This window comes from Rhinatrema bivittatum, chromosome 3 (assembly GCF_901001135.1).
Source record: "Rhinatrema bivittatum chromosome 3, aRhiBiv1.1, whole genome shotgun sequence".
Classification (NCBI taxonomy): domain Eukaryota; kingdom Metazoa; phylum Chordata; class Amphibia; order Gymnophiona; family Rhinatrematidae; genus Rhinatrema; species Rhinatrema bivittatum.
Genome location: NC_042617.1, coordinates 280,118,086 through 280,349,572, shown reverse-complemented (window position 1 = coordinate 280,349,572; position 231,487 = coordinate 280,118,086). Strand labels below are relative to the sequence as shown.

The window sequence follows — 231,487 nt, the reverse complement described above, 5'->3', positions numbered from 1 at the left end:
GAGAGATGTAGCCAGACTTGCCCAAAAAATGTATTGATGATAACAATATTATCTTACATTTTTGGTTGACCTTTAGTTCTGGCCAGAGCTTTCTTTCCATGGGCGTACCTGCATCTTTTTCCTCCACCTGCTTGATTTGACCTGTGGTCCCTCACAAAAAAAAAAAAACAAAAACACGTGCATTTTGCAGGTGAGTGCGGGCATCTTTTTTCCAATATAGCACCGGTTTTGCCTCCAAAACAACATTAAGCAAGTAAGGAGCTAAGAGCTTCCAGGAAATTAGAGAAATATGTACAGAAATAGAAGTGATTCCTTTTTCTTATATGCCTTGCCTATTTTTGTTTGTTTACTGTTATCACTTTAAGAGGGCTGCGCCTTCCTAGTTTGCCTTGAAGGTCCACTTCTTGTGCAATTTCTCGGAAATCAGCTGCTAGCCCTGCTGGCTTGCAGTAGAAAAGCGACTGACGGCGGCTCAGCTCTTTCCGCCACGCCCCATCACTCCTCCAAACCAATGGCAGAACACACCTGCTACGGAGCGGGAGGCAGGTCCTAGCAACACAGAAGGATGGACAGGCCGTCTGGCCAATGGTGGCTGTGCAGCTTTGTTTCCCTCCCCTCCCCGCAAGGGGCGGGGCGGTGCTTGAGCTCGTGGGAAGTTCAGTGGTGGAGGTGCTGAAGTTGACGTTGTCCTTTACCTGGGTAAGTGCTGAGATTCGCGGGGAGATTGCATGCAGGACTGTGGTTGATCTTTCCTTTCTTTCATGTGCGGGGCTGCAGCTCGGTTCCTTTCCCACCCTGTCTCTCGCGGCGATCCCCGGTGTGCGCGGCTGCTCAAGCACCCGGCCACTGGCTCGAATGAGAGAGGCGCTGCAAGAAAGCACCTGGCTCTTGGAGACGCCTTTTCTTGTTCTTGCAGTAGCAACAGATTTATTTCTGTCCGGGCACATAAACTTGCAATTTCAGCTTCCAAACAAAGGAAATTTATTTTCTAAAAGTGGATAGAGATGTGTTTGTTTTTTACTTCTGCAAAGCTATTCTGGGCATTATAATGGAATTACGTGTAGGTCACTGTAAATCCCTGAAAACTTGTGATTCTTTCTACAAGAATCCTTCCCTTAATTCAAGGAGATGATCGTTTTAAAGTAAACAGAGCAGGCTTTATTATTATGAAAGCTTGTCAGTGACAAAAAATATATTACAGAAAATAGTAACAGCAGAGAGCGTTTGTCTTGTCTCACATTATATGGAGCAAATCACAAAGTTACATATGTATTCTTTATTCTAAACTTTCCTACTATCACTACGTTGATTTAATATTGATTTAATATTGCTTGGTGAATTGCATAATCATTTCACACTCACTTGGCCTAAGGTACCATTAAATAAGTAAGTACGTTTAAATAAACTCTTGCAACTTTCAGCATGTAATTATGGACCCTGAATTAATCAAAAGAATTCTTTGGTATTAGGAATATTTATTTATTTTACTATTTTCTATACCGGCTTTCACGACCAAGGGTCGCATCAAACCGGTTTACATTTAACAAGTCGTGTATTGAACAGAGAACTCGAGCAACTAAAACTGGTGCAGGAATTGTAGTTACAATAAGCAAGGAAGTGTACAACTGGGAGAAGAGGAAGAAGAAGAAAAGAGAATGATTGATAGAAACACATTTACAAAGAATATTTACAAAATATGCAAAATTAAATCCAAGTCTGTATGAAGTCGTGGACTGAATGAAGTCATAGATGAAAGAGTGATGGTATTTACACTGTAATTATAGGATGACTGTAACAAGGGATGACGAAATTATGGGATGATGGTAGCATGGATCAGTCTGAGATCTGATTGGCTTTTTTAAAAAGCCAGGTTTTTAGCCTTTTCCTAAAAGTTAGTAGGCACGGTTCCTGGTGCAACTCGGATGGGATGGAGTTCCATAAACGTGGTCCTGCTGTTGATAGTGCTCTGTCTTCGAAGGATTTGTGTTGGAAGGTTTTGGCATGTGGAACATGTAGTGATTCTTTGTAACATTCCCTAATTGGTCTGACAGTGGTGTGTTTTTTGAAGGGAATTTGTAAATTTAGCTGTGCGTGTTGATGGATGACTTTGTAAATGGTGGTGATGGACTTGTACATAATTCTGTAGTGAATAGGTAGCCAATGAAGGGTTTTCAGGATAGGGGTGATGTGGTCGAATCTCCTGGAGTTGGTCAGAATTCTGGCAGCTGTATTCTGCACCATCTGTAAAGGTTTTGTATGAGAAGCAGGGAGACCTAGTAGAATGGAATTACAATAATCTAGCTTGGAAAAGATTATTGCTTGTAAAATTGTTCTGAAGTCCTGGGAGTGGAAAAGTGGCCTGATTCTTTTAAGGATGTATAACTTGTGAAAACAGTCCTTGGTCGTTTGGTTAATGAATGGTTTTAGGTTTAGACGGTTATCGATGATTGCTCCTAGGTCTCTTACGTGAGAGGTTTGCAGGTTGGCTGGTGGGTTTGTGGTGATGTTGTTGTTTTCAGGGGCTATAATGAGGAATTCGTTTTTGAAGCATTGAGAATCAAGTTCAGACTGTTGAGGTGTTTGATCTCAGTTAGGCAGCTGTCCCAGAATTCTAATGTGTTTGTAATGGATTCTTTTACAGGGATTACGATCTGAACGTCGTCTGCGAATAGGAAGTGTTTCAAGTTTAGTTTTGTAAGGAGGTGGCAGAATGGGAGCAGGTAAATATTAAAAAGGGTGGGTGAAAGGGAAGAGCCCTGTGGAACGCCTAGCAAAGATGGATGGTAATGAGATTCTTTGTTATGGATTTTGACCTTGTATCCTCTATTCTCCAGAAAGGTTTTGAACCAGGTCAGTGCAGTGCCTGTAACTCCGATGTTTGCCAGTTGGTTTAATAGGATGTGATGGTTGACCGTATCGAATGCTGCCGAAAAGTCAAGTAGAATTAGAAGGTAAGCGTGTCCTTTGTCGATGCCGGCTAGGAGGAAGTCTGTGAGAGAGAGTAGTAGCGTTTCCATGCTTGCTGCTCTGTGGAATCCAAATTGATTAGGGGATAGTATTTGGTGATCTTCAAGGTAATTAGATAATTGTGTGTTTACTAGTTTTTCCATGACTTTTGCTATGAACGGGAGGTTGGAGATGGGGCAGAAATTGCCGGGATCATTGGTGTTAAGGTTTGGTTTTTTGAGTAGTGGTTTGATTGATGCCGTTTTAAGGTCATCTGGGTAGATACCCTGGGCTAGGGAGCAATTTATAATGTCGGCTAGAGTTTTTGAAATAGTATCCAGGATTAGGAGGATTTTGGTAGGGATTTGGTCGAAGGGGTGTGATGATGGTTTCATTTTCTTCAAGACCGTTTGTATGTCAGAAGTAGAGATGGGTTCGAAGGAGTTGAGAGAGATGTTTTTGTTTGGGTGAAGATATGAAGTATTGGAGGATGCATTTGGGTTTGGTGTCAGCTGATTAAGGAGGTCAGAGATTTTTCTATTGAAGTAGAGAGCCAGTTCGCCTGCTTTAGTCTGTGCTAGGTCATCTGGGATGGCTGGAGCGATGGTTTTTGTGAGACTGGAAACGTAGTTGAACAGAGCTTTCGAGTCAAAGATGAGGTGATGGATCTTGCGGGCATAATAGTCCCTTTTGGTTTTCAAGGTGCTGTTTTTGTAGAAGTGGAGGGAGTGTTTGTATTCAGCTAGGGATGCAAGTGAAGGGGCTTTTCGCCATTTTTTTTCCTTCTGTCGTAAAAGATGTTTGAGTTTTCGCAGTTCCTCATTGAACCATGGTTGACTCTTAGGCGCATTGTGTTTGAGATTTTTTTGTTGTTAGGGGACATAGTGTGTTTGCTACTAATTCTGTTATTTTAGACCAGGATTGGACGGCTGAGTTGGGAGTGGAGACGTCTATGAGCGAAAAATCTGGGGTTAGATACTTGTCGAGGTGCTCCGAGGGGCATGTTTTCCTGTATAGAAATGATTGAGGGGGGTGATGATTGTAGCTCGGTTTTAACAGTGAGAATGAAGTGGAGATTAATGTATGGTCTGACCATGGGACTTTATTGCACTCCGGGTGTTCTGGGAGTGAAATGCCAGAGTTAGTAAAGATAAGGTCCAGTGCATGATCCGCTTTATGGGTGGGTTTGTTAATTTGTTGCTTGAAACCCAAGGCTGCCATGGCCGTGAGAAAGGCTTCCATGGCCGTGAGAAAGGCTGCCATGGCCGTGAGAAAGGGAGAGAGAGGGGACTTATCCACGTGAAGATTGAAGTCTCCCAAGATAATGGCTGGTGAGTCTAAGTTTAGGTGAGCTGCTATGATTTCCAGAATAGGAGAGGTATCGGATTCTAGAAGGCTGGGGGGGGGGCGTAGACTAAGAGAATTTGAAGAAATTCATATTTAAAGAGGCCTATTTCGAGTTTGGTTGATGATTTGATAGGATGATGAGTAAATCTTAGAGATTTTTTTACTGCAAGGAAAATACCCCCGCCTCTTTTTTTTTGCCTTGGGATGGAGAAGAGGTCGTAGTTTTGTGTAGGTAGTTGGTTTAAGAGGGCGATGTCCGATGTTTTGAGCCATGTTTCAGTTATGGTGCAGAAGTCTGGGTTGTTATCTTGAAGAAGGTCGTTGAGTATCAGCATTTTGTTGGTGAGTGATTGAGCGTTGAAAAGGATGATGGTGAATAATGTGAGTCCTAAAAACTGTGTGGTGGGGGAGATCATGATGGGAATGAGAGATTTGTACGTGCGTGGCCGGTTGATCATTGTAGATATTGAGAAGGCCTGCTGAGGAGGTGGTTGTAGGCAGAGGGGGTGTTACGAGAGTGTCTCCTAGAAGAGAAGGTGACCGTTGGGGGTAGAGTTAGGAGAGATGTCCTTGCCCCTATGTATTTTAGAGTGAACAAGATTCTCTTCTAGTTATTCTTTCTCCAATGTGTCGTCCTTTCTGAGCCCGGGGGAGGAGTTCTGGGTGGCTGAGTCCGGTTGCAGCTGGATGGGTGTAGTCTGGTGCTGAATGGGTGCTGGATGCAGCTGAATGGGTGCTGGATGCAGCTGGAAGGGTGCTGGATGGGTGCTGGATGCAGCTGAATAGGTGCTGGATGCAGCTGGATGAGTGCTGGATGGGTGATGGACGAATATGGATGGGTGCTAGATGAAAGTCTGCGAAGGTTATAGAAGGTAGGAATTAATTAGCTGAAGGTCTATGGGAGCCGAATTGAGGAGAGGCTAACTATATGGGACTGGGCTATTGACCTTATTGCTGGGGCTCACAAAGTGGCGCACTAAGGGGCCAGGCCCCTTAGGTCTCGCTCCTTTGGGCGCGTGACGTCGCCGGTAGGCTTAGGAATTTAAAGGTCTCTGCTTCCCTCCCTGATTGGCTGGCTGCCTCACAGGGGGCGCGGTTAACTCACCGCGTTGTCTTGGTGCGTCTGGCCGCTTCTTTCGCTGGGTTCCGGTGCCTCCTCAGCACGGCTCGCCTTAGATCGGCGGGCAGGCTCTAGCCCCGGGTGGGTCACGAGAGCCTCGGCTGAGGAGGTGGAGAGGCGCGGTCGGTATCAGGAGCGGGAAGGCGCGAAGATGGACGCCGCCGGGAGGCTTAGGAATTTAAAGGTCTCTGCTTCCCTCCCTGATTGGCTGGCTTCCTCACAGGGGGCGCGGTTAACTCACCGTGTTGTCTTGGTGCGTCTGGCCGCTTCTTTCGCTGGGTTCCGGTGCCTCCTCAGCACTGAATATCCGTCACTGGCTCTAATCAGAGTGTTGTTTGTAATTCAGTATCTTATCTGGTAGTAGCAAGTCCTCTTCTCTTCTGTTTGCTAGTCCTCAAGCTTGATCGATTATACTGCAGGGGTTGTGCCACTCTACAGACATTTAAAGTAGCAGAACTACAAAAAAAAAATCACTTTCATATAATTTACTAGTCAAAATCTCTATGATTTTGTGTTGTAAAATTTTCATTTATTCTGTACATTCCAGATGTAGGCAGTGCTGTACAGAGACATGTAATGGACAAACCCAATTTAGTCAAGACAAAGGGGACATACAAGAAATAACCTTTTATTTAAGATATCAGATATGATTGAGATGTTTTACAGTAGATGGTCTTAAAAGCAGGCAGGACAGCTTTTAACTGAGTTTCAGGTATGCAAATTTCTAAGGAGGAGACTCTGGTTACGAAAGTTGTCAATCTGCTTTTTCTTGCAACAGTTCCAGTTCTTTTAAGCATCTGAGAAATGCATTCCCCAGGCTAGAGCCCAGATTGATAAATCTGTTATGTAGGAGGGAAGAATTGATTTAGATATTACAAACAATCTTAGAGAGAGGATTTTAATCTGGTAAGAGAGTGAGCCTGGCGCATGTGTTAAGGAAAAAATACTATAGAAACATAGAAATGACGGCAGAAAAAGACCAGTCGGCCCATCCAGTCTGCCCAGGAAGCTCCCACACTTGGTTTCCCATACTTAGCTGTTTCACCGACTACCAAGTTCAGGGCCCTTGTTGGTAACTGTTTGATTCAAATTTCCTGCCACCCCCTGCCATTGATTCAGAGAGTAATGTTGGAGGTGCATCAAAGGTGAGCATAAGGCTTAATGGTTAAGGGTTGTAACTGCCACATCAAGCAAGCTACTCCGATGCTTGTTTGCCCAGGCTGCACAGATCACTGCCTTGTTGGTTGTTGTCTGAATGCAAATCCTCTTTTCCACATTTCCCCCTGCCGTTGAAGCAGAGAGCAACGCTGTATATGCATTCCAAGTGATGTATCAGGCTTAATTGGTTTAGGTTAGTAACCGTCGCAATAAGCAAGCTACTCCATGCTTATTTGTTTACCCAGACTGTGTAGTTCAGGCCTTGTTGGTTGTTGTCTGAATGCAAATCCTCTTTTCCACATTTCCCCTTGCCGTTGAAGCAGAGAGCAATGTTGGAGTTGCATTAACCGAGTGAAGGCTTATTGAGTAAGGGTAGAAATCAACAGGTAGTAGCCTCCATTCCAGCAAGCCACCCCCATGGCTCTTCTCTTCATTACCATCCTCTAGCCTTTATGGATCCACAGTGTTTATCCCATGCCCTTTTGAAATCCTTTACAGTTTTAGTCTTCACCACTTCCTCCAGAAGGGCATTCCAGGCATCCACCACCCTCTCCATGAAGAAATACTTCCTGACATTGGTTCTGAGTCTTCCTCCCTGGAGTTTCAAATCATGACCCCTAGTTCTACTGATTTTTTTTCTAACGGAAAAGATTTGTTGTTGACCATGGATCATTAAAACCTTTCAAGTATCTGAAAGTCTGTATCATTTCACCCCTGCTCCTCCTCTCCTCCAGGGTATACATATTTAGCTTTTTCAATCTCCTCTCATAAGTCATTTTATGAAGACCAGCCACCTTTTTGGTCGCCCTTCTCTGGACCGCCTCCATTCTGTCTATGTCCCTTTGGAGATACGGTCTCCAAAACTGAACACAGTACTCCAGGTGAGGCCTCACCAATGATCTGTACAAGGGGATAATCACTTCCCTTTTCTTAGTCGATATTCCTCTCTCTATGCAGCCCAGCATTCTTCTGGCTTTAGCTATCGCCTTGTCACATTGTTTCGCTGACTTCAGATCGTTAGACACTATCACCCCAAGGTCTCTCTCTCCTGCTCTGTGCATATCAGCCCTTCACCCCCCATCGAATACAGTTCTTTTGGATTTCCACACCCCAGATGCATGATTCTGCACCTCTTGGCATTGAATCTCAGCTGCCATATCTTTGACCACTCTTCAACTTCCTTAAATCCAGTCTCATTCTCTCCACTCCTTCCAGCGTGTCCACTGTGTTGCAGATCTTGGTATCATCTGCAAAAAGACAAACCTTACCTTCTGTCCTGTCTGCAATGTCGCTCACAAAGATATTGAACAGGATCGGTCCCAACACTGATCCTTGTGACACTCCACTTAACACCGCTTTCTCTTCAGAGTAAGTTCCATTTACCATCACACATTGTCTTCTGTCCGTCAACCAGTTTGCAATCCAGGCCACCACCTTGGCACTTACTCCTAAGCTTCACATTTTATTCACCAGCCTCCTGTGCGGGACCGTATCAAAAGCTTTGCTGAAATCCAAGTAGATGACATTGAGTGCTCTTCCTCAATCTAATTCCCTAGTCACACAATCAAAAAGTCAATCAGATTTGTCTGACAGGACCTTCCCCTGGTGAATCCATGCTGCCTCTGGTCCAGCAATTCATCAGACTGTAGATAGCTCACTATTCTCTCTTTCAGAAGGAACTCCATTACTTTTCCCACCACCGAGGTGAGGTTAACTGGCCTGTAGTTTCAAGCCTCCTCTCTGCTCCATTCTTGTGAAGCGAGACCACCACCGCTCTTCTCCAATCACTCGGCACCACTCCCATTTCTAGGGATCTATTCAGCAGGTCACACAGTGGACCTGCCAGCACATCTCTGAGCTCCCTCGGTATCCTGGGATGAACCTCATTAGGCCCCATGGCTTTGTCCACTTTCAGTTTCCCCAGCTTTTCCCACACATTCTCCACTGTAAATGGAGTTACATCTACTCCACTCCCCTCCGGTTTCTTGTTAACTAGCGACGGTCCTTCTCCAGGGTCCTCTTTAGTGAACACCGAACTGAAGTATTCATTTAATATTTCTGCCATTTCTTTGTCTCTCTCCACACATTGATCCTTTTCACCTTTCAATTTCACTATACCACTTTGGACTTGTCTTCTTTCTCTGATGTATCTGAAAAATGTTTTGTCACCTCGCTTTACCTCTTTGGCAATCCTTTCTTCCGCTTGACTTTTTGCCGTCTTGATTACTTTCTTCGTCTCCCTTAGTTCCACCAGATATTCTTCCTTGTACTCCTCCCTTTGGGATCCTTTATATTTCTTAAACGCCGTTCTTTTAGCTTTTATTTTATCAACCACCTCATTTGAGAACCAGATAGATTTCATTTTTCTCTTGCTTTTCTTTACTTTTCTAACATACAGGTGGATACAGTACAGTGCGCTCCAACGGAGCACACTGTTAGCCTGCTCTTGGACGCACGTTTTCCCTTACCCCTTATTCAGTAAGGGGAGGAAAACGCGCGTCCAACCCGCGGCACCTAATAGGGCCCTCAACATGCAAATACATGTTAGGGCCCCATTAGGTGTGCAAATGCATACCTAATAGGGCCCTCAAATGCATGTTGAGGGCCCTATTAGGTATGCGCGCGGGACACAGAAAGTAAAATGTGCAGCCAAGCCGCACATTTTACTTTCAGAAATTAGCGCCGACCCAAAGGTCGGCGCTAATTTCTTCCAGCACCGGGAAAGTGCACAGAAAAGCAGTAAAAACTGCTTTTCTGTGCACCCTCCGACTTAATATCATGGCGATATTAAGTCGGAGGTCCCGAAGAGTAAAAAAAGTTAAAAAAAAAAAATTTGAATTCGGCCCGCAGCTATCGGGCTGAAAACCAGACGCTCAATTTTGCCGGCGTCCGGTTTCTGAGCCCGTGGCTGTCAGCGGGCTCGAGAACCGACGCCAGCAAAATTGAGCGTTGTCAAACCCGCTGACAGCCGCCGTTCCTGTCAAAAAGGAGGCGCTAGGGACGCGCTAGTGTCCCTAGCGCCTCCTTTTGCCTGGATCTACTGCCGGACCTAATTTAAATACTGCATCGGGTGCACCGGCGAAGCGAACTTTACTGTATCAGCCTGATATAGATTAGTTGCCTTGGTAATTGCTCCTTTTAGTTTGGCCCACTGTTGTTCCACCTCTCTCATTTTCTCACAGCCTTCTAATTCTATCGCCAGGTACTTCCCCGTTTCATCAAAGTCTGTGTTTTGAACTGCAAAACTCAGGTCTTCGTGCTACTTGTCCGTATCCTATTTGTGATATGAAACCATACCGTTTGATCACTGGTGCTGAGGTGGGCACCCACTTGGACATTAGAGACATTATCTCTGTTCGTGAGCACTAAATAGCTCCCTCCCTCGTACCGCAGCGCAAGACTAGCTTAGCGCTGCTTCCTAGAAACTTGAATTTTAATGAAGAAGCAAACAGACAACCGATCTAATAAGGTGCATCCAGCCTCGTGCACTCGTAGTTGAGTGCACATTTTATGCGCATAACAATAGCCACTGATGCAGTAAGAACGCCCGTCCTAACAAACTTGACCAGATACCGTCCAACGCTTTTAAATTCCATGTAAATGAAGACATTAGCTATCACCATCCTATGCAGGAAAGTGCACCCAAAGGCTGGGTGCCTAATGCACGTTTTTTTTAGCACAGGGAAATTAACTCCAGCTCTGGAGGGTAGAGTAAAGAAAACTCACAGTCAAAGACTCATAAAACCATATAAAAAAATTATTCCTCTGTGTTGCGATAAATGTGTCCTCCTTAGTAGCATCCTGACTGATTGACTTGGTCAGAGAAACTAGTAAATTCAATGTGTATATTTTACTGCAAATATATATATTTTTTCTCCACCTTGTTTTCTTGTAACTAATTTAATAAGCGCAGGTTTACAAATGTTTTCAAATTATTTAAAAAAAATGTCTGAAGGAAATCTACAGCATGAGGAAAAGGTCAGGATTTAATTGTTATCTCAAAAAGCAAACTATCAACCACAGTTTTTTTTGTTTGCCTTGATACCACTCTAATCTGTATCTGGTATTTTTTTGCAAGGTCAGTGAGGATAGAAACTTTCGGGCTGATACAAAATGCGTGTCCAAAATGCGCGATTGGACGCGCATTTTGGACACGCTAGCTTTACCCCTTATTCAGAAAGGGTTAATAGCGCATCCAAAAAGTGTGTCCAACCCCTCCGAACCTAATAGCGCCCACAACATGCAAATTCATGTTGATGGCCCCGTTAGGTATTCCCACGTGATTCAGAAAGGAAAATGTGCAGCCAAGCCGCACATTTTACTTTCAGAAATTAGCGCCTACCCAAAGGTAGGCGTTAATTTCTCCAGGCACTGGGAAAGTGCACAGAAAAGCAGTAAAAAATGCTTTTCTGTGCACCCTCAGACTTAATATCATAGCGATATTAAGTCTTTGGGTGCACTTTCCTATGCAGGAAAGTGCACCCCAAGGCTGGGTGCCTAATGCACGTTTTTTTTAGCACAGGGAAATTAACTCCAGCTCTGGAGGGTAGAGTAAAGAAAACTCACAGTCAAAGACTCATAAAACCATATAAAAAAATTATTCCTCTGTGTTGCGATAAATGTGTCCTCCTTAGTAGCATCCTGACTGATTGACTTGGTCAGGGAAACTAGTAAATTCAATGTGTATATTTTACTGCAAATATATATATTTTTTCTCCACCTTGTTTTCTTGTAACTAATTTAATAAGCGCAGGTTTACAAATGTTTTCAAATTATTTAAAAAAAATGTCTGAAGGAAATCTACAGCATGAGGAAAAGGTCAGGATTTAATTGTTATCTCAAAAAGCAAACTATCAACCACAGTTTTTTTTGTTTGCCTTGATACCACTCTAATCTGTATCTGGTATTTTTTTGCAAGGTCAGTGAGGATAGAAACTTTCGGGCTGATACAAAATGCGTGTCCAAAATGCGCGATTGGACGCGCATTTTGGACACGCTAGCTTTACCCCTTATTCAGAAAGGGTTAATAGCGCATCCAAAAAGTGCGTCCAACCCCTCCGAACCTAATAGCGCCCACAACATGCAAATTCATGTTGATGGCCCCATTAGGTATTCCCACGTGATTCAGAAAGGAAAATGTGCAGCCAAGCCGCACATTTTACTTTCAGAAATTAGCGCCTACCCAAAGGTAGGCGTTAATTTCTCCAGGTACTGGGAAAGTGCACAGAAAAGCAGTAAAAAATGCTTTTCTGTGCACCCTCAGACTTAATATCATAGCGATATTAAGTCGGAGGTCCCGAAAGTTAAAAAGAAAAAACAAAAAGGAAAAAAAATAGAAAAAAAAAAATTTGAAATAGGCCTGCGGGTCAAAAACCGGACACTCAATTTTACCGGTTTCCGAATCCGTGGCTGTCAGCGGGCTCGAGAACAGATGCCGGCAAAATTGAGTGTTGGCTGTCAAACTCGCTGACAGCCGCTGCTCCTGTGAAAAAAAGAGGCGCTAGGGACACGCTAGTGTCCCTAGCGCCTCTTTTTACCGCCGGCCCTAATTTTAATAAATTAAAATACTGTATCGTGCGTACAGGAGAGTGGGCGCTCTCCCGCGATTTTACTGTATCGGCCCCAATCCTCCACTGCCTGTCTGTTTTGACCATCCTTGGGTGAGAGGGATGGGCTGTAGCTTCCTTCAGAGCCCAGTACTAGCACATTGTTTATCAACCAGTAAGGGCTGCTGTGGAGTGGCAGCCAGACATCTTTACTCCACAAAAGCTGTAAGTGTTATGGAGAAAATGTCATTCCCTGTACGTACCAGGATCAGTCCAGATGGTGGGTTATGTCCCCTGTCCAGCAGATGGAGTCAGACAAAGCTTCGGAGGGTGCTGCCTTATAAACCAGTGCACCCTCTGCTACACTTCAGTATCTTTCTGACTCCAGCAGATAGGAGCAGGGGAACCTCTGTTTCCCCAGTACATTCTTGTGTACTTGTTCTTTTCTCTTCCTTCTATTAAGCTTCTTTGGTTGGATCAAGTTCTCTAGTTTAAAAAAAAACCATAATTTATACTTTCAAACTTGCAGACAGATCTGTTCCTTCTCTCTCTCTGTCTGGTTTTTGTTTTCCCTTCACCTCTGACTGTAAAGGGGTAAGTCTGTATACTTTTTCAGGTTATTTCCCGATACAGCCCGACCGGGGGTGCATGTTGGAGGTTTCAACCTCTCCCCCCATCTGCTGCGTTCCGAGACGCGCATTCCTCGGGGCTGCCAACCGCAGAGAGGTCACATTCCTCTGCGGTGCCTGTCAGAAGGGAGCAGGGGCTCCTAGGATCGGTGCGAGATTTTAAGCGGAGGTTTTTCCCGCTCTCCGCGGCACTACCTGCCTTTTTCTCGCGGCTCCCCTCTCCTCCTCCCGGTCATGCCGAGGGCCTTCAGATGTTCAGCGTGCGGGGAGCCCGGGTCACAGCTCTCCCGCGAGGGGATCTGCACGAGGTGCCTTCCTGGGGGGGAGGGCTCCTCGCAGCCGGCGGGAAGTACAGTTTCGCGAGTACAAGCACTCTCGCAGAGGCAGGCCCCGATCCCACTTAGAGCGGGAACAGTGGCCATCTTGGATGTGGAGCCGGCAGGCCCGGCTCCCACAGAGGACGCATCAGACAATTTTTCTATGCTGTTTCCACCGGTTTTAACACCGGTTTCCCCTCTGGAGCCCGTCTTGCCTGCGGGGGATCCTTCGTTTTTGCCTCCCTCGGGCCCGCCCCCATTTTCTACAGACTTTGTGCTTCTCATGCACAATGCCTATCTGGCCAGGATGTCTCAGCCTTCGGATCCTGTCCCTGTGCCTCCACCTCCCAAAGTCTCCAGGATGGCTGACCCTTCTTCCGTGAGAGTCCCCCAGGGAGTAGGGGCCCACCAGTGGGGGTCCCGTGGGTCCCTCAGGGATCCTCTAGAGTGTGTTTGGTCCTCCCCCTGTGGGGGGGGGGGTGGAGGATCAGTTGCCAGACCCGGACTTGAATGATCCTCAGGATCCCCTGCTTGCTTCGCAAATGGAAGGGGACGACCCTAGAGTGTTGCAGATTTTCCAAAGGGACGAGTTGGACACTCTTATCCCTCATATCCTACAAGAACTGGACATTGAGCCCCCTCTGGATCCGCCTGGTCCCACTCTGTCGGGGAAGAAGGGGGACCCCGTGCTGGCGGGGCTCTGCCCTCCAACCAGGGCCTTTCCTACTCATCCTACCTTTCTCCAGCTGTTAGCTAGGGAAGAGACTCGCCCGAAGCCTCCCTCAAGGTCAGCAGGGCAATGGAAAAACTGTATCTTCTCCCTGAGGATTTCCTAGAGCTGCTTAAGGTCCCGAAGGTTGAGTCCGCGGTTTCGGCAGTCAAAGCGAACAACTATTCCGGTGACGGGAGGCACAGCGCTACGGGATCTCCAAGACAGAAAGCTAGAGGTCTATCTCAAAAGGGTATTCGAGGTCTCCACACTGGGAGTCTGGGTGACCATCTGTAGCTCGCTGCTGCAAAGAGCGGGACTTCGCTGGGTTCAGCAGCTCCTCACTTCCCAAGAGCTACTTCTGGAGGAAGCTTGTCAGGCTGACTGTTTGGAGGCCGTTATTGCCTACGGAGCAGATGCCCTTTATGACCTCTGAGTGCTGGCCAGATCAATGGTATCGGCAGTCTCGGCCCGACGTCTTCTCTGGCTCCGCAACTGGTTGGCAGATTCTTCTTCCAAGACACAGTTGGGATTCCTACCTTTTAAAGATAAATTCCTTTTTGGGGATGATCTGGACCAGATCATCAAATCTCTTGGAGAGAACATGGTACATAGATCCAGGAAGATCGGCTGCGAATTACCAGATCGTTCAATGCCTCCAGAAGCCGGTTCTGCGGTCAACGTCGCTGCCGCACCACCAGACAGGCGACACTTAGGATGCCCTCCTCTCGCTCTGTCTTGGTCCCGTCCCTTTCAAGGCTGCAGACTGGCAAGGGACGGAATGGCACAAGGTGCATCCTCCAAGTCTCCACAGATGCCAGATTGGCCCACTCCCCGACTCCCAGGATTGGGGGATGGATTTCTCTTTTTTACAAGGAGTGGGTCCAGATCATGTCGGATCAGTGGGTCCTCGATATTCTAAGGCACGGCTACGCATTGGACTTTGCTCGACCCCCACCCCCAAGAAACAGATTCCTCTTCTCTCCCTGCGGATCGCCCCAAAAGCAGCTCATTGTGCGACAGACTCTCGACAGACTCCCGGCTCTAGGGGCAATCATTCCAATGCCTCCCACGGAACTGGGCTCCGGCCATTATTCAGTTTACTTTGTGGTCCCCAAGAAGGAGAGTTCTTTCAGCCCAATTCTGGACCTCAAGTTGGTCAACAAGTCGCTCGAGGTCCCTTACTTCCGGATGGAGACCTTGCGCTCGGTGTTTGCTGCAGTCCATCAAGGGTAATTTTCGTTCCTGTAGTACCATGGATCAGTCCAGATGCCCTCCCTAAGCCTTGCTGGGATATTTGTATGGGACTTACTGCTCGACTTCTTTGCCTTTGCTTCTCTGTTCACTTACCTCTGCGATAGCTTCTCTCTTATGGAGCCGTTCACTATTTCTTTTTGCAAGTTAGCCCTTTGGCATCAGTTTGTAATTTTCCATTCATAATGAAGTTACACGTTCTGGTTTCCTTGATCCATCCTTCTCTGTGTATCCTGCTTTGATATTCTCATTACTGAAGAGTAGCAGAGGGTGCACTGGTTTATAAGGCAGTACCCTCCTAAGCTTTGTCTGACTCCATCTGCTGGACAGGGGACATAACCCACCATCTGGACTGATCCATGGTACTACAGGAACGAAAATTAGCAGGTAAGGAATAATTTTCTTAATTTTTTAAAAAATAATTAAAAAAAAAAAAATTCTGCAAATTTAGAGCCTGCTTGCAGTAGCCTTCCACCTTGTTACACTCCAGGAGCAGAACGATACAGTTATAGCCCCAACTGTATTGAGTGCCTTCTGCCTCATTAAAAAAAAGCTTCCAGGCTTACCTTGATATATGAACTCCAGGACAGAGGCTCTCTTTGGCATAATATAGAAACATAGAAACATAGAAATGACGGCAGAAGAAGACCAAACGGCCCATCCAGTCTGCCCAGCAAGCTTCACATTTTTTTCTCATACTTATCTGTTTCTCTTAGCTCTTTGGTTCTATTTCTCTTCCACCCCCACCATTAATGTAGAGAGCAGTGATGGAGCTGCAACCAAGTGAAATATCAAGCTTGATTAGTTAGGGGTAGTAGGGGTAGTAACCGCCGCAATAAGCAAGCTACACCCATGTTTATTTGTTTTACCCAGACTGTGTTATTCAGCCCTTATTGGTTGTTTTTCTTCTCCCCTGCCGTTGAAGCAGGGAGCTATGCTGGATATGCGTGTAGTATCAGTTTTTCTTCTCCCCTGCCGTTGAAGCAGAGAGCTATGCTGGATATGCGTGAAGTATCAGTTTTTCTTCTCCCCTGCGGTTGAAGCAGGATATGCATTGAAAGTGAAGTATCAGGCTTATTTGGTTTGGGGTAGTAACCGCCGTAACAAGCCAGCTACTCCCCGCTTTGTGAGTGCGAATCCTTTTTTCTTCTCCCCTGCCGTTGAAGCAGAGAGCTATGCTGGATATGCGTGAAGTATCAGTTTTTCTTCTCCCCTGCCGTTGAAGCAGAGAGCTATGCGTGAAGTATCAGTTTTTCTTCTCCCCTGCCGTTGAATCAGAGAGCTATGCGTGAAGTATCAGTTTTTCTTCTCCCCTGCCGTTGAAGCAGAGAGCTATGCTGGATATGCATTGAAAGTGAAGTATCAGGCTTATTTGGTTTGAGGTAGTAACCGCCGTAACAAGCCAGCTACTCCCCACTTTGTGAGTGCGAATCCTTTTTTCCACATTTCCTCTTGCTGTTGTAGCTTAGAGTGATGTTGGAGTCACAGTAACCATGTGTATGTTTATTGAATAAGGGTATTATCTCCAGGCAGTAGCCGTCATTCTGGCGAGCCACCCACTCTTTATTGACGGCCTCTTGATTTTATGGATCCACAGTGTTTATCCCACGCCCCTTTGAAGTCCTTCACAGTTCTGGTCTTCACCACTTCCTTCGGAAGGGCATTCCAGGCATCCACCACCCTCTCCGTGAAGAAATACTTCCTGACATTGGTTCTGAATCTTCCTCCCTGGAGCTTCAAATCGTGACCCCTGGTTCTGCTGATTTTTTTCCTATGGAAAAGGTTTGTCGTTGTCATTGGATCATTAAAACCTTTCAAGTATCTGAAAGTCTGTATCATATCACCTCTGCTCCTCCTTTCCTCCAGGGTGTACATATTTAGATTCTTCAATCTCTCCTCATAAGTCATTTGATGAAGACCTTCCACCTTTTGGTCACCCTTCTCTGGACCGCCTCCATCTTGTCTCTGTCTCTTCGGAGATACGGTCTCCAGAACTGAACACAATACTCCAGGTGAGGTCTCACCAAGGACCTGTACAAGGGGATAATCACTTCCCTTTTCTTACTCGATATTCCTCTCTCTATGCAGCCCAGCATTCTTCTGGCTTTAGCTATCGCCTTGTCACATTGTTTCGCCGACTTCAGATCATTAGACACCATCACCCCAAGGTCTCTCTCCTGCTCCGTGCACATCAGCCTTTCTCCCCCCATCGAATACAGTTCATTCGGATTTCCACTCCCCATATGCATGACTTTGCACTTCTTGGCATTGAATGTCAGCTGCCATGTCTTCGACCACTCTTCCATCTTCCTTAAATCCCGTCTCATTCTCTCCACTCCTTCCGGCGTGTCCACTCTGTTGCAGATCTTAGTGTCATCCGCAAAAAGACATACCTTACCTTCTATCCCTTCCGCAATGTCACTCACAAAGATATTGAAAAGGACCGGTCCCAACACCGATCCCTGCGGTACACCGCTTAAAACCGCTCTCTCTTCAGAGAGAGTTCCATTTACCATCACACATTGTCTTCTGTCCGTCAACCAGTTTGCAATCCAGGCCACCACCTCGGCACTCACTCCTAAGCTTCTCATTTTATTCACCAGTCTCCTGTGCGGGACAGTGTCAAAAGCTTTGCTGAAATCCAAGTAGATGACATCGAGTGCTCTTCCTCGATCCAATTCCTTGGTTACCCAGTCAAAAAAGTCAATCAGATTTGTCTGACAGGATCTTCCAATGGTGAATCCATGCTGCCTCTGGTCCAGCAATTCTCCCGACTGTAGATAGTTCACTATTCTCTCTTTCAACAGTGACTCCATTACTTTTCCCACCACTGAAGTGAGGCTAACCGGTCTGTAGTTACCAGCCTCTTCTCTGTTCCCACTCTTGTGAAGCGGGACCACCACCGCTCTCCTCCAATCATTCGGCACCACTCCCGTTTCTAGGGATCTATTGAATAGGTATACGTATTAAAAATTGAATAATGTATACGTATTGAATAATGTATACGTATTGAATAATGTATACGTATTGAATAATGTATACGTATTAAAAAGAGCAGTAGCAATGCGTCTGAGATCATATCCAGCATGTCCTGGTTTAGGAGTGCAGGTCACTCCTGTCATGGTATGTGCAGAAAAGAATAAAGTATCTCTTTTGTACTTCTGAAATCACCGAAGAGATAACTGTTAGCGTGAAGGTGAGCCTGGTGCCGTCTTAGTAACAGATGCTCCTTGTGTTTTACTTGAAGTCACAAGTTTGTGTCTGGATCAGGCTGTGACTGAGCTTAATATCGCAAGGTAGACATTGTCATAAGCTAATCCCTTTGCCTTTTCCCTCGCCTCAGAACACTGAACTGAGGTTTTTTGTCTTTGCTGATTTTGAATAGACCCTAACATCAGCTGCACTGGGGCTTTCAGAGAAGGCTGGGGCAACCAGCATGGAGAGGCCATGGTTATAACCTTAACAACAATGAACAAGCTGGAGACAAATAAATATAGAGGGTAGCTGTAGGAACTGTGTTGAGAAGTCAGGTAAAAGACATTGGGTGGTGGGGGTAGCGAAGGAGAGAGCCAATAGTTGCTAAAAAGTGCATGATTTGAAGGAATGTATCTTTCAAAAATATTTGCAAAACAGGGAAGTTAGACTATCCCAGTAGAGAAGTTGTGGTTAAGGCTGACGTAGCCTAGATGGTTGTAAATAAAGAGCACACAGATGTGAATGACTCCTAAATCATCTATATCTTCTGCTAATAATACAAATAGAAATAGAAAACATGCTTTAAAATGTCCATATGCAAATAACAGAAGTCTGAAAAGTAAGAATGCTTTTTATGAGGATATTGGCATCTCAGAGGCATGGTGGAAAGAGGATATCTAGTGGGACACTGTGAAACCAGGATATAAATTAAGCTTTTGTGACAGATCAAATTGATGGAGGGGTGGCACTAAGTGTAAAAAATGATAGTCATGCAGGATAAATATCCTGCAGGAAACAAAATGCACTCTAGAACCTTATAGATAGATGTTCCACGTATTACAGGTAAGAGTACAGCAGTGGATGTCTCTACCATCAACCTGGCCAAGGTAAAGAAACAGACTGAGAAATGCTAGCAAAAATTAGAAAGGCCGTGTGCTCGGGAGGAAAGGGTTAGGAGAGCCATTATAGTGGGTGATTCAATCATTAGAAATATAGATGGCTGGTGGGCATGAGGATCGTTTTGGGAGCTGGCCTGCCTGGTGAGAAGGACCTCATGTGCGAACTAAGTAAGATTTTGAAGTGTGTTGGGAAGGAGCTGACAGTCGTGGTACATGTGGGTCTCAGTGACATAGGAAAGTGCGGGAGGGAGGTTCTGGAAGCTAAATTTAGGTTCTTAGGTAGGAAACAAGTCCAGAATCTCCCAGAGTTACATTCTCAGAAATGCTCCCCCTTCCATGCACCGAGCTCCAGTCTCGGTGCATGGATGAGATGATGGTGCAGGGAAGAGGGTTTTTAGATTTATTAGGATCTGGTGAACATTCTGGGAAGGGGGAGTCTATTCTGATGGAATGGGCTCCACCGTAATCAGAGTAGAACCAGACTGCTGGCACTGACCTTTTAAAAAGGAGATGGAGCAGCTTTTAAACTGGATGATGGGGTGGGGGTTAAAGGCAGTAGTCACTTAGAAGCACATGGTTTGTAATGATGTATCTTTGAACGATACTAACAAAACGGGGGAAGTTAGGGCATTCTGACAGAGAGATTGCAATAAATGCTAAAGTAGCCTAGGTGCCTATTGGTAAAGAGCAGCTAGAGAAGAAAGATTCTAAATTAACCCTGTCAGCTGATAAGCAGATTGTTAATACAAACAGAAAAATATACTTTGAAATGTCTATATACAAATGCTAGAAGTCTAAAAACTTAAGATGGGAGAGTTAGAAGGCATAGCACTGAAAGAAGAGGTAGATATAATTGGCATCTCAGAGACCCGGTGGAAGGAGAATAACCAGTGGGACACTGTGATACCAGGGTACAAATTGTATCGCGTTGATAGGATACATCAAACTGAGGGAGGGGGTGGTGTTATATGTTAGAGGGCATAGAGTCAAACAGGAAACAGAATGCACTATAGAATCTTTATGGCTAGAAATTCCGTATAAGAAAGGGAGTAGAATAGCAGTGAGAGGTGCACTACTGTCCACCTGGCCAGAATGAAAAGACAGACAAATGCCACCAAAAATTAGGGAAGCTAACAAAATTAGCAACACAATAATAGGTAATATCAATTACTGCAGTATTGGCTGGGTAAATGTCACGCGCGTATCCCTTTGAAAATCAGGCCCTTAGGGAATAGCCACTGCTATTAATTGCATCAGTAGCATGGGATCTTCTTAGTGTTTGGGTAATTGCCAGGTTCTTGTGGCCTGGTTTGGCCTCTGTTGGAAACAAGATGCTGGGCTTGATGGACCCCTTGGTCTGACCCAGCATGGCAATTTCTTATGTTCTTATGCCTGTGATGGATGAGTGAGTGTGTGTGTGAATGGGAGGCTGCCTGTGATGGATGAGTGAGTGTGTGTGTGAATGGGAGGCTGCCTGTGATGGATGAGTGAGTGTGTGTGTGAATGGGAGGCTGCCTGTGATGGATGAGTGAGTGTGTGTGTGAATGGGAGGCTGCCTGTGATGGATGAGTGAGTGTGTGTGTGAATGGGAGGCTGCCTGGGATGGATGAGTGAGTATGTGTGTGAATTGGAGGCTGCCTGGGATGGATGTGTGTGTATGTATGGGAGGCTGCCTGGGATGGATGAGTGTGTGTGTGTGAATGGGAGGCTGCCTGGGATGGATGAGTGTGTGTGTGTGTGAATGGGAGGCTGCCTGGGATGGATGAGTGTGTGTGTGTGAATGGGAGGCTGCCTGGGATGGATGAGTGTGTGTGTGTGAATGGGAGGCTGCCTGGGATGGATGAGTGTGTGTGTGTGAATGGGAGGCTGCCTGGGATGGATGAGTGTGTGTGTGTGAATGGGAGGCTGCCTGGGATGGATGAGTGTGTGTGTGTGTGAATGGGAGGCTGCCTGGGATGGATGGATGTGTGTGTGTGAATGGGAGGCTGCCTGGGATGGATGGATGGGTGTGTGTGGGTGTGTGTGTGTGAATGGGAGGCTGCCTGGGATGGATGAGTGTGTGTGTGTGTGTGTGAATGGGAGGCTGCCTGGGATGGATGAGTGTGTGTGTGTGAATGGGAGGCTGCCTGGGATGGATGAGTGTGTGTGTGAATGGGAGGCTGCCTGGGATGGATGTGTTTGTGTGTGTGTGAATGGGAGGCTGCCTGGGATGGATGAGTGTGTGTGTGTGTGTGTGAATGGGAGGCTGCCTGGGATGGATGAGTGTGTGTGTGAATGGGAGGCTGCCTGGGATGGATGGATGTGTGTGTGTGTGTGTGTGTGAATGGGAGGCTGCCTGGGATGGATGGATGTGTGTGTGAATGGGAAGCTGCCTGGGATGGATGAGTGTGTGTGTGTGTGTGAATGGGAGGCTGCCTGGGATGGATGAGTGTGTGTGTGTGAATGGGAGGCTGCCTGGGATGGATGAGTGTGTGTGTGTGAATGGGAGGCTGCCTGGGATGGATGAGTGTGTGTGTGTGAATGGGAGGCTGCCTGGGATGGATGAGTGAGTGTGTGTGTGAATGGGAGGCAGCCTGTGATGGATGAGTGAGTGTGAATGGGAGGCTGCCTGTGATGGATGAGTGAGTGTGTGAGTGAATGGGAGGCTGCCTGGGATGGATGAGTGTGTGTGTGTGAATGGGAGGCTGCCTGGGATGGATGAGTGAGTATGTGTGTGAATGGGAGGCTGCCTGGGATGGATGAGTGTGTGTGTGTGAATGGGAGGCTGCCTGGGATGGATGAGTGTGTGTGTGTGAATGGGAGGCTGCCTGGGATGGATGAGTGTGTGTGTGTGAATGGGAGGTTGCCTGGGATGGATGAGTGTGTGTGTGTGTGAATGGGAGGCTGCCTGGGATGGATGGATGTGTGTGTGTGTGAATGGGAGGCTGCCTGGGATGGATGGATGTCTGTGTGTGTGTGTGAATGGGAGGCTGCCTGGGATGGATGAGTGTGTGTGTGTGAATGGGAGGCTGCCTGGGATGGATGAGTGTGTGTGTGAATGGGAGGCTGCCTGGGATGGATGAGTGTGTGTGTGTGAATGGGAGGCTGCCTGGGATGGATGAGTGAGTGTGTGTGTGAATGGGAGGCTGCCTGGGATGGATGTGTTTGTGTGTGTGTGAATGGGAGGCTGCCTGGGATAGGTGGGGGGGTGTGAGAGAGAAAATGGGGAATGCACGTAGATTCCAACCTGCCAGCCACTGAAATGAAGATGAGTGTTTGAGGCTGCTGGTAAATCTCAACCAAAGAAGAGCTGGAGACACAGGTTTGTCTGAGAGGGAGCTTATGTGTGTACGAGCTTGTGTGCGTGTGTATAAGAGAGGAGAAAGTCTGTGCATCCCACTCCCACTACTCCATGACAATCCCAGGGTAACTCCCACTACTCCATGACAATCCCAGATGACTAGAAATCAAAATTTCCAAGGAATGGAGAACGTGAATTTTTAAAATCCTTTTTAGTTTTATTTTTCAGGTGTTAATTGCTGTGCCTGCTGTTTTGAAATATATTTTATTGGTGTTTGGGACATTTAAAAAAAATTGTATATGAATTTATAATTGTTTGATCTTAGTCATCGGCTTTTTTTGAAATTATATTAGTATGTTTTTAGTAGTATTATGAATTTATTTTATTTCTTGATTTTATTGTTTAATGTTTTCATTGTTGCACTGCCTAGAGAGAATGGCTTCTTGCAGTTTCCAGTTCAGTTTTTGTCTGCACGTTTGTATTTCTACTTTATGGTTGCTCTCTTCTGTATTTGGTGAGGGTAGGTTTTTGTTCTGCATGTGTGAGTGAGGTGAAACAGTCTGCAAATAGGAAGTGAATTACTGTGTTAGGGCTTTTGGAAGGTCAAGCCCACACCCAACACCCATCACAATAGGCCTAATACCTAATATATAATAGTTATATCTTTATAACTATCCAATGTATTATATTAGTTAATCTCAGTTTCATGTAAAGCCGCGTTACGCTGCTTTAATGTTTCTTGTAAACCGACATGATGTTCCCAACGAATGTTGGTCTATAAAAATGTTAAATAAATAAATATTGGTTCCAAGTGTCTGTTTTGCAGGAATTTCTAGTTGGTATCACAGCAGTGAATGTAAATATAATGTAAGTGATATTTGTACTTTGCTAGTTTTCATGTAAAATATAAATGCATAACGCTTAACTCTTTGTATGGCATGGGGGGAGAGCATTGTGTAAGGCTATAAGATTCGCCTGGGGCACCTAATACCCTTGCACCAGCGATTTGGTACGGGTGGGGAGGGAGGGGGTGTGTAAGGTTTTAAACTTTGTATCACTGAAGGAAGCTGGGCTTTTTTTTGCTGGTGCTGGGACAATGAATGGGGGGGTGGGGGGGGGGCGCAGTGCACACAGGGCAGCAAAAAATCTGGCACTGTTCCTATGTTCATATTTCCTGCTCCTCTGAATATTTAAATACAGACTGGTCAGTCATATTCATAACCTACTCGGTTCTTGTTTTTTTTTTCTTTTTTGCTGGGGGCACTGTAATTTATGTTGAGTTCAGCACCCCCAATTATTTTTGGCTCATATGGATGGAAGTAATTAGAAAACAACTAAAAGGAGTGGTAGCAAAAGTAAGTTTGCGTGAGACATGGACATTTGTTTAAAAATACCATCTTGGAAGCTCACATAAAATGTATTCAACGCATTAAAAAAGGTCAAAGGAAGGTCAAACAGACTGCTAGCAAGATTTAATGGTGAGGGGAAAGAGGCAGTTAAAGTCAAAAGGGCATCTTTCATAGAAACTTAGAAACATATAAGAACATAAGATATGCCATACTGGGTCAGACCAAGGGTCCAACAAGCCCAGTATCCTGTTTCCAACAGTGGCCAATCCAACTCACAAGTACCTGGCAAGTACCTAAACATTAGATAGAGCACAAACTACTATTGCTTATTAATTACCATAATAGCAGTTTATGGATTTAACCTCTAGGAACTTATCCAGACCTTTTTTAAACTGAGTAACACTAACCGCTATAACCACATCAATTTTGTTTTAAATGAGCTACTTGCTAACTTCATGGAGTCACCCCTGGTCCTTCTGTTATCTGAGAGAGTAAATAACTGATTTATATAAACGAGGTAGATTTTTAAACTTACGTCCGCATCCATATGTGCGTGATTATTTATAACACGTGCGTGAGTTACAAAATACACACACATGCACAGTGGATTTTAACATCCGTGCGCGCGGTCTGTGACTCGCGCGGGGTGGGTAAAATTTATTTATGCATGGCAACGCGATGGTCCCTTTTCCCAGTTGCCTCCCCCACTACCCTAACTCCTTCCCTCTTCCCTTCTCCTCCCCACCCCCTAAACCCTTTCTCCTACCTTTCCTATTTTTTTGTTTCATTGTTTACGGCTCCATTGGAGCAGAAGCAACTTGCGTGCGCTTGGCCGACTGCCGGTGCACGCTTCCTCAGCACAGCAGCAAATGGCCACTGTACTGGCCACCTCCAGCCCTCCCCCACCCCCAGACCGCCCCTTTCTCTGGGCTCAGCATGTAACGGAGGTTACATACGTGGCCGGGCCCCTTTGAAAATGCAGGTGGTGCGAGCAAGGCCTGGCCACGCATGTAGCCCCCGTTTTTTACACGCGCATCATTTTTAAAATCAACCCGTAACTTGTTCAAGTCCTTTCGTGATTTTGTACAATTCTATCATATCGCCCCTCATAAAATCATGAGAGGTCTAGAACGGGTAGATGTGAATCGGTTATTTACTCTTTCAGATAATAGAAGGACTAGGGGACACTCCATGAAGTTAGCATGGGGCACATTTAAAATTAATCGGAGAAAGTTCTTTTTTACTCAACGCACAATTAAACTCTGGAATTTGTTGCCAGAGGATGTGGTTAGTGCAGTTAGTATAGCGGTGTTTAAAAAAGGATTGGATAAGTTCTTGGAGGAGAAGCCCATTACCTGCTATTAAGTTCACTTAGAGAATAGCCACTGCCATTAGCAATGGTAACATGGAATAGACTTAGTTTTTGGGTACTTGCCAGGTTCTTGTGGACTGGATTGGCTACTGTTGGAAACAGGATGCTGGGCTTGATGGACCCTTGGTCTGACTCAGTATGGCATGTTCTTATGTCTCTTCTCTAAACTGAACAACCCTAATTTCTTTAGTCTTTCCTCATAGGGCAGCCTTTCCATACCCCTTATCATTTTAGTCGCCCTTCTCTGAACTTTCTCCAATGCAGCTATATCCTTTGAGATGCGATGACCAGAACTGCCCAGATTATTGAAGGTGCAGTCTCACCATGGAGCGATACAGAGGCATTATGACATCCTCAGTTTTATTTTCCATTCCCTTCTTAATAATGCCTAACATTCTGTTTGCTTTTTGTTCGCCACAGCACGCTGGGCTGACTATTTCAATGTATTATCCATTGACTCCTAGATCTCTTTCCTGTGTGATAATTCCTAAGATAGAACCTAACATTGTGTAACTATATTTTTCCCTATATGCATCACTTTGCACTTGTCCATGTTAAATTTCATCTGACATTTGGAAGCCCAATCTTCCAGTCTCACAGGGTCCTCCTGCAATTCATCACAATCCGCTTGAGATTTAACTACTCTGCATAATTTTGTGTCATCCACAAATTTGATCACTTCACTCGTTGTACCCCTTTCCAAATCATTTATAAATCTGTTAAAAAGCACCAGTCCAAGTACAGATCCCTAAGGCACTTCATGTTTACCTTTTTCTACTGTGAAAAATGACCATTTAATCCTACTCTCTGTTTCCTGTCTTTTAACCAGCTTGCAATCCACAAAAGGTCATTGCCTCCTACCCATGACTTTTTAGCTTTCTTAGAAGCCTCTCATGCAGGACTTTGTCGAACACCTTCTGAAAATCCAAAATTACCACCTTTGTCCACATGTTATTCACCCCTTCAAAAAAATGTAGGAGATTTGTGAGGCAAGACTTGCCTTGGGTCTAATCCATGCTGGCTGTGTCCCATCAAACCATGTCTATCTAAATGTTTTGTGATTTTATTCTTTATAACAATTTCCAATATTTTTCCTGGCACTGAAGTCAGGCTCACCAGTCTAAGGTTTCCCGGATCACCCTTGGTTCCCTTTTTAAATACCGGAGTTACATTGGCCATCTTCCAATCTTCAGGTACATCAGTTGATTTTAATGATAGGTTATACATTTTTACTAATAGGTCTGAAATTTCATTTTTTAGTTCTTTCAGAACCCTGGGGTATTTGTCATCTAGTCCAGGTGATTTACTACTCTTTGGTTTGTCAATCAGGCCTAGTACATCTTCCAGGTTCACCGTGATTTGGTTCAGTTAATCTGAATCATCACCCATGAAAACATCCAGAACAGATATCGCTCCAATATCCTTTTCAGTAAACACTGAAGCAAAGAAATTGTTTAATCTTTCCGCGATGGCCTTATCTTCTCTAAGTGCCCGTTTCGGACATAATTTAAAAACATTTTATTGTGAGCTTTTGCCTCTATGGCCAACTTCTTTTCAAATTTTCTCTTAGCCATTCTAATCAATGTCTTGCATTTAACTTGCCAATACTTATGCTTTATCCTATTTTCTTTTGATGGATCCTTCTTCCAATTTTTGAATTAAGATCTTTTGGCTAAAATAGCCTCTTTCCCCTCACCTTTTAACCATGCCGGTAATCGTTTTGCCTTCCTTCCACCTTTCTCAATGCATGGAATACATCTGGTCTGTGCTTCTTGGATGGTATTTTTTAACAATGTCCACACCTGTTTCACACTTCTTACCTTTGTAACTGCACCTTTCAGTTTTTTTCTAACTATATTTCTCATTTTATCAAAATTTCCCTTTTGAAAGTTTAGTGCTAAGAGCCGTGGATTTACATACTGTCCCCCTTCTATTCATGAATTCAAATTTGATCATATGATCACTATTGCTAAGCGGCCCCACCACCATCTGTCCACTGAGAATTAGATCTAAAATTGCTCCCTCTCTTGTTGGCTCCTGAACCAATTGCTTCATAAAACTGTCTTTTATTCCATCCAGGAACTTTATCTCTCTAGCATGTCCCAATGATACATTTACCCAGTCAATATTGGGGTAATTGAAGTCTCCTATTATACTGCACTACCAGTTTGGTTAGCTTCCCTAATTTCTCTTAGCATTTCACTGTCCGTCTCACCTTCTTGACCAGGTGGACGGTAGTATACTCCTATCACTATAGTCTTCCCCAACACACAAGGGATTTCTAACCATAAAGATTCAATTTTGCATTTAGTCTCAGGCCAAGAGAATTTGAGAAGAAACTTGCCACTGAGGCAAAAAATAATACTAAAACCTTTTACAAGTATGTTCAAAGCAAAAGGTCTGTGAGGGAGTCAGTTGGGGGTTGCTAAATGACCAGTGGGTAAAAGGGTTCTCAGGAAGGACTTGGAAATAGCAGAAAAGCTGAGTGAATTTTCTGCCTCAGCCTTTACTGGAGAATGTTGGAAACATACCGACACTGGAAACATTCTTTAATGGTGATGATTCTGACCAACTACAACAAATCTCTGATAATGGAAGACACAATAGATCAAATTTACAAACTAAATAATAGCAAATTGCCTGGACTGGATGGTATCATCCCAGAATCCTGAAAGTATTCAAACATGAAATTGCATGCAAATCTCTCACTAACAATCTGTTACCTATCAATTAAAACAGCCACTTCAAGACTACTGAATGACCAATGTAATTTTTTTTTTTTTTTTTTTTTTTAAAGGGCTCCAGGGTTGATCCAGGAAATTATGCATGGGTGGACCCAATGTCCTTTGGAAAAGTGCAAAGTAATGCACAGAAGGACAAAAAAAAATCCCAATATAGGTACACAATATTAGGCAAGGCTTACTTTAAGAGGGGGTAGGGCCCAGGACAAATAAACTGCAGAGAGGCCCTGGAATTCTGGCTGACAGGAAGTTTAATGTTGGGGATTAGGCTACCATGGTGGTGTTGTGCCCAGGGCGGGTCACCTCTGTTTGTTCCCCAAAAAGGATAGTCCTGGTCCTGGGTTCTATATTAGGGGTCACCACCCAGGAAAAAAACATTGTAGTGCTTGTGAACAATACATTGGAATCCTCAGCTCAGTGTGTGGTGGCAGTCTAAAAACCAAGCTATCGGGCTGATACAGTAAAAAATCACGGGAGAGGGGGCGAGCGCACAGGCCACTCTCCTGTGCGCGCGGTACAGTAAATTAATTTGTTTAAATTAGGGTTTGCAGTAAAAAGAGGTGCTAGGGACACTAGCGCGGCCCTAGCACCTCTTTTTGGACAGGAGCGGCGGCTGTCAGTGGGTTTGACAGCCGACACTCAATTTTGCCGGCATCGGTTATCGAGCCCACTGACAGCCACGGGTTCAGAAACCGGACGCCAGCAAAATTGAGCATCCGGTTTTCAACCTGCGGGCCCATTTTAAATTTTTTATTTTTTACTTTTTTTAAATGTTGGGGCCTCCGACTTAATATCGCCATGATATTAAGTCGGAGGGTGCACAGAAAATCAGTTTTTACTGCTTTTCTGTGCGCTTCCCCGGCGCCAGCAGAAATTAACGCCTACCTTTGGGTAGGTGCTAATTTCTTAAAGTAAAATGTGTGGCTTCGCTGCACATTTTACTTACTGTATCGCGCGGGAATGTTCCGGGCGCTATTAGTCTCGGGGGGGGCGGGGGGTTGGACGCACGTTTTCGATGTGCTATTACCCCTTACTGAATAAGGAGTGTTGGAATGAGAGAGTAAGGTACTCTGACACAATATCTATGACATCATTTATTAATGTGACATCATGGTAATATACGTTATTTACAGAAAGTTATTTACATACCACATGATTGCATATGCCATCCAGCACCCTTCGTGTCATCAGCCTTGCATCGAGGAGTCGTCAGGTCAGCAAAGGCGAGAAGGGGGTTTTCAGTGTCCAGCACTCTATATGTCTATAGAGGCAATATCTCCTACTCCCGCCGGACACTGGAAAGTCCAGCTCTTTTATACCGTGCCGTAAACAAGTGTGCGTGCGAGACAGTAATGATTGATCACTATCCCCCCATGTTATGTATCAACAGTTGCTACTGCCCACTCGGACTCATCCTGTCCCTGGCATGTAGGCAATTGATCAGACCGCCGTATTCCTGACAGGGAGCCAGAAAGCTGAGTTGTACAACCTGTTTAACAAGAACATGTTTATCCTACAAGGGGTAAAGCTAGTGCGTCAAACGCACGTCCAAATGCTGGCTAACAGTGCGCTCCATCGGAGCGCACTGTACTGTATCGGCCTTTATGTTAGGAATGTTCTGAAAAGGAATGAAGAATAAAAAAGAGAATATATTGCCTTTTGTGTCGGTCCATGGTGCAGCCATACCATGAGTACTGTGTGCAGTTTTGGTCATCCCATCTCAAAAAAGATGTAGCAGAACTAGAATAGGTGCAAATGAAGATGCAAAAAATGATAAAGGGGATGGAACGACTTCCCTGTAAAGAGAGGCTACCCAGGTTAGGGTCCTTCAGCTTGGAAAAGGGACATGGTAGAAGTTGATAAAATCATGAGTGGGGTGGAATGGATAAATAAAGGATGATTTATTTACACGTTCAAATATTTAAAACAAGGGGATCCTCCATGAAACTAAACAACCAGCAGATTTAAAACATCGTAGAATGTGCATTCAGTGAAAAAATACTATCGGGCTGTGTTATGTGTTGCTAGAGGACATGGTTGAGAAGACTAGCATTTGGGGAGGTTTAAAAAAGATTTGAACAAGTTCCTCTTAAACTAAGGAAGGTATTGCCCTGGGAGTGAGTAACAAGAAAAACAGACCTCCATCTGCCGATGTATAGAGGTAACTCTCACTGGTCTAATTCACCCCTTCCACCACTAAGTTCAGAGTCTAGGATTTTTGTTAACTCAAGTCTCACGTTGAAGCTGAAATCCTAGTAGTGACCAAAGCAGCCTTCTTCAAACTACAGCATCTCCAGCTTCTTCTTAATAACTTTGCTTTTGCAGCAGTCTGTGAGGCCTCTGTGATCTCCCTCCTGGGCTACTGCAATAAACTGAACATTGGAATGCCTGTCAAACTCAACCAGTGACTGCAATTTGTACAAAATACTGCAGCATGAATGTTGACAAGTGTGAAGAAATTAGAGAAGATCACACCATGCCTAATCGCCCCGAACTGGCTCTCAACCCTTTACCGTACCGAATTTTAAAATCCTAATTCTAACCTACATTGCAATATCTCAGCTGCCATCTCCTAGCCCCCTTACCTGCTCTCCTGCCCCTTCCGCTTGCAGTCGCAGACCTGACTGGCAGCCCCAACCCTGAAGGAACTATGCCTCTTAAGCACCAGGAAGAAGGACCTTTCAAGATGCTGTTCCAACCCTTACTGCCACCAAGCATCAGACAAGCACCAGATTTACTGGTCTTCAGAAAGCTACTAAAACATGGCTCTTACAAACAGTGTTTGTCCCATACGGTAGCAGTAAATCTGGGTATAGCCTAAATACTCCACAAATGACCACTGCTCCTTACCAGGCACCCCCCGGAAGCGAAGCCTAATAGCCCTGCTAACGATTAGTAGACTTTACCAGGTACCCCTCAGGACCATGCCCGTCCATAACATCTGGCAACTTAGCTAAGGATGGCGGGATCCTACTGATACATATTCCTACAAATGGGACATGTACATTACACCGTATCCCCCTCTCTGTACATAAGAACATAAGAAAATGCCATACTGGGTCAGACAAAGGGTCCATCAAGCCCAGCATCCTGTTTCCAACAGTGGCCAATCCAGGCCATAAGAACCTGGCAAGTACCCAAAAACTAAGTCTATTCCATGTTACCGTTGCTAATGGCAGTGGCTATTCTCTAAGTGAACTTAATAGCAGGTAATGGACTTCTCCTCCAAGAACTTATCCAATCCTTTTTTAAACACAGCTATACTAACTGCACTGACCACATCCCCTGGTAACAAATTCCAGAGTTTAATTGTGCGTTGAGTAAAAAAGAACTTTCTCCGATTAGTTTTAAATGTGCCCCATGCTAACTTCATGGAGTGCCCCCTAGTCTTTCTACTATCCGAAAGAGTAAATAACCGATTCACATCTACCCGTTCTAGACCTCTCATGATTTTAAACACCTCTATCATATCCCCCCTCAGTCGTCTCTTCTCCAAGCTGAAAAGTCCTAACCTCTTTAGTCTTTCCTCGTAGGGGAGCTGTTCCATTCCCCTTATCATTTTGGTAGCCCTTCTCTGTACCTTCTCCATCGCAATTATATCTTTTTTGAGATGCGGCGACCAGAACTGTACACAGTATTCAAGGTGTGGTCTCACAATGGAGCACCTCCACAGAAAACCTGCAACCACACTACCTGAAATTGTAAATGTAACCTTAACCATCGCCTCTAGGCATATGGTTATAACTGTGGACTGTAAACAGTAATTACCTAATTATTGTATATACTTAACATTGTATTGTGACATTGGTCTACTCTCTCGTGCCTTGAACTTTTTTTTTTTTCTGGAAAAGCATGAACTATGTAAACGATGGTCTGACTCAACATGGCATTTCTTATGTTCTTATCGGTTAAGTGTGGGAATTTATAGGATCATGGACCCAGAGAGGAAGACACCTGGGCAAACTGGATGAGCCACTTGGATCTTCATCTGCTGTCATTTACTACATTAGGAAAAACCTCTGTACGGGACGCGCAGAAATTAGTTTGAGGCAGGATCCTGATTCTCTTCCTGGAGCTGAGGAGCTTGGCGTATTAAGTGCAGCTTGTCTTAGGTGTCGCTGTTGCTGTTCTGGATGATTGCTTGCTGTGTTCTGCCCCATCACTGGCATGACCTGTGTTGGTTTCCTGTTCGGTCTGCCCCTTTCAGGATCTGGGTCTTTGACAACGAACAAACTGCTATTTGACAGTAACCACTGCTATTGCTGTGAACTTTGATTATGTGTAGCAGCTTATAGATATCCAAAATGCATTTATTTTGGGAGGAGATGGGGGTGCATATTCCAGACACCATTTGAGTGATTTTCCCAAAGCATCTACATGTTCCATTTTGTTTTTATTATTGTGTTTTAATGATTATAACCTGCTTATATCACTATGTGGTGGCTTAAGCAGGACATAAAATCTATTAAATAAAAAAACTAAATGTACTAAATGTCACTGCCTTACTGGGATGCCCACACGTGTGCCAGTGTACCTCACTCCTGCCCTGTAGTACCTCTGCTATTCCGGTGATGAACGAACACACACCCTACCACTACCACAGCTCTGCCAGTGCACCTCACGCACATCCTGCAGCTTCCCTGCAATTTGTAAGTACCTCTCGTGTTTTATGCAGATAGGACGATATCCTGAGGCAGTCCTGCTGGCTCTTGAGATGGGGTCGGACCCCCGGGTGAGTGCATGGCAAGACCTGCAGCAGCTGGACAGTGGCTTCCAGGAGAATTTGCTGAACCTGTACAGCTCTGACCAGTTCCCCATGGATGTGCGGCATTACCTGGCCCACTGGATAGAAGCACAGAACTGGTAATCATTTTGTCCGATTTTTAGGGGTTCAGCATCCTTGGCATGCCCCCCCCTGCTTATCCATTTAATTGCTGGAGAGGCTCCAGGGAGCACACCTTCTGACAAGGGAAGGCCCTGGAGGTGGGTTTGTTTTAAATCAGCAGCAGGAGGGGTAGCAGGGTATTTGTTCCTGTAAAATGTAATCACTTCCAATACTTTAAGAGAAACAGACCATCACCGAACATCTGTATTGATTGTGTGGTTGTGTGTATACATGCTTTCATTTAGATATAGTAGGGATGTGTAGCCGGAAAGTATACGTTGGATTCGGGATACGTATTCGTTGCATTCGGGCAAGGGGGGGAAAGCCCGATCCGTTAATACGTTGAATTCGGCATTCGTTCCCTTTAAATTTAATTAACTACAACCCCCGACCCCCCCCCCCCCAAAACTTGCCAAAAGTCCCTGGTGGTCCAGCGGGGGTCCTGGAGCGATTTCCTGCACTCAGGCCGTCGGCTGCCAATATTCAAAATGGCGCCAATAGCCTTTGCCCTTACCATGTGACAGGGGCTACCGGTGCCATTGGTTGGCCCCTGTCACATGGTAGGAGCACAAGATGGTGCCGGCCATCCATTGCTCTTATCATGTGACAGAGGCTGACCAATGGAACCGGTAGCTCCTGTGATATAGTAAGGTCAAAGGCTATCGGCGCCATTTTGAATACCGGCAGCCAACGGCGCGAGTACAGGAGATTGATCCAGGACCCCCGCTGGACCACCAGGGACTTTAGGCAAGTCTTGGGAGGGGGGGGTCAGGAGGGTAGGGGGTTTATTCGTTCAGGATTCGTTGCATTTGTGGGGGTTCGCCATACGTTTCGCAAACCCACGAATGCAATGAATAGGAACGTATACGTTGCGGATTGCGCATTCGTTCACAACGAATGCACATCCCTAAGATACAGTATATATTTAAAACTGAAAGCCTGCATTACCAGCTGAGATATTCTGTAATTTTTTCTAAAAATGAACTCACATGATTTTGGGAGATGTTTGGTTCATGAATGATAAATTTAATACATGAGCTCAGATTTGCAACCTGATCCCAACATTTTCATCTCAGGCTGATCGGGACAGAGGTGTGTGACTATTGTGGGTCCTGGCGGCTTGTTGTCTAGCGCCATCTAGGGGCAGGTCTAGAGCACTACAGTCCTGCCTATGGAGACTGTTAGGACTCTTCCCTGCCTGGGGTTTGCAGTCTGGTAGCCCCTTAGCTCAGCTGGGCAGTACCAGTGATTCCCATAAAAAGAAGTTAGGGCAGAAAATAAGGGGAGAACCTGGATCCTGGATAATTCACAGCAATCTTTTCTCAGTCTTGCTTCTATCTGTTCCCTTCCAGGAATCAGGCCACCAGGGACGAGTCCCTCGCCACGGTCCTTTTCCAGAACCTCTTGCAGTATGTGGACGATCAGCTGAGCCGCTTCACGCAGGAGCAGGAGATCCTGGAACAGCACAACTTCCGCAAATTCAAGCTCGACATACAGGTACTGCTGCCATAAGAAATGGAGCTTCACGCAAATGCCCTTGGTGCAAGGGAACCGATCCTAGTCCCCAGGGTGTTTTAAGCCCAGTAGGATTTTTCCTACCTGTTTGGTCTCTTAGCTCAGTGGAAACCTTCCTCATCTGACCTTTGGCACCACAAGCCTCTATTTCTACCACATGGGGGCTTTGCCCCATTTTGTATCTACTGTGCACCATTTATTTAAAAAAAAAAAAAAAAAAAAAGGTTCCATTATGTTTTCCCTTATGTGTTTATTTTCTTTTTCAGGCCAGATATCAGGAATCTCCCATGCAATTGGCCACTATAATCTCCAACATCTTGAACGAGGAGAAGAAGATTCTGTCTGCAGCACTGGAGGCCCAGCAGGTGTGTGTGGGTGTGTACCTGTTTGTGTTCTTCTTGGGCACCTTGATGTTGGCTGCACATAGCCCTATTGCCACTTACCAGTTACTGTCCTGCTATTCTCACTTTTGGCTTTAGGTGGCGCTGCAGCTACTATTCCCTCTCAGCTGTGCACATGTGCGCCTGAGGACATGAACCTTGTGCCCACAGCAAACATAGCATGCATATAAAGTGACACAATGAGCATAATTATATAGTAAAGATATATGTGCTATCTGTGAAATATGAAATCAGATTTAGTTTGCTTTCTATTTATTCAAAACAAATGGTATGCTAAAATAACTTAATGTAGAATTATTTTCATTAAAACAAAAACTTAGATAACCTTTTTGGAAATCCCAACGGTATTTGCATTATATTTGCTCAGGCACGCTTGGTTCTTAGTGCACAAATTTGTAATCCAGCGTATAAAAAGTTGCACAAAAGAAAATGTTTGCGCACACAGCCCGTCAAAAATTAGAGGGAACGTTGGCTGCAGCCCTTGTTTAACCAGTCGTTTCCTCCGTCTAAATAATTATTGGTGCTGCTTAATATAATTGTTGCTTTAATTTCTGGGCGACCTGCCAAGTTTCATGTTCCCTTTCGGCCAAAAATGAAACTTTTGTTTTTCCTTGTTTCTCAACACAGCAATTTTGTTCTTGGCTGGGGAGTGCCTTTTTGGGTAGGTGCTGACTGGTGAGCACAGCTCCCTCTTTGTATGTTCCACCATGCCGAGGCTCTTGGGGCCAGCTGTCACCCTGGCCTGAGGCTCTGTGCTTTTTGTATTTTATTATGACATTAGGGGCAGCACTAGAAGGGGTGGGGGTGGGGGGTTTCCAGGGACTATGACCACCCCCGGCAGCGAGATCCCTTCTGAAGTGCAAGGCTCACATATTTTATTAGGGTTGGCAGTTGGAAACCCCCCTCCCTCTGTAGAGTCCACCGGTGGCAGAAGCGGCAGGCAGCGAGGGTGGGAACAGAACCAGAACACAGCTCGGAGGCCGGGCGGTGCACCTGCCTTCTGATTTCCGTGCAGGAGGCGAGACCCGTGACGACGCCCTGGATGAGTCCCCGCCCCCGCTGCTGGTACCACTACTGCTGGGCCTCAGGGGAAGGAGAGAGAGGAGAAGAATGAAGCAGGAGGGTCCTGGCAGGCGTGGGGGAAATCTTTCTGTATGAGCACCCTCCTCTCCCCCTCCCCCACCCTCACCCCCGCCACCCCAATCCCTTTACCAGGAAGAGGCCAGGGTCACTTTGTGCATTACATTCAGGAATTCATCAATAGAACCGAGGGCCTTGAGCTTGGATCTTGTGTGGGCAGATCCCAGTGTCTGTTGGCTGGGTAGGGAGACTCCCTCTCTTTCCTTGAGATTGCTTGAGATGCGGAATTTATTTTCGGGGTGTTGGGGGTGGACAGCGAGCACGTGGTGTTTCCCCTCTCCGGAGGGCTTTTTCCTGACATGGCGCTCCTCTCACATTCACATTTTAGTAACACTTCCTCCATCTTGTCCACCAGGCACAGGCGAATCAGGTGCCGCAGGTCGCCATGGAAACTGAAAGGCACATAGATATCATGACTCGGGTATTGGAGGTGAGGAAGAGAATGCAGGTAAGTACAGATGTGGCTGAACAGCGACTAGCAGTCAGTATGCGCCATCACAAAGTGGGAGAGTTGGGTTCTATTCCCAGTTTGGTTTCTTCATATTGCAAATGCTAGTGAAGTAGTACTCAAGGTCCTTGTTAATCCACAAGAAAGCCACCCATGCAGTGCACTGCCGTGTGGAGGAACCTGAGTTTGATTGCTGGCCCAGCTGTCCTGCTGTACAGGTTAGCTGGGGGGCAGCGCTCACAGACTCTGGGGGAGGAGGGAGTCTGTCATCGTGCAACAGCGACCCCTAGTGACTAGATTTTAGGGCCCATGGCTGCAGGGTTTTGAAAGCCCCGGTGCTCAGCTCCTGGGCCAAGGACTGTTGCTGCAGTGACTGGGCTAACATAAGTTGGGATGGGATATAAAACGGGGGTGGGGGGGAACCTTCAGGTACTTGTGAACGAAGAGGACTCCGGATTCCAGCCCTGGATCTGATTGAGCTGGAAAGCCAAAAGAGCAGCTGCTGCCCCTGCTGTGCTGCATGCCGCCCTGCTGATTGCTGGCCCTTCAGAAGTATGTGGGCCTCTGCGGTACAAAATCCAATCATCGTTGGTGAGGTTACACAGAGTGTGGGACAGCAAGCCGCCATGTCGTCAACAGTTCCTATAGCAGTCCCACCTATTCTGTCCTGTGATGCATTTCCTATGCACAACTTCAGCAGGTACTGTGGCTAAACTCTGTCCTTACTCTCAGACAGAGGGAGGCTGCTTCTTCGACTCCAAACTTTATTAACAGGTTAAACAAATAACAGGGAGAGAAAGTAACGTCGCTCCATGCAGATGGCCGCATAGTTTGAGAGCTTCTCGTGGCTTCTAAACAAAATCGGTTATTTTACTGTTTCCAGCACTCCACCTGCACTCGCAGCGATTGTAAGAGGAAGAGTGGCGAGTCGAAGAAGAGCAATAGATCTTGCTGAGTTCTCCTACACAGGAGGTGAGCCGCAAAAAAAAAAAAGAAACGGGCACCGCCGATACAGACGAAGCTCCGATGGAGTCTAATATGGCGGTGGTAATAGGAGCGGAGAGCGCCGGTGACCAGGGCCCTACTAGGGAAGAATTTAATGCCTGGTTTCGCGATTTAAAGACAGACATCGCAACAGTAAAAGGGGAAATAACATGCGGCGCTGGGAGACCTTCGCCGGGACGTGGATGACATAGGACAGAGAGTGCATGAATTAGAACAAGCAGCAGAGGATCAAGCGGTATGACGCAGCAAGCTAAAGTTATTCTCCCCCTGAAACAGACATCAGAGGAGTTCACATCAAAGCCCAGAGGATCTAGAAAATAGAAACCCATTGAAATAATCTCCGGATTAGAGGGGTTCTGGAAGTGGAAGGTGGCACTGATTACATTAAGCTGGTGTAGCAAGGCAATTCTTAATGTTGACTCCGCGGAAGGCCTGGATAAGCCTGTGCAAATTGATCGTGCGCACAGGGCTCTGAGCAAGATAATTAACAACCAGCCCCGTGACATTATAGCATGTATACATGATTTCCCTTTGAAAAATGCTACTATCCAGAAAGCCAGGACTCTAGGGACAGTAACCTGGAAGGAGATGAAGATTCAAATATTTAACGACATATCAGCCATAACTCTGCAATGATGCAAGGCTATGAAATCTATCACGCTCACCCTGCGGGCTGAAAATGTACGCTATAAATGGCCTTACCCCTTTGGAATATCTTTTACGATTAGCGGAGATACTCTGACTGCAAGATCGCCTGAGGTTGCAGAAAACCTTCTTAAGCAGAAGGGTCTCAAAGTCCAAATGAGCAAGGCAGACACCCAGCCAGGTCATCGCAGGGAAACCACCCGCTGGCAACATATTGGCAAAGGAGCAAACGCCTCCGGAGAAATTCCAGTGCTAGTGAAGTTTCTGGCTCATATGGACCTACCACATGAGACACCTCTATATGGTTGCTAGATGCTAATTTTACTTCTCCTGAATCTGTTTATTCAGATCTAATTGGAGAAACATATCCATTATAAGTTTGTTTAATACTGTTTAGTGTTAATGAGCCGTTCCCTGTACGTACCTGGATCAGTCCAGACAGTGGGTTATGTCCCCAATCCAGCAGATGGAGTCAGCCAAAGCTTTGAGGGGGCGTCACCAGAAGTGCTACTACCCCCTCTGCAGGAGTTCAGTATCTTCTGACTCCAGCAGATGCGAGTAGTGAATCCGGGTTGCTCCCGATTACCTCAGGCAGTTCTTGTATTTCTTCTCTGATTTGCTTTTTTCTCTGCCTACTTCTTCTCTTTGGATCAAGTTTGTTTCAATTTAAAAAAAAAAAAAAAAAGTTAGAGGGCTAATTGGGAGGCGTGGCTTCCCTCGGTGTCTGTCTTGCTCTCTCTTCTTCTTCTCTCCTGCGAGCGGGGTAAGTGAGGGTTGTGTTGTTTGCTTTGTTTTTTCCTTGCTTGCAGCTGATTTTCGACGGAGGGGCTCGCGGAGGCCTCTAGGACCGGCCCCTCCGCGCTTCTCTCCTTTGCCCGCGGCCATTTTCGCGGCTCCTCGTGGGCTGCAGAGGCAGGCAGGGAGAGCGTCGTCGGCGGGTCGTGCGGCCAGGAGGCCCCCCCGCGGTGCCGTTGTTTTTCATTTCGGGTTGTGCAGGCCGTCCGGGCCCCCTCCCGCAGCGGCGCTTCCGTTCTCGGCCCCCCCCGAGGCTCTGCCGGGTGGTTTATTCTGCCGGCGTTGTTTTTCCTGCTCAGCCCCGATGCCGCGGCCAGAGCGCTGCTCTGCTTGCGGTGAGCTGGGCTCGCGGATCTCGAGGGAGGGCATCTGTGCGAGGTGTCTCCCCGGGGGGGAGGGCACCTCGCGCCCCCTCATCGATTTCCCCCGTTTAGCAGGTCTGCCCGGGCGGCGGGGGCCGGCCCCTCCCCCATTCCCGGCGGGAACGGCGGCCATTTTACACTCAGCACCACCTGAAGGGGAACTGACGGCGTTTGGGACCGGGGATGCGGGGGAGTCCCCGCCACATTTGCTCCCGGAATCGGACCCGGAGACGGTCCCACCGGGGGCCCCCCCCCCGGAGCCCCCTCCGGTAGACAGGGGTTTTCCCCAGAGTTTATACTGTTGCTGCACACCGCATATCTACAGAGCCTTGAGCCTCCCTCGGGACCCCCTCCACTCAAGTTTCCGCGGCCCTCCCTACCTGCGGGGGCCCCTCTGTCTCCCCCGGCCCCCCCCGCTCCGGCGGGTGTGGGGGCCCCCCTCCCTCCCGCTCGCGCCAGGCTCCCGGGGAGCGCGGGGACTGCGGGCACAGGACCTGTTTCCCCTGGATCGGATCCGACAGACTCGGGTCAAGGGGACCCCACTTCAGAGGGCGATGATCCGCACACGCTGCGGCTGTTCCAGAAGGAAGAGTTGGAGGACCTCCTACCACAGGTTATTAAGGAGTTGGACCTCGATCCACCACCGGAGCCTCCCGCGCCCGTAGCGCCCGCGGTGGTCACTTCCTCGAGGAAGGGGGATCCGGTCTTGGCAGCCCGGAGGCCCAGGGCTCGGGCTTTTCCCATTCATGATTCTTTCCTCCAGCTTCTCACCGGGGAGTGGGATGCCCCGGAAGCTTCCTTCAAGGGCAGCCGGACCATGGAGAGGCTCTACCCTCTGCCGGACGATTTTCTCGATCTCATCAAGGTTCCCAAAGTGGACTCCGCGGTGACAGCTGTCACGAAGAGGACAACCATCCCTGTGACAGGGGGCGCGGCCTTACGAGACGCACAAGATCGCAAGTTGGAAGTCTTCCTCAAGCGGGTCTTCGAGGTCTCCGCAGTAGGATTGCGGGCGGTGATGTGTAGCTCGCTGGTCCAGCGGGCCAGCCTGCTCTGGGTTCAACAACTGCTCACCTCTCAGGTCCTACCGGCTGGGGAGGCCGCACAGGCGGATAGACTGGAAGCGGCGGTTGCATATGGGGCTGACGCCTCCTATGACCTGTTTCGGGTCCTCGCCCGCTCTATGGCCTCGGTGGTAGCGGCACGGCGCCTTCTATGGCTCCGCAACTGGGCGGCGGACACATCCTCCAAGTCGAGCCTGGGCTCCCTGCCCTTTAGAGGCAAGTTCCTGTTCGGGGAGGATTTGGATCAGATCATCAAGACGCTGGGGGAAAATGCGGTCCATCGCCTGCCGGAGGACAGGTATCGTTCCACCAGGACTTTTCCGTCCTCGCGGACCAGAGCCAGGGCACAACGGCGCTTCCGGAACTACAGACCGCCGTCAACCAGGCCCTCTGCCTCCAGGTCTCAGCCCTGGTCTCGCTCATTTCGCGGGCGCCGCCCCGCGCGCCCCGCCACCGCAGCTGGTCAACCCCCGCCCAAGTCCTCGCAATGATGTTCAGCTCGCCCACTCCGCAGTCCCCAGGATCGGAGGGAGACTGGCGTTCTTCTACGAGGAGTGGGCGCGAATCACCTCGGATCAGTGGGTCTTGGATACCATCGGACAAGGCTACGCGTTGGAGTTTGTCCGCGCTCCAAAGGGACGCTTCATCTTCTCCCCTTGCGGCTCGGACACCAAGCGACAGGCGGTGCGGTTGACTCTGGACAGACTTTGGGAGATAGGCGCCATTGCGCCCGTGCCCTTCGGAGAGGTGGGCTCGGGCCATTATTCCATCTACTTCGTGGTGCCGAAGAAGGACGGTTCCTACCGGCCCATTCTAGACTTGAAAGAAGTCAACAAATCACTTCGGGTGGTTCGGTTCCGCATGGAAACGCTGCGGTCCGTGATCGCGGCGGTGCATCGGGGGGAATTCCTGGCCTCCTTGGACCTGACGGAGGCCTACCTCCACATCCCCATTCGCCGGGAGCATCATTGTCTGCTACGGTTCAAGATCCTGGGGCAACATTTCCAGTTTGTGGCTCTCCCGTTCGGACTGGCAACGGCTCCGCGCACTTTCACCAAGATCATGGTGGTGGTAGCGGCTGCCTTGCGGAAGGAGGGGATCCTAGTTCATCCTTATTTGGACGATTGGCTCATCCGAGCGAAGTCTTTTCGGCATGGACAGCAGGCGGTGGCCAGAGTCATAGAGTTTCTGCAGTCCCTAGGATGGGTGGTGAACTTTTCCAAGAGCTCCCTGGTGCCCTCGCAGCGCTTGGATTTCCTGGGGGCGACCTTCGACACCCGTCTGGGCGCGGTCTTTCTACGCCAGGACAAGGCGCAAGCCCTGCGGGAACACATACAACGGTTTTCTGCGTTATCGGTTCCCACCTCCTGGGACTACCTGCAGCTCCTAGGGGTGATGGGTTCCACCATCGATATGGTCCCTTGGGCATTTGCGCACCTCAGACCTCTACAGAGGGCGCTGCTATCCCGCTGGAAGCCGCTTTCGCAGGACTACCAGGCACTCCTTCCACTACCGCTGTTTGCCAGGAACAGTCTGACCTGGTGGACGAATCCGGAGAATTTGGCCCGCGGCGTGTCTCTCGATCTTCCAAATTGGGTCGTGGTAACCACCGACGCCAGTCTTGTAGGCTGGGGAGCGGTCTGCGACCGCAGCGCCACGCAAGGGACGTGGTCCGCGGAGGAATCGAAGTGCTCCATCAATCTACTGGAGACCAGAGCGGTCAGACTAGCGCTCCAACACTTCCTACCTCTCCTCCAGAACCGGGAGGTAAGGATCTTATCGGACAATGCGACGACGGTGGCCTATATCAACCGGCAGGGCGGCACCCGCAGTCCGCAGGTCGCACTCGAAACAGAGATGCTGATGCAGTGGGCGGAGCGGCATCTGGCCCGCCTGGCGGCCTCGCACATCGCGGGCGTGGACAACATACAGGCCGATTACCTCAGCCGTCAGTTTCTGGACCCCGGGGAATGGTCCCTCTCCGACGAGGCGATGCAGCTGCTCGTCCGGCGATGGGGATCCCCCCACCTCGACCTCATGGCGTCCGCACGAAACGCCAAGGCTCCCCGGTTCTTCAGCCGCCGGAGAGAGCGGGGAGCGGAGGGCGTGGACGCTCTCGTACTCCCGTGGCCGACCAACCTGCTCCTTTACGCGTTCCCGCCGTGGCCACTGGTGGGAAGACTAATCCGCCGCGTAGAGGTCCACCAGGGACCGGTGATCTTCGTCGCCCCGGAGTGGCCAAGACGACCTTGGTTTGCGGACCTGATTCAACTGGTGATCGACGGACCCATCCGTCTAGGACATCTCCCCCGCCTCCTTCACCAAGGCCCGGTATTTTTCGACCAGGCAGAACTCTTCTGTCTTGCGGCCTGGCTTTTGAGAGGCGCCGCCTCCGGCGCCGGGGCTACCAGGAGGCGGTAGTCTCAACACTGCTGCGTTCTCGGAAGACTTCGACGTCGGTAGCCTATGTGCGAGTCTGGAAGGTGTTCGAGCTGTGGTGTGCCGGACTGGACACGAGTCCAGCTGAGGCTTCGGTTCCTCAGATTCTTCAGTTCCTGCAGGCAGGGGTGGACAAGGGTCTTGCATACAACTCGCTCCGGGTTCAGGTGGCCGCCCTTGGCTCGCTCTTGCGGGACGGGGGTTCCCGGCTGCAGCACCCGGATGTTCTCCGTTTTCTCAAAGGGGTCAAACACATGCGGCCTCCGGTGCAGAATCCTTGTCCCTCCTGGAGTCTCAACCTAGTGCTACGGGCCATGTCGGGACCTCCGTTTGAACCACTGCGGAATGCGACGATCAAGGATCTCACTCTCAAGACGGTGTTTCTGGTGGCTATCTGCTCCGCTCGCCGCATCTCGGAGCTGCAGGCCCTGTCGTGCAGGGAACCCTACCTCCGGTTCTCGGACTCCGGGGTTTCGATTCGCACTGTTCCCTCTTTTCTCCCGAAGGTGGTGTCCGCGTTCCATGTGAATCAGACGGTGGAGCTTCCTTCCTTCTCCTCTTCGGAACCGAGGTCTCTCCGGCTTCTGGACGTCAAGCGCACCCTGCACCTCTATCTGGAGGCTACGAATGATTTCCGGACTTCTGACCATCTCTTCGTCCTCTGGTCCGGTCCTCGGAAGGGAGCTCAGGCCTCGAAGACGACCATTGCCAGATGGTGAAGGCTGGCATTGCCGCTTCCTACATTGGGGTGGGACGGACTCCCCCGCCAGGTATTGTCGCGCATTCTACACGCTCTCAGGCGGCCTCTTGGGCGGAGACCCGCTCGGTCTCCTCTCAGGAAATCTGTAGGGCAGCTACCTGGAAATCGTTACATACGTTCTCCAGGCACTATCGTCTTCACCTCGCTTCCTCGGTCTTTGGACACTTTGGTGAGCAGGTTCTACGTGCGGGTCTCGCAGGATCCCACCCGGTTTAGGGACGCTTGGGTACATCCCACTGTCTGGACTGATCCAGGTACGTACAGGGAAAAGAAAATTATTCCTTACCTGCTAATTTTCGTTCCTGTAGTACCATGGATCAGTCCAGACGCCCACCGCATTTAGGGTCCTATTCCTGCTCGACTCCGTTTTTCTCATACGGGACGGTAGTCTCGGCTGTCTCTCACGATTACTCGGGTCTCTGTTCTTTTCACAGTTCTGTTTTGGGGTTGACACGCTGACCTTTCGTCCCCCCACCCGTTGGTGGGAAGGGTACGGTTTTGTTGTCTACGTTTTAAGGCTGATTTTTGCCGTTTATTAAACTTGATCCAATGTTGGGGTTCTTGATTTACTCGGGCTTGGATATTCTCGATACTGAACTCCTGCAGAGGGGGTAGTAGCACTTCTGGTGACGCCCCCTCAAAGCTTTGGCTGACTCCATCTGCTGGATTGGGGACATAACCCACTGTCTGGACTGATCCATGGTACTACAGGAACGAAAATTAGCAGGTAAGGAATAATTTTCTTTTATTTCTGTATATTGCACAGTAGGCATTGGATCTATAAGGCCTGATTGACAAACTGAAGAGTAGTAAAACATCTGGACCAGATGATATACACCCCAGAGTTCTGAAGGAATTAAAAAATGAAATTTCAGATCTATTAGTAAAAATTTGTAACCTATCATTAAAATCATCCATTGTACCTGAAGACTGGAGGATAGCAAATGTAACCCCAATATTTAAAAAGGGCTCCAGGGGCGATCCGGGAAACTACAGACCGGTTAGCCTGACTTCAGTGCCAGGGAAAATAGTGGAAAGTGTTCTAAACATCAAAATCACAGAACATATAGAAAGACATGGTTTAATGGAACAAAGTCAGCATGGCTTTACCCAAGGCAAGTCTTGCCTCACAAATCTGCTTCACTTTTTTGAAGGAGTTAATAAACATGTGGATAAAGGTGAACCGGTAGATGTAGTATACTTGGATTTTCAGAAGGCGTTTCACAAAGTTCCTCATGAGAGGCTTCTAGGAAAAGTAAAAAGTCATGGGATAGGTGGCGATGTCCTTTCGTGGATTGCAAACTGGTTAAAAGACAGGAAACAGAGTAGGATTAAATGGACAATTTTCTCAGTGGAAGGGAGTGGACAGTGGAGTGCCTCAGGGATCTGTATTGGGACCCTTACTTTTCAATATATTTATAAATGATCTGGAAAGAAATACGACGAGTGAGATAATCACATTTGCAGATGACACAAAATTGTTCAGAATAGTTAAATCACAAGCAGATTGTGATAAATTGCAGGAAGACTGGAAAATTGGGCATCCAAATGGCAGATGAAATTTAATGTGGATAAGTGCAAGGTGATGCATATAGGGAAAAATAACCCATGCCATAGTTACACAATGTTAGGTTCCATATTAGGTGCTACAACCCAAGAAAGAGATCTAGGTGTCATAGTGGATAACACATTGAAATCGTCGGTTCAGTGTGTTGTGGCAGTCAAAAAAGCAAACAGAATGTTGGGAATTATTAGAAAGGGAATGGTGAATCAAACGGAAAATGTCATAATGCCTCTGTATCACTCCATGGTGAGACCGCACCTTGGAAGCAGGATGCTGGGCTTGATGGACCCTTGGTCTGACCCAGTATGGCAATTTCTTATGTTCAATTATACATCAAGGGAAATTTTTGACAACACTGGAACACTCCCTGAGTGATATGTGGCAGGGACAAATTTTAGAGGGGGGGGGGGGGTAACTTTAATCTTTCAATTAATCCTGCACTGGATAATAGTCATGTAGCATTTGATGGCCTTAAAGGGGCTAGACTACGTTTAAAAACACTTAACGAGACCGGGCTGCATGACTTATGGCGCTGTAAGCACCCTTCCGATAAAAACTACACCTTTTTTTTCCAGAGTACATGGGACATATTCACGGATAGATTTGTGGTTAGGGGGTGGGTCATAGGTTCAAGGATGCACATCAGTAGAAATCGGCTCGATTACATACATGGTCTGACCATGCCCCTATATATGCTACCTTTTGCTTACAAAATGAGGCACATGGGGTTAAATATTGGTGACTTAATGATTCGCTTCTCTCTGATAAGTGATTATGTGAAGAAATTAGAGAAGATATATAAAAGAATATTTTCAATTCAATGATAATGGAGAAGGGTCGAGCCATACTGTTTGGGATTGTTTTAAGGCTGTCTTACGAGGTAAAATAATATCTAAAGCCTCTGTGAGGAAGAAACAGGCCCAAGGGGAGAAAATATCTCTCTTATATATACCATTCAGCAACTTGAGAGGCAACATAAGGCTAACTCCCTGACCAGTCTCTCCCCAAATACCATTCCGGAAGAACAAGCCAAAACTAAATGTGAACAATTGGCAAGGTTTTTCCACGAGAAAGTTAACAAACTCATAACTCGTTTTCCTTCCACCTCTGAAACATCACAAAACAACTACAACATCCAAACTAACAACCCCACAGCAACCCTTACACAATTTGAATACACTACTGACATGGAAATTGAATCCATACTCAAAAAAACTAGACCATCGTCTCACCCTTCCGATACCATTCCTACGAAACTTCTCCTCACTATACCAGACATCATAGCTCGTCCAATTTCAATGATTATTAATGCATCCATTGATGCAGGCATGGTTCCCAACCCATTAAAACAAGCGATTCTTAAACCCTCCCTCAAGAAACCTAAAATGGACCCAACTGATCTGAGCAACTACCGCCCCATTTCCAATCTCCCGTTCATTGCAAAAATACTAGAAAAAACAATCAACCGCCAACTTAGTGAATATTTAGATGAACATTTGATACTATCCCCATCTCAATATGGTTTTAGGAAACTACACAGCACAGAAACACTGCTTACTTCACTATCTGACTACCTTATCAAAAGTTTAGACAAAGGACTATCCCATCTACTAATAATCTTAGACATTTTGGCTGCATTTGATACAGTCAGCCATCAGATACTCCTCAAACGCCTTGATGAGATTGGAATTACTGGCACAGCCCACAGTTGGTTCTCCTCATACCTCAGCAATAGGAATTATAAAGTCAAAATGGACAACCATGAATCTAATGAAATTCCACTTACTCATGGAGTCCCACAAGGCTCCTCCCTGTCTTCCACACTATTTAATATTTACCTGTTACCCCTTTGCCAGCTTCTGTCCAGCCTTAAGATGCCACACTATTTGTATGCTGATGATGTACAAATTCTAATTCCGATCACCGATTCCATACCAAAAGCCCTTGATATCTGGCAGACCACACTCAATGCAATCAACAATCTACTCAACTCCATTCAACTTGCTCTTAATACTACAAAAACTGAACTCATGATTATAACCTCTCCCTCTCCCTCCCATCCCACGCTGACAATGCCTACTACACTGCCCCGCGCCAAATTTTCCCACCAATTACGTGATTTGGGAGTAATAATAGACGACCACATGACATTTAAGAAATATATCAACACAATACTGAAAGAATGTTTTTTCAAGATCCACACAATAAAAAAACTAAAACCCCTACTACATTTCGCAGACTTCCGCACCGTACTCCAAGCCATGTTATTCTCTAAAATTGACTACTGTAATGCCCTGCTATTAGGACTTCCCAAAAACTCCATCAATCCGTTACAAATTCTACAGAACACAGCCGCTCGCATTCTTACTAACACTACTTCTAAGGAACATATTACACCTATTCTTAAACGATTACATTGGCTACCCATTCACTATCGTATTCAATATAAGGTTTTAACCCTCATACACAAATCCCTTCACAAACCAGAAATGAATTGGTTCAATAATTCCCTGCAATTTCATACCTCTAACAGGCCGATCAGAAATTCATACCTGGCTACCTTACAAACCCCTTCACCCCAACTCTATAAATATTCTTCCTCTAAGGCCTGCGCCTTGTCCCTAGCTGGCCCTACCTTATGGAACTCTATGCCCACTGAACTAAGGCTTGAACAGTTCCCAAAAATCTTCAAAAAAAATCTTAAAACTTGGCTATTTACTAAAGCCTACACATGATCCCTCCTGTTTCTTCTCAACACCTTCCACCTACCTTACAAGCACTTTAAACATTATCCATGTTGCTCTGCCTTATCCATGATGCAACTCTTCTAATTCCCTCTCCATGTCATATCCTCGCTTCCTCCTCCCCCTCTCTTCCTCTCCCTCCCTTCTCCTCCCCTCTCCCCCCTTTCCCTATAATCTATATTCTTCCGTTTAAACTACCTAGTCTTTCCCTGTTAATTATTATATACTAGTTCAAAATTATTATAAACTTGTTATATGTACTACGTTTCTATTTTCATAGTTATTTTATATTAGTTCATAATTATTACTACCATGTTCTATGTACAACGCTCTGACGTTTTGTTTTTGTTTTTACTGTAAACCGACGCGATATCCTTGGATGAACGCCGGTATATAAAAACCATTAAATAAATAAATAAATAAAATAAATAATGGAAGTTATAAAACTCTCAGGGAACTCGATAAATGCAAAAGTAAATTGCAAGCCTTATTATATAGAGACATTCAATATCGCTTGGAAAATATTAGGCATATATGCTATACAGAGGGCAACAAACCCAGTAAATTGTTAGTGAGACAGCTTCATATGCAGTTATCCCAAAGTCAAATTTTGAAAATCAAGGAAGCCAATGCGAAGATGGTTTCGGATAATTACAGTATGCAAAACAGATTTGTTCAGTTTTATAAGGAGTTATATACTAACGAACGAGATACATGATTCAGATATTGATAGGTATCTGGCGGGGGTTTTCCTCTGTGCTCTCTTGGAAGAACATTCCCAAAATTGGATGGTTTGATCACCCAGTCAGAAATTTATGCGGCTATTGCCTCGCTTAAAGTTAATAAGGCTCCAGGTCTGGATGGCTACATTGGCCTCTTCTATAAAAAAAATATTTGGAGATTTACTCATTCCATATTTGCAGAAATTATTTAACAAATTATTGCTTAACCTATATTACCCTCAACCATGAAATTGGCAGGGGTAACAATCTTACCGAAACCAGGCAAGGATAAGTTGTTGTGTGGCTCCTACCGTCCCATCTCTTTACTGAGCATTGACTTAAAAATCCTAGCAAAAATCTTGGCCAGTAGGTTGAACTGTATATTACCAGACTTGGTTCATATAGATCAGTCTGGGTTCATACCAGGAAGGCAGACAGGTGACAACATTCGTAAAATTGTCAACTTGATGAGGAAGGCATGATTGAATGGGACTCCAGTAGTGCTGTTAGCAATTGACATGGAAAAAGCTTTCGACCGCGTGCACTGGGGATTTTTATTCAAAGTCCTCCAGAAAGTGGGCCTTGGACAGAACTTTCAAACCTGGTTGAAGGCCATGTATACCTCCCCCCCCCCCCCCCCCAAGCATGCATTAAAGTTAATGGTTCCTATTCGGCTACATTAGAGTTAGGAAGGGGTAACCCCTTTCCCCGTTGCTATTTGCTTTATTTATGGAACCTCTAGCTACAGCAATTAGATGTAATGGGGACATTGGTGGGGGGGGGAATACTCAATTTAAGGTAACACTTTTCGCAGATGACATTTTATTTTCGATAGCCAATCCACAGCTTTCACTTCTGGTATTAATCCAGGAACTGCACACATTTAGTTCATCCTCTGGTTTTAAAGTTAATATAAGTAAATCTGAAATTTTGAATATATCCTTGCCCGTGCATGAGGCAGAGAGTTTAAAAGCGAGCTTCCCTTTCAAGTGGGCGTCTCACCATATTAGATACCTAGGTATTCAATTATGTTCTGATTATTATTATTATTATTATTATTAAACAGTTATTTAGCATAAATTATCTTCCCTTATTAGAAAAAACGGCCAAAGATTTAGAGATCTGGACTTCATACCCACTTTCCTGGTTAGGCAGAATAGCAGTTTTAAAAATGACGATAATACCCAAATGGTTATATTTGTTCCAGACCCTACCTGTGGGAAGTACCAGTAAAAGTTTTTAAGGCCCTTCATACTAAGGCTTTTCATTTTATATGTTAGAGACGCCCGCCATGACTTAATAGGCGAGTCATGCTCCTCTCCAAGCAATATGCTGGGCTGGCTGTTCCAAATTTCACCCAATATTACACAGCTGCACAACTTAAGGTGATTTATGAATGGTCATCCCATTCACCTAGGAAACAATGGCTATATATAGAAGGAGCTGAAGACTTGAACAATTCTTTATATACTAAAATATGGGGTGTGTCTGGCAGAGACGCATCTAATATAGATCATAACCCCTTTACAAAACTGATCTTAAAAATATGGAAGAGGTGGCGATACACAGGACCTGTCCGGTGTACCCCTTTATCATCTCTGGGACTATATAAGGGTTTTCAATCTGTATCTGTACCCGGTGGGGGGCTATTCAAGCCCTGGAACCAAAGGGGGGTTTGATGTTTTGGTCAACTGATTAGTAATGACTCAATTATATCGTTTGATGACATACAGTTGCAATTCGATTTACCCATTGGTGAACATTATAGATATCTACAATTGAAACATTGTCTGCTTAGCTCACCACTGTGGAAGCAAATATCTCGTGAAAGAACGCCCTTTGAAGATATGTGCTTCCACCAAAAAACTTCCAAAGGTCTGATTTCCAAGATTTATTTGTCGCTCTCACCAAAACCACTACCTTGCTTTAAACATCAGATAGGTTGGGAATCGGATTGGGGTTATAAATGGTCGGAGACTCAATGGCTAGGGTGTTATAAAGCTATAGCGAAGAGTTCTATTTCGGCCAGTGCAATTGAGACAAATTATAAAATTCTGTATCGGTGGTACATTACACCAGCCAGATTGCATAAGATCTTCCCTGATTAATCAAATCAATGTTGGCGAAAGTGTAATCGGGAGGGTACATTTTATCATATATGGTGGTCTTGCCCAAACATTGTTCCCTATTGGAGGTGGATAGCAACAGTGATCTCAGAGTTAACAGATCTGAATCGCCCCTTTGTATCAGAGATATTTTGTCTATCCCAATACTCAGAAGAGTGGCCCAAAGATCTGAAATCTTTAATCAATCCTATATTGTGAGGATTGGCGGCCTGTTGGGAAAAGTGACTGCCTCCCCCACAAAGGAAATATTACTTTAACGTTTGTGGCAGGTACACTACTGGTTATATTTTACAACTGAACAGAAAGATAATGTTGCTTACCATGTTCGGATATGGGAACCATTTTTGAGATGGTACAAATCATAAGATAATGCTGTTTCATAAGTGGCACCAAGAGTGGTATAGATCTTGATTTAACTAGGCTTTATTTTTTCATAACATTTTGGTTTATATATATTTTTTTTATTTTATTTAGCATTTGTTTATATACCGAGGTACAGCTGACATAGCCTTCACTCCGGTTTACATTATAACAAACCAGTTACATTTAAATTCATAACAGTGTGACATATATATATATATATATATATATATATATATGATACCAGTGGTGTTATTTATGTTTTCATTGTCTTTAATTCTCTCACATCATATATTAGAATTTAATTGGAAGATATTTGGAAAACAATTGATGTTAGTACTTTCATTTATCAGTGCTGTGGAGTGAATTTGATTTATGTTGATAGCAAATTTATGATATCCAATGGCTGTTGTATGTTATGTCATTATTATCCTAACATTAAAAAAAATGTAAATACAAAAAAAACCCAAAACCAAATAACAGGGTCCTACTGTGCATAAACTGAAGATAAATGACCAGAAATAAGGACAGGTAAAATGAAAATAATTATGCTGGGTTGTCCAAATTAGCTGCTGATTCACCTAGTGTTGATCAGTACTGACCAGGGATCAGTACTGAAAAAAACCCACCAGGCAAGAAAAAACTCCAAGGCACCCCTGCTTCAGTGAAAAGTTAACCCTTTAGAGTCAGCTGCACTGAATTCAGCAGAAGTTGTGAACATGCAGGCTCACGACCAGTTAGCAGTATAGTAACAAACATAGAAACTATAAAGCTCGTTTGTTTCTGATACTAATGCTGTATAAAGCATGCACACAGCGTTGGGAACAGAAACAGACAAGCTGCAGTAGAAGCAGGACACCACCCCCTCCTCTAGACCTGCACTCAATGTAACCATACGTAGAGTCCTGGTTGAGTGCGGTGCCCGAAATATTTCTGCTGGGGTGCCAGTCAGCCCCAATGTTTGTCTCGGGCGAGGAAGACTTGGGGGAAAAGAGGAATGAAAACATGGAGCATGTAATTTGAGCTTTGCTCTTAATTTTTGAGAGTTGGTTCTTGGTAGTAAGGAGAGAAATTTATGCATGATGGCTTCTTGAGGCGTAGGGGGATGATGATGATGATGATGATTTCAAGTTTCTCACCTCTTGTCTGCCTGGGTCTTATCTCTTCTGCAGATGGTGGTTAAGGAAGTGGAATCCATGGAGCTGTTCCAGGAGGCATTTGACTTCCGATACAAAACATTTAAAGCCCAAGGTGAGTGAGGGCCCCCAGAACCCCACAGGACCTGCACCTCTGTGGGCAACAGAACGAAGTTACTGGTGACCAAGACGTAACGGCCCTGCGCTAAAAGACCGGAGCATGTGCGGCCAGAAGCGCACCCTGTGGCTGAACTCCTCTATTTAACTTCTTTACAGTGTTTTATTTAATACGGTTTACAAACCACTTGCTTTGGTTTAAAGACCACCCAAAGTGGCGTACAAAATTTGATTTGTGACCTGTCTGCCTTTCCCTTACTGCAGGAGCTTCGGAGCCACAGCAGGAAATGCAGCGCCTGCTCCAAGTAATGCTGAATGATCTGGATCGTAATCGAAAGGTGATTTGGGGACGGTGAGGAGGGTCCTCGTCCCTGGTGGGAAGATGGGAAGTTTGGAGGTTGTACTGTAGGCAGGGGTGCGGGGGGGGGGGGGGCAGTGTCATGGAGAGGGGGCGGGGGTTCATGCTTCAGGGATGGAGGTTGGGCTGTGTAGTTGAAAGTTACCCAGGGGGCCTGGCGAGGCTTTGGTGATGGGGGAGGGAGCCACATTGCTGAGACACCTAATGTGTCCTTTCAGAGATGTTTTTTATTTCTTAAGTATTTTGATTTTCTGCCTTTCTTAAAGGCAGTCCCAAGGTGGATTACACAAAGTAACAAGGTATTGAGTACATAAGTAATGGATACATACGGATATGATAAACAATATGCACTTACTTATAGGCCAAAACTCTCCAGCTGATCTTTTAAAAGCTTGTTTTTAGCTAGTTTATATTTTACATTCCCTGTGTTTTAAAGGGAGAAAACAAGGAGCCTTTACCTGTAAGAGGTATATTCCTGCCCACTCACCACTAGGGTATTTCTTCTTAACCTAAGTCCTTGGAGGAACTATTTAAGTGAATAATATCAATCTAAGTAACAATCCAACAACTATTAATTCAGATAAACTACTCAAGTCTCTTCACTCACCCTTATTATCAGAATGACTATTCAGTGTATCACTTGTGGTGCCTATGTCCCAAGGCCTACCATTTGGAGACTTAAGGGCTGTCCAAGTTGCCTCCAGCTGGAACGGACTCATCTGGAAGAGGAACTATCTAGGCCAGGGGTCGGGAACCTTTATGGCTGAGAGAGCCATGAACGCCACATATTTTAAAATGTAACTCCGTGAGAGCCATACAAGACCTACCAAATTAATTTACTACAACCCCCCCCCCCCCCTGACCTGCCAAAAGTCCCTGGTGGTCCAGCGGGGGTCCAGGGCTCGCAGACAAATCTTTAATAAAAAAGTAAAAATCTAACAAAACCCTCCACCCTCCTGACGCCCCCCAAGACCTCCAAAATTAATTTACTACAACCCCGCCCCCCCCAAGGCCTGCCAAAAGTCCCTGGTGGTCCAGGAGCGATCTCCTGGACTTGGGCTGTCGGCTGCCAGTAGTCAAAATGGTGCCGACGGCCCTTTAACCTCACTATGTCACTGGGGGTCGACCAATGGCGGTGGTAGCCCCTGTGACATAGTGATGGCAAAGGGCCGTCGACGCCATTTTGATTACTGGCAGCCGACGGCCCTTTGCCCTTACTATGTCACAGGGGCTACTTTAAATTCTGCTGCTCTGCCGGCCTAGCTTGCTATCCGCGGGTGTTCGTTTCAGAACGCGGACAGCTCCGTTCAGGTAGGCCTTTGATTTTTGCTGCCCCTCTATCCGCCGGGCTAAATTTAGGCCGCTGCCTGTGCGGCTCTCCCGTGCTGGCATTTGCACGGAGTGTCTCTCGGGGGGGGAGAGAGGGCCCTTCGGGGATCGCGGCTCCAGCGAAATCGACAGGGGGTGATTCGCGACCACGTCGGGGGGGGGGGGGGGGTCAGTGTCCCGATTTTGCCTCGTCAGGCCCCGGATCCATTCTTGCTTAGCGCGGGAAAGGAAGCCATTTTGGGGACCATGCGGGAGCAAGAAAAAGCTACTATGGGGGATGGGCTTCTGCCTCCCCCATTGTTGCCAAGGGCTAGTGCACCTGGGGGGGCTGGTTTGGCTGGCGCTGCGGAAGAGAATGATGAAGGGGAGGATTCTGAAGGGTCTTCTTCGTCGTTCACCTCAGATTTTGGCTTTTAATGCACAAAGCGTTTAAGGCACGCAGGGTTGGTAAGGTGCAGGGGCACAAGGTAGCTCGCAGGGCACCTGCATCGGCAGGGCCAGGGGGAGGTTCCTCTGAGGACCGAAAGCGGGTTCAGCCGCCGAGGTCTGGTGGAGCGCCCCAGGAGAAACGTCTGCTTCGTTCCATGGTCTGTCCGAAGGACAGCACGTCCTCAGATTCTTCAGTTCAGGGGGACTCTCCACACCCGGTTCCTGATCAAGGTCAGGATGTGGATCCAGATGCCCAGGCTCCTCTGACCAAGCACATGGGATCCCCTCCGGTGAATGGGGATCCCATGGACTTTCGGAACAAGGTGGTTCACTTGTTCCGAAAGGATGAACTGGGTCCCCTTATTCCGGTCATCTTGGGCAAACTGGGAATTGAAAACCCTCAGGAGGATTCCAGGTTGGGGGCTACTATGGATCCGGTGGTGCTGGGACTCCGAGGTCCAGCGCGGTCGTTCCCGTTCCACTTTTCGGTGTCTGACCTTTTATTTAAGGAGTGGGACACTCCTGATCTGGGGTTAAAGGTGAGCAGGGCCATGGATAAGTTATACCCACTCCCAGAGGACATGCTGGATCTTCTCAGGGTGCCTAAGGTAGATACTGCGATCTCAGCGGTGACGAAGAAGTCGACTATTCCAGTGACAGGAGCCGCAGCCTTGAAGGATCTGCAGGACTACAAGTTAGAGGTACATCTCAAGAAAATCTTTGAGGTATCAGCTCTGGGAGTCTGGGCTGCCATCTGCAGCAGCTTTGCGCAGCGGGCCAGTCTCCGCTGGATCCAGGATTTCCAAGCATCCGTGGAACTTACAGATGCCCAGTCACAACAGGTTGGGAGACTGGAGTCTGCGGTGGCCTACAGTGCGGACACACTGTATGATCTTTTGCGGACCTCAGGAAGGGCGATGGTTTCAGCTGTTTTGGTGCGTCGCCTCCTATGGTTGCGGAATTGGTCGGCAGATGTCTCCTCCAAGTCGCATTTGAGTTCTCTGCCCTTCAAGGGCAGTTTGTTGTTCAGACAGCAATTGGATGATATGATCAAGTCACTCGGAGAGAACAAGGTCCACAAGCTGCCGGAGGACAGGCCCAGGACGAGAGGCTCTTTTCCTCAGAGAGCAAGATTTTGCGGGAATCGACGTTTTCACTCCCCCCGATCCATGGGCTCCTCGTTTCGTCAGGGACAAAGCCGTCAAAATACATGGCCCCAGTCCTTTTGAGGCCAGCGGCCCTCCAGAGAAGGAGCCCCTCAGTCTCATGGGGGCCCCAAGCCCTCACAATGAAGTGTGGCCGGTTCACTCCTCAGTTCCAAAGATTGGGGGCAGGCTGTCCTTATTCCTGGAGGAGTGGACCATGGTAATGTCGGATCAATGGGTCCTAAGCATAATCGAACATGGCTGCGCTTTAGATTTTGCATGGCCGATCCAAGACTGCTTCATGGTTTCCCCATGAGTGTACTGTCAAAAGAGGCAAGCGGTACACGAGACCCTGCTGCACTTAGAAGACCTCGGCACCATAGTTCCAGTTCCAGCCGGAGAACTCAGGCGCGGGCATTACTCGATCTATTTAATTGTGCCAAAAAAGGAAGGAACATTTCGCCCCATCCTAGATCTGAAACAGGTCAATCGGAAGCTGAAGGTGCTTCATTTTCGGATGGAAACTCTGCGCTCCATGATAGTATCTGTCCACAAGGGAGAGTTTTTTTGGCGTCGTTGGACCTGACGGAGGCTTATCTGCACATTCCCATCCATTCGGATCATCAGAAGTACCTACGGTTCGCGATCCTCGGCCAACATTTCCAGTTTTGTGCTCTCCCGTTCGGCCTCGCGACAGGGCCAAGAGTCTTCACCAAGGTGATGGTGGTAGTAGCAGCAGCCCTGCGGCGCGAGGGAGTATTGGTTCATCCCTACCTGGACGATTGGCTGATTCATGCGAAGTCAGAGGAATTGTGCAGGACCGCGGTCCAGCGGGTCCTCCAGAGGTTGACTTCCTTAGGTTGGGTGGTAAACCCCGACAAGAGCCATCTGAATCCTTCTCAGTCCTTGGAGTTTCTGGGAGCCAGATTTGATACGGTCTCGGGCAAGGTTTTTCTTATAGAAGAGAGACTTTCCAAGTTGATTTCCCAGGTGGATTTATTCAGTTCCATGCTTCAGCCCATGGCCTGGGATTATTTGCAGGTCCTGGGGTTGATGGCTTCCACTCTCGAGCTCGTTCCGTGGGCCTTTGCTCATATGCGTCCTCTGCAGTCTGAGTTGCTCTCCCGCTGGAGTCCACTTTCCCAGCAATTCCAGCTTCAATTACTGCTGACGGACGTGGCGCATGCCAGTCTACATTGGTGGCTGTATCCAGACAACTTGCGTCGGGGAGTGGACTTGAAGATTCCCACATGGATTGTGGTCACTACCGACGCCAGCTTCTCCAGATGGGGGGGGCAGTGTGTCGGGGAGCGGCTGTGCAGGGCCAGTGGATGAAGATGGAATCCTGCTGGTCCATCAATTGCTTGGACACAGGGCTATTCAGCTGGCATTGCAGGCCCTTCTTCCCTTAGTGGAAGGGCGATCGGTAAGGATACTATCTGACAATGCCACAGCGGTAGCTTACATCAATCGTCAAGGAGGAACCAGGAGCCGTCCTGTGGCGACGGAGGCACGGCTGCTGATCGCCTGGGTGGAATGGCACCTTTACAAGATTGCGGCCTCCCACATCGCTGGGGTCGACAACGTGCAGGCAGACTTTCTCATTCGAAACCAGTTGGATCCAGGGGAGTGGGAATTCTCAGACGAGGACTTTCATCTTCTGTGCCGGCGTTGGACCAGGCCATCCATGGACCTCATGGCAACGTACCGCAATGCCAAGGCTCCTCGTTTCTTCAGTCGGTGACGAGAACCGGGAGCGGAGGGAGTAGATGCTCTGGTTCTGTCCTGGCCAAGAGACGCTCTGTTGTACATCTTTCCTCCGTGGCCGTTGGTTAGAAAAGAGTTGCGCTGAATCGAAGTTCACCTGGGTACAGTGATTCTAGTGGCTCCGGAATGGCCACGGCATCCGTGGTTTGCAGATCTTCTGACTCTAGCCGTCGGCGGTCTGCTGCGGTTTCCTCCGTCCCCGACTCTACTGCGCCAGGGGCCCGTCTATTTCGGCGAGGTCGATCGCTTCTGTCTAGCGGCATGGCTTTTGAAAGGCAGAGGTTAAGTTCGAGGGGTTATTCGCCTGCGGTTATTGCCACGTTCTTGCACTCCCGTAAAACCTCTACCTCCAGAGCCTATGTTAGGGTCTGGGAGGTGTTTGAGTCCTGGTGTGTGGAACGTAGCATTCGTCCTGCCAAGGCCTCAATCCCGGAAGTTCTGGATTTCCTTTAGGCAGGCTTGTCCAAGGGTCTGGCCTTTAATTCCTTGAGAGTTCAAGTAGTGGCGTTAGGTTGTTTTCGAGGTAAGGTGCATGGGGTGGCGCTTGCTTCGCATCCTGATGTGGCTAGGTTCCTGAGAGGGGTTAAGCACTTGCGCCCTCCGGTTCGGAATCCCTGTCCTTCCTGGAAACTTAATTTGTTCCTCCGCGCCCTTTGCTTAGCCCCCTTTGAGCCCTTGAAGCGGGCAACCCTGAAGGATCTCACTTTGAAAATAGTGTTTTTGGTCGCTATTGTTTCGGCAAGGCGCATTTCAGAGCTCCAGGTGTTATCTTGCAGAGAGCCTTTCTTAAGGATTTCGGGAGCGGGTGTTTCATTGCGCACGGTTCCCTCCTTTCTCCTGAAGGTGGTCTCTGCTTTTCATTTAAATCAATCTGTGGAACTTCCTTCCTTTGAGGGTTTAGATTCCTCTTTGCCAGAGGCCAGAGATTTGCAAAAGCTGGATGTGAAACGGGTATTGTTGCGTTACCTGGAGGTCACGAATAGTTTTCGTCTGTCGGATCATCTTTTCGTCTTTTGGAGTGGACCCAGAAGGGGCCAGAAAGCTTCCAAGGCAACTATCGCCCGTTGGCTGAAGGAAGCTATCGTGTCGGCATACCTTGTACAGGGCCAGTCGATTCCGGTTGGGCTTAAGGCTCATTCTACGCACTCTCAATCGACTTCGTGGGCCGAATGTCAACAGGTGGTGCCGCAAAAGATTTGTAGGGAGGCTACCTGGAAGTCTACTCATACTTTCGCGAGACACTATAGACTTGATGTCCGGGCACCTGAGCCTGTTCTCTGAGCAGGACTCTCGCAGTCCCACCCTGGTTAGGGAAGCTTGGGTACATCCAGGAGTCTGGGCTCATCCGGGTACATACAGGGAAAGGAAAATTGGTTCTTACCTGCTAATTTTCGTTCCTGTAGTACCACTGATCAGCCCAGAGTCCCACCCAGGGAGAGTCCACTTGGCCGGTGGATCATTATTTCTGGATGTAAGTTTCATATACCCCCTGTTCAGGGTCAGAATTATAGAGCATAGTTTTTGGGTTTCAGTTACGAGTTCTTCATTTCCTCTGTTCTTCGGGGGTGGTTGTTCAGTGAAAGTTGTGAATCTTTATTATTGTTCTGCTTGGGTACAGTGGAATACTGACAGGCTCTAGGTGGCACCTCAGGGGTAAACGACAGAGTTCACAGAAATTGGTCTGTCTCCGCTTGCTGGAGGAGGGGTAAAACCCAGGAGTCTGGGCTGATCCGTGGTACTACAGGAATGAAAATTAGCAGGTAGGAACCAATTTTCCTTTTTGCCTCCCCTGGGCCCACTTCCGTTTTCCACAGACTTTGTGCTTCTACTTCACAATGCCTATCTGGCCAGGATGAACCAGCCTCCGGATTTGGCAATGGGGCCTCTGCCTCCCAAAGTGCTCAGGATAGCGGATCCTCCTCCCATGGGAGTCCCCCAGAGAGTAGAGGGCTTAGGGGTGGGGACACCTGTGGCCCCTCTGGGTTCCTCCAGGATATGTTTGGTACACCCCCCTGCGGGGGGTGGGGGGGTGGATTCTGTTCTGGACCCTGACCTGGATGATCCCTTGCTTACCTCTCAGATGGAAGGGGACGATCCTAAAGTTCTGCGGATATTCCAGAGGGACGAGTTGGACACCCTCATTCCACATATCCTGCAAGAATTGGATATTGAGGCCCCTCAGGACCCGCCTGGTCCCACTCAGTCGGTGAAAAAGGGAGACCCTGTGCTTGAGGGGCTACGCCATCCAACCAGAGCCTTCCCTACCCATCCTACTCTTCTACAGGATTCGCCCGAAGCCTCACTTAAGGACAGCAGGGCAATGGAAAAGTTATACCCCCTCCCGGAGGACTTTCTGGAGCTGCTTAAGGTTCCGAAGGTGAACGCGGCGGTTTCGGCAGTCACAAAAAGAACGACCATTCCCTGCTGGCAGGGATGCATAAACCCAGGAGTCTGGACTGATCTGTGGTGTTACAGGAACGAAGGTTAGCAGGTAAGAACCAGTTTTCCTGTCCTTTTCCTGGAGAAGGGGAGGGACTCCCAATATGGAACCTAACATTGTGTAACTGCCGTGAGATATTTTACTTGATCTCTTCCCCTTTTGCCTTGTTAGTTGCCTGACCTGTTCTTTTTCTTGCCTCAGAAAATCCTAGATGCGTTGAAGGAGCTGCTGGGACGGTGCGATACGCTTGTGAGCTTCCTGCTGAACGAGCTGATTGAGTGGGCAAGACAGCAGCAGCTGCAATACATTGGAGCCCCTGTCAAGACCTCTCTGACCCAGCTGGAGACATGGTAAGGGATCTGCCTTGCAGCACAGACGCCATAGTTCATGTTCTGTGCAGACATGGTTCGTGGTCATTGTCTTTACTGCTCTGTGATACTCTTCCAACAGTGATATGCCATTTATCTTCTGTCACCTTTTCTTTTTGTGTATTTATGATTCAGATAAGTTCTCCTGATTTTGGGAAAACTGATTTTCACCTCTATGTATGTTTTTGGTTTTCATTTTCTGTTCTACATCTCACCATTTCTGAGACTTTGTGTGGCACTGGGACCTGCTCCCCAAATGCTGTGGGGGTCGGAAAATAGTGAGCACGCTTAATTTTTTTTTTTCCTTCTTGCTCCCCTCTTTTACACCCACCCCTAGGGTTACTGTGACCGCAGAGACCTTGTTCCACTTGCGCCGACTGCTCAAGACCCTGATGGAGCTGTGCACCAAGGTGTCCTATGAGAACGACCCACTGAAAATGGATCCAGCCATTCTGGAGCGCCGTACATCTGAGCTGCTGTCGTGCCTCCTGCAAAGGTGTGCTGCGGGCTTAGAGGTGTGGGCATCGGAAGGGACTGTGTGTGTGTGTGTGTGTGTGTGTGTGTGTGTAAACCTGGTATGTGTTCCAAATCTGGGTGATTGTAATGTATTAGTTGCATCTCCGGTAAGCTTCTCGTGATTTACCACGTCTTGTCTACTGTTCCCTCTTAAGCCGCGCATGTGTGCGTGCGCACGCAGGTCGTGAACCTGGCACACACGACGCAAAAGTGTATTCACAAGAAATCCCGCTATTTGCATTATACTAGCTTATAGTGCACAAATTTGAACTATTTTTACAAAAAGTTGCAGAAAAAAAAAATAGCCTTGCGTGTCACTGAGCGGTGATTGCTCAGGCCTGGAGGCACAAACTTACTCTGATACCAGCCTTACTTAAAACTCTTTGAGGCCAATTTTAAAAGGCCTACATGGTCTGAATTGGTGAAATGTGTGTGTTGCTGGGCCATGCGAGTGATGCGCAGATTTTCACAGGCCCGCAGTCACAAGCTTATCTCCCAGTACGTGCACTGGAAACATTTTTGCTAAAAGGGGAGGGCTGGGGGCGGGGTCTGGGTGGGGCGGCACAGTGCCATTAAAGCACTATCCTGCTGAAGCATGCGCCGGCAACAATGGACATGCAGAACTTGCTGCTGCTCCGGAATGCAGGTAAGTAATAAATAAATAAATAAATAAATAAAAATCTAAGGTAGTTAGGGTTTTAGGGGTTGGAGCGGATAGGGTAAAATGGAGGCAGGTTAGGTAGGGGGTTTAGGAAGGCTGCTTCTTGACTGAAGTGAATTGGGAGGGAACAGGGAAAAGGGCCTATTGTGTCGCCGTGCACATCTACTAAAATCCCCCCTTTACGCGATAGAAACGGGATTCACGCTTACATGCGTGTGCCAATATAAAATCATCCGCCCACGTGTGCGCGGGCCTTGGATTTTATAACATGCACCCTTCTTCTGTTCCGGAGCCGGGGCAGCTTGCTCCAGGTCTCCGAGAAGAACTGGACCGGATGGTTCAGGAGGCCATCGACAAGGCGATGCATCGACTCCAGGTTTCCCCAGCACCGACCCGATTCCAGCAGCATTGGTACCGCTGCCATCGAGGATGGAAGCGCTTATTACCGCTTTTCCACCGGTGGATCCCGGGCCACCGATGGCTCGGGTGCCCTCCCCGTTGACTTTGTCATCGGAGGAGAAACACCGTTCCGCATCCCTCCTTCGGGAGTACTGCCTCAGCCATCGAGATCGATACCCCCATCGGCGCCATTGAGCCATCCACCGAAGCCATCAGTGCCTGCGCCGGGGCCTTCATTACTTTCATCGGTGCCTCCGGTTATTCCTCCGATGCCTTCGGAGCCAAAACCGGGACCTTCAGGTATCCAACTACGCTGTCCCTCTACAGTCTCTAAAGACACAGGTGCGGATCCTTATGATACCTGGACCGATGATTCTTCACCCGACACCAATGATTTACCTTCACCTACTGAAAGTAGAAAGCGTTCTCCTTCAGAAGACCTTTCTTTCATAAACTTTGTGAAGGACATGTCTGAATTGATCCCCTTCCAGTTGCTAACGGAACAGGACGACAGACATCAGATGATGGAGTTGCTTCAATTCCTGGATGCGCCCAAGGAAATCACCTCCATCCCCATCCATCTAGTTCTTCTTGACCTTCTCAAAAAGAACTGGGAGCACCCTGGCTCCATTGCACCAGTCCACAGAAAAACTGACTTTACCTACTTGGTGCAGTCAGCTCCAGGTTTTCAAAAGCCTCAATTGGATCGCCAATCTGTGGTGGTTGAATCTGCACAAAAGAAAGCAAAAAGGTCCAAAACTCATACTTCCTTTCCCCCTGGCAAGGAACAAAAGTTTTTGGATACCATTGGTCGCCGAGTCTTTCAAGGATCAATGTTGATCCTCCGAATTGCTGCTTACCAACTATATATGACCCAATATAATAGTCATTTTTAAGCAACTTCAAGACCTGACAACCTCCATGCCTCAATCACTTCCAGATAAGATTCACACCCTACTTAATAAGGGTTTGGAGGCAGGCAAACATGAGATTAGATCATGTTACGATATCTTTGACACTGCAACCAGAGTGTCTGCAGCAGCTATTTCAGCAAGACGATGGGCTTGGCTTAAGTCTTCAGACCTTCGTCCAGAAGTGCAAGAGCGGTTGTCCGATCTCCCCTGCATAGGAGACAATCTCTTTGGCGAGCAGATTCAAAAGACAGTGGCTGAACTAAAGGACCATCATGAGACTCTCAGACAGCTCTCTCTGTTTCCTTCGGATTATCCTTCCAAACAGCCTTTCCGGAAGGACTCTAAAAAGTCTTTTTATAGACCAAAGAAGTCCTACCCGCCTGCAGCTAGATGCTGCTCTGCGAGACCATTCCTCAAATCACAGTCTCGTCAAACTCGAAAGCAAAAGCCACAGACAGCCCCCCAACCAGGCCCTGCTTCTGGTTTTTGACTTTCACATAGAGAGCAGCAGCCAGATTCCATTACCAAATGTCCCAGTGGGAGGCCGCTTGTGCCATTTCAACAACATATGGCACTCAATCTCTTCGGACCACTGGGTCCTAACAATCATTGCTCAAGGCTATCATCTCAACTTTCTCTCCATCCCACCGGATTCCCCACCTCTAATGACGTGGAGAACATCCGATCATTCATTACTCCTGGAGCAGGAGGCTTCCCTCCTACTCCAGTCCAGAGCAATAGAACCAGTACCATTGCCTCAGCAAGGCCTCTGATTCTATTCCCGGTACTTTCTAATCCCCCAAAAATCGAGAGGCGTTCATCCAATTTTGGATCTACGACCACTCAACAAGTACCTCCAGAGAGAAATGTTCAAGATGGTAACCTTGGGCTCCCTGCTTCCTCTTCTTCAAAGAGGAGACTGGCTCTGCTCTCTTGACCTTCAGGACGCATACACGAATATTGTGATAACTCCATCTAATAGCAAATTCCTGAGATTCCTCGTAGGCCCCAAGCACTATCAATACCAAGTGCTTCCATTCGGCCTGGCATCTGCACCACAGGTGTTTACAAAATGCCTCGTCGTAGTTGCCGCCTTCCTCAGGACTCAAGGTGTCCATGTCTACCCCTACCTGGACGACTGGTTAATTAGGGCTCCGACTCAGCAAGCCGCATTGTCCTCCCTACATCTTACCTTACACACTCTCACTTCACTCTGATTTCTCGTCAATTACAACAAATCCTCCTTAGTCCCACCTCAAACCTTGTCGTTCATTGGGGCAGACTTGGACATCTTACAGGCAAAGGCTTTCCTGCCTTGACAACGAGCCCTCACCCTCGTGTCTCTGGCACGACAGCTGCAGTCTCAACACTCGATGGCTGCGCATCGGTTTCTCATCCTTCTTAGACACATGGCATCCTCAGTTCAGGTCACAACGATGGCCCATCTGGCCATGAGAGTCATCAGTAGACTCTTAAGGTCACAATGGACACAGTCCCTTGTCGACCATTGTCCATGTCACCAACTCACTCCGTCTGTCTCTTGCCTGGTGGGCGAACCACATCAATCTTCTACAGGGCTTGCCCTTTCAGGCGCCAAACCCTCAAATAACTCTAACCACCGATGCTTCCAACTTCGGGTGGGGAGCCCATGTGGCCGATCTCCAAACACAAGGTTCTTGGTCTCCAGAGGAAGCCAAACACCAAATAAATTTCCTGGAGCTTCGAGCAATAAGATACGCTCTCAGAGTATTTCAGGATCACCTGTCCAATCAAGTCATCCTGATCCAGATGGACAACCAGGTGGCCATGTGGTACATCAACAAACAGGGAGGGACAGGATCCTACCTTCTGTGTCAGGAAGCTGCACAGATTTGGGCGGAGGCCCTCTCCCACTCAATGTACCTCAGGGCCACCTACTTGCCGGGAGTGGACAACGTGTTGGCGGACAAGTTGAGTCGCAACTTTCAACCGCACGAGTGGTCTCTAAACCCCTTAGTGGCAAATTCCATCTTCCTACAATGGGGTCATCCTCAAATAGACCTCTTTGCGTCTCCCCAGAATCGCAAAGTAGACAATTTCTGCTCTCTCACTCGCAGCAAACATTATCCACCAAGAGACGCATTCTCCCTATCGTGGTCAACTGCTCTCCTATACGCATTCCCTCCACTTCCACTTCTCTCGAAGACTCTCATGAAGTTACCTCAAGACAAGGGAACCATGATCCTGATAGCACCCACTGGCCCCGCCAAGTGTGGTTTCCAATCCTTCAGGATCTTTCCATTCGCAGGCACATTCCTCTGGAAACAAACCCGCTTCTAATCACTCAAAACGACGGGTGCCTTCGTCACCCCAATCTTCATGCCCTGTCCTTGACAGCATGGATGTTGAAAGGCTAATCCTTCAGCCGCTTAACCTTTCTAATTCAGTCTCCCGTGTCTTGATCGCTTCTTGGAAGCCTTCCCCGAGAAAATCATATTCCTACAAATGGAACAGGTTCACATCATGGTGCTCTTCTCAGGTCCTTGATCCTTTTACCTGTCCCATCCCGAAGTTTCTAGACTATCTCTGGCACTTGTCAGAGTCAGGTCTCAAAACTTCCTCCATTAGAATGCATGTCAGTGCAGTAGCCACCTTCCATAAAGGTGTCGGGGATGTCCCTATCTCAGTGCAACCCCTTGTAACACGCTTCTTGAAGGGATGCTTCACCTCAAGCCTCCACTATGTCCTCCAGCCCCTTCTTGGGACCTCAACCTGGTTTTGGGTCGGCTCATGAAACCACCATTTAAGCCTCTCCAATCCTGTGAACTTCGCTTTCTCACATGGAAAGTGATTTTCCTTCTAGCAATCACTTCGGCTCGCAGAGTTAGTGAGTTACAGGCCCTAGTTACCTATCCGCCTTACACTAAACTTCTGCAAGACCGGGCGGTACTTCGCACTCAGCCTAAATTTTTACCTAAGGTAGTATCAGAATTTCATCTTAATCAATCCATTATACTACCTACCTTCTTTCCCAGGCCCCATTCCAATCCAGGTGAGCAGGCTCTGCATATGATGAAGAGAGAGAGGCGCCATTTCCTCTTTCTCTTCATCGCCGGATCCATCAGCCAGGGAAGGCCTGCGCGATCAGCGCCAAGCCTTGCCGGGGGAAGGTCAGTGTACTCTCTCTTCCCACCCGGGCGGCTTCAGCGCCGACCGCGCGACTGCTCCAGCCACAAAAAAAATACAAAAAAACCTGAAATAGAAAACGCGCCAAGGCCCGCCCACCAATCAGAGCCAGCCCTGCTGGGCTTTAAATGGAGCTCTGCTAGGCGCTGCACGCCGAGCGTCGCACGCCAAAGGAGCGCAACAAAGGGGCCTGCCCCTTTCTGCGCCCCTTCGGGCACCCCCTGCTGAAACTAAGAGAAGCACTGATCTGGACTTAGACTAGAATTGAACAGATTTCTCGACGAAGGAGACCACTACGTCCATTTATTCACACTCCATTTTGCTCCTCCAGCCCCTCACCAGACTCTCTCTCCCTTCCCTCGGATCACACACACAGCCCAAGGCGCAACATGCACGACTGCTGGAACCACCTAGCGGGGCCATGCACGTGCACACCAAGTCCATTACACTGGGGGGTGGGGGGCAGGCAATGCCCCCCCTCACTCCTCAAACCATGCCCACGGCGCCACAGTGTGCAGCAAACAAGGGGAAGGTGGCACAGGCGCAAGCATCACCAGCAAAGAGGAGGAGGAGGAAAGTGGAAGGCCAAATGTCACCTGCAAAACAAAAGAGGTGGCGGCACCTGGCACTGGTAAAAGGCATAGAGGGAGCTGCAGCCTGCTGAGGGGATGGGGGGAGAAGTTGGCAGGAGAGAAGACGGACCTTGGGGGAGAGGGAGGAAATGTCCAGGCAACAAAAGAGAAAAACCAACAGTTTATTTTCAGTTGAATGACTGGAACATGTTAGCTTTGGGAATGGAAATTTCCTCCATCTTTATTTATTGCTCAGTACAGGAGGAAATGTATTTTTGTTTCCCTTTCTGTAGTGTTGCACTGCGTGCAGAGTCCTCCTTTCCTATTTTTTTGTTTGTACATTTCTGTTTCTAATTTGTGGTATTTTATTCTGTATTTGAGAGTCTGTCAGGGGTGCTCAAACTGGTTCTCGGGGGAGGGGCCCCAGCCAGTCAGGTTTTCAGGATACCCCTAATAAATATGAATGAGAAATATTTGCATACTTTGGAAGCAGTGCAAGCAAATAAATTCCATGCATATTCATTAAAGAGATCCTGAAAACCTGACTTGGCTAGGCTAGGGGTCGGAGAGGCCTAAGGACTGGTTTGAGTACCTCTAGCATGTGAGGTATTCTGTGTTGGGATGCATAACTGTCCAGCTTGTTTCCACTATTTATTTATTTCATTTATATACTGTCGTTCTGGGGTACAATCATGGTGGTTTACAAGGTTAACATACATAGGTTTAAAAACAATACAGTAAACGTGTGTGTGTGTGTGTGTGTATGTGTATATAGATATATATAGATATATATCTCAAGCATACTGGTGTTCTAGGGTCCTGTATAATATTTGCAGTGCTCCCTTTTTATAGGTTGGGTTGCTGTTTCAGTCCTGTTATGGTCAATCTGACTAGAGAGGAAGGGAAGGGAAAGTTCATCCCTTGCTCCTCTACAACTTAAGTTGTCAAACTATGCCTATGCTTTGCATCTTTCTGGGGGATGGAGAAAAGTGTGATGGGCCAGATAAAATTGGTCAGCGGGGCTGTAGTTAGGGGACCACTGGTCTATGGTGCCAGGTGATTCTTCTATCCCAGACCTTCAGAAATGACCATCATAAGCTATATGTGGCCACATAGCTAGCATGCTGGTCTGTGTATTTAGTGTGAGCGAAGTTGGATGCATGAATGTGTGTATTCATGCATGTGGTGTTTTTGTATATGTACGTGACGGTGCATGCCTGTGTCCCTGAAATAAACCATTTGATGTCGAGAAACTGATTTATCTTATTTTTTTTTTTTCAGGGCCTTTGTGGTGGAGAATCAGCCTATCATGTCCAGTCCTAATAAAAGGCCCCTGGTTTTAAAAACTGGTTTTCAGTTTTCTGTTCGGACCAGGTGAGCCCACACATGTGACAAGGTCTGCGTTCCCACATGATTTTTATACTGGAACTTCGTTTTGGTTTTTTGTTTTTTTTCATAAGTACCTTGCTCCAGTTGAGGAGTGAACACTGCAGAATATTTCACTGCCTCCAAGAGTTTGAAAGGGATTTTCCTCTGTGACATCGTTGTAATATTAACTTCTGTATACAAAGAAGTGCAGGGCTACAGGGTCTGTTGTGTAAAAGGCTTAACAGATCAAACTTGTACATAATGTGAAATGAAGTGACCTGCTCAAGGTCATCAAGTGGTGGTGATAGGATTGGACCCTGGTTTCTGTTTTTTTCTCCTGTCCTTAAAGACATGCTGTCGTCCCCATAAGACTTTTTTTTTTTTTTTATGACAAATAGTGAGGTCATCAATGTGAAGGTAAAAAGTGCCTTCTCTGGAGCAGTAAAGAATTTTCTTTTCTACTTTCAGGTTCCTTGTGAAACTTCCGGAGCTGAACCATGTAATGGTAGTGAAGACCATCATCGATAAGTAAGTTTTTCAGAAGCTTTGTGCGCTGTACCCTTTACAGTGCTATCGCTCGTACTGCGCTCTGTCAGGCAGTTGACGTAGGACTCCACATTTATGGCCCCCCCCCCCCTCCTCAAGAGGAGCCCTTCCCAGTACCACAGCCTCACGTGTCCCCCGCTTGCTGCTCCCGAGCTGAGCACACCATAGTAGAATATATCTTCTTGGTGTTTGGGTAATTGCCAGGTTCTTGTGGCCTGGTTTTAGCCTCTGTTGGGAACAGGATGCTGGGCTTGATGGACCCTTGGTCTGACCCAGCTTGGCAAGTTCTTATGTTCTTATGTTCCCTGCCTTTAAAACCCTGGGGTGGTGTACTTGAAGCTATCAGCACAGCTTTTAGATACTGCTCCACTGGATCTGATTTTATTCTCTCTCTTTTATTTGCAGAAACCCTCCAAAAGCAAACGGGTAGGAAGCCACTGTCATTCTCCTCTACAAAAATGCCTCTGGTCTGAGCATACTGTCCCCCTCTGCTCTTCCACTGGCAAACCGGGGTGGCTGCAGGCATCCAAAGAGTGAAAGGAACGCAGCGCAGAGTAAATGATGTGTCCTGCTGAGCTGAATTACCTTTCCTTGGTCCCTCATTGACTGATACACACTTACACACACACATGCACACACACACACACTTACACTTTATAAAGGGAGGAGCATCTGACTTCAGAGCTCCTTGCTCAGGGAGTCTGGAAGAACATCTTGTGCAAAGGGAAGGATGTGCTGTTAGGCTCTAGGTGCCTGGGAAAGCTTGGATTACCCTCCCCCTCTCCACAGCAGCTTGCTTTGTGACCACCTCCCCTTCCCTTTCTAGGTTTGTATGTAGTTCAATCTCTGTTTCATGCATACTTTTATTTTATTTTTTTTTTAACTTGTTATATTTTTTATTCTCTGAGAAGGTATCGACGATTCAACATACTGGGGACGCTGTCCAAGGTGCTAAGCATGGACGATGTGCAGAAGGAGGCGCTGATTGCAGAGTTCAAACACTTGGTGAGTGCCGCCTGTCGTCTCTGCTGAGAGTCCAGGCAAGGGCACAACCAAGTGCTCACCTTTTTCTGTGTGTTTTTTTGTTTTGTTTTGTAGACACTGAGGGAACAGAAAGGTGGAGTGGGAGGCAAAGGCAGTAAAGGAGCTAATGATGTAAGTATCAGATCAAAGACCAGACTGCTTTAAAAAAAAATCCTTCTCTTCTTTAAAAGTTGTATTCTGCACTGCTTTTTAAAAGTATTCGTAACTTTCAAGCCTATAAAAAAAAAAAATGTCACTTTATCAAACATTCAACATTAAGCACAAAGAAAACATGTTGGCATATCTTAAGGGGAAATCTACGATAGACATTCTGGGCTTCTTACCAAGGGTTTCTCTTGATTCATGTCGCTCTCGTGCTCCAGTCCTCCTCTTGTAGTGGCTGCGCTTGAGAAGTCCTGGCGGTGGAAAGAAGCATTTATTGAAAAGGTCTGGGTTGAGAGCTGGCAGTTCTCATGGCCACGTGAGAGAAGCCCAGGGTTCAGTTCTCAGCTCTGGCTCCTGCCCTGGGAGCCAGGAGTGCTGCAGAGAGAAGGAAGAGCCAAGCCTGGCTCATAAGCGGGCCGATTCAGTAAAGTCCGTGGGAGAGCAGGCGAACGGCGCGCGCACAGGCCACTCGCCTGTGTGCGCGATACAGTATTTAAATGAGTCCCGGCGGTAGAAACGGGCAAAAGGAGCGCGTCCCTAGCGCCTCCTTTTTGACAGGAGCGGCGGCTGTCAGCGGGTTTGACAGCCATTGCTCAATTTTGCTGGAGTCTGTTCTCGAGCCCGCTGACAGCCACGGGTTCTGAAACAGGACGCTGGCAAATTTTGAACGTCCGGTTTTTGACCCGACAGCCGCCGACCGACTTCAAATTTTTTTATTTTTTTATTTTTTTTTACTTTTTTTACTCTTCGGGACCTCTGACTTAAAATCGCCATGATATTAAGTCGGAGGGTGCACAGAAAAGCAGTTTTTACTGCTTTTCTGTGCACTTTCCCGGTGCCGGAATAAATTAGCGCCTACCTTTGGGTAGGCACTAATTTCTGAAAGTAAAATGTGCGGCTTGGCTGCACATTTTACTTTCTGTATCCCGTGCGCATACCTAATAGGGCCATCAACATGTATTTGCATGTTGATGGCGCTATTAGTTGCCGCGGGTTGGACGCGCGTTTTCGGCACCTTACTGAATAAGGGGTAAGGGAAAATGCACGTCCAATGGCGCACTGTACTGTATCGGCCCGAAAGTGATCAGGCCCAGAGCAGCACTGGAAGCAGCTGGAGAGAAAGCCATACTCTACGCCTAGCTGCATTGGGGCGCTGCAGCACCCGGGCCTACGCATTGAGCCAGGGGAAACACTGGGCAGCGGAGTGGGATGAGTTACTGGGACCCAGGACCCTACCAACTTTTAGCCCACAGGGCATCAGCAACTTTGGGGAGGGAGGCAGGAGCGGAAGTTGGTTTATTTGGTTTCCCCAACCAAAAGGGTATTTGGTTGGGGAGCAGCGGTTGCCTATGTTGGACTCGTGATGAGAGTTGGGGAAGGGGGAGGTGAGGAAGGCCATGCAGGAAGGAAAAGCAAGAAAAAAAATTTTTTTTTTTATTCTGACTTTGTCTGTGGCCTTTGTGATTCAGGGTTTGGTAGTCACGGAGGAGCTGCACAACATCAGTTTCACTATGAAGTTTGAGTACCAGGGGCTGCTGCTTGACCTGGAGGTGAGTGACGTCTCCGCACCCTCACTTTTTAGGTTTTCTCGTGGGCTGCCCTTCACCCTCACCTTGTTTAGGAGAATTTGTGCCTTCCTGTTAGGGAAGGAGGATTTCAAGTGGATCTCTTGTCCATGGGCAATGCTTGTCCTGTAACTTTCAGGGCAAAGTGCCCTTTCAGAAATATGATTTTCCAGAATTTCTACAGTAAATAATGAGTGGAAAGAATTTTTAAGCGTTCCCTGTACGTACCCGGATCAGACCAGACTGCTGGGTTTTGCCCCCCAGCAGATGGAGACAGAGATGTTTTTAAAACAAAGCTCGGCCTTATATAGGATGGTGCCACCTACAGTCCGGCAGTATTATTCTGTCTCCAAGCAGATGGCGGAGGTGCAAAACCTACAGTCTGGTTAGGGGATTGGATTTGTTTAGGATAGTTAGTCAGAATTAGTGGATAGTTGTCTTGGAAAATGAGTGAATTGGTCTCTTTAGGAAAAAAAAAAAAAAAGACTTAAGTAGCAAATCAGCGATTCTGTGGTCAGCCTCCCAGAGGGTAGGTAGGTCCTGAGAGGGCCATCCCCTACTGGTTTGAGGCAGCTACCAACGAGGGTTGAGGACCCTATTGTTCACCTTGGGCAGCGTGGGTGTGATACCGGGGAGCCCGGCTCACTCCACCCAGATAGATTAGCACTCTGGACCACTTCAGGCAAGTCTAAATTTAAAAAAAATAAAAGTTTGTGATTTTTTTTTTACTTTCGTTTTGGGGCCGTCGTCCTCTTCCTTCCTCTCATCTCGGGGAGGGGGGGGTGTTTCGCCACGTTTTGACCGTTGGGGGGGGGGGGGGGCTGCTTTTTGGGTTTTTGTGTGCTGTTTGTTCCCTTGCCGGCTCCTCTGATTCCGTGGTCGACCGCGTGTGGCTCTCCCGTGAGGGAGTGTGTGCAGCATGTCTGCCGGGGGGGAGAGGTCTCCTCGGGTGCAGGAAAATCCAGAAAAGGGCCGAAAACTAAGTCTGCGCGAATCTTCTCTGTGACAGCTGAGGCTGTTCAGCCTGCACCTGATCCTTTTCAGCTGAGCGCGGGGAAAGGAGGCCATTTTACAGACGTTCCGCTCTGCTACTCAGGCCGCCATGGGGGAGGGGTGTTTCCCTCCTCAGCTTTCTCCTCAGCCGAGGCTGGGAATCGGTGCTGCCAGCTTCCCCCGACACGGACAGTCCTAAGGGGACTTCTGACTCCTCCTCTGACTCATCCTTCATTGTATTCCTGCATAAAGCCTTTAAGGAGGGGGGGAGGGAGTCTGCCTCCTTGGGGACTAGGTCCCATGCTCGCAAGCATGCTAAGACTCGTGAGGGTGCGGGTCCGGTCAAACCTCGGAGGGGGTACTGACTCCTCATCGCAGAATTCAGATCCAGATTCTCAACCCCAGATTCCGCAGGGAGCGGATGAGGCGGATCCAGATCCACAACAGGAGGCAAGAGGTTCGCAGGCCACGGAGGGGGATGACCCTAAGGTGGTATGCCTCTTTCGCAAAGAGGAGTTGGTATCCCTTATCCCGGTTATTCTTACTGAGCTGGATATTGACAACCCTCCTGAAGAATCCAAACTCGGTAAGATGGATCCGGTGTTGTTGGGCCTGAGAGGTCCTGCCACAGCTTTTCCCTTCCATTTCTCAGCTACAGATTTGCTGTTCCGGGAATGGGATACCCTGGACCTCGGGTTGAAAGTCAGTAAGGCCATGGACAAGCTGTATCCTCTGCCAGAAGAGGCTTTGGAGATGTTGCGTGTCCCTAAGGTAGACGCGGCGGTCTCTGCGGTCACCAAAAAGACCACGATCCCAGTCACAGAGGAAACAGCGCTTAAGGACCTCCAGGACAGAAAGTTGGAGGTGCAACTCAAACGGATTTTTGAGGTCTCTGCCATGGGGGTCTGGGTAGCTGTTTGCAGTAGTTTTGCGATGAGAGCGGGACTCCGCTGGGTACAGCAATTACAAGCCAATGCAGGCTTTTCAGATGAGAAGGCTGCCCAGGCAGGACATCTAGAATCTTTGGTGGCTTACTGCGCCGATGCCTTCCACGACCTCTTGCGTACGTCGGCAAGGTCCATGGTATCGGCGGTTTCCACTCGGAGACTCTTGTGGCTAAGAAATTAGTTGGCGGACGTCTCGTCTATGGCACAGCTGGGATCTTTGCCTTTTAAAGATAAACTGCTCTTTGGAAAGCTGTTGGAAGATATGATCCAGTCCCTGGGAGAAAATAAAGTACACCATTTACCGGAGGACAGACCTCTCTCTCGAGGTTCCTTCTCGTCACGGGCCAGATTCAGAGGGAATTGGTGGTATCGTCCAGCGAAGGCGCCCAGTTCTTCCTTTCGCCCAGTACCAGCAAAGCAACAGGCCTGGTCCCGGCCGTTTCGGGGCCAAAGGTTCGGCAGACCCAGTTCGACTCAGCCTTCCCAGGGGGCAAAGTCATCACAATGAAGGGGCACCGGTCCACTTCTCGGTGCCAGCAGTAGGGGGCAGACTGACCCAGTTTTTCGAGGAGTGAACCAAGGTGACTACAGACCAGTGGGTGCTGACCATGATAAAACAAGGCTACGCTTTAGATTTTGCACGCCAGCCCCGGGATCGGTTACTCGTCTCCCCCTGTGGGTATGCATCAAAGCGAGCAGCGGTACGGGAGACGTTGCAACGACTTCTGCAACTAAGAGCCATCGTCCCAGTTCCTCCAGATGCACAAAGAAGGGGTCGCTATTCCATTTACTTTGTGGTGCCAAAGAAAAGACTGGTCTTTTCGACCCATATTGGACCTAAAAAATGTGAACAGTTGTCTCAAAGTGCCTCGTTTTCGCATGAAAACTCTGCGGTCGGTCATTGCGTCAGTCAGAAAGGGAGAATTTCTGGCATCATTGGATCTTACAGAAGCTTACCTTCACATAGGCATTTTTCCAGCCACCAAAGGTTTCTTCGGTTCTGCGTTCTGGGCCAGCATTTTCAGTTTCGGGCGCTACCGTTCAGCCTGGCTACCGAGCCCAGGACTTTCACCAAGGTTTTGGTGGTGGTGGTGGCTCATCTTTGGAAGGAAGGTCTTCTGGTTCATCCCTACTTGGACGACTGGCTGATTTGAGCAAAATCAGAAAGCTGGCCAGGGACGCGAATCACAGAGTGCACAGCTTCTTCAGTCACTGGGCTGGGTGGTCAACCTCTCAAAGAGCAGGCTTGTACCCTCTCAGTCCTTGGAATATTTGGGAGCTCTTTTCGACACTCAGAAGGGATGAGTTTTTCTTACCATGGAACGCATCTCCAAGTTACAAGACCAGGTGAGGGGCTTGTTACTCAAGAGTACTCCCAGGGTCCGGGACTATCTACAGGGTCTCGGGTCCATGACCTTGACCTTGGAGCTGGTGCCCTGGGCCTTTGCTCATATGCGGCCTTTGCAGCATGCATTACTATCCCAGTGGAACCCAGTATCCGAGCTGTTCCTTCTTCCTCTACCACTTACAGGGGCAGCGCGGGACAGTCTCGCATGGTGGCTGGTGACGAACAATCTATCCCGTGGGATTCCTCTGGAAGTGCCCGATTGGACAGTGGTCACCACGGACGCCAGTCTCTATGACTGGGGAGCAGTGTGCCAGAGGAAATCAGTCCAGAGTCTGTGGTCCCCCAAGGAATCTCAGTGGTCGATCAATCGGCTGGAGACTCGAGCAGTGTGGTTAGCATTACAAGCGTTCTGTTCTCTTCTGCAAGGGAGAGTAGTCCGGGTGTTGTCGAGCAATGTGAGCATGGTGGCATACATCAACTGCCAAGGGGGAACCAGGAGCCATCCAGTGGCCGTGGAAGCTCATCAGTTGATCAGCTGGGCGGAACAACACTTAGCATCGCGGCGTCTCACATCACAGGAGTGGACAATGTGCAAGCGGACTTCCTCAGCTGGCACCATCTCGACCCCGGAGAATGGGAGTTGGCGGGTGACGCCTTTCAACGCATTTGCGTAGCATGGGGCAGACCCAGCATGGATCTCATGGCAACGTTTCGGAACACCAAGGCTCCGAGGCTCTCCGCTCATCGCTGAAAAACTGGAGCAGAAGGGGTAGATGCCCTGGTACTACCGTGGCCCACCGGCGTGCTACTAATCATATTTCCACCTTGACCGCTGATCGGCAGGGTGCTCCGACGGATAGAGCGTCATCCGGCGCGAGTCATTTTGGTAGCGCCGAAATGGCTGAGGCGACCGTGGTTCACGGACCTCTTCAATCTAGCAGTGGCGGGTCCACTACAATTTCCAGAGATCCCAGACCTCCTTCACCAGTGGCCTGTTTGTTTGGAAGAAGTCGATCGCTTCTGTTTAGCGGCGTGGCTTTTGAGAGGTGCCGCCTAAGGCGCAAAGGTTATTCTCCAGCGGTAGTGTCCACTCTCCTCCGGTCATGTAAGACATCCACTAATCTAGCGTATGTTAGAGTGTGGAAAGTTTTTGAATGCTGGTGTCTAGAACGAGACGTTTCACCGATTCAAGCTTTAGTGTCTGATATTCTGTGTTTTCTGCAAGATGGTTTGTCAAAGGGCTTGTCGTGCAGTTCATTACAAGTCCAGGTAGCGGTGCTTGGTTGTTTGTGTGGTTTGGTGCAAGGTGGGCTGTTGGCGACGCATCCAGATGTAACTTGTTTCCTTAAAGGAGTAAAGCACTTGCGTCCTCCAGTCAAACAGCCTTGTCCATCTTGGAATTTGAATTTGGTGCTTACAGCGTTGTGTGCTGCGCCTTTTGAGCCTTTAAAGAGGGCAACGCTGAAGGATCTTACCTTGAAGGTGATTTTTCTGGTAGCCATTACCTTGGCTCATAGAGTGTCAGAACTCCAAGCTCTTTCCAGTAGGGAACCCTTTTTGCTGATCTCCGGTTCGGGAATGTCTTTGTGGACGGTTCCTTCCTTTCTGCCGAAGGTGGTGTCTTCCTTTCATGTCAATCAATCGGTGGAGATTCCAGCCTTCGGGGAACTAGACCGGTCGCATCCTTTGGCAGGGGAGTTATGCAAGCTGGATGTTCGCAGGGCGTTACTGCGGTATTTGGAGGTTACTAATGATTTTCGTATGTCGGATCATCTTTTTGTGCTATGGAATGGTCCTCGACAGGGTCATATGGCTTCTAAAACTACCATTGCTTGTTGGCTGAAGGAGGCTATCCGTTCAGCTTATTTGCTACGGGGAATGCCTCTTCCAGTTGGGCTCCATGCCCACTCTACTAGGTCTCAAGCGGCCTCCTGGGCGGAGTGTCAATTGGTTTCCCCACAGGAGATCTGTAGGGCGGCTACGTGGAAGTCAGTACAGACTTTCGCGCAGCATTACAGATTGGACGTGCAGGCTGAGGAGTCGGGAGGGTTTGGAGAAAGTGTGCTTCAAGCGGGCCTCTCTGGATCCCATCCCAGGTAAGAAAGCTCTGGTACATCCCAGCAGTCTGGACTGATCCTGGTACGTACAGGGAAAGGAAAATTAGTTTCTTACCCGATAATTTTCATTCCTGTAGTACCACGGATCAGTCCAGAATCCCGCCCGAGCAGAGTCATAATCGTGGGGGAGAGTCCCCTTGTGTTTTTTCTGCAGAGAATTGGTTTGATTATCCTCGAGTGGTTCTACAGGTTCAGATCTTAGAAGGTTTCTGTGACCCAGTTGTACTTTTTCTAGTTTAAGAGTTAGTGTACATAGTTATGGTATCTTAAGGGAGCCATCATTAGAGATGTGAATTGGAATCTGTTCCGGTTTTGGATTCGTGGACCATCGGGAAATTATTTTTCCCGCGGTCCAATCGTTTTTTGTTTTTTTTATCAGCTGTGCCGAGCCGATAACCCAAAAACACAGCCTGACCCTTTAAAATTAGTTATTTAGTATCCCTCACCCTCTGGACCCCTCCAACCCCCCCCCCCCGCGAAATTTTTAAGTACCTGGTGGTCCAGTGGGGGTCCCGGGAGCATTCTCCCACTCTCGGGCCGTCGGCTGCCAGTAAACAAAATGGCACTGATGGCCCTTTGCCATTAGCATGTGACAGGGTATCCGTGCCATTGGCTGGCCCCTGTCACATGGTAGGAGCACTGGATGGCCTGCGCCATTTTTAAAGATGGTGCCAGCCAATGGCACGGATACCCTGTCAAATGCTAAGGGCAAAGGGCCATCGGCTTCGTTTTGTTTACTGGCAGCCGACAGCCCGAGAGCGAGAGAATGCTCCCGGGACCCCCACTGGACCACCAGGTACTTAAACATTTTGGGGGGGGGGGGTTGGAGGGGTCATACTAAAGAACTAATTTTAAAGGGTCGGGCTGTGTTTTTGTGTTACTTTTAAATGCCCTTTCTTCCCGCCACCCCCCCCGCCCCCCCATAACGATAAGAGAACCCACGAAATTAATCGCGGGGTTTTCTATCGCTATCGGGGACCCTCCCAATATCTGACGAGATTGAAAATATCATCCGATATCATCCGATATTTTCAATCGTCAGATAAACGATTCACATCCCTAGCCATCATGCTTTGACATTACATAATACTGCTGGACTGTAGGTGGCACTCTCCTATATAAGGCGGAGCTTTGTTTTAAAAACATTTGTCTCCATCTGCTGTGGGGGGGGGGGGGGGGCAAAACCTAGCAGCCTGGACTGATCCGTGGTACTACAGGAACGAAAATTATCAGGTAAGAAACTAATTTTCCTTTATTGACTTTTTTTAAATTATAGTTTAGTAAACTAAAATATATTCTAGCAGCTGTAATCATTAAGAGATCTAATTTCTGCTTGTTATCTGTTGCACTGCTTAAGTATTCTTCTGCAGAGCCGTACCATAACCCTATCCAGTAACCTTTATTGTAAACACCACGACAGTTACAGGTCCTTGGGCATCACCACCCAGGGGCGGCTCAAGAGAATCTGCTGCCTGAGGCAAGGGATGAGATGGTAACCCCCCCCCCCCCTCTCTCTCTCTCACCCCGCACAGGTCAAATCATCAAGCGAGGAGTCTCTGTGCAGTCTGGCCCTTTTAGTGATCTGAAATGTTGTGGAAGGGGAAAGAAGGGGTCGGAGTTCCCAGAGGCGTGACAGAGTGATATGCTTCAAGGAAGTTGGCAAACCCGCCATACTCCCAGGAACCCTAAGATCTGCCTCCCACCTTCCCCCAGCCTTTTCTCCTTGAGGAAGTGGGAGATGGGTGAATGGTGGTGGTCTGAGTGTGGCGCACTCTCTCCGAGCCATTGCAAGGGCATAAGGCAGACTAGGCCCTATACAGCCTTGTGCGCACACCTCCCCCCTGTCCTCACCACACACAATTACAAATTCTGCATGTATAATTGATTTTACATGAAAAAGGACATTCAAAATACAGTTTTCTGAGGTAAAGATATCACAACAACATATATATTATTTTTACATGCCTTGCTGTACACCAAGCAAAAAACACACTTGGAATGCATATGGTATTAGGCTATTGTAATGGATGTTGGATGTGGGCTTTGCCTCCATACTAAAAAAAACAGCATTAATTCAAAAAGTAAAAACCTTATCTATGAAAAGGCAACACTGCAGAAATTACAGCAGGCCCTAAACACCAATACACTTCCTATTAGGAAAACAGAACAAGCCAGGCTACTATAGATTGCTACACAAACTTCACACTAGCAGGATACCTCACTTCAGTCACACATTTATTTATGTCTGTTTATTTATTTAGAAACTTTGTAGTCCGCTAATCCAAAAATCTTAGTGGATAACAATAAACGCACATAATAAAATCGGCAAAATGCAAAACAATCAGCAAAGTATCTAAAACAAATTAAATGTTACAGAAAACTACAAAAGCAGATTTCAAACAATAGGTAAAGCAGCATAGAAACCCACAATAAAATCTGCAGTGAATTTACCAAATATACACATGCTGAACACAGACAGACCCTCTCCCAATGCAGAATAAAGAGATCATAAAGCATAAACTTAGACAAAAACTGAACTGGAAAGCACAAGCCAGACTATATGCAGTGCAACAATGGCAAAATAAAAATACCATTCCTCATAAAATATCAAACAAAAAATATAAAACAATCATAATAGTAAAACCATATTAATAAAAAGAATAAATATTTCTAAACAGCTGATGAATAGAACATCCAGTAATTAAATCTCATATAAACATTATAAAAGATTTCCCAATAAAATATTTCAAACTAGCAAACACATTAAATAGCACTCAACAATTAAAACTAATAAGAATTTTAAAAATTCCTGCTTTTTATACCTGGGAACTTTTGATTTACAGTCACCCTGAGATTTCTGTGGATTAGTGTGGGGGAACTTTCTCCTTCCTCTTTCTCACACAAGTTCTTTCATGCTCATACATGCGCTCACATACATACAGATTCTCTCTTATACATTCACATGCTCTTATCCACACACCAGCTCTCACACTTGCTCTTTTCACACACACACACACATACACACACACACACCCTCATTTATATACACACAGACACATGCTCTCAGGCACATGCATAGATGCCATCTCTCATACATATACATACACTTGCTTTCACCCATACACATTAATGCTCTCATACGTGCTCTTGCACACACACAGATTCTCTCTCTCAGGCAACCCATGCTCTACCACATACACACCCACACATGCTGTCCATCAGACTCAGTCTCCCCTATCTGTTGTGGTGGCGAGAGGGATGAGCTCAGCAGACAGACTGGGGCCTCTTCTTTCCTCCTGCCGCTGGCGGGCTGTGCTCACCGGTGGCCACGAAGCCTTTTCTCTTCCTTCTGCCCAGGCCTGGTGCTTGCAGGTTGAGGGGGGAGGGGGACAGTCCAAAAAAGAAAGAAGAGGGCCGCCGGTGAATCCCCCTGCCTCATTATAGAGCCACCCCTGGGTAAAGAGTTCTAACCTCTGGCCTACTTGTCCTAGGATACACACACTTCCTTATCCTGGATAAAGGGTTCTATACCCCCAGGACGTGCATGCGTACACACACACCAACACCACCCCCCTTATCAGAGATAAAGGATTCCAAATCCCCCCCCCCCAAAAATTTTTCCCTGATCCTGCATAAACTCCTTCCCCTGACACTTGCCTTAACACACACACACACACACCCCTTATCTGGGTAAAGGGCTCCAGCTCCCCTCCAGGGCATATACACATATGCACTTCCCTTACCCCAAATAAAGGGTTCCAACTCCCCCTTGGTCACACATAGAGAGAGACACACACAGTCCCATTATCCCAGATAAAGTGTTCCAACCCCTTACTCAATGACACACACACACTCATACACACACACACTCATAAATATCCCTTCTCTCTGATAATGAGCTCCTGCCACCCCACTCTCATCACACACTCTCCCCTTATCCCCGATAAATGGCTCCAACTCCTGCCCCGTGACACTCACATACACATTCCCTTTACCCCGGATAAAATGATCTATATCAGCCACCCACCCCCGGTGACACTAACGCCCCTTATCTAGGATAAAGGGCTCAAACACCCCTGGATATGCATAAACACAAACCCACAATCCCTTTTTCCCCATTCCTCCTGCGCACACACACACAAACACCTCCCTTATGCCGGGGACAAAGTTCCAACCGGGACACGCATACACCCCTCTTCTCCGAGGAGAGTTCAGATCCCCACACACGCACATCCCTCTCCCCTGGGAATCACAGCTTCGCCCTCTCCAGCCGAGCCACATTTCTCTTCCCCAGGGTGGAAAAGGGTAGATGGGGAGAGAGGATTGGCAGGGGCAGAAGGGTAGGCTCCAGCCACCTCCCCGAGAAATGCAGATCCTCTCCTCCGAGGGCTCTCGCCTCTACCAGCGACCTAGCAGCTCGCGGGACGAGCTCGCTCCCCTGCAGCCCTTCCGCCAAAGGATGAGCTCCTCCGGCCACAGCGCGTGCGACGCTGGCACCGGTACTTTCCGCCCCACTACGCTAGCAAGGGCTGCCCCTGCCACCGCTTCTACCCTCCTCACTTAGCCGTTTCTGAACAGATCTCCTGTCTCATTGGGTTTCGTACATACAGGTCCTGTCCCACATATGCGGACTTTGAGGCTTTCCCACCGTAATTGTCAAACATTCATCACAAAAAGTCTCTGAATTTTTTTTCCAGATTTACTGGAAATGTTTCTGCTTCCGGCAGGGGGGAGGCGGCCGCTACAGGAGTTTGGGGGGGGGGGGGGACGGACGACAGTTTTGCCACCTGAAGCGGCCGCCTCCCCCTGCCTCATTATAGAACCTGCCCCCGTCACCACCTCATAACTACGTCTAGAGGAGAAAACAAAAATCTGGAAACAATGTAAAAGAAAACATACAGTTACCAGGAGCAGTAGACCAGGCCAGGCCCAATCCCCCTGCCAATTCACAAGAGCTTTGAACTGGATGGGAGGTCCGTGATGATGCGTGTCCAGCTTTTCTTATGTATTACCCTGCTCATTAACCAGCCCTTCTCATTCACCCCCTTTGTGTCTGGCCATGAATTGCATATCTGCTACATGCAATTTTGTTTCTTGTATGTGCTATCCTTAGCTTCTCCGTTTAATATTGTCTATTTTTTTTATCTTCTGTGCAGGCCACAACCTTGCCTTTGGTCATCATCTCTAATGTCAGCCAGCTGCCTAACGGGTGGGCCGCCGTGCTTTGGTTCAATATGCTTTGTTTGCAAACTGAGGTCAGTGCTCTTCGTGCTGCCCCATACCCCCAAGACTCTCTTTCCCTGCCCTCTACCCACAGCTCTCCTCTCAGCATCTTCTTCCTGTCCCACCCAAGCCCACCCGACTTTTCCTTCTGCCCTGTGCGGATCATACACCACTCCTGCACCCCCACTTGCCCTGGCCTCTGCTGACCTATGGGTCGCACCTCCACCCTCAGACTCTTACCCTGCCCCCCCTCGTTTTGTCTTTCAGAATCTGCTGTTTTTTACCGACCCTCCAGCGGCTTCTTGGGAACAACTGGGAGAGGTGCTGAGCTGGCAGTTCTCATCCACCACCAAGCGAGGGCTTAATAAGGATCAGCTCTCCATGCTGGCTGAGAAGCTCTGTGGTACTACCTTCCTCTTCTCGCTCCATTATTGCTTTCTCTCCCATGGGCCCCCCCCCACTCTTTCTCTCCAGCCGTTGTGAGTCGTTCTTGTCACCCTTACATGGTTCTCTCCTGCTCTTGCAGGCCGAAGCAATATAGTGCGCTTGGCTGACTACACTGCGTAACACACACGCTTGGACGCATGTCTAAAACACCTTTAAGCAAGAAGGGGATTAGCCGGTCCAAAACGCGCGTCCTAAGCAGCGCGTAGCTAATAGCACTCATCACATGTAAATTCGTGTAGATGAAAAAAAAAAAAAAGTGTACCCGACGCGCACATTTTTACTTTAGAAAATTACTGCTTGCCCTGGAGCAGGCGTTAATTCTTGAGGAGCCCCTAAAATTAGCAGAAAATATTGCTTTTCTGTTTCTTTTTTCAGTTCCTCTGACTTAATACCATGGCGATATTAAGTTGGAGGAACAGAAAAAAAATTAAAACAAAAAAAAAAAACCCAAAAAGTCGCCAGTGATCAGGTTAGGAAAATAGATGCTCGTTTACTGACCGTCCATTTTCCTAACCTGACCTGGCTGTGCACAGGTTAGGAAAACGTACTCTTGTAAAATTGAGCATCCGTTTTCCTAACCTGCACTGACAGCCACCTCTCCTGGGTGCCCGCTGCCGAGGGAGAGGCAGTAGGTGCGCACAGTTTCTCCTAGCACCTCCCTTTTATCGCGGCAGTCCATTTACATATTAGATTGGGTGCACGGGCGAGCGCCCGTTTTCCGCGTACCAATATTGCCTCGGCCTGTTGGTGTTTCATATGCCCCACATACCTGCCCCGCTGCCTACATTCTCCTCACTCACATTCTCGCACATGCCTCTCACATTCCTCTCATTCTTTTCTAGCCTTTTCCCATCCATCTCTCCCCATTTTTCCTCCTCCATTCCTCTCACTTGAAGTGACATTGTCAAAGCTGGTTAAAAGAGGCATCTGTCAACATTTCTTTTTTTCTTTTTCACTTCCTGCACAGTGCCCGGGAATAGACATGCACTGTCGCGTTGTGAGGTGCCACTGCCCTAATATGCTTAGGTTTCTAGTAAACAGGTTCAATAATTTAATAAGTGAGCAGTATTAAATGATGATGAAGTCTCCTATTAATGAGGATGTATGAGTTTTCAGCAACTCCCTTTGACTAAGTTTGCATCTATTGATGTGATTCATAAGACCAGTCCTCGACCCACAAGTTAGTAAATAGGCCATATTAAATAATACCAGGAAACAAGGAAACGTAGAACATGACAGCAGATAAAGACCATACAGCTCTTCCAGTCTGCCCAGCATTATCTCTTACTCTGCTTTATAGTCCCATTCTCTCCCTCAGCGATCCTCCCTGCTTGTCCCATGTTTTCTTGAGTTTTTCTATGGCTGTTTTTGAAATTCTCAGTCTAGTGCATGGCAGCAGTCAAAAAAGCAAATAGAATGTTTGGTGTTATTAGTAAAGGAATGGAGAATAAAACAGAGACTTTTTTTTAATGCCTCTGTATAGATCTATGGTACAACTGCACCTTGGGTGCTGTATGCAGTTCTGGTCACCCCATCTTAAAAAAAAAAAAAAGATGAAGCTGAAGTAGAAAAAATACATAGAAAAGTGATCAAAATGATAAATAGGATGAAACAACTCCCCTATGAGGAAAGGTTAAAGATATTAGGGCTTCTCATACCAGAGAAATGATGGCTAAGAGGAGATTATGATAGAGGTCTATAAAATTGAGTAGAGTGAAACAAATAAATAGGAAATGCCTATTTCCCTGTACGTACCCGGATCAGTCCAGACTCCTGGGTTAATTCATCCCTGCCAGTAGATGGAGACAGACAAAGCCTCGCTGACACTGCTTGAAAACCCCTGGTGCCACCTGCAGAAGCTCAGTATTTCTCTGTCTCCAGCAGATGGCTGGTGCATTAACCTGCAGGGCTTTTCTTTCCTTTGATGTTTTTTTTTTCTTTTAGATTTTTCCTTTGTGGGTGAGCCTTCCTCCCAGGGGATTGGTTCCTTAAGGAACCCTTCTCTGCTCGGTTGAGATCCAGGTTGTACCGTGGGGTGTAAATCTGGTGGTCCAGATCCCTCCCCTCACGAGGCCGGCCATGCGGCTTGCAGCCCTTTCCCTTTTGCTCAGAGGTTTCTCTCCCTGTATTTCAGCAGCTGTGTTGAGCTGGACAGCTCTCTTCAACTCTGGGAGGGAAGCTCTGTTTCTTGTTTTGTTAACTTTAAAGTTAAAAAAAAAAAAAAAAGTTTTAACAAGCAGGAAGTCAGCTGACGGTAAGGCTCCGGGGTGTCTCTCTCTGTCCCCCCCCCCCCCCCCCTTTCCCGATCGGGTTTTTTTTCGGCATGTTTTTACTTTTTCAAGTTTTTTGAGACGTTTGCAGTTATTTGTGACGTTTTTAGTCAGTTATTGCACATAGTGTAATTTTTCAGCTTGGGTACACATCAATACCGAGCTTCTGCAGGTGGCACCAGGGGTTTTTCAAGCAGTGTCAGCGAGGCTTTGTCTGTCTCCATCTGCTGGCAGGGATGAATTAACCCAGGAGTCTGGACTGATCCGTTGGTACCACAGGAACGAAAATTAGCAGGTAAGAAGCAATTTTCTTTTACCCTTTCAAATAGCTCTGTTTGTCGGGGAAATGCCATGAAGTTAATAGGTAGCCCTTTTAAAACAAATTGGAAAAAGTCTTTTTTAACTTGGCACACAGACTGTTGAATTTGTTGCCAAAGGATGTGGTGAAAGCAGTTAGCATGGCTGGGTTTAAAAAGGGTTTAGACAAGTTCCTGGAGAAAAAGTCCATAAACCATTATTAGCCATGTAGACTTGTGAAAGCCATCTATTTATCCCTGGTTATGAGCAAGGAGGATTGGAGCTATTCCTTAGGATCCTGCCCAGTACCTTTACTTTATGACCTGGATTGGCCACTGTTGGGAAAAGGATGCTGGGTGTGACCCAGCATGGCAACTTCTTATGTTCCTCATCTCCACCACGAGGTTGTTCTGAGCATTCACCACTCTTTCTATAAAGACTTACCCCCTTTCATCGTCATTCCATGACCCTTGGCCAGAGTCTCTGTTCCTTTGAAAGAAGGCCACCTCCTGTGCATTGATACCTAGGAGGTGTACTTAAAACCTCTCTATCCTATCTCTCCTTTCCTGCCTTTCCTCCAGGGTATACATGTTTAGATCTTTGCCTGCCCCCGTGTGCTTTTTGATGAGGACCATTGACCATTTTGGTGGCCACCCTCAGGACTGAGATTATTCATTCTATTATCCTTTTGAAGGTGCGGCCTCCAGAATTGTACACAGTGTTCTAACTGAGGTCTCGGGAGAGACTTACAGAGACAATAATCGCCACTTTTTCCTGCTGGCTATTCCTTTTCCCGTACACCCAAGCATCCTTCTGGCTTTTGCCGTTGTCTTGTCTACCTATTTGGCCAACTTAAGATCAGCAGATACGATCCTCCCCGATCCCGCTCTTGTTTTGGCCACAGAAGAACGTCACCCTCTATGCTGCACCGCTCCCTTGGAGTTTGTTTTTTTTTGTGGCCCAAATGCATGATCCTGTGTTAGCTGCCAGACTCTAGAGCAGTGGTTCCCAACCTTTTTTGTGTTGCGGCACACCTGGCACTCATTGTGACACAACACCAGCTTCCCCATCATCACTTTCTCTTCTCTTCCCTCTAGCTCCACTCTGCTGACTTCATAATCGCATTCCCTCTCCCCTCCCCACCCCCATCACCGTAGCCATCTCCTCTCTTCCCTCATTTCCACGTCCCCCAGTATCAGCTTCTTCCTTTCCCTCTCCTTTCACCTCTCTGGAAACATCAACATCCCCTTACCTTTCCCTTTCCTCCCCTCTGGCATCATCATCATCATCATCATAATCCCCTTCTCTCTCCCTCGACCCCTCTCCCTACTCTCCCCCTGGTATCATCGTTCTCATCCCCTTCCTTCTTCCCCACCTCCCTGGTTTCACCTTCCTTTCCCTCTCTCCCTGGCAAATTCCCTTATCTGGTGCTGCTTCTCTCTGAAGTCCAAACTGCACGGGTGCCAGCAGGTCCGGCAAGACCTCAGAGCCACGTGCAGTTTCTGCTGCAGGAGAAGGCCAGCAGAGGGGGGAGGCAGGAGCAGCTGCAGATAAGCGCTCTTCTCTAGCGCCTCCTGCTGGCAGAAGGACATCCTGCAGGCCAGGAGGGAAAGAAAAAAATGAAGGCTGCAGCTGTGGCACACCTGACCTTCAGGCACACCGGTTGGGGAAACTCTGCTCTAGAACTTTCCTCAAGCTTCACCAGATCCTTCCTCATATTTTCAGTAGCTTTCTGGTTGTCTACCCTGCTACAGATTTTGTTATTCTTCCTAAGATATACCTTTTTGTTGTCAAGTTATGATGTGATTTATTTTTCCCTGCTATTTTAAATCGTTATATAAACTTTCTTAACGTGAAGCTGCAGATGAACTCTCTTTATTTGCTGCTATTCTAATATGCTGTAAAACAATTTGGGTGAATTTCATATTTTAAAAAGTGGGTAATGAGTTCAAGAAAAAAAATTATAAAACTTTCATGATAGCCCTTCCACAATATTGCTTCTAAAAATATTGAACAGAACCAGACAAAGGACTGATACCTGTGGCACACCACTGGTATCCCCCTAATCTCGGAGTGAACTCCATTTACCACCACTCTTTGTAGTCTCCCACTCACCCAGTTTCTACTCCCAGCTAGTTACTCTAGGGCCCATACTAGTGGCGCTTGGTTTGATAACAAGACTTTACATTTTTTTTTTTTTTTTTTTTTTTTTTAGGGCTTTCCCTGGGGGTGAAGGGGTTAAGGATGAGTAGGTTTTTTTCTGCTTTTTTGGTGGGAGGTGGGATTTCTTTTTAACTAGTAGGGTAGGGTAGGGTCAGGCTCTGAATATTTTGGGTTCTGCATGCCCTCCAAACATTAAAATATATAAATCATGTTTATACTGGAATTGATTGATGGAAAACAGCCCATTTTATTAAGCATAATTACCAAAATGTTGCTGCTGGGTAGCACCCCATCAGCTTGTAGCAGTTGTAGAGAGGTAGTTTCCCATTGCTTGTTCTGGTGAGGCCTTGCGTGGCTTTCTCTGCCACACAGGTACAGGTCTGGCCTGGTCAGACTGCTGGTTCCAGCTATTAATGAGGATGATGATCAGTAATAGTCGCAGTAAGACTCGGGTCATGGCTGACACTGGCCCTGCTTTCGCTTACACTTAACCCTGTGTTATCTGTGTCTTGATTCTGTATTGCACTACCACCCTGAAGCTCAGGGGATTGAATCTCTGAAGACTTCAGATGGGAATTTTTCTTTCATTAATTGTATTTTTTTTTTTTGGGGGGGGTAAGGTAACCAGACGGCATCTGTGTCCTGGCCCAAGTTCTGCAAGGTAAAGTTTAATTCTTCTCATTCCTCCTCCTTAAAACATGTCTCCGTCCCTCTTTCTTGCTCTCATCGCACCTTCTCTCATTTTTTTGCCCCCCTGTTGCTGTTTTCCTTCTTTTCTCCTCTTTGTTCACTTATACTCTTATCCCTCTTTCTCTCCCCCCCCCTTCTCTTCCTGTTACTCTGTCTTCTCTCCCCTTCCCTCCTCCTCCTCCTTTGCACTTCCCCCCATTACTATCTCCTGTTGCAGGAGAACATGCCGAAGAGTTCATTCTCCTTCTGGACATGGATTGATGGCATTCTGCAGCTGATCCAAACCCATCTGGAAAACATCTGGAACGATGGGTATGTGGCTGGATTATGGGTGTAAGAAGGTGTCGATTATCATGGGAGGTGGGGGCACAAGGGAGCGTGTGCAGTTCATGCAACAGCCTGAGATTTCCGAGGATGCAGAGCTCCCAACCGAACTCCACGTGTTGACCGGCAGCAGCCCCTCTCAGCGTCAGGAATTGCTCTTAACACCTGCTGGCCACAGAGAGCAGCATCCCCCTGGTGGCTATGCAGGGGATTACATAGATGGATCTCGGAGTAGTCCTGGATGGGGGAGACATTAGGGGAGAGGCATGTGATGGCTCCCTGACGAGAGCCACATGGCGGAGTAAGAATAAGAGGCAATCTTCTTTTCTTATCTTTACACTTATATCCCGTCTTCTTGGTCCCAAAACATGACCCAGAGCGGCTTATGACGTGTTAAAATAAAATTCCTAAATACAACTTAAATACAGTCCATAGAAAATGTAAGAACTCAAACAAATTCCTAATACTCGGCTGTCACAAGGAAACGGGGCAGTTGAGTTCACAGTGCATGGATGGCTTCCTGAGGCTAGCTGGATAAGCCAAGTTTGATGGCCCCTTGCTGAGGGCTGGGTGGGAGATGTTGAGAGGGGCATGATTACTCCCTGATGACAGTTGGATGGAAAGGTGGGGGGGGGGGGGGGGGGGGAAGAGGTTTGACTGATCCCTTTTGAGAGTTGATGGGAAAGTGTAAGGGGAGAGACCACGAATATTGGGTCCCTGAAGAGAATTGGACAAAGATGTGGAGGCAAGATGTATGATGGCTCCCTGATGAAAGCTGCATGGGAAGGTGTTGGGGGCATAGGTGTTTGATGTCTCCCAGATGAGTTGGATGGAAGGTATTAGACATGTGGTGGCTCTCTGAGTAGAACTGGATGGGAGATGCTGGAAGGTGTGTGTTTGTTGGTGTCCTGATGAGAGCTGGATGGAGATTTTGGGGGTGGAGGTGTGTGATTACTCCAAGCTGAGAAGTAATAGGAGAGGCAGTCTGGAGAAGGGCCACTAAAATGGTGCAGGGTGTGCATCACAAGTCCTGTGAGCTGAGACTTGAGGACATAAATCTGTATATCCTAGAGGAGAGGAGGAGGGTGAGATATGAGAGAGAGATTCAAATACCTGAAAGGTATCAGTAATCAAGCATTAATCAGTGAGGAAAACGTAGTAGGCCATAATATTGTTACAGTCTGATGGGTAGGAGAGGCAGAGCATATGGGTCCAGTACTCAGATTGGGGTTCCTGCTGGGTGTTAGGGGGTTGCTTCTTGCAAGCTAGAATATAACTTCATCACAAGGATTTGGAGCCATAGATTATGGCTGTGGATTGCAAGTACCAAAAGCTGCCAGAAGGCAGTGAGCGCCCAGTAAAGGGCACTGTACCGATTAGATAGGGCACACCAGGGGAGAGGAAATAGGAGGGCCAAGGCTCCGAGGAACTGCCCAAAGCAGATAAAGGGAGAGTTTGCACCAGGAGGGAGGGCAGGCTCACGTACTTCAGATGCACCATCCAAGCACTCTAAGGATAGAGCAGGAGCAGCTTGAGAGAGGGGGTTCTGTTCAGTAAGGAGCTCAGGATGGCTGCTGATAGTAACTCTGGAAGTTGTTTGAGATGGTCCACACAGGGGTGACAGGCAGCATTTTCTCCCTAAATGCTGTTGCTCCCTGGTTATCTAGCAGCTCTTAAAAGGGCACCAAAGGAGAGGAAATAAGCTATGGACAACATGGGGGCAATTTTGAAACCCTGTGAGCAGTAACCGAGCACCTGCAAGCTCATTTTCAAAGGGAAACTCCCCTGGGAGTTTCTCTTTCAAAATTTGGGGGCCATCAGAGGCAAGTATCTGTGAACTTTGCATCTGATTTTACAGCGAAACAGCACGTGCACTCAGGGCCATTGAGAAGATGGGAATTTGCCTAGCTCACTGCTTAGTTACGTGGACAAATTCCTTTGAAAGTTATCCTCCTCATAATACAAAACAAGAGTGGTGATTGGCTCAGTGCCATGGAGGGACCTGGGTTTGATTCCCAACTTGGATCTTCCACTGCCTGGGTCAGTGGGGCTGGGAATGCTGCAGAGTCAGCGCTCACAGCCCTTTGGGAGGAGGGAATTGTGATAATTATGCAATGGCAAGAGTTGGGGCCCATGATTAGAGGCTTCTGGAAAGAGTGCAGGTGCCTGGCCCCCGACTTAAGGACTATTGCTACAATGACTGGGCTAAAGAAAGTTGGGAGGGGATATAAGATAGAGGAAAATACCTGGGTAGCGGAGAATGAAGGCTCGTGGTGTCAAATCCCAACCCGGGAAGCCCAAAAGAACAGGAGGAAACTGCTAGGCCAAAAAACAGAGAAAAATGACCAGCAAATAACCAGAAAACGAGCAGGGTGTCAAACACTAAGAAATCATAAGGAGAAAGGAACGTGTTCTGTCCTCACTCTCTTTTCTTCCCTGTGCTGCTTGATAGACAGATAACTTCATAGAAATATAACGGCAGAAATAGACCGTACAACCTATCTACTCTGCCCATCCCCTGCAGTCGCTATCACTCCCTCAGAGATCTCTGTGATCCAACTTTAAATGTTCAGATGGACTCGCTTTTTAATTTCCAAAACATTTATTTCAGAACAATGAATAATCATAGAACTTGTAGGATGAAGTGGAATTGAGCATAACTGTACAGATCCTCTGGATTGATACAGCTGGTATGATATTTTCTGGAATATTGTAGTAGAAAGCATTTGGAGGCAATTATGTAATTGCTAATTGTTTAGTAAAAAGATAATGCATCTTCAGGGTCTTTAGACTCACAGAACGAGGGGATATTGCAGGCTTAGCTTGTGGCCTTTGTCTAAAATGGAGGATTCCTTGCCCAAGAAACAACTGTCCCAGCATGGGTGTCTCCTGGGGATCAATTACAGAAAAAGATTACTCTCCGAGTAAAGAAATGTAAAACAGGGAATATCCACTAAGAGTCAGGTCAGTTGCCATGCAGCACTAAAGACTTAAGTCAAAGGTTACGTGCCTTTGCAGTGCAACTAAGTCAGTCAATACAATCTTAGGTCACCGGATAGCAATGTAACAAAAAAAACAAACAACATACAGAAGTGTAGTGTGTACAGAATAAAGATGGTAGCAAATATTGAATGTGTACCCAAAGTAAAATGGATCATATAAATAATAAAGCAATGATAATGTAATAATAAAGCAAACAGTAATAAACCTTAAATTCCCAGTAGTTAAGATTTTTGGTTTTTGGTGTGGTTTTTTTTTTTTTTTTTTTTTTAAGTTTTTACTAATTTTATTTAACAAAAACCCAATGTGGCAGTGATTCAACAAAATGCCTGTATTTGGGGAGGGGGGGCAGTGGAGGGTAAACTTTTACATGATAAAACGAAGTGAAATAAAATAAAACCATCTAACATACACATTTAATTATCCTTACGATGTTGATGGAGAAATCAGTGTAATTTTGGTGGGTGTTGCCATACCAAGTACATTTCTCACTAATACATCAGATGTAACCAGAAAAACATGATGTCCAAGTACAGGTGAAAAGCTTCACTGTAGTCTGTTGTGCCAGACAGCATAGGAGGGAGCACCAGGACTTGTGTCAAATATGGGTGGATATCACTTGTATTGGGATTTTGGATGTAATTACTCGCCTTTCCAAGTCCAAGTTCAAGGCAAGTTATATTTACAAGCACTGTAAGTTTTCCCCTGCTCAAGAGGGCTTATGATCCAAGTTTATACCCGATGTAATGGAGGATGAAACTCTTGCCCAAGGTCACAAGGGGGGGTGTCTGTGGACGAATCGGAATTTGATTCCTGTCTTCCCTGGTTCTCAGCCCCCACTCCTGCATTGCAAGACTTGGAAAGGCTATGAACGTCTTGAAGCCTCAGCCAGGTTCCGGTGTGAAGCAAAAACCAGCAGCGATGGCAAGATATATTTTATATCAATCTAAAATGTTGGGTGGTTTGAGAGTTCCCAGTATTAAATAAATTATATATATATATATTATATTTATTTATTTAACAGTTTTATATACCGCAGTTCAGGTAACTAAGTTACTAATCACATATTATATTATATTGCAGCACAACTAAAAGCAGTGGTTGATTGGCATGAGATCAATAACCGTAAACAATGGGACATCATTGAACAAGCCCAAGCCAATAATGTGCCTATTATGGGTCAATTCTGGCTTCCTGCACATTGTAGAACGTTACCTTTACAACTCTCTCCTCATACACAGCACACTTTTGAAATCTGGAATAGATGGAAGAGGATATTTTTAGGATCTCTTATTTTTTCGATGGGGACTGCCAATATAAAAATTTCCCTCCTGGCTTAACCCCCAGGATGGAGGACAATCTCCAATGTTACCTTATTACTCTCTTCCATCCTGGGGGTTTATTAGAAATTGATTAAAGACAGTCTGAGTGTGCGGTATTTTGGGCAGGTTGTAGTGAAAATGAAAGATACCAGACAAGATTTAAAGAGATATTAAATGAATACGCTAACATCTAGTACATTTCGGCATTGGAGGCGATTGGGGTTACAACTTATCGGGCAGGTGTGGGATGCAGATGGAATGTTGGGCTTTCATAAACTTTGGGAGATGTTTTCTTTGAATCAGCCAGATCTTTATGCTCACGTTCGGTTATCCCATTATGTGCACTCTAGCTGCATTAGGCTACATCTTTCAGGGGAAAAATCACTATTTGAAGGCTTGTGTTTTGCTTCCCAGCCTGGTACTAAATTGATATCCAAATTGTGTCATTTTTTTTATTGGGGACTTTGAACTCTAAACCTAGCCATATTGGGAAAAGGGAGGCCCTTTAGAAGAGGCGGATTGGGATATTTGTTTCAGTACCCTGAGACGGAGCTCCATTTCAGCTCCTTTAGTTGAAAATGGATATAAATTGCTACCGCTGGTACTTAACTCCAGTGAGACTTCGAAGGATTTATCCCAAGATGTCTGATAGATGCTGGAGAGGGTATGGACAGGAGGGCACTTTGTTTCACCTATGGGAGCATTATGGAAAAATATCTGTATTTTGGGACTATGTGTTGAATTTTTTATATGAATTACTTCATTGTATTGTCTCTAAAGACCCACGATTCTGTTTATCGTTTCCTCCACCGGACCTTGATACATTTCAGCAAATATTATTTTCTCAAGTTATGATGGCGGCAAGAATGGCGATCACTACCCATTGGAAACTAGGTTAAACAGAGGCTGTTTTCTGTTTACTATTTCGGTAAATTGACAGCTATAAGTTTGGACACTATGAACAAATTTACAAAAATATGGCAACCATGTATGCACTGGTTATTTATTGAAAGATGAATCAGCGACAGACAGATCTGAGTCTTAGATTTATTATGTGTACTCTTTTTTTAATTTTCTGAACTGGTTGAGTTAGGGAGGGGATCTGGGAGTGGGGTAAAAGTATATATGCTGCTGTTTTCTTGTTTCTTGTATTGGAAAACAGCTATTCTGTTATTTTATTCTGTACTATCTTTGAAATTAATAAAATTTAAATTTAAAAAAAAAACCCCAACTGGCAGCGACCTGCTGTGCCAGTGTCCTAGTTCTCCAGTGGCATTTTAGGTGCGTATGTGCTCGCTGGCAGGGACCAGCTGTGCAGGGCTAGGACCAGCTGAGACTTGCCGCTTGAGACTGTGGCATCTCTGGGGTCCTGGGACCAATGGAGGATTTCAACCTGTGTTTGGACATCATGTTCTTCCGGTTATATCAGAAGCACGAGTAGGATGGGATAGGTACTTGTTATGACCGCATCCACCAAACTTACACTGATTTCTCCATCAACATCTTATGAAGGTTTAAGTTTTCAGATGGTTTGTAAACGTTTATTCCCTGTACGTACCTGGATCAGTCCAGACAGTGGGTTATGTCCCCAATCCAGCAGATGGAGTCAGCACAAGCTTTGAGGGGGCGTATCCATATATACTACTACCCCCTCTGCAGGAGTTCAGTATCTTCTGACTCCAGCAGATGCGAGTAGGGGAATCAGGCTTCCCCTCCTTTTCCTTTTTCTTCACTTTCTTGCTTGATTATGGCTTGTTGTTGTCTTTTTCTGTGGATCAAGTTTGTATCAAGTTTGTATTAAGTTTAAAAAAAAAAAAGAAAAAAAAAAAAAGTAAGGCAGAGTTCTTTCAAATTCTGGGGAGTGGCTTATCTTCCTTGTCTCTTCTCTGCGGCCTTGCTGTTTATTTCTCGTTGCAGCCAGGGGTAAGTTTGTTTTTCCTTTGTAGTTTTTTCCTTCACAGCTCAGCCCCTGGTGCCCGCGAAAGCCGGTGGACCCGGCCTCTTCGCTCTTTACAACCTCACCCGCGGCCATTTTACAGCTCCTCATGGGCTGCTGAGCCATTTAGGGAAAGATGTCTGGGGCGGGTCGTGTGGCCGGGAAGGCCCCCCCGCGGCACCCTCCTCTATTTTTGGACAGCGGGCAGTGCGGGCCGACCGGGCCCCCCCGCAGCGGCGCTTTTGTGCACGTGGCCCCCCCCTGTGGCTTTTTCTTTTCTCCTACAGCGATCCCGATGCCGCGGCCGTCCCGCTGTGCGGCCTGCGGAGACCCGGGGTCCCGGATTTCCCGGGAGGGCATCTGTGCACGATGCCTTCCCGGGGGGGAAGGTACCTCACAGTCCCTGACTGATTTCTCTTTTTTTGCCCGGGCGGTGCGGGCCGGCCACTCCGCCATTTTTGGCAGGAACGGCGGCCATTTTACATTCTGAGCGCCCTGAGGCGCAGGCCACGAGGGGGAACGGATCCCTGGAGGCTACGAGGGAGAACGGATCCCTGGAGGACTCTACCAGCGGGGGTGTTCCCCCGATTTTGGTGCAGGAACCAAGCACCCAGAGCCAGGGAGCAGGAACCACGCCGCCCCCGAAGCGCACCCGAGCAGGCCGGGGTTCTCTCCGGAGTTTATCCTGCTCATGCATACCGCTTATCTGCAGGGGCTGGAAGCACCTGTGGGACCCCGCCCCTCCTAAGATCCCTCGGATGTCGCCCTCGACCCCGGCCCCCTCCGGGAGTGGGGGCCTCCCGCCTTCCTACCCGGGTCCGATCCACGCCCGCGGCAGTGGGGGCGGTGCCAGACCCAGCGGGACATGGACTTGACCTCCCGGACGGGGGACAAGGAGACGGCACACAGGAGGGGGATGATCCGCGTACCCTACGCCTCTTCCAGAGGGAAGAGCTGGACGACCTCATCCCGCAGATCATCCAAGAATTAGATTTGGACCCGCCACCAGACCCGCCTGCCCCAGTAGCTCCCGCTGTCGTCACTTCTTCAAGGAAGGGAGATCCTGTCCTGGCGGCACTCCGGCCGAGGGCTCGGGCTTTTCCCATTCATGACTCGTTTTTACAACTTCTCACCAGGAAATGGGACACCCCGGAGGCCTCCCTGAAGAGCAGCCGGGCTATGGAAAAGCTGTACCCGCTCCCCGAAGATTTTCTGGACCTCATCAAGGTCCCAAAGGTGGACTCCGCAGTGTCGGCGGTCACGAAGAGGACGACTATCCCAGTGACGGGAGGTGTGGCGTTGCGGACACACAGGATCATAAGTTGGAAGTTTTCCTTAAGCGGGTTTTCGAGGTCTCCGCTCTGGGTATATGGGCGGTGATGTGCAGTTCGCTTGCCCAGCGGGCTAGTCTCCTTTGGGTGCAACAACTCCTCACGTCTCAGAACCTGCTGTCCGATGAGGCTGCCCAGGCAGATCGGCTAGAAGCTGCAGTGGCGTATGGGGCGGACGCCTCTTACGACCTTTTTCGGGTCCTCGCAAGATCCATGGTTTCGGTAGTGGCAGCACGACGACTACTGTGGCTACGCAATTGGGCGGCTGATACGTCCTCTAAGTCGAGTCTGGGCTCTCTTCCCTTCAGGGGCAAGTTCCTCTTTGGGGAGGATTTGGACCAGATCATCAAGTCCCTGGGGGAGAACGCTGTTCATCGGCTGCCGGAGGATAGGTTTCGACCATCCAGAGCATTTTCTTCTTCTCGGACCAGAGCCAGGGCGCAACGGCGCTACAGGGGATACAGACAGGCGGGCTCCCGGTCATCCGCCCCCAGGTCTCAGCCCTGGTCGCGCTCCTTTCGCGGGCGTCGGCCCGCACACACTACTCCCGGAACCGGGAACCCCTCTACCAAGTCTTCACAATGATGCCAGTCTCGCCCACTCCCCTGTCCCCAGGATTGGGGACCGACTAACGTATTTCTACGCGGAGTGGGCACGGATCACCTCGGACCAGTGGGTCCTGGATACCATAAAACACGGCTACGCATTGGAATTTGTCCGCCCCCCGCAGGGAAGGTTCATCTTTTCCCCCTGTGGCTCTGACCTCAAGAGAGGAGCGGTGCAGCTGACTCTGGACAGACTCCGGGAGATAGGCGCTATTGCGCCCGTGCCTTTCGGAGAGGTGGGCTCGGGCCACTATTCCATCGTACCAAAGAAGGCCTATCCTGGACCTCAAGGAAGTCAACAAATCCCTTCGAGTCGTTCGGTTCCGCATGGAAACGCTCCGTTCAGTGATTGCGGCGGTGCATCGGGGGGAGTTCCTCGCCTCCCTGGACTTAACGGAGGCCTACCTGCACATTCCCATCCGCCCGGACCACCACCGTTTCCTTCGTTTCAAAATTCTGGACCAGCATTTTCAGTTCACGGCTCTCCCGTTCGGATTGGCGACGGCGCCGCGCACCTTCACCAAGATCATGGTAGTCGTGGCGGCAGCTCTCCGGAAGGAGGGCATCCTGGTTCATCCTTATCTGGACAATTGGCTCCTCCGGGCGAAGTCATTCGATCATGGACGCTCAGCGGTGACTCGAGTAGTACGGTTTCTACATTCCCTGGGATGGGTAGTGAACTTCTCCAAGAGCTCCCTCATGCCCTCGCAACGCTTGGGGTTTTTTTGGGGGCGACCTTCGACACCCTACTGGGCAAAGTTTTTCTGCGCCAGGACAAAGCTCAATCCTTGCGGGATCACACACGACGGTTCTCTGCGTTACCAGAGCCCACCTCCTGGGACTACCTGCAACTCCTGGGAGTGATGGGGTCCACCATCGACCTTGTACCTTGGGCTTTCGCGCACCTCAGGACCTTACAGTGGGCGCTCCTCTCCTGTTGGAAACCAGTATCGCAGGACTACCAGATGATTCTCCCGCTCCCGCAGAATGCCAGGGACAGTCTGGGCTGGTGGTTGGATCCGCCGAACCTGGCCCGTGGCGTGTCCCTCGATCTGCCACATTGGGTGGTGGTGACCACCGATGCCAGTCTAGCAGGCTGCGGTGCAGTCTGCGATTGAAGCACCACGCAGGGGACGTGGTCCACGGTGGAGGCGAAGTGGTCAATCAACCGTCTGGAAACCAGAGCGGTCCGGCTAGCTCTGCGACATTTCCTCCCGCTTCTTCGGAACCGGGAAGTCAGAATCCTATCGGACAACACTACCACCGTGGCCTACATCAACCGACAAGGAGTCACGCGCAGCCCACAGGTCGCGCTCGAGGCGGCGCTGCTGATGCAATGGGCGGAGCGTCATCTCGTCTGGCTAGCGGCCTCGCACATCGCCGGTGTGGACAACGTCCAGGCGGACTTCCTCAGTCGTCAACTGCTGGACCCCGGAGAGTGGTCTCTCTCCGACAAAGCGATGCAACTTCTCGTCCATCGGTGGGGGCCCCCCACTTGGATCTGATGGCGTCCGCTCTCAACGCCAAGGCTCACGCTTCTTCAGTCGCCGGAGAGAGAGCGCGGCGCGGAGGGAGTGGATGCCCTGGTCCTCCCGTGGCCGCCACATCTTCTGCTCTACGCTTTTCCACCATGGCCCCTGGTGGGCAGGATGCTCCGCAGAATAGAAAGCCATCAGGGGACTGTGGTTTTCGTCGCCCCAGAATGGCCCAGGCGATCCTGGTTTGCGGACCTGCTACAGCTGGTGATCGACGGGCCAATCAGGCTGGGGCACCTCCCCCAGCTCATACATCAGGGCCCAGTATTTCCGGCGTCGGGGCTACCCAGAGGCGGTAGTATCCACGCTATTGCGGGCACGAAAGACATCGACGTCGGCGGCCTATGTTCGAGCCTGGAAGGTGTTCGAGCTGTGGTGTACCAGCCAGGCCACGAGACCCGCTAAGGCTTCTGTACCTCAGATCCTTCAGTTTCTACAGGCGGGGGGTGGAAAAAAGGGCTCGCCTATAATTCACTACGGGTTCAGGTGGCCGCCCTTGGTTCGCTGTTGAGCGATGGGGGCTCTCTTCTACAGTATCCTGACATTGCTCGTTTTCTCAAGGGTGTCAAGCATATGCGTCCTCCGTTACGGGACCCTTGTCCCTCCTGGAGTCTTAACCTTGTGCTTCGCTCCCTGTTGGGACCACCGTTCGAGCCGCTGCGCAGCGCAACGATAAAGGATCTCACTCTCAAGACTGTATTTCTTGTGGCCATCTGTTCCGCTCGATGCATCTCGGAGCTGCAGGCTCTGTCGTGTAGAGAGCCCTATCTCCGTTTCTCCGACTCTGGAGTTTCGCTTCGCACCGTTCCCTCCTTCCTTCCGAAGGTGGTTTCTGCATTCCAAGTGAACCAGACGGTGGAGTTGCCGTCCTTCTCTTCCTCAGAGCCGAAGTCTCTCCGTCTCTTGAATGTCAAGCGCACTCTGCGCCTCTATCTGGAGGCTACAAATGAGTTCCGGACCTCTGACCATCTCTTCGTACTCTGGGCCGGTCCTAAGAAGGGGTCTCAGGCCTCGAAGACTACCATTGCCAGATGGCTGAAGGCCGGCATTGCTGCTTCCTACATTGGGGCGGGTTGGACTCCCCCACCCGGAATCGTAGCACATTCTACACGTTCTCAGGCGGCTTCCTGGGCGGAGGTTCGCTCGGTATCCTCGCAGGAAATTTGTAGGGCAGCCACCTGGAAATCGTTACACACGTTCTCGAGGCACTATCGTCTGCACCTCGCCTCTTCGGTCTCTGGACACTTTGGCGAGCAGGTTCTCCGAGCAGGCCGAGCAGGACCCCACCCGATTTAGGGAAGCTTGGGTACATCCCACTGTCTGGACTGATCCAGGTACGTACAGGGAAAAGAAAATTATTACTTACCTGCTAATTTTCGTTCCTGTAGTACCATGGATCAGTCCAGACGCCCACCGCGTTTGGGTTCTTGATCCTGCTCAGCTCTGCGCTACTTCTTGCTCGCAGTGTTCTGTGTCTTCACAGTCGTTTCTTTTCGCTGTTTTTCACAGCTCCCTACAAGTTGGTAGGATGTTTGCAGTTACTTGTTGCGGTTACAATTGTTTTCATTATCTGTTTCCACAAACTTGATCCTTCGGGGGTTTCTACTCTGGCTTTGATATACTCGATACTGAACTCCTGCAGAGGGGGTAGTAGTATATATGGATACGCCCCCTCAAAGCTTGTGCTGACTCCATCTGCTGGATTGGGGACATAACCCACTGTCTGGACTGATCCATGGTACTACAGGAACGAAAATTAGCAGGTAAGTAATAATTTTCTTTTCCCTAATGAAGCCATTTTGCTGAAAAGCGGCTGCGTTTTCTATTTATTTGTTATACTTTTTACTATCTGGGAATGTAGGGGGATACCTTTTGTACTAATATACCCTTGGGCTGAGGTTGTGTAAAACACAAGCGTGCTTTTTGCACGAATCAAGCAGAGGTGTTCCGGGGTGGTGGAGATCTCAGCACTTTGTGTGCGTGCTTCTGAATTTTAAAAAGTCTGCGCAACAAGTTATGCCCTCCAGAGAGCAGGCGTAAGTTGATGTGAGTGAATACGGCGGGGGGGAGGATGTACGCTGTCAATTACCCAAGTATTTTCAAGGCAAACCTGCAAGCAGAATTTACTTAGAAAATACAGTGTTCCACGAGGCAGACTGTTTACCTTCTCTAGGGTTCTTGGTTTTATTACTACTATCCTTTCCATTCTTGGCTTATTCACACGAGCCATTTTACATTGGGTGCGTGTTTAATATTTGCTGCCCTCCCCTCTTTCCTTAAGACTTTGGGCTGTTTGACACCCTGCTCGTTTTTTGGTTCATGACAAGGGTCAGACAAGGGTCTTGTCTGACTTTTAAAGGGGGGGGGGGGGGGAAGAGAGGTAAGGCTGTTCTCTTCTTCCAGCATCTGAGAGCGGCCTCTCTCCAGGCTGGATTGTAACAGATATGAGGTGGAGGGGGAGTAACTGTAGGAAATATTTCCTCACAGAAACGGTGATGGGATGCATGGAAAAGCCTCCCAGAGGAGGAGGTAGAGGCAAAATCAGTAACAGAATTCAAGGAAGTCTGGGATAGGCAGAGAAGATCCCTAATTGTGTGAAGAAGTGAAAGCCAGCGATCAGCTAGGGTCTAGGGCATTGCATGAGGGGAAGTAAATGGGGCAGGTTAGATCGATGGGTTTTACCTTCCTCGTCTGTCGTCGGATTCTGTTTTTGTATGAGAAAGGCAATGGATAACGGGTCCCTGAGGTGTAAGGTAAGCTGGATAGGAGATGTTTGACTCCTCGGTGAGCTGGGTAGGAAGCGGTGTGTGATGTTGCTCTGATGAGAACTGGCTGGGAAGGCATTGGCAGAGCTGTTGTCTGGCTGGAGCAGTTTCATCTCGTGCCTCGCTTGTGTGTGTCTATCTCAGCCTCGTGATGGGTTTTGTGAGCCGGAAGAAGGAGAAGTCGCTGCTAAAAAGAATGCGGGATGGGACCTTCTTGCTGCGTTTCAGCGAGAGCTGCCGTGATGGTGGCATCACCTTTTCGTGGATTGAATTCCAGGACAACGGTAAGCCCAGGGTCTCCGCTCGCGGGCAAAGGGGGTCGGGCATGATATCTTTGAAAACTGGTCCAGCTGCTGCAGATCACTCACACCTCATAGTCAGGTGTAGATAAGCCTGGTACCAATCAGCCTGTGGCCTCTGCTCACGTTCTCCCTACCGAGGAGAGGCTGCCGCGGTTCTTAGGTGCTAGTCCTGTGACTCTTCCTCCTCTCATCCAGGTACGTTTAACATCCGCTCAGTGCAGCCCTACACCAAATTGGACCTAAACTCCATCCCACTGACAGAGATTATCCGCAGCTACCAGCTGATACATGAAGAAGACTTTCCCGAAAACCCACTCAGATACCTGTATCCTGACATACAGAAGGATGTGGCCTTCGGAAAGTACTATGAGCAGAGGCCTGAAGGTGAGCAGCATGGGCTAGTGAACATGAATCTTTGGAATGGCAGGAGCTGAGATGTGGCTCAGCATGGCTAGGGCACAGGCTAGTGGAAGGCATGGGGGTAGTCCATTGGGAGGTATGATGTGGGATTGGCCCTGCAAGGCGGGAGAGATGGCATAGGCTTGTTGTAGGTGTTGCAAGCCTACAGTGTCTTGGTTAGAAAATGAAAAAAATAACATGAAAAACCCCCTTCATTTTCCAATTATTGAGACATATTGAAGGGAGGTAATTTTGGGAATATAATGGCTTGCATCAGTTAACTATTCAGAAGGTAATTTTCAGATGGGGGTGCAAAATTTTGCAAGTACTTGCAAATACAAAGTACTTTGTATTTGTAAACTCTGCACTGATTTTTAAAAGGAAAGCTTGCTCTCTGAAAATTACCTAAGGAAAACTTTGCGTGCATATTTGTGCTTGCTGTTTTGTGCAGGTTTTTTTTTTTTTGTCTGGGTGACTTTCTAGGTGCATAAAAGGCCAAACATTTTCCCTCACTGTGGGTAAAGTTCTACTCAAGAGAGTGGCACTGCATGATCTCGCATAATTTTACCTGCAGAAAGACAGTTTTCAGAGACCCTGTAAGTTTGCGTAGACTTCTGACGGAGTCTCGATGGACTGCCGCTGAGGGCGCTGAGCTGGCCTGGGGGGGAGGTGGCAGGTCAGCTTCGCTCGGGAGCGCAGATATTCCCGGGAGCAGGATTCTGCGTGCGCTCGCTGAACAGGAAATATTTTACATTGCAACACTGGGAATAGTTTTCCCAGCTGCAGAAGAAAAAATGTGCGCAGCTTGGCGTAAGAATTGTGTAGCAAATGTAAAGTTTATATGAGACCACCTCCTCCCCCCCCCACCCCCAGACTTTCATGTGCATGGTGGGTTTTTTTCCCTCTTCATCTTGAATTAGTTTTGTTTTCTCAGTTTTTCTTTGCTTTTGAAATTCCGCCCCTGTTTTACTTCCCCCCCCCTTCCTCAATTTCCCAAACCAGTACTGCTCCCCCCCCCCGTTTTACTTTCTCTAGAAACCTTCATTTCCCTCTTTACTCTCAGTCCGTCCCTCCTCTTTCCTTCTCTCCCCCACACGTGCTCTGCCCTCTGTAAACCTTTCCTCCTTCCATTCCTCCCACTGCAACCTATTGTCTGTGGGCCACACCAGCTCTTCTTAATCAGTTTCTCTAACACCTTCTCCCCAAGCTCTTTCTCCAAAATTCTCCACTTCTTCCTATCCCTACCCCCTTGGCAGGTAATAGCTCCTCCCTTCATGGCATATGAGGCTCAGCAGCCCCTTCTCTTCAGCAGCCCAGTAAGTTGTGCTCCCTTAGAGCTGCAGGGCGCACTGGTTCTGTCGTTCAGTGGGATTGGCTGCAGCAGGCTGGGATCACAGCCTCTTCAGTGCAGTGTGCTGATCCTACCAGCAGATGACGCCATTGTTCAGAAGAGTTTGTTAGTAGTCATTGCATCAATCCAAAACTGCAGAGCCAAAATCCAAGATCTTCCTTGCTTTCAGAGATATGGCCCTAGGAAAATGTCACTCTGATAGGGGCCCTCCACTGAAAATTGTTAACCAGTTGGTACCTTCTGTTTGCTTTGGCAGTGACCAGTGAATATAAGAAGTATTTGAAACGCCATCTGATCGTGGTTTCAGCCAGGTGAGTTAAATAAACTCCGTGATCAGCCTCATACCCTTTTGAGGACGAGTGGAAAAAATCCAAGTATATTACTGATAATCCTCCTCTCCTCTATTTACCAAATCGCATAAAAGGCGCTCAAAAGTTATAAATGACCTTCATAATAGGCATCATCGATTTAGTGTAACCACTTTTTTACTCTGCCTTATGCATAATAGTCTATCATTATCGCTGTTATTCAAGAGTGAAACTACTGAAACTATTTTTTGAATTTTTTGTTCCAAATTTGTTTGTTTATTTTATTTATTTATTTAAAACATTTTATATACCGATTTTCACGGAGGGCGTCCGACCAAAACGGTTCACAACTTCAAAGTATAAGAAGACAAAATAATAATAAAAAATAAAAACATAATTATTAAATAAAATATAGTAAAAGGTTGAAAAAAAATACATCATGTAGTTATAATCCCTAATTCTTTGCAAATAAAATCTAGTCAACTTTAGAACTGTCAGAAAGCGTTCATAACATGATCTATTTCTCTTCTTTAACTCGAATTCTCACCTCAATGTAAACCAGATACCTGCGAGTAGTAATATCACGCCGAATACCCGCTTCAATTCCCAGATGCATGCGAGTAGTAATGATATCACGCCGAATGCCCGCTTCAATTTCCAACACGGGGCCACGTTTCGAACTGTAGCAAGTTCTTCATCAAGGGGCTGTAAACGCATTTGAGTAAGTCAATGTTTTCGGCACTAAACGGCGTTCTTTTCCAGAAATGGTAATGCCGTTTAGTGCCGAAAACGTTGACATACTCAAATGCGTTTACAGCCCCTTGATGAAGAACTTGCTACAGTTCGAAATGTGGCCCCGTGTTGGGAATTGAAGCGGGCATTCGGCGTGATATTACTACTCGCAGGCATCGTTCAGTGGTGAGAATTCAGAGTAACCCTTCTTCCTCAATTGCCGCCTCTCATAAGCCAAGCCACTAGACAAAAGCGATCGGCCTGATCGAAAAATACTGGTCCCTGCCAAAGTAGGTGCAGCAGATGGCCGAGACGTAAGGGACCGTCCACCGCCAGGTTGATCAGATCTGCAAACCACGGCCGCCTTGGCCAGTCCGGGGCCACCAGAACGACCTGTCCCCTGTGGGATTCGATCCGGTGCAAAATCTTCCCCACCAGCGGCCGTGGAGGAAGCACATAAAGGAGAACATGCGTGGGCCAAGGAAGAACCAGAGTGTCCACACTTTCTGAGCTGTGCTCCCTTCTGCGACTGAAGAAACGAGATACTTTCGCATTCAAACGAGTTGCCATCAAGTCTAACCGGGGGGTCCCCCACCGTCTGATGATAAGCCGCAGAGCCTCTTTGATAGCTCCCATTCTCTGGGATCTAGCTGCTGACAGCTGAGCAAGTCCGCCTGAACATTGTCAACCCCGACCCTAGCTATGTGAGATGCCGCTATGCAAGACAGGTGATGTTCCGCCCAATCCATCAACCTGCCTGCTTCGGTGGCTACTAGCCGACTTTTTGTGCCCCCTTGCCGGTTTATGTAAGCCACGGTGGTCGCATTGTCGGATAGAACCCGAACTGCCTGGTGGCGAACCAGTGGAAGAAAGTGGCGCAGCGCCAAGCGAACCGTCCTGGTTTCCAAGCGATTGATGGACCACTTGGTCTGTGGCAGCGTCCAAAGACCCTGTGCGGACCGCGACTGACAGACTGCCCCCAACCCATCAGGCTGGCATCCGTCGTCATGATGATCCATTGAGGGGGCTCCAGATCCACGCCTTGAAGCAAGTGATCCGGTATCAACCACCAATCCAGACTGGACCTGGCCGGCTCGAGGAGCAGTAATGGCAGCTGGAACTCCACCAATTTGGGATTCCAGCGAGAAAGTAGCGCCCTCTGCAAAGGTCACATATGAGCAAAGGCCCAAGGGACCAACTCCAGTGTAGATGCCATAAAACCAAGAACCTGCAAATAATCCCACACCACGGGTAAGGGAAGAGCTAACAGGCGACGAACCTGAGACATTAGTCGCTCCATCCTCACCTGTGGTAGGAAAACCTTGCCCAAACTGGTGTCTCAACATGCTCCCAGAAATTCCAGCACCTGGGATGGAACTAGCTGGCTCTTGGAATAGTTGAACCAGCCGAGGGAAATCAAGACTGTTCAAAACTAACTGTACTGCATCCTCGCTGAGAACATAAGAAATTGCCATGCTGGGTCAGACCAAGGGTCCATCAAGCCCAGCATCCTGTTTCCAACAGAGGCCAAAACCAGGCCACAAGAACCTGGCAATTACCCAAACACTAAGAAGATCCCATGCTACTGATGCAATTAATAGCAGTGGCTATTCCCTAAGTAAAATTGATTAATAGCCATTAATGGACTTCTCCTCCAAGAACTTATCCAAACCTTTTTTGAACCCAGCTACACTAACTGCACTAGCCACATCCTCTGGCAACAAATTCCAGAGCTTTATTGTGCGTTGAGTGAAAAAGAATTTTCTCCGATTAGTCTTAAATGTGCTACTTGCTAACTTTATGGAATGCCCCCTAGTCCTTCTATTATTCAAAAGTGAAAATAACCGAGTCACATCTACTCGTTCAAGACCTCTCATGATCTTAAAGACCTCTCTCATATCCCCCCTCAGCTGTCTCTTCTCCAAGCTGAACAGCCCTAACCTCTTCAGCCTTTCCTCAAAGGGAAGCTGTTCCATCCCCTTTATCATTTTGGTTGCCCTTCTCGGTACCTTCTCCATTGCAACTATATCTTTTTTGAGATGCGGCGACCAGAATTGTACACAGTATTCAAGGTGTGGTTTCACCATGGAGCAATATAGAGGCATTATGACATTTTCCGTTCTATTAACCATTCCCTTCCTAATAATTCCTAACATTCTATTTGCTTTTTTGACTGCTGCAGCACACTGAGCTGACGATTTTTTTTTTTTTTATTTATTTGTTTATTCAATTTTACATATTATACACAAAGAATCCTTTGCATTCAATCAAGAGGAATATACAAAAGAAAATTGTTACACCACATTAATTGTAATAATACAACTATTTAACAGAAATATTTATCCCCTTTATTCTAGGTAAAATTGGGAAAAAGGAACAGAAAAAAGGAGGAATGAAAAGGAAAAAATTAAACCAATACTCTCTTAACAACCTAATTCCTAACATTCTATTTGCTTTTTTGACTGCTGCAGCACTCTGAGCTGACGATTTTAAAGTATTATCCACTATGATGCCTAGATCCTTTTCCTGGGTGGTAGCTCCTAATATGGAACCTAACATCTTGTAACTACAGCAACGGTTATTTTTCCCTATATGCAACACCTTGCACTTGTCCACATTAAATTTCATCTGCTATTTGGATGCCAAATCTTCAAGTCTTGCAAGGTCCTCCTGCAATGTATCACAGTCTGCTTGTGATTTAACTACTCTGAATAATTTTGTATCTGCAAATTTGATAACCTCACTCGTCGTATTCCTTTCCAGATCATTTATATATATATATATTGAAAAGCACCGGTCCAAGTACAGATCCCTGAGGCACTCCACTGTTTACCCTTTTCCACTGAGAAAATTGACCATTTAATCCTACTCTCTGTTTCCTGTCTTTTAACCAGCTTGTAATCCACGAAAGGACATCACTCCTATCCCATGACTTTTTAGTTTTCGTAGAAGCCTCTCATGAGGGACTTTGTCAGACGCCTTCTGAAAATCAAAATACACTACATCTACCGGTTCACCTTTATCCACATGTTTATTAACCCCTTCAAAAAAATGAAGCAGATTTGTTAGGCAAGACTTCCCTTGGGTAAATCCATGTTGACTATGTTCCATTAAATCATGTCTTTCTATATGCTTTACAATTTTGTTCTTGAGAATAGTTTCCACTATTTTTCCTGACTCTGAAGTCAGGCTCACTGGTCTATAGTTACCCGGATCGCCCCTGGAGCCTTTTTTAAATATTGGGGTTACATTGGCCACCCTCCAGTCTTCAGGTACAATGGATGATTTTAATGATAGGCTACAAATTTTAACTAATAGATCAGAAATTTCATTTTTGAGTTCCTTCAGAACCCTAGGATGCATACCATCCGGTCCAGGTGATTTGCTACTCTTTAGTTTGTCAATCTGGCCTACTACATCTTCCAGGTTCACAGTGATTTCGTTCAGATCGTCTGACTCATCACCCCTGAAAACCATCTCCGGCACTGGTATCTCCCCAACATCCTCATTAGTAAACACGGAGGCAAAGAATTAATTTAGTCTTTCTGCAATGTCCTTATCTTCCCTAAGAGCCCCTTTAACCCCTCTGTCATCTAATGGTCCAACCGACTCCCTCACAGGTTTCTTGCTTTGGATATATTTTAAAAAGTTTTTATTATGAGTTTTTGCCTCTATGGCCAGTTTCATTTCAAATTCTCTCTTCGCCTGTCTTATCAATGTTTTACACTTAGCTTGACAATGCTTATGTTTTATCCTATTTTCTTCAGATGGATCCTTCTTCCAATTTCTGAAGGATGTTTTTTTGGCTAAAATAGCCTCTTTCACCTCACCTTTTAACCATGACTGTAATCGTTTGCCTTCCTTCCATCTTTCTTAATGCATGGAATACATATGGACTGCGCCTCTAGGATTGTATTTTTAAACAATGTCCATGCCTGTTGAACACTTTTAACCTTTGCAGCTGCACCTTTCAGTTTTTTTCTAACTATTTTTCTCATTTTATCAAAGTTTCCCTTTTTAAAATTTAGTGTTAGAGCTGCAGATTTACTTATTGTCCCCCTTCCAATTATTAGTTTAAATTTGATCATGTTATGATCACTGTTGCCAAGTGGCCCCACCACCGTTTCTTCTCTCACCAAATCTTGCGTTCCACTAAGAATTAAATCTAAAATAGCTCCCTCTCTCTTGTTGGTTCCTGAACCAATTGCTCCATGAAGCAATCATTTATTACATCCAGGAACTTTGTCTCTAGCAAGTCCTGATGTTACATTTACCCAGTCAATATTGGGGTAATTGAAATCTCCCATTATTATTGCACTGCCAAATTGGTTAGCTTCCCTGATTTCTCTTAGCATTTCATCATCTGTCTGACCATTTTGTCCAGGTGGACGGTAGTATACTCCTATCACTATACTCTTACCCAACACACATGGGATTTCTACCCATATAGATTCTACTGAACATTTAGTCTCTTGAATGATCTTTATCCTGTTGGACTCTATACCCTCCCGGACATAAAGTGCCACACCCCCACCAAGTTGATCCTCCCTATCATTGCGATATAATTTGTACCCTGATATAGCACTGTCCCATTGATTATCCTCCTTCCACCAAGTCTCTGTGATGCCAATTATGTCAATCTCATCATTTGCTGCTATACACTCTAACTCCCCCATCTTACTACTTAGACTTCTGGCATTGGCATACAGACATTTCAAAGTGTGTTTTTTTGCTTGTTTTAACAACCTGCTTTTCAGTTGTTTGGAATAATTCGGAAATCATTAGCTTTGGTGATTTTTTATATATAGGTATATGAACTATGTTTGCATTTAATGGAAGCTCTCTGTTGGGATGCCCTAACTCTCCTGTTTCATTAGCATCCTTCAAGGATACATTTCTCCGACCCATGCACTGCTGAGTGACTGTCGGCTTTCCCCCTTGTTCTAGTTTAAAAGCTGCTCTATCTCCTTTTTGAAAGTTAGTGCCAGCAGCTTGGTTCCAATCTGGTTAAGGTGGAGCCCATCCTTTCGGAAAAGTCTCCCCTTTCCCCAAAGGTTTCCCCAGTTCCTTACAAAGCTGAATCCCTCTTCCCTGCACCATCGTCTCATCCACACATTGAAACTCTGGAGCTCTGCCTGCCTCTGGGGACCTGCACATGGAACAGGAACCATTTCAGAGAATGCCACCCTGGAGGTTCTGGATTTCAGCTTCCTACCTAAAATCCTAAATTTGGCTTCTAGAACCTCTCTCCCACATTTTCCTATGTCGTTGGTGCCCACATGTACCACACGTATCCTCGACTTCACCCGAATGAGCCAATTGTCCAAGTAGGGGTGTACCAATATGCCTTCCCTCTGAAGGCTCACTGCTACCACCACCATCACCTTGGTGAAGACCCTCTGAGCCGTCGCTAGCCCGAAGGGTAGGGCACAAAACTGGTGATGGTTCCCCATGATCATGAATCGCAGAAACCTCTGATGAAATTCCTGGATCTCTGTGGAGATAAGCCTCTGTTAGATCCAAAGAAGCCAAAAATTCGCCTTTGTGGACAGCCGCAATGACGGATCTCAATGTCTCCATTCGGAAGCGTGGATACGCAACACCCTGTTGACCTGCTTCAAATCCAATATCAGGCGGAATGTGCCCTCCTTCTTGGGAACGATGAAGTAGATGGAGTAGCGACCAGTCCGCCGCTCAGCTGCGGGAACCGGAACAATGGCTCCCAGGGCCCGCAATCGAGTCAGTGTTTGCGAAACCACTTGCTGTTTCGTCGGCAACCCACTGGGAGAAATTAGAAACAGGTCGCGAAGGGGTTGTGCAAAATCCAAAGCGTAGCCGTGATTTATAATGTTGAGAACCCACTGGTCTGAGGTGATCTTAGCCCATTCCTCCCGAAAGTGGAAGAGATGCCCCCCGATCTCTGGAACTGAGGGATGGGCCAGCATCCCTTCATTGGGACGCCTTATTGTTGGCAAAGGTATGAGAGGTGCCAGTTCGCGGGGGCCGCCTGCCACGAAAGGAATGCGCCCATGCTTGAGATCTTTTGGGTAGTTGTCGTGGAGTGTATAAGGAAGAGCCCTTCTCGGAGCGGAAGCGGCGCTGTCCACGGAAACGGCCGCAAAATGTGCCGGGAGAACGAAACGATCTGGGCTTGTCCTCTGGTAGCTTGTAAACCTTGTTCTCCCCCAAAGAGCGAACCAGCTGTTCTAATTCATCTCCGAATAAAAGCTTGCCCAGAAAAGAAAAGGAACCCAATTGCGACTTAGAGGAGGCGTCTGCCGCCCAGTTACGTAGCCATAGGAGCCGCCTTGCAGAAACTGCAGAAGCCATAGTGCGGGCCGAGGTGCGGAGGAGATCGTATAAAGCATCTGCGGTATATGCTACCGCAGATTCCATGTGGTTCGCCTGTTCAGCTTCTTCCGGAGGAAGATCCTGTGCCGTGAGCATTTGTTGGACCTAGCGGAGGGTGGCCGTCTGCATCATGCTGCTGCAAACCGCGGCCTTCACTCCTAAAGCCGAAACTTCAAAAATCCGCTTAAGCAAGACTTCCAGCTTCTGATCCTGAAGGTCCTTGAGTGCCGTGCCTCCTGTGACGGGAATGGTGATATGCTTGGCAATGGCTGTGACCGCCAAATCCACCTTGGGGATCTTAAGGAGCTCAAAGGACTCATTAGGAAGCGGATAAAGCTTTTCCATAGCTCTGCTGACACGCAGGGTAGCTTCTGGAGTATCCCATTCCCGGGATACGATCTGAAAAAGTTTTTTGGATGGAAAGGAAATGTTGGCGGTGGAGCACGGAGTCCCGATAACACAGTCTCCTGCGAAGTATTCGGAATTGCCTGTGGGACTGGGATTTCAAGTTCCTGAAGTACATGCGAAATTAATGGGTCCAGCTCCTCCTTGTGGAACAAGTGGAGTATCTGCAGATCGTCCCCCTCCACCGGATCTGTACTACCTACATCATCACCCAGATCATGAGTGAGGGGGGTCCTGAGACATAAGATCTGCAGACTAGACCAGAATAGAAGGTCCACCAGCCTGGACCATGCAGGGGGCACCCCCGAACCAGGGCTTTCCTTGCCTGTTGTGCCCTTCAAAATACTTAGCTGGGATAGGGACCGATTTTTCCAGTCAGTTTCAGCTTCTACATAAGCTTTATGTAGAAGTAAGACAAACTGGGAAGAAAATGGGTGAGGTCTCTTTAAGGCCCCCCCCCCCCCCCCCCCCGATGGGAACGGAGGTAAACCTGAGTCCTGCTGAAAATCGCATGGTCTCTGAGGGCTGAGTGCCAGCAGGGACAAAGGAGGAAGCTCCTCTCCCTCCCCCATAGAATCGGCATCGCGATCTGCCTGAGGCAAGATGGCCACCGCCGGATCAGAAGGAGGCAAGATGGCCGCCGCCCCCGTGTCGTTAGGGAGCATGCCTGGACTTTGCCTCCGAGGAAGCGGTGCAGTTTTGTGTCCCCTCGGGTGCGGCAGGGCTGCTTCCCTGCCCGAAATTGAATGCTGCGAAGGCCCCTCGCCCCCGGGGATGCACCGGGAGCAGAGGCCTTCACGGGAGAGCCGGTACCCCGGCTCCCCACACTCCATGCAAACGGCTCCCCGCGGCATCCCTAAAGGCGCAAAAATGCTGTCGGGTGGCCAGCCACCCCTTTTGGAGGCCTGGGAGATTAAGGCAGGCGCGGGTCAAAAAGGTCAGTATTTAAATAAAAAAAACCTTTCCTCTCTCAAATTGTCTGTGTCTTTTTTTTTTTTTTTGTAGCATGAACAGTAACACAGGGGAACAACTTCCCTGAACCACACAATTACTGAACCTTCAGAGGAATTAATCTTCTCTGTAACAACTGTGTCGCTGAGGAATGCAGCGTCTCTGGAGAAGGGGGAGAGTGACCGGCCCACCGGTGAATCCTCCCCCTGATAAACTCACCGGGCAGGGGACCCAAAGGTTACTCCAGGAAAAAAGGCTATAGGGCAATGCCCTGCCTTGCCTGCCTATGCCCTTTTTTTTTTTTGTTTTTTTTTTTTAAAGAATTGATCTAGTCAGAGGATTCCCCATAAATTTAAACCAAACCTGCCAGAGGAACCCTCCCAATTTAGAGATGATCAGGACCGCAGGTTATGCTCTCTCAATCTGCTGGAGTCAGAGAAATACTGAGGGATCGCAGGTGGCACACCAGGGTATATGGGAGGTGCCTTTCAGTTTTGTCTCTGACTCCATCTGCTGGAAGGGAGGCATAACCCAGCAGTCTGGACTGATCCTGGTATGTACAGGGAACAGTAATATACTCAAGCAGGTGAGGCCACAGGAGTGGCACCTTCTCCCATCCTACACCCTCCTCTTTAGTCTTGACATGGCAGGCACCCTGTAAACCCTCTCTCCCCACTCCTCTACCTGCGTTTTCCATGGCACAATGCCTTACGTGAACTCTAGGGCGAAGGCAGTCAAAATCCATCCTTTCCACAGTAGGGGAAGCACAGACAGTATAAACAGTCCTGGTACAGTACAGTTAGGAGCACAGGGCACCAGTCAGAGGCTGCATTTGCTGTTTTATGAATAGTTTCTTTCATTTCCTCTAGACAAACAGACGATACTCAGTTGCTCCACCCAGATGAGGAAGGGGCTATGGACATCCCTCCTGACCTCCGTAATCTTGACTGTAAGTATTGCTCCAGAGGGTCGTCTTACTGCAGTGGGGAGGGCCTGGAGGCAGAGGCTCTGGAAGATGACCCGACACAATTGGGTCGGTGTTTTACGTGTGCAGACATGTATGTGGCTCTGCGTGTGCACCCTACTACATGTCTTATCAGTGTTTTGTTTCCTCAAAGCTTTGTGTTTCTCTCAGGTAACCCACTTGCTCGGGCTGAAGTTGTACCTTGGCTCTGGTTCCTCCTACTCCTCCCACCTTCCCCACTTGGAAAATCCTACAAAAATGAAACCCAACTTCTTGTACTACAGCTTTGTACCCAGAAAGGACTATTCGCAGAAATAATCCATTATTCAATGGGAAAAATGAGCAGGTTTATAAATGGGTTATTTTAGCTGTGGTAGCTGGAGCCCTCCGAGCACTTTCCAGGCAGGCCCTCCAACTCCTCTTTGAGTCTTTCTTTGTGGGGGGGGGGGGGGGGGGAGAGCTGTTTGGTTCCTTCCATCATGCGGGGATTTGTACGTTGTGACTCCCAGGTTTATACACATTCCAATAGCAGAGTTATTCCTGTTTCTTCAGTAAAGCACCCAAACACCTGTACAGCTTATCCTCCCACACCCTTCAGTGCAACATCTGCTGGTAGGAGGGGGCATATTATCTACCCTACCAGTATCACCCCGAGACAACTGCTGGGTGTCTTCAGTATCATATTGGTCCCAAATTGAAAATCATAGCCTGAATGGATCAGGGACCTCCCTTTAACCTTTCATAGCTGTGGGATTTGTGGTGTTCTCTGCTTCTGTTGCCTACTTTGTTGCCTTGTCCAGTGTTGTGTGTATTGTTAGTGTTGTAGATAATGACTCCTGAGGCCTGCCAGAGGATGCCTGTCGCCATGCAGGGCACACTATTGAGAGCAGTGTGTGTGTGTAAGTAGCTTCTTAACATACTCTTGTCATCTCTTCTCATTTCTGCAGTTCTGATCCTCCTGCCTCCGTTGATAACTGACCATGACCCCATGATGCCTGTGATACCAACTGACTCTCTGGAAGACTTTCAGTGAGGTGAGGGCCAGTGGTGCTAGCCTGCCTTCTGGCTGCTGTCTCTGCCAAAGCCAGGGTGTTCTGTTCTCTTCCAGATTTTGCCCTCTGGCTCCTGTGTTTGCCCTTCCAGCCAGCTCGTGAATCGCCGCACCCCAGCTCTGCTTCAAATCTTAAATCTTAGTTCCTAATAAAGGGAGGGTAGTAGCAGGTGGCCCTTCCAGTGCCATTCATTGTGGTACAGGAGACTGCCTCTGTATTTCTGGTATTCCTGCAAAGAAGATGTGGATATGCATGGTTCCTGGGACCAAGAGAAAGAGTGGGGAAAAGGCAAAATGGCTTTCTGGGGCAAAGGACTTTTCATGTTCTGCAGCTTTGTAGAATCTGCTTGCTACCGCAGGATCTCCTTGCTAAAATTAGGAGGAGGAGGAGGAGGAAAACGTTTAATGGGAAAATCTTTAACCAAGAGACAAGAAAGGAAAGTTAAATGAGTTTGCTTTCAGTTGTTAGGTGCAAGCTCAGTAAAGTTTAACCAAATGTTAAGGCATGGGCTAGACAGAAAGTGATAATCACCTTAACAGAGTGCAAAAGGTGAAATTACTTCTTACCTGATAATATATTTTCCTTGAATCCAATCAAGACTAGTCCAGCCCCATGGGTTATGCTCACCAGCCAGCAGATGGAGACAGATCAATAGGCTTGCTGATGTCACTCCTTATCTGCATTCATGCTGACACCAGCCTGCCAGTATTCCTGTAACAAGCTAATTGTGGACAACTTCAATCCCAACCAACCAACAATGCCAAACCTGTGTTCTCTCTTTTTTGACTTCCAGGAGAACATGGAAGTAGATTAAAAAAAAAAAAAAAAAAAAAGGAAAGCTTTATAATATAAGGAGCCATTCACCTACAGAGCAGCACAAGAATGCAAGATCCTTCACTCTACCAGTCATTTGTCCTCTCATTTTTTTACTTTAACACCTTCAGTATCTGAGAGAATAGAAGCAAGTTTGGTAGCATAGAGGGCAGTGGCATGCCTAAAGTATTTGGCAAAGGAATATATAATACACAGGGTAAATTATATCACAATATCCCTTTACATATACATCATACAATACCCAGAGAATATTTGACACCTATGCCAAATTGTATACAAACTTTTAGTTAATTCATATAACACTCCTCATTCTACCTAGACAATAAAATCTATCTAGCACACATCCATTCCCATTCACACCATACTAAAAACATGTAAAATATGAATCTTTTAAACATTGTGACCCCAAAATACATTTCACCATTTTATACCATTTTACAATAAATATAAATTCCCATAAATATGAAGACAATTTATTTCTTCTATCTCTTCAAATTTCTCGCACGTGACATAGTCTGCTCACAACTGACACTATGCAAAGTGTCCCAAATTCACATAAATATAAAGAACAATTTATTTCTTATATCTCTTCAAATTTCTCGCCGCTGTTTCTTTAATACTGCGGCCGCGAACCAATACACGCCGCAGTCTGCTCACAACTGTCAAATTGTCCAACAAAAGATCTTTGTTTCTCCCCTTGCTCAGGGCTTCCTCAGGGACTCATTCGAAAAAGTGACTCATCAATCCATGACACACTATTCTTCAAAATTCTAAAAAACCAAAAAGGAGTAATAAATTCTCCCAACCCCCACAAGACTACACCAAAATCATATCTAGGTAGATACTAACCTGTAGTACTGAAAACCAGTACTGAATATTCACCAACTTTATATCCCAATTAAAACTACAATGGATGTGTGCTAGATAGATTTTATTATCTAGGTAGAATGAGGAGTGTTATATGAATTAACTAATAGAGTTTGTATACAATTTGACATAGGTGTCAAATATTCTCTGGGTATTGTATAAAGTATTTGGCATCCAGGGTGGATACTTCCATTGCAACCCCCAAGGTACACTTCTCTGTCCCCCGTCCCGTCCCCCCAGTGGCTGTGCAAGGGTCTGCTGCCACCCTAGATGGATGTGTTCTCTCTTGCTCTCGCTCTTGCTCTCTTTAACTTAAAATGTAATACAGAAAAGGTTTTTTCAAAGATAGTTTTTGGGTTTTTTTACATATTTTGAACAGAATTCCCCTTGAAGTACACTGTAGGGAGTGTCCCTTATACCCTCTCTCCCTAGCTAGACCCTTCACTCTGCCCTCTCAGGCTCTAACTTCTCCACTATCTATCTTTCCCCTCCCCCTCTAGGCTTAACTCTTTACACTGTCTCCACACTGCAGTTCTCCATTTCTAAAGTTTGACCACTCTCTCATACAGCCTTTCACACAGGCTTCTTCTGTCCCACTCTCACACAGGCGCCCTCAAATAGGTTCCTTCTGTTCCTCTTACACACACACATACACCACTTCATACAGGCTCTCTCTCATGCTCACAAACACCCCCCCACACACACACACACACAGGCTCCTTCTGTCCTCCTCTCAATCACACACCCTCCCACAGGCTCCCCTCTCTCTCACACAAACGCACTCACACAGACTCCCTGTCTTGCGCGCACTCTCTCTCACATACACACCCCTCCCCCCTCACATAGCCTTCATCTCTCTCTGGCAAACACATGCTCACTTAGGCACACTCATACAACCTTTCACATGGGTTGTGTGCATGGAATCTGCGGTAGCTTATACCGCAGGTCAACAGGGCGTTGCGTATCCTGCGCTTCCGAATGGAGACATTGAGATCCGTCATTGCGGCTGTCCACAAAGGCGAATTTTTGGCTTCTTTGGATCTAACAGAGGCTTATCTCCACATAGGGATCCAGGAATTTCATCAGAGGTTTCTGTGGTTCATGATCATGGGGAACCATTACCAGTTTTGTGCCCTAACCTTCGGACTGGCGACGGCCCCGAGGGTCTTCACCAAGGTGATGGTGGTGGTAGCAGCGAGCCTTCGGAGGGAAGGCATATTGGTACACCCCTACTTGGACGACTGGCTCATTCGGGCAAAGTCGAGGATACTCTGCGAGGATGCAGTACAGTCAGGGCTGGGTTGTCCACTATTCCAAGAGCCAGCTGGTTCCATCCCAGATGTTGGATTTTCTGGGAACACATTTTGACACCAGTTTGGGCAAGGTTTTCCTACCGCAGGTGAGGATGGAGCGACTAATGGCTCATGTTCGTCGCCTGTTAGCTCTTCCCTTACCCGTGGTGTGGGATTATTTGCAGGTTCTTGGTTTATGGCATCCACACTGGAATTGGTTCCTTGGGCTTTTGCTCATATGCGACCTTTGCAGCGGGCGCTACTTTCTCGTTGGGATCCCAAATCAGCGGAGTTCCAGCTACCATTATCGCTCCTCGAGCCGGCCAGGTCCAGTCTGGATTGGTGGTTGATACCGGATCACTTGCTCCAAGGTGTGGATCTGGAGCCCCCTCAATGGATCATCGTGACGACAGATGCCAGCCTGATGGGTTGGGGGCAGTCTGTCAGTCGCGGTCCGCGCAGGGTCTTTGGACGCTGCCGCAGACCAAGTGGTCTATCAATCGCTTGGAAACCAGGGCGGTTCACTTGGCGCTGCACCACTTTCTTCCACTGGTTCGCCACCAGGCAGTTCGGGTTCTGTCCGACAATGCGACCACTGTGGCTTACATAAACCGGCAAGGGGGCACAAAAAGTCGACTAGTAGCCTCTGAAGCGAGCAGGTTGATGGATTGGGTGGAACAACACCTGTCTCCCATAGCGGCATCTCACATATCCGGGGTTGACAACGTTCAGGCGGACTTCCTCAGCCGTCAGCAGCTAGATCCCGGAGAATGGGAGCTGTCAAACGAGGATCTGCAGTTCATCATCCGGTGGGGGACCCCACGGTTAGACTTGATGGCAACTCGTTTGAATGCGAAAACAGCTCGTTCTTCAGTCGCAGAAGGGAACATGGTTCAGAAGGCATGGACGCTCTGGTTCTTCCTTGGCCCACGCATATTCTCCTTTGTGTTTCCTCCATGGCCGCTGGTGGGGAAGATTTTGCGCCGGATCGAATCCCACAGGGGACAGGTCGTTCTGGTGGCCAAGGAGGCCGTGGTTTGCAGATCGGATCAACTTGGCGGTGGACAGTCCCTTGCGTCTAGGCCATCTGCCTCACCTGCTTCGGCAGGGCCCAGTATTTTTCGATCAGGCCAATCGCTTTTGTCTAGTGGCTTGGCTTATGAGAGGCGGCAATTGAGGAAGAAGGGTTACTCGGAGGCGGTTATTACTACCCTCCTACATGCTCATAAAACCTCTACTTCGGTTACCTATGTTCGGGTATGGAAGATGTTTGACTCTTGGTGCCGTGGGTTGAATGTGTCCCCGTGACAGGCCGCCGTTTGTCATATTCTGGCCTTCTTGCAGGACGGCCTGAAGAAAGGTTTGTCGTACAGCTCACTTCGAGTACAGATAGCAGCCTTGGGCTGTTATCGATATAAGATTGATGGTACTTCCATCGCCCTTCACCCGGACGTGGCTAGATTCTTGAAGGAGGTCAAACACCTAAGACCGCCGTCTTGGAGTCTGAATTCGGTTCTTCGTGGTCTGTGTAGCCCCCCTTTTGAATTTTTAAGGAGTTATGCTGAAGGATTTAACGCTTAAGACGGTGTTTCTCGTGGCTATTTGCTCAGCTAGACGAATCTCAGAACTTCAAGCGTTGTCCTGTAGGGAGCCTTTCCTACGCATCACTGACTCGGGAGTTTCTCTTCGCACCATTCCTTCCTTTTTGCCTAAGGTAGTTTTGGCCTTTCATGTCAATCAGGCAGTTGAATTGCCAGAATTCTCAGATGAGGATAGGAACGCTCCTCGGGAGAAGGAGCTTAAGAGGTTGGATGTTCGAAGGGTCCTCTTGCAGTACTTGGAAGTTACCAATCCTTTTCGGTTGTCCGACCATCTCTTTGTTTTGTGGAGTGGTCCTAAGAAAGGGACTAAGGCTTCTAAGACTACTATTGCCCGCTGGTTGAAAGACGCCATTGCTTCAACTTACATTTGTCATGGGCGTACTGTTCCGGAGGGGCTTAAGGCACATTCTCTTCGTTCACAAGCGGCGTCATGGGCGGAAAGTGAATATGTCTTGCCTCAGGAGATTTGCCGGGCGGCTACTTGGAAATCTTTGCACACGTTTGCCAAGCATTACTGTTTGGATGTTCGGGATCCGAAGATGGACTCGTTTGGCAGCAATGTGCTTCGAGCGGGACTCTCCAGGTCCCACCCCCTTTAGGGCAGCTTGGGTACATCCCAGCAGTCTGGACTGATCCTGGTACGTACAGGGAAAGGAAAATTAGTTCTTACCTGTTAATTTTCGTTCCTGTAGTACCATGGATCAGTCCAGACGCCGTTCCCTGTTTCTTTTTTCATACTGTCCACTCGAAGCTTGTTTTTGCAGATTCTCAGAAGTCGGTACTTTATTTTCTATAGCACACCGGACAATTACACCGGAAGCATTGGTTGTTGAGAACCAAGTATATTTATTTATTTATTTATTTATTTAATATATTTATATACCGCTGCGTCCCACTTGTCCCTCGTGGAGTTTGAATCTGGTCCTTCGGGCGCTCTGTCAGGCTCCCTTTGAGCCCCTTCGCCGTTTCACCCTTAAGGATTTGACGCTCAAAACGGTATTTCTGGTTTCTATTTGCTCCGCCAGATGGGTGTCTGAGATCCAAGCATTGTCTTGCCGCGAGCCCCTCTTACGTTTTTCGGATTCCGGGGTCTCTCTTAGGACGGTTCCATCATTCTTACCGAAGGCTGTGTCTTCATTTCATGTCAGTCTGTCTGTGGAGCTCCCCGCGCTCTCTCCTATGGACATTGCGAGCCCCGGCGGGGATGATCTCAGCCGTCTTGATGTGAAACGCATCCTTATGCGTTATCTTGCGATGACTAATGACTTTCATGTATCTGATCACCTCTTTGTCTTATGGAGCGGCCCCAACCAGGCAAACAGGCCTCTAAGACTACGATATCTCGCTGGTTGAAGGAGGCGATCTCGGTTTACATTTGTCAGGGACGTCCAGTCCCGGAGGGCCTTAAGGCCCATTCCTTGCGTTCTCAGGCATCCTCCTGGGCGGAGAGCCAGACAGTCTCCCCACAGGAGATATGCAGGGCAGCTACTTGGAAGTCTCTGCATACTTTTGTTCGGCATTACCGCCTTGATGTTCAGGCACCAGTTTTGGTTCCGTTGGGCGGGACTGGCACAGTCCCACCCTGTCTAAGGAAGCTTTGGTACATCCCATGGTCTGGACTGATCCGGGTACATACAGGGAAAGGAAAATTAGTTATTACCTGTTAATTTTCATTCCTGTAGTACCACGGATCAGTCCAAACGCCCTTCCCTTCTTTTGTCTTCCTGTCTGCTCAAAGATCCTTATACTATTCCTCCAATGCTGTATCCTACATTGTTCTTTTCTGTTCCATGTGTTCCTTAAATAGGAAGCATCAGAAGCATCTTTGTGATGATTGTGGGCACTTATGCAAGAGTGTCCAGGCACAGAGTTCATATGCTGTTCTCTTGTTTAAAAAAAAATTTTTTTTTCAGAGTTCTCTTGTTTGCTCGAGTTCTTCTGTGACGTGGTGTTTATCTTTTCTGCTTTCACAATAGTTATACTGAAGGGCTACAGGGTAGGCTCTGTCCTCATATAGGATACCCTTTCAGTTTTGGTCTGTCTCCACCTGCTGGACAGGAGGCTCAACCCATGGTCTGGACTGATCCGTGGTACTACAGGAATGAAAATTAACAGGTAATAACTCATTTTCCTAAATCATATTCTTAATCCACCATGTCATCGTAGCCCTAGTGGCCACTTCACCTTTCCATATTCTTTGGTAGAGGATAAAAAGACAATCAGACTTCCTGAAAGTATTAGTAACCTTGAGATATCTTAAAATATAGCAACAGTAAAATGGAATAGACTTAGTTTTTGGGTACTTGCCAGGTTCTTATGGCTTGGATTGGCCACTGTTGGAAACAGGATGCTGGACTTGATGGACCCTTGGTCTGACCCAGTATGGCATGTTCTTATGTTCTTATCCAAGGCACGAAAAAGCTTATATTCCTCAGAATATTTATATTAATTTGTATTTTATGATATGCTGAATTATTTTAACTATTTAAATATTTAATGTGCTTAGTTTTACTTAACTGTTTGTTTATTTTATGTTTATTGTAAACCGATGTGATATATTTTGAACGTCTGTATATAAAAAACAAATAAAATAAACAAATTCACTTGGTTGCTAAAACAAAGGTAAGGAAATAGACTGATTTTTAAATGGAAATCTGAAATGACCTTTGCAGAAAAGAAGGAAAAGTATTAATCTGGACCAAATCCTTAGTAATCAACAAGAAATGCTCCCTACAATTCCAAGTCCTTTCTGGCTGAACAGATAGCCACCAAAATGACCATCTTCTGCGCAAGGAGCTTCAGAGAAATACTTTTGAAAGGAACAAAACGTGGACCTGTCAAGAAGGACAGCACCAAATTCAAGTTCCAAGACAGAACCCTAATATGATTAATGCCTCTCAAGAAATGAGAAACATTTGGATGCAAAGATAAGGGTCAGCCTTGGATACGCCTTCTATAGCAAACAAGAGAGATGACCTGTACCTTTTAAAGTATGGAGATGCCTTCCTGTAAAAAAAAAAAAAAATCCAAGATAATCTGAACCAAAGCCCTATTTAGAATGCGGTTATGCTCTGAGCACAAATCTTCACAACACTGTCCAAACTCGCACATAAGCCAAGGAGGTAGAAAATTTCCTAGCCTTCAAAAGAGTAGTCACTACAGCTGGAGAATATCCTTTCTTAACTAATCTAGCCCTCTCAAGGGCCAAGCCATAAGATAGAATCAGTCCAGATCTTCATTTGGAGCCAGACCCTGTGACAGCAACTCCCTGTGTGCCGGGAGTCTGAAGGGGATTGCCTGGCCTTAGATGCCTGAGATCCACAAACCAATGACAACGTGACTGATCTGGAGCTACTAGAATCATGAGGCCCAGACGAATCGCTGTTTTTTGAAGCATTGTACCTACTATGGGCCAAGGAAGAAACGCACATAGGATCTCTTCTGTGGGCCAAGTCTTTACCCAAGTGGAGGAGAGGATCCATCTTTCTGCAGAAAGACTTGTGAAGCTTTACATTTTTGCTGTTTGCCATAATGTCCAGTACCGAAAATTCCCACCTGGCAACTATTTGATTGAAAGATACCTGAGATATTGACTATTTTCCTGGATCAATCACTTTGTGACTGAAGTAATTCACTTGAATTAATATTGTCCACCCCTGCTATGTATTATACTGTCAAGGCCTTCAGATTCTTTTCTGCCCATGTGATGAGAAATCTGTTTGCAGTGACATGTAAAGATTTCTGGTGCCTTCCTAATGATTTATGTGCTATGGCTTTAGCATTGTTGGAGATTATCCTGACCATCTGAACCAGTAACAAGAGAGCAAACTCCAGAAGCACCAGATAGATTGCTATGGCCTCCAACCAGTTGATAGACCAACTCGCTTCCTCAAGAGTCCATTCTCCCTAAACAAATAATTCCAAACAGTATGCTCCGTAGCCTGATAGATTGGCATCTGAAATCGCTGTTACCCAGGCTGGAACCCTCCAGGTCCACTCTTTGTTCCAAGTGCTTGGACTCCATCTACCAGTGCGAGCTCTGACGGAATCTGGCACAGGAAGATGAATGGAATAGTCTTGGGTCTGAGGGTTCCATTTGGCAAGTAAGGCTCTTTGAAGAGGATACTTATGAACCTTTGCACATAGCACAAGATCTAACGCCTCCACCATCGAATTGAGAAGCTGAAGATAGGACTGCACGGTCTGGGCAATTCAACTTCTGGATCTTTTGCTCTGTTAATTGAACATGACCCATCATTGTATCGAAAAGTGCCCCCTGATATTCCAGCATCTGAGATGGTTTCAGGTAGCGTTTGGGGAAATTGACGCTCTCCCCTAAATCCTGAAAAAGTGACCACCCTCTGGGTGGCTGATACTCTTGAAGCGACTTCACCCTTATCAACCAGTTGTCCAGATGAGGTTGGACCCTCCTTGTATTAAGATGCCACCACAATCACCATTTCCTTCGAGTAGGACCTTGGGGGCTGTTGCTAACCTAAAGGACAGGGCTGATACTGAAAATGCTGATCCAGTACTGCAAACCACAGGAAGTGCTGATCCTTATTGAGATGTGCAGTTTCCTTTTAAATTGAAGGAGGACAAGAATTCTTCCTTTTATACTGTCATAATCACCACCTTCAAATTCTCCTTTCTGAAATGACTCACTTTCAAGAACTCATTGACTTGTTTCAGATCCAGAATGGGACGAAAAGACCCCTCCTTCTTTGGGACCACAAAATAAGTGAAATAGCAGCCCAAGCCTTCCTGATTTCTTGGAACCAGAATCCATCACCTTCAAGTTGAGGAGTCTCTCTTACAGCTTCCCTCTTTCTGTCAGAGCGATGGGGAGGGAAACCATAAAAGTGTCAGAAATGGAACAAGAGAATTCCAGGGGAAACCCTGTCGACTGATCTCCGGACCAGAGGGTTACTTTGAATTTAGGCGCATCTCTCATAAAACTGAGAAAGATGGCTGCCTGTTTCTGTAAGTGGAGATAGAACTCCCAAATCCTCATTGTGTGAATTCTGGAGGATTCAAATCCTGAAGACCCCCTCTTTACCTCCTTTCTTAGAAAGGACTGGTATCTAGAAAAAGTCCTAGATCTCTAATAAGACTAGTTCAGTCCCTCTCCGAATCTGCTTGGAATCCCAAAACCTTCTGCGGGATGAACAGTTTTGAGCCAGAACCTTGGTCTTGTCCTCTGGGAGACCTGGGCACCTTGGATTCCCCCCCCCCCCCCCCAACCTTTGCCATCTTTTTCAGTTCCTTTCCAAACAAAAGCCTCTCCTTTGAAGGGCAGCTTTGTCAAGTTAGTCTTAGAGATTGAACCCACTGACCAGTTGCACATCCAGAGAAGCCTTCTAGCCACTAATATGGACATTACTCCCCTAGCACAGGAGCAGACTAAATAGAATTGGGTATCTGCTAAATATGTCTCTTCTGGTTCCAACTGTGCGGAATCCTCCTCAGATTCCCTTGAACATTCTGTGCAAAACACAAACCAGAGCTTGCCACCATATAACAGAATGCCATGCTAACCGCCTCAAAGGCCTGCTTAAGCACGGATTCTGTTTTACTGCCCTGACATTCCTTAAGAGTAGCACCCGCCTCAGTTGCAATTGTGGTTCTCTTAGTTACTGAGCAGACTAAAATGTCTTCTGTGGGAAAATGAAATCTCTTCTTAATCTGAGGCTCCAAGGGGTGCAGCTTGGCGAGCAAGTGGCCATCCTTAAAATTATCCTCAGATGACTTATCGCCGGAGGATGAAGAGGAAAGAACCCAGAAGACTTCATTATGCTGACCCTAATAGGATTGTTGGAAGAGGCTTTTCCTCCTCATCTTCCGCAATATGTAATGAATGCAGAGAACTCACCAAAATCTGTTTATCCAGGCTTCCCTAATCTCCAAAAAGCTGCTTTCCTGCTGCCATGATCTGCTGCCACTGAAAGTAGAACAGGCCAATCCTCTTGCATTTTATTTTTATTTATTTAAGCTTTATCACTGAACTGCCTGACCAGCAGAAAGAATTAAAGGCACCGTAACAAACAATACTGGACCTAGAAATAAAAAGAACTAAAAAGGGAAGACATGATCCTAAATTGCTCAGCAGTGGGAGGGTGTACCAGGCTTTCACTGCTGGTGCCTCTTAATTTCCCCTCCCCCCCCCCCTTTTTTTTTTTTTTTTAACCCTTCAATGTATACCACGGACCTTAGTCCACCGAGTGCCTGAGAAGTGGTTGTTCACCTTGGGAGCCTCTGCAGATTTTTCCTGTTCAGCCTACAGCAAAGAAAGGAAAATTGGTTCTTACCTGCTAATTTTCATTCCTGTAGTACCACAGATCAGTCCAGACTCCTGGGTTTTGCCTCCCCTCCAGCAGATGGAGACAGAGAAGTTTTGACAGGCTCTGCCCTATACCCTGAGGTGCCAGCCACAGTCTGTCAGTGTTACTCGCAAGTAATCCCAAACTCGTGGAGAATGTTTGGACAACAGAACTTGAATTTGCTCTTGGAGCTTGGTAATGCAGTCCGTAGTAAGGAACACTCTCCCTGTTGCGTGTTGAACAGAGCCCCTAGGACAGGGGTCAGGAACCTTTTTGGCTGAGAGAGCCATAAACGCCACATATTTTAAAATGTAATTCCATGAGAGCCATACAATATGTTTAAAACTAAATACAAGTAAATGTGTGCATTTTATGTAAGATCACACTTTTAAAGTACAATAAGTCTCTGAAAATATTACACCAGGCCTTAAGACACCAATACATCTCCTATTAGGAAAACGGACCAAGCCAGGCTGCTATAGAGTCCTACACAGAAACTACACGCCAGCAGAAAACCTCACCTGAATCACGTGCTGTCCCTCACCTAACATAGAATAAAGAGACCAAAACGCATAACAAGAAGCATGCAGAAAAAACTGAATTGGAAACTGCAACAAGCCAGAGTCTCTGTATGCAGTGTAACAAAGGAAAAAAGAAACATCACCTATCCTTATAAAACAAATCAAGAAATATAAAATCATCAGCAGTAAAACTGTACTAACAAAAAGAACATATTTCGAAACAGCTGATGAGTGGAATATCCAATAATTAAAAACTCATATAAAACATTTCCAGATACCAACAAAATATTTCAAAATAGCAGACACAAAGACCCAGTAATGAAAAATAATAAGGATACAAAAATGTTTTTGCTCTGCATACCTGGGAACGTTTGATATCCAGATGTCCTGAGATTGTTCTGAATTAGCAGGAGGTGGGGTGGTTTGCTTGGAACTTTCTCCTCTCTGTCACATACCAGCGCTCTCTCTCACACTGGCTCTCAATGACACACCTATACACACATGCTCTCAGTACTCACATATACACATGTTTTTTCTCTCTCACTTATATAGGCTCTTAATTACACATTTACACACATGCTGTCTATCTTTTCACGCTTACACACACACACATAGGCTTTCAATCACATAAATACATGCTGTCTTTTTCTCTCACACACAGACTCTCATTCACATGCTTACAAACATGTCCTCTCTTTCTCTCATTTACACACAGGCTCTCAATCACATAACTCACATGCTCCATCACCTAAACCAGCTCTCAATCACACACAGACACACATGATCTCTCTCTTACTTATACACACAGGCTCTTAATCATACATACACATGATTTCTCTCACACACAAAGGATCTCAATCATACACACATACTCTTTCACACAAACAGGTTTTCAATCACAAACTTACACATACAGGTTCCCAATGGTAAACTTACATTCAGCAATCAATTAACATCACCAGCAATCATCCAGCCTCACCAGCAATCATCCAGCCTATACACCATTCACCCAGCGTGTACAATACCTAATGCACCATTTTCAACATTACACCACTGTTCCCAACCAATTGAGCTACAATAATGCACCTCTGCACCATACCTAAAATCTGGCACAAAATCAGAAAGCACACAAAACCAGCAATTCATCACATCACACGACAACAAAGACTATTACCTATAATGATCTCACCGATAACACAATTCCTAGGACTCTCTTTATTTACCTTAACACTATTCAACGCTCAGTCGCTCTCCAAAAAAATGGACATCCTCAGTGACTACCTCATAGAAGCCAACCCAGATATCTGTGCAATTACAGAGACATGGCTAAAACACACAGATACTGTACTCATAAATCAACTGCCCATACAATCTTACGACTTATTCTCCGTCCCAAGACCCAAAAAAAGAGGTGGAGGTCTCCTTCTTGCAACAAAAAAAGGTCTTAATATTACATTACAACTTACCAATTCCTCCAACAAACTAGAATTCTCCCTCTTTAAATCTGAACAAATCCAAATAGCTTTAATCTATGCACCACCAGGAACCTTAGAATTGGATCCCTCTCTACTGATAGAACTTATAGCCAAACACATAAATGCCGACAAACCTGCTATAATCCTCGGAGACTTTAATTTACACGTAGATGCTTCTCCACAATCCATCAACTGCCAAACTGTTCTTTCCTCTCTCAACCATTTGGGCTTTACTCAAATTATCAATAGTTCTACCCACAAGGCAGGCCACACTCTGGACCTCATCTTTATTAACGAACCCTTTAACATTCATACTAACCCAACTTGCTCACCAGTACCATGGTCAGACCACAAAGTTATCCACACAACCCTCAATATCAACAACACACCACCTCAAACCACTAACAAAACCACCATCCACTTCAGGAAACCATGCTCTCCAGACATACTCAATGAAAAGATGTCTGATGCATTAAAGCAACTAGATCTCACAGACGCAACAACTGCAACTACCTCTTGGATCAATATTAACAATAAAATTGCAGATCAAATCTGCCCAACTACAACCAAAACCATACAACCTACACTAGACAATAGGAAACCTTGGTTTACACCCGAACTTAAATCCCTCAAACAATCTCTTAGAAAAAAAGAACAAAGCTGGAGAAAAAACCCAACCACTTCAACACATGCCATCTACAAATCCCTCCTCAACAACTATAGGAATACAATCCTTAGAACAAAGAAAGAATTCTACGGAAAAAAAATACACCACTTTATATTCGACTCAAAGGCTCTTTTCTCCTACGTCTCCTCTTTAACCAAACCATCTCCTCCTACTATCCCAGACCACCAAGCTCTCAACAAAGCAAACGAACTAGCCAACTACTTCAAAACAAAAATCACCAACCTTTCCCAATCAATCACATCCAACAGCCTTACCCTAACACACCATCTCACATCCTTGCCGCAACAAACCACAAGCCTGGATTCATTCGAGCTCACTTCTTCACTGGAGATTGAAAACACACTCAAAAAATTCAAACCTTCCTCCCACCCATCTGACCCAATACCAACAAATCTCCTCATCGCCATACCAAACACCATCTCAAAACCAATTGCAGAAATTATCAACACATCCCTTTCTCAAGGTTTAGTTCCTAACCAGTTAAAATTGGCAATACTGAAACCATTACTAAAGAAACCAAACGCTTGCCCATCAGACCCAGCTAATTTTAGACCCATCGCAAACTTACCACTTATCGCCAAACTGATGGAAAAAATTGTCAACAAGCAACTGTCAGATTATTTGGAAGATCATAACATTCTATCCCCAGCTCAATATGGATTCCGAAAACGCCTAAACACCGAATCGCTCTTACTATCTCTCACTGACACAATCCTCGTTAATCTGGAGAATAAACAATCTTACCTGCTCATTCTTCTGGATCTTTCCGCTGCATTTGATACGGTAAAACACTCTACTCTAATAGACCAACTAGCCAACATAGGGATCAAAGGCACAGCCCTTAGATGGTTCCATTCCTTCTTAAGCAACAGATTCTACAAAGTAAGGATAAACAACAAAGAATCGCATCCAATCCTGACAGAGCAAGGAGTCCCACAAGGATCATCACTTTCACCCACCCTCTTCAATATCTACCTCCTCCCTCTCTGCCATCTACTCTCAAACCTTAAGCTTACCCATTACCTCTATGCAGACGACATACAAATCCTCCTTCCGATCACAGAATCCCTTCAAAAAACCATCACGTACTGGAACGAATGCCTACAGCCCATCAAAAACCTACTCTCAAGCCTCAACTTAGTATTGAATGCTAATAAAACCAAAATGCTCATTGTCTCCCAAGATCCATGCACAATCTCTTCCAGCCTTTCTCTACCAAACACAAACAACTTGTTCTCATCTGAAGTCAGAGACCTTGGAGCATGGCTAGATAATCATCTAAACCTAAAAAAGTTCGTAAACAATACCACAAAGGACTGCTTTTACAAACTGCAAGTCCTCAAAAAACTTAAACCCCTCCTTCACTTCTCCGACTTCAGGCTAGTACTACAATCCATCATTCTTTCCAAGCTCGACTACTGCAAGTCCCTGCTACTAGGTATTCCCGCCAACACTATCAAACCATTACAGATGGTTCAGAATTCAGCGGCTAGAATTCTAACTAGCACTAACAAAAAAGATCATATCACCCCAATCCTTCGGAACTTACATTGGCTCCCCATTAAACAAAGGATACTCTATAAGGTACTCACTATCATCCACAAAGCGACAAACAAATTAGCCCCCATCACATTAAGCTCTCAACTCCAACCACACACTTCCTCCAGACCAATCAGAAGCGCATACAGAGGAACACTGCATGCTCCGCAAATAAAATCATCATTGAGCAAACGAGCACTATCTTCAGCAGGCCCACACCAGTGGAACACTCTTCCCCCAGATCTCAGATTAGAACCCAGTCATCAAGAATTCAAAAAAAGACTGAAGACTTTTCTCTTCCAACAAGCTTTCCCAGACGCTTAATCTTACTGTGACTGACAGACTTCCTAATTACTGACAAACTTACTGTGACTGACAGACCTCCTAATTACCAGGTATCCCTTAACTATGGACGCTGTATCAAGTACTATTTTTAAGAATCTGCAACTGGACAATTATCTTTGAGCTCAAAAATTCACTTTATTTCATATATATATTAGGCACTGCTTATATTTATATTTATTGCTACGTTAAATAGTTATACTTCTTATATAAAATATTATATTTCTTTATTTATTACCAGTTAAAATATTATTACTTTATTTAGCACTATGTTAAATTGTCAACCAGTTATACTGTTCCATATGTTATACGGTTCCATGTAAAGCTCCGCTCTTTGTTGAGCAGTTCTTCGTTGTATGTAAACCGGAGTGATTTGTAGTCCCTACAAGAACTTCGGTATATAAAAATTAAAAATAAATAAATAAATAAATGCTCTCTCTCTCTCTCACAGGCAGGCTCTCAATCACAGACATACTCTCTTTCACATGTACAGGCTCTCAATCATTCACATACATGCAATCTCTCACTCACTCACACACACAAACACACACACACACACAGACCTCCCCCTCCCCCCCGCAGCCCGGAAGAGGAAGTGGAGAGTATCTGGTGCGTGCGTGGCAAGAAGAGGCCACACTAGTGCGCTCGGCATCGGCCCGAAGAAAAGAAGACTGCAGTGCGACTCGGAGGAAAATGAAGAGGTTCAACCGCGGCCGATGGGACTCCGCCTCCGCGAGGGCTGAAAATGAAGAGGTTAGCGTTGGGAGGAGGCTGCTGCTGCCGCGAGTTCCCGGGGTGGGGGTGGGGGAGAGAGAGAGTGAATGAGCGAGCAAACACACATGCTTGCTCGCTCACTCTCTCTCTCCCCCACCCCGGGAACTCGCGGCAGCAGCAGCCTCCTCCCAACGCTAACCTCTTCATTTTCAGCCCTCGCGGAGGCGGAGTCCCATCGGCCGCGGTTGAACCTCTTCATTTTCCTCCGAGTCGCGCTGCAGTCTTCTTTTCTTCGGGCCGATGCCGAGCGCACTAGTGTGGCCTCTTCTTGCCGCGCACGCACCCGATACTCTCCACTTCCTCTTCCGGGCCGCGGGGGGGGCGGGAAGAAGAGAACACGCCGGTGCCGCTGACTCCAGCTGTCCTGCCGCGTTCCGCCCGGGCTGACAGCATTTTAAGCCCGGGCGGAGGAGGACCGGGGAGCAGCTGGGTCAGCGGGGAAGTGTGGCGACACTTGTCTGCGAGCCAGATGCAGCCCTCAAAAGAGCCATATCTGGCTCGCGAGCCATGGGTTCCCGACCCCTGCCCTAGGAACTCCAATGACTGCGAGGGTATTAGACGACTCTTGGCCAGGTTGACCACCCACCTGAGCGTTCGCAATAGCTGAAGCACACGGTGGACAGTCGAATGGGAAAGTTATTCCGATTTTGCTCGAATCAGCCCATTGTCCAGGTATGGTTGCACCACATGTCCTTCCCTGCGCAGTTGCACTGCCACTACCACCATAATCTTGGTGAATATCCTGGGTGCGGTAGCAAGGCTGAAAGACAGAGCTTGAAACTGGTAATGATGGCCTAGGATGGAGAACCTCAGGAACTTCTGGTGGGCGGCCGGGTCTCCGATGTGTAAATACGCCTCTGTCAGATCTAGGGATGCTCGAAACTCCCCCTTTCGAACTGAAGCAATGACGGACCGCAAAGTCTCCATGCGGAAGTGGGGAATTTTGAAGACATCTGTTGACCCAATTTAAATTGAGAATGGGCCGGAAAGTTCCCTCCTTTTTTGGTACCACAAAGTAAATTGAATAGCAGCCCCTTTGTTGTTCCTCCGGAGGAACAGGCATAATTGCGCTGCAACGTCTCCTTTACTGCCCGACGCTTTGTTGCATATCCGCATGGGGAGACCAGGAACCGGTGCCGGAGGCGACGTGCAAAATCTAAAGCGTAACCGGGTCTTATCACAGAGAGAACCCACTGGTCCGATGTGAGCTTGGTCCATTCCTTGTAAAACAGAGACAGTCTGCCTCCTACCACCGGAACCGAGGAATGGACCGGCCGCACATCATTGCTGAGGCTAGCCTCCCTGTGCGGACTGGGTGTTACCAGGTCTTCAGAAGCAGCACCCGCGAAAGGACTGAGTCCATGACTGCGGTCTGCTAGAATTCTGTCAAGGAAGAAGTGGACGAATGGGCACTCGAGACCTTCGGCCTCCACGAAAGTGAGATCTAGAAGAAAAGGAACCACTTGGGCCTTGATTTATCTTCCAGCAGCCGGTGCACCTTATTCTCTCCCAGAGACTGAATCATGTCCTCCAGTTCCTTTCCAAACAGCAACTTGCCCTTAAAAGGCAGAGATCCCAGCTGGGATTTGGAAGAAACATCCGCAGACCAGATTCTTAACCACAACAGCCTGCGCACAGAGACCGCGGAAACCATGGATCTGGCAGATGTCCACAGTAGATCATAAAGGGCATCTGCACTATAAGCGATGGCAGCTTCAAGCTGTCCTGCCTGAAGCACTTCCCCTTCAGACAGGAATTTGTTGGCCTGTAGTTGTTGCACCCAGCGAAGGCCAGCTCTCAAAGAAAAACTGCTACATACCGCTGCTCAGACTCCCAGCGCTGAGACCTTGAAGATCTTCTTAAGCTAAAGCTCCAGCTTCCGATCCTGTAAATCTTTGAGGGCCGTCGGCCCAGTGACAGGTAATAGTGGTCTTTTTTGTAACTGCTGACACCACTGCATCCACCTTGGGAACTCTCAGAAGGTCCAAAGCCATCTCCGGCAGAGGATAGAGCTTGTCCATCGCTTTAGTGACTTTCAATCCCAAATCCGGGGTGTCTCATTCCCTGAACAGCAGGTCAGTAACCGAGAAATGGAAGGGAAAAGAAGTAGGAGGACCCCTCAAGCCCAAGAACACAGGATCTATAGAACCTAACAGGGACTCCTCCTGTGGAGCATCGATACCCAATTCCCCTAAAATAGCGGGAATAAGAGGTCTGAGCTCCTCCTTTCTAAATAGGCGGACCACCTTCGGGTCGTCTTCCTCTACAACCTGGGACTCACGAACAGCACTCTGCTGCTGGTCCCCATCCCCCTCAATCCCCCTCGGGGGCTGGTCTGGTGGGTTCTGATTATCCAGGTCCGAGCTGTCCGAAGACGTGTCTGAATCGTCCTGGGATGCCACTGTTCTTAAGGGGTGCTTTGCCTTAGAGGACCCCCCTTTCTCCTGAGACTTGGATCGCTTTCTGGCCTTGGAGGAGGACTCGCAAAGGCAGATTTGCCAGCAAAATGCTTCTTGTTGGACTTCCTGGCTTTTAAAGCCTTGTGCAATAATAAAATAAACTCTGAGGAGAAGGGAGATGAGGAAGAGCAGACTGAATCTGCCTCGGTCTCATCCCGCTATGCATTAGAATCGGCCAGCACTGGTGCTTTTCCCCGTGGTGCTGGCTGCTGAGGAGACAACGAGCGGGAGAATCCCCTGCCCTGCCGTGAGTTATGCCGCCAAGCTGAAGGCATCCAAAATGGCGCCCGTTTCCATTCCAAGTGGGAACGGATTAGGGGAAGGAGGCTGCAGGTCCCCGAACGCTTGCGAGACTGATCGCATGCAAAGCATGACACACACACACACACACACACACACAAACCCCCGGCGGCAGCAGAGGTTCCCTTGCCCCCGGGGAGACAGGCCGAGCATAGGCCATCTCGACAGATGCGCACGGAGCCGCACACGCGGCATGACAACCTTCGCAGCATGAGAGAGAAAGCAGAGAAATTTTTTTTTTTTTTTTTTGCAAATTTGGCGAAAAGATGACAAACAAAGAAAGCGCAAGGTCACACGCGGCAGGGAGGAAATGGAGAGCCCAGGAAGAAATTACAAACGGCTCAGCAAAGCTTTTGGCATTATTACTATTTATTTTTTTTTTTTTAACTTGCCCGGAAGCCTTTGGGTCCTGGTCCTGCTGGGGTGATCTGGGCTCCCCGGTATCACCCCAAGCACTGCTGCACAGTGGCAATAGGGCCCTCGACCCCTAGTCGCAGCTGCCTCAAATACCAGTGGGGATGGTCCCTTCAGGACCTGGCAACCCCCGGGGAGGCTGAAGAATGCTCTCCTCCTGTCATTTTTTTTTTTTTTTTTTTTAATTAAAACCAAATTCCTATCTGATAAAAAACTACTCTAATTTACTTAATTCCTTTTTGTGTGTGTGTGTGTGTGTGTGTTTTTAACTAAGTAATCAGTACAGACTGTGAGTTTTGTGTCTCCACCATCTGCTGGAGACGGAGAAATACTGACGGATTGTGGGTGGCACATCAGGCTATAGGGCAGAGTCTGTCAAAACTTCTCTGTCTCCATCTGCTGGAGGGGAGGCAAAACCTAGGAGTCTGGACTGATCCGGGTGCGTACAGGGAATGCTTGCCTACCATCTGCTGGAGACAGAGAATACTGGCAAGCCGAGGTCAGCACTGATGCTTATAAGGCGTGACAGAAGCGAGCCTGTTGATTTCTCTCTCTCAGGCCGATGGAGCGCACTGTTAGCCTGCTCTTGGACGCGCGTTTTCCCTTACCCCTTATTCAGTAAGGGGAGGAAAACGCGCGTCCAACCTGCGGCACCTAATAGCGCCCTCAACATGCAAATGCATGTTGAGGGCCCTATTAGGTATGCGCGTGGGATACAGAAAGTAAAATGTGCAGCCAAGCCGCACATTTTACTTTCAGAAATTAGCGCCGACCCAAAGGTCGGCACTAATTTCTTCCGGCACCGAGAAAGTGCACAGAAAAGCAGTAAAAACTGCTTTTCTGTGCACCCTCCGACTTAATATCATAGTGATATTAAGTCGGAGGTCCCGAAAAGTAAAAAAAGTAAAAAAAAAAAAAAAAAAAAAATTGAATTCGGCCCACAGCTGTCAGTTTTGCCGGCGTCCGGTTTCCGAGCCCGTGGCTGTCAGCGTGCTCGAGAACCGACGCCGGCAAAATTGAGCATTGGCTGGCAAACCCGCTGACAGCCGCCGCTCCTGACAAAAAGGAAGCACTAGGGACGCACTAGTGTCCCTAGCGCCTCCTTTTACCCGGATCTACCGCGTCACCTAATTTAAATAGAGAATCGCGCTCACCGGCGAAGGGCCAGTGCGTGCGCCGGGAGAGCGGGCGTTCGTCCGCTCTCCTGCGGACTTTACTGTATCGGCCTGAGTGTCTGCTGGTGGCTGAGCATAACCCACTGGTCTGGATTGGTCCGATTGACTGAAGAGAAATGAACCTATTTTTGTCTTCTATAAAAGGATTGGGGGCTGAGGAAAAAGTACTTAAATGCCTGCACAGGAACATAAGAATTTAATGCAAAGCTTTTTAGAAAGTATATATATGCTGTGTGAACACTGAGCCTTTAAACGTAAATGAACATGGACATAACTAGCTAGCTCTTCTTGGCAGGCCCAGATTTAGGTACAGCCAACTGCCTAAGGTGCCAAATGTGTAGGCCAAAGAGGAGCCTGCTTCTGCTTGCTGGCAAGGCTTTAAGGGGACACTGCTGTGGCACCAAAATATTAAATCTGGCCCTGCTTCTTGGGCATTTGTGTTTTAAAAAGTATAACTCCTCCTCACCCCTCTCCCCCTGCCCCCATCCTTCACCTATAACCGCCAAAGATCGAATTGAAAGGGATTTCAGTGAGATAATTGTATAGTGCTTGTACCTAGTCACGAGAAGCACCAGATTTTCAATGGCGCTAGTTTGCACACAAAACAGTCCCCCCTGTGAGGAAAATGTTACTATTTCCATGACAATATATGGATATATTTTGTACTAGAGGCAGGGCTGGCGCGTCCATTAGGCGAACTTCGGCGGTCGTCTAGGTCAGTGGTCCCCAACCTTTTTTTGCACCAGGGACCGGCTTCAAGCAAGACCATTTTTCCATGGCCCGGCAGGGCCGGGTGAGGGTGGGGCAGGGGTGGGGCTTTGGTCATATGGGGGTGGGGTTATGGAGGGGGTTGGATTTTAGTGCATACTTATTTAATTATGACATTTATAATGTGAATGTGACTCAACTCACCATAGGATCAGAATGAGTGGGAGCACCGGGTGCCGATTACTGCTACTGGCACTGAAGCCCATTCTGCTGCCTCTTCTGTGCAGGCCCCGTAGGCTTCCAGTTCCTCCATGCTGATCTTGTACATTGTGAGATCCGCATAGAGAAAGTGCTACTCTTATACATTCCCAAAGATTACATGTGCCAATCAGTAAAAAGTAATTTTTTTTTTTTTTTTTACATTTGCTGTCTGATCCTAGTTTTCTAATCGGTTGGTCACAGGCTTTTTTTTCCACCTTCCCTTTCTTATTTTTTTGCCAATTCCTTTTATATTGTCTTTTTTTCTATTTCTTTTCTCTCCATCTGTCTTCCCTCAAACACAGTCAGGTTCTCATTCTCACATGCTTTCTCTCTCTCTCTCTCTCTCACACACACACACAGGCTCTCACTCTCATATGCTCTCTCATATACAATCATTCATACACACAGTCTCTCACTGGCACATGCTGTCTGACTCACACACAGGCTCTCTCTCACTCCCACATGCTGTCTTGCTCAAGCACAGGCTCTCACTGTCACATGCTGTCTCTCTCACACACACAGAGGCTCTCACATGCTTTCTCTGCAAACATTCAGGTCTTCACTCCCACACACAGTCTCTCAACTCACTCTCACACACAAATCTTTCAGCTCATCTCATACACGCACACATACACACTCTACAGGCCCTCAGCCTCTCTCTCACCTCTGGGCCTCTTCTTTACGGGTTGCTACAGGATGGGCTCTGCAGCGGCCCTAGTCTTCTCGGGCCGCGCTGCACCTCTTCTGCACACAGCTGATGCTCCTCCTCCTTCCTACCCAAGCAGTTCCGGCAACATTTTTCTAACGGGGCCGCACAGGCAGGAAGGAGGAGGAGCACCTGCACGTTTAGACGCGACCTTTTTCTTCGGGCCGTGGTGACGTGAGCTCCACCACAGCCCTGCTGAACTTCTTGCTGTGTGTATCCGACACACAGAACAGCAGTAGTTCACCGCTCAACCGCCAGTGGGATGAGGTCCAGCGGCGGCTCGGCGCCCTCTAATGCTGTGCTTCCACCGGCCCTGGGCAGCGGGCAGCATCCACCCCCCAAAGTGTGCTCTGAGCCGCCGCAGAGTAGAGCACACTGTCAGTGAGCGACCGAGGAGGGGGAGCGGCAGAGCAAGGGTCGCCTAGGGTGCCCAGTACCCTTGCACCGGCCCTAACTAGAGGCCTACCCCAGAATGATTTGTAGGACATGTACGTATCACATCTGAGATCTACTCAAGCCCATGAGAGGGTGGGGAAGGAGCTGCTGCTACTATGGTGGCATCTGCTAGCCACAGAACAGTGCTAAACACCATTCTCAGCTGCGCTTTCCCTAGCAATGGTACATTGTTGTCCGCATGTGATATTGGGGGGTGTGGAGGGGATAAAGGGAAAAGGTGTTGAGGATTCTCATCTTTAGGCGCTGTAGCATTCAGTTGCTGAGCTGTGCTATCACAAGTATTTGTTATTTACTCTTTTGGATAGTAGAAAGACTAGGGGACACTCCATGAAGTTAGCATGGGGCACATTTAAAACTAATCAGAGAAAGTTCTTTTTTACTCAACGCACAATTAAACTCTGGAATTTGTTGCCAGAGAATGTGGTTCGTGCAGTTAGTATAGCTGTGTTTAAAAAAGGATTGGATAAGTTCTTGGAGGAGAAGTCCATTACCTGCTATTAAGTTCACTTAGAGAATAGCCACTGCTATTAGCAATGGTTACATGGAATAGACTTAGTTTTTGGGTACTTGCCAGGTTCTTATGGCCTGGATTGGCCACTGTTGGAAACAGGATGCTGGGCTTGATGGACCCTTGGTCTGACACAGTATGGCATTTTCTTATGTTCTTATTTGTGATACCTGATTTAGCTACAGCTATGTGGCAGGGTCACTGTGTGGGTGTGGCAAAAAAAAAAAGACACAAACCCCCCCAGGCCCCTTCCTTGGGGGGGGACATTCTCTACTCTGAATTTCAAACAGGGATGGTATCCCCCAAGCACATTCCCCCCTTGGTGAGACCTGCTGCCCTGAACATAAATGAGGCCAGTATCCGGCAACCTGCCTTCCATACCTTTTGTGCTATTCAAGAAAACATAAAACCACACTCACACTCGTGAGTCAACACTCACACAGATTTCAGGATAGCAGTGTTTTATTGTTAATGCTAAGTTCCAGATCTAAAAGCAGTGCATCAGAAATAATAAACAGATACAGCAAAGGGAACAGTTGCTATAATGTAACGCAAATGCTTTATTATTTATTAGGAAGCTGGCCCAGTCATGTCTGTCAGTTGAGGATTCTTTATTGTCTGGCCTTCTTTTATCTCCCTCCCTTGCCTCTATTAGTTTTTACCCTTTTTGTCTGCACATTAGCAGTATGTTTTGAGAGATGCATATTATTTCCCAAAACACTGTACAGGTTAAGAACCAGTGTAGCCTCAAAAGTTTTGAAAAACTGTGTAAAAATGTTCTTTCTACAACTTTGTATAAGCCAAGTTCAAATTTCTGCACTACAAGCCCGTATCATGCAAATATTGAAATTTTTTATGCATGTTATGTTTTGCTGTATACACAGGGTTCATGACTTGTGTGCATGCACGCACAACTTAGAGGGAACAGTGCCTCTTATTCTTACAATTGTTGTATAGTCATGTGATGTAGGATCAATAGGAGAACACCGAGTGCAATGAGGCCTACCTTTTGAATCTATCCTAAGCTAAACTTTTCAGACTTGGGCCAATCAATTCTATTACAAGCCCTGAGTTTTTATACTGGAAAGCTTGTGAAATATGCATCTTCCCACTCTAAACCAAAGTAACTCATCACCTAAACCCAAAAGAAAACCAGTTCAGAATAAATTAGATGTGAGAATTTGGGGTGTTGTTTTTTTCTCACAATTCTTGCCTGAGCACTGTTACTCTGTGGAAACTTATACATTTCTATGCATTGTTCAACTCACCATGCCATGAACTTTGCAAACCTACAGCAGAATGATGCTGAAATCCACCTGCAAGCACACACTGTCTGTGGAAGCCCACTCTTCTAATCACCAATTCCTTTCCTTTCCTAGCATCGACGCTTCAACCTAGTGCCAGAAGCAAGCACTCTGGCTACAGCAACCCCCCCCCCCCCAAGAAAGGAAATGCACCAGACTCTGAGGCGAGACCTGACTTTTCAACCAGGTGCTGAATGGATGGCAGACATGGTTGGTGGGGGGACTATCTGCTACATTTCTTATAACTGAGAAGCACTTAATGAGCTCGCCTGCCTTTTCTCTCACAACATGTTCAAGGGCAGGCCTCCTTTGAACAAACGACAGCTTCTAATCCGCTACAGCACTACCCTGAAGAACCGACTATCCAGCCTTTGCTACAGTGTACTTCTTGTGGGGCTGCCTGTCCTTATCTTCAGACTGCATCTGGCTTTGGGTAAGGAAGTCCTCTTGTCTACAGTATCTGCGGAACTGACGTTACATACAGACTGGGCTTCACTAAGTCTTTCTTGCTCTGGCTCCTTGTGCGGTGCAGCCGACATCCAGTTGTAATTGCATAAAATGTATAATTAATGATAGTGGAAGCAGAAGGTAATATGGATAGACAAAAAAAATCCACTGGAACTCCCTTTAGATGCTCATGGACCCTTTGGGTAAGTCTCGGTTCATTTCCCTGTCTGTAACGTAGTCGATAACAGCAGAGAAAGATCAGTTATGGCCCATCCAGTCTCTGCACTTACTCCTGTGGATGCTGCTAAGGATCGTTAGCTGTCGGCCATAGAGCTTGACTGCTCCTTATCCAAAGCATGTTTTGTTTTTTATCTTCCTCGTGCAAGATTCCCCCCCCCCCCCTTTTTTTTTTTTTTTTTTTTTAAGTTTACAGCCAGTACTTCTTCCATATCCAACAACAAATGTTGAATTTCAGCTTACTATCTCTCTCTGGGAAACACCACGCATTTAAATTCGTATACTACAAGGAAGCTTCGACTTGTTTAAAAAGGTAACACAAAGTGTCTTAATGGTTTAAAAGACAAATTCATAACAAACAGCAGAGATCGTCAATCACTTAATAAAAAGAGGTAATAGAAAGAGGAAACCCAAGGAAGGACAAGGTTGCTATTCCTTAAGGGCAGATTTTCAAAGGGTTACGCGCGTTACCCCGGAAACCTGCTCCTGCGTGTGTGTCCCAGGGCTTTGAACAAGGGGTGGGGGCGTGGTGCTGGTCCTGGGGCAGGACTGGGGCCTCCAGCACAGTGGCTGTGCCGGGGGATGGTGCGCTGGCAGCCAGCTGGCGTGCGGCAGGTGTAAATAACTGAAACAAGGTGGGGGATTTAGGTAGAGCTGGGGGGGTGGGGGGAGCGGAAGAAAAGTTCCCTCCGAGGCCGCTCCGAAATCGGAGCGGCCTCGGAGGGAACGGGGAAAGCCATCAGGGCTCCCCCTAGGGCTCGGTGTGCACCCCCTTGCGTGCGTCAACCCCGGATTTTGTAACGTGCGCACGGCAGCATGCGCATGTTTTAAAACCGGGTGTACATTTGTGCGCACCGGGTAGTGTGCACAAATGTGCCCCGTGCGCACAGATTTTAAAATCTGCCCCTAAGGGAGCAAATGGAGTCGAACAGAATATACTGCTTCTCTGGCAATGCTGTTGCTCGTTTTTTCACTCCAACCCGGAAATCACACTCTCTAAGGTATAAAGGGTCTTCCGATACGGCTGGAACCTCAGCATTTTGTGTCTCACTCACTAGTCACCTGATGTGTAGCTGTCAACTTGGCCTTCTAAACTTGGTTCACATATACAGTGCTCTGTCTTGTCACGTATGCTGCTCCCCCCTGCCTCCCAGGACGGCTGAGCACACCATGGGGTCTGCTTGTTCTCTTTTCTTTTGTTCCTGTGACTTCCGTCTGGCATCCTCCTATCTGCACTCATGCAATTCACATATACCCTTGCACGCAATCATGCAGCCTTTGCTAGCAGATATGCATTTTTAATGAAGGTCATTTAATCATTTTAACTCCTCACAAGGTCCCACAGTAGTCCAAAAGGCAGCCAACTGCAGCATAGCTGTCACCTGAACATCGGTTAGCCTAGATGCATGCAGTTTTTTCATGCCACTATCAGCTTGCTGCATTGAACTAATCTAGGAGGAGCCTGTACCCTGCCAACCAGACCTGGCTGTATGAATCGCTGCATTTCAGCTAGGACTTCTCGTTTTTTACTGTAGTTACAGCATGCCAGACAGATCTATCTGCTAATTGGCTCTCTCATTACATGTAACCTTGTCATGTCAGCATGACTAATATTCTTCCATCCTGCCCTACTACATCATATGTACATAAGACAGTAGATTGTAAGCTCTATTGAGCAGGGACTCTCTTGTGTGGTGTTTTATTCGGTACTGCCTACATCGAGTAATGCTATAGAAATGTTTATAGTAGAAGGTAACTTTGTGGGGTTAAAAGCTCCTTTATTACAGTGTTTTGTTTTTCTAGCCTAATAAAATATATAAGTTATAATGTTGCAATACTGTGTAATTTAGGTTTCTGTATTTCCTTCACCTGATTACTGACTCAAAACAGGATTTTTTTTTTGTTAATGCACCTAATTGCCAAGGTACTATGTATTCATTTAAAATTATTTGTTACTAGCATATTTCAAAGTTCAAACTGATTTCTAAAGAGCAGACATAAAAACACTAAAACTAAACCAAGAAATAACATTACTTCTGCGCCTCCCTGCCCTGTTGCCCACTAATGAGCAGGGCCAAACACTGTGGGCAATTGCTTCTCACCTCCACCCCTTGCATTGCACCCTTTCCCACCTGTGTTTCAGGGGCCAAGCGCTCTCCAACCAGGTCTGCCTTCAGCTCTGCTCCCCTCCACGTGGAACCTGGGATTTAATTCACCCCTTTGGAGGCCGTAATGGAGGTGGTAGGTAGAAAAAAAAAAAAGACTCTTGCATGTGAAAACATCATACCTGAAAGCAGCAACAAGCCATTAAGGAATGTCCAGCGAGGCAGCGGACAAGCCACAGAATGTGTCATCAGCCTCCCTGCAATGGGCTCCGCCCACAGATTAATAGCTGATGAGCATCAAGTTTTCATACTGTCATGGTCGAGTTTAAACGTGGTGAAGGACCCCCCCAGAAAAAAACATTTGTATGCACAGGACAACAGCGCCTATAGATATTGTCTTATTGGGTTTGGCTCTGCAACTCAAACCTGCTCCCAAAGGATCCCATAGTTGCCCCCAAGATCCATGACTTTTAATTGCCTTCCTGAGGCTTCCACGCCAGCTCAGAGCAGGAATAAGTCTGCCCAGCTTCCCTTATGGCTCTGTAGCTCCCATTAATTCCTATGGGAGGAAAAATGTATTTTTTTTTCCCTCCCCATAAGAGCCAGTCCATGCTTCCTTTCTTTCCTTTTACTCTGTTATTCCATTAGAATGCAAGGGGGGGGGGGAGGAAGTGACAGGACGGAGCTCAGAAAATCTTCTGAGCCATTTCTCATAACATTTAAAGAGCCTAGCGGTTAGAGCAGCGAGCTGTGAACCATAGAAGCCAGGGTTCAAATCCCACTGCTGCTGCTTGTGACCTTGGGCAAGTCCCTTCACCCTCCATTGCTTCAGGTACAAACCTGGGGGCCTAATTTACTGAGGCTTTTCTCCCATGTTTAGTAAATGAGGCCCTTAGATTGTGAGCCCACTGGTGACAGGGACATCGCTGCAGTGCCTGAATGCATTTCTGCTGAAAGGCAGAATATACATTACATACATAATAAAAAATATCCTTATCTAGAGTTGTGTGCAAAACTTTCCCCATGGGATCCTGCCAAGTATTTGTGACCTGGCTTGGCCACTGTAGGAAACAGGATCCTGGGCTTGATGGTCCTTTGGGCTGACCCAGTATGGCAAGCCTTATGTTCTTAATGCTGCAGAGCTTGTTCTTTTTGAGTCTTACAGTTCAACAGTTTTGATGGTAAATGGCATAACTAGCACAGTCAGCTTGTCTGTTACTAGGAACCAAAGGCCTCCCCACTGTTACACTTCCCCTGGAGTTGTAGCAATCTGCCCTTCTAAGCTCATGTCTGTAAATCCATTGCAGTCTTTCCTTATTCCTTCTAGCCAGGATTCTGGCACCCCAGCAACTTTTCTCGTGGCACCATGTTAACGTTTAAGGCCTGTAATGTCAAACCTTTTGTGATAAGTGCAGTCCTTTGTCAAAAGCAAAGGTTGCCTGCCATCAGGGCCGGCGGAACCAGTAGGCGAGCTAGGCCTGTGCCTAGGGCGCCGAGACTTAGGGGGCGCCGCGGCAGGCAGCAGAATTTTGAAAGGGCAAAAAGTGCCCTTTCAAAATTCTGGCAGCCTTCGTCTCGCCTAGATGGAGACCAAGCGCCGAGATTTAGGGGGTGCCGCAGCAGGCAGCCAGCTCCCCGACTCGTCCTGCCTCCCCCCGAGTGTCACCCTCCCGACACCCCCCTAGTGGTCCAGTTGACCCCTATCACATGGTAGGGGCTGAAGGCCACCGGCACCATTTTGCTTAGTGGCAGCCGAGGCCCCGGGAGCGGCAGATCGCTCCCGGGACCTCGGCTGGACCACTAGGGGGGTGTCGGGAGGGTGGCACTGGCGGGGAGGCAGGACGAGTCGGGAGCTGGCTGCCTGCCTGCCGCGGGCTGAAGGTAACCGGCGCCGGTCTTCTTTCTGTGAGTGTGTGTGTATGTGAGAGAGGAATCTGCCAGTTTAAAAAAATGTAATATGATAATACATATACCTGAACTTTTGAAAAGTTGGATGAAATTGAATTTTAAGCATCCCTTGACTGGAAAATAAAATTTAACTTAAAGTGGGTAGAGACAAATACTTTAATTTTTTTTTTGTTTTAGTATTTAAAATGTTCATCTCAGCAAAATCACAAATTTAAGATACTGATGCCAGGTGGAGTTGTTTTTTTTAAGCATAATTTAAGCATGAAGACTAGAATAGAATCTGAAATGTTTTTGCTTTTTTTTTTTTTTTTTTTTTTTTTAAGCCTTTAGAAAATTTATATTTTTAAATGACTAAGACTGGAATATTCCCATTTAAAAGGGAAGCTGACTAAGGATGTCTTTCAGTTCCATATCTCCCACATGAATAATCATACGACTGACAGTTTGAAGAAAGAGACTTGCTTTATTGCCTGGAAGCGTAAAACAAGAGAAGCTGTACTGTGTGGGTGGCTGTCCCTTGGGAGGACAGAACCTGAAGGAAGGGTGTCATTTCGCCTTTTGATAGGAATGTGGTTTTCTTATTTAACGGTTGGGAGCATCACTTTCACTTTTAGTAAAAGTGAAAAATGCTGCAAGTCTGAAAGCAAGGTACTTCTGTGAGAGTGTAATGTGTATGTGAGACAGGGAGGGTGCTTCTGTATGTGTGATGTGTAAATGTGAGTCAGGGAGGGTGCTTCTGTGCATCAATGTGTGTGCGTGAGAGAGATGGAGCATGTTTTTGGCTGGCTTGTGGCTATGAGATAGAACATGTGTGTGATTGAGAGCTTGTGTGTAAGTGAAATAGAGCATGTGTGTGATTGAAAGTCTGTGTGTAAGTAAGAGAGAGCGAGAGCATATGTGATTGAGAGAGACTGGCCAGAGAGGTGACGTGTGAGACAGGCTGATCAGGGAGATGACTGGTGTGTGTGTGTGTGTGAGAGCGAGACAGACTGGTTGGGGAGATGATTGGTGTGTGAGAGACAGAAACTGGTCCTGAGGGTGTGACTGGTGTGTGTGTGAGAGAGAAGAGACTGGTTGTGGTCCCTAAGGAAGAGGTCTGTGAGGACAGCTACTGCTGCTTTTGGTATGGTCTGCAAGGGAAAAGAGTAGGAGAACTGCTGGAGAGGGTAAGTAAAGATGGCTTTTTAAGTTCATTTTTCTTGATTGACTATCATTTTAATTATTGGGTAGTATGTGATGTGTCTGCTGTTTGAAATATTTTATTGGTGTTTGGTAAAGCTTTCAAAATTTGCATGAGTCTTTAATTATTGGATATTCTATTCATCAGCTGTTTTGAAATTATTTTATTTGTATGATGTTATAATTATGATTAATTATTTATATATCTTTATTTTATTGATTTGTTTCACAAGGAATGGTGACATTTTTGTTTTTCCATTGTTACACTGTGTAGAGTCTGGCGTGATGTGTTTTACAGTTCAGTTTTTGTCTGCACATTTCTATTTATACTTTATTTGGCTTTATTCTGTATTTGGTGAGGGTTTGTGTTCTGCATGCAAAGTCTGAGATGAAGCATTTTTTAGCATGTGGTTTCTCTCTAGGGATCTGTAGTAGCTTGTCCTGTTCTGTTTTCCTGATAGGAGGTGTATTGATATTTTAGATTCTGGTGTAATTATTTGTGGTATTTTTTTTCATAGGTAGGGTTGTTATTCTTTGAGTGTTGGCAGATAGTACTGTGTTGATACGGGAGGACCATGCCGAAATATATCATAATAGGTATGATGCCATATGAATTCCAAGATGCAAAGTTTTCTTGTTGGCATCACAACAGTGCATGAAATTATCACAACAACTTGTATATTAATTTTACCTCAGAATGTCATTTTTCATGTAAAATATGTTATAAATGCATAATTTAAAATTGTGTATGGGGAGGGGGCGCCAGACTGTAAGGTTTGCCTAGGGTGCCTAATACCCTTGCACCGGCCCTGGTGCTGTGGGTGGACAAATTGGATGATTTAGAAAACCGGGGGAGGAGGAAAAAATGTACAGATTATAGGAGTTCCGGAGCAATTGGAAGGCACTCATGCGGTATTTTTTTTTTCCCCAAGTTGGATCCCAGAGGTGCTGGGCCTGGACTCTAAAAATGGCCGCCTTAAGCTAGAGCGGGCTCATCGGGCCTTGGCTCCCCCTCCTGTGTCCGGGAGCAATTATCATTCAATTTCACTACTACACGGACAAAGTCAAGAGTTTAGGAGAAGCCGCGGGAGACGAAGGCAGTTCCTTACTACTAGAGCGGAATTTTCTTCTTCGCTGATTTTTCCCAGCAGGTGCAGAAAAAGCGTGCGAGTTTCCTGGAGGGTTAAAAAAAAAAATACCCCAGCTGCGATAGCGCGGACTCCCCTATGCGCTGCCCTACCCGGCTAGGCTGCTAGCAACCGTGCATAATTGCATCCACATCTTCGATTCGGTGGTGGCGACGCAGCGATTCCTAGCCGGAGTGGGAAAGCAATCTTTCGCCTCCGGCAGGCTCAGAAACTCTGCATGATGAGTCAAAAGAGGCACCGACCACTTCTAGCTCTGCAGAACTGGAGGGAACCATTACATATTTACAGCAAGGGACAGAAGCGTGACTCTGTTTTGGATTTTTTGCACTTTGATAGTTTTTGCAGTTTATTTGTTTGTTTGGGTTGGGGGAATGGCCGCAAAAGAGATGGCAGTGTTCGCGAGATGCTGGGGCCACGAGCAGTAAGCCGATTTTAAACCGGCCTCCTCCTAGTACGCTCATGGCGGAGAGCGATTGCTCCGATGGGCTGCACAAGATCGTTGTGGGTTTGCTTGGAGGAGCGGCAGAAAGTAAGCTGAATATGTGGCCTTGTCGGGCGGCCTGATGGGACAGCACGAATTGAGAGTGTTATGCACAATATTATATATCAGCGGAGAGACTATCCTGGATGCTGGTTTTAGAGGGGTTTGGGGGGCGGGGAGGGACTATTTTCAAATCTGGACATTTGGAACTTCGTTTTTTGGTGGGTCCAACCCAAAGAATTTTTGATGGAGGTTTGGCGGGCGATTGTAAGGGCTAGGAGTGGAGGAGAGAGTTCTAATTTTCAGCGCTAGTTGATCACCATGGATCAGCAAGAAGTCGATGGAAACTGCATTAAATTTCCGGTGAAGTGCTTTCTACCTGGTGCCCGTTATTACTATCGAAGGCTGGAAGTGGAAGGAGCACAATAATGATTTTTTTCTACTTATTTGAATTGTTCTGGGGACGACGACAGGAGATTTAAATATTTGGATAAGGATTTTATTTTTTTGTTTTTCCTTGGGGGGGGGGAGGGGTTGGCTGTTTTTGTGGTGGTGTACTCTGGTGTTGGGTGGGAATCTCTGGACACATGGAAGGTCTCTGGAGGAGTTAACTGCCCACTTTCGGGCCGATACAGTAAGGACGCGTAAGAAACAGTGCGGCAGTGCCGGGCGCCTGCTCGTTTGCTGCGTGCATATTTTGGTTCACATACCGCTCGATTCGGTATTCAAATTAGATGCAAATCCAAGTGGCATCCAAAGCGCATCAATGAAGCGGTAGGCGTTCGCAGTCCATTTTACTGTATAGAGCGGTATGCAGCGCCTATACAGTATCCAGGGTGCGCTGGTACCTGCCATTTCAAATGTCATTTGAAATGTCATTCCACCAGGTAAGTGGATGGTTCTTTTCTACAGACCCCGCTGCCTTGAGCGCCCGGCTGGACGTCCATGCCAAGACCTTGGACGTCCAGCCGGGCGCTCAAGGCAGCGGTGCCTCCGATCATGGACACCCGGATACAGGCGGGAAGGTCCATGAACGGACGCCACGACCTTGGACGTCCGAGGTCGCGGCTTCCGTTCATGGACCTTCCTGCCTGTAGGCCCCGCTGCCTTGAGCGCCCGGCCGGACGTCCAAGTTTCCCAGTACATACATGGATATGCCACACTGTGGATTCTCTGGTGTACAGTTTGACTGGCAGCACATAAAAATTATTTAACAGTACATACATGGATCTGCAACACTGTATTCTCAAGTTTGTATTCTCAACTCAGCTATGCATTCTTATTTCAGCATCTACTACAGCCTTTATTCTAGACGCAGGAGGAAGGCTCCGTATAGGCGTCTGAAGAGGCGTTCATGTCTCCGCTGGACCCCGGAGCCTCAGGACACTTAGCGGACGCCCATCTCTCCGGTGCCCGTAGAGGCGTCCATGTCAACCCTAGCCTGGCGCGGCTCCCATCTAACGCCAGGGACAGGGTAGGCAGTAAATATTCAGTTTAAAGACGCAGTAAATAAGCTGGTTAACAGGGGAATAATTTGGGCACACGTTACTGTATCGGAGGGAATAGCTAATCCAATCATTAACATGTCATATACATGCGGCGGGCAGAAAGGGATACGCGTCCTTTTCGGCAAGCGGTAAGGAGGCGTGAAAGCCGATACTGAATCGCGGGTACGCCTTACGCGTTCAAAACGTGCGTCCAAAGCGGGTTACAAACCAGGTAACCACAGCCACGCTTTACTGTATCGGCCCGTTTATTAGAAAGGGGAGAGCTCAGTGGTTTGTTATGTTGGGGTCTCCTCTGCAAATTTTGTTATTCTGGGGAATGATAGTGTGGAAAAACCAGAGCTGGATTGGGGTATTAAGCTTTGAAGATAGAGGACTCACAGGTGGGTGTGTGGCAAGATAGGGGAGGTTTGGAATAAACTGGGGTGGGAGAATATGGATATGGTAGAGGGGGGGTGGATGGTGGATATTTTGGGAGTTTGAAATGGGAATTGTGGTTAATGTTAAGGAAAAGTTAAAACAAAGCATACAGTACTTTGCTTGGGGAAGTGTTAATGGTTCACTCACTGTTTTTGTCTCAAGGGCATTTACAGGTTATGTATTTATTTACCACTGTACTTCACCAGTTAGTATGGGTTTAACAAATAGAAGGAGACTGTCTAGTGATATAAAGATAGTATCCCTTAATGTTAGGGGAATTTCCTCACCGATAAAAAGATCTAGAATCTTACAGTACCTTAAAAACCAGCAATTCTCTGTGACTGTTTTTTGCAAGAAATACATTTAGTGGCCAAGTAACATGACAAGTTAAAAAGATCATGGGTAGGTCAACTGTATGCAGCCTCATTTTCTTATAGTAGAGGGGTGTGCATATAGATCAAGGTGTAGCGGAGTATGGTCCTAATAGTCTGTCTACTTTGATGGACTTTGCCAAATATTGTTGAGTAGGGTTGCCAACTTTTCCATAGATCACGACTGGACACTTGAGGATCGAGGACGATGTTTCTTCCCTCCCTCTCTTTTTTGCATCAGTTTTCATTTTTTCATATCATGCAACTTGGAGCCCATATGGTATTAGGCCTATTGTATGTAAACTGAAGCTGTGGAGTTCTCAACACACACGTGCAAATGAATATCAAAAATAGGAGGTTCCCTGTACATACCCAGATCCATCCAGACTCCTGGGTTTTGGCCCCAGCGGAGACTAGCAATTTTCAAAACAAAACTCCGCCTATATATAGGATGGTGCCACCTACAGTCCGGCAGTATTTCTCTGTTTCCAGCAGATGGTGGAGGTGCAAAACCTACAATGTGTGCTGATTGCTTAGGGTTTCAAAAAAAAAAAAAAAAAAGAGGAATTAGGAGTTAGTCTTAGGGTCTTGGTCCTTTGCAATTTATTCTTTGTTTTAAAAAAAAAAAGGTAAGAGCGCCAGAGATCCGATGCAGAGGACTTCAGCCTCCCAGGGGGCTGTGAGGTCCTGAGGAGACCATCCCCCCTGGTGTGTGAGGCAGCTGCAACCCAGGGTCGAGGACCCTTTTACAACCTCCTAGCAGCTCTGGGGTGATAATGGAGAGCCCGGCTCACTCCCCCAGTTGGAGCAGGATCTCTGGACGGCTGATGAGCAAGTTTGTTTTTAAAAATGAAAAGTTGGGGCTTTTCGATGACCGCTGTTTGGTTTTTTTTTCCTGTTGTCAAGGCTGTGTCTTTTGCCGCCGTTTTTGCCACTGTTTTTGGGTCGCGCTCTGACTTTGCCCTCCTGCCCGATGCCAAAAAGCTCGGTGGCCGCAAGTGCAGCTTGGCGCGATCGTGTCCGTAAGGGGTCAACCTCTGCTTGTCGTGCCTCCCCAGGGGGGAGGGATCCTTCGCTGGTCAGAAGAATGTTTGGCAGGGAGCTTGCAAGACTCCGGGGGCTGGGCCTTCCTCTCTCGCTCCGTTCCTGCTGAGCACGGGAACGGGCACCATTATGAGCTCTCTTAGAGCTGCCGCAAGAGACGCGCTGGGGAAGATATTTTCCTGCCACCCTTTTTCTCCACAGTAGAGGACTCTTGGGGGCAGCAAGATGTTAGTGCATCTCTCGTCTGCAAAGGAGAACAGCCCTGAGGGGGCTTCTGCTTCCTCCTCTCTTTCATCCTTTGCCTCAGAGTTTAATTTGTTAATGTCCAGGGCCTTTAAGGCCAAAAAGGTCAGGAGACCAACAGCCTGGAGGGAAGGCTCCTTTACTGTGTCCAAGGCTGGCTCCGCAAAGCGGGCTAAGGATTAGGATAGAGCTGGAACTGTGAAGGTTAAGTGCCTGTTCACGTCAGGGGCATCGCTTCCGGATTCAGATTCCTCAGAACAAATCTCTGACTCACAGAACTCGGTCATTCAGTCCGAGCCCCCACTGGGAGTAGATGTGGGCGCTGATCCACAGCAGGATCCAGGTTGGGGTTCCCAGGTTGTGGACGGGTATGTCCCAAAGCTGGTCTGCCTGTTTCAAAAAGAGGTATTTTTTGTTTTCTTATTCATTTTTGTGGACATCACGGACTTGCTGTTCAGAGAGGAGGTCATCCTTAATTTGGGATGAAAGGTTATTAATGCTATGAATGAGCTATATCCTCTACTGGAGGACACTTTATACCTTCTTTGAGTCCCCGAGGTGGACGCAGCGGTGTCTTCAGTCACAAAAAAGGCCACTATCCCGGTTATAGGAGCGACAGCCCTCCAGTACCTACGGGATAGAAAATTTGGACTTCCAACTTAAAAAACTTTGTTTTGGGGTCTCTGCACTGGGAGTGTGGGCGTCCATGTGCAGCGGTTTTTTCCTTAAGAGCGGTCCTTGGCTGGGTGCAGTGATTACAGGCTAACGCAGGTCTTTCGGTGGAAGAAACTCTTCCACCAAAAGTCGCTTCAGGCGGGTCATCTGGAAGCATCGTTTGCTTACAGGGCCGAAGCTTTTTCCAATATATTGTGGATTATGGCCTGGTCTATGGTGTCAACTGTCTCGACCTGCAGACGCCTTGGTAAACGATGGGGACTGAGGATGTTTTCTTCTGATGCTCAGCTGGATTCTTGCCGTTCAAGGGCAAATTGATTTTTGGAAAGGGCCTGTATGGCATGAGTCAATCCACAAGTAGACATCAGGCCGGGGTTCAGCCTTTTTTCATGGCCTGGGCGCTGGTCCATTCCTCAATGCTGGTTGTAGGGGACAGATTGTCTCTGTTTACCAAGAATGGGCCAGGTTAACATCTGACCAGTGAATACTCACCATAGTAACACAAAGCTGTGCTCCATATTTTGCACATCACCCTCGGGACCGTTTTCTAGTCTATCCATGCGGTTACCAGGGAAGCGGAGAGCGGTGCAAGGCACTTTGCAGCGTTTTCTGCAACTAGGGGCCCTTGTCTCTGTGCATCCAGAGGTAAGAGGAAACGGTTGTTACTCCATTTACTTCGTAGTGCCAAAGAAAGAGTGATCCTTTCAACCCATTCTGGATCTGAAAAGAGTAAACAGATGTCTCAGAGTGCCACATTTTTGCATGGAGACGCTCCTGTCGGTCATTGCCTCGGTGCGCAAGGGATCTTTACCTTGAAGGCTGGCGTTCCTGGATCTCACGAAAGCGTATCTTCATATGGGCATTCGTCCAGGCTTTTCAGAGGTTTCTTTGGTTTTCAGTTCTGGGTCGGCACTTTCAGTTTTGAGCTCTGCCCTTCAGTCTTCTCATAGCGCCCAGGGCATTCACCAAGGTAATGGTGGTGGTAGCAGCCCATCTCCGCAAGGAGGGGCTTCTGGTGCATCCTTTCTTGGAAGACTGGCTGATTCAAGCGAAATCGGAAGTCCTTGCTCGGGCGGCAATTTAGAGAGTGCTCCAGCTCATACAGTTGCTGGCCTGGGTTGTCAATCTTGCCAAGAGCCGACTGGTACCCACTCAGTCCTTGGAATATTTGGGTGCTCTCTTCGACACTCAGCAGGGCAGAGTATTTTCTTACCACAGAACACATCTCCAAGATGCAGGCCAAGTGAGAGGCTTATTGCTCAGCACCTACCCAGAGTCAGAGATTATTTGCAGGTTCTCGGTTTGATGATGTCAACATTAGACCTAGTACCCTGGGCCTTTGCTCATATGAGGCTTTTACAGTACGCATTGCTTTCCCGATGGAATTAAGTCTCCAAACTTTTTCATCTACCTCTTCTGCTTTCGCATACAGCGTGGTCCAATCTCGATTGGTGGTTGATAGCGGACAATTTATCCCGGGGAGTCCCCCTGGAGGTACCCGACTGGATAGTGGTCACCACGGATGTCAGCCTCTCCCATTGGAGGGCAGTATGCCTGGGGAAGCCGGTACAGGATTTATGATCTCCCGACATGTCACGTGGTCGATCGTGTAGTTAGCGGTACAAGCATTCCGTCCTCTCCTCCAAGGGAGGTTGGTCAGAGTTCTCTCGGACAATGCAACCACGGTAGCGTACATCAGTTGCCAAAGAAGATCCAGTCGTCAGCCAGTGGCAGTCGAAGCTCGTCAATTGTTCAGCTGGGCAGAACAGCACTTAGTCAGCATATCGGCGTCTCACATTGCAGGCGTGGACAACGTGCAGGCAGAATTTCTCAGCCGAAATCGTCTAGATCCCAGGGAATGGGAGTTAGCGTACACAGCTTTTCAACTCATATGCGGCATGTGGGGCTCGCCCAGCATGGATCTCATTGCGATGTTTCGGAATGCCAAGACCCCGCGTTTCTACGGTCGTCACAGAGAAGTGGGAGCAGAGGGTGTGGATGCCCTAGTCCTGCTCTGACCCACCGAAGTTCTACTGTATGTCTTTACACCTTGACCATTGATCGGCAAAGTGCTCAGGCGAATAGAGATTCGCCCAGCGGAAGTAATCCTGGTAGCTCCAAAATGGCCCAAGATGTCCATGGTTTGCGGACCTTCTCAATTTAGCAGTGCAGGGCCACTGCGGTTTCCTGCTCTTCCAGACCTACTGCATCAAGGGCCCGTTTTGTGTGGAGGATGTGGATCGCTTCTGTCCGGCAGCATGGCTTTTGAAAGGCAATGCTTAAGTTGCAAAGGATATTCTCCCGCCGTTGTGGCTACTCTTCTGCATCGCGTAAAACTTCCACCAACCTCGTGTATGTTAGAGTAGGGAAGGTTTTTGAGTCCTGGTGTCTGAGCCGGGAGATTGATCCTTACCGGCTGTAGTGTCGGATATTCTGTGTTTTCTTCAGAATGGTTTGGCCAAGGCCTTGTCGCGCAGCTCTCTGAGGGGGCAAGTAGCGGCTCTCAGTTGCTTCCGTGGTTCCATTCACAGAGTAGTTCTAGCGGACCATCCGGTTGTGGTTCGTTTTCTATGGGGAGCAAAGCACTTGCGTCCTCCAGTGCGGCTTCCTTGTCCATCTGGGAGTCTGAATGTAGTTCTCATGGCGCTTTGCTTGGCACCTTTACAAAAGGCATCTCTGAAGGATCTTACCTTGAAGGTGGTCTTTCAGGTAGCCATTACATCAGCTCGCAGGGGCTCAGAGCTCCAAGCTCTTTCCTGTAGAGAACCTTTCTTGAGGATTTCAGATTGGGGAGTTTCATTCCGCACAGTTCCTTCCTTTCTGCTGAAAGTGGTTTCTGCCTTTCATATCAACCAATTGGTGGAGCTTCTGGCCATCACTGATGTGGTCCGATCGGATTCCTTTTCTAGGGACTTGAAGCTGGATGTCCGGAGAGCATTACTGCGTTATCTGGAAGTTACCAATGATTTCAAGTGTCGGACCATCTTTTTGTGCTGTGGAGAGGTCCCAAACGAGGACATATGGCTTCTAAGACTACCATATCTCGCTGGCTGATAGAGGCTATCACCGTGGTAGATCCCTGCCTGGTGGTCTGCGGGCCCACTCTACTCCTTTACAAGCGGTGTCTTGGGCAGAGTGCCAGATGATTTCCCGCAGGAGATTTGCAGGGCGGCTACGTGGAAATCCTTGCATATGCTTGTGAGACATTACAGGCTGGGTGTCCAAGCACCAGGGTCCGGAGGATTCGGAGAAGGTGTGCTGCGAGCGGGCCTCTCTGGGTCCCATCCCAGGTAAGAAGGCTCTGGTACATCCCAGGAGTCTGGACTGATCCGGGTACGTACAGGGAAAGGTAAATTAGTTTTTTACCTGATAATTTTCGTTCTTGTAGTACCACGGATCAGTCCAGAGTCCGCTTGGTTATTAATTGTTTACTTTCGGATCTGCAGAAACATTTTTGGATTGTCTGCCCTCAAGTGATTCTAGGCATTCAGTTCCCAGGAGGGTTACGTGGACCAGTTTTTCTTTTACTGCTTAAAATGTTCTTGTACCGATGTAAACCGATGTAAACCGATGCGATGTGCGAACGGACATCGGTATATAAGAAATGTTAAATAAAATAAAATAAAATAATACCTAGTTAAGGTGGCTTTGGAGGGCCATTCTGCATTGACATTGAGTAATACTGCTGGACTGTAGGTGGCACCATCCTATATATAGGCGGAGTTTTGTTTTGAAAACTGCTCTGTCTCCATCTGCTAGAGGGGGGGCAAAACCCAGGAGTCTGGAATGATCCGTGGTACTACAGGAACGAAAATTATCAGGTAAGAAATTAATTTTCCTATGTGTGGCATCAAAGTATAACCATTCAATATATATAACTTCAACTTTATTCATTTTAAACCAGCAGGAACTACATTTTTTTTACAATATACAGTTATTGAAGTGAAAACACTTCAGTAATTGTATATTATTGTTCTTTGAGTTATTGAAGTAAAAAAACTTCAATAATTGTATAGTATTGTTCTTCAATTGCTGTATATAATTTTTTCTGTAATGGTTTGTGGACCCTTGGCCCGAGGTGAGAGTTGTTAACACCTGTGGGGAGGAGAGGTCAGGTACAGCAGGAGCTCTGGGTGGGTGAGAATCTTGGGGAGATCCTGAGCGGGGTAAGAGAGACAGCAAGGAGGAACCCCACAGTAAGCAGGTAGGCTGGAGATCAGTACCTAGGCAGAGACCTCAGAGTGGGGTAGCGCCAGGCAGACCTGAGGAGCAGGAGGCGTGAGCCAGGACGTGCAGGAGGCTACTGCAGAGGCAACCCCAATGGGCGGAGCTGCGTAGCGAGGGAGGTACTGATGCGATGACGTGGAGTGGGGAAGCCCGAGTCAGGTCTCCAGGTGATGACGGTAGACAAGCCCGAGGAGTGGGGAAGCACCACGGTCTCTAGTGTCGAATGTAGGCACTCCCCCGAGGAGCGGGGAAGCACGGAGATAGAACTCCCAAGTGGTGAAGGCGTTCCCAGAGGCAGCCACGAGTAGCAGGGAGCCGGTGGATAGGACTTCTGGAAGGTGCAGGGCTAGCCCGAGGAGCGGGGGAAGCCAGGAGACCAGGTCTCCGTAGAGAGCACACGCAGGCCCCCAAGGAGAGGATACGAGCCAGAGTCCGAGAAGTGTCCGGTATTGTCACCACAGGTCCGAGGAGACAGGAGCTCATAGAGTAGTTATCATTGGCATTTCAATCCTTCAATATCCCCTCTTTTTATTGTTCTTTACTGCATGCTAAGCAATTAACTGTTGTCATGAGTCGTTATTTCTACATAAATCCGTCAATATCCCCTCTTTTATCATTGGCTGCTTCTATGTCAATGAAACAATCATTTGAAAGTGTCTCATCGATTCCGCTGCTTCAACGCTGCATATACTGTAACGACCCATTGACTTCAAAGAATATTGCCCAAGGAATTACAAGAGGCTCTTGTTTCACCATCGCGGCTTCATCAGGGGAATAACTATCTCTAACCGCATTTTCGTCTCCGAATATTACCAAACCCAGGTTATCATTCTCATGCCAGGCTTCTCCTTAATACACTGTATCTGACAAATATAATAATCGACACTGCTCCACTTATGACCTTCTTACTCGGCAACATGCCGCCCGACTATCCGGCTTCGCTTCCCAAGATAAAGTTTACAAAATGGCGACAGGCACTCCACCTCTCCTCGCTAAAAAAAAACACCGAAAGGAAATCAAGACAGATCCAGCATGAGAGGGTGCCGAAAATTGGTGGGTCCCTTTTATACACGTGGCACGCCTTGCAGTCGCTCCCATGTGGATGCAACCACCTACATTCTCTTTTTGGAAGACCAAGGTGGCTGACATAGCACAAATGGAAAAACTTACTTGTATGTTACAACATCAAACATTCATATGATAAGCTGGGGGGGGGGGGGGCTTACTGGAAGTGGCGGTGCAAGGAAGTATTTTAGGAGAATTGGTAACTGGGACTGGTGATAGACTGGGGATTGGAGTACACATGATTGTCTTAATGTGTGAACTGTGACAATTGTTAGATGTTTTTATTACTTATGTATTATGGTGACCAAATTTCTTTGTATATCTGTGTGGTTATAAATAAAAAGAAAAAAACAAGCATTGAAAAATAGCAGTGGTGGATTAGAGCCCTGAGGCCCCAAGAGTTTAGAAGGCATTTTGTCATAATTTGCATATAGATACAATAATGTGTTATATAATTGGGCATAGACCTTACCTATGGGGGGGGCTTGGATAGATCAAGCTCTCTGCCACTGGCAAATGAAATAAATTCAGTGTGGCATCTCATGCTGACAGGGCTTGCTGTGGTCTCACCCTTTGCATCAGTTTCCTAAGTAACAAGAAGCCTGTGCTGGAATACTGAACGTGTTTTTCTCAGTCCCTGATGAAACCTTGCTACGACGGTTGATATTTAACAAGTCCCTAATTATCTGATGCTTTTCACCAAGCGGAGGCCCAAAATAACTGGGTGGGGGGGAACTAGTTCCACGGTTATGTTCAAATCGAAAATCTCCAGTGATCCAGTTCTTCTCAGGAACTCCTGTATATTCCCAAAAGAGTGCAATTTCTACAGCAGGCCACTGGAGGCCACTATTACCCCATAGAGCGACATGACTAGCCCTAGTTGGGTTCAGGCCGTCAGGGCCCTCCTCTCTAAATATTTGATCCTGCTGTAGTTTTGATTTCTGAAGTAAATTAAGTTACTATAAAGTGACAAGGGAAAGTGACACATCACATTGCCTGTCAGCACCAGAGATGTCTGGGGATAGTGTGACCTCATCATAAAGACCTAAAACGGTGGCTGCCCAGCCCTGCAAAATAACCTATAAACTTTACAAAATGATTAGTCAGGCTCAAAACTTAACATTCTGAAATACAGGCCTTTCTCAGATTCCAAGTTTAACTTCATTTAACACGGGAATAACAACACAAGTATATTGGTTCTCTTTACCACAGGGATTTAAGTTAGAAGTAAGCTTTCCTCAAGCATGGACAAGTCCAATATCAGTTCTAAATAACTTCAGCTCTAATCTCAAGTAACAGGAACTTAGACTTTTCAGTATCCAGGCTCCACAGCCTTCAAGTCACCAGGAACAACTTCCTTATTCCTAGCAAGCCTCTTTCTAGTCCTGAGGACCAATCTGTGCCCTCAAGGGCTGGTTCTAGGTTTTCCTGCAGATTCGGTACAAAGTCTACTCGTTTTGTATCAGGTTTACCTTCCTCAGCACCTTCCACTGGCTCAGAGGGCAAAGCATCAACCTCCCATCTGGTCGAGGCCTGTTCCAAGACCATTAAGCAGTCAAATCCCAATACCAATAATAAACCTTTAAATGAGGGAGATCACAATGCATATATCCTTAGAACTGGGAATTTTGTAAGGCAGACTTTGCAAATATTTACATTCAACAAAAAAAGTGCATGTATCCCTTAAAATAGAAAGATGGGGCTGCCTGTAGTGGTAAGGATAGGAACTGCAGGTGAAGGAAGAGAGCAGGGTTGCTATTGGATAGCAGGAGGCACTGGCCCTGTGGCTTTTATTTCAGAAGGGTAATACATTTCTCTGCATGCTGTAGAACACAATGCTGTGGGACTCCGGTAGGAATCCTGGGCCCAGTCTTCACGTGTGACCCAGGATGAACCACTTTTCTGGTTTTCAGACTTGGATTGTAAGTTCTCATGGACAAGGGCCTTCTGACCAGACAATTTACCTTATGCAATGCTGTGAACATAGAGCATACAAATAATAATTAATGTTCCAAACTTGGAGCACTCTTCACATTTCTTTAGAAAACATTTGCCAGGGAGAAAATTAAATACCCCCATTTCCTCTCACTTTGAGCAGTAATGAGCACCTAAGATCCTTAACATTCCTCCATGGTAAATTTGTAATTTAATTAAGCCATGTGCTTAATATCTTCTCTGATTTAGCTTTTGTAACTAAAGATTGATACCTTAGGGGTTCATCCCAGTGATCTGTGGCCAAAGACCTGCGTATGAATCCTGGGTTAAGGCCTTTTGATCCTCAGATCACCCAGGAGTGGGAATGATGCAGAGGCAGCGCCCACAGTCCCTAGGCAAAGGGAGCCCCTGAATGCAGGCTTCTGGAAGGAGCCCTAGCTGAGGACTGTCCCTGCAATGACTGGGCAAATGTAAGTTGGGAGTGTAATATAAAACTGAAGGGAAAAAAAATCCATGGGTGGCTGTGGATGAAGGCTCCCAGTGCCAGATGCCACATCTCAGCCCTGGTACCAGTGGAGCTAGAAATCCAAAGGAGCAGGAAGAAACTCCTGGGCTACATACATGCATTCATATGTACTGAAAAAACACTTAATCATATATGAAAGTCTGTAGGAGGAAGTGAAGAAGTGACAGTGTCTGAGGTGACTTGGAGGCAGAGCCAGATTTAAGACTGGGGCAATATCAAGGTGATTGGTGCCCCTTTGAAGCTGTGCTGGCACATGGCACTATAGTAAGCATAAGCTCTTTTCTCTTTGGCCTGGATATTTGGTGCCTTCAAAATATGGCAATTGCCTATGCCTAAATCCAAGCCTGAGAGGAGGAATACATAGAGACTGACAAGGAAAAAAACAGAATTGTTTAACAAATATCTCGGGTTCACTGAAGAAGGGCCAAGAGTAGAAGCACAGACTGGAAGTGAGATCAACCTCAGGTGATTTTAGAAGACTGTGTTCATGAGCTAAGCTAAAAGAGACCAAACAGGATATATCCAAGAGTTTGAAGGGAACTTAGAGAAGTTCTGGCAGTGCTGCTGTCTGACCTTTTCAATGCTTCTTTAGAGTTAGGTGTAATTCCAGAGGACTGGAGACAGGCAGTCGCTGGGACTTGGAAGTAAGGAGGAGGCTGGGAACTATGGACCAGTTAAACTGACCTTCGTGGTGAGCAAATTAATAGAATCGCTGCTAAAACAGAAGACTGTGTAGTTTCTGGAATCTGACACAGCATGATTTTTACCAGAGGTAAGCCTTGTCAGACAAATCTGATCAGTTTCTTTGGGTGACCAGAGAGCTGGATCAGGAAAGAGCGCTAGATGTAGTGTACTTGGATTTCAGTAAAGCCTTTGACGCTGATGTAGATGCCTGTTTGTCAAGACCTGTGATGGAGAGCGGTGAAAAGGCATGGAAATACTTTTTTGCATGTCATAAGAAGCCATTTTTCTTGTTCCTAAGTTGTTAGATTTTTGATCATAAGTACCTTTATAATTACTCATAAGTATTCTCCAGCATTCATGCTTCATTTTGTGCCTTGCTTTTGCCAGACAGATAAGATGCCGCAGAAGAGAGGATGCTAGATAGGAATGCTGCATATTTAAGCTAAAAAAGTTACTAGGCCCCACAGTGTTACAGAGTTATGTTTAGAATATACCAAAGCTATGCTGACATTTCAGCTGCAAACTGATAGATAGCACTTACATACTGAGCAAGAGCAAATTTACATACAGCCACTTGGATTCATTGCTTAAATTAAACAGCCAGTCATAGACAATTATTTAACCCAATTATTGGTCTATGGGTTGGAGATGTGAAGAAGGGTAAACCCTTTATAATGTCTTGTTATCAGTAAAATCATCTGCCAGAGTGCCATACTGATATCTTGCGTGGCTCTCTTATCACTCTCTCTCCATAAGGTATGCCTTATTATATTATTTGTAGCATTTAATAAAAAAAGATTTTTTTTCTCCACAGCTGCCGGCTCTAAGCATTTGTTGAACCACATCAACACAGTTCTGCATAGACAACTTATACAGAAATTGAGCATCCTTGCTGTGAGTTAGAAACTGGTTGAGTGGGAGGTGACAAAGGGTAGCGTTCACTTTGAGTAGATAGGCCCTACTAGTGGTGTGCTGCAGGGACCATTTCTTTTCAATATTTTCATAAGTGATTTTTCAGGAGGGCTATTGGGGAAAGGATTATATTTTTAATGACGATACCAAAATCTGCAACAGGGTAGATAGCTGGTAAGGTGTGGAAACATGAGGAAGGATCTAGTAAAGTTCTAGAAATGGTCTGGAATCTGGCAGCTAAGATTTCATGCTAAAAAATGCAGAGCTGTGCATTTGGGATGAAAAACCAAAGAGAGATGTACAGAATAGGGTGTGACATTCTATGTACAAAACAAGAGCAGGATCTGGAGATGATTGTATTTGATGATCTGAAGATGATGGCAAAAACCAGAAACATGCTTAGCTGCATAAGGAGAGGAATGGTCAGCAGAAAAAGGGAGTTGATATGGTCCCTGTTGAGATCTCATTTGGGAATCCTGTGTACAATTCTGGAGTGCACACCTTCAAAAGGATATAAACTGGATGGAGTCAGTCCAGAGGGTGGCTACTAAAATGGTCACTGGTCTTTGTGATAAAGCAAATAAGGATAGATTTAAAGATCTAAACATGTATATACTAGAGCAGTGGTTCTCAACCTTTTTTCCATTGTGACAGACCTGACGGACAATGCTCACATGTGTGACACACTGCTCATTATAATCCATGGCAAAAATTTTAAAAAAGTTCCAGTACTACTTTTATTGTTAAGAATGACACAAGGGAAAGATAAATACTCTTTCTGAACAGAAATTACATAAATAGTAAACCAGAACTGCACCAATTTCCAGCACTCAAACAGTAACCACCTTACTTAAGAAAAGGCAACACTGAAAATATTACATCAGGCCTTAAAACTCCAATACTCCTCCTATTAGGAAAATGGAACAAGCCAGGACTGCTATAGAGCCCTACACAGAAACTACGCGCCAGCAGAATACCTCACCTCAGTCACATGTGCGGACCCTCACCCAACAAAGAATAAAGAGACCATAAAGAATAACTAGAAACATGCAGACAAAAACTGAACTGGAAACCGCAACAAGCCGAGACTGTATGCAGTGTAACAAAGGAAAAAGAGAAACATTACTAGTCTTCAAAACAATTACTAGTCTTCAAAACAAATCAATATAAAATCAATAGCAGTAAATCCATACTAATAAAAAGAACAGATTATTTTAAAACGCTGATGAATGGAATATCCAATAATTAAAAACTCATATCAAAAACTTCCAGACATCAATAAAATATTTAAAAACAGCAGACACAAAGACCCAATAATTAAAAATAATAAAGATTTTTTTTTTAAATTCTCTGCTCTCCACATCTGGAAACGTTTGATTTCCAGGTGCCCTGAGATTGCTGTGAATTAGGAAGGGGGGGGGGGGGTGCTGCAACTTTCTCCTCTGTCACACACAAGCTCTCACACTGGCTCTCAATCACACACATATACACATATGCTCTCTCTCTCTCTTATACACACAGGCTCTTAAATCATACATACACAGGCTCTCTCTCACTTAAACATACAGGTTCTCAATCACACATACAGGCTGTCTCTCTCACACACCGTTCTGTATCAGCCTGAGTGTTGCACCAGTTCTCACTGTGTTCAGCTTACTTTTTTTTTTTTATTCTTTTGTACCAAGGATGCCTCTGCAAGGGCAGGGCTGCCATTGTTACTGGAAATTCAATCATTAGGAATGTAGGTGGTTTGTGGACGTGAGGATCATTTGTTTAGTTGCCTGCCTGGTGCTAAGGTAGAGGCCCTTACGCATCACCTAGATAAGATTTTGGAGAGTACTGGGGAGGGAGCCATGGGGACCAGAGACATGGGAAGACGCAGGAGGGAGGTTCCAGAGGGCAAATTTAGGGTTTTAGTCAGCCTGAATTTGCTCTCTGGAACCTCCCACTTCAAAATGTATGGCAAATGTGGGTTATAAATTTTAATAAATGGAGATTGAAAGCCAAAACCTTCAGGGTTGCATTAATAATTCCACTTGCAGACAAGCTGAGCTCCAGCATTTCAATGTGTGGGGGAGACAATGGTGCAGAGAAGAGGGCTTTAGGTTGAAATGGAGATGGAGCAGTTTTTTTGTTTGTTTTTTTTAGTTTTATTTTTATTAAATTTTACAAAAAAAAAAAAAGCATCCTCTTGTACAGAAATGGGGAGATAAGCGTACAAAGAATCAAATACCAATCAGGTGATATATAACCACATTCATATATTGTAATCTCCATTTAAAGGATATAGGAGAGGAGCTAGCAATCTGTTATGATCTGCTCCTCCAGAGGGGAGGAGTTAGTAATCTGTTAGGATCTGCTATGCTTTGCACTAGCAGTGTAGGGCTGAGTAGGTCTGGGCTTGCATCCTTTGCTTGTAATGCCTGCTGCTCCTAAAGAAAAGACACATTTCTTTATAAATAAACTTCTCACTGTTTTGACTTTTAAGGCTGGTCTTTATTGGTCTTCATAGCCAGGGGTTTAAACAATATAGGGAAAAATAACCCATGCTATAATTACACAATGTTGGGTTCCATATTAGGTGCTACAATCCAAGAAAGAGATCTAGGCGTCATAGTGGATAACACATTGAAATCGTCGGTTCAGTGTGCTGCGGAAGTCAAAAAAGCAAACAGAATGTTGGGAATTATTAGAAAGGGAATGGTGAATAAAACAGAAAATGTCATAATGCCTCTGTATCATTCCATGGTGAGACCGCACCTTGAATACTGTGTACAATTCTGGTTGCCGAATCTCAAAAAAGATATAATTGTGATGGAGAAAGTACAGAGAAGGGCTACCAAAATGATAAGGGGAATGGAATAGCTCCCCTATGAGGAAAGACTAAAGAGGTTAGGACTTTTCAGCTTGGAGAAGAGACGGCTGAGGGGGGATATGATAGAGGTGTTTAAAATCATAAGAGGTCTAGAACTAGTAGATGTGAATCAGTTATTTACTCTTTCGGATAATAGAAAGACTAGGGGGCATTCCATGAAGTTAGCATGGGGCACATTTAAAACTAATCGGAGAAAGTTCTTTTTTACTCAACGCACAATTAAACTCTGGAATTTGTTGCCAGAGGATGTGGTTAGTGCAGTTAGTATAGCTGTGTTTGAAAAAGGATTGGATAAGTTCTTGGAGGAGAAGTCCATTACCTGCTATTAATTAAGTTGACTTAGAAAATAACCACCGCTATTACTAGCAACAGTAACATGGAAAAGACTTAGTTTTTGGGTACTTGCCAGGTTCTTATGGCCTGGATTAGCCACTGTTGGAAACAGGATGCTGGGCTTGATGGACCCTTGGTCTGACCCAGTATGGCATGTTCTTATGTTCTTCACCTTTGAGTCACACAATGCCACTTTTGCACTTCCTTCTATCACTAACACATCTAAGAAAAAGTCTTGCCCTCCCGTTTTACCATATTTACTATTTTTCTTCCATTTGAATTTTTGCATTCCTACTTTCCCTGCTTCTCTTAATTTTTCCAGATATTGTCACCAGTCTTCCTCTTTTGCAATCTCTTGTAGTTGATGAATGCTAACCTTTTCTCCCTTACCTTTTCAGCTACTTCTTTAGAAAACCACAGCGAACTCTTTTCTCTTTTCTTTATTTACTTTTGTAAAAAAGTATTTGTTGTACCTATAATATCTCCTTTTCATTTTGCCCATTGCCTTTCTACTTCCCCCCCCCCCTAGATTTTCCTAACCAGCTAACAACTCCTTGAGGTACTCCCCCCATTTTGAGAAAGTTTGTTTTCCTGAAGTCTAAAACTCTCGCCTTAGAATGAACCTTCATCTCTTGCATCCTAATACTGAACCACACCATCTAGTGGTCACTGGCTCCCAGATGATCATCCAGTACAACATCAGAAATTATCACACACCCCCCTCCCCCCCATATGCGTTCCATTACCACTGACAGAACAGTTCTCCTTGCAGAGATTCTAGGATCTCCCTGCTTCTAGGAGAGCTAGAGGATATGGCACTAGATGAAGAGATTGACATAACAGGCCTCTCCCGAGACCCGATGGGAAAATGACAACCAAATAGGCCATGGAGCTACAAAATGACAGAAGATAGAATTGGTGGTGCCGTGGCACTATATGTTGCTGCTATAGAATTGAATAAGAATCAAATTCTGCAGGGAAAAAAACTGCTCCTTGGAATCTCTATGGATAGAAATTCCATGTGTGACAGGGGAGGATAACAGAACTGGGGGTTTACTACTGTGTCCACCTGGCCAGGATGGCGAAACAGATTCTGAAATGCTGAGGAAGATTAGAATGGGGTACTGTAGCCTGAGGCTACTGATTCTCAACCCCTGTTACGATTGGCAGTCCGCAGGCCCATCCCTCGGACCGCCGCACTCACCTCCAGCCCTGCCGCTGGGAGAGGCCCTCCTGTGGGCACGCAGTGCTAAACCACATTTGGCTGGCCTTCCCCGTTGCTCTCCCCACTGCCAGGCCGAGTGTCTCAGCCCACACAGTAGGCCCCCACTCCAGCCTTGTTGCCGACGCTGCCCTGTCCCAGGCTTTCCCTAGGGGCACGCTGGTGCCGACACCATCCCTCTTAAAGGGCTCACGGTGGGAAAATACCTAAGGCGCACTAAAATGAGCTCGTCGGCAGAGGCCTATACAAGGCCGCCTTGGCAGCTCATCCTGGCCTATGGCAATGTGTCAACTCCTCGAGGAGTAGTGTATTGCCTGCGTTCCTGTCTTCAGTTCCTGGTTCCTGCCTTGCTGTGGTTCCTGAGTCCGTATCTTCTCTCCGTGGTTCCCTTCGTCCAGTCTCTTCACCATCTCTTTGTGTCCCAGTGGTCCTTGTCTTCTCATCTCTCTTCATGGATTGATCTCCTTGCTTTGACCCTGGTCTGGACCCGATCCTGCATGAACTCCACCTGCCCTGACCACTGCCTGGACACTGACCTTGTTTCTTGCTGCCTGCCTTCGACCACTGCCCAGTCCCCCGACATTGCTGAGCTTGCTTGCTCTGATTTCAACTTGACCCTGGTCTGTCCTTCTGCTGTCTCCTCAGCGTGCTGGCCTGTAGTGCTTCCTGCCTGCCTGGATTTCCATAACCACAGAGGCCCCCCCACCTAAGACCAACCGGCCCTGGCAACTGAGGGCTCAACATAATGGGAACGTGGGCTGATATTGGCGAAGCTCCAGGTCCTGCTTTCACCAGTTCTGCCTGCCTACAGTGGGGACCTCTGGGGCTTCTCCCCGCAGTTCGCCTTGGTTCAAGGGCCCACAAGTGCAATAACCCCCTTCAACCTCCCTGGGTTGCTGCAGAAGGAAATGTAACCAGGAAGCTCATAGCTAGCAGAGGGGGAAAAAAAAAGCAGTGCACAAGCCTGAGAATAGGGAGAAATTAAACAAATATTTGAGCTGAGCACACGCACATCCAGGGTAGAGAAAGAGAGAGAGAGCCAGCATTTAAGGGGAAGATGGCTCTACATTTAGAGTTGCTTTTGCTTCAGCTGCTGCTGAGGTAATGCCGTAGAAAGAACTTCAGTGCGATGCACTGGTTAACTCGTGGTTGGACGCACATCCACAACCCACAAAGTCCAAAACGTGCATCCAACTGACTTCCCACAAAGCAAAGAGTACTTATCACATGTAAGCTCACATTGATGAGGCTATTAGCTATTCTCCATCGATGCAAAAAGAAAACAAAATATGTGTGCTCAATGCGCACATTTTTATCCTCAGAAATTAACACCTGCCCGGAGCAGGCGTTAATTTTTGAGCAGCCCAAAAAGTGTACAGAAAAGCAGAAAATCAGGAGAACATTTAAAAAAAAAAAAGTGTGCCGTGGTCAGGATAGGGAAAGGGATGCTCAATTAACGAGCGTCCATTTTCCTAATCTGTGGCTGTTCACAGGTTAGGAAAAGGGACGCTCGTAAAATTGAGCGTCTCTTTCCCTAACCCGCTGACAGCCACCTCTCCTGGGCGCTCGCTGTCAAGGAGGCGCTAGGGGTGCACAATTTCCCCTTGTGCCTTTTAACTGCGGCAGCCCATTTAAATATTAAATCAGGCGCCCCGGAGAGGTTGATCGACGTGTGGTAGGAGAGCGGGCACTCAATCATGAGCTCCCGTTTTCCCCCGCGCTGATATTGCATCTGCCTGCTTGTGAATTGCTTTGCCCCCTGTTTTATTCCCTTGTTAATTGTATTTTCTATTCATTTTGTTATATTGTAAACCGATGTGATGTCACACTAACACCGGTATTGAAAAAGGTTTTAAAGAAATACAATAAATAAATAAGAAGCAGATTGTGTAAATTGTTACTGAAGCAATTCAGTTACAACAGCTCAGAATATTCTAAGGGAAAACCTCTGTTGGGATTCCCTGATGAAGGGCGAGTGCTTTGAGGAAAACTTTGCAACTGTTTGGAATCTGGCAGTAACTTATATCTTGCTAATGCAGGAAAAGTGAATTCAGTGTGTGTGATAGAAATCACTGTGAAATTGTATTCATACTGCATTCTTTAAGTGTAAGCAGAGTTTGAGAACTTGGTGTAGTCTTAAGTAACTATGAATCTGAACAAAGTTTATACTGCCACATATGTGATGGCGACTGACAAAGAAAACTTAATGCTCTGAAGCCATTGTGATACAGCTTTGCTGTAACACTGGGGTTAAAGCTGGCAAAACTATAATTCTAAATTTTGCACAGTGGCTGAGAGAGAGAATGTAAAATTGAGTACTGGGAAGTGTGCCTCTGAGATAATCCACATTTTTTGGGAAAATCCAAAATAGGAATAGGGAAAAACCATCCATTATTTTACTTTTCAAAGCTAGAATTCAGTTTTCATCAAATTTCTGTCCTTTCTCTAGATTTCAGAAGGAGGACGTTAGCGTGTAGCAGATATTTTTTTATTGATTTCCTTTGAGAATAGGGAGACAGGTCACCCCTCAGATCTTCAGCTGTGAGACAAGTGGCTAGAGGACAGCTACCACGAGAAAGCAGCCTATCCCTGACTGGCCCAACACATCTGAGAAGACTATCCCCATCTGCCAAGAACTATTAGAAAACCGTGAGTTCACAAATAAAACACACTGCATTACACATTTGAGTACACAACTGGTTAAACTCAAATCCAGAGCTCTGGTATACATGAGGTACATTTAAGAGATTAGCGTACACTTCCTGCAGTGATTCATAATAAAATCATAACATAGTAAATGATGGCAGATAATGACCCAGATGGTCCAGTCTGCCCAGCAATTTGCCTAGGATAGTAACTGCCACTCCATGCAGGTTAACCCCCAAGCAGAAACGTTACATCTACAGTTTATTCTTACCCCTCTAGTCACTATCCAACACCCTTTGGAATTCCATTATCATTCTTGTCTTCACATCTTCTCTAGGAGGGCATTCCATGCATCCACTACCCTTTCTCTGAAGAAATACTTCTTGATTTTGCTTCTGAGTCTGCCGCCTTGGAGTTTCATATCATGACCCCTAGCTTTAAGCTTCTTTCCATCTTAAAAAGTTTGATTTTTGTGCATCATTAATTCCTTTCAGGAATTTTGAAGTCTGACTCATATCTCCTCTGTCCCTCCTCTCCTCCAGGGTATACATATTTAGGTTTCCCAGTCTCCTCTGATAAGTCTACTGGCTCAGATACCACTTCATTTTGGGTACCTTTCTCTGGACCGCTTCAATCCTGTCCTTATTCTTTTTGAGATACGGTCTCCAGAACTGAACACAGTACTCCAAGTGAGGCCTCACCAAGGACCTGTACAGGGTGTTGCACCCGTCAGTCGCAGACGGCTGCGCCCTCTGTTGCTTACCTTTTTTCTGACTAACTCCGTTCACCGTGGGAAGATGGCTGCCTCTGCTTCACTATGCCGACCCCTCCGGCGTCCCTAGTCCGGCATGGGTGATTGCGTTCGCCATCTTTCTCCCGGGATTACCTAGGGCACACGTGCAGCCCCGTCCTTTATGTGCGTCATGGTGGGAACCTCGGGGGCATCCCCATTGCATGACGTCACAAGCTCAGGACATTTAAACCCATTTCACAGTTCCAGCTACAAGTTAGCAAGGAATCCTCCATACTGATCTCTCCACATTACCAGACACTCCCGCTCTGTGTACTCTCGCTCCAGGACAACTTAGGTACCCACTCCATGGGGGCCTTGCCTCGCTCCTCTACACCCTGAGGGTTATCTGTTACCAAGAAGGACGCCTAAAGTACCCGCTCCTCTGGGGCCTTATTCTCAGTCCTATCTACCCTCCGGGGTGGCCTACTATTCCAAGGATGCCTAAGGTACCCATTCCTTGGGGGCCTTATTTCGTCTGGGACCTCTGCTCCTCTGAGTTCTCTCTCACTACAACTTCCAGCATCAGAGTGAATACTGCCGCTCCTGTTCTGTCTCTGCATTGTCTCATCTCTCTCTCCATAGATCCTCGGCCTACCCACACCGCGGACCACTACCGGATCTATTGGCCTTTCCATCTTGGCTTGGGTTCTCGGCCTACCCTGCTTCGTGGACCACTACCGCGCCCATCTCCCTCTTGGGACCTGGTGAGACTGTGGAACTGCCTTTTCCACTTAGCAGCCTTCAGTTGGAACTTTGCCATCTGACATCTCATCTCTTGGCTGGGATCATTACCTGTTCCTCGGGTTACTATCTACATTGCAGTATAATAAACCTATTTCTCTGTGTCCATCTCTGCTTGGAGCTAGCCTATTGCTGCAAGTCCCCGCAGGGCTCTGCAGCGACAAAGGGCCCAAGCCTCAATGTCGAAAGTACAACACAGGGGCATTATTACTTCCCTTTTCCTGCTAGTTATACCCCTCTGTGCAACCCAGCATCCCTCTGATCTTAGCCATCACCCTGTCACATTGCTTCGCCACCTTCAGATTGTCAGACACTATCACCTCGAAGTCTCTTTCCCAATCTGTGGACATCAGTCTTTCACCCATCACGTACAGCTCCTTAGGATTACCTGCTACTACTACTAACTACTTCTCTAGCACTACTAGACATATACCGTGCTGTACAAAAAAACATATAAAAGGACAATGCAGGTTCACTGTATGGGTGTGGGAAAACACAAGAACACAAACCCCCAGGCCTCTTCTCTACTCTGAAGCTCAAACAGGGACGGGTATCCCTGAAGCACATTCTCCCCTTTGTGAGACCTGCTGCCCTGAACACAAATGAAGTCTGTATCCTGCAGGCTCCATTTCCAGACAGGATCTGCTATTCAAGAAAACAGAAAGCTACACTCACACTCTGAGTCAGCACACAGTAGATTTCAGGAGAGCAGTGTTTTATTATGAATGTTCAGTTATACTCCAGAAAGCAACGCAGAACACACAGATACAGATGAGACAATAATTGCAATGATAATAATGTAGTACACTTTCCTTACAATTAGGGCAGCTGAGTTGCTTCCATTGGTGAAGATTCTGTCTCGCTGTCATCTCCCTCCCCTGCCTCTGTTACCTATAACATTTTGTCTATGCATCTGAAAACATGTTTTGAGAAACATATGTGGTTTCCCAAAGCATGGTCTAGGGTGAGAATTCTCTCCCCATAAGGCCAGCACATCTGTTCTCTCAGTTGTTGTACAGTCATGTGATGTTGTGAGTGAGAGAATTCTGGAGTCCAAGGCCTACCTTCTGAATACTTCCTTGGACTTAAATTTAGGCTAAGCAATTCCATCACACCTGCTCAATAGAGCTTACAATCTAATCTAATCAATCTAATCACCTGGCTCTTCCTCCAAGCCTTCCCTTAACTTTCAAAACCATCCATTTTCTACCAGACAGGACTCCGCTTACCTGACTAGGCGCCCCGCCTAGTTTATAGGCTTGATATTTTTGCTTCTGTCTCTTTGTTTCGTTATTTAGTTTATTCAGTTTTGCTGTCCTTTGCCTCCAGCTAACTTAGCCCCCCAAGTTACTACCTCCTTGTTGTATGTAACTTTCGCCTCTTGTTAAATGGTTGATTAAGTTCTACCCCTTGTTACATGTAAACCGATTTGATTTGTATTTATCCATGAAGGTCGGTATAGAAAAGTGTTAAATAAATAAATAAATAAATAAAATAATCAAGATAAACATATGCAGCAAAAGAGGCTTTGGGAATTTCATTTATTAAGATTACCGCACCCCAGATGCATGACTATGATTCTTGGCATTGAATCCCAGCTGCAAAACAGTTTATAAAATACTGTGTATTTCTACCCTGAAAGTATGTGTGAATGTTTCAGTTTTTGCAATGCAGGAACATGCATACTTTCTCTAGTTATTTTATAAAATTACACTCGAATACTCTGTGCACATAATAATAATGATAGAGGTCTTTAAGATCATGAGAGGCCTTGAACGAGTAGATGTGACTCGGTTATTTTCACTTTCGAATAATAGAAGGTCTAGGGGGCATTCCATGAAGTTAGCAAGTAGCTCATTTAAGACTAATCGGAGAAAATTCTTTTTCATTCAACGCACAATAAAACTCTGGAATTTGTTGCCAGAGGATATAGTTAGTACAGTTAGTGTAGCTGGGTTCAAAAAAGGTTTGGATAAGTTCTTGGAGGAAAAGTCCATTAATGGCTATTAATCAATTTTACTTAGGGAATAGCCACTGCTATTAATTGCATCAGTAGCATGGGATCTTCTTAGTGTTTGGGTAATTGCCAGGTTCTTGTGGCATGGCTTTGGCCTCTGTTGGAAACAGGATGCTGGGCTTGATGGACCCCTTGGTCTGACCCAGCATGGCAATTTCTTATGTTCTTAATTATAAGAGCGTGCATGGAATAACCCAGAATTAAATACAGAGGCAGGTAGTTTTAAAAGTATGCACATTCTCCATTTCTAAAAAAGCTTGTGCCTGTACTTGGAATCACCAGTTCTCCTAGACCAGTGATGGCGAACTCCAGTCCTCGAGTGCCACAAACAGGCCAGATTTTCAGGATATCCACAATGAATATGCATGAGAAAAATTTGCATGCACTGCTGCCACTGTATGCAAATCTGTCTCATGCATATTCATTGTGGATTATCCTGAACACCTGGCCTGTTTGTGGCACTTGAGGACTAGAGTTCGCCATCACTGATCTAGACCCTCCAGCTCCTCACCCAGACCTCCCTCCCAAACCCTACAGATACAAGACAAGTCCTCTTTCAATTGTATGAGTCAAATAGCAGGTATAAAAGCGTTCAGACAAGTTTGGTAATATACGCATGTATACAAAATAGCAACTTGTGGACGCACTTCTGAACCCCACCTTGGAAATGCCCCCAAACCGCCATTTTTTCCCTGTTAACTTTTACACACAACACTGTGGAGGTTTATAAAATAGGATATACATGTGTATGTGCAAAGTTTACATGTGCAGCTCCCACGTATCTCTTTGAACGTTACGTTCTCTCAGTCCCTGAATATCCCAAATTAGTTTTTGTTTTAAGCAGAAGGTTTAAATGGTTAGTACATCATCACAGTCCCGGTGGGGATGGGGGCGGCGGAGTATTAAGTGTCCTATATTGTCCAGGTTCTCAATCTCACCCTCTCCAGCACCCTTAAGCATGGCCCTTCTGTTATCTTTTTGTACAGGGCTTGGAATTTTATTTTGGAAAAAAAAAAAATATATATATATATATACAGGGGCGGATTTTCAAAGGGCTACACACGTAACCCCGAGAATCCGCTCCTGTGCGCGTTGAGCCTATTTTGCATAGGCCCGGCGACACGCGCAAGCTCTGGGACGCGTGTATGTGCCGGGGCTTGAAAAAGGGGGCGGGGAGTGGGTGTGGCCAGAGCCTCCAGGCACAGCGGCCATTTGCCGCTGTGCCTGGGATCACGTGCTGGCCGTTGGCCGGTGCGCATTACCTACGCCTGCCCGGAGGCAGGTGCAACTTATCAGATAAAGGTAAGGGGGTGGGTTTAGGTAGGGCTGGGGGGTGGGTTAGGTAGGGGAAGGGAGGGAAGGTGGGGGGGGGGGGGGGGGGGGCGGAAGGAAAGTTCCCTCCGAGGCCGCTCAGCTCAGCACACGCAAGGTGCACAAGTGTGCACCCACTTGGAGCGCCGACCCCGGATTTTATAACATGTGCGCGTAAATCTTAAAATCTGGCCCATATAGTTTTGGGGTTTTTTTACAGTATTGTATTTCAGGCTTGAGTTGGGGAGTGGGAAAGGGAAAATCCCTGCTTGCAACATCTTTTCAACTGTGCTGTGTGTGGCGTGGGAGATTTTTACAATTCTGGCCACCTCTTCCCTACCTCACTAATCCGTCATCTTCTCTCTTGAGGAAGAGGTTTGTTTTCCAATAACCTGCCTCTTGTTTTATAAAAGAATTTAAACTTTTCTGAAAAAAATTACACACCAGCTCACTTCCCTCAGAATATGCAAATAATTAGTTGTGGGTATTTAGATGTTGGAATGTTCTCAAAGATTTTCTGGCTTGTATTCCTTTTTTTTTTTTATTAATGCTTTCTTTCCATTTTCTTTTTTTTTTATAATTCTCACTTCCTCAAAATCCTTTGAGAAGGCTATCAGTACTCTCGGGCCTGCCTGTGTTGTGTCATGATCTGAGGTCAAGTGCTGTAGCCCAGAGCTCAGACAGAGAAGAGAGAGAGAGGGTGTATGTGTGTGTATGTTTACTTATAACTGGAGCATGACTGGTCCCCTCTACCATAAGCTTACCAACTTTACTGAACGCCAACTGAGAAAAATTACAGGCAGGTCATTTTTGACTTAATGCTTTTTGAGAACTTCACTTTTCAGATAAACTGGTAATGTTGTGGTCTGTGAAAATGACATTTTAACTTAAATATGATGGCTGGAATCCTTTGGGGAAAAAAAAGTCCAAACGCTGTGCTTACAAAAATGCCAACCTAGGCAAAGAATGTTTAGTTATTTTATATATATATATATATATATATATATATATGTGTGTGTGTGTATAATTTCTTGTTTAAAAAAATTATATTCTGCACATAACCATTGTTTGTAGTGGATTTACAAATTTACATTTTTTAAACAATGTTTGTTAAAACAAAAAATCTTACTAGATAAATGAAGCTTGACCGACGTGCCGCAAATGCGCAGTAGAGACCAGCTCTACCGCGCATGTGCGGGCGAGCATGTCGGTCTGAGCCAGCGTCAGAAAGAAAAAAAATGGCGGCGTCCAGTGGCAGCAGCGGGCGGCGGCGGTACCGGCAGCGAGCGGCGGCAACGGCGGTAGCGGGCGGCGGTAGCGGGCAGCGGCAGCGGGCGGCGGTAGCGGCCAGGAGAGAGGGAGGGACGGACTGAGTGGGAGGGAGGGACGGAGAGAGAGAGTGGGAGGGAGTGACTGAGTGAGAAGGAGGGACTGAGTGGGAGGGAGGGATTGAGTGAGGGGAGGGACTGGGGGGGAGGGACTGAGTGAGAGGGAGGGAGTGGGACTGAGTGAGAGGGAGAGGGGGGACTGAGTGAGAGGGAGTGGGACTGGGAGAGAGAGGGAGGGAGTGGGACTAAGGGGAGAGTGAGTGGGACTGAGTGAGTGAGAGGGAGGGAGAGAGGGGGGGAGGGAGTGACTGAGTGAGAGGGAGGGACTGAGTGGGAGGGAGGGGGGACTGAGTGAGAGGGAGTGAGTGGGACTGAGGGAGAGAGAGGGAGGGAGGGAGTGGGAGGGAGGGAGTGGGACTGAGGGAGAGGACGGAGGGAGTGGGACTGAGTGAGAGTGAGTGGGACTGAGTGAGAGAGAGGGAGGGAGAGAGGGGGGGAGGGAGTGAGTGAGACTGAGTGGGAGGGAGGGACTGAGTGAGAGGAGAGAGAGAGGGAGGGAGTGAGTGAGACTGAGTGGGAGGGAGGGACTGAGTGAGAGGAGAGGGAGGGTGGGGAGGAGTGGGTGAGGGAGGGAGGGAGGGAGGGAGGTAGGGGATGGTGAAGAGTGAGGGGAGAGAGAATGAGGGGGAGGTGAGAGACAGAGGGATGTAGCCCGTTTTAACGGGCTTAACGGCTTGTAAAACTATAAAATAATATAATACAATAAAACAATATAAATTACAACAGGACAACCAAAACTGGCAAATAATATAAACAATAACAACAAGCCTACGCAAAGGACCAAGGGAAAATTCCTTCTGCCTACAATTCATATATACTTAGTAAAAAGGCTGATCTCTCTCATAATTTACTTTGATTTGTTTACTTTCTTAAACTTTCTTTTTAAATTATTCCTTGGAATTATTCTCCATTATTTTAATAAAGAATTCCTCCATTATTCTCATTTCATTTTAATTCTTTATATTAATGCAGTTTGAAATTTACTATCTCTCTAAAAATGTAATTTCATTGTTATGATTGTAAACCGTTGTGACCTACTTTTGGAACGACGGTATATAAAAGAAATTAAAAAAGTAAATAAAGTACATAAATGGACTCGTGAGACAGTCTAATGCAGCCCCTCAGATGATATAAAAGAGGGCATGGAGATAACCCAAAGGAAGAGACAGATACAGGTTGCTTTTATATGTCTTCACTGAAAGCTGCTTTAAAGAAAATGGGTTTTTACTGCTTTTTTAAAACTAGTAATGCATGTTATATTTCTGATTGCATGTGGGTGCTGTTTCCATAACTGTGGACTGACAGTAGAGAAAGTTCACACAGGCCTCTATAAGATGCACAGTGCGAAATGATGGAACTTCCAATAAGCAATGATTTGAGGAATGGAGGGAGCAAGCTGGTGTATAAAATTTCAAAATAGCATTAGCCCATGGCAAGATGTTACAATGGAGCAGTTTAAAAACCAATAAAACGATTTTAAACGTAATGTGCCATGATAACGGAAGCCAATGCAAGGAACAGAGAGTTGGTGAAATATGCTCCCTTGGCCCTGAGACCAGTTGAGTAGTCTAGCATTGATGAGCCTTCAACAAAGTTGCTAGTATCAGTAAAGAATTACAATGATCCAAGTTATTAAAACTAAAATCTATGGGGCAGATTTTAAAAGCCCAGCACGCGCCGAGCCTATTTTGCATAGGCTCGGCGACGTGCGCAAGCCCCGGACACGCATATGTCCCGGGGCTTGAAAAAAGGGGCGAGGCATGACCAGAGGCCTCCGAAGGCCTGCTAGGCCGGGGGATGGCGCGCCAGCACTTGGCCAGCGCGCGCAACCTACACCTGCCCAGAGGCAGGCGCAACTTACAAAATAAAGGTAGGGGGTGATTTAGGTAGGGCTGGGGGACGGGTTAGGTAGGGGAAGGGAGGGGAGGGGAAGGTGGGGGGCGGAAGGAAAGTTCCCTCCGAGGCCGCTCCAATTTTGGAGCGGCCTCGGAGGGAACGGGGAAAGCCATCGGGGCTCCCCTAGGGTTTGGCGCACGCAAGGTGCACAAGTGTGCACCCCCTTGCGCGCGCCGACCCCAGATGTTATAAAATCGGGCATAGATTTGTGCGCGCCAGGTTGCGCGCACAAATCTACGCTCGCGCGTAGCTACTAAAATCTGGCCCTATATGACAGATCTAAAATCTATGTAATATTTTCAACTTGGCATAAGAAAATTCCTCTGCACTCGGGCAGGCCCATCAACGTGAGTGCATCTCTACCAGCAGTTGGAGACGGAGTAAAGCTGACATCACGGACATGTAGCCCTGCCCCATCAGCCCACCAGTATTCTCCATCTCCTGCAGATGGTGGAAATGCAGCTCCCTAGTGGGGATTGTTTGTAGTGAAAACCAAAAAAAAAACAGGAAAAAGAAAAGGAGAAGTTTGCAAGCACCACTTAAGCTCCTGCGGTGACACCGGTGGGTCCCTCCCTCAGTTGAGCATCTTGAGTCTGGCAGCCTAGTCAGGCGTGGACTTTAAAAAAAAAAAAAAAGCTGTTTAGAGGATGAGGGAGGCTCGACAGTGAAGGCTTTTGCCTTCTTCCCCTGGAGCCGGAGACCCATTCGTGCTGTACAAGCCGATGCAATACAGTGCGCTCAGCCTAGCGTACAATTTAACGCATGGCTGGACACGCATTTTGGATGTGCTAGAATAATTCGCAATGCAGCAATGGGATTAGCGCGTCCAAAACGCATGTCCAAATAAGTGCGTAGCTAATAGCACTCCTCACATGTAAATGAGGATATTAGTTATTACTCCCCCCGGCACCCAACGCACATTCTTTAATGTGGAAAACTTAACGCCAACCCCGGAGCTGGCATTAAGTTATACCGGGAGCCAAGGGTTCAAGAAAAAAAAGACCCAAAAATTCCTGCTGTGACTGGTTCCTCCTACCTAGAATTGTTGCGATACGAAGATCCACTGCTTGCAAGGATTGAAATTTACAAAAAAAAAGGAAGGTCTCAATAACAAACCAAAAATAATTTGTGGGCACACAATATACACGTTGCAAGTGTGCCCCTGTATATTGTGCGGGATAAAATGAAAACACCTATTGAGCGTCTGTTTTCCTAACCTGCCCATCTCTAGGGCGCCCGGTGCTTTTGAGCGCTAGGGACGCACAATTTGTCCCTAGCACATCCTTCTTAACGTGGCCACCAATTTACATACCGCATTGGGGGGCCTAGGGCCGTGGATGTGCGCCCGTTTTACCGCATACCTTTGTTGCATTGGCCCATCAGCCAGGAAGGACTGAGCTCAGGTAAAAAAAGAAAAAAAAAAGTAAAGAGAGATTAGGGAAGTTTTATTTCCCCTATTTCTTCCTTATCAGGTCTTCTTCCCTTGGCACTGGTGGTCAGCATCTTGTCCCTCCTTCCCTCTCACTTCTCTGGGGGAGTGTGGAGGCTGCACATGCTCAGCAGGCTGAGCAGCCTTTGGCTAGGCCCCACTCCCAGGCTTGGTCACTTCAGCCGTGTGTTAGGCCACGGTGGAGTTTTTCGTGTGCTTGCATGTATGCATTCTCACTGTGCAGCAGTGTAGTGATGTCGGCGTGCACATGCACCCCTACTTTTGGGCACAAGGCCGCGGCCTATATTCGTGCGTGTAGTTAGGCGAGGGGTTTTCCTGTGCATGTACTTCTGCGGCCTTCTGGTCAGCGCGTACTTGAACATGTACTTTATTTTGGGCGCACAGGAAAATGCACACAGCTCAGCATGGGGAAGTACGGGGCCAGTGACAAAGAAGTCTAAGTGCTTTGCAAGCTGTGTTGCTTGTGGTATTAACGCTGCCTGGATGCTCGACGCTGGTCCATCCCCTCAGACAGAGGGGAGTGGGCCTGAAGGCGACACAACAGGGGGTATCTCCTTCTTCTGTTTTCCCCAGAACTGTAGCCAGGCCATCTGGCACATATAGCCAAGTGAAAGAGTGCGCCCTCACCTTTAACACAACATACAACACCACAAGCTTACAACAGCATGTTTATTATACAGTATTTACATGCACTGCTGCGGTGCCAACCCAAAAACCTGCAAAAAAAGTAAAAAACAAAAAAAATAGCATTTGCAACCCATATGGAATTAGCTCTATAATAGCCAATAGGAAGTGGAGATGATGAGCGGATTATGCTAGTGGTGAGTAACCATATATGGAGAAGGTATAGTGCTAGAAAGTTCACAGATCCTTGTGGTGAATTAATCAAGAAAAATGAATAAAGGTAAATGAATGGTGAATGAATGAAGCTTTTCGATCCAAGGCTTCATTCATTTTTCTTGATTAATTCACCACATGGATCCGTGAACTTTCTAGCGCTATACCTTCTCCATATTAGGCCTATAATAATGTGTTAGATGTAGGCCTGGCCCTCAGAACACTCAAACAGTAACAACCTACCTATGAAAAGACAACAATGTAATTATTACACCAGACCCTAAAACACAAAGGGGTAGATTTTATAAATTTGCGCGATTGCATACTTTTGTTCGCGCACCAGGCATGAACAAAAGTACGCTGGATTTTTTGTGTGCAACCTGCGCGTGCCGAGCCCAGTGCGCGCTGCCTGTTCCCTCCGAGGCCGCTCCGATTTCGGAGCGGCCTCGGAGGGAACTTTCCTTCGCCCTCCCCCCACCTTCCCCTCCCTACCCCTACCTAACCCACTCCCCCGGCCCTATCTAAACCCCCCCCTTACCTTTGTTGCATGATTTACGCCTGCTAAAAGCAGATGTAAATCTGCACACGCCAGCAGGCTGCTGGCGCGCCATCACCCAACCCAGGGGCTGGTCCGGAGGCCTCGACCACGCCCCCGGGCCGGCGCCACGCCCCAGGCCCGTCCCCGAAACGCCATGTCACACCCCCGAAATGCCGCGTTATTTCGGGAACGCCCCAACACGCCCCCTCCCCGCCCCTTTTACGAAGCCCCGGGACTTACGCGCGTCCTGGGGCTCTGCGCACACCGGCGGCCTATGCAAAATAGGCGCGCCGGTGCGCTAGGGCCCTGCATGCGTAAATCCGGCCGGATTTACACGCGCAGGGCATTTAAAATCTGCCCCAAATACACTTCCTATTAGAAAAGCAGAACAAGCTAGGCTGCCATAAGAACATAAGAAATTGCCATACTGGGTCAGACCAAGGGTCCATCAAGCCCAGCATCCTATTTCCAACAGTGGCCAAACCATGCTACAAGTACCTGGCAAGTACCCAAACACTAAGTAGAACCCATGCTACTGAAGCCGTAATAGCAGAGGCTGTTCTCTAAGACAACTTGATTAATAGCAGTTAATGGCCTTCTCCTCCAAGAACTTATCCAAAGCTTTTTTAAACCCAGCTAAACTAACTGCACTAACCACATCCCCTGGCAACAAATTCCAGAGCTTAATTGTGTATTGAGTGAAAAAGAATTTTCTCTGATTTGTTTTAAATGTGCTACATGCTAACTTCATGGAGTGCCCCCTAGTCCTTCAATTATCTGAAAGAGTAAATAACCAATTCACATCTACCTGTTCTAATCCTCTCATGATTTTAAACACCTCTATCATATTCCCCCCCCCCCCGCCGCTGTCTCTTCTCGAAGCTGAACAGAAACTACAGGCTAGCAGAACATCTCCCCTTGTTCACACATGAAGAACACAGACAGATCCTCATCAAATATTGAATAAAGAGACCATATAGTGTAAATAGAAACATGCAAACAAAAACTGAACTGGGAACTGCAACAAGACAGACTCTGTATGCAGTAAAGTTATGTAAAAACAGAAACATCACAGTTCCTCATAAAACATCACACAACAAAATCAAGAGACATAAATCATAACAGTAAAACCATATTAATAAAAATTATATTTAAAAAAAACTGCTTAGAATATGTAATTAAAAATGTATATGAAACTTTTCCAAATGCTAATAAAATATTTCAAAATAGCTGATACATCAAGCACCCAATATTTAAAACTAAGGATAAAATAAATCTCCTGCTGTCCATACCTGGCAAATTTTGATTTCCAGATGTCCTGAGATGGTCATGGATTAGCAGGGAGAGGGGAAAGGGTTATTGTGTACATGGTCAACCATACATGTAACCAAAACTCAGTAACATTGGTCAACCATACATGTCAACCAAACTCAGTAACATTGCCATGTTACTGAGTTTATGTTACAAACTGTTCCTTGTAAGTTATCTGTAAACCAGCACGATGTGCAAACGGCTGTCGGTATATAAAATAAAATAAATAAATAAAATAAAATACATACACACATGCTTATTTGCTCTCTTGCATGCTCAATCATATATACATGCTCAGTCACGCTCTCTCATATGCTCAATTATATACATACACACACACACACACTCATTTTCTCTCTTTTGCATGCTCAATAATACCCTCTTGCTCATTTGCTTTCTCTCACCTGCTCATACATACACACATGCCTGTTCACTCTCTCACATGTTCAATCATACACACGCACACATGTTCACCCTTTCTCCCATGCGCAATCATGCGCACGCTGATATGCTCTCGCTTACTTGCGCAATCGTACACACTCACAAGCTCTCACATGCTTAATCATACACACACATGCTCATATGCACTCTCTAACATGCTCAGTCATACACATACTCTCATATACTCTCTCTCATGCTTAATCATACACACACTCATACACTCTCTTACACATTTTCAATCATACACACAGGCTCATATGCTCTCCCTCACATGCACAATCACACACACACGCACACACAAACACATACACACACTCATATGCTCTTTATTTTTACCTCTGGAAGCAAAAGGGCAGCAGCAGCAGTCTTCCCCTCAGCCCTTAGGGCCCTCCAGACTTCCTCTTTCTTCTATTGTTCCTACTTCCAATTAAGGGGGGGGGGGCTGGAGCATTTGAAGGGAGCTCAATGCTTCTTGGGCCGTGCTACTTCTCACTATGGGGGCAAGGAAGGCAGGATGATGCTTCCTACGATATTACAGCAGTGGCGTAGCCATGGGTGGGCAGCTACCCACCCAATTTGGACCCAGGCCCACCCAACTGGAACTAGAAGTGGAGCACCAGCCTGCAAGGACATCGCGGGATCCCATTGCCGCACAGTGAAGAGGAGGATCCAGGGCCGGTGCGCCATTCCATGCATTTGTACAGCACACATGGGGAAGCGATCCTGCAGCCGTATGACCCACCGATCTTCCTATTTTGGGGGGGGGGGGGGGGAGGGAGCAGAAGCGCCGCACACAGCTTCTGCTTCCTCCCCCTCCCCCCCCCCCAAGCAGGAAGATCGGTGGGCCGTATGGCCCAAAGATAGCAGGAGGCTGGTGGCAGCAGGAGAGGCCAATTGATCTTCCTGCTTCGGAGGGGGAGGAAGCGGAAGCTGTTGCAGGCTTGAATGTGTATGTATGGGTGAGAATAGAAGCCTGGAGATGTGTGTGTGTGTGAGAGAGAGAGAATGGAAGCTTGAATGTGTGTATATATGGGTGAGAATGTGAGCCTGGGTTTGTGTGTGGGTGAGAATGGGAGCCTGGGTTTGTGTATGGGTGAGAATGGAGGCTTGAATGTGAGTAAGAATGGGTGCTTGAATGTGTGTATGTGTGGGTGAGAATGGGACCTTAAATGTGTGTATGTATGGGTGAGAATGGGAGTCTGGGTTTGTGTGTGTGGGTGAGAATGGATGTCTGGATGTGCATCTGTGTGTGCATATGAATGTAAGCCTGGGGAGGGGTGAGAAAGTGAGAGCTTATATGTGTGTCTGCAGAGAATGTGAGCTTGTGTGTGTGGGGGAGAGCATTTGAGAGTGAGAGTTTGAGTGTGTGAGGGAGTCTGTGAGAGAAAGTGTGTATGTGTGTGTGGAAGGGAAGAAGACAGTAGTAGAAGAAAGACACTGAAAAGGAATTAGGAAATGAGCGACCAGGACCAACTGATTAGAAAAATACAAAGATCAGACAACAAAGGTAAAAAAAAATAAATTATTATTTTGAGATGTTAGATATTCCATCTTTGGGAATGTGCATTTCTTATATTTTTGTATTTTGCTCTTTCTTCAGTATTCCGCTGTTCAGAGATTTTAGTTTCTCAGACTATTTTGGTTTTATCTGCATGTTTCTGTTTCTAATTTGTGGTCTCTTATTTCTATATTAGATAAAAATCGTTCTCTGTTTTGCCTGTGTGTGTGACTGAAATGCAGTATTTCTGCTAGCGTGTAGTTTCTATGTAGTAGTAGTCCAGCTTGTTCTGTTATTCCATAAGTGATGTATTAATGCTCTAGGGCCTGGTGTAGTATTTGCATTGCTGCTTTTTCATAAGATTGCTGTTATTTGAATCCTGAGAGTCAGTGCTGTGACTGTATGGCCAAGGTTCTAGATGCCTCTTTCTTTGCAAGAGTTTGTGTTACTTCATAAAATAGCAGTGGAGGGTTATTTTTTGCTGAGGAGACACCAGAATTTGAAATTTTTTTTTCATGTTGGTTGTAATGTGAACTGCCCTAGCTCTGCACCTGTTCTGATGATTAATTATATTTTATTGTATTTATGAAGATTTCTGGGTTTCTGCAAAGACGGATCATGAATGAATACATTAATTTTTGTTTTATTACATGATTGGATCTGATTGTTTTCTACACTTGTGCATTTATGAACTGCAATAAATATAAAATAAATTCTGATTAATAAGGAATTTTTAATGCTGGTAAGTGCTTGAAATAATTGAGGTAAAATGTTTTCAAGTTTCACGCATGGTGCATAATGGCTGTTGCAAATTACTTAGAAAGCCATTCTAGGGTGCAGGATATGGCATTATTTATCAATAAAAAAAAACAACTAGTAGGTCTCAGACTGGCATGCCTACAGCCCACCCATGTTAACCTTGTGCCCACCCAAAAAAATCAATTCTGGCTACGCCACTGTATTACAGGTTGCACCTTTCCTCACAGCTGGGGGGGGGGGGGGAGGAGGAAAGGCCCCGCGGGGTGCGGGCTGAGCTGTTTCTCATTGCCAGAGCTGGGAGAGGGAGAAGGAAACTGATGCTATTTGCGGATCTATGGGCTGAGCTCATCTTCACTCAGGGCTGGGAGAGAGCGAAGGAGGCCGATGCTTTTCGTAACCCCGTGGCAAGTCTGCTCTAAGTACTCTTTGGGGTAGATTTTCAGAGGGTTACGCACGTAACCCCCGAAAACCTACCCCAAACCCCCCTCTGCGCGCGCGCCAAGCTTATCTTGCATAGGCTTCTGGCGCGCACAAAGCCCCGGGACATGCGTAAGTCCCAGGGCTTTCCTGGGGGGGGGGGGCATGTCGTGACCGGCGCGTCATGGGGGGTGTGACGCGGCCGGCGCATCATTCGGGGGCAGGGCCGTGGGAGTGGTTCCGGCCCGGGGGCGTGGCCGCGGCCTCCGGACCGGAACATGGTGCGCCGGCAGCTGGCCCGGTGCGCGCAAGTTACGCCTGCCTTGAGCAGGCGTAACTTGCGCGACAAAGGTAGGGGAGGGTGTAGATATGGCCGGGGTGGTGGGTTTAGGTAGGGGAAGGGAGGGGAAGGTGGGGGGAGGCCGAAGGAAAGTTCCCTCCGAGGCCGCTCCGATTTCGGAGTGGCCTCGGAGGGAACGGAGGCAGGCTGCGCGGCTCGGTGCGTGCAGGCTGCCGATTTTGGGCAGCCTTGTGCGCGCCGACCCCGGATTTTAATGGATACGCGCGGCTACGCGCATATCTATTGAAATCCCGCGAACAAAAGTACGTGTGTGCGCAACTTTATAAAATCTACCTCTTTATTGCTGGTGCAGGGAGAGGAAAGGAGGAGGATGGGACCGCGCTGATCTTTTTTAATTTTTTTTCATTTAAAATTTTATTGCGATCATTATCAATAACAAAACATATATAACTCAGCATTCAATTTCTAATTAATGTAAATAATATATAGATCATACGTTTTAACATTTTTCTTCCCCCCCTTCCCTCCCCCTTTTGATCATCCATCACTATATATGAAATGTTGAATATTTATATAAGATGATAACGATAACAGAGAATAATAAAAGAAAACATGGTAGAAATCAGAATATGATTCTTATCACAAGCCTGGAACAGTACCGTCATGCAGTTGATTTCATTTCACCAACCAGTTCTCATAATTTTGTCAGACTTTAGCACATTTGACCATAGTGTTGAGGCGAATCATACTTAAATAATAGACACTAGCCAGTTTTCGCAGGATCTCTGTAAGAGATGGACACGCTTCTTGTTTCCAGGCAGCAGCAATTACCATGCGAGTTGTAATTATCTGTGTTGCTAATATTTGTTGATATGTATTTAGATCTGGTATGGGAATCGTTAATAAGACATCTTTTAGGATCTTTGATGACCTTTTCCCCAAGGCTCTCAGAAGATAACTGAATTACTAAATTCCACAAATTTGAAATACCAGGGCAAGTCCACCATACATGAAACATTGTACCTTCATGACCACACTTTCTCCAGCATTGGCTGGAGACAGCAGGGTAAATTTTGCGTAGTCTATAAGGTGTATAGTACCAACGGTACAGCATCTTATAGCCATTTTCCATAAGTGCAACAAAGATGGAACAGCGTTTTATAATGCTATAACATACATCCCAGTCCTCCTCCTCAAAATTCCCTCCCCCCCCGATCCTCCTCCCAAGCCTGAATATGTGAAGTTGTTGCCTTCCAAACCCCCATAAGGTATAAATATATTTTGGATATCAGTTTTTGACGCTTGCGTGCTGAAAAACATAAGCCCTCGAATAAGGATTTTTCTAATTGTAATTGTGTTTTGATGTGTGTCGAAGTTACGTAATGGGCTAACTGTAAGTATGCATAGTAATCTGTATTTGGTATGCTGAATCCGTCGTGAAGCTGATTAAAGCTTACCATGTAATCCTGTTCCCATCTATTTTTAAGCAACTCTGCTTAGCTCGGTCTGAGCTTCAATCTCTTGATGATGAATTGTTGACCCATCGACTTGAATTAACCAAACAGGCATATTACGAAGAGGGAAATAAAGCTGGTTGATACCTAACCAGGCAACTGAAAGCTATATCCGCTCAAGATTCCATAGCTAAAATTAAAAATACGAAAGGTGAAGTGGTCACCAAATCCTCAGACATAAGGGATTGTTTTACAGTTTTACACCTCTCTTTATGGTAAAGGTACGGATATAGATGACCTCAATATAGATAATTATCTCAACTCTGTGTCTCTGTAGCCTAGTGGTTAGAGCAGCAGGTTATGATCCAGAGAAACCAGGGTTCAAATCCTGATGTCGCTCCTTGTGATCTTGGGCAAGTCGCTTTACCTTCTGTTGCCTCAGGTACAAAATTAGATTGTAAGCCCTGTGAGAACAGGGAAATACTTACAGTACCTGAATGTAATCTGCTTTGATGTACACTGTGAAGTGCCAAAAAAAAAGGAAAACAAATCATTATTGAACAACCTGGATAGCCCCTTTAGTAACCCTGAAGTTTTACAGGTCATTAAAATGCTAAAACTAGGTAAATCTCTGGGTTTGGATGGGTTCTTTAGTGGCTATTACAAGCGGTACTCTCATATTCTAGCAGCCCCTTTACAGATATGTTTAATTATATCAGAGAGGGAGGCTCCTTTCCAGTAAACTCTAAGGTGGCCAGGATTTCTATCATAATGAAACCTGGTAGAGAACCCTCTCTCTGTGGGTCTTATAGTCCGATTTCATTGATTAACTTAGATCTCAAGATACTGACTAGAGTTCTAGCTGAAAGGCTGAATAAGATTATGCCATCACTGTTTCACTCTGACCAAGTAGGTTTTATACCCAATCGTATGGCTGCAGACAATGTCGGCAAAATTATTAACCTTCTGTGGTGGGTTAATAGGAAAAATATTTCATCTGTCTTGCTGTCCATTGATGCTGAAAAATCATTTGACATGGTGCATTGGTCCTTCTTATTTAAAACATTAGGAAAAATGCACTTTGGGCCTTTTTTCCTTCAATGGATAGAGAAGCTGTATGAATCGCTGAGAGCTAGAGTCAAGATTAATGGGGGGTTTGGGGATAGTGAAACATTGATTAAGAAAACCTCAGCATAATTTGGCGTTCCCCGAGTACCATGTGGGTGCCAGTAGTTGTGTGGGCGTGGACGGTCCGACGTCGGCCACAGCTACGGGGACCGGGGAGCTGAGAGCGGCGGCTCCGTCAATCTGATTTGCTAATCTCTGCACGGTCATCATCAGGGAGTCAATGCAGATTTGTTGTTGTTGCAAGCGTTGTGCAATATCAGGAATGGCTTTCACGCCCATGGCTTCCGCCGGGTCCATGGCCTTGCAAACTGTTGCAGGATGTGGACTCTTGGGCCGGCTGAGACTGATGGCGTTGCACTGTGGGGATCCACAGTGGGAGTCGCAGCTGGGAGGCAGCGCTGAAGAGGAGTTCCGAAGGCGGCTTCACCACTGGAAACCCAAAGTCCCCCCAGGAGGAGCCTGTAGGGACCCAGGCCTCTTGGACTTAGGAGTGATCCTATGTGACCAAGGACCAGAGAAGCAGCCGAAGAAGTCGTTGACGGAAGCGGTGGAGCCCAGGAGGCAAGAAGAGACTTCACTCTTGGAAGCCTGCGGTCCTCCCGGGAGGAGCCCTTGAGGACCCGAGCCGCTGGGACTTAGGAGAATCCTCCAGGCAAGCGAAGAACCGGGTACCAGTAGAAGAGCTGAGGATTGAAGCCAGAGTCCAGGGACGAGCCAAGGTCAGAAGTCCGAAGTCAGATGCCGAAGACAAGCCAGGAACTTGAAGCTGTAGCCGAAGTCAGTGGACGAAGCAGGATCAGAAGCCAGAAGTCAGAAGACAAAACCAGGAACGGAAGCTGAAGCCGGAGTCAATGGATGAAGCAGGGTCAGAAGCCAGAAGTCAGAAGACAAAACCAGGAACGGAAGCTGAAGCCGGAGTCAATGGATGAAGCAGGGTCAGAAGCCAGAAGTCAGAAGCCAAAACCAGGAACGAAAGCTGAAGCCGGAGTCAATGGACGAAGCAGGGTCAGAAGCCGAAGACAGACAGGAGTTCGAAGCAGCAATTAGAAACTCTGAAGAGTGAACCTCGTTGCAAGGCGAGGTCTAGAGGTGGCTGCAGGGTTTAAATAACCCGGCAGCGTCTGACATCATCATTGGGGCTGTCCTCCATTTCCTGCGCTGGCCCCTTTAAATCCGGAGCCCCGACGTGCACGCCTAGGGGGCGGGGCCAGCGACGGGAGGTCGACGGCGTCTCCGTCGCGGAGGGGACGCCGCAGCAGGCTGGGTTTCAGGCCTGGACGGCCGGGGTAGGGTTCCCACAGCCCGGCCTGGCCGCGAGGTGAGTGAAGGTCCCGGGGCACGGCCCGGGACCGTAACACCACTTTTTTTGAAGACTCCATATACAATATTCCTACGAGAGCAACGCTGTTAGTTTCTTTCTCCCTAAAGCAGGATAAAGACTTGTTCTTTTCAAAATATTTCCAAAATAAAGAATTTACATTTTGTGGACAAAAGATACAAGTTTTCCCAGATGTTTCTCGTGCAACTCAAGCACGTAGAAAACATTTTCTTCTTTATTTTAAACAACTAGTCCTTGACTTGGGAGCTAGTTTTTTCCTCAAATTTCCCTGAAAGTGTTTGATAACATATCAGAATAATAAATTTGTCTCTCTTGACCCTACGCAATTGGAACGTTTTCTAAGGGATAAGTCTCAAAAGTTGCCAATTATTTAAAGTTAGGTAAGGGGCAGACACAGCAGGCTCGACTCTCCTATTTCTCCTATATGTGGGCTAGATAACTGTTTAATATGTGTATGACATAGTAAGCTAGCTCTTATGATAGGAGGTGACGTTTCCAAAAGGTGTTAAGACCCTTAACATTAAGGGAAATTATCCAGGCTGCCATTGATATACATACGGTAACAAGGGTACCACTTCTATGTTATTGCGCTCAGGTAGTTTAAACCAAAAAATGATATGCCAGCTCCTCAGTGTATGTGTAAATACATATAAAAATGTAAAACATCCCCCCCGCCATACATTCCCCAAAAGCTACTAAATGATCCGCCCTCCCCAGTCGGTGGATCCCTCTCCTCCCAGGGGGCTTGATCATCAGACCAAGACAGACTCCCAGTGAATCTCCTTCTGCTTAACAATAAAAAGAAAACAAGAAATTTCCATCACAAGAATCTGGATTGGACCCTCTGAGGAAAATTGTTAAATCACAATCACTCTGTATGTTATAAGCTTCATTAAAGATGAAAGCATATAGCGATGAGCCTTAACATGAATTGTCCAAGGACGAATAAAACCGTGAGTTCCATCAGCTCTGGTCGAACAAGGCTGAGTGTGAGTGATCTGACTGCCGGTGCAATCTCCTGCAGCCCTTTCCTGCCCAATACTATCTTGGTTGGATGTCAGTCTGCGGTGTGCTGGATGCTATCTTGGGCACTGCAAAATTGATGGTTAAATGTGCCTGTTTAAAGCCCTCCACAGCCTCAGTTAGCGATTTTATCCGAAAAGTGGTGCCTTTGAGCATAAATTGTAGTCCAAATGGAAAAATCCAGTGATAGCGCGTGCCCTCTGCGCGTAGTGAGCTCGTCACATCTTTCAGCTCAAAGCTTTTGCATAGGGTAGATGGAGCTAAATCACTGAAGAAGGTGAGAGTATGCTCCTCCCAGAGCCATTCATTCTTTTTCTTCGCTGCATCATATATGAGAGACTTTTATATGAAACTATGTAAACAGAAGATAATGTCTCTGGGACGTTTGTCATGCTTAGGATCCAGAGCTCTGTGGGCTTGTTCAATTTTAATAGGCGTAATGGATGATCCTGCTCTGTAGTATCAACCTCGTTGGCAGTGAGTATACAGGCGCAAATTTTCAAAGTTGTGGCTCCAGTTTCAGGAACCCCTCGAATCCGCAAGTTACAACACTGCGATCAATTCTCCAAGTCTTCTATTTTGTCGGTAAGAAATGCATATTCAGTATGCATTAGCTTCTGTTGTGTAGTTAACGTATTGTGTTGCCATGGCTCTCAACTCGGATGTCTAGCTCGTCATCTCTGGTCCCGAGTGCAGCTAGATCTTTCTTTACCTCGGAGATTGAAGCCAGTAGGTTGGTTTTGTGTTGTTTCATATTAGACCTCAGTTTAAGAAACCAGTCTCATAGCTCAACTCTTGATGGTAAGTCAACGGGCCCAAAGCCGTTAGGGAGTGTGATCGGGGAATGTTCATGTTCCTTCCTGTCGACATCATTTGCAACCTTTGTAGCCTGCTCACAGTCCTCCCTGAAAATCTCCGAGGTAGGTTTACTAAAAGAAAATTGTTTTAGAACTATTGTTTTTCTTTAGCCACCATCAGGGAGTAGTAGTTAATGAATTATGGAATGAGGTATCCAAAAATCTCACTGGTAGATTTAAGCGAAGGATTCAGTAAACAGGGGAAAGGAGCTCTTAGGTATCCATCTTAGGCATCCATCTTCGTCGACGTCACTAGAGCGCCCAGTAATTTCTCCTTTGACCAGCAATTTAACATGGTAAACCCTGAGTCTGACAATCCCGAGATTGCAAACAGAGACAAAACATGGATTTTAAAATTCTCAGATAAGAAGAAGGAGGGAGCATCCAACAGAGGAAGTAGACTCAAAATCACAACCTCAATTTTATCAATGTTGAGGGCCAAATGATTGTGTGTAAACCATAATCTAACAGATGAAATACATAAATTCAAAAGCTCATTGGTTGCAGACAGAAATTCTGCTTTGGCACAAAAAACTATATATCATCAGCATATAGTTTATAATTAATACCAAGACAAGCCAGCAATTTAGAGTGGTGACAAATAGATGTTAAAAAGTGCAGCAGTATGTGCTAAGCCTTGTGGAACCCCAGTAGAGATTGGATGCCAACTTGAAGACGACATAGCAATAGAATATTGTTGTGAGCGATCTGTAAGATAAGAGGTGAACCATCTAGAAATTCCATACTCCTCTAGACGTAAAACTCCTCTAGAGTAAAACTGAATGGCTTCAGGTGTCAAAGGCGGCAGGCATATCAAGTAGGACCATGACATAACATAGCCCTCGATCAAAACCACGTCTAATGGTGTCAATGCTTGAAAGAAGCAAAGTTTCTGTACTAAGAAACTTGTAAAATCCAAACTGAAGTTGGTCCAGCATATCATGCTGTGTAAGGAAATCAACACTGTCAATAACCTTAGTGAGAAAAGGCAAGTTAGAAACATAATTATTGAGAACTGCAGAATCTAAAGACATTTTTTTAAATAAAGGATGAATCACAGCCTCTTAAGAGTACCAGGCATAACTACTTCAAATAGTGAAAGATTAACTATTTTTGAAATATGATTAGAGAGGTCCTGAAGAAGGACCTTAACCAGTGAAGGGGAATACTTACTCACATAACTAGAACCTGAATTTTGTCTAAATAAAATGCATCCAATCCCAGAACTAGATGTCTCAGCAAATGTTTCCCCAAAGAGGAGAAACCTGAGGAGAACTGGTATCAGAGAAAACAGAATTTTGAAATCTTAAACAAATTTGAGTTATTTTTTTTGTTAAAAAAAAATTGGCAAAGTTCTCACAAAATAAAGAGGGAGAAGGCATATCATCATGGATCACATGAAGGGGGTTAGACATTAATTTTTTAACCAAGTGAAAAAGCTCACGAGAGCTATTACCAACAGCAGCCCAGAGAAGGGAGACAAAATTGGTTCAGACCATGGGAATGGATGGGGTGAATCCCAGGATACTGAGGGAGCTTACAGATGTGCTGGTGGATCCGTTGAATCACCTGTTCAATAGATCCCTGGAAACAGGAGTGGTGGTGGTCCTGCTTCACAAGAGTGGTAGCAGACAGGAGGCCGGAAACTACAGGCTGGTTAGCCTCACCTCGGTGGTGGGGAAAATTAATGGAGACATTGCTGAAGGAAAGGATAGTGAACTATCTACAAACTGGTGGGTTGCTGGACCTGAGGCAGCATGGATTCACCAGGGAAAAGTCCTATGAGAAAAATTTGATTGATTTTTTTGATTGGGTGATTTCAGTAAAGCTTTTAATACAGTCCCGCATATGAGAATCGGTGCCAAGGTGGCAGAGTGGATTACAAACTGGTTGACAGGAGACAGTGTGTAATGGTAAATGGAACCTAAATTGAAGACAGAACAGTGTTAAGTGGAGTGCCACAGGGATTGGTGTTGGGTCCAATTCTGTTCAGTATCTTTATGAGCGGCATTGTGGAAGGGATAGAAGGTAAAGTTTGTCTATTGCAGATGATACTAAGATCTGCAACAGAGTGGACATGCCTGAAGGAGTAGAGAGAATGAAAAGTGATGTAATAAAGGTTGAAGAGGGGTTGAAGGTTTGGCAGCTGGGATTCAACGTCAAGAATTGCAGTCATGCACCTGGGATGCGGTAATCCAAAAGAGCTGTATGTGAGGGGGGTGAAAGACTAATGTGCACAGACTGGGAGAGGGACCTTGGGGTGAATGCTTTGCCGCCTTCAGATCGCCATATACTATGTGACAAGGCGATAGCTAAAGCCAGAAGAATGCTGGACCGCATAGAGAGGAAAAACCAGTAAGAAAAAGGAGGTGATAACGCCTTGTACAGGTCCTTGATCAGGCCTCACCTAGAGTTCTGTGTTCAGTCCTGAAGACCATATCTCCAGAAGGATAGAGACAGGATGGAGGCGGTCCAGACAAGGGCAACCAAAATGGTGTGGGGTCTGTATCAGAAAACTTATGAGGAGAGGTTGAAGGATCTAAATATGTATACCATTGAAGAGAGGAGGTGCAGGGGAGATAAGACACAGACTTTCAGATACCTGAAAGGTTTTAATGATGCATAATCCTCAAACCTTTTCCATTGGAAAGCAAACTCCAGGGAGGGTGACTCAGAACCAATGTCAGGAAATATTTCTTCACAGATGGATGCCTGGAATGCCCTTCCAGCGGAAGTGGTGAAGATGAAAACAGTAAATTAATTTTTTTAAAGGCATGGGATAAACACTGTGGATCTCTAAAGGCTAGAGGTGGAAAAGAAGAAAAGGGTGCATGAGAATAAACTGCATAATACAGAGCAGCATTTACCTCCCATAACAGAAGGCAATAGGATTACTATCCTTAACCAATTATCCTTTATGATTTTGACTCAACTGCAGTGCCACTTTCTGCTTCAATGGTGGTGAGGGGGCAGTAATTGGATTCAGACGACAGCCAACGCTGGGACCCCAACTTTTACGCTCTGGGGTACTGATACGCAGACATTGGAGAAAAAGCGCAGGACTGCCTCTACGGCCAAGTCCTAAAGCAAAGCAGGTTCAAGTAGCATTGTCTGAATTATCAAGAAGGTTGCTCACTCTGTAAAAATGCTGATAGCAGTCATTTTATTTTGGGGTTGCCAGTGCTTGGTTTCCAATGTTAATATTACCACCCTTAACATAAGGCCTGGGGGTAACTACCATAGGAAATTTGCTGGACAGACTGGATGGCCCATTTGATTTTCTCCTGCCGTCATTACTATGTTATTATGGTAAAACAGTGTAGAAGGGAACAGCCAGGCCGACTGGGTGGGCCACTCGGTGCTTATCTGCTACGTTAACTAATTCCCTGGCTTTATCCCTTTGCTTGCAAGGACCTGTTCTGATTGCAGGCAAGCACTAAGAGTAAAAGCAGGACTGGTTCAATCTGCCTTGGCTGGAGTGGAATTGTTGCCAAACCTCTGTCTGCGCTGCCAGCCTGCCTCCATGCCCGGTCCTAATTTTTCTGCAGGATGCAGGGGGGGGCGGGAGCTGAGGACACGGGAGGCAGGTTGGAATCCCGGCATCGAAGGCGATCCGCCCTGGCCCGGAATCCTGGAGGACCGGCATGCGCTGCCCAGGCGCGCCTTTGCTGACCTACGGGGGCGGCGCCAGGTGGAATTCCGGCAGCCACTCAGCGGAGCAGGAAGTAGCGGCGGAGACTTTGCCTCCCCCCCCCCCCCCCAACCTGGCGATGACGTAACAGGTGGCAGCTCGCCAGGCCCTCGGGGCGCGCTCTGCCCCGTAAATTTCCCTCCGGTGGAGAGAGTGAGTGATGTCAGCGTAGGAAAAGCTTCCTTGCATCCTGGAAACGTGTTCGTATTTGCAAGCATCCGTTTTTGCGAAAGCAGCGTGCCATGCCTCAGGTATGTGCTGTGGTGTAATCGGCATGCTTCTCCCACGTGGACATGACTTTAATCTTTGCCCTCCTTAGGGGAGGAAAGCCCGGGGTTGGCTGGAAGTATTTCTCAGAGCTTGCAACCAGCCGGCTGAGTTGGTGACCGTGTCCAGAATCGAGGCAGTCAACGGCCACACATAAACATAGGTGCCAGCTCGGTGAGTGCAGCCGGTGCTTGAGCATCCTCAATATGGACTAAACTCCTTCCCAGTGTCCAGAGAGTGGAAATTTGTGCCGAGTTTAGCACCCCCGATCATTTTGAAAAGTTGGCTCCTATGCACACAAATGCTTGAGGGTGCTAGGAGCCCTGGAGTTCATGGGCTGGGGCAACAACCTAAAAAGCAAAAGAAGAGCCAGCACTTTGACATGAGAGAAAAGAAAGTACATATGCGCTATTCCCACTGCTCTACAGAGACTGTCATAGGGGCAGACCTGAAGGAAAATCAGAGTAGGACTGAAATATTAGTAAGAAACGCACATTTCCTTTTTTTTCTCTCGTTTTAGAGGGTTCCTAACCCATGGGGAACATGCAACTTTTTCCTTTTTTTTTTTTTTCTTCTTTTTTTAGAATATTATAAAAGGTTATGTGCAGGATATGGGGCTGGGGACATGGTCCAATTGGTCCAGTATTAGCCGGGTTCACATCCTACTTATATAACTTAAACCAAACTGTCACAATTGGATGAACACCCACCCTCTTGCCTGTGGAGTACCACAAAGCTCCATCTTCTCACCAGTTGTATTCAGCATCTATGCAGCCCCTTGGACAAAGTCATCAGGAAGCCCCAGATCACATACTGCTTTTATGGAGATGACATCTAGCTCCTTGTCTCACTTAACCCAAATTCCAAACAAACGAAACTGTCAACTACAACTCATTCAAAATACGGCAGTCCAAATGATATGGAAATGCTAGCAATTTTGATACGATCACTCCAGTTCTAAAAATGCTACACTGGCTTCCCACGCTCTACTGTGCCAAATTTAAAATTCTGGTTCTAGCACACAAGACCCTCAAAGGCTCTTCATTGATTTACCTCACCAGCTGCTTACCCCCTATATACCCTCTCAATGCTTCACCCTCTACCTCAAGCACAATTGGTTGTGCAGGCTCCCAAAGCAATATGCCTCATCTGAAGTAGAAAGAAGATTTCCATAGGATCTGCCCCGTGACTCTGGAACTCCCTACTGCCTTACATTAGTCTAGCTCTAGATCTAACCTTCAGAAACCTGGTGAAAACCTGGCTCTTCAATGCAGCATTTAGACTACCCATGAAACATGAGCCACGCCATAAACTCGGTCCTCGCTCTGTTCCCTTCATATAGCTCCCCTCTTAACTTGGTCTCCCAAGTCCATAATCCCCCTATGCCCCTACAATGATACCAACTCCCAAAGTTACATCCAGGTGCACACATGCACCTATGGTCACTATTCTATAATATGAGGCCAGTATTCAAAGAAATAGAAAATAGATAACTAGTTAGCTAGATAAGTTATCCAGGATATTCAGCTGGATAAACATCCTGCTGAATGTCCTCAAATAAAGTTATCCGGCTAACTATAGCCGGATAACTTTAAACCTAATCAGCAATATTCAAAGTAGCCGGTTAGGTTAAAAGTTATCCAGCTGCAGTTAGCGATTGGGTTATGGTAGGCTGTCACCACTATCCAGGTGTTGCGTCAGAGGTGGACCCTTGGACTGAGGTGGGGTTAATGCAACCCGTAGGCGAGGATCTACGGGTCCCCACCATCAGCAGGTGGAGTGGGCTGAAGCTGGAGGCTGCTGGAGCTTCACCTATACCAGTCCTCGTTCCCCTCGGGTTGAGCCTTTGGGTGCCAGGGCCAGCAGGCCTTAGGTGGGCCTCAAGGTTAGCTAGAGAAGAAAGGTGATCAGCCCAAAGACAGCAGTCGGTAGATGGCGCAGTCCTATCCTGGACTGCATTCGGTACTGGAACTTAGGCGCCAAAGGAACAATGAGAAACTGAAGGCGCTTAAGCAAAGGAAAGCCGAAGCCTTGAAAGTCCACGCCCAGAGGATAGGCAAGGAGAGGCGTCATTGATAGGCTAGGGTTAGAGTCGGCGACAAGTAGAAGTTGTGGCAAGTAACGTAGAACTCTGGACACTGGATAGTCTGTAGCGTAGTCATTCAAGGCAGTGGTTAGGGCACAGAGAAGGCAGGCGTAGTCAATCAAGGAAGTGGTCAGGGCACGGAGAAGGCAGGAGTGGTCGAGCGTGGCGAAGGTCCGGGACTGGAGAGAAGCTGAAGAGTAGACAGGCGTAGCGGACGTCAAATCCAATGAGTCAGTCCAACACATAGACGGAACAGGAACCGGGAACCACAGGAAAACAGGAACACACGAGGAGACGAATCTAGGATTAGCAACGAGTGCTCGGAGTATGAGGAGACTTGTTGCAAAGGCAACGCTAAGGACCGAGGCCTGGGCTTTTATACACTGAAGAGTCTGAAGTCAGCATCCAGGTCCGCGGCCAGGTTCCCGCTGTGGGCCCTTGAAAAGAATCAGTGATGCATGTGCGCCTAGGAAGGGGCGCGGCACTGATGGCGGCCTCTTTCAGCGGGTCACGTGGAGAGGCCCGACGAACAGGGACATCTTGGCTATCAACACTGGGTGGCATGGCAGGGCCGGAGGCACCAGAGGGAACCCGAGGTCGGAGCTGGCAGCCCACCGCCGCCAGCGAGGAGGAGCCAGCAGCTTGAGTCCATCTGAGAAGGTGAGAGGGCCGGGCTGCGCCACGGGTGGCACGCATAACACCAGGCTAAAGAACTTTCAGCCAGAAGGTACCAGGAGGGTGAGAAGGTTAGGGTAGAGGGGTAGAAACAGGAGGGAGGGAGGAAGTGACGTCATCCATGCAGATGGCAGCCTAGAACTGTGTCTCCTCCACCTCGAGACAGCATCTACCTGCATCGAGCACTCAAACAGGCATTAATCGGTGCCCAAAAGCTTACGGAACACCTTAAGACCTCACTGATGTCGAGTCGGAGAAAACCGCTTGATTTCAAGAAATATTCTTACCATAAACTCGCGGAGGCTGGCGACTCGCTGGGAAACAGCATGGCGGCCGGCACAGAGGAAATTGCAGATTCGGTGGAGGAGCTGGCGGACGAGCAGCTTGACAATTCTGAGCTACCCACCAAAGCGGATATGAAACGATGGTTTGAAGACTTGAAACTTGACCTGGCCGCTAATACAGCTGATCTCCGCTCCTCTATTGAGGAACTTAAAGGGGACATTGCCGAGAATGGTCGGCGATTATTTGAAGTAGAGACCAGGGCGGAAGCCAATAGTGAGGAGGTCAAAGTTAATCGAGCCACGCTAACTCAAATGCGCTCCGAAGTGGACCAGTTACAAGAGAAGATCGAAGACCTCGAAAACAGATCACGACGAAACAACCTCCGGTTTCGAGGAGTGCCAGAACTAGCGGAATACTTAGATTGCACATCAGTGGTGGCTCAAATCAGCGCCATGCTGCTTACCGCAGGGGAGACGGCCCAGACGCAGGTGAGAGAGGAAGAGGTCAAGCTAGTTCGGGCGTACCGCGCTCTGGGCCCGCGGGTTAACAGTTTACCCAGAGACATCATTGCCTGCTTTCAGGACTTTGCTCTTAAAGATAAGTTAGCTGGTATCGCTCGAAAACAAAATAAATGGCAATGGCAGGGGCACGAGATAATGATCTTTATAGATCTCTCGCCGATGACCATTAAAAAACGGAGGGACTTCAAGCCAGTAACGGAGCTTCTGCGGCGGGAAGATATCCGATATCGATGGTTGTTTCCCTTTGGGATATCTTTCTCAGTAAAGGGTGACTCGCATCCGGTGAAAACCCCCACAGAGGCCTCTCAAGTTTTACAGGAGGCGGGCTACGGCGTGATCGCGGGGCTTCAGGCACCCCCCAAGCCTTCTGCGCACCGGGAGGACCCCCCCAGATGGCAGAGGGTGAATCGTGGGGACAAGAGGCTGCGGCGGAACCCGGATAAAGATCCGCAGGGCTGAGAGTACCCAAGCGGGACACTGCACTACAGTCCTAAGCCCTAACGGGGCAGAAAGCGGCGTTCCCGGTGCAGTGCTTGATTAGCGCTGTGCTCATCTGTTGTTACAGTTTTACTGCCTATGATACTGGTTTTGCAGGGGCAGCTTTCCTCATGTTCTATTCTGTGTTTTTGTTTTTTAGTACATGGTGGGGCTGCCTTGGGGGAGTTAGGCTCGAGTTAGTTGATTTACCCTATTCAAGAGTGCTTGAATGCTTACTTTAACAATATAATCTGGATTGTTACCTGTTGGAGGGGGCAGACTTCTGCTGGAATGATCTTGTCCTCCCACATACATATGGTATGGACCTTGGTTAAGGTACATGCTGTAAGGGGGGTGGGAAAGCGGGGAGGGGATATGGAGGTGGGCTCCCAATGTCCAGGGTTCTATAGCTGGGGAACTGGGAGATATTTCTTTATAAGGTGGGCTCATATACATCCTTGTTATGTTGCATGTCAGCTCAATTTAAGTGTAATAGTGTCTCGCTATGACGACCATCACTATCCAGTCCCTTAATGTTAAGGGGCTTAACACTCCCTTAAAGCGGCAGTCCCTATTTTCAGATCTGGGCCAGCGCAAGATCATGATTGCACTGTTACAGGAAACGCATCTCAAAAAACGATATGAGCGCTTGCTCCGAACTAGTAATTTTCCTGGGCAGTACTGGGCTGCAAGGCCGCTAGCGCACAAATACCTGGGGGTGGGTATCCTCATCCACAAAGACCTCCATTATGAATATATAGCTGATTACTCAGACCCCGAGGGTAGATATGTTATGGTGATCGTGGTCATTGCTGGGGTAAAATACTCTTTACTCAGTGTTTATGCTCCTAATGCCGCCCAGGATATTTTTCTGGACCACTTATCTCAGTTTATTGATCAAAGTGCTGAGGGTCACCTTATAATAGGAGGGGACTTCAATTTAACTACTAACCCTCGGTTGGATAACTCCAATGGGAGCACCCAAATTAAGAAGAAGGTGCGCCTGAGTTTTCATAGCTTCCTCAGACGTTACAACTTGATTGATACATGGAGGGTATGGCACCCGAAACAGAGAAGTTATACTTTCTATTCTAGAGCACATAAGAAATATTCTAGAATTGATTATCTGTTAGTTGATAGAGGCTGCGCAAATCAGGTTACCCAACCGGTTATTGGGGCTATTACATGGTCGGACCATGGCCCAGTATCGTTACAGCTGGCTGTTTTGGCATATGATAAAGGCCTCCGTTACTGGAAGATTAATGATAGCCTGTTAGAGGATGAAGATTTCTGTGCTCTTTTATATTCCGATATTCAGGAATATTTACTAATTAACGACACCCCAGACGTTTCCCCGACTACACTTTGGGATTGCCTTAAGGCTGTTCTAAGGGGCAAACTCATAGCTAAAGGGGCACATATTAAAAAGCAAAAGCAGAGGGATAAAATGGAGACCATCCAGCAACTACAGAGGCTGGCGCTTATCCACTCCAGAACGGGAGACCCTGGCACTTTGAAGCAAATGGATCAACTACGTATGCACTTGGTGGACATTGAGGCGGCGCAGGTAGCATTTCAGTTAGAACGAGCGAAACAGCTTTTCTATGAACGTGGGAATAAGGCGGGGCGCAATTTGGCCCGCAAGTTGAAGGCTAGGCAAGCCCAACTTAATATAGTCAAGGTGAAAGATGAACGGGGGGAAATTCTTACTTCCAATACGGACATAAGACAACGATTTACGAGATTTTATTCTGAACTATATGCCTCTAATTCCCAGATATGCTCAGAAGCGATAGATGAGTACTTACTACCCATTCCGCTACCGCAGGTCTCAACGGCAGACCAAAAATTTTTAACAAGGGATATCACTGCTGCAGAGGTCCTGTGGGCGATTAAATCACTAAAGGTGGGCAAATCCCCTGGCTTGGACGGGTTTAATGCTGTTTTTTATAAAAAATTTGCTGCCATTCTAGTCCCACCCCTAGTGCAATTGTTCAATGCGCTACCGGATCAGTGTTCCTTGTCCAAAGAGGCCAATTTGGCAGGCGTGACCCTGATAGTTAAGCCTGGGCGTGATCCCACTGTCTGCGGTTCATACCGCCCCATCTCCTTGATTAACCTGGACTTGAAACTTTTGGCGAAAATCTTAGCTCAAAGGCTTAACGCCTTCCTTCCTGAGTTAGTTAATCCGGATCAGTCGGGCTTTATACCAGGCCGGATGGCCTCCGACAATGTCCGTAAGGCAGTGGACGCCATGTGGTGGGCGAGATCACAGTGCATCCCTATGACCCTTCTAGCAGTCGACGCCGAAAAGGCTTTTGACCTGGTACACTGGCCTTTCTTATTCCATGTCCTGAGAAAGTTTAATTTAGGGGACAAATATATTCGGTGGATTTCGAAACTATATGAGGCGCCCACAGCCAGCTTAAAAATAAATGGGGGATACTCTCACTCTTTTGCCGTCCAACGGGGGACGCGGCAGGGGTGTCCTCTATCACCTCTCTTATTTGCCCTTTTCTTGGAACCCTTCACCTATAGGATTAGGCATAACCCAAGCATTCTGGGGGTCCAGGTTGGGGAGTTTTCCTCTAAATTGTCACTTTTTGCGGACGACTTGCTGTTTACCATTACTGACCCGATGACTACATTACGGGCGATATCCACGGAACTTCATGCTTTCAGTGCAGTTTCCGGTTTTACTATTAACTGGGGAAAATCTGAACTTCTAAATATATCCTTGTCCCCTGAGATGGTCGCCCAGATTACGCAGCAATTCCCATTTCGCTGGGCCAAACATCAGCTTAAATACCTGGGAGTGCACTTGGGGGTTGACACTGATTTGTTTCAGTTAAATTACCCGCCACTGTTGGCTAAAATATATAAAGACCTAGAAGAATGGGACCGTTATCATATCTCCTGGTTGGGGAGGCTAGCGGTCCTAAAAATGAATATTTTGCCCAGGTTACTATATTTATTTCAAACCCTATCCATTGCAATTCCCACTAAGCTCCTGGACAAATGGCAAAAGCGGTTGAACAAATACTTATGGAAGGGCAAGAAATCTAGGATTGCCAAAGAGACCCTATATTTACCACGGCTACAGGGGGGTCTGGGTGTGCCTCACCTTGCTCGGTATCTAGGGCTGCTCAGCTCAAAGCGGCTGTTGATTGGCATCGTACTAAGCACTGTCAGCCCTGGGTTCAAATGGAGCAAGCGCTTCTGGGGAAGTTGCCTATAGGAGCTTTGTTATGGCAAAAGAGGGTTACCTGGATGCCAGAGGCCAAATTCCCCGAGTCAGTGGAGGTCACTCTTTCCACATGGAGTCAATGGAAAACAACTCTGGTGGGCACACAAAACGCTTTCCAAAGCACATATTTATTTCATAATAAAGCCTTTAGGCCAGCGGGTCATCCACAGGCTTTCTCACATTGGATCCGGCAGGGTATTACACAATTTGCACATATATGGGCGCCGGGAGGGATGACCCCCTTTCCCATTCTCAGAGATAGATTCCAGCTCTCTACGGTGGATCACTTTAAATATCTACAGGTCAGACATTTTGTACAAAGATCTCAAGTGGAAAGTGAACTGGCAAAGGGTATCCCTACATTTGAAAATATGTGCCGCCATGCTGACAAAGTTGACAAACATATCTCTAACTTATATAGTTTGTTGAGCGGTAGATTTAACATATTGGCATCCCATATAAAAGCTTGGCAATCCGATTTACAATGTGATTGGACTGGGGAGGACTGGCTGCGCATATTTCAGGGGTTACGGAAAGGGTTAATATCTGCCCAACACATTGAGAACGGCTATAAACTGTTTTTTAGGTGGTACATCACTCCCACTCAAATACAGCACATGGTGCCGGGCTCCAATGGCCTCTGTTGGAAGCAATGTCAGGGACGAGGCACTTTCTTCCACCTTTGGTGGACATGTCCCAGGATTGCCCAGTTGTGGACAATAGTTTCTACCTGGATTACAACAATCTTGAACATTCAAATTCAGTTGACTCCATCGCAAGCGCTGCTAAATGACAACAGGAAAGACGGTTTCAGATTTCATGACTATTTTATTAAATTTGTGGTCACAGCAACGAGATGTCTTATAGCACTCCACTGGAAGGATACCAGGGTCCCCACTTTACAGATGGTACAAGCCTCGGTGAGAATTGTGTACAGCTTGGGACGCATTACAGCATATAAGAACAAATCTCTTTCCAATTTCTATAAGATATGGGGACCATATGAACGATGGCTCCAGGCCCACTCTGGATGACTACCTATCTTACCATCTTGGAAACCATTTCTAAACAGGGAGAGGGGGCAGGTACAGACTATTTGGGGTTCTCAATACATACTGGAGTACTGGGGGCCGCTGCACTTGATGGGTCTGGTGAGCTCTACCTTTGTGAGGTGACTTATTCCTAGTACACCCTTAAGGTTTCCATTTCACGTTGCTTTCTGGAGTTGTTTGCACACCTCTATGGGGGGAGGGGGGATGATCGGGGATTCTAAAACTATAATGGCACCTTTTATTGTTACAGAATGCTTACATTGATGATTGTGTTTTCCATTTGATTTGTTCTGTACCTAGCGGATTATGTATAGGTTTTTCAATGTTTGCCAATAAAAATTTAAATTAAAAAAAAAAAAAAGAAACAGGAGGGAGGGGGGGCCCTGGACGCAACTTTTTAATTTTTTTAATTGCTTGATTTGGGAGGTGAGCAGGGGTGGGAGGGTTGAAGGCACGAGAGATCAGCCATATTTTTTAAAAAAATTTTTACCAGAGACGGTGGGGAAGGGGGTTGCAGGTTCTGCTCTGCAGAATTAATCTTTTGGAGCTGGGGGGAATGTTGGAGGTCGGGAAGAGGTGAGGGGGCCTGTAATAGGGCACTAGGCCTGAAAGCTTTGTAATTTTAAAAAACCCTGCAGCTTGGCATTTAACTGGCTATATTCTTTTGACCTATCTCTCTTGCCACTGCTGTGACCTACTTTGCTGAGTAACTTGTAAGACCTGGCTTCCCTCTTTCTCTCTCATATTGTTGTCGTTTTCAATGAGACCTGCCTTCCTCTACGTGGCAAGTGTGGACTTCCAATGCTTCTGAGAGGCCCGAAGGGGGGGGGGAGAGTTGCACTACGGTCTACCAACACAGTAGTAAGTCATCCTGAGCAAAGGATGTGAAGGAGAGCTGAGAGCGGGGGGGGGGGGGGGGAGCAGGGGGGAGAGAGCAAGAAGAGGGGGGGAGTAGTGGAAATGAAGGGGTAAAGGGAGGGGTTGGGAACAGGGGGAGAAGGGCAAGAGAAGAGCAAGGGTGGGGGAGAGAAGGTGGTGAGGGGAGAGGATGGGTCAGGGGACAAGAGCACGGGGGTGGGAACAGAGGGAAGGGGCTAGTGGCTGGGGAGAGAACAGAGGAGACTTGTTCTCAGGAAGAAAGAAGAGAAGTGTTGCGTCCATCGGTCCTAGATGACTTCGCCCTGTTTGCCTCACCTTGTTCACGGCTTCTCCCGCTTACCTTGGGAAAATGGCTACCGCCGTGTCTGCAAGCCGCCCTCTCCGGCGTCCCCGGAACGGCTATGGTGCTACCTCCCACCATGCTCCTCCCAAGGACCTACTAGGGTACGCGCACGCGCTACCCTCATCTTTATTCCAACATTGGTGCGAACCTTGGGGGTGTCCCCCTCAAGTGACGTCACGCCATCCAGGTATTTAGCCTGCCCTTACTTGCTAGCTAGTTGAGTTCGCAACGATTGGTCTCGGCCAGTCAATGTTACTCTGCCGCTTCCGTGCTGCCGCTGGAAGCTCTCTTTCTGCCCTTCAGGGTACTGACTAACCTGGGTACCTGCTCCTCGGGGGCCCTCTGCTTTATTTCAGGTGCCGTACAGGGATCAGATACTCGCTCCTCGAAGGCCTGTGCTCCCTGCCTCTGTGCCAGTACCATCTACTTCAGCCTGGTGGAATCGCATACCTACAGCTACCATCTAGTGAGTAATCTATCTGTCTCATCTACAGCATTGCATTGCTGGGAAACCTACACCGGAATTCCCCTATACCAACGGGGTGAGAAGGGTCCTTCTGCCGAGAGTCCTGAGACTGCTACATCCAGACTACCTCACTACTGCCACCTCTGGTGGTATACATGAAGCTGTACAATAAAAGATCTAATTCTGTGTTTGTGCGTCCTGAGTCTAAGCCAGGCCGGTGGCTCCCCACAGGGCCCCTCCCCGTGGGCATGGTCATCTGCCACAGTATCCAAGAATCAACCCAAACACCACTTAACCATAACAGATTGCTAACTCCATGGATTCAGCTCAGCTCACCGCATTACAGGCCATTCCAGGCCTGGCCCAGCGAATCTCCGAACAGCAGAATGCGCTGGAGAATTTGACTGCTGCATTCAACCAGCTGCACGCACAGGTGAACTTACCCACCACCTCAGGTAAAGAAGTTATACCGCCAGAAGTGATGGTCAAGACTATTGTACCTCTGCTCCCACACGATTCTCGGGGGAAGTTTGGAGAGGTAGAGGTTTTATTAAACAGTGTTGCATGCACTTTTCCCTGCAACCTAGCCATTTTCCTACAGTTTATGCCAAGACCACCTATATCTTGTCTTATCTAGACAGAAGAGCGTTGGCTTAGGCCTCTTCGCTGTGAAAGCATGAGGATCCTATCCTACATGATCTTGATGGATTCCTCAAGTTGTTCAAATCAGTTTTTGATGACTCTGCCTGGTATTCCACTGCAGGATCTTCATTGGTTCACCTGAAGCAAGGGACTAAACCTTTAGCTGACTTCGCTATTGAATTCAAGACACTGGCATCTGAATTACATTGGGACCCTAAATGCCTGAGGACCCTCTTCTTTGAAGGACTGAACTCTCGTTTGAAAGACGAGCTCGCTGCTCATGAGATGCCTGAGACTTGGCTGATCTAGTGAAGTTGGCAACAAGGATTGATCGCCGACTTCGTGACAAAGTTCAAGAGACCAAGACTCCCAGAAGACCCTTTCAGGGTGAAGCTCGAGTTCAGTCCACACCCAGGCCTGTTCCCTCAGGTCCAGTTGCTGGTGAAAAAGAACCAATGCAATTAGGCTGCAGCCATCTGACTTCAAAAGAGAGAAGAACACGGAAGAAATTGGGGCTGTGCATGTATTGTGGACAAGCTGGCCATGCTGTTCAAACATGCCCTATTTGTCCGGGAAACTGGCAGACCTAAGTCCTGTAGGAGAACTCTTAGGTCTTACTGCACCCTCTCCTCCGCTCTCTCTTCCTGTATCCTTGATCTGCGGACCTTTAGAGTATCAGACTCTTGCCCTAGTGGACTTGGGCAGGAGGTAATTTCATTTTACACTTACAGATTCCCACTACCACCATGACATCTCCACTACTCCTATCTTCAATTCATGGAGAGCCCTTACCGGGCGAAGTAACCCAGCTCACCGAACCAGTATGTATACGGACTGGCGCTCTCCATTCTGAAACCATCTCCTTCTTTGTTTTAGAGAAGGCCATGCACCCTATAGTACTGGGGCTACCATGGCTGCAGCTGCATATGCCTCAATTCAGTTGGGCCACTCTGGAGCTTTCACGTTGGGGTCCAGACTGCCATGGTAAATGCCTGATGGAGGGTGCTCCTTTACCCTGCATGCCAACTATCCCATTGATGCCGGGGTTACCGCCTCAATATGCATCGTTTCAAGATGTCTTTTCTAAAGAAGCTGCAGATGGACTACCGCCACACAGACCCTATGACTGCACCATCAATCTGAAGCCTAACACTGAACCACCCAAAGGACGGGTTTATTTATTTATTTATTTAAGGATTTTTATATACCGGGGTCCGTAAGAAACATCACCTCGGTTTACATTCAAACATTAATTCAGCAAAGAGCTTTACAATATAACATAATAACTGTATGAATATAAGACTAATTATAACTTTGTAAAAAAAAAAAAAAAAAAAGAAAATTAATATAAGAGTGTCTGTAGAAATATTCTGAAAGGTATATAACAGAACTCAGTTTATTGATAGAAGGCTTTTTTGAATAGCCAGGTTTTTAGGTTTTGTTTAAATTTTTTGTGGCAAAGTTCCTGGCGTAATTCAGAGGGCATAGTATTCCATATTGTGGATCCAGCAATGATGAAAGAACGGTCTTTTGTAGTCGAAAGTTTGGTCAAATTAGGCGCAGGGATCTTCAGTTTCGCTAGATGTTGGAATCTGGTAGGTCGGATTGATGTTTTGAATTGTAATTGATCATTGAACCATTGCATTTCTCTGTTGTGAACGGCTTTATCTATAAGAGTCATGGATTTATATACTATCCTTGAAGCCACAGGTAGCCAGTGCAATGACTGAAGTGCTGGAGTGATGTGCTCATGGCGTCTCGTGTCAGTGATGATGTGGGCAGCTGCATTTTGTAACATTTGCAAAGGCTGGATTGTTGTTTTAGGTAGTCCTAATAGCAATGCATTGCAGTAATCAATTTTTGATAGAATCGTTGCTTGCAAGACTGTACGGAAATCATACTGGTATAAAAGGGGTTTAATGCGTTTTAGTGTGTGTAGCTTAAAGAATCCATTTTTAATCGTATCAGCGATGAATTTTTTGAAAGTAAGATTGTTATCAATAATAACGCCAAGGCTACGTACTTGCTGAGACATTGTAGAGATGTGTTGTGAAAGGTTGGGGTTGTTCAGTATAGTATTATTTGGGGGTGATATAATCATAAGCTCAGTTTTATTGGTGTTGATAGCTAATTGGTTGTCCGTAAGAATTGATTTAATTTCTGATAATGCTGCATTCCAAAAGCTCAGGGCATTTGTAATTGAACTGGTAATAGGAATAATAATCTGTACGTCATCCGCATATATAAAATATCGAAGACCCAGTTTAGAGAGTAGCCGGCATAGTGGTGAGAGGTAAACATTAAATAAAGTAGAGGAAAGAGAGGATCCTTGTGGGACTCCTTGAGAGAGATTTCTTGGTTTGGATTCACTTTGTCCACATTTAACACTGTAAGTTCTGTTGCTCAGAAAAGATTGGAACCATAGTAGTGCTGAGCCAGTAATGCCTATTTCAGAAAGGCGGTTTATAAGGGTGTTGTGATTTACTGTGTCGAATGCAGCTGAAATATCAAGAAGAGCGATAAGATATGATTTTCCAGTATCAAAAGCTTTTAGTAATATCTCTGAGAGAGAAATTAAAAGTGTTTCAGTGCTGTGATACTTTCTAAACCCATATTGGGATGGGAAGAGAAGATGATGCTCATCTAGATAATCAGTTGGTTGTTTGTTGATGATTCTTTCCATTACTTTTGAAAGGAAAGGTAGGTTAGAAACTGGGCGAAAGTTTGCTGGATCAGATGAGTCTAGATTTGCTTTTTTTAATGTTGGTGTTATTATAGCATGTTTGAGTAAAGAAGGAACAATGCCTGAGGTGATGGATTTGTTAAGAATCATTGCAATGGGTTTAGCTATAGTTGTACGTATTGCAAGGAGAATCTTAGTAGGCATGATGTCTGTGGGGTGGAAAGCTGGTTTTATTTTCTTTAGAATTGATTCGACTTCAATACCAGTAGTAATTTCTAGATTGGTAAGCTTTGTTTCAGCTTTATTTTGAGTGGCTGATGTAGTTTGATTAGAGTATGTAGTAGCGGTATGATCAGTAGGATTGTTAATGTAGGAGGAGTTAATATTAGATTTAGAATTCATTGTAATTTGTGACTTACATCGCATTATAATTGATTGTATTTTGTTATAAAAATACGTAGCTAGTTCCTCACATTTTGATTCCTCGTCATTGTTTGTGATAGAAAGAGCTGGTGCAGTAATAAGGCTTTTGACATATTGGAAGAGTGCTTGAGGGTTGAATTGATATTGATGGATTCTGGCTGTGTAGAAATCCTTCTTTGTTTTATCGGTGTTTTGGCGATATTTATGTAGTAAGTATTTAAATTTTAATAGAGTAGTAGAATTTTGGTTTCTGTGCCATACTTTTTCTGTTTTTCGAAGCTCTGTTTTCATAGCTTTTAGATCAGGAGTATACCAAGGTTTTATTTTTTTAAATTATCTTTTCAGTATTGATTTCTTTGGATTGTATAGGACAGAGATTCTCTGCTATGTTACTGGTAATTTTAAACCAAGATGAGATTGCTGTTTCTGCATCTGTGAGATCTAAATTTTTAAGATCTTCTGAAATCAAATTATTAATTTCCTCTGTTTGACCTTGTTTTCGAAAGTAGATAGTTTTTTTGCTAGGAACATTATTTGGTGAATGCTTGATTGTGCAGGACGTATCAATCCGAAAGTGGTCAGACCAAGGAATAGGAGTGCAGCGGGGGTGTTTTGTTTCAATCAGGGAGTTAGTAAAAATGACATCAAGAGTATGACCAGCTTTATGAGTGGGGTTGGTCACAGTTTGTTGAAAGCCTAGAGCGTTCATAGAAGTCAGTAATGCTTCGCAGGCAGGGGTTAGTGGGAGCCGATCAAAATGTAAGTTAAAATCCCCGAGTATTATTGTTGGGAGATGTAAATCCATGTTTTTGGTGATGAATTCTGTAAGGCAGGATGGGTTGTTTTCAAGTATGCTAGTGGGGGAGTAGATCAGGCAGATTTGTAGTTCTTTAGATTTGAAAAGGCCAGTTTCAATTTTGTGATATGGAGTAGTAGCTTGAATTGTAAGATTGAATTTCTTTTTGGCAGCCAGAAGAATGCCTCCACCTTTCTTTTTGTTCCTTGGAATGGAAAACACACTATATATGTCAGTAGGTAGTTGATTTATTATGGCTGTGTCTGTGTCTTTCAGCCATGACTCGGTGATTGCACATATGTCTGGCTTTTCATCTGTGAGAATATCACTTAGAAGAGTGATCTTTTTTTGTAGTGATTGTGTATTTAATAGAAAAATCGAAAAAGTTAATAGACCTAACATTTGAGTAATAGGCGTTACGATAATTGGAGTTAATGTTCTGATTAAAGGTGAGCGTTGGATACATCTAGCCGGTTTATGATTTGCGTTGAAGTATTTAATAGTGGGAATATAGTGTGGGATCATTTTAAATTTAGTGCGTCGTAAAAATCAATACAGTAGATAACTTGTGTTGTAGATTTATGCAGTACAGAATGGTAAAGAGAAAATGCAGGACTCTTTTATTGAGAGACAGTCTTACCAAGAATGGATTTTAGATGTTGTTTTTTTGGTAGCACTTTCTGAGCTTTAAAATATGTGGAATTTCTATTCTTGCTGGCTTCCGAAAAGGTCAGTTTCTATTAGAGGGTAAAAGAGGTTAGCTAACTAAAGGAAGGCAAATCCGATGGCAGAATGGTCTGTATAGACAGGGTTTTTTTTGGGTTTTTTTTAAAGAGTAGAAAAGATCAATAGGTCTCAAAGAGCAGTGAAGTCAGTAGATAATGTGACGTAACCACTTACAAACCAGGATTGACGAAATTGGGCTTTACTCAGGGGCCACATGAAGGGGCACACAAAGGGGCAAGCCCCTTTGTCGCGCTCCTTCGGTGCGCGACGCTGGCGCGCAAGGGGGAGTTGAATGGCCTTACCCCGACGGGTCTGGGCGCCGATCGCGCAGGCCTCCCTCCTCGCGGTCACAGAAGCAGCCGCAGCAGCAGCGTTGGAAGCTCTCTGTGGTAGAGAATAAAGCCATGTCCGAATATATTCAGGAGAACCTCCAAAAAGGCTTCATAAGACCCTCCAAATCTCCTGCTGGCGCAGGCTTCTTCTTTGTGGGGAAGAAGGACGGAACATTGCGTCAATGTATAGATTACAGGGTCTCAATGAGATAACTGTGAAAGATCGTTACCCCTTACCACTCATCTCAGAGCTATTTGACAGACTACAGGGAGCCAAGATATTCTCCAAGCTTGATCTTAAGAGAGCCTACAACTTAGTTCGCATCCGCTCTGGCGATGAATGGAAAACAGCTTCAACATCCGGGACAGTCACTTTGAATGTCTAGTGATGCCCTTTGGTCTGTGCAACGCCCCGGCTGTCTTCCAAAATTTAATGAATGACATTTTGCGGGACCTCCTCTACAAATGTGTCGTTGTGTACTTAGATGCCATCTTGATATTCTCCCAAGATATGACCACTCATCTGGAAAATGTCAAAAGAGTATTGCAAAGACTCCGCGAGAATCATCTATACGCCAAGTTGTCTAAGTGCAAGTTTAACAAGGAATCAGTGCCTTTCTTGGGGTACATTGTTTCCAACCAAGGTTTCCAGATGGACCCTCAGAAGCTGGAGAACATTAAGAAATGGATACAACCCACTGGTCTAAAGGCTCTCAGACGTTTCCTAGGTTTCACCAACTATTACAGAACATTCATCAAGAACTACTCCTCACTCACTGTTCCGTTTACAGCCAATGATGACGAAGAAAGGTGCCAATGTTGCCAATTGGTGTACGGAGGCAGTAACAGCATTCCAGAAACTAAAAGACGCCTTCTCGAGCAAGTCATGCCTCCGACACCCCGGATCCAACTAAGCCCTTCATCGTTGAGGTCGATGCCTCAGACGTCGGCGTAGGGGCCGTGCTAAGCCAGGCCGGTGATTCCAAGGTCTTACACCCATGCTCATTTTTCTCCCGTCGCTTCTCACCAACAGAGAAGAACTACGGAATAGGAGATGAACTCCTGGCAATAAAGATGGCATTCGAGGAGTGGCGCCCTTGGCTCGAAGGAGCACAGTCTTCACAGACCATAAAAATATGGAGTACCTCTGCCACACACAGCGCCTAAACCATAGGCAAGTGAGATGGTCTCTGTTTTTCAACAGATTTGACTTTGTGCTGAAATACCGCCCTGGAGAGAAGAACATCAGAGCAGATGCCCTATCTCGCTCCTTCCTCACTGAGGACATTCCAGATGAACTGCAACACATCATTGACCCGAAAAGAGTTATCTTGGCAGCTACTCACTCTGTACCTGTGGGTAAAACCATTGTACCCAAGAACCTAAGAAAAAAGCTGCTAGCGTGGGCTCACGACTCCAAACTGGCTGGACACCTGGGTCAACGCAGAACTCTGTCTAAATTGCAAAGGTTTTATTGGTGGCCCACCATGAAGGAAGACACATTCTCCTATGTTGCTTCCTGCGCTAATTGTGCCAGACAGAAAACGCCATCCGGTCGTCCCTGGGGCCTACTTCATCCATTGCCAGTACCAGACGAGCCATGGACACACATTGCTACAGACTTTGTGGTAGACTTACCACTCTCAGGAGGGAACAACACGATCTGGGTAACTGTAGATCGGTTCTCAAAGATGGCTCACTTTGTGTCTCTCCCTGGTTTACCCACAGCCATGGAGCTTGCTAAGCTTGCTAAGCTCTTCATCACGCACATCTTCCGCCTACACGGTAATCCTAAGCACATAGTCTCCGATCGAGGAGCCCATTTCACAGCTAAGTTCTGGAAGGCATTGTGCAAGAAGATTGATATCTCTGTCAACTTCACCTCAGCACACCATCCACAGTCTAACGGGCAAACAGAGAGAATGAATAGGACACTCAAGCAGTTCATTCGTGCCTATGTGGGCACCCGCCAGAATGATTGGGCTGAACTGTTACCCTGGGCTGAATTCGCCATCAACTCTCATCCAGCAACATCTACTGGATCAACACCAATCGAAGTGGTCTACGGACGACTACCATTATCACCACTACCACTTCCACTGTCAGTGTCGTCCCCGGCAGCTCAATCTACTGCCAAAGATATTCAACAACTATGGACTCAGACCAAAGAGATGCTTCTTAAAGGAGGACAATGAGCAAAGAAAGGATACAATGCTCATCACTGCAAGGCTCCAGATTTCCAGCCTGGTGACAAAGTCTGGCTATCCACAAAGCACTTAAACTACCTTCAGTTCACTTTGCTCCACGCTTCGTTGGACCCTTTCCCATTCTCCGACGATTAGGCAATCTCACTTATAATCTGAAGCTACCACCAGCATTGAAGATTCATAATGCATTCCATGTCTCACTATTGAAGCCATTGATCCTTAGTGAGTTCTCTACCAAGACATCTGAACCTACACCAATAGATGCAGAAGAAGACATTGAATACAAGGTAGACGCAATCCTTGATGTAAGAAAGAGAGGCAGACTATGGGAATACCTCCTGTCATGGGAGGGTTATGGACCTGAAGAAAACTCTTGGGAACCTTTGGCTAATATCATGGATAAAGAGATGCTTCAACAATTCCACAGAATGCATCCTCAGAAACCAAAACCAGGTAGGAAGCCTGGAGGGCACCCTTTGAAGGGGGGTACTGTTGCGTCCGTTGGTCCTAGACTGCTTCGCCCCGTTTGCCTCACGGTGTTCACGGCTCCTCCCGTTGGGAAAATGGCTACCACCGCGTCTGCAAGCCACCCTCTCCGGCCTCCCGCCATGCTCCTCCCAAGGACCTACTAGGGTGCGCGCGCGCGCGCTACCCTTATCTTTTTTCAACATTGGCGCAAACCCCGGGGGTGTCCCCCTCAAGTGACATCACGCCATCTGGGTATTTAGCCTGCCCTTACTTGCTAGCTAGTTGAATTAGCAACAATTGGTCTTGGCCGGTCAATGCTACTCTGCTACTTCCTTGCTGCTGCTGGAAGCTCTCTCTCTGCCCTTCGGGGTACTGACTAACCTGGGTACCCGCTCCTCGGGGGCCCTCTGCTTTATTTCAGGTGCCATACAGGGATCAGGTACTCGCTCCTCAAGGACCTGATCTCCCTGCCTCGGTGCCTGTACCATCTACTTCAGCCTGGTGGAATCGCATACCTATAGCTCCCATTTAGTGAGTAATCTAACTATCAGTCTGTCTCATCTACAGCATTGCCTTGCTGGGAAACCTACACCGGAATTCCCCTATACCAACGGGGTGAGAAGAGTCCCCTCTGCCGAGGGTCCAGAGTCTGCTACATCCAGACTACCTCACTACTGCCACCTCTGGTGGTATACATCAAGCTGTACAATAAAAGATCTAATTCTGTGTTTGTGCGTCCTGAGTCTAGCCCAGTACTGTGGCTCCCTGCGGGGTCCCTCCCCGTGGGCATGGTCATCTGCCACAGTACCCAAGAATCCACCCAAACATTGCTTAACCATAACGAGGGCTGAGGGCAGAGAAGAGAGCCTTCATTGTTTTTTGGGGGGCAATATGTTGGTCACTGAGGCTTTGCTGTTTTACTTATTTATTTATTTAAGGTTTTTGTATACCGACATTCGTTGTTGGACATCATATCGGTTTACAGGCAACATGGAGTCAGCAACAGAGCTTTACAGTGTAACCAGTATAACAACTTTTACAGAGTAACTATAATGACAGTTTAACAGTTTAACAGAAACAGCTAAGCAGATTATATTTGTTAAGTGCAGCAGTAACAGGTTAATAAAGTGACCAATAGGGGTTGCTACATAATAAAATGTATATAAATATTTAAATTGAATAGTATAGTTAATGTAATAATATATTTGGGTGTATGGACTGGACTGTTTTTAGTAGAATAGACTAGGGTAAGGTGAAGTTTAGTATTCTCCATGTTGAGAACTTCTCACAAGGGCTTCCTGCAATTTATCACAATCTGCTTGTGATTTAACTACTCTGAACAATTTTGTGTCATCTGCAAATTTGATTATCTCACTCGTTGTATTTCTTTCCAGATCATTTATAAATATATTGAAAAGTAATGGTCCCAATACAGATCCCTGAGGCACTCCACTGCCCACTCCCTTCCATTGAGAAAATTGTCCATTTAATCCTATTCTCTGTTTCCTGTCTTTTAGCCAGTTTGCAATCCACGAAAGGACGTCACCACCTATCCCATGACTTTTTACTTTTCCTAGAAGCGTCTCATGAGGAACTTTGTCAAACGCCTTCTGAAAATCCAAGTATACTACATCTACCGGTTCACCTTTATCCATATGTTTATTAACTCCTTCAAAAAAGTGAAGCAGATTTGTGAGGCAAGATTTGCCTTGGGTAAAGCCATGCTGACTTTGTTCCATTAAACCATGTCTTTCTATATGTTCTGTGATTTTGATGTTTAGAACACTTTCCACTATTTTTCCTGGCAGTGAAGTCAGGCTAACCGGTCTGTAGTTTCCCGGATCGCCCCTGGAGCCCTTTTTAAATATTGGGGTTATATTTGCTATCCTCCAGTCTTCAGGTACAATGGATGATTTTAATAATAGGTTACAAATTTTACTAATAGGTCTGAAATTTCATTTTTTAGTTCCTTCAGAACTCTGGGGTGTATACCATCCGGTCCAGGTGATTTACTACTCTTCAGTTTGTCAATCAGGTTTACCACATCTTCTAGGTTCACCGTGATTTGATTCAGTCCATCTGAATCATTACCCATGAAAACCTTCTCCAGTAAGGATACCTCCCCAACATCCTCTTCAGTAAACACCGAAGCAAAGAAATCATTTAATCTTTCCGCGATAGCCTTATCTTCTCTAAGTGCCCCTTTAACCCCTCGATCATCTAACGGTCCAACTGACTTCCTCACAGGCTTTCTGCTTCGGATATATTTTTTAAAGTTTTTACTATGAGTTTTTGCCTCTACGTCCAACTTCTTTTCAAATTCTCTCTTAGCTTGTCTTATCAATGAATAAGAGGTAAAGCTAGCAAGTCGAAAATGCGCGTCCAAATGCGGGTTAACAGTGCGCTCCACTAATAAGCAGAATAAATGTTTCAAAACAGCTATGAACATCCAACAATTAAAAACTCATAAAAACTATTAAACATTCTCCAAACACCAATAAAATATTTCAAAAAAGCAGACATCACATAATATTAAATAATTAAAATTGCAGTCAATCAATAAAAATAAACTTAAAAGGCCACCTTTACTTACCCCCTCCAGCAGCTCTCCTACTCCCCTTCCATGCAGGCCGTGGCACACACCAGAAGCAGCAGTAGAAGCTAAGCTCTATACTCATGGTCCTCTTTCTTAGTGCCCATGTCTCTCACACACACACCATACCAGTCATGCCCCCATGACCAGTTTCTTCTCTCACACACCAATCATCTCCCAGACAGTCTTGGCACACACACACCAATCACCTTCCTGAACAGTTTCTCTCATGCCATACACACACACAGGCTTCCCACTCCTGTGTTCTATTTACATGTACGGGCTTCTCACTCTCATAATCACTTTCTCGGTCTCATGCACGCACACACACACACACACACACACACACACTCACCAGTCTCTCACTCCTATGCTTGTTCTCTCCACATGCACAGGCTTCTCATTCCCATAATCACTTTCTCTCTGTTACACACACACCAGTCTCTCTATCATTTCCATGCTCGCTCTCCACGTGCACAGGCTTCTCATTCCCTGAATCACATTCTTTCTCTCACATTCACACACACACACCAGTCTCTTTCTCTCACACACACACCGTCACCTTACCAACCAGTCTCTCTCGCTCATGCATGCACACAAACACAGGCTTCCCACTCCCATGCTCTCTCTCACATAATCAGGCTTCTCACGCCCATGCTTTCTTTCACACACCCCCCCTCCCTCACAACACCAGGCTTCTTACGCCCATGTTTTCTCACATACCCAAATTTCTCACTTCCATGCTTTTTCTTTCTCTCACACACACACATCAGTCACCTCCCTGACTGTCTCACACTCTCACATATACACATCAGTCATCTCCCTGAGCAGTCAGTTTCATTGTCTCTCACATATACACACACATCAGCTCTCTGACCAGTTTCTCTCATTCACACACATGCTCTCAATCACACACAGGCTGGTTGGCTGCTTCTCTCTCTCTCACTCACTTCCTCTCCCCCCGAGCACAAATGGTAGCTGCAGCAGCCTCTTCCTCCAGCCCCCGCAGGCCAAGAAAGAAGAATCCCATCGGCCGCGGGAGGCTCATGCTGCTGTCTCCTTTCCCAATTACTGGCTGCTTCGATTGCTCGGGGGCCGATGCTGCTGCCGCCGCTGCTATTTTTCCACGCAGCACGGCTTTCTCCTTCCCGCGCACCGCGTATCACTTCCTGTTCCGGGTCATGGGGGGGGGCGCAGGAAGAAGACAAGGTCAGCCGCAGGTGCCACTGCTTCTTCTAGCACCGCTGCCGTTCCCACTGGGCTTGAACGCTCTGGTAGCCCGGTGGCAACAGCAGCAGGGAAGGAAGAGCAGCGGGAGAAACCGGGAGCACGCGACACACCGGTTGAGAAGCGCTGCATTAGATATTCATGAATTTTGGGATTCTAATATAGTTCTTATAGTTTATTTAAAAGCAATTCTGTATTGACATCATTTTGAATATAAGCAGTTCTATAGCACCAGGAAAAACTGGTTGGGATTATATACTGTATCCTGAAAGCCAGAGGCTCTAGTCAGTAACACACAGCAGCCAGTAATTAGCGGTTCTGTAACACCATGGCCAAAGCCAAAGAGCATTACTCTGTCCTTAAGCTCCTTTACCTATTCACTCTTTTTCATACCATTGACCACCATCTTCTCCTCAACACACTCGCTTAGACATTATGATTCAGTTCTGTCCTAGAGATGTGCATTCATTTAAAACAAACAGGTAAAATGCAACCAAAAATAGCCTCTGACGAAGTTACCTGAAAATCGTTTGGGTGTTCTGTTTTTGTGTCTTAAAAAACAAAAAAAAAAGGCTACTGGCAGACCTAGGCCTTATGCTGTCCTCTTCAAATGATGCCATCTGCTGAAAGGACGCTCTGCAATGATATCACTGTGGCACTTTCCTCTCAAGCAGACGGATGGTGTCATTTGAAGAAAACGTCGGATGGAAGAGAAGGTTGTGAGATCTGAGCTCGTGCCTTGGCTATGGGAACCAGTTTGGCTGGTACCTGGCATCAGGCTTGAGCTCAGTGACAGGATCCAGCCTCTGGTCAGGCCCTGGTACTGGACAGGCCTGGGCTTCAGTGATGGGACCCAGCCTTATGCCAGGGCCAATGCTGGGTCCCATCACCTAGGCCTAGGCCCGAATGCCAGGGTTTGGCTGAGGCTGTGTTCTGTCACTGAGCCCCAGGCATATGCTCCTGTACATTTCAACAGCTGTACATTAAAATGGCATCCGCTCAGTAGAAAGCCACCGCAGTGATGTGACTGCAGCATGTTCTTCCAACAGATATGTCATTTGAGGAGGACGTCAGAAAGAAGAGGATGTCATGTGGCCTCAGGCCTGGACTTAAGCCTGGGCCATGGTAATGATACTCAGCCTCGGGTCTAGGCCCCAGGATCCAACCTTGCCTAGGCCTTTGCCTTGGCCTGGACCTCAGCAATGGGAGCCACCACCTGGGCCCTAGTGCTTGGCCTGAACCTTGGCCTCAGATTCAGCCCTATCATCAGGCCTGGGCTTCTTTGACAAGATCCAGCCTCCGGCCTAGACCGGGCACAAACCCTGGCTCATTTTATTTATTTATTTATTTATTTTTAATTTTTATATACCGATGTTCCTGTAAAGAATACATATCGCACCGGTTTACAAGGAACTGAACAGTCACCTCCAGGGCGGAAATACATTAAAACAGTCGCCTCAAGGCAGAATACATTAACACAAGTATACAGGAAAACTATTAAAAGAGAACTTTAATTTTAAAGATTGCTTTCCCCACTGACTTAAATCGAAAATTAGCGGAATGAATAAACACTTTTTTTTTTTTTCATTTATTACGAACCATATGAAAGTTAGTATCCTATGAAATGAATGAATGAACCAAAACAAAATTTTTGGCTTTGCACATCCCTATTCTATCCTGGTTTTCCTCTTACCTTTCACAGCACACTTGCAGCGTGTTCTCTGGTGGTGTTGAGAAGTGGACCATTGGGGCGAGGTGGGATTGACGCAACCTGCAGGGAGAAGCCCAGCAGGTCCCCACCGTCGGCAGGCGGAGTTAGTTGGATCGGAGACCCAGCTGGAGCTTCACCACCACTAGCCCACGGTCCCCTTAGGTTGAGCCCTCGGGTGCCGGGGACTTAGGCGCGGGCCTCCGGGGATGAATCCTACATGTTACAAGATGGTAGGCCAGGAGTGGGAGCAATCCAAGGGTGACTAAATCCAAGCAGAAGGTCAGGGCAGACGGCGATCAGACAAAGTTAAAGAACCAGGCTGAAGGTCAGGACGGGCGGCGATCAAACGAAATCGAAGAACCAGGCAGTGGGTCAGCAGGAAGCAAAGGCAGGAACCCAGCAGAACGAAATCCCAGGGGACCAGTGAAACAGGAAGCCAGAAACCAAAAAGAGCAACCTGGTTGCGATGGCGGCGGAAAGGGGATTGCTGATGTCAGAGAAGGAGCGCCGCTGACTGCTCCCGCAATTGGCCCTTTAAATGTGGGGGAATGGGATGCAGGGGCACCTAGCATCAGGCCGTCCAGCAGCTCTGACAGCGTCCTGCAACGAAGGAGAATCGCGGCTCCGCCTCCCACTGCACTCTGTAGAAAATGCCACGCCAGGCCTGTCGCGGGCAGGGAGAGCACGGCGGCGCAAACCGAGTGACCGGGCCTGGGTGAAAGAGTAAGGGCGGCGGCACGCGGGGTTGGCCCGCGTGCCGCCGCCCTTAACAGGTGGATCCTCTTCCGCCATGATACTGTTGTTGGTTGGAGTGCCTCAGGGCTCTGCCCAGGGCCCTTTTCTCTGCCCATGGATTTCAGTGCTACCTTTATGAGGGCAACTCCCAGATCTGTCTCTTTACAGCAGAGCTCTTACTGAGAATCCAGTCACAAACCTCAGCCTATTTGTCCAACCTTGCTGGCTTCGATGCCCAACCGTTGCCTCAAGCTCTGTATCACCAAAACAGTCCTTCTTATTCTTCTCCCTAAAACCTTCCTCCCACTCCCTTTTTTTTATTCATTGTAAATAACACTACTGACCTGCCCCCCATCCCCTTGGCCCATAATCTTGGCATCCTCCTCGACAACTCTTTTCCTTCTCTGCTCACATCCACACCACTAAGAAGTATTATTCATTTCTCCACAGCATCTACGAAACCTATCCCATCTTTTTAGAATCCTCCTCCACGCTCTCTCTAATTCTCATGGATCTAGCCACAGGTTTCAAAGCCCGACGGGGGAGGAGAAGGAGATGCCAGAAACGCTGAAAGACTGCCCACCTTCTCCTCCTGTCTGACTGAATGAGTGAGGGGATCCGAGGGGGGGGGGGGCACAGGGGTGCAGATGGAGTGATTCAGAGATTGCAGGGGTGGGGGGTTCATGGATGAGAGGGGAGGAAGCGAACCTACCGGAGACTGGGAAAGAACAGAAGGACAGAGTGGAATGGGGGAAGAGATGGGGGGGCAGGGAAGGAAGAGCCAGAGTGAACCGAGGAGGGGGTGGGAAGAGAGGGAGTTGGACTGACGCTGGGGGATTGCAGGGTAAGGGGAGGGACCGAGTGACCTGGGAATGGGGGGCACGGAAGCGAGGGAGGGAGTGAACTGGGGCGAGGGAGAGTGGGATGAGATGGGGGGCAGGAGTGAGCCAGGGTGAGTGTGGGGGTTTGTAGAGGGGAGGAAGTGAAAGAGGGGAGAGTGAGGCATCACAGGTGCTTTGGAAGGGGGAATAAAGGGGTGATTTGGGAGCTGTGGCTTTCTTCCTTCTCCATCCCATCCCAGTCTTCTCTTCCCCCCTTCCCCAATACTCCCTTTGCTCCCCACCTTCCTCCTCCATCCCACTCCTAAGCCCTCTTTTCTCTCCCCTCCCTTCTTTCCTCCCAGTCCTTTTCCTTATCCTCCCTGATTCCCCCATCCTCTCCTCTCTCTGCCTAAGATTCCTTCTTCATTTCCTTCCTCTGTGAGTTCCTTTTTTTCCTGTTCCCAGGTCCCTTCCCCTCCTTCCTCCCCAGCCCCAATCATTAAGGTCCCTTTTCCACTAATAAACAACTAAATACATTAACTGGTCTAGAGAAATGTAAGCGAAATGACTTTATTTTTATAAAGTTAAAAAAAATATTTTGTTTAAATTGCAAATATTTGCTAAATTGTGTAAATTTTCCAAATAATTGCTGCAGAATTTTTAAAAATCTGCCGCAGAACTTGCCAGCTCTTGCCGTAGAGTCTTGAAAAATCTGCTGCAGGGAACCGGGGGCTCTGATTATAAGCTCCAAGTAGTAGGGCCTGTCCATCACGGGCTGAGTTTTTTAAATCATTTATGCAAATAAAACATGAAACCAGCTTAACTTGGTTTCACGTGTACTTTTACACAAATGGGATAAGTGTTCTGGTGGACAGCGTTGGGACTTGTGTATCTGCTTTTTTTACTTAAAAAATTATATGCATAGGGGAGAAAGAACTTTTGCATTACTTACAAGGAGAGAGAAAGACCTGCTCGGTGCTCCGGGGGTAAGGCTCCGTTGGGCCTGGCCCCGACTGCGATCCCGAAGCCCCGCCCTCCCGAGTGACATCAGCCTGGTGGAAGTTTAAAGCTGGTGCTGGTATTTGGCTTCTTTGGGAGAAAGAACTTTTGCATTACTTACAAGGAGAGAGAAAGACCTGCTCGGTGCTCCGGGGGTAAGGCTCCGTTGGGCCTGGCCCCGACTGCGATCCCGAAGCCCCGCCCTCCCGAGTGACATCAGCCTGGTGGAAGTTTAAAGCTGGTGCTGGTATTTGGCTTCTTTGGGAGAAAGAACTTTTGCATTACTTACAAGGAGAGAGAAAGACCTGCTCGGTGCTCCGGGGGTAAGGCTCCATTGGGCCTGGCCCCGACTGCGATCCCGAAGCCCCGCCCTCCCGAGTGACATCAGCCTGGTGGAAGTTTAAAGCTGGTGCTGGTATTTGGCTTCTTTGGGAGAAAGAACTTTTGCATTACTTACAAGGAGAGAGAAAGACCTGCTCGGTGCTCCGGGGGTAAGGCTCCGTTGGGCATGGCCCCGACTGCGATCCTGAAGCCCCGCCCTCCCGAGTGACATCAGCCTGGTGGAAGTTTAAAGCTGGTGCTGGTATTTGGCTTCTTTGGGAGAAAGAACTTTTGCATTACTTACAAGGAGAGAGAAAGACCTGCTCGGTGCTCCGGGGGTAAGGCTCCGTTGGGCCTGGCCCCGACTGCGATCCCGAAGCCCCGCCCTCCCGAGTGACATCAGCCTGGTGGAAGTTTAAAGCTGGTGCTGGTATTTGGCTTCTTTGGGAGAAAGAACTTTTGCATTACTTACAAGGAGAGAGAAAGACCTGCTCGGTGCTCCGGGGGTAAGGCTCCGTTGGGCATGGCCCCGACTGCGATCCTGAAGCCCCGCCCTCCCGAGTGACATCAGCCTGGTGGAAGTTTAAAGCTGGTGCTGGTATTTGGCTTCTTTGGGAGAAAGAACTTTTGCATTACTTACAAGGAGAGAGAAAGACCTGCTCGGTGCTCCGGGGGTAAGGCTCCGTTGGGCCTGGCCCCGACGGCGATCCCGAAGCCCCGCCCTCCCGTCAGCCTGGTACTACTTTTTAAGGCGGGTAAGGCAGCGGCGCATCGTGTTCGCCGGCGCATTGCCTAAGCCGCGCACGCCACTTTGATTGGGACTTGGCTGTATATTTGTATCTGTTTATCTCTTTCTCCTCTCAGAAAAGGTCTTGATAAAGGGTAGGAAGGAGGTTAAGGTGGTAAACCTTCATTATATGATTAGTATTATATTATGCCTCATACTAAACGGAAGGGACGTGTGAGGCTTTCCTCTCTCTGCCCCACACACCCCTTCCCAAGTAAGAATTGAAGGGTTCTTCACCCCAGCTGCAGCTTCGACACCGGGAGAGTTGTCCGTTGAGGGTATAGGTAAGGAACAAAACCTATCCCTCCTGGACAATCAAACATCTTTGTCCCCAGGTGCACCGGTTATCCCCCCACCTCCAAAACTTGGAAACACACAGGAACTCCTCCAGGGTCCAGGGCAATGCACCAAGGGGGACTCTGGAGTCAGAGGGAGTTACTGTGCAGAGTACAGGTGTTTTACCCCCAACTGTGTTTGTCGGGCGGGGGGGGGGGGGGTAAATGAGCTGAAAGACCCGGAGGAGGGAGGTGACTCGACGGGGGAAATATAGTTGATTTCCAAAACCTGCCGAGTAGGGGCGGTGACTGTTGGCATAAATTTACCTAAAATAGATAAACCTAATATAATTACATTAGAATTAATTTGGCAAGCTATAAAAACATTGGAAAAATCAATTTCTTTATTGGCCAGTACAATGAATAACTCGCAAGAGATGTTAGTTTCGATTGAACCAAGGGTAAATAAACATGAAGAACAATTTGAAGATGTTACAAACAAGATAACAGCTGTTCAAAAAGTACAGGCTACAATGATTCAGTCAGAGTCTGCGTTAAGAAGGAGATTAGAAAACATGGAGAATAAAATGAGATATTTAAATCTGAGAGTTCTCATTTTTCCTAATGATAAGGTAATTTCTGCGAAGGAGCAATTTAAAAAATATCTCAAGGATGTTTTATTACTGTCTCCTGATAAATTGCCATCAATGTCAAAAATGTATTTTGCTCCAATGATAAAAAATGGTAGAGAAATAAAGAAAGATCATCCTAATGTTAACTTGGATTTAGATCTGACTGCTTATTTAGAAAGTCCTTCAGAGGAACAGGTAGAGCAACGAGGTACTTTACTAGTCTCATTTAATTTTTCATCAGATAGAGACTTGGTTCTGAGGACATTCTTGAAGAATCGAAATAAAACGTATCTCGGGCAAAAGCTCCAGATATATCCAGATATTGTAAAGGATACACAGATTCGTAGGAAAATCTTTGTAGACTTGAGTCAGGAAGCTAGAAAGATGGGAGCACAGGTCAATATTAGATACCCATGTAAATGTTTAATGTTACATGAAGGGAAAAGGTATATCTATTATGATCCAGAACAAATGAAGAACTATATTGAAAGTGTAAAGAAAAGATCAACAGCACCAAACCAACTAGGTGAATAGATTGATAATGCTGCAGATTGTCTCCTAATCTTGTTACAAATGTTTAAATATTTTGTTCCATATGTGTATTTTAAGACCTTTCTGTTTCCTTATAACAGTTTTAGTGCAATTTAGGTTTGCTGATGTTGATGTAAACCTATTATTTGCATTGTAATATGTAAAAAAATTGATAAAGAATTAAAAAAAAAACAACTTATATGCATAAATTAACCCGAAGAGCCGTTTTTCTATTCTATTGTTATTCTATGTGCATACTAATATGGTTGCCAACTGGCTCCAGATTTTCAGGACAGGTTGATCCAGGCCTGATTTGATCCCGTTGCATGCTGGGACTTATTCTGATTTCCCTATTGCATTACCTAAGCAAAGCAAGACTATTAACTACCTGCATGCAGGGTGAGTAAAACCAGGACTGGATCAACCTGCCCTGAAAATCTGGAGCCATTGGGCAACCCTGCATTCCAGACCAACTACCTGTGAATTTTCAAAGCAAACTTGTGCACATAAGGTAAAAGGTATATTTAGATTTTGCCCAAGCATGCAGTTATAAAATTACCCTCCCCATGTCTCTGTTTAGGGCTGCATATATCTGGTATGTGCTGTACAAATCACGATAATAATACTTTTGTATTTTGATTTTTCCAATTAGGGATCTTAAATTTGCATCAGTTAATTTTTGTAGTTTTTCTTTTGATAGTATTGCCCTAGCGTTTGGTGGGCTCGCTTTGTGTACCCGATATATTTAAAGATAGAGTTACTGGTATACAAACAGCAGTAAATTATCTCCTTTTAATCTTTAGTGGCTCCCGGTTTTTGCTTAATTTCCTAGGAGAGGAGTCCTTGGGCCTCTAAGAATGAGACCTGGGTTTGAGAAAATAGAAAGGGTGCACTTGAAATACCTTTTTTTTTAAGAAGCCTCTTCAGAACCCTTTTGGTTTTGGAGAAGGAAGTTGATCCACCCTTTCTCTCTCTAATTTTAGTTCCCTTTTTCAAGGTTTAATTTTACACTCTGTCTGAGGACCATAGGACCCAGGGGCTCAGTTTGCTTCGTCTAAGGAGAGGAGCGGTGTCTCTCAAACAGAGAGCGCAGGGTGGACTATGGAAAGTCCTGGTGGAGGAGCCTGAGTTCATTCCCAGGGAGGAGAAGAAGATGCGTGGCACCTATCCAGCGCCGGCCACGCCCGCATCATCCTGACATTGGAGAGGAGGAGCATGGAGGTACCCTCCAGGCTCCAACAGGGAATTAAGGAGAATGGCTGAACAGCTGCACGGAAGATACGAGAAAAGCAGCCTCATGCAATGTTCTGGACCGCCTGGGTCAGAAAAAGACAGCTCAGGCTGCAATTTGGAGTCTGAATAGCCCCAGGGGTGTATCAGCAGAAGCAGCACAAAACCGTTAGCGGGGTTCAGCGATACTAAAGTCAATGGTAGATGCCATCCTGGGCTGTGGTGACTCTGAGCATGGACCACAGTAAAAAGCTCTTGGCCCTAATCACTCGAGGCAAGCATCTATTAAAAACAGATTTTTCATGGACATTCAAAGTAGAGTCTTCTGTGGTAAAAATAGCATTTTCAACATGCATATTACATTTCTTTGCACTGCTCTGGTGCCAAACAGAAAACCCTGCAAAAAAGACACTTGGAGCCCATATGGCATTTCTGTATGTGAAACACTAACAAAATCTCAATTATAAACAGAACAGAGCAGCAATATATGTTGAAGAAGAGTCTAACAGCCATTGATATAGATAGGAGGGATTTTACTATCCATCAGTTTCGAATAGGGGCAATAACCACAGCTTTGGCAAAAGACCCCTGGGTGATGTGATAATGTCAATGGGCAGATGGTGCTCTGAACGGTAGACACTTTATGTGACACCTAAGGAATATTTCCAATAAAATCTTTTTGTTAATTGATGTGCTCGTTACAGGTCCGGATTGACTAATGCATCACACCCCTTCTGGACCTCTGGGCACGCCTTTGTACATTGGGCTCACAAACGAGCAAAAGTGAGATCTTTGGGTAATGTCCTCTGATTGGATGGTATTGATGTGGTTGGGCTAACTGCTGATGTTGTGTGGCCTTTTTATTTTGCACAAGTCACAGACTCCACCTTGGACAATAATCCTTCATTCGGAAGGCCATGAGATCACATTGACATGAATAAAGATTGCATCACAGTGGCAGGATTGTTTCCTGATGCACACATTATCTGGTTCTGTATTATCCCTAGAAGGGTTTGGCAAGGGAGAGATCACACTAAGCTCATGGAAAAAACAAATAAAGCACAAAGAGACAGCTAAATAGGTGGATGTGTAGGTGCATGCCCTCCATACAAGGTCTTGATAATAACGCATGATTTAATTGATGAGAATTGCCCTGTCTTATTTTGTCTAGACGGGGTGCGTTTGTCAGACGTAGGCCAGAATATATTCAACAGTGACATGCAGGATGCCTTGGAATTGCCGTTCGTGAGGCGTGGCTACAGCAGTTCCAATAAGGGGGGAGCCCCATGGTAAGCGAGGTGTCACTACCAGGGGGACTGTGGGTGGGAATACCAGCGTTCAAAGCATGCTGTTAGCAAATATTGCATGTTTGGCAGGGTGGGGACAGGTCAAAAAGCCCTCGTTACAATGATTAGTGCAACTGCTGCTCAAGAGAAAGTGGCAAAACCGTAGACCAATTCTATGGCAGACAAGTTTGACCTCGCCATCTACAAATCGGCATTCCCCTGTCTCTTACAGAACAGGGTGCTGGCTTGGCAGTCAGTGGCTATGCTTGATGGAGTGGCTGTGAAAGAGCAAGGGTTTGACTGCAGCGCTCACAGCTATGTTTTGAGGCAGGACGACGTTTTACAGTCCATGAATGCACGCGTGTAACTAAAGGAATAAGGCAAATTATGTGGATATGGTTGAATAACACCGGTCACACTCCACACCACCCTTCAGGGTAGCAACTCTGGTCCTCAAGTGCTGCAAACCTGTCAGGTTTTTCAGGATACTTTCACTGAATATTCATGAGATGTATTTGCATGCAGTGGAAATAGAGCATCCAAATGAACATTCAGTGTGGATATCTTGAAAACTCGACCCTGCCATAGGTTACAGTCATCTGCATTATGTTGGCAGTATTGTGATTTCATTGTTGGTATCGGTTACAGTAATGTGGATTGCATTTCTGTGTTTTGATTTGCCATGATAAATATTGTCATTACATAAAAATAAGGAATACCCTTAAATACCAGCCATACAAAATATCATATGAAATTGTTTTAAGGTTTAAGCTTTTGATATTCCAGTTACCTGATTTCTCTTAACTTGTCCACCCAACGAATCGGAGCAAATTATAATTTTGTCCTTATCCATTGGATTCCCTCCAATTTTACATGTTAATAATCAACACAACTTTAACCAAAAAACTGAGGCCTGATGTAAAACTGACATTCAAATATTTGATAAAATAAAATACTTAACTCCTCTCATGCTGTCCTTCTAAAAAAAAAACAAAAAAAACAGAAGGAAGATTACTGCAGTGGTTTCAACTTATCACTTCATATCACTTTTTTTTTTTTTAAGAGACTTCCCACATTACTTCTGTCTCTGGTATTAAAGAGTTTCTGTCTGGTTTCGTAGATATGATGTAATTGCCATAGGGCATTTATTTAATAAAAATGTATTTACTGCAAGTACTAGGTGGAGTACAATAAGAACATAAGAAGTTGCCATACTGAGTCAGACCAAGGGTCCATCAAGCCCAGCATCCTGTTTCCAATAGTGGCCAATCCAGGCTACAAGTACCTGGCAAGTACCCAAACATTAAGTACATCCCATGCTACTAATGCCAGTAATAGCAGTGGTTTTTTCCTAAGTCAGCTTGATTAACAGCAGCCTATGGACCTCTTTTCCAGGAACCTATCCAAACCTTCTTTAAACCCAGCTACACTAACTGCCTGAACCACATCCTCTGGCAACACATTCTAGAGCTTAATTGTGCATTGAGTGAAAAAGAATTTTCTCTGATTTGTTCCAAATGCTAACTTCATGGAGTGCCCCCTAGTCCTATTATCAAAAAGACTTAATATCGGATTCGCATCTACCCATTCTAGTCCTCCCATGACTCTATAGACCTCCATCACATCCCCTCTCAGTTGTCTCCTCTCCAAGCTGAACAGCTCCAATAAAACATCCATACAGAGAATAAAAACGAAGAGTAAAAACAAACACCAGGCCATATGTCAGGCTTCCAAAATTCTGTTCACGATCTATCCACTCCCACCATAAACTGTTTTTAGGTGAATCTGTCAAGTGCCAGTTTGTGAAAAGAGGAGAGGCGAATGAACGCCACAACGATATAAAGCAAAGAGTGATGTCAAATGAAAGGGTATAGAACAGCATTCAATCATAATAAGATATTTACGCCCAAATTTTGGGTGGCCCGCGCGTGTTAATACTGGGGATTTCCAGCGTGGCCGGGCCATGCACACAGTGAGCGCATTTTGGAAAGGGCCCGGCCACATGCGTAACCCCCGATACGCGCAGAAGTGCTGGGCCGGCCGGGACAGCGGCCATTAAGCCCTATCCCGGGGAAGCGAGCACTGGCAGCCAGCATGCGGAACTTACTTCTGCTCCGAAAGAGCGGGTAAGTTAGAAAATAAAAATAAAAATAGGGGTTAGGGTCGGGGAGGAGAGGGGAAAAGGTAGGAAGATTTTAAAACCCACGCATACATGGACACACGTGGATTTTAAAATCGACCCTTTATTGAATACAATCAATTATGATAAAGAGAGAGGTTCCCTGGGCAGTTTCTTCCTGTACCTTTTGTACGTCCAGGTTATTTGGAACTGAGGCTGGGGATCCGGTGACATAAGTTTTCATTCACAACTGCTAAGAGACTTTTGCCCCTTTTTGGGGTAGATTTTAATAAAGTATGCCCGCGCATACTTTTGTTCCCACACCAGCCGAGCCGCGTGTATCCTTTAAATTCCGGGGACGGCGCGCACAAGGTTGTGCAAAATCAGCAGCCTGCGCGCGCCAAGCCGCGCAGCCTGCCTCGGAGGGAACTTTCCTTCCACTCCCCCACACCTTCCCCTCCCTACCCCTACCTAACCCACCCCACCCCCTCAGCCCTATCTAAACCCCCCTACCTTTGTTTGAGGCAGGCGTAACTCGCGCGCGCCAGCTGCGCGATTCCCCAGCCCAGGAGCAGTTTCAGAGGCCTCAACCTCGCCCCCGAAACACGCCCAGGCCGGAACCATGGCCACGCCCCCGGATGACACACCACCGCGACACGCCCCTGACACGCCCCCCCTAGCAAAGCCCCAGGACTTACGCGCGTCCCGGGGCTTGCGCGCGCCGCCAAGCCTATTCAGCATAGGCTCGGTGCGCACAGGGGGAGGTTGGGGCAGGTTTTCGGGGGGTACGCGCGTATCCCTTTGAAAATCTGCCCCTTTGTGTCTTTACTCCAAGATACCTTAGTCCAGTGATTGCAGCAATAGTCTAGGGCTGGGAGCCGTGCGCCAGAGCTCCTTCAGGAACCCTAAAAATCATGGGTTCTGAATCCAACCACTAGGTGTCACCCGTGGGCATTGGCAGTCTCCCCTCCCCTTCCCTCTGAGTGCAGCCTCTGCAGCATCCCCGGTCCCGGCCCGACCCAGGGAGTAGAAAACCTGACTTAGGGATCGACTCAGAGACTTTCTGTGTTACTGGGCACAGCACGTGCCGAGACTGAGCCATCGGGCTGGTTCCATTGTCCTTATTCCAGTTGCCTCAGGTACAAATGTAGGGGGACATTTACTTCAGCTGCTTTAGGCGTTTGCTGCACAGTGAATGTTTTAATGCAGCGATAACGCACAGCATTTTATGTTTATTCATTTTCACTGGAAACAACCACATTTGTATAGTGCAGGTCAAACACTGCAACCAGAAAGTACTGTACAGAAAGAAACTAAATTGCATAAGCTTAACAAGGCCCAACGCCCATCCTCATTGCCCTCCCCAGGTTCTTATGGCCTGGATTGGCCACTGTTGGAAACAGGATGCTGGGCCTGATGGACCCTTGGTCTGACCCAGTATGGCATGTTCTTATGTTCTTATGTTCCTTGGGTCATGCCCAGGTCGAAACACACATAACATTTTAAATACCACACATTATTTCAACCTTAATACTGCAGGTAGGGTAATGAGCTGCTTTGCATGCATACGCTTTGCAAATGTATGCAAAATAAGCTCATTAGTAGGCAGTCTGATGTAAATTTAAAAAAAAAAACCCCAGCTTGCCAGAAAAATCATAAGCCATATTATTTTCAGGGAGGTTAGCTACAATTCTGGAATATAACTATCTTTCCCCCAAGAGCATCAGATTGTTATAGAGCATCCCCAGTGCTTCCAAGCCTGTCTTTAACAGCTATCCTCCCTGAAATGTAGAAGAAACCCCGGGGATCTAGTGAAACCCCTGCCTGCCTTCCCCCGTTACCCCCCAGGCAGCCCTAATAGTGGACATTTTTCAAAACAGCGAAAAAGGTTGCAGAGCAGGACCCTCCCTTTCAAACTGCACCCCATTTTTTTAAATTGCCCTCCAAGGCCAGCGTTCCCCTTCTCTCACCCTAGCCCCCCCCCAAACCCTCTGTTGTCCTACCTTCAAAATCCTTGATAGCCTAGTGAGGCCCGTGGCACCCCCTAGGAGCTAAGGTGAAAATGCAGCCAGACAGCTCCATAGTGAGGGATGACACCGGGCCCAGAGCCTAGGGATGCTTTGGCCCTCACTAGAGGCCACCAGGGATTTACAAGGCCTGGCAAATGGAGGGTTCAGGGGGAGGGCTAGGGTAGGAGAAAGGGGTTTCTGGCCTGGTGGAGGGGGAATTCAAAAAAATGAGGTGGAGCTTGAAAGAGAGGAGAGGGGCCTGCTCTGCAACCTCTTTGGCTGTTTGTTTTTTTAAATTTCCACTGTTAGGGCCACCTCAGGGGGCGAGGAGACAGGGCGGGATCTCACTAGACCTCCCCCTCCGTGATTTTTCTGCATTGGAGAGCGGTCACTTTTGAGGGTCAGCATTTGTAGTTCGGCCATTACAACCACATACCAAAAACCAACGGAGCGCAATTTCTTACAGTTTCAAAGCTTCCATCCTTGTCCGTTTAAATGCGGCTTGCCAGTGGGTCGATTTTTCAGACTTAAGCCTATTTGCTCCAAAGTTATAGAATACAAAGGTTGTTCAAAAGATCTTACGCAGAGATTTCTAGTGAGAGGTTAATCCAAGAACAGCAGCCCAAGCAAACTCTCCTGCCAGTCAGGCATGCAAGTTGCACCCAGTTACTTCAGTACAAATCCATTCCTCAGTCTGATGCATTCACTTGTTTGCTTAAATAAGCACACAAAGTAGCCTCTTTGATTGAGCAACATTGGCACAAATTAGCAATGCATCCGGTATTTCAAATGCCTCCTTGGATGCAAGTCCGGAATATTAGTAGGCATTTCCTTCCTGTACATCTGTTGAGATTCAGACATGATCGGGTCACTGTCCTTGTGGCCGTTGTCACACGTGTAATAACACATTAGGAGTCTCAGCATGATGACATCCTGGCTCAGGGCACATTATATACGTGGAAAACACGTCTCAGATTGTACTACCAGAAATGTCATCTGTGCTGTACAGTGTCCGCGCGCCCCTTGGTGTTTGTGGGATGCACCAAGCGACTGATCCAAGCCTGCTCAATAGAACAGGGCAGCTGTATTTACTTCCCAGAAACACTCACCTATAGTACCACATTGTCTGGACAAAATACTTAATTTGTTTGCTTTGAAATGGGACTATATTACAACTAGTACAACAGTTGCCAAGAGGAGGAGACATTTCAGCATCCTTAAAAGATGTGAATAGCATTGAATTTACGTTCTCAGTACTGTGCCACTGCCCAGCCTTAACGAATCCATAGATTGCTACGCTTGGTAACTTTCCATTTATTATTTTGTGGACCATATTAACAGTTGCAGTGGACTTCTGATTTCTTGTCGGGAGATGGTGGCGGTCTGACGTTTCTATTAAAGCAGAGGTGTGGACATGGGAGGATGGCATTGCTTTGCCAAGCACTTTGTTTGTAATAAAGCTACGAGTAAATCTTTATCATTGAACCAGTTCCAGATGTATTCCAATTTTCTATGTGTTATTAGTCACACTTTGATTTTTTTCATAGGTTAAAAACTGTTTTAAGTGCCCATTTTTTAATGCGTTGCCACAACTTACTGCTACCGACTATCTGGCCGATACAGTAAAGTCCGCGGGAGAGCGGGCGAGCGCCCGCTCTCCTGTGCGCGCGATTCTGTATTCAAATTAGGTCCAGCGGTAAAAAGAGGTAAAAAGAGGTGCTAGGGACACTAGCGCATCCCTAGCGCCTCTTTTTGGACAGGAGCGGCGGCTGTCAGCGGGTTGACAGCAGACGCTCAGTTTTGCCGGCGTCGGTTCTCAAACCCGCTGACAGCCATGGGTTTGGAAACCGCACGCCGGCAAAATTGAGTGTCCGGTTTTCAAGCCGCAGGCCGACTTCAAATTATTTTTTTTTAACTTTTTGTAACTTTCGTGACCTCTGACTTAATATCGCCATGATATTAAGTCAGAGGGTGCACAGAAAAGCAGTTTTTACTGCTTTTCTGTGCACTTTCCCGGTGCCCAGAGAAATTAGCGCCTACCTTTGGGTAGGCGCTAATTTCTGAAAGTAAAATGTGCGGCTTGGCACTTTTAAATCAGAAAGTTGTTCTTCTAAGAATGATGCATATACTTTATTCAACATATTTATTACAGATTATTATTAAGGTTTGATTGCATTTGTTTTATGGATTATCCTATTCATTTATCCTCAGAGATACATACTCTTTCCATGCACATCATGTATTTTGCTGGTATGCTTATTCTTTGTATCTTCCAATGCAGATGTAGATATTTCGAAATACTGACTAAGTATCAGGTTACAGTTTCAGAAATTTCAGAAGACGATACCATTGGATAAGTGTTTACTATTCTATTTGCAACAAGAAAAAAAAAGCAACCCACTATTGATGATTGAACAATAGACACATATTACAGAGATTAGTCACACACCACTGTGCAGTCAGTGTCTTATGCAATATGATGTATTTAATTTATATTAAGCCTCAACAGCAAATAGATTGGAAATCTTTTTCTTTGCAAAACAGAATTATGTAACAGAAAACAAACAATAAAACCAAGAAATACAAAACAATCATAATGGTAAAACCATGCTAATAAAACAAATAAACATTTCAAACTGCTGACAAATGGAATAACATCCAATAATTAAAAACTCATATGCATACGAGGACGAGATATGGGATGAAAAGAAAAGTACTGTTGATGCGCAATGTTCAGTGCTGGTTGTTTTTTATACTGTTTTACTGTTAAGTATGAGTACCCACATAATATTTTCTGCTTTGTAATTGTTTTTAATTTAATAACACTTAAATAATAAAAAAAACCCTCATATACAAATGTTAAAAAATTTACCAAACACTGATAAAATATTTCAAAACAGCAGACACTTCAAATAACACCCAAATAATTAAAACTAATAAGGATTAAAAAAAAAAAAAAAAAAAAATCCATACCTGACCTGTGAACTGTTGATTTCCAGTCACTCTAAGAAATGGGAGGGAAGGGAGGTGCATCATCTCTCTTACACACACTTGCACACTCACACTAACACTCGCTCTTCTCCCCCTCCAAAATATGGGCAGCAGAAGCAGTTTCCTCTTCAGACTTGTAGGGCCATCTGATCACCTCTTCTGCTCCACTCTTAGGCTGGTCAGCCTGGCCCACGCTGCTGAACCTCCTGAGTTGGCTTTCTTCTGGCCCTGCAGGGCGACTCAGCTCCTTCTCATTGGGGGGGGGGGGGGTCGCATGGCATGGCCAATGCCGCTCTACCTCTTGAGTGGGTTCCTTTTCTTCACCCCGTGAAGCTGCCCCTGCTCCTATGGACTACACCAGCCTGGTGGACATGGCTCAGCCTCCCGAGTCCTAAGCAGGGCGGCTGGAAACTCTGGGTGGCCCCTCCCAAACCTGTGGCACTCTAAGCAGCCACATAGTCTGCTTGGTGCTTCCTCCGGTCTTGTTCAGGGCCAGATCCAAGTGTGAGAGGATAGTAATGAAAGGGAGAGATTGTGAGGCAGAGAAATTAAGGAAAATGAGATAAAAGAGTAAAAGATGTTAGGGGAGCGAGGAAGTGATGATCAAAGGAGAGCCTGGAAAAGGGGTTAGGAGAAGATAAACTAAGGAAATCTGAAAAAAAAAAAAAAAGAGACCAAGACTAATGCAAAAGAAACTCCACCCAAATAACAAAGATAGAAATCAAACCATTTTATTTTCAGTTTGGTGACTAGAATCGGCAATGCAGTGAGCCATGGCTGCCAACGTAAACTGGATTCTCTGCATGCTGTGATGGCTTTTATTAGATCCATGAAAGTATTACCCAAAAAATGTCGTACACGAGATACAGAGATCATCACATAGGTTCTGTTTTCAAAGGTGAATGTCTCTGATGTGGCATCTGAAGAAAGGCCCTCTGTGGTTTCAAAAGCTCATGTACGATATGCAACCCCTGGGCGAACATCCCAGCACAGGACCCCAAAGACCACACCTCCACCCCCGCCATCTCTCCTCCAGCACAGCACAGCACAGCACTCCCTTCGTTGGTGGTACTGGATCTGGCACAGACCCCTTTGGGCCTTGTGCTGGCAGGATTTTGCCGGCCCCCAAAATGTTGGCGCTCTAGTCAACCACCTAGTTTGCCTAGAGAAAGCACTGGCCCTGGGATTAATTTGCTAAAGTCCCCTCCTGAAGTTAAGCCACATCTAGTGTCCAAGATTCTCATTTGAGGGGAAGGTTATCTTCTGGGCCCTGAGCTTTGTTTTAATCTTAATCAAACCTAAAGTCTTTTTTTTCCCCCCTTTCTCTTTATTAAGTTTTAAATCAAATCATCCAAGTAAATATATCCTTGGTTACAGAAAAAAAAAAAAGATTCTTTAGTCACACTTACATAACTAACAAAGGAAAAATGTACATAGAGATAATAACACTAAAGATCTATATCAGACCACAAATGGGGAGAGAAAATAGAAAAAAAAGAACAATTATATATCAATACAACAAGGGCCGGATTTGAATACCTACGCACGCGGGGTACATTTGTGAGCACGCGCTACCCAGCGCACACAGATGTGTGCCCGATTTTATAACACGCGTGCTGCCGCTCGCGTGTTATAAAATCCGGGGTCAGCGCGCGCAAGGGGGTGCACACTAATGCACCTTGCGCGCGCCGAGCCCTAGGGAAAGCCCCGATGGCTTTCCCTAGGGCTCGGCTTTCCCTAGGGCTCGGCTTTCCCTAGGGCTCGGCTTTCCCTAG

At 46.7% G+C, this 231,487-nt stretch overlaps 1 protein-coding gene across 3 annotated transcripts; it reads left to right on the top strand.

Annotated features, from left to right (window-relative positions):
• The first annotated feature begins 627 nt into the window (after positions 1-627).
• Positions 628-158,586, top strand: STAT2 (signal transducer and activator of transcription 2). 3 transcript variants are annotated; one of them, XR_003855535.1, is made up of 26 exons: positions 628-699; positions 32,538-32,725; positions 34,100-34,244; positions 34,529-34,627; positions 36,159-36,251; positions 52,010-52,088; positions 52,355-52,428; positions 59,760-59,908; positions 60,264-60,422; positions 67,435-67,527; positions 67,990-68,049; positions 68,473-68,493; positions 68,979-69,072; positions 69,166-69,222; positions 70,725-70,805; positions 81,382-81,480; positions 81,716-81,851; positions 87,246-87,286; positions 87,533-87,627; positions 100,278-100,417; positions 100,631-100,819; positions 102,442-102,496; positions 111,802-111,881; positions 112,844-112,930; positions 137,568-138,142; positions 158,507-158,586. XR_003855535.1 is itself a non-coding variant. In XM_029594807.1 (25 exons), the coding sequence occupies exons 2-24, from the start codon at positions 32,577-32,579 to the stop codon at positions 112,927-112,929; spliced, it is 2,274 nt and encodes a 757-aa protein (XP_029450667.1). In that variant the 5' UTR covers positions 628-699; positions 32,538-32,576; the 3' UTR covers position 112,930; positions 137,568-140,011. The 3 variants fall into 3 exon arrangements, 2 of the variants coding, with proteins under 2 accessions (XP_029450667.1, XP_029450668.1); XM_029594807.1 differs by lacking the exon at positions 158,507-158,586 and having other exon boundaries at positions 137,568-140,011; XM_029594808.1 differs by lacking the exons at positions 628-699; positions 32,538-32,725; positions 34,100-34,244; positions 158,507-158,586 and having other exon boundaries at positions 34,538-34,637; positions 137,568-140,011.
• Positions 158,587-231,487: the final 72,901 nt, after the last annotated feature.

Coding starts and splice junctions, on each gene's coding strand:
- STAT2 (XM_029594807.1), top strand. CDS start 32,577: ATGGGGTCGGACCCCCGGGTGAGTGCATGGCAAGACCTGCAGCAGCTG. Junction 69,073..69,165: donor TTGCAGAGTTCAAACACTTG/GTGAGTGCCGCC, acceptor TTTGTTTTGTAG/ACACTGAGGGAACAGAAAGG. Junction 81,852..87,245: donor GCTGGCTGAGAAGCTCTGTG/GTACTACCTTCC, acceptor GGGGGGGGTAAG/GTAACCAGACGGCATCTGTG.